The sequence below is a fragment of the Chlamydotis macqueenii genome, chromosome 15 (assembly GCF_036417535.1).
Source record: "Chlamydotis macqueenii isolate bChlMac1 chromosome 15, bChlMac1.mat, whole genome shotgun sequence".
Taxonomy (NCBI): domain Eukaryota; kingdom Metazoa; phylum Chordata; class Aves; order Otidiformes; family Otididae; genus Chlamydotis; species Chlamydotis macqueenii.
In genome coordinates this window covers 5,006,806-5,292,701 of record NC_141570.1, presented here as the reverse complement: position 1 = coordinate 5,292,701, position 285,896 = coordinate 5,006,806, and the positions used below count along the sequence as shown (strand labels likewise).

General features: G+C 46.4%; 7 protein-coding genes across 14 annotated transcripts; 3 read left to right on the top strand and 4 right to left on the bottom strand.

The window, feature by feature from the left end:
• Window positions 1-6,318: 6,318 nt before the first annotated feature.
• On the bottom strand, window positions 6,319-8,929 carry GRIFIN (galectin-related inter-fiber protein). Its single transcript, XM_086760298.1, has 4 exons — window positions 8,918-8,929; window positions 7,213-7,292; window positions 6,955-7,117; window positions 6,319-6,480 (listed from the first exon to the last, which is right to left on the bottom strand). The coding sequence occupies exons 1-4, from the start codon at window positions 8,927-8,929 to the stop codon at window positions 6,319-6,321; spliced, it is 417 nt and encodes a 138-aa protein (XP_086616424.1).
• Window positions 8,930-66,812: 57,883 nt separating this feature from the next.
• LFNG (LFNG O-fucosylpeptide 3-beta-N-acetylglucosaminyltransferase) lies at window positions 66,813-78,193 on the top strand. Its single transcript, XM_086760122.1, has 8 exons — window positions 66,813-67,242; window positions 74,120-74,168; window positions 75,062-75,161; window positions 75,314-75,467; window positions 75,560-75,645; window positions 75,940-76,105; window positions 76,366-76,451; window positions 76,540-78,193. Exons 1-8 carry the CDS (start codon window positions 66,850-66,852, stop codon window positions 76,604-76,606), a joined length of 1,101 nt encoding a protein of 366 aa, XP_086616248.1. The 5' UTR covers window positions 66,813-66,849; the 3' UTR covers window positions 76,607-78,193.
• A 6,689-nt stretch (window positions 78,194-84,882) lies between these two features.
• Window positions 84,883-164,871, bottom strand: TTYH3 (tweety family member 3). Of its 2 annotated transcripts, XM_086759786.1 has the most exons (14): window positions 164,659-164,871; window positions 123,824-123,993; window positions 116,477-116,588; window positions 115,643-115,863; window positions 114,738-114,833; window positions 112,128-112,200; window positions 111,718-111,793; window positions 103,919-103,974; window positions 102,582-102,674; window positions 102,371-102,463; window positions 101,463-101,599; window positions 99,294-99,470; window positions 98,293-98,368; window positions 84,883-90,610 (listed from the first exon to the last, which is right to left on the bottom strand). In XM_086759786.1, the coding sequence occupies exons 1-14, from the start codon at window positions 164,779-164,781 to the stop codon at window positions 90,539-90,541; spliced, it is 1,575 nt and encodes a 524-aa protein (XP_086615912.1). In that variant the 5' UTR covers window positions 164,782-164,871; the 3' UTR covers window positions 84,883-90,538. The 2 variants fall into 2 exon arrangements, with proteins under 2 accessions (XP_086615912.1, XP_086615913.1); XM_086759787.1 differs by lacking the exons at window positions 98,293-98,368; window positions 99,294-99,470.
• A 247-nt stretch (window positions 164,872-165,118) lies between these two features.
• On the bottom strand, window positions 165,119-198,462 carry IQCE (IQ motif containing E). Of its 6 annotated transcripts, XR_015260171.1 has the most exons (24): window positions 198,337-198,456; window positions 196,913-196,960; window positions 196,234-196,276; window positions 194,747-194,887; window positions 194,318-194,449; window positions 193,285-193,355; window positions 192,469-192,582; window positions 191,784-191,834; window positions 191,187-191,257; window positions 190,893-190,965; window positions 190,427-190,476; window positions 187,594-187,751; window positions 187,044-187,099; window positions 186,521-186,729; window positions 185,639-185,743; window positions 184,771-184,873; window positions 182,459-182,554; window positions 182,118-182,141; window positions 180,888-180,983; window positions 179,707-179,837; window positions 178,878-178,996; window positions 175,482-175,618; window positions 172,572-174,777; window positions 171,886-172,514 (listed from the first exon to the last, which is right to left on the bottom strand). XR_015260171.1 is itself a non-coding variant. In XM_086759347.1 (23 exons), exons 1-22 carry the CDS (start codon window positions 198,376-198,378, stop codon window positions 175,488-175,490), a joined length of 2,064 nt encoding a protein of 687 aa, XP_086615473.1. In that variant the 5' UTR covers window positions 198,379-198,456; the 3' UTR covers window positions 165,122-165,669; window positions 175,482-175,487. The 6 variants fall into 6 exon arrangements, 2 of the variants coding, with proteins under 2 accessions (XP_086615474.1, XP_086615473.1); XM_086759347.1 differs by lacking the exons at window positions 171,886-172,514; window positions 172,572-174,777 and adding an exon at window positions 165,122-165,669; XR_015260172.1 differs by having other exon boundaries at window positions 172,572-175,618; window positions 196,913-196,980; window positions 198,337-198,462.
• Window positions 198,463-198,765: 303 nt separating this feature from the next.
• Window positions 198,766-208,067, top strand: BRAT1 (BRCA1 associated ATM activator 1). 2 transcript variants are annotated; one of them, XM_086759345.1, is made up of 14 exons: window positions 198,766-198,874; window positions 198,955-199,120; window positions 199,426-199,580; window positions 200,351-200,498; window positions 201,397-201,769; window positions 201,863-201,982; window positions 203,131-203,222; window positions 203,485-203,603; window positions 204,114-204,300; window positions 204,682-204,755; window positions 205,300-205,402; window positions 205,685-205,783; window positions 206,781-206,959; window positions 207,173-208,067. In XM_086759345.1, exons 2-14 carry the CDS (start codon window positions 198,994-198,996, stop codon window positions 207,902-207,904), a joined length of 2,508 nt encoding a protein of 835 aa, XP_086615471.1. In that variant the 5' UTR covers window positions 198,766-198,874; window positions 198,955-198,993; the 3' UTR covers window positions 207,905-208,067. The 2 variants fall into 2 exon arrangements, with proteins under 2 accessions (XP_086615471.1, XP_086615472.1); XM_086759346.1 differs by lacking the exon at window positions 198,766-198,874 and having other exon boundaries at window positions 198,890-199,120; window positions 200,354-200,498.
• A 14,394-nt stretch (window positions 208,068-222,461) lies between these two features.
• On the top strand, window positions 222,462-236,676 carry AMZ1 (archaelysin family metallopeptidase 1). The gene is made up of 7 exons (XM_086759860.1): window positions 222,462-222,522; window positions 228,757-229,090; window positions 229,704-229,871; window positions 230,748-230,876; window positions 231,200-231,363; window positions 232,283-232,459; window positions 236,021-236,676. Exons 2-7 carry the CDS (start codon window positions 228,787-228,789, stop codon window positions 236,588-236,590), a joined length of 1,512 nt encoding a protein of 503 aa, XP_086615986.1. The 5' UTR covers window positions 222,462-222,522; window positions 228,757-228,786; the 3' UTR covers window positions 236,591-236,676.
• A 10,998-nt stretch (window positions 236,677-247,674) lies between these two features.
• GNA12 (G protein subunit alpha 12) lies at window positions 247,675-285,645 on the bottom strand. Its single transcript, XM_086759335.1, has 4 exons — window positions 284,916-285,645; window positions 272,483-272,698; window positions 250,690-250,740; window positions 247,675-249,674 (listed from the first exon to the last, which is right to left on the bottom strand). Exons 1-4 carry the CDS (start codon window positions 285,234-285,236, stop codon window positions 249,105-249,107), a joined length of 1,158 nt encoding a protein of 385 aa, XP_086615461.1. The 5' UTR covers window positions 285,237-285,645; the 3' UTR covers window positions 247,675-249,104.
• Between the last annotated feature and the right edge of the window lie 251 nt (window positions 285,646-285,896).

Sequence of the window (285,896 nt, the reverse complement as noted above, 5' to 3'; positions counted from 1 at the left end):
GCTGCTGGAGCAGGCAATCCTCCGCCCTTCTGCCTGCACCCTGCCAGGTTTGCACAACAATATTCCTTCCCTGGTGCTCTCTACCCAGGTGCAACAGGCTAATAAAGGGCTTTTTAGGTGACAAAGCTTTCTCGGCTCCATCAGCTGATTGCCATCTGGGGAAAGCCTCTGACAAAGGCTTTAAATTTGCCACAGTTTGCCTCTTCCCAGCTGCACAGGCTTGCAGAGGGGAGGCAGGAAGGAAAGGCTCTGAGAAAAATCCTCGGAGGGCCTGGATCTGCTAGCGTCAGGGAGGAGATAAAGATTGTAGAGAATACAATAGGAGGGATTTCATCCTCCTGAGCATGATGATGTACTCTCAGCCTAGGCGATGCTTTGCGGGTGGCTGTCACAAAGCAAATACACCTGGGATTAGGTTGCAATAAGAATTAGAACTCGAGCGTGTTTGCAATGAGGGCTTGATGAGCAAGTGTTACGTGTTTAAAAATAAGCTTTCCTACATTTTGTACTTCTAATCAGGAAATCCTTAGGATTTCTGCTCTGTGGATTCAGGAAGGGATCAGCCTGGAGGCACAGATGTGATCCTGGGTGTGGATGCTCTCCAGCAGCCTGCTGTAATGTTTTGACAAGGTAAGAAGGAAAAAAAAAAACACTCTGTGAATAGTTATTTATTCTGAGCAGTATTTTGGAAGGAATCTCCACAACTAGTCATAGAAAATCAGGCAGTTAGAACCTCTGAGAGGTTGTTAAACTCTATCAGGATCAGTTGCAAACTTTTTCTTTCTAGTAATAATGCCTCACCTCTCTGTGCAGTGACTCATCTGGAAAGACTCGGGCAACTTACTGAGGTATGATCCCTGCCCTCTTATCGCCACTGACCGTGTCTGGCTTTCTACTTCCAGTGCGTGCTCACAGCACAGAGCGACTTCAAGAAATGAAAGCTGACAAGAGCTGGAGTTTAGCGCAAAGGCGGAGGTTAGAAGGGGAAATAGCTGCATCTCGGTTTTACCCCTGATTTTTGAAACCAGCAAGCTTTTTGTGCCACACAGCGGTTGCTAAGCCTTTGGATGGGTGGTGTATCAAGCAAGGGGAAGAAAACTACGGGATGTTGGTGGGTCTTTGAGCTAGAGCATGAAACAAGCTAGAATGATGCTGATCGGCAGCTGAGACTGTGGCAGTGATGCCTGTGTACAGATGAGTGGAGAACTCGTTGGGCCAGTGAGTGGCTCAGCAGCCCTGGCCCCTCATTTGAGAGAAGGGGCTGGCTTGGCTGAGTGACCTGAGCTGTGCTGCAGACTGTAGAGGGCCCACTGAGGCTCAGGGCAACATCTGATGGATCATGAAAAGTCCCAGCCAAGCCTACCCCCAGGTTACGTGGCCAGGACAGGAGCTGCAGGGTGAGAGCACCAGGCTGGAGGTAAAAGCACCCAGTTTTCTCCTTCCCTTTATCCTCTGCTCCTTTCCCCTGTGTGCCTTAATTCCCTCACCAGCACAATGATGTGGTGATACTTCCTTCTCTTTATAGTTTACTCAGATCCCTATGGTTTTAAAGTACTTTATAAGACCCAGGCAACCTTACAGTGGTGTGATGGTGCAGAGAAAGCATCTCAATCTCTGGAGGCTGTTGCCTTGTGCTGTGGTAAAGTCAGGGATTTGGCTAGCTATGTTTATGTAGCTTGAAGGAGTAACATGATAGATTGCATCCAGCTTTGGCAAGAGGGTCTTGAACAGACAGCAGAACTGGAGGGCCAGCAAATTTGGGCGTCAGGCTAATTTCTGTCACCCTTTCCTTAGGTAGCAGTGATATACAATAACACAGCTGCCAAATAAAGTGATGCCATCAGCTTCCAATTCTTCAACTTCTAGAGCAGATCTTTTCTTTCAGAAAATAATCCATCTCCAGCCCGCATTTAATGTCTGCAGCTGGTACCTGCCGCCATGCATGCAAGATCAGGGCTGGGAGGTATACTTTCCTGTCTGAGCTGGTTCTGGATGGAGATGCTGTGAGTTAAAATGGCTTTATAAAACTCCCTTTAAATGCAATAAAAGAAACATCTCTCTGCTTTCCAGCAGGGACTCCTTTCTAGCTGCAATCTGTAGCTACCTGGTGCATCAGAAATGCCTCTTCTCAGCCAGGACTGAGAGTTACTCCTCCTTTCCTGTTGTGTTTTTGTCTCGTACTCAGAAAAAGGCTGAACACTTGCCTTCATGTTCCTCAGTCCTGCCAGCAAACACCTGTGGCTCCTGAGCACTTAAGGATTTTGACAGCCCTTGTTGTTGAATAAGCAGCCTCTTGGATAAGGGCTCAGATGTAAGGAAGAAAGACATTGCTGACGAGGTCTGCATGTCTAGCAGCTATTTCTGTGGCAACAAGTTGGGAAAACAGAGACCTTGGGGGATGTGGGAAATTAGAAATGTCATAGACATGGGTCCATGATCACTGAGCTGCACCACAACACTGCTTAGGATCAGTGGAAAGGGGAAGATCTCTGTTGCAGCCCAGCTGTTGTCCATCAGGAGATGCTCATGGGAGCATTGAAATGGGAGGAGAAAGGGAATTATTAGTTAAATGGGTAACAACTGCCTTCCTCCTGCCTTTCTTCACCAGAGCTGCCATCTAGCTATGAGTGAGTAGCTATAACCTCCAGCATCAAAGTTCGGTGGGTGGTTTTTTTTTTGTTTTTGTTTTTTTCACATAGGGATGGTCTTGTAAAAAAATTTTAAAAGGCACAAAGTCAGAGGCAAATGCTACCTATATTACTTATTTTTTTTCTGCTTTCCTAGAAGTCTTTCCCACTGCATTGGCAAAAAGTCCTTACCCTTTTTTGCACTGCCTTCCCTATCTCAAGGCAGGACCCTCTGTCTGATATTCAAGTGTCCCTTGCTAAGGCTGGCAGAGACAGCGTTGCCTGGTCTGATGTCTCCAGGCTGCTTCTCTGCTGATGAGAAGTGACTGACCTGACTGACGCTGACGTGGGAGCTGTTTGCTCACCAGCCTGTGAGGAAATTGCTGGAGCTTGCTGCTGGGGTACGCGATGATTGCCAGCGGTGTCAGTGACACCCAGGAGCGCTCTCTGATCGTGCATCGGCAGATGCTCCGTGGGAGATCTGCAGCGCTGTGGCACTGCCAGAGGGGAGCTGGGTCCCGGGAGTCCTGGCACAGCTCAAGCACAAAGGATTACAAGCCTGATTTTCCACTCACTGATCTGGGGACAAGGCAGAGCATTTCACTGAACTTTGTGGATCCAACCCAAACGAGGACAATCAGTTGGGAAAGGGAGAGCCCACCTGGGAGGCCACCACCTCTGTCAGCTTTGGTTCCTGAGGGATATATCCCTCTCAGGTGTCCCTCCCCAGTTCGTGTAAGCCTTAAGGGCAGCAGCTGCTGCCTTATAAGCAGGTTCTGCCTAGGACAGTGCCCATCCCATCCATCAGTAATTGCTCACTCTGGAAGCATTTCAGCCTGGATCTTGTGCTGCACTTGGCCACAGCAAAAATATTGATCTTGGCCTTCAGGGTAGCCAGTGAAATGCTGGTTCCTCCCAGAGATGCACCTCCAGCTACCTCTGCTCCTTTCCCTTCAAAAGTCTTCTAGCTCTCCAAAAAATACCCCTGTGCAGGGGCTCTTCTCCATCAGCCCCCACCCCAGTTTTAAACCCCAGGTTGTGAATAGGAAGGCTGGTTAAAATTTGGAAGAAGGATTGATTTGTTCCCTTTCATCACCTCAGTACCAGCATGCAATGACTCTGTGCAAGTTTGATGTGCCAACCCCCCTCCTGAGAGTTTAATTGACCGTCATAATTGTGGGGCTTCATTTTCCTCTGGAGTTTCTCCTTAAGGGGCACATGAGAGTGACAGACTTGGCAGGCATCTCTCATTCCCCATAAAACTGTGCTAAACAGCCAGCCCTGGAGTTTTCCTCCCAGAGATGCTCTGTAGCTCCCCAGACCTCTCTCGCTCTGAAGACCCCTTCACCCTTGGGAGTGTTTTGGCTGGAGGAGGCAGCAGATAAAGTCCTGAAGCCAGCAGCAGTGCTGTGGATGTGTCAGGAGAGATGGGGCTCCCTTGGTGCAGATGGTAACGGAGATCAGCCCCTGGCAGAAGCTGGGGGAACGTGTTCAGGGCATAATCTCTGCTGCTGCCTGATTTTTTTTGTGGTATCTCTTAATTTATTTGTACTTGAAATATTTTTTGCCCTCTTTGTCTGCAGTCCTTTGTGCTTGCTTCTGCAGAGCAATGTAATTGTGGTGTGTTTCTGCGGCAGTGGCTATTGACGGAGTTTGCGCCCATATAAGTACAAAGTATTACCCTTATAAATCATTTCATCACTTTTCCTCTGTGAAAAAATGGTTTGTCTCTATCAATTTACAAACAGGCACAAATAAAAAGAACAATTTCTTTCAAATGCAGTCTGGCATTATCGGATGTATGACACAGAGATCCCAGCGGGTCTCATTTTGTCTCTGTTTGTGCCTGATGTGCTGAAGGGACGGCCATAAGAGTAAAGTTTGTTGAACCCCTGAGTTACATCACGACAAGCAGAGTTTGAACCAACACTCTTGTCCCAGTGGTGATGGATTTACTCCAGGCCAGAGGAAATCTCACCATCTCCAGCCTTTCTGACTTGCAACCAAGACAGTGGCCACTTCCAAACCACGTTTTCTGTTCTTTCTGAAGGGAGGAGGTACCATTTGGGACTATTTTGTGTTCCTGTTGTGCTCTTTGCCACATGAGCAGGATGGTTTCCTGTTAGTATTCTTTATCGTCTGGAAAAACATTACAAACTTTTTAGCAGACTCATAAATGTCAGCTTTGTGGCATCCTGTGTTGTACTTGGCTGTGTGGTCACCTCTTCCTCATAAGTCCTTGAGACTATAAATAGAGGAAAGAGTTGGGAATGGCCAATTCAAGCATTGAGAAAAGGCTGGAGCAAAGCTGTGACTTCAGAGATCTCACCCAAAGGCAAGGACTGACTTCTTACCAAGTGATTTTTCCTTGGTGGAAGGGACTGGCAAGTGGGATCATCTTTGCCTTTTGCATCAGGAATGTGGTCTGTCTTATGTCTGAGGAACAAAGGGGTGATTTGGGGGCAGCTGTAATTGCATTTTTGGAGTGAGTTCCTGTTCAAATTTAACACTGTGACATTACGCTTCTTATGATGCGCGTAATTAAAACAAAGTAAAAATAACATCTTCTAGCCTGCTGTGGCCTGGTCAAGGAGTCGGAGGTATGTTGTGTTCCAAGGAAGAGGGTGGAAAAGAGAAGAGAGTGCAAGGGACAAATAGATTGTTTCCATTTTGAAAGAGAACTGAAATGGAGGAGAAAGGAAAACAAGAAAGCAGAGTAAAGAGAAAAGCCAGAGATTATCCACACTGTGTTCATTCTGAACTTATCATAATTTCCAGACTCTGATTTCTTGGATTCTTTTGTTTGGAGTCCAGCTGCATTTCTGGTGCATGATGAAGGCACCATGTGCTTTTATGTGTCTCTAAGCTTCTACCCTTTTCTGACCCGCTACATCACTCTTAGGGCCTGTCTAACAAGCCTGGAGTTGGTGAGACTCAGGCTGAGCAAACATCTCTCAACTGGTAAAAGGAATCTCTAGAAATATCTCGCAAGTTGAATCTTATCACCCAATTTACATACATAGGACCTTCATTTTATGTTAGCCCTCAAACCTAAAAGGCAGTATTTTACCAGTGCTGAACCAACCAACGCTCAGCCTCTGTCCTCCTGCCTTGCCCGTACCATGTGCCTGGAGACTTGCAGGGAATTAATATCTTGATTGATCTGTCCAGTGAGAGACATTTCAGCAGGGGTTTCCTTGTTTGATTTTATTGGCAAGTATGGTAGCATTTTTACCCAGCTCCTGGAAAGAAACATGCCTTTCCATCCCTAACATCCACACCCATGACATCCTTCACCACGTGGCCAGCTGAGGACTAGCGCTAATTCACACCTTGCTCTGGGGCAAATGCAATTTCTAGGGTAACATTCAGGTGTCCCAACTACTCGAGGCAGACCTGATCTGTCAGGCTGTCCAACAGCAAGGATGTTAAGACCTAAAAATCCCGTTGTGCACCCTAAGGCATAGGGGTGGAAGGTCTTCGATGATCTGGGCTACAGTTAGCAACATGGCTGGGTGCTGCCTTAGTGGCATGTGGTGGGAATGACCATCCCTTCCACAATGACACATGCGTTGCCATCTCCCTGTCTGATGATGGCATGTGTTGAGTGGAGAAATGGAGGAGATGGTCTCCAACTGGATCAAGAGCTTACGGGTGAATGGTCTGCAGATTGTCCCGACTCCGGTCTCTACTAAAGACCTCGTTTGGTGATTTCCACTGAAGAAATGGCAATATCATTGAGAATCTGCAGCTTAGTGATGGATGAAAGCTGCCTCTGCCGATGCTTGTACTGCAAGATTTTGTTTTCATCGATGAAAATGTGGAAATAGTCCTGGTCAGAGTAGATTTCAACCTGAAAGAGAGACTGTTAGGTTCACCATGTGGCCACATATCCTCACTGGGCCATGCTGCTGTCATGTCAGTGAGTGGCTAAGATCCGGGCAGATGCATCTACAGCCCACTTCAAATCCTGCCAGAGCCAACACATGCACTGCTCACCCCATTCTGGGCAAAAGGAAGGAATAATTGAGTTCTTCACTTCGTGACATCAGAAACTGGTGATAATGCAAAACCTAACGTGAAAACAAATGCGGCATCCAGGGATTATTGCTGGAGTTCTGCACGCCTGTGCCAGAGTTGGGTGTAAAGCAGGAGCAAATCAGGGTACAACAGAACAGAAATGCTAACAGGAGCCAGAGCCAGAGAGGGGATGTTACTGGGTACGGTGTGATAGAAAAGGCAGGGCTAGATCTATGAGGAGGACCCCAATATTGGCTGGGTCACTCCTGTCCCACTTGAGGATACCCGTGAGGTGACACAGGGTTACCTGGAATGGCTCCTTTGCTTCGAAGGGGAAGGTGTTATTGACCTCTTCCTTCCCCCAGTGGTTGGCGAGGAAGGAGTTGCAGACAATTCTGGAGCTGGAGAAGCGTGGGTTAAAGTGGAGAGCAATTTGGTCTCCAGGATCACAGAGCAGATTAATTTCAAACCTAAGATGGTGAGAGAAAAAAAGTGATGGAAAGCCATGGAGTGATGCTGCTGGCTCTCACGAGCCAGGAGATCTGCGGGCGGAGCGTGTCCTTACATGCTCGTATTGGAACTGGTCTCACCCTTGACCACGACGCTCCAGCCAGGACACATCCCCTCTGGGTACAGGGCCTCGAACTGCCAGGGAGGAGGTGACGGTGAAGCATGGCAAGGTGGGAAAGGTGCACAGCCCTGCTCATCCCTTACACGTCTCTGTCTTTCTCACCCTCTCATTGTCTTCTCATTTCTCCTCCCTTCCCATGCAGGCACACTCTCTGCTCCTGCCTTTTTCTCACTCCTAAATAATCTCAGGGGCTTAGATTATTCTGTCTTTCTCAGTATTTTATATATAAATTTTTTTTTTTTTGCTCCCTGATCCCACTCAGCTCTTTACAAAAGACCTCAGGGGCAGCAAATCCCACCTCATCAACTGGATGTTGTAGCAACTTCATTTTGTATCAATTTAGAGAAAAATGCCAAAGCTCTTATTAAAAAAACTGAATGCCTTCATTGTCAACAGGACACAAAGAGGCTCTGCTCCCCTCCCTGCCTGGGCAATACAAAATCCAAAGCAGAAAACTTTGTGATGCTTTGAAGCATGGTGTGAAAGACAAGGGCTGACCAAGGAATGGCCGTAAGGTGGCATCCAGCCCATCCTCACCCAGTGTTACATGGGTGACCCTTCCCACAGGCTGCTGGCTGATCCCCCGTTCTGTCCGCTCCCCCATCTCCAAGGTTAAATCTGCATAAAATGAGCTGGAAAATGTTCCTTTTTGAATAATTCATAGTTTTACTAAGTAACTTATTTTAATAAGAACTGCTTGACATTTCACCCCACTTTTCTTTAGCACTCTAATGATGTTGCATTTCTGAGCATCTTCCTCTCCCAAACTTATTGTTCGCACTGGGAAAATCTCTCTAGCCTTGGTATCTCCACTGGCAGCTGCATGCTCGCCTCTCCCACCCTACAGCTTATGACTTTCACTCCTCTGTTTCTTTCTCTGACATCATTTCCCATGGGCAGTGCATTTTTGGGATATGCATGCTTTGGCAGAGGAGATGAGACGTGACCATGGCCAACCTCATGCCTGGCTAATTTTGGAAGGTGGCTTTAGGATACTGCACATTCACAGGCTCTGACCACACCACTGTTCAATCCTGTGGAACACAGAGCTGATGGAGCTAATGATATGTTTTCAAAGAGCAAGTGGCGATGGCAGCACCCAGGTTTGCCTTGCCTTGGCCCTTAGCTTGTCATTATTACCTCAGCAGAAGACACACCAGATGCACAGGAAACGGCAGTTCCCTCTTTGCTGCTGGCTGTCCCAGCAGAGATGAATGGCAAAGCACAGGTCTCCTCTGCTAAAGCACCGGCTGCATTTTGGTCTCAGCTGAGACCTTCCAAGCCAGAAGTGCTGCCATCAGGGCAGCGTTACCCCAGACCAGCCCTGGTATAATCAAGATGAAAAACTTGTCCTATTGCCCTTTCTCAAAAGCCGTGAGGCTCATAGCTTTGCAACAGCCTGGACTGGACTGGAATAGAGAGGCAGCACTGCAAGTAGCATCCCCACGTCTTTCAGGATTTCTACCTTTCTTGCATTTATCATAGAATCATAGAAAGCTTTGGGTTGGAAGGGACTATGAAGATCGTTTAATTCCAACCCCCCCTGCCCTGGGCCACTTTCCTTTTTCCACTGCCTTAACTCCACACCATCACCCCTCAGACAGACCAGGCTGTGCCAGCTCCTGTCCCCAGCACTTACCCGCAACGCCATCCTGCTCGCCTGCCCCTGCGCCGCAGACCCGGCCGAGTGCCCAGGCAGAGGGGTTTATATTGGGGCCGCCGGCCAGCAGCCCACACGCACGGGGATTAGCAGCAACAGCGGGCTGAGGCCTCCTTTTCAGAGCGGGCTGTGGGACACGGCTGGGAAACGGGGAGCAGCAAATCCCGCTGCCCACCCGGCAGGTCAGCCCGCTCATGCGTGCCGTGCTAATCCAGCCCCGCTGCTGCCTGCGCAAAGGCAGTGGCAGCCGGGCAGTCCTGAGCTGTGATGTGATGGAGCAGTGACGGGACGGATGGACACTCAGGCTGTGAGCCAGGGGGGACAGATGTGTTTAGTGCATGAAGGAAGGATGGAGACTCCCAAAGCTGGTGGAGATACTGGGAGTCCCATCCACAGCAAGGCCCAGAGAGAAGGGAAGTGGCAAAGGAGAAATGGTGGCTTCTATGGGGGCCCATCTGCACCCTGACCAACAGAGATTTCTTTTTCTCCCTGTTTTCCTTTTTGATCACTCTTTGCGGGTCAGAGCCTGGCCTGAAATGAGCTGATGCCAGCTCTGTCACAGCCGCTTTTCCACCTCGCGGCGCCCCGAGGCCGGAGAGGCTCTGGATGCTGCTGTGCTGAGCTCAGCAAGTCCCAGCCCTGCGTTTCCCCTCCCTGCTGGGGACAATACAGGGATTTGGGAGCAGGGCAAGGGAGCCTTTGTCTGATATTTCCTGTCATGGAAAGTCACCAAGAAATGGGTAATGTGAAACGAATGTCAGTGATGGGGGTTTTCATACCGACAGTCAGCATGTGCTGACGTACGGCGGGGTAAAGTTGAGCCGGGGAAGGGAGGGATGGCTGTGTGTCCCCCACCTCTTCAGAGGATAAATGCATGAAGAACAGATACTGGCCCCATCCCGGCGTGCACTGGAGGCTGTGATGCTCCCTGGCTGGTCCTACAGGAATCCATGGCTCTCGCGGTTAAAACCTCCTCACTTTATGGGCCGTAGTGCTGATGTTATTTAATGTGTTTATTTTATTTCCAGCAGATAAGCAGAATAAGAGCTACTATCCCAGGCTCTAGTGCCCTTGGCAGATGATTAAAAATGCAATCCAGTGGACATAGAAGCCAACAGCCTCTCTCGAGGCTGAAGAAGCCAAGTCCCAGGCTGGGATTTGCCCATTTGGACTCCTACAAAACCAAGCCCCGTGAAGTTGAGCTCTGCCGTGGTCTCCTTGTTCAGCTCCTGGCCCGTCATGCACTGTGCTGGGGAGCATCGGAGCATCTGGACGAGCTGTGAGACAGTGATGGAGGTGCTGAGGTGGTGGTGGCAGGGCCACCCATCCCTCCTTAGGTTGCCATAGGATGCTGAACATTGGCCTCTCCAGTCGGCCCAGCCCCATGTCTCCCCTGCTTATGGCCTGAACCCAAAGTTGTGTTTCACCCCCCAATTCATCCCCCTCTGCTTGTTTCTCCTGCCAGCCAGGCGAGGGACTGCAGGGAGAAGGGGCTGCTTTTGAGATCCCCACCATGGTGGTGGGCAAAACCAGACAGAGTTGCAGCCCTGCACGTAGGAAAGGTGTGGTCTGCAAGCTAAATAATTGTGCCAAGTTTATCATAATTGTGTTGATCAAATCAGCAGACTGAGGAAGGCTTGGCCACCACAGGGCAGGTCGGGGTGCGGTGGGATTGGCCAGCAAGCCGTGGTGGGACAAATACCGGATCCTTTCATGCATCTCACCCACGCGGTGCAGAAACCAGCGTGAGTCACGACCTCTGGAGAGGCTGCTGTAGCCTTTTATTTTGTCTAGTAAAACCAAAAAACAAATCTGTGCACACAGCCTTTCCTGGCAGAGTGATGGCCCGGCCACACTCAGTCTCATTCCAGCTCCCACCGCAGCCTCTGCTGGTGCCACCACCAGCACCAGGAATGGAATTTGCTCCCCTGCTGCAAAAAGCTGCATCAGGCCAAATGGCACTGGGAGCCACAGGGCTGCTCTGTGGGAGAGCAAAAAAAGCCAGTGAAGGCAGGTTTGGAGAGATGGGAAAGCTCTCAAAGAAAGAAGGAATTTCGATTGCTCCAGTTTTGGGGACAGCACGTTCTGAGATGCTCAGTGCTTCCCAAAATTCAAGGCTTTGTTTCCTGTTGGTGTTTCACGGAGAGCAGGAAAGGTTGCTGTGGGAAGATGCAAACACATGTTTCACCAGTACATGGTACCCAAATACCCACTGGTTTTACAGGTGCACCTTTATTTGCCTTCTGCCTGTTGTGCTGCTGCTCAGAAGCCATCTATCCGGCTAGCAAGGAGGAAGGGACCGGAAATACATTTAAAATCTCAGATGTTGGAGGCAGCACTGGGTGGCCAGCTCTTAATGCCGTAACTCTTCCCTCTTTTTGGTGACAATTGGAAAAAGAAATTAAACACACAGATTATGTGCCACTGGGATACGGGAAAGACTGATACAGTTTAAAGTGGAGGGAGTCTAGCATAGGAAAGGAGATGATCAACCGATGGCTGGTTATCTGCAGGGGATGCGTTAGCAGACCTGTTTATGCATTTGCCAGCCATTTGGTCATACAACCGTCAGAGTTTGTTCCTTTCCTTAATGTGTTGCTATCCATGTCCTGCTCTTGGTCATTTGTCTCAAAGTCTTTTTCCTGCTGCCCACAAAGTGGCAGAAACACTCAGCGAGAAGCTCGGCGCCACACTTCCCACGGGAATGTTCACGCCAGGCTCCCTTGCACTACACCGAGCGCATTTCTGGACTTGTGATTATTTCCATGAGTCTCTAGATGTCTCCAGACACACAGCCTGGGCTTTCAGGACCTGAACACACTGCTTGCCCCTACGCACCGTACACCAACTTTTCTCGTGGTTGCACTGCCTGGTTCTGCAGTTCACCGTGGATGTTACTCCAGGTGCACTCTTCACACATTGGTATGTACATGTTGTCCTGTATCTGCCTTGTCCAGACCTGGCTGCGCCCATGCCCATGTTATATTGCTACGTATGTCCTCGTACATCACTGCACAGCCCCGTCTCCTGTTAAAATTCACCCATGTATGTACTCACTCACATATATATAGCAGCCACTGGACCTCAGCAATATATACATACTGGAACCCTGTGATCACAAATGAACCCACATTCTTTAAATACCTCAATGCAAACAAGCCAGGCCTATGCTCCAGGCCCACAGCTCCACGTGGCCGGTGGACTCGCGTGCGCAAAGCTGCTTTGGTACTCAACGGCTGGAGCAGGGTGGCTGCAGCCACAGGGATGCTGCCAGAGACGGGTTCCTCTTGGAGTCACGTTTGGCTAACTTGGGACTAGTCTAGTGGCCTCCGGACCTGCAGCCTTATGGAATAATTTAAGATTAAGCTAAGAAATTATGTATTTTTAGTGGTGGGCTCTAACCACCAGCCAGGCTGGGCACAGCAGTGAGGATGCAGATGTTGTCATTGCAAAGTCCCTTGCTTTTTCTTTGAACATCCCCATCCAGCCACCACCCTTGTGTGGGAAAAGCACCACGGCTCCCTCCTCCAGCCCAAGGACTCAGGCCCTTTCCTCCATTTCTGGAACCAGAGCAACTCACTGGCTTTCCTAAAACCCCGTGCTCTTTGTTTTAGGACAATAGCTTTGCAGAAAAAAAACATACCATGAAACAATAGCCCAGGTGCAAGCAGAGCCTCTTGGGCATTGCCCATCGGCTGTGTGCTCCAGGAAGGCTCAGGTCCTTCTCAGAGGGTGAGTCTGGGTTACCCCAAATCCAGATGGGTCTCCTGGCGCCATCCCCCACCAGACCACATCAGGAGCTGCGATTTCCCCGGCGCATGCATCTGTGCGAGCCTTCTCCAGACTTGCTTTCTCTGCTGCTTGGCAGTATTTATACCTCCTCCGCAGCCATTTCAGTTCCTCCAGGGAATTCCTAAAACTCCCTTGTGCAATCGGGAGTCGGCCCTCTGCTCCTTCCCTGCCGCCTTGGGAACACATGACCCCAGGAAGGGTTTTGGCACATTGCTTTGCCAGCTCACCCCAACTCCCTTTCCCCCAGACCTTCAGCTCTGCGTTAGCTCCCTGCTCCTGGCTCCTCCGCTTGGGATCTCTCTCCAATACATGCGGCATCCAGAGGCCGGCCATCTCGGTGCCACACCCGGGCTGGCCGGTGCGAATGCTTCTCCGGGCTTGGTGCCTGGTGGAGAAAAAAAGCTATTTATGCTTTATAAATGTAAACTACTTAAACTTTTTATTTAACTTAAAACAATCCCTTCGAGTTAGATCTCGGTGCACCAGTCAATGGTAACTTTTTATTTCTGCAGTCTCACCCTGCTGCACTTTATGGGACTGGCCAGAAGAGGGCTGGAGACTCCAGGCAAATCCCTGAGATAAATGCTAACCGTATAAAAATCACACGTGGATCTAGCTTTAGAAGAGCCTGATGCAACACCCGCTGCTGCTGTGGGATGGGGGTCAGCTCTGCGGCCTGCACATCTCGTTCTTGCTTTAGGAGACTCCAGCCTCTCTCAAGATGCTTTGCAGAAGGACCCTTGCAGCTGCCCAGCCCAAACATCCCAAGGCAGCTTGCTGGAGCAAGGAAAGAAAAACATCACACCCTGCAAGGCGGCAAGAGAGACACAAGAAGCTAACACCCCCCGGTACATGCTGCCTGGCTCCTCCCTGGCGTGGACCGAGGTTCACAGGCCTGGTTGGAATGTCAGCTCCACTAATGAGCTACTGGGAATGGCCCCAGCACTGGTGGCTTCTGGGGCCGTTGCCTTTGCCAGATTTTCCGTTCTTTGGACATGTGTTAGTGTGTCCAACCATCCTCCCAGTTAGGCACTGGTGCTGGGGAAGGGGAGGGCACATTCTCTGCCCCAGCAGCCACCGGTATGAAATTCTGCTTTTATGCTTGGCTGGTATATGAGAAAAGGAGCCTGGTTTGGTCCCAGGTGGTGCCGTGAATGTGAACAACTCCAAGCAAAATCTCTGCCTCTCGTCGCAGCTCTTTCCCCATGCTGGTGAAAGAGGAAGGTGATCCCAACCCCACCAGCACCGTGAGCCAGCACAAGGGCAACTGAGGCCAAGCCTGGAGCCGCCACTGTCCCCAGCACAGCTCCTGCTCGCTGCTCAAGACTTCCCTTCTGCGCGGCTTTGAGGAGTGGGGATGAAAGGCGATACAGTGGAAACACAAAGCACGCCTGGTTTATTTTATTTATGACCAGCCTCTGCTTAAAAGGAAACCAGCATTATCAGCTCCAGCTCCGCCGGGTCAGATGAGTAAATGAGAGAGGAGGGTTTCGTTTGTGATCTGGAGCTCCGGTTTGCTCTTATATGGGCATCCTCACCAGGCGCTGCTTGCTGCCACCTTGCTGGTGTTCATTTCACGGGGACAGCGAGGCTGTTAGCTGGAAACAGAGCCAGGGTCCTCCAGAGATGAAAGGAATGAAGCAGAGAGTGGCTAAGCTTTGGTTGTACCTACCCCTACTTCCTTGGCTCAGGGAAGCTACACATGCTGCAGCACAAATGTCAGACAGCCAGCACATCCCAGCCGGTCGGTACCCATACCTGCTGCCTCGTTATCCAGCCAGGCTTTGCGAACCATGACTTCATAGTTTCTTACTCTGTTCCCCAGGGGGAAGGTGGTAAAGCTATGCCAAAGCAGGTCCCATTGCCCTCACCAGTGGCTCCAGCAGGAAAGGAGTGGTGGGTTCAGGGCACAACTGGTGCTGGTCCTCACCCGTCACTGCTGCTCAGCGCTGTGAGGTGCAGGCAGAAGGTAAACACACGACCAGGCATGGGCTGTTGTTTATTGTCTGGAGTTCCTAGAGCCAATATTTGATCATCCGTAAACAATTGTCCCGTTGTATACACAGGGACCTGATTTGTCCTGCTCCTCAGTGATACTTTCCAAACTCCCCAGGGAGACATCTTTCTCCCTCTTCCCAGTGATTAATGGGGAAGGAGGAGAGCTGGCACTGGGCCGTGCTCCTCAGAGTCAGTGTGTGGGTGTACTGCGTGTCCTTCTATGGTGGTCTCTGGCTCCAAGCTAAAGCAATGACAGATCCTCGGGAGGAGAGGGGATACATTTTATGTCGAATTCCTGCTTCCTGGAGAACAGCATCAGCATTGTCGAAGTCCCCTCCATCCCCCATTGCCTCGCTGCTAACTCTTGCCAATTCAGAAGTGTTTCCCAGTGGCTTCCCAGGTGGAGCTCATCTCTGAGGGCCAGGTTTCTTCAACCTGAGCAGCTCTTATTCTGTGTTGAATGATTTACTGCCCCTAAACACAAGGGGAGGAGGAGGCACACCACTAGAGGGGCTGCAGCTTGGCGGTGTGCTCTGCTCCTGCGCTCAGCTATGCACGCAAGTCACAGCATGGCTGTCTCTTGCTGTGCTCTCCCCTGCAAGCTTCATGCCGGCTCCTTGGCCAGAGAGACCACATGGCAACAGGCCTGAGCATGGCACAGGCAGGCCATGCTCCCCATATCAAAGCCTGGATTCCTTCTCTTTGGACCAACACGTGGGTTGGAGCCGCAGTTGCGTGCCTGCAGGTGGGTTTGGAGAAGACATGGAGGAAACAGAAGCCTGGAGCTGGGGGTAAGGATGGAGGTGACCTGCGAGGTTTGGAGGATGCTCTGGGTGGAGGGAGGTTATCTTGTTCTCTGTCTCCTTATCCTGCTGTTTGTAGTAATAATTTATTACTGAACTACAACAGGGTCAGATGGTGACTGGCACCAAAGGAGGCAGGAAAAGCTCAACAGAGGAGAAAATGATGAGCCCATCAGTGTTACAAACCTCCCAACCTCTTCCAGACGGCTGCTCAGCCCAGCTTTGGGTGACCTTTCCCAGGCACACAAAACTGCGAATAATACTTACCCAGGAGGAAGACGCACCAAGCCCAGAGCGAGCACAGCCGCTTCCCAGCAGGCAGCCAGCCCGGGAAGCTCTGCCAGGAAAGCAACCATCCATCATCCATCAGGGGTGGCAAGACATGCCAGAGACAGCACTGCCTCTGACCAGAACGAGCAGTTTTGCCTCTGGGCGAATCAGCGGTGGGTAGTGCTGGGACACAATAGGATGGACATCACGCTGGGCTCCTGGAGCTGCTGATGGAAACATAAACTCCACCCCAAGGAGATCTCCAGGGAGCTTAGAGGGGTTTTAGAGGTATTTGTGGGGAAGGAACTCCGGTCTTAGTCAAGGAAGAGGGTTTAGGCTTGAGAGGCTTGCAGCTCTGGGGTCCAGAGCATGTCCTTCCTCCATCTCTGAGCATTTGACCCACTCCCTGCACCGCTTTCTTCTCTTGGTCCTGTTGCACTGAAGCCACCAGGCTGTTGTCTGCACTGCCACACCAGTGGCATAAAGGGGCTGTGATGTTTGCAGAGGGGATGTACGGTCCACTCTCCATCCCTTTCTGTGGGAGAAAGGTGGGTTGACATGTGGGATGTGAGTGGGAAGGGCATTTTCAGCCTGGCAGGGCCTGGCACACACCCGAAGGGTACCAGCACCAGGAAGACCCCACACTTATCTGCCTCAGGCCATGAAGTCAACAAAGCCCTGAGCTTGGAGACTTGGTCCTTTGCACATGGGCTCTGACCTTTGCTACGCAGGGCTGGTGGCTGAGGAGAAGCACCGGGTGTTGCAGCAACCTGCGAGAGGCAGCTGGGGAGGAGGATGCAGCTTTCTGCTATTTTGGAGAGCAAGAAGGAAGAGGAAGGGCTGCTGACAAAGACCGAAACTCGAAAAATGACGACGATCACAAAAAACCTCCTCCCATTTAGGGAACCAAATGCGTTTGTTTCCTGATGTGACCAGGATAGCTCAAACCGAGAGACGCAAGTTCAAGTTACTAAATAGCAGCTCCTCATGTCCTGGGGCAAGGGAGGGTCTGTTTCAGTCAGAGAGGACCAAATGCCCTACCAGACCCTTCACACCCTGACCTACCCATGAATGAAGAAGGGGAAGTGTAGCCTTCCCTACAGCCATGAGTGTCGCTGACTGTCCCGCCGCCTGTTCTTCTGGAGCTGGAGGAGCAACGAGCCCAGATCCCCCTTGGGAGCTCTGCTCCTCTCTGCCCTTAGTGCAGCGAGACTCCCCAGTCCCGCCCCAGCTCCTCATTTGCAGACAGTAAAATTGTTCTTCTTGAGACAAACAAAAAGCCAGTCACTGCCCCAGGGAGCCTCTGGTCAAGGCGAGGAGATGCCACGTTATTTTGTTTCTTCTTTATTTTCATTTTGGCTTTACAGTCGCAGATGGCTCCAGCCACAAAGTCTGGAGGCAGGTCCGGCTTCCAGTGACTCCTGACTTGGGTGGAGGCTGAATCCAGGCTGCTGATTCAGTCCCTCTCTATTTCTGGTGTTGGATTTATACATAATTCAATTCTGTACAGTTATGGATGGAATCGAGCAGAGCGTGAGAATTTCAGCAGGGAGGTGAAGGGATGCACTTGTTAGTGCAGGAATTCAGCAAGAGGAAGGGGTGTAAACTGGCAGCAAGAGCACGGTATGGGGGCATGCCACATGTTCTGCCAAGGGTTTAATCCACGAAAGGCTCAACCCAGACCCATCCACACTTGACTGCAATTTTCCTGCTCACAGAGCAGCTCTGGGAGGCGGGGTTGAAGCCCCATCTGCATCTCAGTAGCAGCTCAGGAGAAGCCAAGGCACGCATGGGACCTGAGGACAGAGCTGCAGCTCCAGGATGTGCTGTATCCATCTTCCCCACTCCAGCCATGGCCGATGGCAGGTTTTCAACCCCTCCAGGCTGGGGAGCAGGCACAGAGGGAGATGCCCTGTCTGCCACAGTCAGGGGCAAAGCTCCCACAGATGGGAAAGGAGAGGGCACGCAGGGTTTCAGCCTTCATCTCCAAGAGCAATCTGGGGTAGCTCTGACCTGCTTCAGCACTTCATCAATCCTCTTTTGTACTTAATGTGGATTGTAGCCTGGGGAGAGATTATCCAACCATAGCTCTGCTCTTCACATCCTCTGCTTCTCCTCCTCCTCCTCCTTTAGATCTGGCTGCTGGGATAAATTATCTTTTTTTTTTTTTTCTGGAGCTTTTACCAAACTGCAAGGGGGTTTCCAAAACATCTGGAACAGCTCATGGAGCTGGAGTGGAGTGTAATGCTGAGGGTGGAAGTAGGGTCATGGAAACAGAGGCACCCTGTTGGATTAATGCTCGAGAGCGGCACTTGGGAAGGACTGAATTCAAATTATCACCCCACTCACAAAGGAAAAGAGTGGGAAAAATCCCAATGAGATCCCTGTCCACACCACCACATGCCTCTGGGTCCTGTTCCCCAGGGACCATGCCTGGAGGAGGTCCCACCAGTGCTCACCAGTGCCCGTCACCTTAGCACAGGGATGTGGCACTGCGTTGTGAAGGGCAGCTTGGGCGTTTTCATCTCCCAGCCCCAAAACCTGCTCCTATGATCAGGCTGGGAGAAGGTCTAGAAAGAAGCCAGTATTTTGGAAAGGGCAACAAGGCCCCTCGGGTTAGTCAGAGCTGCCAGCTTGACATCCATCACAGCTGAAATACTGAGGCTTTTATACAAAGCAAGGTGTAGTTAATTAAAGGAGGAGTGTAATTGATGCCAATCCCAGAAAATGATGAAAATAGAGTTCTGCTAACTTCTTCATTTCTACAGGGCTAGGATTTGGGCTGATAAAGATGATCTTGTCAACACAACAGCCTTGGTTGTGTGGTTTGACTTGGCGTCTGGCCATGGTACAAATGGAGCTGGAGCAGAGTCTGCTGCTTAGATAGATTGATAAAACCACCACGGCTCACCTGACGGGAGGGCAAATCAGGGTGGCCATGGGCTACAAGAAGCAGCTACCCTGAGGAAGTGCGGTCATGCAGCTGCCTTTCCAGTGGGGTTTGCACAGAAATTGATTCTTGAGCCTCCACAGTTTTACCTGTTCAGCAAAAAAAAAAAAAAAAAACCAACAACAACAAAAAAAACCCCACAACAAAAACCCTTCTGATAACTTTTGTAGATGGCTGTTATGGAATAACGCAGATCACTCAGCTTGGTGCAAGCCAAAACTGCCTCTTTTAGTACAACCACATAAAGAGTCCTACGTCTAGGAACAAAAGGGAAAGGTTGTCATTATAAGACGGGGCAACCTCTCTTTCTTGGGAAGCAAAGCATGTGACAGCCATGGCAGAACTACGGGTTTCAGCCTTATTTTAGCAGGACAATCTCTAAAAACTTTTTGGTCTCTCCTCAGAGGTAACTCAGACTCCTAGAGCCTCCCAGATCTGTGGCTGCAAAGTAACTCTGATTGCATCCCTGGTGCAACACAGGAGCCGTGAGGGCAACCACCATCCTTGGGTGTGGTGGGGCGAGGATAGAGGTGTTATTTGCTGTGGCAGTGGGGTGAGAGGAGGGAGAGTGGTACCCGCAGCTCTGGTGTCCTCTTGCCAAAGAGGAGGGTGGCACGTTGGGAGCGTCCAGGAAAAGAGCCCCAGAAGTGATTCAGGGACTGGAAATGTGGCCTGAGCAGACAAGGTGGGTAAGCTCGGTTTATTTACTGAATGTTTGTTATTTTAGCACTATATATTGAAGAGTTTTGGCTGATGGATCATGGTATCCCTAAATGTCAGGATTGAGGTGGGAGAAGGTTTCCCGGGCCAACAGACAAAAGCAGGCTGAGATCAAATGGATGGATACCAAGGGGCACAAGTTCGAGCTGCAACAAACACTCAGTTAATCTGAAATACTAAAATGGTGACTGGGACACCCTGTCCCCCTGCACTGACTGCCATGAAATCTTTAACTTCTGCAGAGAGTACCTGGGACTCTTGCATGCCGTGGTGGGTACCTCCACCTGCCAGCTCCCAGCAGGCTGGTGTGATTTAAACCCTGCTGATGGCCTTAGGCTTTCCCATCCAGGCGAGAAAACAAGCTGTGAAAAAAGTAAACATGTCACCGAAGTATTTTCCTTTCAGATGGGTTGATCTTTCCGAGCTCAGAGAAAGGAGACAAGGAAGCTGCTGTCAGATGTGAGTACGCCAGCCCTATTTTAAAAACATTTACCAAGCTTTATGTGTTATTGTGCAATAAATTTTAAGAAATTAAAAAAAAAAAAAAAGGTTTCACTGGACTCTGCTGGAAGTGATTCCCTCAGGCAACCTCCCTGCCTCGCTCGGCCCCATGCTCAGCAGCCGCCACCACCACCGGCTGCGCTCACCCCAGCATCCCTGGACTGAATCTTTGCGGAATTGAAAGCTCAAAAGCGGTGCTGGACCCAAGTGTGTCCCCCACAGGACACCGTGCCTGGCACAACATTGAGAGAGACCCTGCCCCATGTGCAACACCACCATAGGGATGGGTGCCATCTGCCCCATCCCATGGTTAATGCACAGAAGGACCGTTGTTTACGTAGGACCTTCCTAAAATGCCTCTGCTGTTGAGCTCTCTTTGCTATTTCCTGTATTTGAAGCCCTTATCAGAGCCTTGCCCTGGCAACATGCGCTCGGGAAGGTGTGTTTTATGGATTGATAAGCTTTTATTGCAGCCGGCCTTATTGATGGGATGTCTAAAATCAAGAGGTGGGAACCCTGCATCTGGGCAGGGAGTGAGGAGGTCTAAGCAGCTCCACTTTCCACTAAACTTAGTAGGCTGGACACAGGTTTTAAGTAAAACCCAGGCAGTTTTGAGTCCAGCTCAGGCATGGCTGGGAAGGTCTGTGTTGAAGATCTCTGGAAGCAGCTGCAGTTCATACCAGGGAATTGAGTTTCACTGAAACATGTACTTCCATCCCCTTCAAGAGGAAGCAGCACATGAGGATGTGGTGTCCCCTGTGCCCAGTCCACACCTCAGCCCCATGACATGCCTTGGGACACCGCTTGGCACAGCGAGGGCTCCCCGCTGCACCTAGCCAGGCCATCCTGCTTGCGTATGGAGAGGTTTGCACCCTCTCCTGCCTCAGTTTCCCTCTCCACTCCACACAGCTCCATCACAGCCTTCCCTCCCACGTGGGCCGAGTTCTTCTTTTGGCTGTAGTTTGCATTTTACTTTTTTTTTCCCTCAGCATCAGATTAGAAAGAAATCAAAGTTGCCAATAATGAATTTGCCAGGTGCTGACTCCCTCCGTGCTTTAGCTCTGAGCATGCTTTTGTGTGCGTACAAGCGACGAACAATGATTAAAGAAGCTTTATTAGTCCCATGACTAAGCTCTAATAGGAAAGAGCTGTGTCCTTCCTGCCAGCGACCAGCGCGAGGGGAGCAGCTCACGACGGATGCTCTGCTCCAGCTCTGCTCTTGTGCAGGGGACAATGCTGTGGCCACATCAGAGGGTTTTCTCATCTCATTTACCCCAAGAAACACCTGGGGAACGTAATGTTGGACATGAAGACCGTTGTTAATGGTCCCACATGTCTGCTCCCAGTAGATGTGTCTGCTCCCTGGGTGTCAGGGGGGAGCAGGAGCTCTTGCCATGAAGCTCTCTTCCACGAACTGATGGTTTAACCTGCCCCTGCTCATGGAGACAGTGACATCCATCCCATCCCGGGACACAGGGCAGTGCTGAGGCTGCAGTCCTTGGGAACAGATTTCTCCACAGGGACCTGAATCCATCTTCCCTGAAATCAGTGCTGCAACCTGAGCTGCAGAGAGAAGCTGCACAAACACCGTAAAAGCGCTGCCGGGAGCCTGGTGTTCCTAATTTATCCATCCATCTAATTCAAGATATTAGTTATTTTTAAATTTCACCTTGCTTTTACCCAACCAAATGCACCAGTGTCCCTTTCCAGGGGCAAATCTTCTGCTTCTGAGGTAGCGGATACCAGGACATTTCCCTGGCTACTGCCAGCAGACAGGAAAACATCTTCAGGAGAGATGCTGTGGGATGCTGGCTGGCTGTGGCTGTGGCATCCCTGGTCCCTGGGGTGTGTGACTGTCCTGGACCCAGCATCATGGAAAGGAATTAGGAGCATCTGCGAGGGAGAATATGCTGTGAGATCAGCATGTCAGGAAAACAAAGCAGACCCAAGTTACTATTGCTTTCTCTGTAAGAAGGGGCTGATTATTCAAAGCATTTTGGGCTAACAGACACTATGCAGCCTACCTTACGGATACAAATTTGTCAAGAGTCCCCAGCAATGGGGAAAAGGCTGATTTTTACCTTTTGGTTGGTATCTCTTCCCAGCACATGGCTTTAAGTGGTCACTCATCCCAGCAGTACCACGTCTCAGCAGAGTGATGCTCAGCACTTCTGCCACACCGCAGCTGGCCAGAGGACAGGGGACAGGAAAACCGAGGGAGCCATGCAGGTATCTCAGTAAGGAGAGAAAGCAGAGCGAGATATTTTCTTTCCTCCCCATAACTCCATGCCCTGGGAAGCCCTTTAGCAGCTTCATTCCCATTGGAGGAGGCCAGATCTGAACACCGGGAGCCGTATGCCCTTTCCCCTGGGCCTGCCAACACTGAGCCATGCTGGGTTTGCAAAGCCTTCTGCAAATGCCTCCCTGGGCCAGGCGGCACATCCCCGCCCTCCTGCAGGAACCGGCACTACCATCCTCGCTCGCACACAAAGGAGGTTGCATCATAACTGCTTTTTAAACTCCGAGGCTTTTGAAGTCAAAGCCAAAGTTTGTTTTTACGCCTGCGTTGAGCCAAGTCCCTTGTTCTGGTGTTTACAAGAGTCTCTTCGGTTAGCAGGCGCTCACCTCACTTTTTATAACAGCGGGGTTATCTCAGCAGTGGCTGGCAGAGACTGGCAAGAATCTGGGCTCTTGAAGTACTAAAAATCAATGTCATGAGAGAAACCAAATGACAGCTCTACTGGAAGACTTCCAGCTCTCTCTTCAGTTGGAAGATAATTAGGATTGGGATTACTTAGAGCGGAAGAGACAGATTTTCAAAAGATGGATATCCTTTAGAAGCAACAAGGAGAACCTCAAAAACAGGACCTTGAAGTCCATGGGGTAGGGATGGACTCAGACATTTTTCACCCCACATCTGTGCTACAGGAAGAAGGTGCTCCAAACCGGGTGGGAGGGACAACTGGCACCCCCGGGAGCAGTGGGTTTGCACAGGGAGGGACTTTTTCTCAATTTCTGGCCTCATTTAGGGGTTGCAGAGCCATTGTGTGAGCTCCAGCCACAGCACTTTGCTCACTGGGAGGAGTGGGGCTTCCCCAGGGGCTCATCTCTTCTTGGGATGGCTCATCGCGTGTTCTCCCCAAATATCTGCAGAGCACCAGTTTCTAGACACCACTCTGGCTGCTCACAGTATCCCAGTTTTCAAAAAAATCAACCAGTCAGGCTGTCTGCTTGGTATAAACATCCTGACTGAGGGGCCAGGGCCGAGCTGGCAGCAGCGGGAGCCACCACCGCCAACAGGAGAGCAGGGAATGGGCTGAGCAACCCCAACCCAAATACTTCACCCCGGGCTCGGAGCAAAGAGGGCGTTTCGGGAAAATCTGGGCTGGCGGATGAAAGCCGAGCGGTTAATGCAGCGCCTTTTCTGCGCCGGCTTTCCAGTCGTGGCTTGCATGGGTTTCCTTGCGGACATCTGGCAGATGGGCCGAGGGAGGAATGTAATGAGTTGTGCAGATGGGAGGTGCAGTGCTCAGGTTGCAGCCGTGGGGCAGGGAGTCACTGTTTTGTTTATAAACACAGGCGGGATGATTAAGATAAGAAGGGGATGGTAATTAAATTAAATTAAGGCTCTGGAAGTCCTTCGATGAGCCTGAAAGCATCACCAGTCACTGTAATTCCTAGCTCTGTAAAACAGGGTCTCACTGTGATGGAGCATCAGAGGGTGACGGGGGCGGGGGACCAGGAAGCTCTTTCATCAGCTCTGTGGGGAAGAGATGCACCCAGTCATATCCAAACAGGGGAGATGGGAGGGAGCCAGGTAGAAAGAAAGGACCAGAGCATCAAGGGAGGGAGGGAAAGGTCCACAAAAGTTCTCCAGAGAGAACTTGGAGGCATTTCTTGGCCAAGGGGGTGGCAAAGCCATCTGGGTGGGGACAGAACAAGAAGTTTGGAGAAAAATGGCTTAGGACGCCTGATAGCTGATGTGCAGGTTTCAGATGTGTTTATGTCTTCAGCGCAGAGGCTGCAGCTGTACCTGTGCGAACTCAGAGCAAATAACAGCAACAGCACCTGGAGCCCAACAAACCCACCCTCCCGGAGCACCAAGGGATGCCGGCTCCTCTTCTCAGGGCTGCTGGTTTGCCAGGACATCCTGTGCCTGTTTATTTTCCTTTGCTTCTTGCAGTGGCCCTGATACACCTCCAAGCCTTAAATGTTTTCCCTGCTGCACAGATGGGATAAATTGGTCCTAGGAGCTTTCGTACCTCTTTGGGAAGAGGGAATGGGCTGAAAAAGTCCGGATGCTGCAGGGCAGGCGGGGTGGGGGGCTGGAGCAGTTAATGCTTGGGAGAAGGATGCTTCGTCGACTGCCCGTGACCCAGAGACTGAAATCTGCAGCCATCTCAGCTTGGGAACCCAGCCCCTGAGTACACAATGTAGAAACATGCGCTTTTTAGCTTAGGAGGTCTTCAGCCTGGTCTTCTGGTGCCAGCCCTTTGCAAAGGACTGTTGGGAAGCACGGAGGAAATATCAACAACCTTTGCAGCAGTAATCATGGCCTTGCTGGTGAACACAAATAAAAAGCCTTGGCTGGATCCTTGGAGAGGGGGAGAGACCCATTTCCCACCCAGTGTTTGTAGGGTAGTGGTTGATTAAGGCTGGGCTGAAGAAAAGGTCTCTCTCATGCAGGTGTTGATGGGAGAGTAGCTAATTGGTGGCTGCCTGTTTCTAATTAGGGGAGGAAGCAGCCATGAAAGCCATAAGGCAGAGTGCCCTGCTGATGGCCCTCAACCCAGAGCTGAGCATGCTCTCCCTGTCTGAGACCCTGGGAAACCACCGGCTTGCACCCGTTCCAGAGCTTGGCTGGGCATCAGGAACCTCAGGAAGGTGACAGCTTGGTGGAATGCTGATAGAGCAGGAGGGACCGCAGTGGTGAAAAGGCTGGCACAGCTAGAAGGGTGCGTAGCAGCTTTTTAGGGATGGGGCTGCTGCCATGCCCCTGTCAGTGTGGGTAGGTACACCCCACACGGCACTCAATGTGCTTCCAAAGTGGGTTCCTCAGTGCCTATTCAACACAGCAGCTTACTTGTTTGCACTGAAAAATCCTCTGCTCTTTGCTCACCAGTCCCCACAAAGCCTTTTTCCTTCCCTCAGGACTGTGGGGCCGGAGGGAGTGGGCTGGTGAAGGGGAAGGGAAGGGAGCCGCCAGCCCTGCAGCGTGCCGGGCTCGGGGCCAGCATTCCTGCCGCCGCTCCGCAAACAGCCGAACAGCCTGCGTTTGTTCAGCCCGCTCGCAGCGATGCGGCATGAGCGTGCCAGGGCTTAAGGCTGTGGGGCCAAGGTCTGAATTTGGCTCCTGGCACGGGCCGGCTGTGCAGCAGGAGCTCAGCATCCCTGGAGGAGCAGGGGAAACAGACCTGTGGGTGTGCACCCACCTACAACCGCTGGTCCCTGTTACCCCGTCCTGGCTGGTGGGACACCCCAAAGGAGGTTTCACCCACCCAGGTCTGTCCTGGGTCCAAGGGCAGGCTGAGCTCCTCATACAGCTGCCCTGATGTGATGGGTGACCCCAGGGGAGAAGATGATCCCCCGAACACTGGCTGGGGCTCTGGAGGGGGACTACGTGCCGGCTTTCCTCCTGCTGATCTCCCCAATTAGTGTCCCATCTCGTTTTTCTCCTCTTCAAAGCACTAAGCTTCATTAATCTGTGAGGGGTATTACTGCAGGGCTGAGCTGGGGAGGATGGTGTCTCCCCAGCCCTTGTGCGTGCACAGCCGTGCACACTAATAGTTTTTTGCTAGGCTGTCGTCACAGCTGTTAAGGCTACAAAAGCCCTGAGTAATGTGATCTCCTGGGGCCCTCGTCCACCGAGGCCTGGGCACCCCGGCACCCTTTTGAAAGCAGGAATGTGGCCGAGCATGACCAAGTTTGTCCCAGCGATGGACCGTCTGAGGGAGAGTTAACAACGCGTGAAGAATCAGATCAGCCTGTGGGATAGCCAGCCCCCCCATCCACCCTCCCAGCTCCCATCACCACAGAGGGTCTCAAGGTCAGGAATGGGTGGCCAGAGACCTGGGAGGGTGTGCTGAAGGCACTGGCAGGCACAAAAAGATTTAAGCTCAATTTAGGGCAATAAGTTTGGCATAAGTGTAATTACTCCAGCCCTTTGCCCATGATGGCTCTCCCTCAGGAGACAACGGGGTGAACACAGGCTGGAGGAGAGGCATTGCTTACCGGGACCCAAGGTCTTCTCCAGGTACTTGAGGGAGACAGGTAACTGCCAGGTATGGTGCAGGGGGGTGCTGGTTGGTCTGGGGGGCTGTGGGAGCCCTGCTCCAGACCAGGATACCCTTTTCCCTTACCCCAGCAGACTCCAAGCTCCCGGTCCCCTCGCTGGTACCCGGACTGGGGTGCTGTGTCCTGCAGGGAGGGAGCCCAGCTGTTGTTTTAAGCACTGCCTGCTGGAGACACTCCAATCTAGATTTCAAAGCAGCCGCCAGCTCTTTCCTTGGATCCGAGGTGGCTCGGTGGGATCAGGGCAGCTTTGTAATTTGAAACAGTGGGGTTAGTGAGGACTGTGCCGCCGGCGGGCCCGGCCGTACAAGGGAAGAGGATCCCACTGTGTGGACAGCCTTGCATTCCCCATCCTTCCCCAGCACCCACTGGCACCCAGAGGTGCCCCCCGAAGCACCCAGCGGCGGAGGCCACGTGACACTGACGGGGACCAGGCACAAGCTGGGTCCTGTCCCCCCCTGAGCTGCCACAGGTTGGGTTTGGGTTTCTCTCCCTCTTGTTTCCTACCCAGGGTTGAAACTCTATGCCGAGGCGGGAGATGCTCGGGGGAATTTGCGATGGCAGATGGTGGGGAAAAGAGAAAAGGACGGAGCGCGCTGCCGGCAGGCATGGGAACACAACACCCCGGGAGGGAGTATGGAGTGAACAGCCAAAGGTGGCCAGCCTGCAATGCTTTTAATGTCAAAAATGCAGAGTGCTGCCCTGCACACACACCTGCAGGCAAGGAACAATCCCACTCCGGATGCCTTTTTCCTCTCTTTCTTTCTTTTTTTTTTTTTTTCCCTTCTGCTCTCTTCCCCCTCTAAAACAAAGATGTTTCCCCAGATGCACTGGTCCCCATCCAACAGATCCCTTTGTCTTGTCTCTTTGAATTATTTTTTCTTTGTACGCATTTGCCGTCCTCCCAGGCTCAGCCCTGGATGTCCCATTATAAGGGAGATACCAACTGGTCAGCAGTGCCAAAATTCCTTGCAATGCTGGTGCAGAGGGATCCTAACTAGAGCAAAGATGTTAAAAGCTAAACCTCAGACAAGGGATGACCGTAGCGTGAAGTCAGAAAGCACAGATACCCAAAGGGGATTTGCAATTTTGGGGGTGATTTTAGGCTTCTAAAGAGTAAAAGAGGTGAAGAGAAATTGCAGGAGCTGCCCTGCGCTGGTGGACGTTCGGGCTCTTGTTGTTTCCTGACCCTTTACCCCAGACCTGAAAGAGCATTTGGGTGCTCCAGCCCAGACCCGTTTCTCCCAACTGGCTTGAGTTGGTCCAGGAAAATAAATCGGCTCTCCCCACAGGCCTGCCCTCACTTAACTTTGCAAGAGGAAATTTTCTTTCAAGCTCCAGGGATTGCAGGACATTTTTGATGTGAGAGAGATATGGAAAGCAAACCTGACCTTTTCAACCAGAAAATGGCTGTTTCCCCACAAGCCTCTGCCGCAAAAAAATGTTGGGTTTTATTTTCCTCCCAAGGCAGCACTGAAAACAAACATCTAAACCTCAAACTTTGCTACAAAGCACAATTGTCTCCCCAGACCAGCTCTTACACATTTCTATCCGGCTCTGCCTCCCCGCGCTGCTCCCCGCCTCTGTGCAGGCTCGGGGAGTGCGGTGGGATCAGCCTGGGAAGTTATTTTGTTCCCACCAAACACCTTGGCTAGCAGTGGAGTCCTTTTATTGCCGGGATGTCATTCACACTGTGCTTGTTTAACACACATACCAGCTGCCTCTTTTCATGCTACTGCTCTGAGAACGGAGATTCACGAGGGCTGAGCTCATCCGAAGTTCACAGGAAGATGGGCTCAGATAGGGACGTGGGATGTAAATCCCCTTGACCACTGCATATATTTGCATCTGCATCTGAATTTACATCCTCTTTCTCATCGCAATACTCTCCTGTCGCGGTGCCTTGGGGAAATGCAACACACCCCTCACAGATTGAGTGTAGGATTTTTTTTTGCTGTTGGTGACTGGTTTACTTTGCATTGTTTCTTTAGGGTCATACAATGGCCAAATGAGGATTTTTTTTTAATTTTTTTTTCCATCAGATAAAGCAACTGCTGCTCAACCACCACGTGATCCCCAAACCTGGAGCATCTGAAGTGTCGCCATCTCCTCGGGCAGCCGCAACATGGCACATGCATGGCGCAAGCTCTTCCTCTGTCGCTGTGACTGTTTTCCCACTTTAGGACATAACAGAAGATCCTTTCAACAACATTTCCTTTGAAAAATAATCCATCTAGCTCTGTTTTTGGAAAGTGCTCCATGCTCTACACAGGAAGAAGTTAATTACTGTCCAGGGGGTGAGGGCGTGTGTTCTCAAATGTTTTAAATGTTTAATTTTCTTGAAAGAAAAACCATCTCTGATCTCTGTTGGATCCTCTCCCTGTTTATACAGAGGGTTTCTATTAGCAGGGCCAACAGTACATCCCTGACTGCCACGTCCGTGTCCTTTTCTTCTTCCCTCAAAACAGGAACCCCTCCCAAGGGGTGTGTGTCCTACCTCTGGTGCGTTCTCTCCAGGGAGCAGGAGTAGCCTGAGCCCTCCCGTCAGCGCCTGCCTCCGAGGGCTGCTCCGTCCAGACCCTGAGCTGGAGTGAAGCTATCTCCGACTGTTGCAACTTTTCCTTTTCTGCCCATTTTCCAGGAAGATGAGGAAGGAGTGGTGGCTTACCCTCTTCACAGCCCCTTCCGGCTAGAGGCTTTGAGCAAAACGTCACTGAGACCTTTGCTGGTGGCTTCAAGCCAACTCCTGCTCACATCAGCTGGGGATGGGCCATGATGATGAGGCATCCGCAGCCATTTTGGATGAGGTTTCTAGGCAGAGGGTGTCACACAGACATCCCTGTCATGAAAAAGAGCACTCACTGTAAGGATGTGATTAGCTTTTCTTAGTCCCAGTCTCCTCTAATGGGAATTGGGGTCTCTTCTCCATCCCATTTGCACCATGCAAGGTCCCAGGCCCATCCAGAGAGTCCCAGCTTGTTGTGGTCCTTTACAGGGTGCTGAGCATCCCTGGTGTGGAGTTCGTGGGGAGAGGACTTCTTTAGAGGGATAGACTTGAATGTCAGGACTCCTGGAGCCCCACGGGCTGCTGTAAAGGGGTTGATTTCCTTTTGTCATCGCTGCTTATCTTGGCCCTGCTGATGCCGCTATCAGGGCATTGTCAAGGTTGCTAATTTAATGCTGATGAGAGGATAATGAGGACAGCCACGAGTGCCGTAATACCCATTTGGTTTTTAATTTATTATGGTAAGGAAGAGGTGACTAAGAGGAAGGGCTGGGGAGCAGCGGTCAGGGTGAGCTGAGCGTGCCGGCTGCATGCTGTGGCATTTCCAGATTGTGCTGGAGGCTGAGGTAGGCAAACCCTGCGGGGCCTCCTGATTTCAGAGTTTGTTTCACAAAGCACTTGGAGCTGGGGCTGTTGTCTTCCAGGGACTCTTTTATGATGCCATTGCATTGGGGTTGATGATGGTCTCCTGATCCCATGCACTTCCAGGACTTCTAGGACAGCCCACGGGAGAGTGTACAGACAAGGTTTGCACTTCATCCATGTGCATGGAGATGGAGAGGATTGACTGCGGGGCTGCTGAGGGGTGGCTTTGATGCTTGGTTGTGGGGCTGGTGATGTTGGACAGGTCAAGGTGACAATGGGGACTTCGAAGGTGCTGCAGGCTGGACCTCATGGCTCTATCTCCTGGGGTGTCTTCAAGCCTCTTCCAGATTTAATTTCCAACTAGCACATTTCTCCAGAGCCCTCTCCTAGAACAACTGATATCTCATGCGCATGGCTTGCATCCTTGAAAGTGTCCTCCTTCCCCCAGAGACTGAAGCCCACAGACCCCATTCTCCAGCAGGCTGGGTATAACTGCGTAGCACTGCGAGCTGAGGAGCAGGCTCAAAAGAGACCTCTGAGCTGCCCTTCTACAGTGCCAGCCATATTTTGGGCCCAAAACATCCATCCAGTGCTCAGGATGAGCTTAGCTCAGGTTGCAACAAGCAAACCAAGCTGGTGGACTCAGACCACATCTGCACCCCACTGAGCGTGCGTGGATGTACCCAGGGAGGAAGATGGCGATGCTGGGGTAGAAATGGGAGAGGATGGAAGGGAAAGGAGACAGGGAGGAGGGAAATGCGAGCATGCTGGGGAGGCTGCGGGGGCTGTGGGCTCATCCGGCTGAGCCCATGTGCTGCTTTTTGCACCAAAAACTGCTGCAGCTGGAGAAGGGGGCTGCCTGGGGAGCACTCAAATGTGTCTCTGCGGGGTCAGGGCTCCTCACAGCTTTATTTTGGCCATGGGGGCGACAGTGATGCTTTGCAGCAGGCTGTCGGGTGGCTGGCGGTGCTGGAGAAGCACCAGGATGACTTTATTTTGGAAATATGTCCCTGTGGAGCATTTCATGTCCCTCGGCCAACCCGGCCCAGAGTCGGCTGAGCTGCTGGGACCAGTTCTACTCACAATTGTGCTCACCCTGCCTCTTATCACTCTGCTGGGAAAAGAGCTGGCGAGAAAGCGAGCCAAACCCGCGCACCCTGTCACTCCCTTTGGCACGCTTGAGCCAAAGGCTGGTTTCTTTCTTCCTTTCTCTTTTCTTCCTTCTTTCTTTCCCAGGCGTATTTTATCGATAGCGTGGAGGAGAGGGTGATAATGTGGCAGGGCTTTGGCCAGCAGTGGGAAGGTGGGACGGTGTCCTGGTGCTCAGCGGCACCGTCTCTGCGGTTGGGCCAGCCGGGTGCCAGGCAGGAAAGGGCGTCCCCAGCCCCGCGTGGAGTGGGACGGGGAGGAAAGGAAAAGGACGGGGACAGGAAGGGCAGAGCGGCGCCCAGGGAGGGTCACACCAGGCGGGGAGAGTGGCTGGCTCCCCCGGGCAGGTTGTGCCCTTCAGCCTCCCCGCAGGCCAGGACTTGGGGTGGGGGACGACGAGGAGCTGTTGAATCTGGCCCAGAATAAACAGCCTTCTGTCGCTGGAGAAAACAGCCAGCCTGTTTTCCAGGCGGACAGGGAAACGGCGGAGCCTTTTTCCTCTGGCCCCATTCCAGTGGGGAGGTGCAGCAGCCTTAACCCGCTCAGCCCGGGTGGGAGCGGGGAGCTTGTCCTGGGGCTTCCCTGGGGATAAGGCTTCTCCCATTCGGCTTGAGCTTTGCAGAGCAGTGAGGTTTGGCATTGCCACTGGGGTTCCTGCTCTTACAGTGTCGATCATGGGTTTCCTTGGATGCTATGGATTCGGACTCACTGCCTCGAGTCCTGCTGCTCTCCCAGCACTGGTGGTGACCTGCCAGGAGAATGGAGGGAACTGGAGCTGGGTCAGGCTGGATGTTCTCACCCAGCTCTCTGCACACCAGGGACGAGGTGACATCGTACACCACGGGGGGGAAGGACAGCAAAGAGCATCCCACACCTTCCTGAAGAACTTTAAGGAAGACACCCAAAGAACCATCAAGTTCATCACCTACTAGCATTATTGGTGCCAAAACCAGAGCCTTGCCCTCCCGACGGGACATGGCAGCCCCCTGAAGTCCCTGCATGTTTGCACTCCGGCGCAGAGCTGAGCTGAGTGCAGGCACGTGAGCGAGTTTGCCGCAGACCCCCGGGAGCCGGCAATAGGATGCCTCCCCACGGGAGGAGCAGCTTAGCATAAATATTTAATAGCTCCAGTAAATATTTAACTTCTCCGACATGAGTGAGGATGGAAAAAATAGACCCTGGCGGGCAACCTCGCAAAGCCCCTGGGTGAGAAGCTTCTAAGCACTCTTCCCAACTCTCAGCCCGTCGTATGGGCTTCTAGGCAGGACCTGGCTTTCATTAGATCTATGTGCAGAGCCTAACATAAGGAGGCTGTGATCTGAAATCAACTCATTATAAAAATAGCATGCCCTTTGCATGAGTCAAAAAAAAAACACCCGCTCCCAATTAAACGGGAACATCATCCATCTGAAGTTTAGATCGGCACTTCAGCTGGCTCGTGTTCAGCATTAAAATAATCTCTTTGGGCATTTCTAGCTTGAGAGGGTGCTCCTGAGAGGATAAGTTGTGGTTTTGTTTTGGTTTTTTTTAGAGAATGGGCACAAACTGTGCAGCAGAGGACATTCTGCTGCTCTTTGCTATTTAGGCTGCTTAATGCTGACGTTAATGTTAACAGAGGGGGTTTTGCCCCCCTCAGCTACAGGCAGCACATGGCAGATTGCAGTCTCCTCTCTGCAAGGGCAGACCTGCACACCCATGCTGCAAATACATGCAAACCAACCCTCTTATCTGACACACTGAACCTCAAAATTTGATTGTCAGCATCATTTCCTCTCTTTTTAGATAAAATGCTGCTTGCTAAGGGGACGTCCCGCATGTGCAAGATGCTAGAAAAGCCCTTGTCCCACGTGTCCTGCTGCCTTGGTGCAGCCGTCCGGGATCTCAGGGAGCGGTGGGTGATCCTGGAATTCCGTCCCAGCCTGGTTTATTCCAAAGAGCCAATTTTGCGCAGCAAGACCTAGAAACATTGCCATCTGGTTGGATGTTCCTGTGCTAATAATAGTGCGGCTAAATATTTGCATGTGGGCCTCTTTTAGCACTGGGGCTCCCAGAGGAATATGGGCCACATCTCTGGAGTTTTTAATAGAAAGCAAGCAAGGCCATGAAGTCAGAGGAAGAAAAGGTGTCAGAAAACACCAGGTCAATGGAACGGGGCAGCGAGGGGACTCCAGCATGAGGAAGAGTCCTCCAAAGGCTCTGTGTGACCAGCTGCAAGAAATGGTATGGGACTGGTGTGATGCCACGTAGGTCCAGGCTTGGGTGAAGCTCTGCTCGTGCGAGGGAGGAAGCCTGACAGGTCAGCAAGCTAAAACCACTCAGACTCATCCTTCCCGAGACACAGCGCCCGATACCGGTTCTCTGAACTGTGGTTTCCTGATGCAGCTGTTTGATAAATATTTATCTCTGCTCTATTGCAAAGCAATTAGGACAGCCTCAGAAGTGGGTTTACTCAAGAGGCACCACAAAAATAAGACAATTTGGATAATGAGTGTATCTATTTATTTTCCACTTATAAGGGCTCTCCTGAAAACTCCTGCGGAAGCAGACATTTCCCAAAGCTTCGTGTAAGTGTCCGGTGCTGTGCAAAGGTTAAAACTCACATCTCTGTTCTCACTCACCTTGGACTGGTTTTACCCCAGTGTCAACCCACTGAAGCTGCCAGCTTGCACCAGTCTAAGGGAGAGCCGGTTGGACTTATTCAGGCCATTGGCTGCAATGTGGGAGGTTTACTTTAGTGCCTACATGTGCTCCCATCTTCAACCTGAGAAGGGAGGAGCTTCTCCTGGTGCAGGTGGTTGGTATCAGTTGTAGGTAAGCACCCAGTTACAGCAATTAGGTTACGAGGGCCTAATTTTCACTGCAGAATAAAGACGTGGTCTTGCCTCAAGGTAAGAGGGTCTCATACAAGGTGCTTGGTCATGGGGAAGACAGGGGAGTCTCCAACTGAATCTGTGAGCTCATGAGAGTTTGGTTTTAGCTTTCTACTTCAAGCTGGTTTTCAGCTTTCTACTTTTCACTTTGCCCAGGACAGAGAGGGTGCTGGGGCCGTTCCCAGGCTGCAAACCGATATGATATGGGGTGGGTGCAGGCAGGTTACACTAACCGGTGTGGGGTTAGCACAGGGGTCAAGCCCCAATTTCCTGCTCATGACTACGAGGAGCCTGATCTCATTCCAACCCCAGGTCACTGCAGCTGGGTTGCACTGCAACGTTCCTCATGTCTAGCAGTGGTCCTGGTGTCAAATGCAGCTGGATTGCATTGTTCCTGGAGCTCAATCCTGATGCTCCCTCTCTGGAGGAGGTGTGGAGGGGCCGAAGGATTTACACACCCTTCGTGGAGGGACCGAAGGGCTTGCACAGCCTTCATGGGAGACTTGAGGGTGCTGCTTGCAGAAAAAGGAGCTCTTTTTATGGACTTGTACCACAAACCAAGCAAATCCTCTGTGTGTTGTGGCCACAAGATTAACCGGGGCCCATCCCTGGGAGGACGACAAAGGGAAAGAAGGGGTTTCTTTGTCGGATTTGGGAAGAAGCAGCCCCTGCACTCTCCTTTATGGGTTTGCTGCCTCTTGCTTTGCTTTCTTCCTCCCTCCCTCAGCCGGTTGCTCGACACAAGCCTCCCTGGCATTCGAGGCCATCCCACCCCCTCCCCAGCGCCCATCACCATCTGCTCACCACAACCCCGCGCAGCCTGGCCCCGATCCCTCGTCCACCGCGGTTCCACAACCCATTGTGCCGTTTTATCCCCTCGGCTGTAACTCAGTCGCTTGCCCCTCGCTCCCTCCTCCTCACCCGGAAAGGCGAGAGGTGGGGAAGGGAAAGGTTTCCCCAGCTCTGTGCAGAAATGTTTGAGTGTGTCAAAAGACAAAGCCTGTCCCCTTTGCAACCCACCAGCTGCTGCTGCCACAAAAGCGGGGAGAGGAGGGGGGCCGGGAGCGTGGGGGGCACTTTGTGACCCGAAAGGAAAAACCTTGAGAAAAGAACAGAATAAATATCCCCTCCTTCCGCCCCTTCTTAACAAGAGGGGACAGAATTAAACACTTTTGTTAAGTGAGGGGCTGTCCCCCACACCAGTTAACACGGCTCCTGCGCCCTGTCCTGGTGTCGGACTTTAACTCACTCTATGTCGTGTCTTTCTCTCCACGGGCAGAAAATTCAATTAGTCTCGAGCAAATGCCTTCCTAAAGGACACAGAAAACGAAAATAAAGAGGAGAAATCTGCTTTCATCCTGTACAGAAAGAGGCTTTTGGGGGGAAATACAGATTAGGGAGATAAAGAGGCAGGTTTAAGGCTTTCAAAAGGAGTTCTCTCTCTTTCTCTCTCTTTTCTTTTCTTTTCTTTTCTTTTCTTTTCTTTTCTTTTCTTTTCTTTTCTTTTCTTTTCTTTTCTTTTCTTTTCTTTTCTTTTCTTTTCTTTTCTTTTCTTTTCTTTTCTTTTCTTCTTTCTTTTTTTTTTCCTGTTCTTTTCTTTCTTTTCTTTTCTTTTCTCTTTGTCTTTTTTTTTCCTGTCTTTTCTTCAGGTTTGCTTTCTTTCTCTTTCTTTTTTCTTCTCCCCCTCCTATCTTTCACTCTCCCTCTCTTGCTCTTTCTCTCCTCCAACCCTCTGATGACCAAAGCCTATTCCCACATACACCACTGCTGGATCCATCCAAACCCCTACGAAAGCGGAGCTGTGTTTGTCTTGCTGTACGACTCCAAACGATCCCCAGGTTTTTGCCTGTCTATACAGCTCCTCCACACAGGTACAGCAACAGCCCACTCCCAGGGAAAGAGAAGGGTTGGTGCTGGGAACACTTCCCTGCTGGGACATCCCTCCTGCACGCCAACAGGAATGGGGATTTCTGTAGGAGCCCTGGCAGTCAGTGGCCGCTGGAAAGCCAGGGGAAACGTTGCCGGTGGTTCAGCAGCGAGGCCCAGCTCCCTGCGTGCACAGGGTTTGGGCACGGCCTGCCGGGCGCCGTGCCCGGGGGGCACGGAAAGGCTGGGTGCCTCCTCCGCGGGGCACTCAGCGGCTTATCGTGAACGGTAAGAGAGGCGAGCATTTCCCGGAGATCACGCTTCCTGCCTCTTGATTACAGATGCTGGTGTCTAATCACCGCTTCCTCCCCTGCCTCTTGCCCTGCGCCGGGGCTCAGGGCTCGCTTGCAGCCCAGGGTAGGTTGGCATCCTCCAGGTTCACCTCCCACAACTGCTTTTCCCCATGTTGTTTACCTCCTCCTCTTCCAACAAGTTCGTTTTCGTGTGCTGGGCTGGTCCTCGGCTGCCAACGCTCTGGAGCAAGGGCTGGTGCATGATATTGCTGCCTGCCAGAGATAAGAGCTAATCTCTTTTTTATGGTCGCGAATAAAACTTGCAGATCAGAGTCTCTGGGCGGAAATCAGGACAGTACAAACACTTGAGGGAGGAGGGAGGAGGCTAGCGGCACATCCCTTTTATCGAAGCTGTTTGTTTTTTTCTTCTGGGCCTGCCCCTACAAAGTACCAGGCTTTATTAGTGTGGAGGTACAGCTCCAGCCAGCACTGGGTTAGAGGGACCAAATACACTTGGGGGGCAGAAAACTTTATTTTTCAACTCATCGAAGCTGGACATGGGAAGATTGCCCATGAGCTTCCCCTGAAGACAGCCCTCTTGAAGGTAGAAGGAGGAGAAGGGAAAAAGGGCATGGTACCAAATGATAACCTGATTTCATGCTGAAATAGCTTGCAACAGTCCTGTATCAAGATTTTAAGCCTTGGGATGGAAAGAGACTCCACAAACAAAATAAGAATTGCCTGGAAGGGAGAAAATCTCGTTGTCCTTCCTTCCTTCCACCTCTTTGGGTGCACCCAGTATCTGGCAGGGGTCTTATCTTTTATCTTATCTGGCAGAGTTTTTAGCTTGCATCCTTGTCCCCCAGCGTCTCTACCTCACGAGCTCCCTGCCACACAAGCGATGGATATGCTTGGCTTTTTCTGTTAGCACTGTCTCCATTGACCAGATCACAGGGGATGATGGACTGGACCATTTTCAGGTTGCTTTTGGAGATGAATGCGTAGCTGTGGCCTCCCAACCTCTGCCAGTTGGCGGGAGGATGAGCCAAGTCTCTGAAGTGCCAAAGGGCAAGACCACGTGGGATGGAGTGAGGAGATGATGCAGTCTCAAAGCAAAAGGGTGAAAGACCAGGAAAAAAGTAGGAAAAAAGACAAACTGCAGAATTAGAGGGAGAAAATGAGCTTGGAGACAGGGGTTTGTGTCTTGGCTTTTCCCTACGTGCAGATCCCCCCAGTCTCAGCTCACTCTGGCCAAAAGCTGGAGAGGGATCATTGGAGGAGCTGTGCAGAAACAGCACAGTGGCTCTCTGCAGCCCGGTGGCTGCAGAGCTGGTTAATCAGTTACTTGCTCATAGCCCCGAGCTCCTGCGAGCTGCTTTCATCTCCAAGCCAAAGGAAAGGATGGATCATTCTTCAGCAGCTTCCTCTGCAACATCTGGGCTCTGCGAGAGCCGGCTTTGCCTCGCAGGGAGCAGCACAACGACCGCAGATCCCCCGGGCATGGGATGGCTCCCGCCATCCAGCACCATGGATGCATCCAAGGGGGCTTCTTGGTCCTTGGTGACACCAACTGCTGTTGTTCTGGCCCTGATTCGAGCTGTAGATTTCTCCAACGTGGACAACAAGGTGCACTCCAGCCTCCTGCCCTCTCAGCCCGGGCAATACCTGAGGCTTAAATAGTCTAAAGAGAAGGGATGGCAGACACTACCTCATGCCAAGTCCTCCGTGGCCATCCATGTGGTCATCGGGACCTCCTTGACCACTGCCCTGGCCTCTGGTTCTCCTGAGGTCCTCCTGCCTTTAAATAGCACTTTTTTTTTGCTGCTTTTCTTCCCATAAACAGGGCGACCAGGCTTCATGCTCCCAGGAAAAATTCCCACTCCTGTTCCTCTCATGGTCTGATGAGACAAAGTAGAAAAAAACTGGTCAGAGGAAAGAAGAAAGGAGCTGGTTTTGAAATGAATAGAAGCTGCTGGTCAGGCTGCCACTGAGCAGACAAAGGCTTTCCAGCGTGTAACTGCTTGTCTATGCAGGGAAATTAATTGGAACAGCTTTTCCAAATTAGTTGCATCTGATGATGATAAAAATAATAAAAACAAATAGTGGATTAAGTTAAATTAGGAAAAAGCAGCTTTATTCTGGAATAGGCGTGTCCGCATTCCAGCATATTTTATTCCACAATAGCAGCTTTGCTCTGCTCCTCTGTGCCGACAAGCCCCAACACCGGCCCCGTGCGTGCTCCCGCTCCTCCTCGCAGGGCAATCCTGCCTGTTTGCTCTCCCCTCCTGATGCCAGAGGCTCCTCTGGATTTTTTCCTTCAGGCTGCCATTTTCCAGCACTTCTCCCTGCCTGGAAGTCCTCTGGGAACCTGGCCCAGGCTGTCTTGTGGACTTCTGGTGTTTCTCACTCCGGTGAAAGCTGCTGGAGCCCTTCCCAAGCCTGTGTGTGACCCTGCTCTCCTGCTGCCCCTGCTCCCTGCAACAGTCTCTTGGCCAAATCCGGGACCATTCCCGCTTTGGAAACTCATTTGGGTCCTTCACTTAGCATCCAGTCCTTTCTGTATCGCCTATTGCGCAGGCGGCGTGTCTGCCTTCAGCATAACTCCTAAATGACATTTTACACACATATGAAAACCCCAGATTTGTGTTGGATGGGGAAAGATAAGAATTTGGCACGCACAACCAAGCAGCGACCCCTCTGACCACGCTGCGTTCACAGAGCCTGGTTGCTGGATCCCATTTCGTTGCTGCCAATTCCATGGGCTCCGTCTCCAGCGGGGCAAGCAGGAGTGACTCCACTGACTGCACAGAGCTACAACAGCTTGCATCAGATGAGGATCTTGCCCTTTCTGTTAAAAGAAAGACATAATTCTAATTATCTTGACATGTTTATCACTGTGAGCCCGGGCCCGTTATCTCCACGGGTTCGTTCTCAAATGTGCAGAGCCGCAAGAACATGATTGTCTTTTATGAAAATCCCGCTTGAGGTATTTCTGCAGCTGCACTTTGTGTCAAAGGATAAAAAATGTGTGGAGTGACTTTCCTCGCATTGTTAACCGGGAGTAGCTGTTGTCTGCTGCGAGCCATTGCCTGCACAATGGGGCTTCAGCTATTACAGCTAATTTATGGGTCTGCATGTGTTTGCCCTGTCAAACCTTCTTGAAGGGAGGGTTTAAAGCCATTAAAAAAAAAGGTTTTTGCTAGTCTGCCTAGAAGTTGCTTTGCTGCACAGACTGAAATGTAAGAGCTACTGGTTTGCTGTGCATCATGTTGACTCTAGGTCCCTCTCTTCTGACCCCACAGATCCCAGAGGGCTGTCTGTGCCCCACGAGAAGGGCAGCTTCACTGTCACACCTCATCCACCCATGGGAGCACGTGTGGTTTAATGAGTTGCCCATCATCACTCAAACCCAGTTGCCCCATCTCCCTTTCCAGTGTCCCATAGCAAGACCCTACTGCCTCTGCTTCTTCCTTGATCCTCATTTCTTCTCCACAAAGGCGTGGGGTTTTTTCATTGACGTCGCCCATTGGAAAAGACTTTAAACATCTTTCTTGTCTGACAAGTTACCTGCCCGATCCTGCAGCCATCTCGCTCTTAGACTGACCAAAGTCTCTGCCCCAGCAACCTCATCCCCGTGGATTTCCTTCTCCCAGTTTGAGCAGCTGGATAGTTTGCATCCGACGTAGTAAATTCTTGGTGAATCTTTATTTGTATCTGTTTATTTGCCACACCAAAGGGCTCAGGCATCCCAGGCATGGGGTCCTTGACCAACGCGCAGAGATGATGCTCTCTCTCCCAGCAAGTTTTACAATCGAAGGACAAAACACAAGATAACAGGGGCTCGTCAAACAGCCCCAGACCACAGTGTCAGCCAGCCTCTAAATAGTCCCAGCATTAGCAGCAGGGCTAAAAATAAGTCTAGTGAGGTTTATTTTCATTTTTATTCTGCTAGAATATGACTTCTCCAGCTCACGGCCTCACGCCAGCCCTCCTCCCAAAGCTGCCAGGAGCAGCTTTCCCTCCTTCTCCTCCTCTTCCTCATCCCTGTCCCACCATCCCCATCCCCTTGGGGACTCCCATCCGCAGCCTTCCACTGGTCTCAGGGGACCCGCAGGTTGCAGTAGCAGATGGCAACGGGTGACCTGTTAAACCGCCACCGGTCACTGCCTGCAAGCCCCCGCCAGCCCGAGGCTCTGTGTTTATTTGTCTAATGCGGCCAAAAGGGCTTGTCCCCGCTGGCCCAGCTCGGCTGGCAGCCTTCATCCCGGCGATGCTCGTGCTTTCCCGCCTGGATCACGCTGTCAATCCCCAGGGCCAGGAGCGTGCTTTCCCTGGACAGCAGCTTTCTCTACATTTTTCTGCCGGGGTCTACATAGTGCAACGCAGGGCTGCCAAAGCAGAGCCCAGTCAAATCCAGCTCCAGCAAAATGGGAAGAAGTAAAGCAGCAATAAGACATACAGGGTAATAGCTCTGCTCCTCGGCAAGTCTGGGAGAGTATCGCAGGGAGGTGGCTTTGTCCCCTCCATACCTGCGTGCTCGGTTATTTATGGCAACATGGACATCCGTCACAGCCCCGTGTTGGTCCATGGGGACCCATCTTGGCCTCCCAGCCCAGCACTGGGGAGCTCAGGCAGGTGGGCAAAGTGCTACCGGCAAAAGGCAAAGTGGAAAGGGAGGGTGACAACGAGAAAGAGCCTGTGCCCACAGGGAATGTGCAGGGCCGTAAAAGCACGCTGTGAGGTGTAGTTATCAGGAGGAGGCTGGGGAATCAAATACAACAAGTGGGTTATGAGAAGGTAAAAAGGAATAATGTAGGCAACAATTTTTAATTATTCCTACAACAATAAGGGGAAACTAATCTCCAGGCTCAGGGTTCAAATTTTATTTTCCCCTTCACTCCCCATCCCACCATTCAGCCGAGCACAATGGCACAGACACAGCTGGGGATATTTCTCCTTCCCCTGAGGGCTGCCTGCCTGCGCTGGTGTGGCAGAGCCCATATCCTGGGATAAACGCCCTCATCCCAGGGCTAGGAGAGGAGATTCCCTTGGTGGGCTCCTGTCTCATGTGCCTTTCAATTCACTGCTATATGTTTCAGTGGGAGTATTGCAAGTCCCATGGACACACTGTGGCACAAGGCGCTGTACAGGGATGCTGTGCCAAATACCTGTTTAGCGTTTCTATACGGCAGGCAAAAGGCAGAGAGAAACTAAGGCATGAAGCAGGGACACAACGTGTCCAAATCCACTTGGCAAGGAGGGGGCAGAGGCTCGGTATCGGCTGTAGCTCACCGTGCTGCAGTGACAACCCGACGGCAGCGCTGAAGCCGAGCTCAGGCGTGCGCACATCATTAGGCATGATCATCAGAGGGAGTACGGGGGATGCCGCGGCGGGCACAGAGCAATGCTGCCAGCTCCAGGGCTCATCCCACGGCCAACACGATGACGCCGCGTGAGGGGAAGCCTTCAAGAAGCAGAACCTTTTTTCTCTTGGAGAATTGCTTTCATAGCTGCACCCTAGCAAATCCCAGCATCTCTGTCCTTTGCTTAATTAACTCCAGAGCTTGTATGGTTTTCTTTTTTTGGAGGGAAAAAAAAATAACAGAAAGAAAAGCAGAGAAGAATGCAAGTTTTTAAAACGCCCCCCACCTCCGCGGGGTAGCGTGGGCCTGCAGCTCCACGGCTGGCTTCCACCACCGGCCGCCCCCGCAGGACACCGGCGCTGGCCCAGCTCCCCCGCACACAGATGTGGGCTTCCCCCGGGCCCCCAGCGCTGCGCTGGGAAAGGCCAAACCCACCATGGTCCTTTCACAGCTCTGCCGAGAACATCATCCCCCCTGCCATGGGGGGGATGCCTGCCATGGGGGGGATGCCCTGGGGCATCCCCCACACCCAGCATCGTCCCCAGAGCAGCAGCCCCAAGGGGATAGGAAACGCTTCACCCCATGCTCGTCTTTCCTCAGTAGGGAGGATCTCGGGTAAATAAACAGCAGCTGCTGGTGAACTGGATCCGACGGCTTTTTCCCATTCTCCAGCCGGCTCTGTGATTGCGTCCAGGTGCAGGGAGCTGAGGCCAGAGGCTGAGTGCTGAGATGCTGGGACAGATTTGGCATCGTTCTGCTTGAAAAGCGTTGGCGGCAGCAGGATGACTCCAGGCTGATTCGCGATACATATATCGAAAGACAAGACCTCGTGGGGTGAGAGAGACCCTGCCTTGAGCCCACCTGCTGTGTGCAGTAGGGAGGCAGTTTTGGGGAGCTCACGAGGCTGGTCACCATCCCCAGTCCTCCCATTGACCCAGGTCTCACACCCCTCTCCACAGAGGAGGTCCCCATCACACCAGGCTGTGCCGAAGGCAGCGGTGGCCCTCAAGCTCAGTGGAAAGTTGGTTTGAGACACACGAAACCAAACTCAGTTTCACTTTGGGTTGTTAATTTTTTTTAAATGCTGCACTAGATCTACAGATTTGAGAGCAGCCCAAGTTCAAGGGCCTTTGTGGTCTGGTCTCCATTCCTGCCTGGGGACCCCTGAGGGAGTCTTGGTGTTGCCTCCTACCAGTCCCAGGCCCCTCAGAGCTGCAGGGCTGCTGAGTGAAATGAGGAGCGGAAAGGCTCATTGTAACTCACCCTTTGCGTGGTGGCTCTGTGCTGTCCCATGGGGACCCACAGCGCCCACGGGTGAAAGTGCAAATTTGCGTTTTTGCTCGCTGGGGCGGGAGCTCAGTGGCAGGCTGTTGAGGAGTTGAGGTGGCCCAGGAGGCACACATCCCATGGCTGTGCCCGATGCCACCTCGTCTCCTGACACCCACAAACTGCACACCTTGGTCATGCCGACTCCTCCGGCAGGGACTTTCCCACGCTGGGGTGCAAACCAAAGCAACTCCCTCTGCAACGCCAGCATTCTCACCCGACCCCAGCAAAAACCAACGCATCCCCATGCCCGCTGTCCTCCCGCCAGCCAGGACACCTCACCGCCTGCGCTCTGCGCCCACCCTGGCAATGGCACGGCGCCGCTCAGCAATGAATCACCGTCTGGCGCGGACAGCATCCCTCTCCATACCACACCTGCCACGCTTTGGTTCGCCCTTCCCCTGGACAAGTTTTTCCCCCTCCCTTTGAGAGTGGCTCTTTTCAGCTTCCCATGAAAGGAGCCTGTTCGCCCGGTGATGGATTGTACCTGATTTCAATATCAATGAGGGCATCGGCTCTGCCTGCACAGCTCCAAGCAGCTTGTTTAGCCCAAGTTTGTTAACAGAGCCAGCCTCCTCTTCTCTTCCTACCGCCTCCTTCTCTGCGCCGAGGAGCCGAGGAGGCAGCAGCTGATCCCATCCTTGGGAATGGATTGTCCCACCAGTCAGGCGGGCAGCGCTGGCCATGGGTCCATCAGCAACGGAGGCAGGGAAGGCCTTGCAGCAAGGTTTGCCGAGGGCTGTGTGATCAAAGAAGGGTGGTTAACACGGGGCCTCCACCCCGAGCATCCCGCCTGAGGAGCTTGACGTTGCCATGGTGCGTCCTCTCCCTCTGCTGATTTAAAAAAAAAAATGAAAGAGGAAAAAAAAGATGATCCTTTCTTTTCTCCCACCCTTTTATCTCCCCCTCTAAGGCTGTTGCTTTGAGTCCTACCTCGATAGCATCCATTGCTAACGGAGCCAGAGGGTGCCATAAATTCAGGCGGCCCCAAGCGATGCCTCTTGCCCCCCACCCCATCCAACGAGGTGCCTTTGTTGTTCCCACTGGCTGCAATTTATGGCCCTCTAGCCAGGTCTGTTCCCAAGAAGGCTGTCCCCCTTGTACCCGAGCTGGCGGAGGCAGCAGAGGGTGTGTCTTGGTGGTGCAAAACCTGCCCCAAAACCAGCAGCCTCATTACACACCGAACCCAGCCTGAATGGGTGTCCGCTGCTCCACATGTTGCACATCCTGCGGGGACCAGAGTGATGATGACAGCCTCCTGCTAACCCATTTTTTTAAAGCTATCCTGTGTTTTGGAGATCCTCGACTCAATTCCCACCACGTGGGCCAAATGGGTGTCAGCTTCCCAGCGAGGTGCAGCGTGGCAGGCAGCCCGGCGGGGCTGTGAACGGGCTTCCTAACCACCAAGCTGCAGTGCATTGAGAGCATCTTATGGGCTTCTTCAGCAGTAAAAATCCCCTGCTCTACTAATATCTTACCCGAGAGAGCAGAAAGGGCAGAAACTCTTGATATCAACCTCCTGCACTGAGAAAGCATAAGTGAAACCATCCCAGAAAAAAAACACATCCTTCCAAGCCATCCTGGCTACTGTGCGTGGTCAGATCACAGCCCAGATGAAAAGACTGGAAAGCCCCTTGGAAAAGGTGAGGAAGAGTGATGGGAATTACTCAGCCAGCTCCGTCTGGCCCAAAGGGCAATCCCCTGGCTCTCCCTCTGCCTGAACCTCACAAGGCACTTAAAACCATACCTATGTCTCTGGGGTTGTTACAGAAATGCTAAGCCAGACTTAGCATCTTGTTCCCCCCTCTCGACTCCCCACCCTGGAGTTTAGTTAAGCTTCGTGTCACGGAGAAGAGGAAAAGGAAAACAGAGGGCAAGGGGAAGCAACACAAACTGTAAAAACAGTGGAGGACTCCTCCAGCGCCCCGGGGATCTCAGGAATGAGAATGAGGATCTAAATTTTCCAATAGGAAAAAAAAAACACCTTCCTGATGAACCAGAGAAGTGAGTCCATCCGGACGAGATCGAGACAATCTGAAAGTTTGGAGCAGTCGGACGGCTTGTACTTCTCTGCAGTCCCCCAGCTTTGTCCCTTTGGGGCCTGGGCTTGCGTCTCCTATGTCTTTGGCTGAGTTTTGGGTTTCTGTGGTGGTTTCTGTGCTAATGCTGATCCCAGGCATGTGGGGCAGAGCCTGTGGCAATGCTCGTGTAGCCCGTGTGGATTCTATTGCTGGGATAAGGCAGACCTATCCTGCACCAGCTCTCACCAGGACTTGGCTGGTTAAATTTGACCCATAAACACCCTTTTATTTATTGACTGGCATCTTTTGTCACACCCAACATAATGCGGCAGCACAATTGATCGTGTTGCCTGCAAGCCTTGTAGTGACACCCCATGACAGCACCCTACGTGACAAGGGCACGGCTCCACCTCCCATCGTGGTCACCTTCACTGGGGTCCCCGTGACAGCAGACAAGGTGGCCGTCCAGGCTTGGCTCTCGCCCTGCTGACAACAGCTGAGATGACTTTTCCTGTTCTCCTGTTCTCCTTGACTCAGATGGTGACAGCTGCTGTGAGGGCACAGGGACAGGTCTTTCCTATTGCTCATCTCTCCTTCTCCCGATTGACCAACTTTTAGCCCTGGACTTCTCTCCCTGGAGTAGGACAAGACTTTTTCTGGCTTTTGTTGAGATTGACTTTCAAGACTGAGGTTGAGCAAACAGCTGGGGAGGTGCCAAAACTCTGATTTCGGAGACCCGGTCTCTGGGGGAGCCGCGGGGGCTGTTGGCAGGGAGGCGAGCAGCTGCGCCGCAAGACGTTGCATCACGGAGGTGGATATAGGCGCGGCCCCTATGGCGGGCTGTTCGTGCCTTGGGGCTACTCTTTACTGCGGTGTCTGACAGATGCTGGCAGGTAAGGGCTGGCCGGCAGGATCAGCGCTGTCTGAAACACAAACGCGCACCAGAAAAAGGGGCCGGGAGGCAGGGATGGGTAAGCACGCTGGAGTCTTCTTGACAGCTGGATTTCCTGTGCCTGTGCCAGCTCCCCGCCGCAGATCTCTCCCCAGTCCCCGTGCGGCTCCTGGGGGCCGCTGCTCCCCTGCAGATGAGGAGTTGGAGAAATCCAGGGTGCAGCGAGGGGTCTGCAAACCTCCCACTGCGCAGGTGGCTTTCCCGATGGATTCACCTCGCTGCTCCCCTCCAAGGAAGGGCTGCAGAGGGGTAGGGGCTTGGCGAAGAGCGGCTTCAGCCCTCAGCTAGGGACTCGGTATGATGGAAATGCTCCAGCAGGTCTCTGGTAGGAAGGTAAAAGCCCTTCCAAGCCCAGCTCCTAGGCACGTTGCCCCAGGGCCTGACCAGAGGAGATGTGTAGCTGCCTTCTGCACCACCTCCACTGCCTCTCAGCAAGCCGCAGTCCACAAGACAGAAGTAACCGGGATCGCACAAGCCACATCTCCATGGGTTTTCCAAGTGAAGTCCTGGGAAGACTCAATAGGGTTGATATCTCATCCTTTCTTCTCCGGAAATTCCCTGTGTGTATGGGATTTTCCATCCAGCCTGCACACCGTAGCGAGGAATCTAGTTTCAGTGGCTCCCGCGCTCCTGGTCCATCCCTTGTGGGAAGCGTGAATGTGGCTTGTACGACGATGATGCCAGGTTGCACCACGTGCCCATTGAGTACTTTTGGCAAGTTCTAGAAGTGAGTAAACCCAAGAAATGAACGCGGGACTGACACATAGAGAGACATCCGTAATATTTTCCCGGGTAGCTTTGTGGTGTGCAGGGCATCAGCGTTGTGGTTAATTAAACTGTGGTCTCCGTAGCAACCGGGCAGGAATAGGAGGAATCATATATTTACTTTCATTTATAGTGGCAGCCTTCATCCCAAGATTAAATGGGAACCAGCCCCTCTCCCCGCATACACGGCAGCTCCGGGGCAGCTTCTGCAGCGGGACGGGGAAGAAAAGGCTGCTTGTTTCTCGAGATGCCCTTTACTATTCAAGCTCCTTCCGCGTAGTTTTATTCAGCTGCATTTTACACCAGGCATCAAGCAAGCCCCAGACTGTTATGTGCTGAAAGCTTTCCCCATGGAGAAAGCTGCTTGGATCTGCCTTATGTTTTCCAGTCCATCTCCCCAGTGAGACATACGGACAAGTTAAAACAGGCAGATTTCGACAGGGCCCAGAAAGAGAATGGTGGAGGATCTGCCAGGCATGGAAGGGCTGCCTCCCCTCGCTCCCCGCCCTTCCCAGTGGAAATTGGGAAGGTCGCTGCTTTCCCAGCTCCCATCATGGGGGGTTTCTTCCCCATCAGCACCCACCAGCCCCGATGAGAAGGAGATGGTGCCTGGCATGGGGGTGGAAAATCTTCCCGCTGGTGGTGGGGTGTGGAGGTGATGGGGAGCTGCACCATGGGGCTCCAAGTGAGGGTGGGGACTTTGCAACTAATGTGAGCTGAAGGGTGATTAGGTGAGGGCTGCTCCCTCGCATCCGGCCCTGAGGCATCCTCAAGGCTTGGGAAGGGGGGGCAGAGTTTGGGCATCTCTTTCCCAGAGGGAGATTTCCCTTTAACTGGGGCTGGAGAGTTTCTCCTTTGGCCCAGAATGGTCCCCAAGATGAGATTACCCCATCCTGGCGTTGGGCTTTATGGTTTTCCAGGCTCTCCAAGAATTTGCATCCAAGCCTGGCAGCAGCATTTATTCACTAAATGAGAAAAAAAAAAAAAAAAAAGGGAGTTTGCGGAAGAAAGAGGTTTAGGTGAGAGGTTGGTTTAAGCACGGAGAAAAAAAGAGAAGAAAGAGTGCATAAAAAGGGGAAAGAGGAAACGGGAACTTTGTGGGGCGAAGAGGCACATTTTAAGAACCTTTGGAAAAGAGGATCTTCACCTTTATCCAGACCAACCACTTAGTCCATCGTTTTGAAAATTTCTGCTTACAGAAGCTTGGCCCCGGAGCTGAGCTGCTTTTTGGTGAACGGGATTGAGCTCAGCAAAAAATGTGCCCTTTTGTGGGGAACCAACAATGTGCAAATCCAGGTCAAATGCAAATGCAGGGCTTCAGCCAAAACAAGTGAGGGAGATAATTTGGAAGATGTTGAAACATTTTGTTTCAACATTTTTTCAAAACAAAACATTTTTTTGGCTTTTTTATTTCAAAACAGCTTTTCCTATTCGAACAGTGCTTGAGCCAAAAGGAGAAGAAGGGTTAAAAAGGTGCAAAAAAGACCCCAAAAAGGGAAGAAAACCTTGTGGGCTTGGTTGGAGGGATGTTTCAGGTTGAGCTGAACTGACTTTTTTTTCAACGTCTTGCCAACTTTTCTCCCTTTGGTATTTTTTTTGTCGTGGAAAGTGAGCGGAGAAACCCCATCCAGCTGAGCACCCCTGCGAACCAGGGATGGAGTTTGCCATGCACCCACCCAAAATAAACCCCTTAAGAAACCCTATTTCCCCCTTCTATTTGTCGAATTTTCAGAGCTGCCAAGGCAGCGTCACACAGTTCTGTCTGCCCAGTGAGGCCACACATCGGACGAAAAGCAAATCCTCCCCGGGGTCAAAAATCCCCCCGCGTCCCTGAGGGGAGCCAGCTGCTCCATCTCAACGGTCTCCCCTCTTCCCTCACCCCGGCACTGCTCTGTTTTTCCACTCGAGCATGTGAAGCTCGAACAGGGGGGACGAGGAAGAATACGGCCCTTTGTGTGAGCTGAATACGGGCCATGTGTTGCGCTAATGCTGCCGGTGAGCCCACCCCGAGCCGCACATTCAGCCCTAGATTAGCGGCAGCTATCAGGACACATTTAGATATGGACGATTTCCTCCGCCGTCGCAGGCGATGAGGGACAGAGTGTGGGAAAGCTCTTCTCCGGGCGCGGGGCCCTTCTCTTGCCCATCGTTGCCCAATCCCAAAGCCGGGGGCCGGTTGTTAATCGGATTCCCACCGCGCTGGGCGAGATACAGCGGCGGCGTGTGACCTTCCCGGAGGTGCGGGGCGGCTGAGGAGCCCTGTGGGAACCAGGGCGAGGAAGGCTCTGATAGAAAGGAGGAGATTTTTCAGGGTTCAATAGTCAAGGTCTTTTCCAGCAGGCCACCATGCCTTGCAAGCTCGAATCCCACCTGTGATGTCCCCAGTTCCTGTCCCCCCCCAGGCAACCCACCGAAGCATGGCAGCGTTAACCCTTGGTGGTCTGGGTGACTGGAAATGAATTTATAGGGGCAGAAAACACGAGGGGAGGCGGCGGGGGGGAGAGGCAGATGCGGTGCTATGGTAGAAGCTGTGTGACTCCGTGACTGTTAGTAGATGGAGAGCCTCTCTGCCCAGGTGGGAGAGTTGGATCCAGCCTAGATCAGCAGCTGCTCACCTGCTTTGTCGTGGGCTTCGTAGCACTGCGCAGTGTGCAGGTGGCACATCCCTGTGGTCCAGATGTCCAAAACTGGGTTCATCTTCCCCAAACTGGGGTGCTAGGTGGAAGCACCCTGCCAGGTGGGACTGATATCCCCTTTCTGTCACTGGCAATAGAGAGGCTTCTTCCCAGTTAGCAGCATGACGGGGATTACCAGGCAGGACTTCTGGGTCCCTGTTCCCCCTAAAACCATGCTGTTTGGTGCAAAGGTATGTAATTTGCTGTTGGAAACGTATGCTATTGCTAGTGACGACATGCAGGCAGGACATCAGCTCTGACGGGCAGGGCAGACCCTGGCCCAGACCGCGGCACCCAGCTCCCCATGCCGGGCTGCGTGTCCCCCCCTCCCAGCAGCCGGCTGGGGGCTGACCAGTGCAGAGATGGGCGGTGATGGGGACCGCAGCTGCACAGACCTGGCGGCAGCCACAGTCTCTCCTGTCCTCCCCGCCAGAGCCAACACACCTGGAGAAAAGACGGGGTGCTTTCGCCGCTGCCCTAAGGATGGGCACCATCAGGATGGTTTGTGGAAACCTTGAGACAGGCTTTGGGGGATGGGGCTCGGCCGGCTCGTGGGAATCGGTGATGGAGAGCAAACCCCTGCGGGGACACTTCCAAAGCAAGTGCCAATCCTGCCACCTCCTTCTCCCACCCCTGCGGCTCCTCCACACCCGCTCCCGTGCTGCCTGCAGCCTCCCTGCTGGGAAGGGGCTCTCATTCCCCATCTTCCCAAAGCGGGGAGGAAGGATGGCAAACTTCACACCACCGTGTCAGGCAAGCTCCCGGCACACCTCGCCAGCATCCTGCCCCTCCGCCCCCGTGCCTTCTCACCCACTTCCTTCTCCTCCCTCAGATGTTGCTGTAAAGACATCAGTGGCAGTAAAGGGGTTAATGCTTGTGGGGGGGGGGGCGGGGGAGAGCCAAGCGGTTCCCATGAACGGGGTCCAAGGCTTTTACAGCCTCCTTAGCGAAGCCGAGCATCTGGCCACGGGGTTCATTTGCCTTGGAGCAGATGGTCCTGTCCTCCATCTACGCGGCCAGGCAGGCGAGCGATGGGGCTTTGGCTGATGCAGAGACCAAAAGAGCCTTTTGTCACTTGGAGATTTCGCAGGAGATGGAGCTGAGCCGCACTGGGGGAGGGAGAGGGACAGGAAAGAGGTGCCTGGGAGAGCTCTGAAATGCTCAGTCTAAACAAGTTCCTGTAAGTGGTTTGGATTTTTCTTTTAAAGCCTCCAGAGCTTAGTGCTTCACCCACAGCCCCCATCCTTAGCTCACAGGCTGTCACCCAGCACTCCTCTCCCAGGACACCAAATTCCCAGCCACAGAGCAGCACTGGGACCTCCTGGCTCTTGTGCCGTTGAGTGCGTGAGCATCAGTGTGGGGCAGAGAGACCGCTCTGGCTTTGGTCAGCCTGCCTGGGCAGGTTGCCTTGCTGGAAGGGGGGTTGGCATGTTCAGAGCTGCGCATCCAGCGCTGTCTGCTTCCTCTTGCTGCCCAGGGAGGCTTGGCAGAGAAAGGCTGGGAGGTCCTGTTGGGAGAGGCCTTGGGGAGGCTGGAAAATTCACATCTTTTGTCACCTCCTCAGGGCCACAATGCTGGGGTCCCAAGGGCTGCTTTGGGGCTACCCTTCCCATAGCAGACAGATACACCCCCAAAACCAGCTGCCACATTCACCACACTGCTAAGCAAGGCATTTGGTGGAGAACACCGTTGCCAATGATGCCACAGAAAAGAGTTATGATGTGATGGTTTGGGGCTGTAACCAGAGACGAACTTGGCAGGCTCCTGGTTTCCTAAAAGGAGTCTCCTTCCAGTATGCAGGAGGTTTCCATGCCTGGGGCTGCTGGGAAAGGCTTCCAAACTTCTGCTCCGGGGTTGAGGGCCTGAGGGCCTTCTCTTGGATCCTTCCCCTTCCTTGGAGGACTTCATACCATGACACTGCTTCTTCTCTTTTCTCATCAGCCTCTTAAAACAGTAACCCATCCTCAGAGATGATGGATGTTATGCAGGGATTTTTTTTTAAAACATACCACATCTCTGAGGGTTCCTGAGACCCTCTCTGCTCAGGAGGAGGAGTATCAGCTGTGCTGGCTTCCCCAGGTTTTCTCCTCAGCCTGGTGTGGAGATCCACCTGTGCTGCTGCTCCTCTGGGTCTACGGAGGTGGGAGAAAAGGCTGAACTCCACAGGGACCCCAGATGGATCTCTGTCATCCCTGCCGTCCTGCAGAAACTGTGTCTTCCCTCGGTCCTTTGCCAAGAATAAAGAACACTGATGAAATCTGTGACTTTGCCAACACAGTCCTCAGCCCTCTGGGTCTCTGAGCTTCCAGGACAGCTGTAAGTTATTCTAGGAGAGCCTATATCCTCCCATCCCACTGGATTTTCCTACCTTGGCTCCACCACCTCTCAAAGGGAGGACAATGCTAGCACACATCTTCCTCTGCAAGCCTGTTTACCAGAGGATAGGAGCAATTTTCCAGATGTGCTGGAGGGAAGTGGCTTCATCCAGGGACCTGCCCATCATGTGCTAAGACATCTTTTCCTTGCACGGAGGATGCGTGTGTTCGGCAGCCAGCCCAACTCACATAATCCTGGACCTGCTCCCAGACACCTCGGTCAGGGCCACGGCCGACGGGCTGCACGTTCGCGCACGCCGTGGTGGCTCGGCAGCTGCGGGCAGCCGGCCCTGCGCGGCGTCGGGGGGAGCACAGCCTTGCACCGGCCTCGCTACCATGCTCCCCAGCTGCCACACAGATATTTCTACCCATCCAAGAACATCTCTCCCCATCCAGGGACATGGTGGCAGGTCACCTCCCCTCCTCAGCCAGCTGTCCTGGACCGCAGTCACCCTCGCAGCATCTTCCACCTGCCTGTCCCATCATCCCCAGAAATGCTTGTGATTTCCCACCAAACTCAACGTGCTCAATCACACCAAGCCAACAAGGGCTGCCTCACAGCCTGGCAGAAGATCGCTCTTCCCAGAAGACATAGCAAGGAGCCAGCTTGATTTAGAGAACTGAGAATAATAAAAGGAAACTCAACAAGCTGAAGTGCAATAGGAAGCGAGCGGCTGGGTGCTAAAGACGACAGGGGAAAGTCAATGGCAAACAGCTGTAGTGCAGATGCTGAGCAGAACTGAAAGCCTCAGCTCCGAGGGCAGACGGTGACTAACCAGCAGATGCGGCCTGGGATGAGTAAATTGGTTGATCGCTAAGGGAGGAGGTCATTTGTCACCTTAGGCAAAACCAATGTGTCACAAATGGGAAACTGCAAATTCTCTGTGACTTTGCACCGTAGCGGAGAGAAATCACAGGCGATGCTGAGGAGAGCAGCCAGGACACTGGAGGAGGAAGTGATGGGCAGGAAGAGAAAGGTCTTGATCCAAATGCAACGCATGTTTAGGTTTAAGCAAGTAAACAGTTCCATTCATGTTCAAGTGCTTTAATGTTTTATTGGGTCAGGATTTTAAAAGTGATGAAAAGTCTGTATGAATCCAGAGCAGAGGCTCGGCTGGGAGAAGAGGGAGGAACCGATCAGTCAGCACGAAAAGGCAGGAGATAAGGGATCAGTTAATGGCTGGTTTATATCAGCGAGGCTTCACCAGGGTTACGCAGCTCCTCAGCAGAGAGGAGCCAGCAGTGGCTTTACACGGACTAAACACAGTTAGTATCTGTACTAAATCAGGCGTTTTAATGGGATTGAGGAGGGATAGGTGCTGATTTCTTTGAGAAGAAGAGACACTGCTGTCTCCTTGGACTTGTTAGTGCTCTAGACGTCATCCCATCCCAGGACAGGCTGGGTCATGCAGCAGCCAGGCTGTGTTGGTGCTGGATGGGGTTGGAAATACTTGGATGGGACACTCGATGGATTTCTTAGGATAGATATCCCTTCCTATGTCTCTGGGAAGCATTCTGCATCCCAGTCCTGCAATAGCTGAAGACAGGCAAATATCTCCAACTTTTTGCAAGAGGCTGTGGGTGCTCTGTGCCTGGGGCCAGCTCTTCCTGGCCAGGCCAAAGGGTGCATGGGAGGAAACAGAGGTGACTCTGGCCTTTCCTCCTCATTTCCCTGCTCATTGCTGAGTTTTTGAGGTTGTTGCTTCTCCCCCAGGATCCTGTCAGAACCAGGGATGATGAGATTATTTCCTTGCGTTGCCTCCTTCTTGCACGTCCAAGGCACAAATTCAGGTTTGCGTGTGGTGTGCTTGTCACCGCCTGTTCCCCAGTTGTGTGTGTGTATGTACGTGTGTGTCATCCTCTCCATTTCCACTGCCACGCACAGGCTCAGGGACACTTGCCAAGGGCACAGGGCTTCCATCCCTACCTGCTTTTTTGTGGACATCTGAGTACAGAAGAGAAAGCGCCGGGAAGCAGATGTCGACACAATCTCCTCGTTAGAGATCGGTCCCTCTGGACCGCAGGAAGAGCCGCCCGTCAGATAGGTCAGGAGCGCTAGTGCCTTTCGTCATTGTCCTACCTCTCCAGTGCCAAGCCGTGCCGCAGGTTCCCACAGCTGCCCTACAAAGGAGGCACAACAGGCTCCTCTGGGGACAAAACCTAATCTGAGAGATACCGAGGCTGAGAAAGCTCTTCCTAAAAAAAGATGCAGTCAAAAGCTCTCAGATGCCCTGTGTCCACGGATACCCGATACGCCCGCCTGCGGTATGATTACCTCCAGGCAGGCTTTGTCCGCTCCGGCTCCCCTGAATGTCACACTTGTTCCAAAATACCAGCGGGGAACAATGTGAGGGCAACACAAGGAAAAGCCTCCTCTGTCCCTCCCAGCCTGAAAGTAAATATCAAATGCCAGTGCCAAAGGGGAGGGAGAGGAATGGCAAGAGAGGAGACAAAAAGGAAAAAGCCTGAGGTTGAGAAATGCCACTATGAAACTGGGTCATGACTATAGGGTGACAGGCAGAAAAGAGTGCCTGTTCTCGGGGAGGTGAGCAGACACTTCTGCCCAGTAGCTCCTCGCTGCTGGTGGCCTCGCCAGCAGGCAGGGCTGGAGGGTGCCTGAGGAGCAGGGGAGACGCACTGTCACTGCTCCATGTCTCCACAACTAGCCTATATGGTGTTTCGTATGGGATGAGGTGCTTTGATGCTCCCCATAAAAGCCTTTCTGGGCTCTGAGAACGGCAACCGCAGTGAGATGCAGCAGAGGTTGGAGGGCTGTGGGTGTTGGTGGGGTCTGCTGCTCTCAGACCCTTCTCATGACACTTCCACATGGCAAGAGGCATCCTGGAGACAAAGAGGCTTCACAGGGTCTCCTGGAGGTCCTCCCAGATTCCCCCAGCTTCCAGCTCCTCTACACCACACATGGATCCAATAGCCTCTTCCCCATGGACTGCCCGGACATGAGCTGGAAACAATCAGATTTTCCATCCTTATCTTTACTCCCCACTGCTGGTGAAGTCAAGTCCTCTTCAGCCCCCTCCTTCCTGTAGGCCACACATGGTTTATACCTCTCTCAACGAGTCCCTTTGTCCCTTGAAGGAGATGTGTGTCCAGCTGAATACGCTGCCAGACCAGTGGGCTGGTTGCTGACTCTCCCATGTCCTCTCCCAGACGGGGAGATGGTCCTCCCAGTGTTCCCATGGTCCCTGGGGTTTGGACAGCGCAGGCAGGAGCCGGGCTTTATCAAAGGCTGGCTGGAAACGCAAATAAACACTGTCACGAATGCACAAGCTATCAGCTGTGCGTCCTCTTCAAACAGCCGCAGAATGTCCCCATCCTCTTCCCTGCCTGAGGGTGGAAGGGAAAATTGTCTAAAACCACATGTTTGTGTCGGCACGGCCGCCCTCACTCCCAGCACCCCTGGGCCACTGGCCCCAGCAGCAGGCCTGGGCCAGTGCAGCCAGGACAATGGGGCAGAAAAATAGCTTTTTCTATGAGTTCAAGCTGAAGGTCTGACCCAAACATTGACTTTAGAGGAGCCTTTTGTCAGGCTTTGGTGCAATCTTTTAACAAACCACTGTGAACATAGGAGGAGGCAGAAAAGCAGGAACAGTGGGCTGATGAGCTAAAGAAACAAATCTGACCAAGCACAAGGGACTGCAATGCATGGCCTTCTCCTGAAAGGGGTTCCTCATTCTATAGGTAGCTGAACAAAACAGTCGTATTTCAAAGAAACTGGAGAAGTTACTCAATACTGCACAGGATCCTAATGGGAGATCCTCTAGTGAGATCTTGGAAGCAAGGCTGGAGGCATGCTGTACGGTGTCCTTGGAGCAGGATGGATTGGTAGGGTGGACCATAATGGGAAATCCTCTGCTTTGTGCAATGCCCCTCTGAACAAGCCACAGCAGGACCAACTGCTGAAACTGCATTTTGGAGATATCTAAAGGTTCATGCATTGCAAGAGTTGGTGGAAGACTTCCTGCAAAGAGAAGACAACCCAAGGAGCAGCCCCATCTGTTGCCAGACGGCCACACAGGCAGGGTGACCTTGTCTCACGAGATAATGAGATTTATTCTGCCCCTTCTGATAGGAGATCAAGTAAGACTTCCATGCTTTTGAGGGCACTGGTGGTTCAAAGGGATGAGGGGACAGCACGGAGCAATGAAAGACAAGACTTTCTTGGCTTCACTCAGGGATTTATGGATGCTGTTTTTCTTAGAGCAACATTGGTATGAACATCCAACTGCTTGTGACCAGACCAGAAAGGCAGAATCCATCAAAACTGCCAAACCGAGATGAATTCAAAATAAGCCTCAAGACCCCTGGCATATCAGGAACCCAAACAAACCATGCTTCCAGTGCTCGCGGGGCCGCAGGTCAGCTGGCAGCTCTCCCAGCAGTGTGCCTCGCGGTCCAGAAGAGCTGAGCTCACCACGCAGTGGGGCTGGGGATCAAACCCAAGCCGGGAGGGCAGCCTGTCCATCTCGTGCTTGCTCTGACAGCGAACTGGGGCCGGTTTTATTCTCATTCAAGAAAAATGACTGTTTTGAGTGGATGCAGCAGCTCGTTCCTCATGCTTTTTTGGTGACGGCCTCAGCTAGAGCAACTCCACGGGACTTTGCCAATGAAACTGCACCGATCTGGAAGTACTCCCCAGCAAACAAAGCTCAGCTGCAGGTGCCGTGAAGTGGGATTTGCAGCTCAAGAGCCTTCAATGGGTTGAACTCATTGCCACTGAGCAATTTTAACTCAGTGTGGGGCTAGTACCCCCTTGCCACCTGTGCCTCTAAGGCAGGAGGAGCAGCGGGGGCACGTGTGCGCTGCCGGCTCACTGCCTCCAGGAAGCCTTCCCGCGTTATTTTTGCCGTGCTGACCTCACTGCTCGTATCAGCCTGCCCTTTTCCAGCTTCCTCTCCCTGATATCTGGCTTTTGCCCCTGTGTTTCCTCGTGCGTTGAGCAATCACCTTAAGCCTCTCTCCACATTTCTAGGATTCTTGTTTATCTCCCCGCACGGCACGGGGCTCTGACCGGGCTCTGCCTTCCTGTCCCGCCTGCCCAGTTCCTCTGTTTACCTATAACACAAATTATACTTGTTTGGGTTTTTTTTAACGTAAAGCAACAATACAGTACTAGGAGAGATATTTTCTTCTTTCCTTTCTACTCATTTGTCCATGGTCCCAGCCATCTTCTCCAGTTCTTACCACCTGCAAAAAACTTTTCTCCTGCCCTCACCATGGGCAGTGTCTAAAATTTCTGCTGGAAACAGAAATTCCCAGCTTGGGGGAGCCTGGTGTTTCCCAAAGCCTCTAACTGGTCCTGTACTGGCCACTATTGTTTGCAGGGAGGCAAAAACTTTGATCCCAATGGGACACAGAGGGGAAATGAAAATCTCGTTGCCACCCCCACCTCCCTGCGCTCTCCCACTGACCCGTCTCCCCTCCGTGATCCCACACTCTTTCCTCACAAAGCAAATTCTTCCTGGATTATATTTTAATATCTGCAAAGCCTCGAGTTTGAAAGAAAAACAAATGTGAAACCAGCTCATGAATTTTCTTGACATGAAAAAAAAGAGAAACGGCCTCCGCCGCTCCCGAGAGCCGCTGTAGGAGCCAGATGAACGGATTAGGGTGGGCAGAGCTGACAGCCAGGCACTCTGTTACATCCCGGGATTGAGACGTCAGGAGCTTAAACCAAAAAGAGACGGGGCAGTCGCACAGCGCAAGGGGAGAGCACGACGGCAACCATCGCGGGAGCTTAGCCTCCCTGGCTAGTCTGTGCATTTATAATTTACGTTCCCAGTAAAAGCGTTTAGGCAGCACTGCCAGGTTTCGGGGCTGGGGATGCTGCACTACCGGGAGCACAGTCCTACTTCCCGGGGAAACCCTGTCTGCAACAGCATCCCACCCTGCAGAGGCTGGGTTCCAGTTGGGAAACAAGGTCTTGCTGTTCTCTGAGTTTTTTCTCTTTTGCGTTTGACCCAGTTTGGGCTCTGGGGAAATGACAGCTTGTCTGTGCGCGGCCCTGGGCAGGGGAAGCTCCAGCCCTGGCCGGCCCTGGCTCAGCGCGTGGGCTCTGGCAGCCCCCGCAAGGCCCCGGTGTGTTTTTCTGTTTTGCAAAGGGATGGGGTTGTTATGAAAGGGATGCAAGGTGAGAGATAATGATACAATATGGTTTCCTCTTCCCTCTCAGCTGCCAGTTTGAATCCAGCCCAGGTCGGTAGTGGAGGACGCCGCTGGCGCTGGGTGCCTGTCCAGCGGTGTGTGCAAACCACGCCGTCTGGCTGCCGTCCCGCTTCCTACGGGGCAGGTGGCTGCATCCCCTCTGTGGGCTTGGCACGCTCCCTGCGCCCTGTTCCAGATGAGCAGCCAGCGACCGGCTTATTACAGAATAAAAGTCATGTTATTCTGCATGTAAAAAACAGGATAACTATTCCTGAATAAGTCCTTTCTCCACCAGAGTGGACAACCCACACCCAGGATGCTATTCCTAAATGGGGATTGCAATTAATTCTCTAATTAGGAAATACCTGAAATAAACCCAAAAAAAGTGCCCTTGTCATCCTTGGACGTGATCCTTCAAGGTCAGGGAACAGGGGACAAAGAGGATCTTCACGGGGCAAAGGACAGAGGCTGTCCTGTGTCAATGAGAGGGGCGATCACTTTGTCGAGGATGCCTAGTCCCTTCCAAGAGCACAAAACTCATGGCCTCCACCCTTCCTGACACAAACCTTTCTGATCCATCGGGAATAGGAATAAGGAGTTTCCTCGTTTTTTGCTACCAGGTTTTGGCAATGGTCACTGGCCTACGTTTTTCCCAGGTGACAGGGGCCATGCAGAAACACTGCATGGTTCTCTACTACATCTTGGTTTCCCAGTCTAGGGTACACTTGCTCTGCCTCTTGGATCACCTGGTTACAGTAGGATAACAGGCTGTCCACAAGGTCCACAAGCCCCAGTGTGCCTCACAAACTGGGACAGCTGCGCCCAGAGCACTCGGTGCAGTGGCCAGGATGGGTTATTATCTCCCCTCCCAGATGGGAAAATTCACTCCCATTATTTTGACTCAGTTTCCTCTTTTGTGCAAATCAATCCAGGTCTGAAGAAAGGCTCTTGGCCACACTGGGTGTTTGGATGCTGGGCATCTTGGTGGGAGGTGCCAGCACATGGGGGAAGCTGTCAACATACATGGGCTGGAGGGTAAGTCCTCGCCTAAGTATCATCTGGGGGGCTGTTGGTGACCGACTGATCTGGGAAGAGATGTTCTAAACTCTCTTATTGCCACATGGATGTGTTCTGACTTGGCTGGTTTGGAGTTTTAAATACCCTCTTCGCAAAGGGATCATCGGTTAGCTACCATGAGGCCACCCCCTGGAGCTAGTGGATTTGAATGGCTAGAAGGACATGTCATAAAAGACTCCTAGCTCCCCAAAGGCTTTAAAAACCCACGTTTTAAATTAAGTTTAAGAAGTGGGTCTGAATGCTTCTGAGCAACCGATCCTGGGGCAGCTGGGCTGAAACTTATTCATGTTGGAGAACCATTTCTGCATGTGCCAGTGTTGCAAGAGCAAATATTGACTTACAAGTATTGCATTTGCATCTATGAAGAATTCTTTCTCTCTTTTTTAAGTATCAGCCCTTTTCACCTGGAGCCCTTCTTCTGAATAAATCACTGTTGTAAATTCCAGTGTTTGTTAACATCCTTGTCCTCAGGCTGTGGGCGTGCTCTTACAGGCATTCATGGAAACATAAAGAGAAGATCACCCTTGTTGTACTGAGACTGAGAATTGCAGAGTTACCGGGAAACATTTGAAGTTTGGGTTCCCCATTTTCAGTGGTTTCCATATCTGTGCACAGCTGAGCTCTGTGTGGCTAATTCCTCCTTCATCTGCAGTTCTGCAAAATATTTCCCATTTTCAAGAAACCTGAAATCCAAGAGCCTTGGCTTGGGAGGGATGCAGAGTCCAAGCACATCCCTCATCTCCAGGACAGCTGGAAGAAAACGCCTGCAGCCACAGATGTCAGGGTGTGATAGCCCATCAGCAGAGCTATTCTGCAGCAATAGTGGAGGCTGGAGCCAGGTTCATTCTGAGATTTGCACTTCGACCTGCGCTACTATCTTTTCACACCTGAAATGATTGTGCCGAGTGCCCAAACCCACCAGGAGGCCAGCTCTGTCAGGGTCCACCCCTGAAGATGCTGCACTTCAGTGCCAGATCCTGTACACAAAGTTGCTTCCTCTGCCTGTGAAGACAGGCAGCCTGGATGAAGGCTTCCCAGAGGATGCTGTAGAGCAAGCGGCGCTCTGTAAGATGAATGGGAAGAAAGGAAAGGAAGTGCTAATATTAAACCCTCTGCACCCACTCGTTTACAAGGCGGGGAGTGGCATCACCTGCAGCCCGTTGGTGGGGTGTGAGGGGGCAGAGATGCTGTGCTGCGTCTTGGAGGAGACAGTGGCATCCCTCAGCAAACCCTGCTGCCCCGCGGGGATGTGCGGGGCCCTGCGGCATTTCTGGGTCGCTGCAGTCTCAGAGGAGCTATTCAAGGGGAAAACCACATGCACATTCCTCAGCACAATGGAGCCCAGCGCCAGACGATGCTGTGGTCCAGGCGCATCCTCCAAGGACCAAGCCATACAGGAATACCTGAAAGAGGAAGACTATAGTTAAACTTCCAGTTCCCCTAGAAGGTGGAAGACAATAAGCAGCCATCAAAAGGCATTTCCTGCCCATCTATTGTTCCTTTCTCTGGGTCCTGATCAAGCTTTGCACATGGTCTGCAAACAGACAGACCTTCTAATTACAGATGCAAGTGAAGAGCTGTGCACACCCCTTTGGTCTGTGCGAGCTTGGAGCCGTCACCAAGCAGTGGGATGAAGATGTTTCTTGCAAGCGTTTGCCACTGGTGGCATTTCTCCATCTCACATTTGGTCTCACCAGGTTTATGAGCCATCTTAGCCTCCCGCTCCTCTCCTGGGTGCCAGCACAACTTCAGTCCCACTGCAGGCTGGAGAGGCGGAGACGCTGTTCCCTGCCCACTCGCCTACCAGAGCACACGTAGCACATCTCCCCATGTCCTCTCCAGGTTAGGGGACTCGACTTGTCCTCCACCTCTGCCTGCCTTTATCTCATCCCATTTCCCTGGCCCCTGCTTTTCTCTCATCATTAAACAGTAAAAACACGTGGGATCCAGGCCAGGCACGAACAGTTTCAGCGAAGCAATTAGCCTGACGTGAGCGAGGAACAATTAGCGCTGCTCTCTGGAATTCGGCCATTGTGCAGCTTATTGTATATTTTTGCCTTAAAAGGGGGCCAGCGTGTTGGAAGGAGAGTGAGGGCCCCCGTTCGCAGAGCCGGGCTGACATTTGCACTATGTTAGTCATGCTACATGTCAACATTTTTGTGAGCTTTCCAAAAACAGAAATTCTAATGGGATGTTTTAATCCCGTCTTCACCCCCGCACGTCCCCCCTTCCCTCCCCTTTTCCCCCTTTCAACTCCCACCTCCCTCCTCCTCTTCCCTGCCTTGTGCAGCGCTAATACCACCCTCTCTAGGCTTCGGCTCCCGGAAACCAAGCGAAGCCAGAGCAGCAAAATTCCTATTTAAACTAACATCACATGAAAAATGAACTGTTGCTTTTAATCCCCTTTGCAGGGGGAATGGGAAGGGATCGAACGATTTCCCAGGGGTGTGATGGGGAAGGGGCTTTTGGAGACCACCAAGGTGAGCTGAGGGGAGCGGTGGGTGAATGTTGCCCCACTGATCTGCCTTTGAAACACTTCATCGGGACACCCCAGGGGCAAGTACGAAGCCAAGAACCTGTGGGGGCCCAGAGCAAAGCCAAATTCCCTGGGGGCAGCCAGCGTTTGGAAATAGCTTTGGCAGGAGCATATTGGGACGGGAGTGACACACATATCTGATCGGGGTTGGACGCAGAGGGTGTGTGCAGGCGGCCGCGGGAGCTATCGCTGCTCTGGGCTGAGCTACAGGCACTGAGATGCTTGGGTCCGGGCAGGGAGTTAAAAATGCAGCCCTGATCCTCTCCCTGGCTCCCTCTGCCCTGGGAGGTTTTGGAGAGCTGGAGCTGTAGGAAGCCGTGGGCAGGAAAGGAGTGGCTGATATCCCATCATGGGGGGAAACCAGCCACTGCATCAAATGTGGACCTTAAAGCAAGAGATTTAGGGAGTTAGTAAGGCAGGTGCTGAGCTGGAGGGAAGCCCTGGGGACAAGCAGCCACCTGGGCTCATGGCAGCTCCCTGATGCAGCACCAGGGCTGTCCCCCGCAAGGAGGGTCCTGACTCTGCTCCTGCCCGTGGCTGCTGGCACAGCAGTCTCAAGTCTGAGACTTGACTTCTGTGTTCTCTTTGGTGTAATCTCTAAATGCTTCCCCTGACATCAGCTCCTGGCGCATCTTCAGAAAGACAGCGGGGAGAGCGACAGCTCGGGACAGGAATGTGAAAAAAAATTTGGGGCCAGAAAGGAGGCCAGAAATTAAAGGCCAGGAGCTGCAAGCTCCTCAGGCTGGCTGTCATTGCAGCAAACTGTGATCTCAGCTTGTTGTGCCCTGGCCCTGCCTGTACAGACAGGCATGTATGGGCTCCATGGACAGCCCATAAGGGCATCTCCCAAAAAGGCAGCTGCCCAGGGGACTGGGACCATGGCATCTCTGCTGGAGGCATGTTGCCTCTTGGGAAATTGAGGCAGGGCGAGCTGGGTGCAGTTGGTGGGACCCTGCTGCCCCATCACCTCTGTCTGTCTGTCTGTCCGTCCACCTGGGTTACCGCTGCTGCAGGCTTCGGCTCTGCAATAGCTCGTGTGGTGCAGGGCAGGAGGCAGTTCAGCTCTGTGTAATTATTTACTTTCTTTTACCACCCCAAACTCACACTGTCGGTTAAATCTAAGCGGTGTGTGACAGTGAGCCTCCAACCCAGGACAGCTCTAAAGCTCCTGGGTTTGCTCTCAGGGTCAGCACCAGATGAGACACCTGCAGCCGAAGACAGCCTGCATCCAGTCCCGCACCCCTGGCCAGCATCCAGCCCAGCATCCCTGCCTGGCAGCCGTTCACCCCTCCACAGCCTTGCGAAGAGTGGGGGGCTCCTGCTTGCCAGCCAGGGGATTTTGGAGTGGGAGAGACAGGTCTATAAGGCCAGATCTGCCCCAGGAGTTGCTGTTGGGAGGAGAGAGGTGCACAGGCTGCGGGAAAGTGAGGTCGGATCCAGCTGGCTCACTAGTGCGGGCTCCCTCTCCCTCCTATTTCTACCGTCACTCCATGGTTTTAACTTCAAAAAATGACTCCCCAAAGGAAGGAGTAAAACGCTCCACTCACACACCTTACGCTGCCGAAACCCCTCGGAGATCCACCTCGACTGCAAAACCCCAAGAGAGGCATTAAATCAGCATCGGCTGCCCCACTGCCCTCCCTCTCGCCACTTCTGCCTCCCCTCCCCTGGGCTGAATAGGGAGCATGAGAAACCAGGCCGGCTGGGGACGGCCCCGTGCCCCTTTGCTTTCTTTCAGGATCAGCACGTCTACGGGGCCGCTTGCGTTCCTCAAGCCCCTCTCCCCCCTCAGCACTGGGGGCTGTAATCTGGGGGCAGCGGGCTTGGAGATGGAGAAGAATGCAGGAGCAGGGAGAGGGGGACGGGGACCGTCCCCTCCCGCCACCACCGCCAAAGCCCCAAATTCTTAGACCTGGAGGAGTCACCACCAAATTCCATTCAACTGACAGAAAAGAAATCAAATCCTTTTAAAGAGAGCCCACTTTCCCCGCAAGAATGCTCCCTCGGCCTTTTGTTGCAGGGCTTTGCTTGCTCCCAGCAGCTCAGAGGAAGCTGCTCCAACACATTAACCAGTTTAACTTGCTCGTGACCCCCTCTGCCCAGCGCACAATGAAGCTCCTCGCCCGCTTTTTTCCCCAGCTCCTTTTCAGGAGCTAAATCCCCCGCTGTTCCTCACTCGCTGCCTCTCTCCCTCAACCTTTCTCAGGCCTCTGCTTCAGCCCCGGGAAAATAATAACGCTTTGCATTTGTATAGCCCTCTGGCCCCGTGGGATCTCGAAGCGCCCTGCACGGATAGCATCGTGTCCCCCGCCCCGGCCCCACCAAGGGGACCCGCAGTCCCCCGAGCTGGAAGGAAAAAGTGACTTTGGGTCTGAGGCTGCGGAGGGCGGATGGGGTTTGCAGCGGGTCCCGGCATAGAGCGGTGGCAGAGCTGGAGTGCATCAGGGGACGATGGGGACGAGGACGGTTCAGCATCAGGCGATGCATCGTGAGCATCTGCGCGAAGTTTGGGTGCTGGGCGAGGAGGCATCGTCACTCGCCGCTCACTGCAGCCACCCCAATAGCACCACCGGACCCTCTGCTACAGGAGCAAGAAGGTTTTATGTTCTCAGGGGGGTTAAAAAACCCAAAATGAAAAAAATGAGCCCTTGCACTGGCCCTGAATAGCGGAGCCCAACAGACAATGGGAAGTTAACCAAACCCGGGCTGGGAGGACAGAAGTCTGCCGCGGGGCGCTGCCGTTTTCCTACCAGTAATTGATGCAAAGTCTCTTTTGTGCTCTTAGAAAATCCCAGAAAGAAAAAGCGGGGGGTGAGGGGGGAACGACGGGCAGGATTCAGCTCCCCGGCTGCCCTCCTCCGACATCTCCCTTGCGCGCTTCAGCCGTGCGCTTGGTGTAGCAACCACCCAGCCGCACTTCGAGGCCGAACCCCACTAAATACCCGCGACAATGCGATCGCGGCGAACTCGGCGCCTGACAGAGCTTTTAACCCCTGTCCGACGAAGCGCGTAAATCGGTCCGGGCGGACAATGCAGCTTTGCAGCCCGAGCACGGCATTTCTCTCAGATGACCTGAACACTTTATGACTGGGGATTTATTAACTGTTTTTAGCAGCCCTGAGAACCTGGGAGCCTCTTAGGGACCACCTATGGAGCGCCGGGGTCAGGCTGCGAGTGAGGGCGATGCAGAGGGTTTAAACCAATTTAAACCGACCTAATACCGCGGTATGGCTGAAAGGGAGATGCCCCACGTGCAGCCTCAGCCCTGGGTCGGTATGGGGCTGAATCCAGCCAGCACCAGTGGAAAACAAGTATGGGGTTTTGTTGAGGGTTATTTGCAGTGGGAATGAGCTGGTGGGGTTCCTCTGCAGAGGGCGTCTCCCTGAGGTTTGGGGGACTTGGGCAGCGGGTTCTGGCTCAGACCCAGCAGTGCGGGGAGCACAGTGCCACCACACAGCCACAGCTGGGCTCACTCTGCGACATCTCAGCAGGACTGGTTATGGGCTGTATCCAAAATGGGATCCTTTGGGGAGAGAAAGAGACACTCCTCCTGATCCAGCCCTGGCATCCCTTCCTGCAGAGCAGATGTGACTGCCCCTTTTCCCTGGCTCTTGTATTTACGGGGCACCCAAATTTTTCTGGTACCCAGAAGAGCAGGTGAATGCCAATGAACTGGGCACAGGGCATTCCTCAGAGCATCCTCCCCACAGCAGCGTCCTGCTCCCTGCCCCTTGGGTACCACCCTGTGCCCACCGAGGGGTAAGCTGGGTGACTGCTTACCCCATCACCACTTCTGCAAGGGGAACGGTGCCTCGCTGGGGACATCCGTGCAGCGGGCGAGGGTCGAGCCATGAGGCTGGGCACCCGGCGAGGAAGCCTGCGGGGACACAGCTGGCAGCCAGTTGATCCCCGGGGAGTACCAGCCCTGGGAAGGGGATTACTGGCAGCGCTGGGACACCAGGAGAACCCTTGTGCCAGTGCTGGCGGCAGCACAGCGGCTCGGCAGACCCCGTTGCATCACTCAGGGACCGGCAGCACACAGAGCCTGTATTGTCGCTCGCCCTGCGACGCCGGCCGAGACCCCAACATCTGGCTGCGACGCGTGTCCCCAGCCAGTGCCGAGGCTGCAGGAGCGGGAGAGCAGCTGGTCGGGGAAAAAGTGCCTTTCCTCCCCTTTTGGCTCCTGGAGAAAGGGGCTCTTTCTTCATTCAGGGTTTTGCAGATCAGGCTTTTCAGCTGCCTCTCGAGCTGCGGTTGCTGTGCCATCAGGATGGAGACAAAGGGCACCCAAAAAAAAAAAGCAAATTGAGACTGGAAGGCTGGGGACTCTGCAGCAATAGCGGGAAGTGGGGAGTGTGGGATTCGGTTCCTGTGTTTGTACGGTCTAACTGTTTTGGTTTTCTTTTCTTTTATTATGGGAGGCTTCTTTGGCAGCACAGGTCTCTCCTCAGACACGGGCAGTGCCACGCAAAACCAAACCCCACAGCCTCCTCAGCATTTCTAGCCCAGGGCCGTGGTTCAAGGGCTGACCAGGGGAATGTATTGCCCAAAATCAGGAGAAGGCAAATGCTGGGGCTTGCCTGAGGAAGCAGCCTCCCTGCTCCGTCCTGCCTGGTATTATGGTATTGTTTATGCAGTGCCAGAGATGAATGGAGCACGTGACAGCAGGAAAAATGCAAGTTGGACAAGGTTCCTGCCCAAAAATGCAGCAGCCCCTGATTATGCCATTACATTGCAACCCAGGCCCAAACCCAAATCCGCCTCCCTGTAGCAGCACACGCTGGGAGAGAAAACCCCAAGAGCTCCCTGCCTGCAGAGAGGGAGGATATGGGGGAAAAGCAGCCCTGGGGTTTGGCGTCAGTAAAATAGCAGGTTGGTGGTGCATCCAGGACCAGATTTCAACCCAGTTTTCCCTGCCAGCCACCACTTCTCCCACTGCCTGGCCGGAAAAACAGTGTCTCATTTAATAAGGCATCGTTATCATGGTTAATAATCACTGGGGGGGCTTGCTTGGCGTCTATACAGTATTTATTTTCAGGCAACTCACCCGTGGGGCTGCCCATCAGTACCAGCTCCAAAGCACAGTGCTGCACCCGGGATGGGGCGAGCCAGGTCCAGGAGCATCTCCAGGTCTCCCCAAGCAGGGATGGGAACAGAGACCCCAGCACCCCGTTCCCGGCTTTACCCATCAGAGTGGAGCTTGGTGGAAGTGAGAGGAAGGCTGTGTTTTTTTGAGGTTTTGGTTGTTTTTGTTGGTTTGGGGGGGGGATTTTTTAATTACGCTTGGCCTCAGAAGAGGCTGATGGGAAATGGCCTGGGGTTTGGTCAGGCTGGTCGGCTTTCTGGTAACCTCATGGAGCCGGCTGGGAGAAAACCTCGGTGCAGGGCTCTGGGAAATGACACCTCAGGAGAAGCGGGAGAGGGACCGCGCCCGTCGCTGCCCATGAAGTGATGGCTGCCGGCATCCCGGAGGGTGCCGGCACCGGCCTACCCCCACCCTGCCCCCTGCCCACCCATCCCGCGGGCCGAGATGGGAGCGGGGCGGAGGAGCAGACCCCGCACCCCCGGCTCTGTGCCAGGCAGGGGCAAGGGATGCGCGGGGGCTGGGGCGGAGGGGCGGGCGGGACGCGTGTCGGGGGGCGGCTCCCTGCCCACGCCCCTCCCCGGGCGGGGCGGGGGCGCTTTTAAAGGCGGTGGAGGCGGCAGGGGCCGGCGTTGGGGCCGGTAGCGCGGGTGAGGAGCGGCGGTGGCGGCCGAGGAGGGAGCGGGGGGGCGGAAAAAGGAGGATGCTGAAGAGCTGTGGGAGGAAGCTGCTCCTGTCCCTCGTGGGCTCCATGTTCACCTGCTTGCTGGTGCTGATGGTGGAGCCGCCTGGGAGGCCGGGGCTGGCCCGGGGGGAGGCTGGCGGGGCCCAGCGGGCGCTGCAGAGCCTGGGGGCGGCGGCGGCGGCCCCCCCCGGGGGGCAGGGTCCCTCCGGTATCCGGAGCTTTGCTGACTACTTCGGGCGGCTGAGCCGAGCCCGGCGGGAGGTACCCGCCGCCCCCCCGAACCCCCCGCGGCCGCCGGCCGAGGACATCTCCCCCCGCGACGTCTTCATCGCCGTCAAGACCACCAAAAAGTTTCACAAAGCGCGGCTGGAGCTGCTGCTTGACACCTGGATCTCCCGCAACCGCGACATGGTAAGGGGATGGGACGGAGCCCACGGGTGTCAGCCGCGGTCCCGGCCCTTTGCCGTGCGGGGTCCGTGGGGTGCTGTGGGACAGTAAATGCCTCCTCCTCTTTTTGCTCCCCCGGTATTGCTGAGCAGGAGGGCTGCTTCGAGGCCATCAGGGTTGTTTTGGAGCCAGGCGTGGGTTGGGGAGTGGGGAGTGCAGCCCTGCGGGGTGAGTTTGGGATGGGTGAGTGATGGATGGAGCTCCTCGTGCTCGGCAGCCCCCCCCCAAAACGCTGCTCTCGGGTCCTTCCTGCTGAGCGGCTCCCATCGCAGAGCTTGCCTCGAGTTGCCTTCCAGTGGAGAAACGGAGGCACTGTGTAGGACTGCAACCCAGTCTGCTGGTGCCTGATGTGGGGCCAGGTCCCGTGGGTGCTCTCCTGAGCTGCGGGGCCCCACCAGGTGCCTGCAGTTGCGTTGCCTGAAGGACACCTGGTTTACTGGGAGAGCACTGGGACATAGTGATGCTCTTGGTCCCGTTGCTGGGAACTGGGCAGGACTGGAGCGGCTGGGCGCTCTTGCAGGTCTGCTCTGGCTCACCCGTGCCGGGGCAGTTGCAACCAGTCTGATTGCTGACATTAGCGATGTCCTGCCCCAAGCCCTGGCAGTCCCTTTCTGTCCTTCAAGTACTGGAGCAAAATTGAAAAGGGAAAAAAAAAGCAGTTTCCTTAGGAAATGTGCTTTGCCATCTGTTCTTAAGACACTTTTTCTATCCTTAGGCAGCTTCCCAAGTGAATTATGCCTGGTCTTAACCTTTCCATCCTACTGTCTTCACGTGTTTCCTCCTGGCCTAGAATTGTGTTTCTTGCTTGCAAACTTTTTTTTTTAAATCTGAAGTGGTTGGGGAGAGAAGGAGGGGAGGTGAGGGGGGATCGACCTGCCCCTGCCTCCTTCTCCCGGGTCTGCTGGACCCTGTGAGGGACTTGGCTCCTGCAGCTTACTCCAAGCATTATCTTACTGGTTTGGTTTTTTTTCCCTTGTGAATCTTGTCCCTTTTTTTTCCACTCAGGTCTCCTGGGCTTGGCAGTGGCTCTGCTGTCTCTGTGATACAGTTATTTAATGGAAACCCCTTTTATGCTCTGCTGTCACTGCAAGGGGATGGAGAGTGGTGGGGGGGTGAAACGCTTTTTGAGCACCTACAGATGATCCTGGGAATGGCTGCTCTTTTTTTTTTTTCCTTTTCTCTTCTCCCTCTTGTGAGCTCCGGCTTTCTTCTAGGTTTTTTTTTGTTGTTGTGTTTCGTTTGTCCGTTTGGATTCCCAGAGACCCAAGGCTCGGCTCTCACGCTGTCCCCCTGGGCAAGCTAACAAAGCCCCTTTTCTCCCAGCGCAGAGAAAAGGCTTCGCAGCCTCTTGTGTGGCACTTTCCATGGGAACCGGGGAGCTGGAGCCGGCCGTGTCCAGGTCAGGTTGCCTAGAGATGAGGGCCATGAAGCCAGGGGGGCCACAGCCCGGCGAGGTGCCCGCCTGACAAGCCAAGCCGCTGAGTGACGGCTCTTGTACAGCACTTGAGGACAAGGAGCTGGCGAGAGAGCTGGAGGCGGCGCGAACTCCTGCGGCGCGAAGCGAGGGCTGTGGGGTGGACACATGGAGGCAAAGAGGATGAATCGGCACTGCTGGTGGCGATCGGCTCCGGTCTTCCCACACTGACCTGGTCGCTGTCTCTGGGGAGCTTTGGACTCCCCCAGACTTGGTACTTTGTTGCGGTTTTTTGGGGTTGTTTTTTTTTTTTCCAGAGTGCAGGGTTGGTGCCATGGGGCTCCTGTCCCCGGGGGAGCTGGGCAGTTCCTGCGTCCCCTTCTTGCCTGGCCCCGTGGTTTCTGTCCCGGGAGGGTGGTGTGGTGACAGCAGGGCGCTGCCGCTGCTCCAACGTCTCTTTTGGTCTGAGTCAGGCCCGGCTCTGTTCATCCTGTCCCTCTCTTGCTCTTATTTCGTTAACGGCCCTCCAGCGTGTTTGTCACCTCGCTGACATGGGGAAGTTCCTGCTCGAGAGCTGAGAATCCCCCACGCTTGATCTCGCGTCTTTCCTTCTCTTGCATCAAACCCCAACCTCCCTCTCCGCTGTTCCTTGGCCAGTCAGGAGGGATGCGAGTGCTGGCAAGAAGGGGTTAAATCCAGCAGGTACCTCCAGGCTGGACCCTGGCAGATAGTGGGAATAGCTATTGTCTCCTTCCTTGGCTGCTCTTTGTTCTGCCCACAATAGTCCCAGTTTCCTGCCCTCTGTCCCCTCCAAGACACCACAAAGGGCACCCCCTTCTCCTTCCTGCTTCTCCCTGCACAGGGAGGACAGATCCTTATTCCCTTCCAAATCTGCTCCTCGGGTTGCACAATCCAGGCCAGACAAGCTGCTGTTGAAGGAGAATCATGAGTTTTTCCTTCCTTGCTTTGGGGAGAGTTTCCAGCTGTCTCAGTATCCTCAGGATGCTGGAGTGCAGTCCAGGGAAAATTTGAAAGAAAAAAGAGTGGGGAGGAAAATGGCCATTAGGCAGAAATCCTGGACAGGAGCGAGTCCAAAGCCACTGCTTTCCTGCTGAGTTGGGTGGTTTGCAGTGGCAGGGTTGCATAAGACATGTCCCCCATTCCCAGGGCACCCCGAAGGCAGCCGGGCGGCTCGGCACACGCCACGGTGCCCGCGAGGGGCCCAGGTTGGGCTGCCATCCCGCCAGCGTGGGAGCCGCTGGCTTCCTCCACCTCGGCGCGATAATTGCAGGCTTTGAAAAATTCCTGCTCTTGGGGCAGAGGGAATGGGTTTGCCTTCCAGAGAGCACGCTCCACCGCTGGCGGCTCCCAAACCTCTCTAGCACCTTGGCCAGGGTTGTCATCCTTGGGGTGGCCACCACAGAGCGTACCGGCACTGGCACACATATCCCACTTGGGCTCCCATGGGAGCAGCTGGAACCATGGGGGCTTCTCATCCCAAAACAGCTCCACGGTGCAGCTGGCTTCCCCCCACCAGCTGTAGGCTGTTTGCCAGGGCTTGCTGAGTGCTGCTGAACTCGGCTCACATGTGAGTCTCTCCTTGCTACCTGCCCTGGGCAGCCTGTGTGGTTTTGGGGGGTGGAAGCCCCTTAATTGCATGCTCCAAATGATGCTACTGTCCTTGTCCATAAAAGCCCTGGAGCTGGCGAACGGCGTGCGTGGAGCGCCAGGCGGGAGGGTGGGGGACCCTTGCCGCACAATGAGCTCATTGTTTGCGAGGAGGTTATTAAAAAATTATAGCATTTAAAATTACAGCGGAGGATTCTTCCCCCTGCCAAAAGGAGCAGGGGGAGGAAGGGCCTGCGGCCTTGCAAGCCCCTTCCCCGCCTCTGCAAGTCCCAGCCCTGGGACCCCTCTGCCTGCACAGATCCCCTCCCGAGTCCTGGGGAAAGCCACCACCATGCAGGAGTGGGGACACTGCCATCCCGCTGCTGCCAGCCCGTGGAAGTGGGGTGGGGATTTTCCCTTCTGACCCCCCCTGAGCTGGAGGGAAAACTTCTGTGGTGGGGGTGGGGGCACAAATGCAGGGCTGTGCATCAGCAGCACCCTCTCATCCCCCTGGAGCCCCTTGCCCAGGGGGAGGCTGAGCCCCCCAGCACCTCTTCTCTGCCTCCTTCCCCATGCACCCAAGCAGAGTGGCTGCCCCCCCTTTTCCTTAGGGTGAAATGGGGTGCAGTCCCCCCTCCTCCCATCCAGGTGCTGCGTAGGTGGGTGCCGGGGTGCTCCATCCTCTCCCAGCACCAGGAAGCGAGCCGTAGCACGGAGGCAGGATTTGTGCACTGCGGGTTCACTGGGGTGCCCGCCTGGCCTGGGTTCCCCATTTTGGCGGCTGTGCTGGTGGGGACGGCGGCAGACTCGGGGTCTGCTGAGGATGTGTCACCTCGGGAAGCCGGCCGGACCCCGGCACCACAGAGGGGTGCGGGATGACCCCGGGGTGGCTCTGGCCGGTGAGAGCCCTTGAGCACCCAGCCACGAGCGACCCACGAGCTCGGGTGGGCGGAGGGGGAAATGAGTCACCGCGACAGGACACATGAAGGGGAGGGCAAAGAAAAAAAAAATAAACGGGCTCTCCCCAGGGGCGAACAGGAGGCGGGGGAGGGGGCTGCCGGCGGCTGCCTGGCTCCTTGCGGGCCGTTGGGGTGAGGGGGCTGCCCCCATCCCGGCCGTGGGGACCCCGGTGCCTCTCGGTCCCCGTTACGCAGGGGCCGCGCATTGTGCGGGTCTGTACGGAGCGGTGGCAGCTATTGTTCGGGAGGGATTTGGCATCCTGTGTTTCTCGAAGCTGCAGTTTTGAGAACAATGAGGTTTCCTGCAAGGGCGTTGGGGGGGGGGGCAGCGGGCCCTTCCTCTCCTGCACCCCGCAGGAAAACTTACTCGGGGGGGGCAGAGGTCCTGGCACCCCTCGGTGCCACAGCTGGGACGGGGGCCAAGTGGGGAAGAGGTGGAGGGGAGCGGGTGTAAGGGGTCAGGGTGCCCTCTGCCTAGGAGAAGGGTGGGGGCGCTTGGTAGGTGACAGCTCGGGGACGTTGGCTGCGGCATCCTGTCCCACTTACCCCACTGCAAACTGGGTGCTGCCTGATGCCCAGCACCCTGGGTCCAGGATGCCGAAAGCTGATCCGTGTTTTTTTTCCTGACGCAGATGGGGTGTTTCCTTGTCCCCCTCCTTTCCTGGCGTGTCCCTCCCAGGCTCCTCTGGCACCTCTGCTCCTCTCTCCTGCACCCCTGGGCCAGGGGGCTGTGCAGGTCCCCTCCAAGAAATGCAGACAAATTAATTTTAAAAATAGTCTTTAATTTTTTTTTTTTTAGTGGTAACTGAATTTTGTGGTGAGGCTGCAAGGGAGATAGAGAGCCTGCAAGGCCCCGATAGCCCTTGCAAGGTGGCTTGTCCCTGTCCTGGTCCCCAAAGTGCCACTTGGTCCACACACATCAGGAAAATTACGGGGGTGTCTGTGGCCAGAGGCCAGACGGAAGATGCCTCGTTAGGATGAAGCCTTTTGGTGCGGGCCAGTAATAACCAATTGTCCCTGTGGGCTATTTATAGTGGCCGAGCCGGAGGATTATTTGCGGGGTTATTTTTGGAGCAGCTGAAGGCACAGTTGCTGGACGGCGTTTCTGAGCTAATCAAGCAAACATTTTCTGTCTCGCCTGTGCGAGGCTGCGTGTCCCCCCCCTCCCCATCCCCCTCCAGCGGGGATGGAGCTTGGGGGGAATGTACTGGGGCTCCATCTGTCTTGGTGTGGATGAGAAAGGGCATGTGATGGGTTGGTTTGGCCATCCTTGGCTGGTCTCCTCCTGCTCTGGGTCTGCTTGTACCCAAAGCAGCCAGCTGACCCCTCCCTGGGCACCGGGCAGAAATGGGGACCAGCAGCAAGGTGCTGGCTGGACCCAGTGCTGTGTCCCAGAGCCACAACGCCCACGGGCATCCTTAGCGCTGCAGCTGATGGGCTCATGCCCTGTCCCCCAGCCATCCCCTCCTTATCAGTGGTCCCCCGTCCCCTAACCCTTTGGTGATGCTCACAGCCTTCCTGACCCCTTGGCGGGGCTGACCTCTGTCCCTCTCCAAAAGCAAGGTTGCGCATTTGTGTGAACTTGCCTTCCCACCTCCTCCGTCCCTCTTTTTTTTCTTTTTATTTTCTCCTTTTCAAGCCCCAGAGGTCACTTGTAGCCCATCCCCAGGAATGCGCCCTCCTCCCAGGGCGGATCTGGGCTCTCCCCACCAGCCTCCCTGCTCGGGGCCTGAGCAAACATGGGCTGGCCGGGTTAACCAGCGCAGCTGTATGCTAATAACCACTGCTGCCCGCTTAACTCTACTCCACTGAGTAAAGTCAACCCCGCTATTGTACCCACCTCCTCAAACAAACCACAAAACCCCAGCGCGTTCCTGGGGCTGGCCGGCTGTGGGGTGGCACCCAGTTTCCAGCTCACTTGTAATTCGTCATCCCCAGCGCTCGAGCTCCCTCGTCCCCCTTCCACCACCTCCTGCCGCCCCCCTCCAGCCCTTTTGTCTTTCTTCCTTTGCCCTTTTGTGCACGTCTGGTTTTTAATAGCGCTTGGCAGCTGGTTGTGGTTTCTCTCCTCCAGCTTTGTTTGCTGCCCGCTGATTGATGGTGGTGCCTTTCCCACCCCCTGCTCCCTCTCCCCCTGCTTCTTGCCCTTCCCCAAATCCCAGGAGCCCCCCCAACCCTCCTTCCCGGGCGGCGTACGCCAGGAATTAGCTGTGTAAATAAAGGAGCGTGGCCGGGTGGGCAGCTGGGGTGATCAGGGAGGAGGTAGGATGCTGCCTGGGGCGGTGCCGGGGTGGGCAGTGAGGGACCATCCCCTCCTTGGGGCTGAGGAGAGGCACCCACCAGCACCCACTCAGCCCCCCTGGGTGGGGACAGGGAGCGGAGAGGAGCCACGGGGGTGTTGTGCAAGTGGCCAGGGATGGCCACGTGCTGTTGACACAGGTGGGGATGTGGTTGGCAGCCGGCGCGATGGCGGGCAAACACCTGCCAGGGTAGGGAAAGCCGCCGCGCGGCTGCTTTGGCATCCCTGGCCGCACGCGCCAGCTAAAGTCTGAAGTCCCCGCTCAGATCGAGCCGCGCTCTGCGCCTGCTCCTCATGCGGGGGACAGCCCTCACGTTGCCCAAAATCCTAAATCCTCCCACATCGTGTGCCGTGTCCAGCAGGATGGCTTGGCGCCTTTCTTGGTCTGAGGGCAACTGTGTCGCGTGGCCATCCGACTCTCTGGTGTCGCTTTGGGTGTTAGTGAGGAGGAAGAAGCCACTGCCAGTGTCCCAGGGGGACCGATCCCTGGTGCTGGATCACATCCAGGGCCACGTGGCCTCAGCCCCTCAGTCCTCAAAGGTTCCTCGTCTTCTCTTTCAGACCTTCATCTTCACGGACGGAGAGGATGAGGAGCTGAAGAAGCAAGCACGTGAGTCTGTGACCCTTGTACCTTTGTGTATGTGACCTGACCAGGTCCCTAAAAACTCCCCACCCTGGGAGCACTGCTGGCGTGGAGCCTGCCCTGGGGAACTCGGAAAAACAAAAAAATGGTCAAAATACCCCTAGTTAGACACGGATCTCAGGAGCCCTCGCCATAGGGACCTGGGCTGAGAACAAGATAACTCATTTCCCTGATGGTGCCTAAAGCACCCTCTTCCCTGGAGCCCCACCTGGGGATGGATTTCATTCCCAGTCACCCCAGCCCATCTCCTGCACGATGCTGCTGGGGAGCGATGCTAATGGGGTGCCTTTGCACCAATTTTTCCCTGGAGCAAGCTGGGATTGACAGGGTTTCATGGGAGCATTTCCCTGGCAGCCGCTCCCTGAGGCTAGGGTCAGCTCAGTCTATTCTCCCCATGCAAATGACTCCTTTTCAGGCCGGGAAGAGATTGCCTTTGAGCCGCACAAGCGAATAACAGGTGGCCGCTGTGGGAAAAGGCAGCAGGAACAGGGCAGGATTTTGGCTATGGTGTCCTGGGTGGAGAAGCCGGCTCGCGGACACCCCCTTGCTCCCAAGGTGGCTGGTACATGGCCCCGGGATGGGCGAGGTGATGTAGGGTGGCATCACGCGTGGCACATGGGATATAGCTCAGCTGCATCCCTTTCCTTGTCTTATGTGGATCCAAAAGCCATTCCCCCAAAAATCCATTCTTTGCCCAAAATAGTGTGGCATGGAGGCCACAGAGAGTTAGGGACATCTGTGGGGTTTCCATCCCCCTGGTGCCCCTGAAATGTGTGCGGTGAAGTGTCGCTGTTTGAGCAAGCAGGGAGGTGTGGGATGCCCCGACACCGGGCTTTGACCCATCCCGTCTCTTCCCGCAGGAAACGTCATCAACACCAACTGCTCAGCCGCCCACAGCCGCCAGGCCCTGTCCTGCAAGATGGCTGTGGAGTACGACAAGTTCATCGAGTCCGGCAGAAAGTAAGCAGCACCCTGGGGCTGCCGTGGGGGATGGAGGGGCTGCAAACTGGGGGGACAGTGCAGGCAGAGGCCGTTTGCTTTTTTTAGGGCCATATCCCAGCACGGGGTCTGGGGAGCTGCCCCGGCCCGGTGTGACACTGCTGCCGTTGCAGGTGGTTCTGCCACGTGGATGACGACAACTACGTGAACGTGCGGATGCTGGTGAAGCTGCTCTCCAGCTATCCCCACACGCAGGACATCTACATCGGGAAGCCCAGCCTGGACCGGCCCATCCAGGCTACGGAGAGGATCAGCGAGAACAAGATGGTGAGGGCGGCCGGGTGGCTTAATTTGGGCTGGGGTCTGCTCCCCAGTTGGCAGGAGGAGGTCTCACTGTCGTTGCTTCCCCTCTCTCGCAGCACCCTGTGCATTTCTGGTTTGCCACGGGTGGAGCGGGGTTTTGTATCAGCCGGGGGCTGGCGCTGAAGATGAGCCCATGGGCCAGGTAAGAGCGTTGGTGGGGTTCTCTCATGGGAACTCGTCATGGTCCCAGGGGGGTGCGGAGTGGTGACAACATCTTTGGGGTTAGACATTGGACCGTGGCCCACCACCTTAGTCTCTTTGCCTTGCTGGAGGTTTCTGCAGGGGGCTTGGAAATGAGCTTGGAAGGACTTTGGTTCCCCCTGAGTGATTAACTTATAAGTAGAGCTGGGCACCCAGTGGCCAAGCCCAGACCCCGTGGGGTGCCCATGTCCCCATGGGCTTTGCTCCTCTGCAGCTCCTCTCTGTTTCCCTACAGCGGGGGCCACTTCATGAGTACAGCGGAGAAGATCCGCCTGCCTGATGACTGCACCATCGGCTACATCATTGAGTCTGTGCTGGGGGTGAAGCTCATCCGGAGCAACCTCTTCCACTCACACCTGGAGAACCTCCACCAGGTGCCCAAGACGGAGATCCACAAACAGGTATCCCTGTCCTGATGCCCTGGGGTGGATGGAGGGGTTGGGATTTTTAGGTTGTCACCTAAAAATTGGGCGTTGCAGCTAAAATATTGATTGATGCGCTTCCAAAACATCAGCGGAGGGGGAAAGCCCCATCAGCCCATGTGGGGTGATGCAGAGCGTGACTGGTGGCTGTGGGAAAAGGGGTGAATTTTGCAGCCCCCCCATGCCCCTGCTTGATCCTCATGTCACCTGCTTGACCCCTCTGTGTTTCCTCCCCCCAGGTGACACTAAGCTACGGCATGTTCGAAAACAAGCGCAACTCCATCCACATGAAGGGAGCCTTCTCCGTCGAGGAGGACCCATCCAGGTAAGATGGGGGGACCCGTGGCCCCCCAAACCAGGATGCCGTGGGTCCACTGCTGCCCCATGCTCAGCATCGCTCCTCTCGTCCGCAGGTTTCGCTCCGTGCACTGCCTGCTGTACCCCGACACGCCGTGGTGCCCCGCCAACGTGGTTTACTAGGAGACACGTGTCCCCTCCAACCTCGTCCCAAATTTCCCCGGTATCCGACGGGCGTGCGGGACCTGTGTGCGGGTGTGTCGGTCTGGCCTCGCCGCGAGGCGGACGGACTGACAGACGTCGTTGCTGTGGTATTGCACAGTGTGTGTGTGTACTGAAGGCTGCTGTGCGGCCCCTTGTCCCCTGCCCCAGCTGCCCGTGCCCGCTGCCCGCTCCGTCCGGGATGGCGGGGAGGGACGGGTCCTGAGCACTTAAACCACTGGGCATCCCGCCGGCGCTGGCGGGCCCCACGCCATGCGTGGGAGCGACTGCAGGCGCTGCGTGGCTCTGCCTCCCCCAGGCTTGCTTCTCCTTTTTTTTTTTTTTTCTTTTTTTTTTTTTTTTTTTTTTTTTTCCCCTCCTTTCAAATGTTAAGTTTTTTGGTGTGTGCCTCTCCCCTACCTCACCTCTACCTTACCCCCCTCCCATAACCCCTCACCCGCCACATCCTCTCTCCCAGCTCCAAAATCTCAGCAGCGAAGCTCTGGCTCTCGATTCCGATAAAGAGTCACCGGCGAGTTTTGCTCCCCGGCTCAGCGGGCAGGGGAAATCTCCCGGCCATGGGAACGCTGCTCCAGGGTGCTGCTGCAAAGCTGCTGGGTGCTCGACGGCCGCACTGGAGGGAGACTGGGGTGGGGTGGGCTGCCATGCCGGCGTTAGCTCCACTTCCCGGAGCTCCCCTCGTCTGGCTGAGCCGTTGCCGGCAGCATTGATCTCTGCAGTATTTATAGAGACTCATGCAAGACTTTCTGTAAATATGGGGGGTGGGACAAGGGCTTTTCTGGAGCTGCTGGTGCGGTGCGGGTGCTGTGTTTGTGCAGAGTCTCCCTTCAGTGCCGCCCCCCCCCGCACCCCGTGGTTCCTGAGCATCCTCCAGCCTTGGCCCTGGGTGCTGCTGCGGCGGCCGGAGCACCGAGGGGTGCCTGGCCAGACGGGCACCCACTGCGGGCCGGCAGCACTTCCCAGTCTGGCCATTACTCTTCCCCTGCTGGAAGCTGGGGTGGGAATAAGCCGGAGAGGGAGAGGGACCCTGCGTCCCCCCCGGCTGCCCTACCTGTCCCCACAAGCCCCGCACCCCTGGGGTAAGCGGGCTGAGCCGGAGCTGAACGTTTCCTACCTGAAGCTGAGTGAAAATAGCCCATAATGGGTGCGTTGTAAATATGTTATTGTGCCAGTATTTTTTTACTGTGCCTTTTTTTTAAAAAAAAAAACAAAACACAACACAGTGAGAAATATGTAGATTTTAAAATGCTTTTTATATGTTTTCTGTGGATCAGAAAAAAAATCCCCAACCTTCTGAAAATCTGTTTAAGAAAGAAAAAAAAATTTGCAATGTCTTGTAACTATCACTTACCTTAATTTATATGTTCCAGTATCTGGAACGTCACTCTGTGCTTTTTTGTAACTAGGATGTGTGTAAAGCAATAGATGTGGGATGGGGAACCAGCATGGACAGTGTGTTCTCAGGGACTTGAACCCGATCGCTGCCACGGGGTTCCCGTGGGAGCCGGCACCAATAAAGCAGCTTTTTTGCTGACCACAGTCACCTGGTCCTGGGCTCTGGCGTCTCTTTATGGGTGAGCTGCGCTGAGCACCCCTTGTTCCCTCGCGGCTGTTATCACCTCTAACAAAGCTCTCGGGGATGCAGGGAGGATGCGTTGCGCCTGTGTCCCTCTCTTTTCCCACGGGTACAGGGATCTGCTGGCCATTTGCATCCCAGGGTGTGAGGGTCCTCTCCTCCCTCCCCTCCCCAAAAGGCTCCGGCAGGGCTCGGGGCTGGTTTTTCCCAGGCTTTGGGGTGGGAGTGGAGGTGTGGAGGCCAAGGTGTGAGGCGGTTGTTAGCAGGGTGCTGTTAACAGCCGGCGGGCAGGCGTGTGCGTGGGAAGGTGGAGGGCTGCAGGGGGCCGAGCCCCTGCCCTCCCTTCGCCCTCTCGTTGCTGTTTAGCCATCACCAAGCGCCCACCTGTCAGTAACAAGCCCAACTTTCATGGGCTGTGGCAACAGCCTAAGCTCTGCCCCCCCTTCCTAAAACCAGCCTTGTTTGTACCTCACCGGTACCAGCTTTTGCCTGCGCCATCCTCTCCTCCCCCTGCCTTCCTCCCTACCCAGCATCTTTTTTTTTTTTTCTTTTTCTCTTTGAGGCACACTTACTTCACAGTTTCACTTGAATCTCTCAGTTATCAGGGGTTGGCCTTGCTAAAAATACAGCCTAGCAGGAAGTCAGCATGTGCTAAAGCACCACCAGCCACCACCCGCACACCCTTCAGGCAGCCCTGAAAATTCCCCTGAACTTCGCAGGCCTTGGGGTGCTGTAGGCAGAGGGAGGTGGGGGCTCCAGGTCCTGCCCTGGGGAACTGAGCATCACCCTGACCCAGATCCCCTGAAAAAGTCACAGGCACCCCAAAAGTTCCCTGGAGAAAGGGAAGGGTGGACAGCGATGCTATGTCCCCCCAGCACATGTAGGTTTGGGCCAGGGATGTGGTGAGTGCAGGATTTGGTGCCCCTGGGCCCCCCCCGGCACACGGTGAGTGAAGGGGAACTGCGTCAGGCACAGGAAGCCGTGCCACCCGCCGCTCGCCCGCGTATTTTCCTATTGCTCACGGGGCTGTGGTTTCAGCAGCGCGGGCGCTTCCCAGCAGCGGTGCCGTCACCCTTTCTGCAGGCCACGGCCCCCAGCCCGGGTGGGATGGGGAGAGGCAGCCAGGATGGGGCAGCACCCACCCCATCCCAGGGAGGGCTGGGTGCTGGGGTGGGGGGGGGGGGTCTGTTTGCTGGAGAACAACCCAAATCTTGTGTTAGGCATCCACGGAGGCACTGGGCTGTGGCATGGGGCTGCAATGCTGCTGTGAGAAGCAGGAGCCCCTTGGCAGGGGGAAATGTCCGGAGGGTGCTGGGAGGGTGCAACACCTGGAGGGGGCTAAAAAAAAAAAAAAAAAAAAAAGATTACACCCCCACCAAGCCTTTGGGAGTGGGGGCAGGCAACATACCAGCCCTCCAGTTTGTCCCACACCAGGCTCCCAGCCTCTCCCTCCTCCCTCCCTAGTCGTGGGACGGAGAGTAAATAAATAGACGCATTAATAAACAAAGGGAAAACAAAAGCAAAGCCTGCTGCTCTCACATACTTGGCGGGCGCATCAGGCCAGGCTGCTTTCATCTGCGCCCCGGCGCTGTTGTGGGATGTCCTGTTTACTCTCGCCAACTCGTGGCAGCTGATAAGGCAGCTGTACCTTTTGGGGGGGGGGTGTAGTGTCAGGGTGGGGACAAGCCCAGCTTGATGAGGACACCGCTGGTGTGTAGGGACCACTGCTCTTGATACCATCGTGCCCAAGGGATGCTCCAGTGCCACATCCAGCCAATGGCTTTCCCAGTCCCTGGGTAGCTGCAGCTCTGAGGACAGAGTGTAACACGCTGTTTTGGTCCTTTTTTACTGCTCATCCATCTCCTTTCTTTTTTTTTTTTTTTTTTTTTTTTTTTTTTTTTTTTTTTTTTTTTTTTTTTTTTTTTTTTTTTTTTTTAATTTACATTTGGGTCACTTAGTATTCTGAACTTTGTGTGAATCACTGCGTTCCCAGCCCAGCTGCGGCACGAGAGCTTTGTGGTGTGGGGACTTCTCGCCAGGGAGCTGCGGCTGTGCGGTGATGGGATGAACACCCATCCTGGCACCGGCGACGGCAAGAAATATTTGAGACTTGGGGAGGGAGGCGGGGGGTGTCAGGAGACTACGAAACTTGTGTGAATCAGCTCCAAGCGCTGGCCCAGCAAACTGGGATATTTGTGGGAAAGGGACATAAAAGCAGCTGAATCGCAGGGCCTGAGCAACGCGCACCACGCTCCAGCTGTGGCTGTGGGAGTCGCCACTCCTGGTGCTGGGATAGGAGAGAGCTGGGTCCCCATGGGGGCATGAGCTGCACCCCAGCACCTCTGTGCAGCCGGAGGCCACTAAATCCACTGCTAGCATCGTCTGTCTTGAAATGAGGGGCTGCAGAGCACCCCTCTCAAACACAGCTTCCAGCCATCGCCCACATCCCCTTTATATTTTCACCTGCTGCCTACTTCCCACCCCTGCATCACCTGAAGGTGGTTAAAAGAAACACACCACCCCACACCCCCCCCACCATCTCCAAGCCCACCAAAGTTTATTTTTCTCTTCCTGACTTTTAAGACCACCCTTGAATCGATCAAAATCAATTTCTCTCCCCCCACACCATGGGGCTCCCAGCACCCACTGCTTCTGGTCCGCCTCAGCCCCCCAGCACGGCCCAGCTTTGCTCTTGTGGCCATTTGGCAAGCCAAGAGCGGAGGAGGAGATTAATTGAGCATCTTAAAACACAGCTGGAAACACTTCCCACGGCGCTGCCGGATGAGACCTACAAAGCCATGGCATCACCGAACAGCCCCGATCGAGATCCTTCCTTCCTCCTCCTCAGTGGATGTGCCCCACTCCATCCCACGGGACTGGGGGACGACACGGTGATGGGTTTGTACCTGTCCCTGCTGAGGGCAGAGGACTGCCAGCAGCAGTGACACCACACAGCAAAGAAGCGGCGCAGTGGTCAGCACCAAGCGATGCTGCAGCCATGTCCACAGCAGCCCAGCGAGCCCCCATCCCTTATTTAGGGGGCACAGAAGGGGCTGTTAAGTAAGAAGCCCCTCAGGAAGCCGTGCCGAGCAGCCCATCCCCTGGCCCCAGAGCAGCCGCATGTGGAGCTGATCATGAGTGACTGAGTGATTTATGGGGTGCAAGGGCTGGGTCTCACGGTGTTCGGCTGGTGGGAAGAGGAAGCGGGCGGGAGAAGGGCTCCAGCACCAGCATCTGCAACACCTCGCAGTGAGAAAGGAGCTGTGCTTCCTCCCACTCCACTGACCTGGGAGGGATTAAAAAAAAAAATCCCTGAGCAGGGATTTTCGCTGAGGTCATGATGAGAAACGCTGCCTGCTCCAGGCAAAGGCCTTCCTGCTTGCAGTCAGGGCAAACCGCCCTGCGATCCTGCCTGCAGCTATGCAGACATCAGCCACAGAAGGAACAGTCCTCCTGCTCCTGTCACCACCCAGCCCTTCTCCATCACACTGAACACAGTGGCATGAGGGCACAGTGGTGTGACTGGCTGCTCCATGGCGATGGTTGGCCCTGTGACCCGAGGTGGCCACAGCCAGGCCACCCACCTTCCCTGCCTGGCCACCCGAGCCCATGAAGGTTGATGATAAACCACCCGGGACGGTCGTGTCCCGCCATGCCATGGTGCTGTGACCCATGGAGCTGCTCCAGGGCTGGCCGCAAATGCGGGGTGCAGGTTAGCCCAGCAGCAGCATCCCTCCCCTCGGCCCTTCTGTGGCTGCCTCTGCTTGCAAACCCTTCCAGCTGCCAAGAGCAGGACTTCAGCATCCCCATGCGGTCAGACAGCTCTGAGTCCCCCTTGTTCAGATTTTTCTTTCAAGACAGGGGCCAGTGGGCACTAAGCCGTCTGTCCTGGCCGCCTCCAGTGCAAGGAGTGGCTGTGACCTCCTGAAAGCACACGTGCTCCAGCGGAGTGGGACGGGGAGATGGGATCATTCCCTGGGATGCTTCAGAGGGGTTAGAGGAGATGAGATGCAATTTCAGCTGCCTGCTGCCTTCTCTGGACACACAGGGAGGCAGAGTCCTGACGAGACCCTACCAAAGGAGAGCAGTGACTCCAGCTCTCAAGTGCATCCGCTGGAAGAAGCTGGGCAGATCCAGGCTTCAACCATCAGCAGTAGACGCTGCGTGCACGGTGCCACGGTCAGCAGAAAGCAGTACCTCCAGCACAGGCCATGTCCCACCCCAGGAGGTGACGGGAGATGGGGGCATGCAGTCAGTAACTGCGTCCCAGTAAGCATGCCACCGCCACCCGCTCTGCCTGCTGGTTTTCCAGCCGCCAACCCACCAACAGCTCCTGGAGGCACCGTTCCTGTTAGCACAGCTCAGCACACCGCAGCAACAAACGTATTTGAAAGCATCTCCCCAGGGCATCCCTCCCTGCCTTATCTTTGAGGCCAGAGATCTAACGGACCACTACTGAAGGCTGATCAGAAGGCGAGGTTTATTCAAACACATCCTTTACCCTCCCCTCTGTTTTCTCTGCATCGCTCGGGAGAGAGCCTTGCCCCGCTGGGACAGGGAGCAGTGCAGCATGGTGAGCGAAGACTGCGGCTGCTGGGGACGGCTGGCTGGAAAGCACTGGGAAAGGTCACTGGGCAGGTGGCCTCCGTGTGGTCCCATCCTCGGTGGGAGTCCATAAACCTGGTAAAATACTCAGGTGCTGACCCGGATGGGGGCTGTATGTTCCTTCCTGCCATCAGATTCCCTGGGCTGCTCCCCAAGCTCTTTGCACCAGAGAACAGGTTTAATTATCTCAAATCGGGGATGAAGACGTAAAATGTGAGTTCCTCCTTCAGGGGGGAAAAAAAATAAGGGGAGAGGCAAATCTGTCAAGTGTTAACGAAGGGAGGAAAACTGCTGTCTATTGAGAATCACAGCCATGAGGGTGAAAGGCAGCAAAAAGCCCTCTGTGGTTCTGCACTGTACCAATGGGCAGAGCTCGAGAGCAAGGATGTGGGTTTCAGCCATACAAACACAAGCAGTGCCTAAAAAAAATACAGCCTTAACAAAGACAGAGTCAAATCCTTGCTTAGACCAGCCCGGCCTGCCAAGGGAACACGACTTACCTGCACACGCACACTCCCATGGGGAGCAGAGCAAGGCCCGCGGCACTGAGGAGAAGAGTGCCCGGGAGCACAGCTCAGGTTGTAGGGCTGCAGGATGCGGTCTCCTCCCAGTGGCCTTCAAACTGGCTCTGTCACTTAGAGGTGACATCCAGGACAGTCAGCCTGGTCCTTACAGCATCACTGGGTAGTTTGGGAGTGTTAATCCGCAGTCAGATCAAGAGCAGTCAGCAGTGCTGGAGCTACTGGCTGTCACCAAACCCTGCCAAGGGGCTTTTCCATGCCCCTTCCAACCCCACAGTTGCTTTCTCTCCCCTGAAAAGACCTGTACTCCTGCGTGAGGGGCTGCGCTGCTCCCCCCATCCCTTGTCCCGGGGGCTGAGCTCAGACGCGGGGGCATCCGGCAGCAGCAGATGTCGCTTGGCTTTGCCGCAGTTTGGGAGCGGGTGTTTTCCCAGACACCTGCAGGCAGAAAGCGATGGGCAAGAAGAGCACAGGACTGAGGCAGGAGATCAACCCCTCGATTTGTTCGGCAGGATCAGGCAGAAAATAGATCAACAGAATTACAGGAAGGTAAAGGTTTTATTTCACTGCTTGCTAGAGATGCGGCAGAGTGGGCCTCTGATCAGAGAAGAGTACAAACGAAGAACTAAAGAGAAACCCGCGGTAGCCTGGGGCAGAGCTGAGAAAGACAAGCCCACGCTGAGCTGCACCAGCTCCTTCAACGTCCCGCATGACGCTACGGAAGGCACCTGTATACACGCCACTGTCTTCTGAAGCGGGACACCTTAGCAGCGGCTGAGCTGGTGGTGTACCCTCCCCATACCATTTTCCACGCTTCTTGTACTTCTCCTGGTGAAAATGGACTCGCTTGCGTTCGCTGCTGCCCCAGTGTAGGCGAAGCGGCAGAGGGGGCTCGGGTGGGTGTCCCACGCCATGGCGTGGTGCGCAGGGTGAACATCTCCATGGCCCATTGTCCACGTCCCATAGCTGCTCCAGCATCTTCTGCAGTGGTGCCTGTAGCCCCCAGAGGTCCCCACTGCAAGGATGTTGGGCAGCAGGCACCAGCCCAGCTCTGTGCCAAGCCTCGCCTGCCAGGCCCCCAGCAGCAGGGGCGCAAACCAGACCATTTCTACAGCAGGACCAGCACAGCTTCCCCCGGGGGAAATGTCAGTACCCACCATTTGTCTCCAGTGCTTCTTTAGAAGCTGTCCAATTCAATTTTAACAGTCCAGTCATCAAATTGGATTAGAAATCCCAAACTCTATGATTCCTAACAGCAACAGGATCAGGTTGAGACTTACACACAAAGGCAGAAAGCAGCCCTGCCAACACCTGCGCGCACCTCATCTCACAGAGCGCGGCTGACACCAACAATCTGATCTCTGCAGCACAGCGCACTCATCTTCCTGCTCCTTTCTCCCTCTACCAGCTACGAGGCTTCACAGCTCTGTCACCCATCCTCACTTCACGGACCCACCACAACGTATCAAAGGTAACAAAAATTCAGGCAGGTTTATGAGAAGGGGAAAAAAATAAAGAGAAAACAAGCAGGAACAGTGATTTTAAGTTGTTTATTTTTAAAACATGAAACCCAAGCTGAATAGAAACCACAGAAATTACATTTAGGTTTTTTGTTTAGTATTTGCAAACCAAAAAGTTACAGTAAAAAATAGCTACATTACAATCAAGAGAACTACAGAATTAAAAGTAAAGATACAAAAATGGGCTCAATCCTCTTTAACCCTCACAATTTAAAAACATTTTGGGTAAGTGCAGGAACACTTGAAAGAAACTAGCAGGTCCAAAGTTTTAAAAAAAATTATATATATTTATATATTATATATGTATATAAAGTGGTATGATATACAACCATTATGGTTAAGAAGAAAAAACAGAAAAGTTACAAAAAGGCCAGGTACATGGTCACCATTAGGTTTCTGTGCACAGTGTCCAAGAAAATAAACTTCCCTCTGAATGATGTGAATAAAACTCATGGGGCCTCCCGCTAACAAGGGACCTGAGGCACGCGATGTGACGGCTGGGCACCTGGACCCACTGCAGAGGACAACGAAAGAAATGAAGCTTTTCTGGGACTTCAGTGGCCGCCTGGGTGGAAGCCACTGGTGAAGTCTTAGTGGGAGATCAGAGGAAGGAAGGAGCTGGGAATTGCATAGTGAGGAGCAATGTGGTATCAAATATGCAGAGCACCTAAGAGCGTCATGCTACAGTTAACCTCTTTAGGAAAGGAATACTTCGAACTTTCTGGTTGTACGTCAATTTATGTTCCACTTTGTTCACGCATGCAGCCGCAGGGGCTGGGTAAGCACCCAGGAGCTCCAGGCCACCAGTAGCTCACCCCTTCTCTCTCCCAGCTGGGCAACACGCTCACCATCATGACCTGAGGGGGGAAAATCCCACTCCCCTCTGAAAGCACAGATCACTTGCTAGCCATCTAGGAACTGCTACCAAAACATCCCACACTTCTGCTGGGCCTCCAGGAATGACTAGGGAAGCATTCCATAGCATGCACACAAAAAATTTATAGAAAACGAGAGTAGGCTATGGTGAAAGAAGTCACCCGGTTAAAGGTACGGATTAAGTCTTATTGGGTCTCTTCTCTCAAGGCATTAGATCCAACTCCTTAGCATCTGCCTAGAGGGCTTTTCCCCTCCCAGCCAGAGATGTTTACTCATTGCTGAGTTGGGGAAGACCCCAGCTTCTCCTTGGTCCCCAGGCAGGAAGTACTTCAAAGACATCTCCTCCCTAGCTGAAGGAAAACTCACCCACCTCATCTACTCCTGAATCAGGTGGGATGGCTAGAATCAACAAGCCAAGACACTTCTCTCTTCTTCAAAGGGCTCAGCATGGTATTGCAGTTGCTGCTAGCTGGAAGAGAAGGTGGGACTGGAAGTGAAGCATGGGTTTATCCACACCGGTACCTGTACCTTGCTCTTACGGGCATCCACTCACTCCTGTCTGCTATCCCCCTGCAGCACCCAAAGCTCTCATGAGCCATGGCTAAGCAGCACCCTGAGAAATGGTTTATTCTCAGAAAGGCCTAACTTTGCGTGTATTTTCAGGGAACTGCTATGGAAATCCTAACTTAGGATCACTTAAAACCCCATGCACTGCCTCTCCCTCAAAGCACTCAAATGAACATCCTTGCATCTTGGCTGAGATGACTGTACACGGAAAATTAACACCTATCAAATGGAGAAAACTTAAAAAGGACAGGAGGGGAAAGGAGCACTCCATCCTTCACATTTGGATACATGGATGCACACTAAAAATCTTAGCTTGAACCCTTTTATCAGCACATAAAATGAACTCAGTTTAATAATACATACAGGATACAAACACTACAGTTATATTCCCAAGACAGCACAAGAAATTCACAGCCAAGTCTTGATTCGATTTCCTTTACAATTACAATGCAGTCTTGAACACTGGACACGAGAGTCCAACATGCTATTTACATTTCACATTGTGGAGATGTTTGTGTGCTTGGAAGAGTTCTCAGTTCCAAAAGAAAGTGTCACTCACACATGATGATGCAGTGGAAATAAACCAAGCCAACCAGACAAGCCAATGACCACATTTGTGCTTCTGAAAAAGTAACATGAAGTGTCTTCACTGATGCAGTCACTTTCAACCGGACGAGCTGCCTTCCATTTTGCAGTCAGCAAGGTGTCCAGAGGCCAATCTCATCTCCCCTGAATTCTGGACCCTTTTGTTAGCAACCAGTAACATGAGTAATGTTCTGATAAGGTCAGCTGGGACTCACCAAGTGATATGGCCTTGGCATTTTGTCACATTAAAAAGAGACACACAATGGAAGAGAGAGAAGTCTCTACAGCTTTAGCTCCTACAGCTTGAAGAGTTTGGACTCCCTCAACCATGAATGCCATCTAGAACAGATGAGTCTTCGCCAGATAGCACCTGCTGTTCACCCGAGAGGGAGGCACAGAGTCTGGGAGATCTTGGCTTTTCGAAGTCCACTCCTCAGACAAAATGTGACCATATGGATGAGAGGCTGATTACATCGCAGCCGTAAGAATAGGCAAAGGCCATCTGTTCTTCAGCAGATCCGATCAGACCAGCCTGCAGAAATGCCACACTGCTGCTCAAGGTTCCAGTAAAAAAAAAAAAAAAAAAAAAAAAAGAAAAGAAAAAAGTAATAACAAGAATAAACCAAAAGAAACCCATTTGTCTGTGTTTCCTATCCAGCGCTCTGCACAGCATGCAGCGGGGCAGCAGAGTTCCAGGATGCTTTACAAAAGTGCAATATCCATGTCAAGTAGAGGAAGTGCTGGCTGGACAAAGGTACACAGCTCACACTGCAGTCACGTTACACTGGCCTCCAGAGAGCAAAACGTTATCTCTGTAACATTCTTTCCAGTTATATTTTGAAGTCACAGAGCACATATCTCCACGTCTGTGCCACACTATGAGCCCCAAACGTTGTCAGAAGTTGTTCTGGGTGTTATGAGTGGCTATGCCAAACCTTGGAAGGAAGCAGGTCAAGGTGGCTGCTCCATTAGATGCTGCAAACAAAAAGGCATAGGCTCGCACCCCGTTATCCCTGCTGGCACAGACAATACCACTGAGACAATTTAGATCCACCTCAAAGCACAGTCACATGCATGTTCAGGATGCATTCTGTATACAGAAACATCTGTATACAGAAGCACTTGTTTTCACAGGGTTCCCCACGTCCTCCAGCCTTCAAAACACTTGCCTTCAGGGAGCAGGACTAGCACACAGATTTTAGGGCAGTTCCCCTAAAACTGACAGTGTAAGTAGCAATCCGAGCACATCCTTGCAAGAAGAGATGATGGCACAACAACTCAGTCTTAATAAGGATTATATGGCTCTTTCTTTTTTCTTCAAAGTGAGGGGAAGGTTCAGTTCCCCCAGACAGCAGTCACGTGCTTTGGGCCCTGCAAGCTATCTGTGCCTCATGCTTGCACACCCAGGTCTCCTGGTAGGTTTTAAAACAGGATGAAAATCTGGAGCTCATGAGCCACAGCGTCCCTCCATACCACCTGTGACTACATTTCCCTGCCCTTGTTAGTTGATAACACCGAGGTATGTTTCAATGTGAAGCCCATCAAACGTGTCTGAAAGGGCATACTCAGTCCTGAGCAAGAAAATCCTGCTTTCAGCGATTTATGGTGAAGTGTGAAGTTTTCTCCAAAACGTTCTCCTTCGGTCTGCACGGTGGTACCTCCTCTCCCTGTCTCACTCACTCCTTGGAATGGTAGTAGCTGGCCTACAGCTTTTGCAGTCTATTAGTGGTTTCTATCTTAAGAGGAGTCGCAAAGCTTGTTCCTCCACAGAGCTGGTACCATTTTACAGCAGATATCATCATCCTACTTAGCTACCTGTTAGGAGCAATTCCTACCTCACTGCAAGAAGGCAACAGACTTGAGTAAAGGCAGATTGGTAGATTCTGTGCCCCATACAGCAAACGTGGGGTAAACAGACAGAGTTTGAACATCACTGAGGTGAAAACTAACTGCCTCTGCCCATGGCTCAACTCCAGTTCAAGAGACATTTCCCAGTTTATTTACTCTGCCAGTTATTTAATAGAATGCTCAGCAGCTACACTACAATGCCCCTGCTCAGAGGTAAAAAGACAAAAAGGAACATCATAGTTACTCTGCTGTGAGGGCAGTACTTGACAGCACCTCCCAAGAAGCAGTCTCCTCTCCTCTTCTAGTAGGAAGCTGTCAGCGCCCTTTGGAGCACTGCTCTTCAGTGGAAAGTACAGCACCAATGGAAGATGTTGCCCTCTGCAGGCATCCAGCTGCCCCTTTGCAAGTCTTGTTCTGCCTCATGTCTAGAAAAATGCCTTCCATGTGCCTTAATAGGGTCAGATAGTGGTTAGCAATGTGTCTTGAAAAACAAAGTAAAATAGAATAAAATAAAAACTTGTTCTGACAGTCACAACGTTCTCCAGATGACATTTGGGTTTCTGATTCTGGAACACAAAAGAATGACAATCTTGTGAGTTTTTTAGGACTGAGGCTCCAAAAGCTTCCTCAATGCCGGTTCAGCAACCCTGTGCTGTGAATTATGACTTATTTTCTTTTTTTAAAAAACAAAAGTCCAGCAGAGTTCACAGGTCACTCCTGCAGGGAGAGCTTGCATTTGCTATAAATCCATTGGTGCTTCCAGTCTTTCTCGCTTTTGCAAGCTGACTGTCCCGCAAGATCTAGCATCAGAGAGCTGAAACTCTTCAGTGCAAAAATACCCCCTCGCCATGAAGTCTTACAAGTCTTTTCCTGGAAAAATTTGGCACGAAGTGGGTGGCTGGCTCCCGTTTGATCTGTGTGTTGGCCTCGTAAAGGCAGCACCCAGAATGGCATCTGCGAGTACCTGGGCTTCCCTGATGGAGCAGAGAGGTCAAGTTCAGAGCAATGGACAGGGGGTTGACAGATGCTGGGACTGCCCTGCTCCTCCTCAAGAATTCACATGCTAGAGATAGTGGGAAAGAAAAAGGCATTTTCTTAATGTTTGGGGTTTGTTTTTTTTTTAAGTTAACCAGGCCAGTGGAATGGTTTGCTTTAGTAGAGCCTCAAGCTCTCAAATTACAGTGGATATACAGTGACATCATGAGGCAGGGGTTTCCCTCCTCCCTCACACAGGGCACCGGACCAAAGGATTCCCAAAATGCTGCATCGTGCATTGACTCAGCTTTCCCTTGTCGTACACCAGTCACAGACACCAAGCCTCTGCTTCTTCAGCGTTCAACAGACTGCTGATCCCACTGCAGAAGTGAAGAAGATCTACCATCATCTTTCACCGAGGCCCTCTGGGGAACAGAAGCAGGGTGGGGGGGAAGGGCAGAAGATATTCACCCACTTTTTCTAATCAGCTACTCTGATAAAGTCGGCCCCAGGCAGGTGGACCCGATTTCTTGCCCGGGTGCTCTCAGTTGCTTGCCTGCACATGCTTGCTCTCTCTTGCACATCAGGTACAACAAGGTGAAGGCTTAAATTCAAAAGGGGCTTCCACTCCAGTGGGCAGGTACCAGGTTGGAGTGGCGGTCTGGACTGGAGAAACAGAAGGAGCTGCACTGGATTTTGGGCAGAACAGCAGGGTTGTTCTACGAGAACAGCACAGGGGCACAGCAGTTGGCACATTGTTCAGTCTGACTGCACGTGTGGGTTTTGTTGGTTTTTTTTTTTTTTTTTTTGCTTTTTCATTTTAATGCACACTGCCAGCATCTGGACGAGGTTGATTGGTGGCGAGGTATTTGGCTCTCATGCTAGAGGTGTACTGGAGGAAGACAAGACAAACAGAACAGAAAAGTCAGTCAGAATGACTAATGCAAACACAGAACCACAGATTACGATCACCTCCCAGCATAAAATGGTCTATATTTACAGCAAGTGTATCAAGGAGCTGCTGCTGGCTTGGTCTGACAAGGAAAGTTTCACAAGCCATTGCAGAGTCAAGTCTGAGTAAAATACTGTCAGCCTGCTGCAAGGATGCTGGAAGATGGGCTAATGATTTGTTCAAGCTCTCTATAGAGAAGGAAATTCAATAGTCATTGAGTCGAAATATGGCATGCTTCACTTGGGAAAGAGAGGGAAATAGAAATGATGCAGATGTAAAAACCCACCTCACATCTTCATCCTCTCTTAGTCATGTTGTTGCTTTCAACCATGCCAGAAAAGGAGGTTGAAGGAAAAAAAAAAAAAATGGAGGTACACTGCATTTTTACATTGCATTTTACAGCAATGAGGGCATCAGAAAATTACATGCATCACAGAGGGGCAGTATGAGAGAAAAGTGTGGAAGAATGAATCTCTGAACAATTTACACCCAAGAAAGAACAGACCCTGTCAGCCTGGAAACAGGCTACCATCAAACAAGATGATATTAGCTAACAGTTATCAGATGGGTAATAATCCACTCTCGCTTGGGATCCAACCTGCATACCATGCAGCAGTAGACAAGACTCCAGCTTGGGGGAAGGGGGGGAGGGGGTAAGAAGAGAAAATCAGAAAGACAAGAGGTTGTTTTGGTTTGAGGTGGTGGTTTTTTTCTTATTTTCTTTTTAATTTTAAGCAAGGTAATCCAAAACAGCTCTCAGAAGCTACTGAAGTTAATGTATGTCATTCATACGCCATTTGAATAATGAGCTGAAAAGCATGTAAATAATACCCAGCAGTAAGAATAAGAGACTTTGCCTCTTCATGCCAATGTGTTCAATGCCTTCATCCTGACCACATTACTGGTTCTGGGATTCTGCTACCACGAAACTAACAACCAAGCAATAAGAACAAGACTTTTTTTTTTTTTTTTTTTTAATACCAGCTGGAGCTTGAATAATTCTTTAATACCCACATCTTACTTCTCAAGAGTGCTCTTCAGCATACCGACTTTTTATCACCTTTAAAACTGAACCACATAAAATAGCCAGTTAAGCTGGCAAAGAGACAACTGAAAGGCATTTCCACGCCAGGAGGTACAATTTATCTTGCCTACTGCGAAAGAACATTATGAGGCATCTTCAGGCTCTCAAAAGCTCAGCTATCCGAAGAGGTTTTCAGAGTATTAACAGTATTTTATCAGTTTTCGCTGACAGACTAACCTGGGCTGAACCTCTGCACAACAGAAGACAGGAACTGCTCCTTTGGCAGAGTTGACCCCATCGGCACAAGATGAAGACACCTGTGGCTTATTTGCATACTCATTTTTAGTGTCTTCCAAAACTGGAAAAACTGTCTGCAGAACATGGATCTTAATATAAAACTCTGGCCCAGAAATGGCATCTATATTTAGAAGACAAAGGGTACATCTGTTCTCTCTCTTTTTAAGATGTATTTCTTGTCAGTCAGAAGGAAAAAGGTAGACAATACCAAGCTGAGCCAGTTTAAGGACTATATTCTATACCATTTATTAAATGTGATTACTGCTTCAGAAATAAAGTTTAGGCATTATTAAAACATACAAGACAAACCCAATGGGCTTGGAGAGGCTTAGAAGTCAAAGAACTTTCTCACAGAGTAAGTAGGTCACGTTTCAGGTAGTGCAATGCTGAAATAATCATCCAAGTAACATGGCAAGAAATGGGTCTTAAAAATAAAAATGCCTTTGCTCACTTTCCATTTGCATTCTCTGTCTGACATGTGATAGGAAATGAGTATGAACAGAGAACTTCCAGGTGCTAAGGTTTTGTAAGAAGCGTTTAGAAAAAAAAAAATCTCAGATCATGGAAGGTTATCATGCATCCTCCTGGACAAGTCATATAGGTTCAGCACAAAACATGCAACATCAACCTTCTTTCAAGTATTAAAATCAAGAAAGGTCACTTGATGAACTGCACTTCAAGGATGTACAAAAGTACATCCATCACAGAGGGAGAAGTCAAAGAGAATTCACTTTTTCCTCCACCAAGAAAACATCCCAAAGTTGTTGAAGTGTCACTAAAACAAAGTAATCAGGAACATGAGATTTAGACAGTTGAGCAGAGGGCATTTTACGTTCAAACCTACCTGCAATCCAACACAAGGGAAAAACCAAGACTCAACGTAGTCAGAGTTAGGGCTGATGTTCTCTCCTTAACTCAGGATTTTTGTGCCTTTGTACCTTTTCCCATTACATTTTGAACCAGTTACTCCTCCTGTTAAGGTGTATTTTTAATGACCATTACAAGTATGAGTGAAACCTGGAAGTGGAGAGCTAACATTTCACTGTACACCTCTCATAACCAGCACAGCTCTATCAGCGTGTACCGGATCTTCAGCCACTGCAATAGACTCTGTGTACAAATGCTCCACATGCTGTTGTTAGTAGTCCCTCATGCAAGTCCTGCAGTGCATCCTCTGCTAGAAAGCAGAGGAAAAATGCTGTGGAATACACAGATCCCAAAATTTGGACTGGTCAGCAGATGAACATGTATCAGCAGACATTTGCCAGTCACATAGATAATAACCAAACTATATTATCCATAGTTAAAATAACTAAGTCTTTAGCTCCTTTAAAAAGTGATTTGAAAGACTTAAAGCCTGAGCACACTTCAGAGCTAAGGAGGTCTTGGGCCGTACTCTGAAGTAACCTGGGTACAGTGCTATAAGGTGTACAGTTGCATTTAGTTTCCTTTAAAGAGGAGCTTTCATAGAAGGTTAAAGAACTTGTACAATGCAGCCATTCTTCCAGTACTCCTGCTGGAAGCACCCACGTGCCTATGCACCCTCATTTACCCTTTCAAAAACAGCACGGAGGACAAGTTTCAACCCATACCTTCACCACGCTGTCAGCTACCCTAAAAAAGTACCTAAGAGACTTCTTGTTACCATTTCTCCTGGTAGCTTGTGCTATTTAACACAGCACACTCCTCAGTCACTTACCAGTCAGCTAGGACAAACAAAGCAGATTGCACACACGTTTATTTTTGTATTTCTCCAAAGGGAGAAAAAAAAAAAAAAGTCTCTCCTTCACATTCAGCCTGTTGAGGATAGAAACTTTCATAGGTATGGTTTGCCAGCACATACTAGTTAGGTGCTTAACACGTATAGCCTGTGTACAAAGGAATCATTGGTCACAAAGAAAAAATAATAATGGGACTAATCAGTTAATTGCAGAGACCATAAAATCTACCAGCTCCTGTGAACTGTGCAGACTGTGAGTACTTCACAGCTAACTGAGCTATGCTGGAATACCACTTACCGTATGAAACCATAACTCTGAGTATGGAGTTTACTATTTGTGGTTAAAAAACCCACACGTATCTCTCTCCAGCTACCCTGACTTTGATTTCCCACCAGAGCTATTCAGGTAATCCAACAAAGACCAAAGCTTTTGCATTCAAGACCTTGAAGGTGGATCTCAAAGAGCTAGAGCACAGTAAGCACACAGGGTTTGGTGTCATTATGTATGGGAGGTACAAGATGCAGGGAAACAGCCAATTCCAGCCAATAGGTTCTGAATTCAAAGGGACTTAAGTTTTCCAACTCAAAAGAAAAGAGCTTCTGTTTGTTTTTAAAGTCTTAAGAAGAATGCAATGCCTTTTTCTTAGCCCTGCAGACCGCCACATTAAACTCTGGGTGTGACCTTCGGTAAACAGAGGACAGTGCAGACTGAGATTAGGTCCTGTTTCAGCCCAGAGGAAATTTCAAGTCCAGAATGAAGACACTAGAATTCCCCCCCACCAAAAACATATTTTATTTCATGGAATAGACTTCATCACTACAATACCACCTGCAGGAACCAAAAAGCAGAACAAGCACCAGCAGCTGATGCCCAAGAGTAAGCCTGAAGAAAGCTGGGATCCTTTCAAGGGTGCTAGCACCATGCTTCAAGACAAGTTTATTTGCATTCATGCACCCTGGCAGAGGGCATCAAGACACCCCATCTCAGACAGCACCCTTCCCAGCACGTCACAAGGCAGGCAGACAAAAACAGCAAGAGGCAGCAAGAACGCAGATCAAGCAGCAACATGACGGAAAGGAATCCAATGCAAGGCTGACAGAAGTCCCAACAAGAATGGCAGAATCAGAGGAACAGCAGCTTTATGGACATGTATTTCTCAGAACAGAATGTGAGGTACGGGTCATTGACTGCATGAGCCAAAAGCCACAGGCCCTCTGTTCCACCTGGAACCAACACCTCCCAGTTCCTGTGTGGCTGTAGCTCCCTTGAAGGAGCACACTGTCCTTCGCGAGTATGAGGAGCCTGGGAGCTCTAATTATACCCTGTACTCAACCAAGCTAAAAACTACAAGGCCCAATGCAGACCACCTACTCTTTCTGTAGGCACGTGGCTTTGTCGTGGACTGTGAGGGAAGAAATGCTGGCTATCTTGGAGAACATCAGCAACTATAGCCCATTAAGAATTCAGACAGTGAAATGGTACTACGAGGGCCCTGTTCGCAGAGCCTGTGGCACATGGATGGGACGATTTGGACACACACAGAACAAACAAAACAGTAAAAGGTTTGGAAACAGAATGAAATAGATCTAGTGCTTATGTCTGGGCCCTTATGGAAGTTGTTTTTTTTTTTTTTTAAACTTACTCCTTTCTGATTTTAAATACAAAGATAAAAGGAGAAGCTGCACAGGCAGTGAAGTAACTCTTCAGAACACACTACCATTACCAGTTACAATCTTTCAACAAATTAAAAATCCCACTGAGGAGCTTAAGGCATGTGGCAGATAGGGATGGCTGGTTGCTGGCACGTGCTGTTACGGCCAGTCAAGACAAACAGAACAGCAGCAGGGCTCAAGGGAAGCCAAAAGGTTGAATTCAGACAACCAGTTCCAAATGAAAAGCTGCCAGAACGGTTCTTGTTACTTCTAGAAAAGGGCTTCTTGTGATGGGAGAACTTCTCTTCTACATATGAAGTGCAAGGCTAGTTTTACATTCCAGCAGCACTCTGTACTAAGCATTCAAGTTGTTCTCAAGTGTGGACTCTGAGTTGAAGCTGCTGTGAGTTAACCTTTGTGAGGCATGGGTGCCTGTAACCCTCACAAGGTGCACCAGAAGCCTTTCCAAGGTTGATACTGCTCCTTGAGTCTGCACCAGAGAAAAACTCATTTTTATTTTAACCCTTGGCAGGGGGGAATGGGGTGGGAGGTGCAGAGGAAAGGAATGTGAAGAAATAAAAGGCATTGGCCTGGGATAAACAGTGCAGGGATGAAGGGAGTGGTTGGGAGCAGAGGAGGGGTTGAGCAAGAAGGACCTTTTTTCCAGTACCTGTTCCATTTGCGGGCGCTGTTACCAGTATGTCCGTGCACTGTCCGAGGGCTTAAGCTGCCAGCTCATATGGCTGCTACTGTCCATGGCAGCCAAATACAACTGTGATGACGCAAGAAAGAGAGAGAAAAAGAGAGTGCAGCCTCAACGTGCATGAAAAACACAGTGCAAGCAAGTGAAACCCTGTGGTGTGTGTCAGTGACAAGGTGGGCTCTACAATCCTATGGGAATAGCCCTGTGTCAAGAAGGAGAAAACAGAAGGAATGAGAGAAGGGAAAACAAACAAACAAACAAAAAGCCAGGAAAAGTAATGGACAAACAATGCAGCAGGATCATCACATCTTAGTTTTCACCATCTGTTCCCAGAAAGTTAAATGGAATATATCCGCTCCACGGACATAAACTATTAGGATGGTCATGCCCCTCTCGTCCCTCCCAAAAAGAGGTAGGGACACGTGCATTGGTATTTCCTTTTCATCTCTTTCTTCCCAGAGATTATTTGCTACGAAAAGTTACAATTTCTTCTGCCTCAGTATGGTCTCAGCCACCTGCTATGGAGAGCTGCAAAAATCCCAGAACAGACCCTCTTCTTGCTGCCTGCCAATACGACAGTAGGCAGGATTTTTCTTCTCTCCACCTCCCATCTACTACGTCCCTCCAGAAATCACATTTATCCTATAGCCTGTTCCTCGCCTTGTCTAGGGAGAAGCTCCCTTTGTCTATAGGTGCAGCGTCGCACTTTCTTCATCCCCCAGCTCCTGCACTTCCCTGTAGCCCACACTGATGGCTGTCAAGTCAAGCTACTCTGAAAAAAAAAAAAAAAAAAACAAAACAAAAAAAAACCAACTCATCTTTATCTACCCTCAGACACCAGCCTACAGCAGCAGGACTCTGATACACCCCCAAGGTATTAACGAAAACAGCTACTGAAGAACCAGGGAACTTCTTGCATAACTAAAGGCCCTGTGGAAAGGAGTGTGCTTTCCCTAAAGAGCTGTAGGGGAAGGGGAAGCAGGACCTTGGTCTACAGACACTGAATGAATAAATGCCTTGGCAGTACCAGAGGGACAGTGCCCTTGCTACAACAGGAAACGCCAGTGGTAAAGCATTTGCCACACTGTACTGTGCGCAACACATCAGTATTTCTTCTGAGGACAATCTTGTTGCTGAGAGCAGATAACGCTACCAGAGCTTGCGATCAGAGTACCACTAGGAATCAGGAACAACTCTTTGTGAAGGTTGAAAGAGGTCTGGTCAAGTACAGAGACAAGGATCAACTCTCCACTTCTCCACTCTCTACAGCAAGATGAACTGGTCCTTTTAAAAGGAAAACACGAATGTGATGTCCTCTCTTCCACCACAACTCCTACTCCTTCATCTTCTAACCTCGTCTTCCTCCCCTTCCCATGAATTTGAACCATGCACCACAGAGTGTATTTTCTTTACCTATACCAGAAGACTGGTTTATTATTAGGTGTACTACCACTAATCCTCTGCAATCACACCACCAAGTTAGTGAGCACTGCGATGGCATGTTCTCCAAGTTCTCGTGCAAGTAAGGCTTACAGGATCCAGTGAAGGAGGGCAAGATTCATCTGGTTCTTACACAGACATGAAGGTAAGCCCATGTTTTATCCAGCATACAGAAATGGCTATCAGGTCACTCCAAATACCAAAACCTTCCATGAAAGTTTGTTTTTTCCTCCATAGGAAATTAAATACAAAAATAGATTCTAAAGAAAGTAAACAGTTGTGAAACAAAGATTTTTTTTTTAAAAAAAAAAAAAAATCTCAACAAAAAAAAATAATACAGGTTTCATCCTACCATCTCTTCAGGACAGATTAAGGAGAGAGATTCAGCAATAACTCTGAATTTACTGTTTTAACAGTAAGTTTCTTTTTACAGTTGAGGAACCAATGCCACAAATAGCAAATACACTGCATGCAAGTGAATCATCCTGCTCAAGTCACCCACCAAGATACTCATGCACTTCAGTGGTGGCAGGACTGGGCCCATAGGATTACCAGTGTTAACAGAATGAGTTTCATTCTTTTGATGCGTAAGTGTCCAAAGTAGCATAGCAGGGTTTTATTCTCCAGGGCAGGTGAGATATGGCTTGTCTATTCGAATTGCTGCCATTTATGGGCCAGATTCTGTGTTTGGCTGTACAATCAGCTCCCTCCAGAGCATACAGGAGTGGTAAACGTGTAATCCCCAAAGTTGCTGAAGCAGAGAGGAGCAGTAAAGAGAGACTTACTGAGGGAGGTGGGGACTCCCGGCCAATGAGCGGGGTATTCTCGCAACGGGGGTTCTGGAAATTTGCATTCTGGCTCCTAGGAAAGGAAGACACACATGGTAACAGGGGGTACAGGCCATGCTTCTCTGGGAAAGGTCTTTGATGGTGACATGGGACAGAGCATACGCATCCCCAGAACTACTGTATTAGGTCAGTCTCCCTCAAAGCTTTTCTTACAGGCCAGGTGGATCCCCTTTTTCAGATAAGGGCACAAAACTAGCATTATTTTCCTCAGATTAAGCACTATCTTTACACTCTTACTCAGAAGGGCCCACACTGAATCATGTCAAGTGATTTAAAAATAGGTCTGTGTGAAAATCTGCCTCTCTGCAGCGCAAGAACTGCCAAGCTGCAGAAGCAGAGATAAAATGAGGACAAAGTCTAAAGGGAAGAGCAAAATGATGTGCCAGTCCAAAAAAAAAAAAGGTCCTGAAGGCAGTCCAAGTGTGATCAGGATTAGGCACTTCTGGAGAAAGCTCTGAAGATCCCACATGGACTAGGTGGATTTGGACTGCAACAGAGGTGACTGCAAATATTGTGGAAGGACAGAGTCTGCAGGTTTTGTCTTGGCTCTCAGTCTGCTTACAGTCTTCTGGCAAGACTGCTCTGTCTGAAGGATTAAGTCTTCTGGTGATCAGTATCACCATGTAATAAAGAGCCTAGACAATATTTTCCTACTTCTTTTCTCTAGACAAATTTCTAAGTCCTGCAGGACAAAGCTGTTCACATTTTTGGAGCATGTTGCCTAATACAACTCTTTCTACTGCAGCACTTCTAAGCTATTCCCTTCTCCCAGGAGATGACAATCAGAAAACATGCCTTTTGACACTCTGGACAAAAATCCTTCATCACCTTCTACTACTTGGTTGAAAGTGCCAGCCTTGCAACGCTTGGTGACATCAGAAAACCAGAGTGAAGCAACTGCACAAGCCGTAACACAGCCCTCTTGTCAGGGTACTCACATGTACTCTGTGACGGGAGCATTGCTGACTGTGTGTGCTGCTGCTGGAATGCTGGTCTCACTGCCATAACTACTCCCACAGCTATAGAGGCTGGGCATGTGGACTCTGTAAAGATTATCGTGTGTTTGTCTACTCCCTTGAGCAGCTGATTCTTCGTCCCCATCATCATCTGAGCTTCTGCAAGAAGGAGAAAAAGTTCCTCCTAGAACCTTACAATTCCCCCACAGGTGGAGTTTGCAGGAAACCATGGTAATCCTAGGAACCTCCCAACCATCTTCCACACCTCCACATTTATACCCATTTGGGATGCCTCAGAGTGGCAGTGTCAAACACAGCCTACACCACAGTGACTCAGACCTCCCACTGATACCATCTGGACTTTCACGCTGCGTGATCCCCTACAGTCTTCTCTCAGGGCTTGGCAGACAGCACAGTCCTGCAACTGTCCAGTCATAGAACCAAAGGATGGACACACACCCTGAAACACACAGCACTTAAAAAAAAAAAAAAAAAAGAGGCAGTGAGGACGTAGTGTCACGCACCTCACAGAAAGCATCCTTCAAAACTGCAATCTGTGTTCTTCCATTTCTTGTAGCCATGCCCAAGGAGCTTTTAAAGATATGTCTCTGTAGACTTCCCTCAACTCCCATTCTGATTACAAAGGGTCTGCTTCAGCTTCTAGCAAAACCTCAGAAGTCTTTACAGAGACTAAGTTGCAACATTTGTGTCTAAATGCTTTATTCTCTCAAAAATGCCAGGATTTTATATCAATTTTAGTACAGAGTAGAGCTGTTTGCCAGCTGGTTCCTTCCCCGCTTCCCATGGTATTCTCTTGTCTCTCGGATGCAATAGACACTACTATTTTATCTCCCTAACTAGGAGATGAAGCATCAAAGTTTGAAATACATTTTAGTGACACTTGAAGGTTCTACAGGAAGCACTTTGTTACAGCATGGACATTGCTAGAACATCCCAAACATCACCTGCAGCTCCTCTACCACAAGGTGGCACTGAAGATTTAGTCAGGGAATTGCAGCCTGCACAGTCTCTTACAGGCAATAAATTGTGACATCCCCCACCTCCCCGAGGGATGCAGAGGAAGAAATGGCGCTTCAGAAAATGCACGAGGGAATCCTTCAGCTCACTGGGGTGAGGCTCACTGAGCCTTGCTGGGGTTGGCAGGGCAGGCAGCAGCCCATGTGGAAAGCAGCACAAGAGATACCACTGTGTAAACCTTTCTCCTTCAAAGGAGCAGACTATCATTCTCTTCTTGATAATGGCTCTGCAAGCTGCATGGAGAAGAGGTAAGGAAGCCAGCTATTTTCTTAAGTGCTATTCTGATGCATTTCCCAAGGCTTTCTCCATGGGCACTGCAGGCCTGGCAGGCTCCGGCTTCCTGCTATTGTTTAGGATGTTCCATTTTACTTTGACCCTTGAGCCTGGGCTTAGACCACAAAAATCATATTTCAGGACCACAGAAGAGAATTTGCTGCACAGTCTACTGCTCTTCTGCAAGAACAGAAAACTCAAAGCTATTTTAATAGCTACATGTGGTAAAGCAGGCAGTCAGTGAAGCCCTGCAAAGGTTTGCTCAAGACTCACTGATCAGCCTGGGTACCATCATCAATACTGGTTCCAAACTATTGTGCTGTTAGATGATTGCCACCGGTTTGCAATTACCTCATCTGCCCATGCTTTTGCCAACGAGACAGCTCACAGTTTGTGTTAGCTCTGCCCCAAGCCAGTTGCCCCAGTGTGAGCAAAGCCAAGAAAGGCAAGTGTGAACTCCTTCTCCTTCCAGTTCTCTTCCCCGTACTATAACAAACGCCTCAAAGCAACGCAAGACAATAGGTACTTTACAGAGATGGCACATACTTCAAGCATTACCTCTCTCTACAGCTATAATCACTTCTGACTTGACTCATAGTCCTACAGTGTCCTGAATACTCTGCACACATAGTATTCCAGTGAAATAAGGTTCAGATGTAAAAATTAACCACAGTCTGAGCAAAAGCTAACAGGGTTTTTCTGTTGGACCTGTGCTTATAAAGCTTCATCCCTCGTACTCCTGGAATCACATGGGAAAGGGCTCCATGGGCACAGGTCCAACAGCCAGTTTTCACTAGGAAAGAGCTCTACAGCGCTACAGGATCTAAACCCTCTCTATACCTCTTTTGCTGCCAAGTGTGTGGGACGCTGCACACAATGGAACTGAACATGAGGGCTGTGACAAAGGAGAAGAGAACCAGGTAGATGAGGCCTTCCACTCCATCATAGCAAAAGCCCGTCAAAGCCTGGACGTAATCCTGGAGAGAGAAATGAGCAGAGTTTTTTTGATCACTAGGCAGTTAACAGTGAGCTCTAACTCAAAAGCCCTTCCCCTGAACTACGTTAGCTGAAAAAGAACTTAAGAGATGGTAGTCCCTTTTCCAGAGCATATTTCTATTTTAATTTCAAGGACCTCAAGTGTTTTTCATAACTGATCTAACCCTTATTTCCCCTCACAAAGCCCAGCTTGGATTTAGACATGGAAATATTTTCAACTCCACACAATAAGACTTTGGAAAAGAAAAAAAAAAAAAAAAAAAAAAAGGTCAACTTTGCCACCCAAACTTAATATACCACATTTTTCATTAAGCCTCTCAGCTCCCTCACTATGTCCCATTGCCCAAGAACACAAGCATGGGCTATCCGTTTCTCTGCCTTCAGAGATGTACATAGGGCAACAGTTCCGCAATGCTATATTCCACTCCACTGGAAAGGCAACAAGCTCTGTGCTACAGAGAAAGAAAAAAAAAAAAAAAAAAAAAAAAAAAAATCAAACCTGAAGGCCCTTGAAACCTTAGGGCTGCATCTTGTAGATGTATAAAGGCATATTATCTAGTTTCCTATGTTGATCTTTACATAGAAAGCTAACTTGATCCGAATACCCATTCTCCTTTCTGTTGCAATTGGTAAAAGCTGTTGTAAATGGTTTTGGCACACCAGAGATCTGAAACTCCAAAATAATCAGAATGCTACAGGTTCTACATCCCCTTTGTTCTCTCTTAGCTCAAGTCTAGTTACTGAGTACTCACCAAATGCAGACTCCGACAGTCTACTAAAGCTGTCAGTTGCTGCAAGTTGATCTCTGTTGAATTTAAAATCTCCTGGATCCGAGTAAGATAGTCCTGTAAGCAACAAGCTAATGATTACAGCAAGGAAATGGCTTAGCAGGAGCCGATCTTGGGCTTTGCACAAGGGTAAGGGAAGCCAGAAAGCACAGGGAGAGCAAACTTGAGGAGTTACCTTGGAGGTGGGGTGCTCTCTGCTTGCTGACCTCATTAGTTCCATAACATCATCCTGCATTTCCACCAGAGCCTTGTGACTTCCTGACAGCTTCTGCTCAACACAAAACACGCAATGTTTCAGCAATTCAGGCCACATGAACCAACAGAACTCCTGGAAAACAAGACTTAAATCCTGCTCCCAAATACTGAAGCATCATCTGTATGAATGGTACAAGTTAAGGACGTCTCAACTGACATGGGTGCAGTTGTGATAGGGTTAAGTTTGACTCTTGCCAAGCTGGAAGAAGTACAGACAGAAAGATGATGGGAGGGGAAGAACCAAAAGAGAAAAAACCCTGAAACACACACACACACAAAAAACATATGCACACCTGGGGCCAGCTCCAGGATAGAAGGGAAGGAGAAAGGAAAGACACAAAGCACTCTTGTTCTCACCACAGAGCACAGCTGGGTTTTTCAACTAAATTAGATGGCTGAGAAAGACTAATGTTAACACTAGAAGTTGTCTGTATTGAGGTGCAGCTTTCATATCCCATTAAAGCATCCATGGGAATTTCACATGCAATAGCATGTCACAGAGTACACCGAGTGACCAGAAACGCAACAGATGGCAATGGTGCATCATACCGCAGCTTGAAGTGTTCTTACCCCACCCTTTAAAAACAGAGGAAGACAAGACTTAAAAAAACCTAAATATAAATGGTGAAGCAGCTGGTGTCTGCCAAATGGTGGGTGGTGTGGGTTCATTCTGGCCTCTGATACATAAGACAAAGTTTGGGATGGGCCCAGGTGCTGTTCCTCAGCCCCCACAAAAGAATAATGACTCACATTTATACTTTAGGATACAAACCCTTCAACATCTGAAGGGATTTCAGAGGCGTATGTGAAAATCACTCCCTCACCCACAGAAGTGGCTGCATTTTGGGAGTGGAGTGTTGCCACTATTTAATCTAAAAGAATCTGCGAGAAGAGATTCAAAGTAGGAAGTATGTAGTTTCCCCACCCTGGCATTAACTGTGGGTGCTGCCCTTAGAAGAGCGCCATATAAACAGAGCTACCATGAACAAAGCCATGGTCCTCACCACATCACACATGTGCCCCTCTGAGAGGGCATCCTGCACCTGAAGCGATGCAAGTAGTGATGAATTTGGAAAAAAATGCTCAGTAAATCACAGTGCCACTTCTTGCACAGCTGCAAAGTAGTTACTAAAGCTTTACCAACAGGTGGAGCACTCTAAAGCAAACGCCTTGCAACATGTTGGCATCAAAAGCCCTTAACCAATGACCTGCAGGAGGCTGAGAAGGGGTGAAGGGAGCTAGGATGCTCACACTCACCTGCTGGAAAGGGTTGGGGTATGCAGGACCACAGGTCATGTAATAGCGAAGAGTATCTACAAAGACAAAAGAAGAGAAAGTCATGCTAGATGCATTGTTCCAGCTTTGCAGTGTTTTATGATAGCCACAAGGGAGGTGTTAAGTTCTGAAAGCAATACACAAAATGAGAATGCAAAAGAAGGGGAAATACTTCCCTATCTCTGTGTAGGATTGCAGCACATGGATGGCACTAGAGAAAGGAATGTAACTTGCCTCTGGGGAGAAAAGGAAGGTTTGATTGTTTTGGATGGGGGGTTGATTTGTTTGTTTGGGTTTTTTTGTCGTGGTGGTGTTTTTTTTTTTTCCCCAAACAGTGAAAGGCACAGGGTTGCCCCACTTACATAGTTAGGTGAACTGTCAAAAAAGTTTTATTCAGAAGTCAGCACTATCCACAGCATAACCATAAGACAAGACCTTAGCCTAGAAGTTGTCCAACTGGATGTTTAATTTCTGCAGCTTCCAAGTGTCAGAACACCGTTCTGCGTTCACTGGAAGCAACTAGAGGTACCAACTGCTGCCTAAGGCACATAGCAAAGAGACAACCCAACTTTCAGCCAATTCTTTTCATCAGCCACAAAACATTAGCACAGGAGCAGTAGTAGTGGTGATGTAACTGCAGGCTGCTATCAAAAATACCTGTGGAAGCATACGATTGGGCCAAAGAGTGCAAATAAACATTACTACGCTACTACACAAAGCTGAATGTACTGCTTCTTAAGCATACAAGTTCAAGTGCTAAAAAAAAAAAAACCCAAACAAACACACAAACAATCTCTTCACAACTGGGGATTCTTCTATCACATTCAAAGAGAGACTGGTTTTAGTCACTGTTCTGCAGAAGAACATAAGAAAGCCCTCTTCATTCAAGAAAATTGTAGCTTTCAGTAATATTTTCTAAAAATGGTATCACTTTGAAAGCAAGCAAGGAAATGGATGGAAAACAAGTTCTTGTCTTTCTGACATGTACTAGGGATGAACAAGTAAATAGTCTGTTTTCCGATGGATGTCACTTGCATACAATTATTTTTAATTAGATGTTTTAATTAGTCTTTAACTAAAAGAGTGTGTCATTTGTTTTGCATCCTTCTTTTGATTTATGCAAAACCCAGTATTTTTGGTGTTGAGTCAATACTGCAGACTTGATCAGGAAAGAAAGCTCTTACCACATATTAGGATACCAGCAACACATCATCTGTTCAAGGCACCTCAGATCACTTGCTGGTAATACCCCAAAAGTCAGTCCTACTTCTGAGTAGCTCTACCAGTAATCACAGGACAGTGAAGACATACTCAAACTTCCAGATAAGACTATTACAGTGCTCTGCTACCAGCAGCATCCATTACGAGGTTTGAAGATATAGTTTCGTTTCTCCTTATTCGGATGTGTATGAAACCAGCCTGGTGCCCTCCTGAGCCCTATGTAATACTGTACCAACTGCCAGCACAGACAAGTTACAAACATCAGGCCTTCCTCTGCCATTCTCAATAACGCTATCGAGGGAGGGAGCTCTGAACGGCTTCATCATCCAAGTACCTTTAGATTATTTCTCAAACATTTACAGTTCCTCTTCAGAATAATAGAAGTGCATCAGCTCAGCAAAACCAAGGGTGAAGTTGGCTTGGTAAAGACAACAAAAGCCCCAGAACACACACACACTCTGCATTTCCCCCCCTGCTAGCATCCTTTTCTCCATTCCTCTTAATCTTCTGTCTGTGACTTTCACTAATGCGTATTCCAGACTGCAAAGGTATTCTAATCAGTCCCAGCTCAGAAATGGGTAAAATGCACAACCACAAGCGAGCAGAGCTGTGAAGGAAGCAGACTTGAGTGTATCCTGACTCTGCTGCGCTTTCCATAAATATTGGATGCACCTTTCGGCAAGCCAACACGCTGGAGACCAAGTGGTACAACACAGACTGCTAGCTCCTGCACGCTGGCAATGCAACCTGACAGCTGTTATTTATAATTCATTAGCCTACTCTGGGGCAGCTTCTGCCAGCTGTTCCATCTCCCCCCACCACTGACTCTCTCTCTGGGATGACTTACACCTCCCCAGCCAAGCCTCCAAACAGCAGTTAGCAAAATCCAGGCAGATAGGAGGGCAGCAAGAACTGCTGTGTGCGCCTTGCTTTGGGCAGACCACAAAAATGACTGTCCACAACCACGGAGCTCAGGAAAGGGCTGTGCCTCCCAGGCTCATAAATCACACTCAATGGCCACAGAAAAACGGATGAAAATGCACCTGTGCTGAGAGAACAGCATAGCAACAGCAATCCACAGCATCATGCATGGTGACCTAAAGGAGCTGCGATCTTGTCACCTATTTATTTCAAACCAACAAACCACTAGAAGTTTCTCTCGGGCTCCCCAGAGAAAATATCAAGTTTGAAACGCCTTTGTAGATGCATTAAGTTGCACGCCATACCGCTAAATATCCGGCTCTAGAAATGTTTCTTCAGGGCCTTCTGGATCACCCCCGGTGGGCAGATTACAGATGAGCGTTCCTGATATCATCATAGTTCACAGCTTGTAAGCCCAGGATCAGAGATTGCTAGTTACAAGCGAAGCGAGCAGCAGTACAGCGCTTCCCTCACTTCACCCCGGAAGGCAGGATCAACACGGCTTCGCTGTGGTGGCGCTGGCTCTGCAGCTGACAAGTGAAACGCTCTGTACATAAACGTGCTCTCCAAAATGGCAAAGCCAGCAGGAGCAGCTTTCCCCCGCGCTGAACTTGGTGCGCTAATAGCTGTGGTGCTCTCAAGCTAAACCTACAACAGGCAGTGAGCTGCCTTCAAGTGATGCTCTGCTGCAAAGCCTGGAAATTAAGAGGAGTGTGACCCCTGCCTCCATCCCACTGGGTACGGAAGAGGAAAGAGCAGGAGGCACCTTCACCAGATTTAAACTTGGTGGAGGCTATCCTGTACAATACCAAATCTCAATTTTCTGTCCAGAAAACAGCTATATTAACCCATCATTTGCACTCTGCTAACAGCTCCCAGTAATTTCTTTCTATAATTATCTTTCCAATTAATTTTCCTCTCAAGGAAAATTCCTGAAGGCTGGATCTGATTTTTTTTCTTATGCCAGCCTTTAGGCGACCTAATTTATAGGAGAAGGGTTAGGCAGGGTCACATGTGCAGCTGCCTATGCCCGCTGTTGCTAGCAGCCATCCTCCTGACCCACTCTCTTGGTGCACAGGCAGTGTGGGAGCAGAAGGCAAGTCAGGGAATTACCGAAAATGCTTTATTTTTGCAAAGTCTGTTTTTCCTAGAAGGAAAGCAGAACTGCCTACTAAAGACAGCTTCAGCTGCTAGAACTACTTACTGCTTCTGCAACCATGGAGACTTACTATTCACTTCAAAGCACAGCTGAAATGCAAAAATGGCATTATGCACCCAGCAAAAGGCAGCGAGAAGGTCTGTAGGGTAAAGAGCTATCAAGGAAAAAAAAGATCCTAGTTAAAAAAAAAAAAAATCCCCACACCCAGAACAGCTTTTCCCAGCCCTTTATCTCTACTTGAGCATTCTCTAAGCAGCTTGCATTTTACATATACACCCAGATGAGACTGTCTCTGTGGGTTCAACCATCAGAGAAAGTTGAAGTGTATCGCCTGTGATGTCAAAGGAAGACAACTCTTCTGGCCAGATTTTCTTGCCCAGGTAAGATGTTCTCCACCAGGAGTTTTGTTTCCCTAAGGCAACAGTCTGACAGCAAAGGGAAGTATCTGCATAACATTTATATTTCTCTCATGTATGCCACGCTCATGCTGGTGAAATCAGTCATCATGAGCCTCCAGCAAGAAGCTCATAGCCATCCCACATGTCTTCCACACAAAGCCTTCTGGTAATCAGGAGTCCAACAAAACCATGCAGCACAACACAGTTTCTCAACACTGGCACCAGCTCAGCAGGATTCTCAAGAGTGCTTCTTTGGGCAAACTCTTCTCTGCAGTGGCCACTGAGTTTAAGTAACAACTGTGCAACCACCACAAGCCCCATGAGGTTTTGTCCTGACCTTACATCCAGAGAGGAAACAGAGGTGGTGGTGGTGTCAGTCCTTTGGTTAATTCAGCTCTGGGCTTCTAAGATGATTGCAAATCAGGGAGAGGCCAACTAGGAGGCTGGCACAACACAAACACTTGCTGCTTCTATCTGAGCAGCTAAGTCTCAGCATCCAGTCTGACCAACTTGGCTGGACTACAGGCAAAAGGCTGCATTATCCGTACCCTGAGTTTACAATTCCTTCAGATGAAGTGAGTGGCTGTTCACCATGCAGATCTCTAGTAAAAGAATGTGGAGAATGCTCTTCCTGTTGTTTGGACAGATTGTGCCTTTTTAATTAATTTTACGCAATAAGTCATCTGATAATAACATAATATCAATGAAAAAGAATGAGACCAGAAGATGGCCTCCTGCTTTGAAAATAAACATCTTGGCTGCACCAAGTCTTTTTACTAGCAGCAGGGGCCGATCACACAGCCACTGTTCAACTCCGTTGGCTTTATCTCAGTTAATGAATACTGGGCAAGTTCGGCACATCTATCAGCCTCTTCTGCAAAATTATTTAAGTCTCTCCTTCTCCAGGAAATCTGTCTTAAGGCTCTTTGCCCCTCATTCCCCCCTCCTTTTTTTAATGCAGCACATTTTATCTACAAAAGGACATCTCCTCTCCAGCTAAAACATGACAACAATAATAATGCACTTAATCAGATTATTCTCAGGTCCATTAATTCTATTTAGATTTGCAAACAGCAATTAATACACAAACAGGAATATTAACATACCAGTTGCCCAGTATCCAACACAGTTATTTTTTTCTGTGGAAAATACTATAACCACTACCAACAAAAAGCATTGCAAATACACAAATCTAAATGACTCAGTCCTAGTTTGAATGCCAGAGCATAGGGCTGGGAATATTACAACACATTGTATTTAAGTACAACCAAAAGCAGTGATGAAAGGGAAAAACTGACCCAGCACTACAAAGCTTCTTAAGATTACTTGTTGGTTCTTACATCCTTAAAAATAGATGGCAGCACCTAACCTGTTATGCCATACCCCAGCACTGGCCAAAAGCAGACACTGAAAACATAAAAGCGCCCTCTCAACCCAACTTCAGCTGAAGTGATTCCCAAATATATGGTTAACTCCCAAAGGATTCTTCTTCCGTGGACTACTCTCCATCCACTCAAACATCCCAAGTCATCTCTTTTCTGAACTGAAAAATTCATGGTCAGACACGCTGTGGTGAAGCTAGCTGGAGCAATCATAAAGTGTTTCTGCCTCATCTGTCTATACTGCTGTTAATGTTGGAAAGCATCACCCACAGAGCAGAGAAGGCAAACCACAGAGGATGACGAGTCCATGCACTAGAACTGGGACCCACCAAATACTGCAGCTTCCTCTGAGAGGATGGCATCAATGCTGGCTTCCAGCTGCCTGCCCTATCTCCTCCTATTACTGTTGTATAAATGCCTCAACTGATCACAAAGCAGCTGCTACAATTTACAGCCAAGGATATTAAGGGATACCAACACTTATTTCAGATTTTCAAAGATGTTTCTAAGGAGCCACTATTGGAATTAAAGTGTCATTGAGCAGTGCCACACTGCAGTCCTCGCGTTGTGATTTTCCTTCCTGCTCAGCTGCACAGGATGGTCCCAACATTGGAGACCAAGAACTATTCCTGTAGCTTCCTGATCATAAACTATGGCACAGCAGTGAAAATCCACATGGGAAGGCAGAACATTCGATCATCTCCCAACCAGCTGCCTACTGTGATGGTAGGCTCAGAAGTTAGACTCATTTCCTTCTGAGGGGGAAAGAAGAAAAAAAAAAAAAAGGCACTCACAAACACTCAACGGCTGCCTAACAGCAGGGAGCTGACACACCAGCAACCCACAGAAGGGGCCACCCTTCCAACTCCAGCCTGTGACAACACCTGCTCTTCCTCCTCTTCAGTGTTTCACTTAGACCCATTCACTGTTATTTATGGAGCCTTAACAACTGTTGTAACCGACGGTGCTGCCAGAACAGAGCCTGGTTTCACCCGGGGGAGCTGGCTGTCCCTGCCGGGGGAAGCAGGAGGCGGGACAGGAATGCCAGTCCTGCACTCACCCTTAGCGTCCAAATAAATGATACTGATTAACGAAAAACTGCAGGAGCCAAGCAGACAAGGACAACTGAAATGGAGAATTAGCACAAAGGAGTGTTTCTTCAGTCTCCCAGGAACAATCTAATTGTTACCAAACATGCTCCAGAGCTGATTTGGGTCACCAAATTGTTACAAGCTCAGCTGGCGCTAGCATCAGATATTTCCCTTTGGCCTCACTGACCTGTTTGCCGCCTCTCACAACTAAGAGACTAGCTCGGTACCCGAAGTCACACCTTTGTCACCTTCACAGCCAAAAGAAGATTTTCATCTTGCGCAGTGTTAAGCACACACTCTCTTCCCTTATTGCATTTCTTCGTTAAAAGACACTTCTATATTGAACTGCCTGGCTGTATCCTCTCCTTCTCAGGAATTCAATAAATAAGGCTTTCAAAAAATAAGCCGTAGGGTGGTAATATCAACCTGTACATATCCTTTTACACTACATTCTGCCTCCAGACATAAATATTTCACATTTCTTCCAATCCTTGCAGCCTCAGCCATAGCTACATAAGTAATTCCGTATCAGCTGCACAGTAAGAGGCAGCATTTGGCTAAGCTCACGGTCACACATTAGACCTTCTGTGCACAAGGCAAAGATTCTCTGATTCCGCTAAATAAGAACCAGGAAAAATAACAAGTGGCTCTTTCTGCAAATCAGTGTCACTGCTTATTTGTGTTTCATCATACACAGAACTATATAGAGGAACTATCAGGGGAAGAGAAGGTAGAAGAGAAGACAAGTTAACTTTGTTATCTAAGCAGCAAACTCACTCCTAAAAAAATACTCTTCCGTTTTCGCACTTACGGTATCTCTGCTGGCAGGCACCCAATCGCTTTTTTGTTAAGTCACAGTTCTGAACCACTTATACCCCCCGGAGGTCCAAATCGGAGGCACCCCTCCTCTTACCAACCACTCTAGCCTAAATTAGGATTAACAAACCCCAAATCCATCAGTGCTTCAAGGTGGATGCCACTGTGAGGCAGGCATATTGCTTTAAACGGAACACCATAAACAAAGCAGTCAAAATATTGCATTTATAATGAAAAGGAAAACCATATTTCTCTTTGTGGCTCTTTCCGTTCATTGACCCTTTAAATTAGCTTTAAAGAGACTCCTATTTATAGCCACCACTAAGAGAAAAAATTATATATCTTTGCTGGTAATAGATACAAAAATAAGTATCCAGGAACAGAAACCCAAGAACAAGTTTTAAAAATTACAACTCAAACTGCACACTGCTATTGCCACGGTTCTGTCACTTTAGAGAGAAGAACAAGATTCAAAATGCTACATTTACAGCAAAATAATCCAGGGACTTCCATTTTTCTGTCTTATCAGTTATTTACACCTAAGGGCCAAGACAGAAGAAAGGTTCTGAAGGCTCTTCTGACAAAAAGTAGCTTACGTGTGCAGTTCCAACCAGAGTATAAATGCTTCTTTGGGAAGAAAATCGGTTTTCCAGAGCTCCATACACATATACTTTTCCCACTGTACGCAAGCTCCTCTGTTCCAAGCACAGCCTTAAATTCTTAGCCACTGCCATGCTCCTATGTGACAGCTGGAGCCACTGTACCCCGTGCCAAAGCCAGTCCCAGCGCTTACCAGCACTAAGCACTGCATTCTCTTCAACCACTTTGGACACATAAGCATCAGGGTTAATACAGAAGTCACTGGAGCCCTAGATAGAAAGACAAAAAGCAAAAGGAATATCAAAGAACATCAGTATCAAAAAGCAGTTAAGCCAGGTTAACATCAGGGAGCCCTCTGCTATAGGGGTGTTTCAGATGCTGAAGTCTCTCATCGCCGCTGGCACTGCTTTACACAACCACAACAGTACCAGCTAGTGCACCGCACCACGAAGAAGGAGCAGCTCTACACCGTTCATAGACACAAGCTGTTAAGACAGCTACTTAGAACAAGATGTGCTATAGAACAGGCACAGCGTAACGTCAGTCTCCTGTCAAATAAAGCTGCAGCAAAGGGTGAATGGGACCTGGATCAGAGCCACTTACCACAGCGACAGCCAACTCCAGACCCAGGGATCCCCAGCTGACGATCAGGGCAAACACCCCAAGCAAGCACACCCTGTGGGAGACAGACAGATGGCAGATGTAGAAGCTCTGATTTCAAGCAGATCCTTTCACAAGATGTATTATTTGGAGTCCAAAGCAACTACCAAAACCAAGAAATTATCAACCACAGACAAACCATCCAATTTTGTATGTCATGGACAGCAGCAACCAGAGTTGTTCATGTCCAGTTGGTGCCTATGTTACCGAGCCCTGGGGCTGCACGGAAAGGAAGAATAGGGTGGAAACAAGGTCTTGCTCTGCCTCTGGCAGCGAAGCCAAATATACAAAGACACAGGGGTAGCGGTAGGGAAGGCAGACTGGCAGACAGATGACTACAGTCCCATCATTTCCACTATCCCCACACTGGACTTTACTTTCTAAGTCCAAAGATATTCAAAGGAAAATATCCCATATAAAAAAAACCCACACAATATACCGATACAAAACTGGACAAAACCATCCTGTTTCTAGAATAAATGAGCTGAAGTGTAAGCACTGCACAGCTACAGACAGCGGGAGAGAACACTCAGCCTGTGTTAGGACACCTGACTTGGGTTCCAATCGGTGTACATCTGAACAGTACCTAAGCATTCCACACAATCCCAGGAGACAGACAGTCACCTGCAGGCAAACAGCTCAGAGCAACACTTTAGATGCCTACCACTGCCACGCGAGTTCGTTTCTGCAGAGATTTAAAAGTTTTGTCCTGACAGCTGGACCTCATTACCCAGAGAAATAGCGGGAAGTGTCTGCCATCAAGCAGACAAGGCAGAGGGATGACAGAGCAACGGTCTCCATGACACTCAGCCAGCACGCACCACTGCTGGCTTTTGCTCTTCCCCAGCCAGCACGTTAGCTCTTCACCTTTGCTGTCAGCACGAGTGCTAGAGATATTTAAGCAAAAGTGCTCCTTAACTCCCTCAGGTATCGGGAAGCAGACTAATAAGCAGTGTCACTTTATGCATCCCTGTCTTCAAAGTAAGGGACACTGGCTTGCTCTCTCAGGGATGCTTTTTCCTTCAAGCTTTGAAACTTAAGTAGGTTCCCTCCCACCCACCCCCTGAAGAAAACAAAACAAGAACCTGTTCGTAACCAAGATAGTCTTTATTTAAACCTACTGTAAGCATCTCTGTGAGGAAGGGACATACCTTTTTTCTGCTACATTTGTCTCATTGAGTACTAGAGCTTTAAAAAAAAAAAAAATCTATGGGCCTACATTTAAAAAAAATTCTCTCTCAGTTTAACAGCTTATTTTAACTCTGAATAATCTCCATTCTGTGAATGGATCGGTGGCTCATCTTGCAGACGTAATGAAGCTTCACCAGACTGACCTCTGTGCAGCACTCTGGAATAGGATGGCCAAAGACTATTACGCTTTTTCCAAACGGATGCAAAAATTATCAACCATAGATCAGCACGGTTCTGTGGTTTTACGACATAAGGACAACACGGCTTGGTGCCTCCAGCTGAGCATGGTAATCAATTCAATAAGACACATTTGTTGTTTTACTTTAAATGAAGATGACTGGGTCAGTAACTGATTGCTTGGCTAAAAGATCTAAAACTGGCATTTCACCATCTTGCTTGGCTGTGATACAGTTGCTTCCTTATGCCATGCGTTCCCTTTGGGGAATGCCTTAATATGAACTTCTGGCTAACAGGGAATGAGATTTTAATTTAAACCCTGGGTTTACCATCTGTGCATACACTTGGACTTTTGTCTGTATAACCTGCCAGGTATGAAGTCATCTGGCAAATAATAAATCTGAATCTGCATTCCAATTATTAATGGCATCACCATGTACCAGGATAAACTCTTGGTCACGTCAGTTATCAAACTGTCACTGTGTTCATGATACCAGTATCTTTACCAAATATGCCAAGCTTAACCAAGCTAGAAGACAGGAAAAATAATATTTTTTTTCTTGTAATGGGGCCTGAGCATGGCAGCATTTGCAGTGCTTTTTAGAAATAGACATGCATTAATATTGCAGTACCATGGTAACAAGACTCCTCCTCCTAACTGTACAAACCATTGCTTGTTCTCAGTTTAACATCTCTTCAGGTGTGACAACCAAAGGCAAACAAGAGCAGATCGTAACACAAAAGGCATGCTATCAGGTTGTGCAGACACATGCAATGCTTATAACCCATTAACAAATGCCTTCGCAATTGTAGAGAAGTAAAGGGAGATTTTTAAAGCCTGTACATTTAAGGGAGGATGTTCACATTACTATCTTCCAGCAAACAGAGGCTAACAATGCTACCCAGAAAAAGGTAGACTGCCCGGGTGAGTTCTTTGTCTTTGATGCAAAAGCAATGGACACCACTACCACATTTTATAGCTTAAGAACTTTCCTGTGAACATCTCTCATGTCACCCTAATCCAGAGCTACACTCCATGAAGTCTCTCTACACTGAGAGGCAAATTTAAGCTGTTCTGTCTCAGACATCCTTGAAATCAACAGACAAGAGTCTAGAGGTTTAAACTAGCAGGCACTTGCATTCAGCAGACCTTCCCTTACGCACTGTGCCTGGGTCAGGACTTACCCCATAAGAATGGCCCTGGAGTTTCTAATGAGCCCAAAGAGCACCAGCAAACAAATCAGGACATGGAATAGAAGCAGGCCCAGGTATCCCAGCCACCTGCAGCAAAAAAAAAAAAAAACCCAACACATAGTCTGCAGAGGAAAACTGGTGTACAAAAGGCACAGATCAAAAAGTCAGTGAGACTCACAGGAAGAACACAGCCCTTCTTTTCTTCAAGTAAAAGCCATCACTAATTATTAATCTCCAGAAAGGTCTGGGTATTTACTGAGTCTGGAGGTAGGTAAAAGCATTTATACAACACGCCCAGCACACACAGTTGTTGAGAAATGAGACTGCTAATCTTGTTCTGGTGTAAAGTCATATGCAACTGGACATCATCAGGTGAAGAAGAGGCATTGCAGCTTCTTGAACTTCCTAGACATTTGTTAGAAAACTCTTCAGTTATTTATTCCATATGTTTGGCTAGAGGTTCTCTTTTGTGAAATACAGTTGATGCAATCTTTTATTAAATATGTTTAATAAAAAGGAATGTTAGGGTGTGGAGGAACTAGTGCAGTTTTCTGCTCTATTTAGCTAGTGTGTCACAGAACTACAATGCACTTAATAGAACACATCAGCAGCAATTTCTGTGGCTGTTTTTTTTCCCCAGTGTTAGAACACAAGCTATAGATTTTGTACACTGAGAACGTTTCCTTTCAGCTGGTAATAAACAGTTAGGAAAAAAAAAAAGTTGCTTTCATGCATTTTAATTTAAACTGAATGCAATTTTGCGTGCGAAATGAAGCGGCTGCCTGGCCAAGTGCACCTGCAGTAATACATACAGCCTTTGGCTCAGCCACCCAGAACACACACATCACTGTTGCAAAACAGATGCTACAACCACTACACGACAGCATGCTACACACCTGTACCAGTCATAAAGGTCAATCTGAATTGCCAGATCCTCCAGAGACAACTCTTCATTCTTCCAGAAGGGGATCTCAGTTGTTTGCCTGACCAGATCATCCAAGAGACCTTGCAGTTTCTGGATAACATGCAGGTAGTCTGTCTGCTTCGTGAACATCTCCTCCAGGACGAGCAAGTTTGGTTCCACTGTTTGGTTCAGGGCCACTGCAGTATCGAGTACCTATGCAGAAAGAAAAAAAAAATAAAAATAAAATAAAGCACAGGAAGTAGAAGAGGATTCATCCTTACTAGCAAGTTATGGACAGCTCCCACATTACCTCTCCTCTGTCTTAAGAGGCTCAGGCTGCTTACCCTTCAAAAGAAACTTAGAAGCATCTATAAAGCAGATTGTTTGCAAGTAGTCCAACAATGGCACCTCAGCTGAGCCTTTAACACATGTACACATTTTGCAGCCATCAGGGTTACAGAATGACACCATGAAATTAGAGGCTGCACAGCAACAACTGATTGTACTAAAATGACATGTTTTACTAAGAGACTTGTCTGGTTTGGCCAGCCTCCTCTTCCGGGTGTGGAAGAGAGCTGATCAGAAGTTGTTTTTAAACCCAGCAAAGAGAAGTCTTCATTTAACAAGCTGTGTTTGCTTTGATATTTTTAGAAGAGCTGAAGAAAGCACCACTCCATTAATGGAAATTCTAGCACATCTCTAAGCTCAGAGACTAACAAAGAAGAAGAAGAGACAGAGGCACAGCCAGATTCAAGAGAAGAGGTGCTGAGCAAGTCTCTTAATTCCCGCACTCCCCACTCGCTAGTGCGTCTCCCCTAGTGCTTACCCGCTCTTGGACACCGGCCACAGTGCGGTTTGCATGGCGTAGCGAGTACGTCAGCCGGTGAATGCCGTCACTAGTCTCTCCATTCCCGTAGAAGCCAACGGCAATCCCAGCACTGCAGAGAAAGAAAGCAAGAAAGGGTAGACATGCTCCTCAGTAATCATTTTAAAAAAACAAACAAACAAACAAAAAAACCAAACAAAAAACCCACAACAAAACACCAACCTCTAAACATTCACCTGTGTTTTCCACACAGCCACCAGTTCTCTGTATAGCATCCACATGACAAATAACAGAACACCACCACTTCTCATTTATTGGACAATAATGAAAATCTGTCAGATATCTCAGAGTTCAGACCTAGCCCTGGGCAAACAGAAATCCAGCCAGCCACACGACACTCCAGTGGCTCCTGCAAGAGGAACTGGTGCTACCACTGCTATGCCAGGAGTCACATGCCTTCTCTGGACAGGACATACAGATTGTTTCATGGCATTTTTAAAAGCAGGACACAAAGAGCTTACATTGACTACTTGCCCATTGTGGTAGATCCTCTAGATCCATTTTCCATGCCCTCTTCTCTACGCTGTGAAATATCTATGAACATCATCTATCTTGTTTTATCTTCCCATTAGAAGCATTTGTGTGACATTGATTTAGAGTACTGGGAAGGAAGGCTTAATAACTTACAGGGACAAAAAGCTTATTTATTTTTAAAGCAAATGAATTTCAAGCTTGCAGACACAATTCAACTCCAGCTGCTTAGCAAATTACCACCTATCAGCTGATTTACCATAACTGTTCACACATATCAGTCTGCCCCAATTATGAAGTAAACCATATTAGCTTAAGCCTCACTTAAAGGAGGAAGATCCTGTAAATGAGTTGCAACCAGGAGATTATCCCATGCAAGTCAGTGATACCTCTTCTATTAAGACATCACTGCAGGAACTCTCAGTTCCTCTTCCCAAGCCCATTTTTCCTAATAATACAGGAGGAAAGAACTTGTGAAAGGGTCAGACAACTAAACTCAGGGCAAATATTATCAAGATACAAATTTCCTATTTTTGTGTCATATTTAGCTTCAGAGCACCCAGAATCTTTTCTGGGAAGGTTCTCAAGACATCAAGGTTATGTTTGTGGTAGTGGAAAGGTGGTGGTCATTTTGGTGTAAACCCAAACTTATTCTGGATGAAACATTTAGTTGCTTCACGAGAACTTTGTGCTTGAGTTATAGCACTGCCCTACCAGAGCTGCTCTGAAGGAGGAATAAGAGAGGAAGGAAGCAAGCCAAACAACAGCTTTCAGAACAATTAAGTGTAGTTTTGTTTAACAGGAAGGGTCACTACAGGACATTACGCGCTCGTCACCACCATCACCACCGGGCTGGGAAATGAACCCAAGCAGGCAGGCCAGAACGGGCTTTGTCTAGATAGCAGACCCTTGCACAGCTTTGCTCTGGTACATTATCAGTCTGCAGCCCAAACGACCATTCCTGCTCTCGCTCCTCTCCTGCGGGAACACAGCATCCATCCCTCCTTCCCTGGGCTCATCCACTTCAGAAAGAGTGAGCAAAACAGTATAGTTCACCTGGTCACCACCACTTTTTCCTCTAACACACAGGAAATGGAAGCAGATCACAGACTGGAAGCAGAGCCACTATGAAAATCTGTGTCAGCTTCATGCTTTTTCCAACAATTGACTCTCCATAAATAATAAAGTGCTGAAGAGTCTTCCTGGGACAGTAGGCAGCCTGCATCATACACATACCTGGTGCCTCTTTCTGTAACTCTTTAATATTTAGTGTTACTACAAGAACTCAGTCTCTTTCTTCATGAACACCATTCCTCAAACATTTTCCTAATGCAAATGATGCTGACAATTAAAGAGAGAAAAGCCTTCTGCACTCCTCCCTGGTTGCTATTATCAGAGCTTGATAACGCATGCCTAGAATGCAGGGGGGTGGAAGAGATAAAGAGAGACACACATCCCCCTCCTCCTGAACTAGAGAGATTGCAGATCCAGAGCTATGCCCAGGATAAGGCAACTCAGCATCCCATCACAGCAAGCACAAACCTCTGGCTTGAACTGCCCCGTGTCTTATCAGAATAAACAAATTCAGCCAGACTCTTTCACTCTGAGCAGCAGAAAACCTTCACCGTTGTTTCTTCTAGAGACACCAAATAAATTCCAGAACATTCTTGATACTGAATGTGTAGATCTGACCCCTTTAATTAGCGAGCAGTTTTTATTCAGCCTGTTACAGCTACTACAAGCCTATTCTTTCAGCAAAGTCTTGGTAAGTGCACAAAACCTGCTGCTTGGCTCTCAGTATTCCCAGCACAGCAGCACTGTTTTGGTGAAAAAGGCTCAGAAACAGCATTCTGAAGCAGCAGCAGTCATCTTGTCCTTAAAGATGCAGCACAGCTAGATCCGTTAGGCAGGTTACTCAAAGGTACCATTTATAAAGTCCTGCTCACAGCAGAACTACCCCAGCAGCCATCCTTACAGGCTTCTTATCCATCCCTGTATGAACCACAGCTTCAACTGCCCTTAACCCTCTAGGCACAGTCACTATTCCTGAAAGAAAACACAAGAGCAACAGGAGTTGGGATAAAAGCCATTTAATTCAAGTAACAAATTCCCCTAGACATGCATATCACATGCACTGGAGACTACACATAAAGCATTAATTATTCCATTGCTGCCCAGCAAAAGCCAGCTCTGCATTCACACCCTGGGCTAGCAAGGGTCACTTACACAGCCATTCCTCTCCTAGGAGCAAGCCGTACAGTTAGTTTTGGGGCAGTTCCCCTTTCTATCACGCTAGAGAGGGAAGGAAACCACCCCTGAAGCCCAGAAGCCCAGGCTGGGAGCAGCTGCCCAGACCCATGCTGCGGCTGAGGAGGGGCAGAGCACCACTGTTTACTTTTCTTTTTGCATTTGGCTTCATCTAAAGCCAACCCTTGTTTCAAATCCCTGCCTACACACACTGGTATAAGTTGCTATTGTTTAAAGCAGATTTAAGGATTTTATAGTAGTTTTTAACTACCTTTTATTTGACTTTAATCAAGTAAAAGGAGATAGAGTGGCTCCTTCTATTTAAGCGCATTCTTTTAAGTAAAAATAGATCAACTCTTCTTAACCCAACAGTGTAAGTCCTTGAGGTCAGGACAAATCACGTGGCTTCTTGCACAAACCCCGGGAGGCTCTGTAGCCTAAGATATAGCAGATCCATCTCCCAGCACGGGATGACAAAACCGTCACCCAATGGGGAAGCCTGCATTTCTGTCACACAGCGTGGATACAAGAACAGCATTCCTGAATGACACAGCTTTTTTCCACCCTAGCACCCTCTGGAAGATACTCCAACGCATTTTCAATGCTTCTACGGGAAAGTCATCTCCACTTCTGTTGCACTCCCCTCCCTAGCGCACACACATCTCTCTCCTGAATCCAAACTGTCCCATCCTCAGTTCTCCCTTCCCAATCTACCTTTGTCAGTCTCCTGTCACTTCTACTACCCCTACCTTTCCCCTGCCTTCCTTTGCACACATATTAAAAAAAAAAAAACCAAACAAAACCACACTTCAAAATCAGTCTACCAGGCTCTTACAGGCCATTTAAAAAGATGTTCCTGCTGTTCAACGCTGCATTTAAAAAGCCTCTTGGTGACTCAGTCATTTTGGGAAGTTTTAGGAAACCCACTTATGTTAAGTCAAGAAAACACCACACTCCTGAGCTTAACACTGTCATCACCAGTGCACACCCACAGAAATACACCAGAGAGACAGTACACCACACCAGCTCTTCAAAGAGCGGTGTGACACAGCAGCATGCCATGATTTCTATGCATTCCTACAGACAGAACAGCATGATTTAAAAGCACTGCAGGTTGTGTATACAGACTCCAGTACAACTTTTCAGCAAAACTTGAGAAATTCAAGTCTGGAGAATAGCTTTCCTGTTGTTTGCACTCAAGAATGACATGGGCTTAGGACATCCTCTAATAAAGAACTAGAAAAGAAAAATCAAGTGTAATTCCAAATTAGATTGCAACACAACCTGCAAAAAACCAAACCAAAACAAAACCAAAAAACATTTACTGGATTATGCAAGGTATACATGAACACCAGAGTGTTAACCTGATACAGAGAGCATATACATGCCTTCTGGCAGAGAGATCCTCCTGTTGTAATCCCCACGCGCACACAGTGAAAACCCCGCCGGGTACCCAGTCACCAGTCTGAAAAGATGAACACTAGCCATTCACATCACATCCTTGGAAATGAATAATCTAACTACACCAAGTCATCTTTAATTACAGGAACTTCATAAGGAGAGCTCTTTTTAGACTTCATGTTCTCAGGAGGAATGTTAATTTGTCTGTCTAATTACCACCTTGCACTTTCGCAGCGAGGGAAAGCGCTATTACTGGCACTTGAGAAAGCACGTTTTCACCATCTATTTGTACCCATTTCCTTCAGATATCCTCTCCATGAAGCTCCCTACCCACTTTCAGAGTTGAGTTTCCTTCTGGGAGAGTTACGGTCACCTAACTGGTGGATAAGATGATTTATAAGGCAACTCCCCATACACAGAAACTAATTAAAATTGGTAAGGACTAGATATTAACTAAGTATTCAAGGAATAATCTACGCAAATCATTCCTGCAGTTCTTTGGCTAAGGGAACTAGGAAGACTCAATAGAGACCCTTTGTTGGAGAGCTCCTGTTAACCAGTTATGCCTTCCTGCTGACTCAGCATTCTCCCTTTTGCTCAGCAGGAAACATCAAGTCATTAGGAAACAGTGATCCACAGTACTTAGCAGGATTCACAGTACAGACAGCCCTCTGGGATTAAGTACTACCTAGATAAGCACCTACTAGGCACAGCTGGACTTAACCAGAGTTAACTAATTCTCAGCTACAAAGACAATAGTCCATTTCACAATACTCAGACGGGCCAGACCAGTTGCTGTTTGAAACCTCTCGCCGTTTCACCATCCAAGCTACTTCTCTCCCCTTGCACATAGCAGTGCAAACTGCCTCCCAGGTCAGCCTGCTGCCAGGCAGATGTTCAGAACAGCCTTATTCCCCATCACTCTGAAACACAACAGCTAGCCTGGCACTTCTGTTACGTGTAACGCACAGCTGGGACAGGATATATCCAGTGGACTCATCTTTAACTGTTGGTACCTAATTGCGACTTCCTGCTAGCACAGATTAGATTCATTGCTTGTCAAAATCATATCTGCATTCCAAGCCAGACGCTGAGCACAGAGTACCAAGAAGCACCAGTTTGAGGGCACTGTCACGTCCAGCTGCTCTAAGAGGGGCAAAAAACCGATGTCAGCTTTGCAGGAGAGTGGTGGCAGCACCTTCACTCACCACGCATGATACCAACCTGCTGTTGCTCAAGTGTGCCAACTTCAGAATGAAAACTTAAAACTTAATTTTAAAAAGTCAAGATAAATATTCATCCAATATCACTGTAGATTCAAGAAGAACCTTAGTTTTAAGGATAGTCCTGCATTTAATACTTGCAAAAACAAATGGTACATTACAGATGAGAACCAATGGTTCAGATTTTGAGGAAGCCTAAGCAGTTTTTCAGCTTGCAGACTTGATTGGGAGTCACATCAAGTTCACCAGAAATTATACGTTGACCTTTCAACTTTAAATTGTCTCACACACTTTCTGGGAGGTGTGCAGAATACCTCCCTCTCACCCTTTCTACAATTAAAACCAAACACAACTACCACACTCCGCGGCAGCTGTCTTGGACACATACGCTGCATAACAACAGCTAACAAGAGCCTGTACCAGCAGCACAACTATAAACAGCATCAGCTAGAGATTCTGTAAGAAGGTGTTAGGACCACAGCACTTTCAGTGGATTGGAATGGATGCAGCTGAAGCTCTTGAGATCACTAAAAACAAAGGTGAATGAGGCTGAGATTTCTTCTTTGCAAGTTGTCCTCTGGTCTGCCTTTCCATTCCAGGCAACTATTTGCAGTCAGCGAAGCATAGATGAGCTCCCCACAAAGACAGCAGTGTTTGCTAGTGCAGTAGCTCTCCTCCTCAACACTGAGCCCCTGCCTCTACAGGCAAATCCATCCCCAGCTGCTAAACTCAACATAATATCTGCTCTCCAGTGTTTGTTCCAGTACTTCAGGGGTTTTCTATTCTCTTAAGTATGTGCCTTGAAAAAGCAAATACACAAACGCCTTAATAGTGCAGTCTAGTCCTTGAACAGCTAAGCCTGGCCTTCAAGGAATATCCTCATCTCAAAAAGATCACATACCAGATTCACCATCGATCAGCAGGTTACTACAAAGTGTGAACCACAAGACACTGCAAAATACAATCTTCTCATTATCTCCTTTCTGAACAGGGGGCTGCTCCCAGACCTGCCAGCCCTGCGGAGGGGCAACTAAGACATCCTGGAGTCTTGGGGAAGAGTAAATGATGCTTGGAACTGGTAAGAAACACAGTGCTCAATCTCAGAGAACATGTCCATAGAGCTCAGAGCAATTATTCTGCCCAAGTCAAAACAAAGTCCAAGGCTCCTTCCAGAAGTTTGCAAACACGTCCCTGCTTTCAGATGCTCCATCATTAACTTTCCAGGAAATGGGATCCTCATCTGTGTTGACTCAAGAACAAATAACCAAAACCTAGAAAACAAACAAAACATAAATTCTCTCCTTTTAACTACTTCTGCTCATGTTCTCCACCTAATTACTTATTTTTTTCTTGTTTCTCAGCAACTCTTCTTTTCACCTCACCTCCAAAACCTTTCTATTGCTCAGATATAACAGGAAACGTTGCTGACACTAGCACCTTGGAGATGGCACATCAGTACAGATAATGAAATGCAGTGGTGTCTTACACAGGCTGCAAAATCTGAACGTCCAGTCCAGGCAAATACCAATAGTTCCAAATCCAAAAGAATAATTTGTTCCTCTTTCTTCCTAATCTACTCTACCACGTAGTCATTCTTTTTGGATACCAGATTCTAAGAAATATTCATCTAGACTTGATAAATATTTCAACCGTATCCATCCAATTTAAGTGATAGCTTCTGAGGATGCAGCGTCCTTGATTTACCACTTGTAAAGTATCAAAGGGCAGCGCATTAGCTATTCCTCTTCACATTGCTCAAACCATTAGGCAGTTCAGCAAGTGGTAGAAAGGAAGAAAATACATTACAGATATTTAAAACATACATATAGCAAGTGGAAAGACAAATTACTGCCAACATAGACTAACTACAGACACAGCATACCAAGCGTGAAAATGCTCGTCACTCCAAGTGACATGGAAAGTCCCTTTCAGGCATCAACCATACCTGCACACCAGCGTTGCAATGATGACACACCATGCCGTACAGCAGCAGTCAGCATTTAGATGTTCTTCGCTCTTCCGGTGGCGGCAACACAGCCAAAATGAGTAGAACAAGAGAAAGAGCAGGTCCAAAGCAAGGCAGGAGAGAGCGATGCCACCCAGCAGCAACAGTGCCTGCAGAAAACAGAAACAGAGGTCACATCTGACCATCTTTACCTAAGCAGTAAATACCTAAGTCATTCTGTCTGTCCCAGTGTGCAAACAGCCTAAGTGAATCACGGAGGGTTTCCCTTTCCTCCTCAGAGGTCAGTCAATTTAAAGAAAAAAAAAAGTTCATCCAGTTGCCTCTATCTGTACAGTTCTTTAATCTTCATGAATAAATATGAAGGCTTATTCATTAGAAATCCAAGTGCATGAGTGGGTTTGAAAGGGGGTGGAATTTATTATACAGGCGTGAGATTGATTTTTAAAAAAATTAATCCCCACGCAATGCTTCTGTTCAAGGTAGACCCAGAGTAAATGGTAAACCCCTCCACATACCATCCACACATATAGGTACAACAAACGTGGATGCTACAGACACACTGGCTTGAAGCCATCACAAGCTGAGTTACTGTGTTATACCTATTTCTAGTCAGATGTTCCCAGGAGGAAAGGGAAGCAATAAGTGTTTAACTCCATTCCAGTTTCTTTTTAATCAGAAAATCCTGGCCAAACTCCAAAAATGCAAAACAATTTTATTAAATAATTTTTAAAAAAATTAAAAATCCGTTCTAACACCAAATCCAGCCACACTTTCCCGCATGAACGAATGGAGTATCGTACCCATAAGCTGTTTTGGATAAGCCTTGGTAGAGGTGACAAATGCCAACTTATTAGAAATGACTTAAATATCTGGAAGGGGCCTAAGTCATCTACCGCTGCCCCAACATTGGGAAGGCAGACACAAATCTGTACCAGCAAACCTGAAACAAAGGGGGCTTGGTTTTTTGTTTGTTTGTTTTCAGTCAGTATCTCTTTTCCTTCCCATGCAGAAATTCCTTGAGGAACATTCATACATTTCCTCCTGATTGAAACAGTAACTTTCTTCTGGTCAAAGAAACAAAACAAAGAATTAATGTAAGATTCTTAACAAAACTAGTGACTGTTTCTAACAGGGTCTGGTAGTAACTTGCTCTTCCTAGGCTTTTCTTCCCCTTCTTTCTCCCCAGTTTGCTCCATAGGTACTCCCTGCTGAGTTATTATCCTGGCAAACTACACAAGCCACACACCATATTTTCCAGCCAAGCAAACGTCAGCGCGTGCAGACTGTAGGGCTCACCGCCATACATAACGGGATTCACGCTAGTTAAAACCAACGGCTGCATCACAGACACTCCACGTAGCCCCATGCTGTTTGCTCTCCCAGCTTTCAGAAACCCACCCGAAGCCCACCAAGTGCCCTGGGATGGGGGGAGCTTACAGGTACTGCTTTCCCCAGTTAAACAGTAGAAACCTGGCTCCGTTGTAGAACGCGAACTTTTGAGATTTTTAACGAAGAGCGGAGGTGGAGGGGAAAAAGCCCTGTCCCCTTCCCCATGGTTACACCAGCTGGTGTGCGTGCTGCTGGAGTTCCTGAGCAGAAAGGGGCCTTCGAGAGGGAAGCTGCATTCAGAGCCCCACGTTCTCCCACTTCTGAAAGCTAGCACTCAATACTAATTTCACTAACACGCTTGGCATACCAAAGCTCCTCGGGGATATTCTTTATTTTTTAAACACGTCAGGCTGCTGTAACGCAAAGTTTTCCTGCGCTGCTTTCTTCACACTCTCAACCCTCCTGCACACACTAAAAGGCATTACCGCTGGAAAGACGAGCTCTGCTGAAAACATCCTCCCAGCAACTCTATCAGCAAAAATTCACACTGCAGCTCTACATGTGGCGGAACAGGAAAAAAAAAAAAAAAAATCAAAAAAAAAAATTAAGAGACTGCCATGCAGCAAGTAACCTGAAGTTTTTGCTTTGAAAGGACACTTAATGTATGTTTTAATTTATGCATCTGGCCAAAAGTACTTGGCTGGCCGCTGCACCATAATCTGTGTTTCATTTTCCAGAGAATATTTGTTTTCCATTAATGGATATGTGCCATGACAACAAGTGAAATCATCCAGCAGAGCAGTTAATCTTTCTGACTGATGAGTCAGTTTAGGACCCAGAAACTGGCTAGCAGTGAAAGCCTGGTCACAACCAAAGATCTGCCTGTGTCTGCTTGTCAGGATTAAACAACAGTATTTAAAAAAGGGAGGTTGAAGTTGGATAAATCCTCAGACACTATCCTGCAACAGTAAATCCGAGATTTGGTTATCCAAGGCCATGTTATCCCGAGTAAATTTAAAATTATGCACTAGGCCTTTTGCCACAAAAGGGCATCAATTCATCTTCGAACATCTGCTGAGCTATCAGAACCTTTATAGCAAATGATGCATGAACTGCCCTTACAGGAAAATGGAGACAACTTGGAGGAGCAACATTTTACCACTGTGCTGACACTAATGGCAGAAGTGGAGACAGAGCAGTCCCTGAAAATGAGTGTAAATTCAAGCAGTATCAGCCAGGCTGGCAGGAGAAGAAGCTACAGTGTTAGGAAGCACTTTCAAAATAAAAGTTAATAGAAATACACAGGGAAGTAACCATGAGCAGCATCACTACCTTGGAAAGGCACCATGAAACCTGAATATCCTTGGTGTTGTACAGGGATGTCTGCTGCAGGGTTAACAGCCTTTCTCAGCTCCAGCACAGCTGCCAGGATTCATGGTATTTACTCTCTCAATGGGAGTAAGAAGCCAAGAAAGGGGCAGAAAACATCTAGGTTCCCTTGGTGGTACACATAGAGAAGCACCACCACCACAAGACAGACAGGGTAGGGCAAACACATTCTGCCCCCAAGCACCCCAGGGCTGGTTAGCTCTCTCACACGGTATCAGGGTACCCATAGATGTTGATATTATACCCAAGGACATACATGATCAGCCTTCAGTATAGCACAGTCCTTGGTCTCCAAGACCATGCCTTATATTACTGTGGATCAATTCAACCGACATACTTGTCTACTAGATGAAAAATTTCTATACAAGACAGCTGGTTTCAGCTCTCAGACCACAAGTTCCAAACTGTGACTCCCATCATTAGTTACCTGAACATATCTCTGATCACTGTGGTCCTAGAAGGCTAATTTTAGCTGCTGAAACTGCACTTAAGGAGATGTACACTCCATCCCATCCTACATATGCAGTCACAAAGAGAAGTGATCTACATAACGTGAGAAAAGGATATACAAGATACATTTGAGTTTGTTTCCTTAGAAGGGAAAATCTAAATAAAACCACAAAGCATTGTCACGCAGGAGGTAAGTCTTGGGTTGCATTCACCTAAGTGTCCAGATTTAGCACTGCCTTAAGCTCTGTTTGTTTGTCACTAGACTGTACAGAAGAGTATTGGCTTAGGGACTCTCCCTCACACCACCACCTCCCCTCTGCCATGAAGGTTATTTGGCACGAGAAGTCCTGGCAGCAGAACAGGTTTAGAAAGTTATTTCAGAATACAGACGGGCTCAAAATAATCCATGTGTTTATTAAATGCAAGTTTTACCAATCTCAACCTATCCACCTTCCAATTAGAACATTCATAGACCTTAACCGTACTAACGGCAGCACGGCTTAGTGAGCTGCTCTTCACATGAAACAGATGACAGCTATTTCTGGATAGCACTGCTATTTTACTACTAGTTAGAAAGTCCTCTGAAACCTCATTAGGAAACTTGAGAGCAAAGCTGAAGCCTTCCGGTGGTTCCTGAAAAGCATGTAGTTTCACTTTTAGTCTTCCATCAACAATTTTTAAATAATTTCATCTTAAAACTAATAATTTCAACCCACAGGACAAAATAGCTACAGCTTTTTGAGCATCTCAACAACACAGCTGTCCTAATCATTGCCAGATTGAGAACTGTTTATAGTTTTACCTTAAAGTTAGCTTTTGCCAAAAGAAAGCTTTCCACTGAATCTGTAACTAATGTTCCTTCTGGATTTCCATGCAGCAACTTGAGATTGTGATAATAAAACAGAGAGAGAAGGTTAAAGGAGTGTGGGAAGAGAAAAACGTTCACCCAGAAGAACAAATGAAGCAAACTGGGCTGCTGCCAAAGGAGTACTCATCTCTATTTATTCCATGGAGGACGGAAGTCTTCTTAGCAAGAAAAGAAACTGGTGTGGGATAGTGTCACGCCCACACTACTTCCTACACTGGTTTTATGCAGACTTCAGGACATCTCTAAGACGTTTATGTACTCACTGATGATAATTACTTATGTCCTAACCAACTGATTTTTTTTTTATAACACTGGCAACACAAGGAACACACTCTGACCCCCTCATCAACTTTTTCTGAACAGGCTGTGTGTTCAGACACTTGATTTTCATTTCTGAAAAATGCTGAACGTGGTGTTTGTTGCAATACTGAAGCGTCTCAGGATGTCGTTCACCCCACAGCCTCTACAGAAGGATGCAGGCTTTGGTAGGGAATGCAGCCAACCCTGTATTGGCAAATGCGATGTGGGGGGAGGACGTGGAAACCACTGCTGATCTCAGCACTAAACCATCCGTACCTCCTCTGCCCGGGGGACAGGCCCTCTCAGGCCAATTACTGAACTCAACACAGTAGAGGAGCAAGGCTTTTCCCACGGTACTGAGATGTATCCTCCTCTGTGAGGGATCCCTCAGCAGGATGGAAAAACACCATGGAAACAGAGGACAGGATCCACCGTCTCATCTCCTAATACAGACATCTCCCAGAGAAAGCATGCTGTGAGATTATACATATATATCCAGGGCAAGTCCACACTGGAGCAAGCAATATAGGCCAACACTTTGCCTTAAGCTTTTTTTTGGCAACTGGCTGTCATTTCTGGAAAAGAGAAAATGCCAAGGATTATGTCATGCCTTTTTTTTTTTTTTAAAAAGCACCTTAAGACAATACATCAGACATAGATCAAAACAGATCTACAGTTGAAATATCTCCTAGTATGACTAGATAGCTTCTCAGCATTGAGGAAGCCAGCCTGTTTATTTCACCAACTTGGTTAAATAGATTTGAGCTATCTACACCAGCAAGGGCATTCCAGAGTTAATTGGTATTAGAGTTGTGAACTAAAGCCACTTTAATTACAAATGAGTGTTCACACAGAGGTTTAATGTAGTTTAACCAGAATGGCCCTAATTCAGTGTAGTTTAATTCACTTTAGTGCATTTAAAGTGGTTTAACTAATCTGCTTTGAATTTATGCCTCCAGTTAATTCAGATTAATTTCTCAAGTGCCCTCGTGCAGGCAAGGACTGAGAACAAGGCTAGGTTGATTAAAGATTCATCATCATTTCCTCCATGCTAACATTCTGACCTCTTATTTCATAATTAAAGACTTTCAACAGTGCCTTTATATTTGGTCCAATTCACAGAAGCCACCACCGCAGAGGCTAAAAAGACACAAAACCTTGCCGATACTCGGCTTATTGCAGTAACAACGCACAACGCAATCATCGCCAGCGTTTGGAGAGCTGTGGTTAAACAATACTGAGCACAGGAATGTCTGCACACCTCAGCTTCCACAGGTCGCATGGGGGCAGGTGCTAGAATTCATCAGAGCATCTCATATCACAAACTAAAGAGAGATGGAAAGCACTGAGTAGAAAGGATTTGCTTAACAATTGGGTTGGATTTTTTTTTTCTGCCCACGAATGCAGATCTAAGCCATGCTAATCAGCAGCGAACACTGGAGCCCTATTGGGTTGAAGTCAAATAACAATTCATTTATTCCCTTAGCTGTTACCAACTCAGCAATCTCCATCTTACACAGCAAGAAAACGTTCCCAGAGGTAAGGGGGTCCTCTAAATTGGATGTTCTTATCCCTAGTTTCTCCATAATGCTGGCAGAAAGCCTCTATGCACTACAGCGATGAAAAGAATGAGACACTCTCACCAAATTCAGTTTCCATTGACAGGTCCCCACAGACTAAATCTTTATTAAATGAGGCTTAGCTCAGAACTGGCAGCTTGTCAAATGAGCATTCTCGCTGAAAAGGCGGATTTCCTTTCTGGGGATTCTGCAAATTCCCTTGCAGGGCTCTTAAAAAAAAAAAAAAAAAAACCCCAACAAAAAAAACCCACCACGGATGCATCAGTGTTCATGCAGGTCTTTGCCCCAAATCCCAGACCAGCAAGATGTGTAAGGAATCCCCTCAGGAACAGGTCTTCTGCTTTAGAAGTTTACTCCTTCCTAATACTCCCAGTTGGACAAAGTTAAAATGATTAGTTAACTTTGTTTAAAGGCAAGAATTAGACAAATATTTGGAATACTGAGGTGAAGGGCACTGAAAGGGTAGCTGGAAGAATTCAGTGGGTCTCCCGCATCGCTCACATCCACGCTTAGCTCGCTCAGCTCATGCATGGCAGATCTGCACAATTTCACCAGACATTCCTTTCCCACCACAGATTAGCTCACACATTCCCGACAGCAGCTCCTCTACTCGAGGTCTTTTAAAAGCAGCTTTATTTCCTTGGTTAGAAAGCTGTATCATCCATTTAGGACTTAAAACCCAATCTCCTCACAAGGTAATTTTCCAGCAAACTGGATAATGGAAAGAAACCCCGTGCTATAAAGGAAGTACGAATCTAATGCTCCTACAACTCAGGGATAAGCAAGCACTGCCTGCGTTACCTGGCTGAAGCCCAAGCGCTGTATAAATTCCCATGCCAAGACAATTCCCCATCCCCAGCTCTGCAGCAGGAGCTCAGCTACGCTCCTGCCAGCCTGGAACTGCCCAAAGGCAAGACGTGGCACTGCCAAGCTGCTTGTTGCACGCAGGCAGGGACCAGGCTACACTTGCATAGCCCAATACGTGAGTGAGGCAGCACTAGTGTATTAAAAAAAAAAAAACAAACCATGGAAGAAAACCAGGCAGGAAATGCTTAGGCCTGAAGCCCAGTGACTTAATCCAATTTCCATCCTTTTCCCCTTCCCCCTCCTACAACACAGGCTCTCAGAGACAATGCACTACATATAGAGGGGAAAAAACCCCTCTCCTGTGTGCCTATCCTTACACACTATCAAGCAAAGCACTGGGACACCATATTTTTATCTATCTATGCTGACCATGCATGCTCTGGAGTGGACGCCAACCTCAAGGCTATTCTTTCAAGATTCCAACTGTAAAGAGCGTGTGTTGTACTGTCAGCTAACTGCTCTTTATTTGTTGCTGTTTCTTATTACATATGGTTTGAAACACAAGTATTCACACTGCTCCCGTGAATTTCAAGAGTTCTCCACAAAGATAGGATCTTTCAGTAGAGATTATCATTTGCATCATCTACAAGTCTCCTGTACCTCCGTAGGACCTAAACCCTGTCCTTTCCAGGACTGCATGGGTAATGACACGGCACCAATTAACATTGAACACTGTTTATGTTCACAGCAGCATTCCTGATCTTCTTAGTCATCTCCTCTTAAACTATCCAACCACATCAGAAGAGATGAGCCACTACGGAGTTTGAAGACAGCAAGCATAACCCTCAGCTCCAATGCCCACATCAGAAGAGGCCTGGCAGGGAGGTTACCAGAAGCTGCACACACCATGCAGTACCCCCTTAGCAGGCAACCATCATTCTGCTTTGAGAGAGGCTTTCACACGCCATTTCTATTTGGACGAGGAAAAACAGGGCATTTGGGAGGGAGGGGAAGGAGAGTGGAAATGAGCAGAGCCACCCCTAAGCGAAACAGAAAACAAAAAACTTGTCCCAGTTGTGGAAACTTTCCCCAAAAGAACATCAACCCATCAACAGGGTCAGCCCATCCCATCATTAGGGTTTGCAGTGTTTCCACAAGCATGACTGTTGTAGATAATGCAGTTCTGCTCGCTTCTGCCATTATTCTGCATTATTTGGAACTTGCTGTTAGTCTTCAGTGATACAGCACCACATCACTTGTGTTAGTCAAGAAGTTTTGCTGGGCAAAGAAAATTTGTTCTAATTTCTTAGCAGCATATGCATTCAGTTGCACAGGATGCAAGCAGACATCTAGCACAAGCATTCTTCCTCTCGCCATACTTTTCTGGCATCTTCTCTACACAGCTCGTGACTTGCAGACATATCAAAAGCAGCTGAGAGGAAAACAGTTCGAGTATGGCCACTTCCCATCTACTCCAAGTGATAAAAAACCCACATTGAGTTTCCAAATCTGTCTCCAAAAATTTCCACATGAAAGAAGTTAATTTTAAGAGAAGATATTTTTAACCACCACACTTGGACTGAAGTGATTCTGGAAAGCCAGGGCAGGCTGCTTTTCACGGGTTTCCACTATGGGACTGTGCACAGCAACTCATTCCCTTTGCAACATCCCTGCAGCCTTCCTCTGCCTGGTAATTTTGGTGGGACTACAACCAGCATTTCATAACGCTTGCTGGTTGGGCCCAAACAGGTGGGGAAGCTCATCCACTCTGGGGAGAAGTTCAACAACAGAAGCAGTAATAGTACCTTGGTTCCCAAGCACTGTGTGCAAATAATGGAGTCCAATGTCTACTCACATGTACTAAGCTCTTTGTTAAGTAGACTATTCAGGGTAGAGCAATGATTTATGGCAAGACCCATAACTGATCTACGAAGAACATTAAACATCCTCCTCTCTTTTTTTTTTTTTTTTTTTAAATCAGCTGTTTCTGATAACAAGGAATTTGTACTCTTGCAATTAAAAGGATTATGAAAGTGCCTTGATTGTACCACTGGAACACAGAAAGTATGACAAAACCCAAGACAGATGAAAAAATTTTAGACAAATGCAGAAAAAATGATCATTGTTGGGCCAATGGGGTTGTGTCCTTGAATCATTTGCAGAACTATGTCTTGCCCAGAAAACTCCCAATGGCAACATCTCTGCAGGCACCATTTTAATCCCATTTATGTCTTAGCAGTTTGTGTCATGCATCTACTGATGCACACTATAAACTCAAGTATAACATTTGCTGCATTGAAGCACAAAAGTGATGCAGAATAATTTGAGAGGGAGTCCAGATTGGAATGGAAACTCCAACATCAAGCTGTTACCAATATTAGACTTGAAAGGCAACTTAAGGTGCCTGCTAATGTTTATACAACTTGTTTCATATCATTATCACCATGCAGAAGTCTTTTTCTAAACAGCAGCTATTAGGAAAACGTTTAAGCCATGATAAGAAGCTCTAGTATAAAACTTGGCATTCGGAGGCATCTAAGTTAAAAAAAAAATAATTAGGAGGAAAGAGATATGTTCTGGCTGAGATAACAAATCCCAAATCCACCACAAATGGCTTCATGAACTGCTTCCATTAGCAGTGAACGGACAGGGAGGTAAGTTGCTATAATTGGGCTTCTGCATTTACACATCAGTGATGGGAATGGGCTAGATTGGTGCTACTCAGGTGTATCTAACATGGAGATCCAAGTCCAGTTTGTGCTCAGTTTGCAACCTGAAGTCAATCTTCAGAATCAAAAGCGTGAAGTTTGGAACAACAAGGAAAAACCAACAAAAATAAAAACAGGGCAGTGCATTTCCATTGATATTTATCCCATTCAGCTTCACTGGCATTCGTCTACACAACTGGAATAGGGCAAATGGCTGTTTACACAGCAAAAACTTCGTGTAGTTCATAATGCACATTAAGTCTACTACAGGGCGAGAGAAATGGCACTCTCGATTACTTTAGCAAGTTACACTGGTCTAGCTGCCCTGATGGCTGACCTCTGGGAGGGAACGAAGAGCCAAATGAAAGGCTACCTGCCCTACATCTTTAAAAAGTCACAGCCCATTGTGCTACAGCTAGCAATCCACATGACATCTTCCTTAAAATAATTTGTATTTGAAGTCAGGTTTAATGCAGTATCTCAGTCATGCGGAGAGCACACAAAGAGCTGGAAAGGGGCAATATCCCATAGGGATATCTTCTGTAAGTTGGGAAAGGAGGAACACAGACCTTTGACCCCTCTATTGACTGTGGGCCTGAACTGACCTCCTGGCGCAAACAGTGCAAACGTGCCATTTAACTGTCAGAGACAAACAAGTGCCACGCTTCTCACCATAAATTCACTCCAAACTTCCTCTTGGAATACTACTAGAGTAAAGGTTTAAAAACAAACAAACAACAAAACAAAACAAAAAAAAAGAGGGAGGAAATCTCTGCCTTCAACTCACAAGCTGTACATTTCCCTCCCCTAGAAGAGGCTCATCCATGTGCAGGAAACATTTCCACATTCAAGTCTTCCTTGGTTTTATATTGGGTTTGGTCTTTTTTTTTTTTTTTTGAGTTGGGTTTTTTTCCCTTTTCTTTCTTTAAAGAAGAAAAAAAAAAAACAACTCTCAAAGCTCTCAGAGACAAAGACAACCAATATTCACTATTGAGAACCTTCAAACCCAGGAAAAAAAATACCATAGAGACTAACAGAGGAAGCAGATCAAAAAACCATCCAAGCTAGCCAAGACCCACCGCAGTCACAGCTGGAGCCTGTGTTTCTGCACCACTGACAAGACTGGGAGCGTCATTAACCACTTCTCCGCTCCGCACTGCAGCTTGAGCAAGGGAAGCTACGGAGCTAAGCAAGGCCTCACGCAGGCCCCTCGCCAAACGCCGAGAAGGGATTAGGGCCTCCGGCAGCTATACTGAAGGGAAACACGATTTGAATAGAGATGCTTTCTTTACAGCTTTCCCCATTAAGCAGTGCAGAGCTGCAGATGGCCCCCTCAGCAACCACGGTGAAGTCAGATGCTGTCCCCTCAAGAGCAGCATTCTGGCAAGTGGTCACAGCATTGCCCCTCCACTTCTGCTCCCCAGGTTGTCATGCTGATAAAAAAGGGGAGCACGTGCTTTTAAATTCACCTCCTGAATGGCATTCATGAGAACAGGGAAACAGCTAACAGCAGGTGCACATACAGATTAAAAAACCTTGCCGTTACAAGTCAAATAGGGTGCCACAACATGTATTTACAGAAGGCATCCTGCTTGGCAGCTTCAGGTCTGAGCAGCTCTTCTCACAGTTTCTCCTTTTCCCCATGTGGTCAGGGGAAGAAGGGAAACGTCTCCTTTCAACTAAGTAAAGCTATTCAACTCTGCCTGCCTGCAAAGCTGAAAGTTGTCTTGAATCACTGGACTAAAAAAAAAAAAAAAAAAAAAAAAATTAATTTTAAAGTACTAGGTTTATATCAGCTATTTACGGACAAGTACTCCTCACTTTTAGCTTCCTTTTCCACCAAGTTTTGGGAATACATAGGACACAGGGCTATTTTGCTGTAATAGCAGTTACATCAGTTAAAAGAAGCAGACGTTTGCCCCACTGTGTCCCAACAAGATTTTTCATTAGCTGCTCTGTTTTCCCAAGACAGACGCATAACTTCCACTAGAAATCAGTGCACTTCAGTGGTGCATTTACAATAGGCAAACTAACACACACCCAGCCCTCCTTCAGAGATGCTTCTGTCCTGCTCGAGAGATCAGTGCTGGTAGGATTCCTTCAGCTCCTGCACAGGTATTCATTCATTCATCAATTCTTCTGAACTGCATCTTGAGATTGATTTTTAGGGCAAGTTCCCAGAGCTCTCTTAGAGGTTCTGCTTACACGGACGTCATGGCTGTATTTAAAGAAGGAATCACACTAAAGTGGTTTATAGCATGCTCTGCAGACAGTGTAGACAGAGCTAAATCCTATTAAGCTACTTAAGTTGCTTTCCCCCTCTGAAGTCATCTGTCAAATGCTGTCCCTACACATAGCAGCCAACTATCAAACTAGCTTATCAAGAGTCACGCTTAAAATACCAAACAAAACAAAAAAAATTCCATCATCACACAGATGAGGAAAAGAAACTGGGGCAGTGTGCTGCTCCAGTAACCTCCTGGGATCCCAGAGGATGGAGAAGGCTGGTGATTAGCTTTTCATTACAGTTAGATTGTAACCCACTTGCACACCATTGGACTTGACTAAAGATAAAATAGGAATGACTGTTTCTTTACATGTTAGTCTGTCATTTTGAAAGGACTCTATGGAGAATATGTGAATGTAAGGCATACTTCTTAAAACAGAGATCACACTAATGGAGGGGGGGAGTAAACTGGGAAAACAAAGCACCGCTCAGCCTTAACTCAGCACCCCACAGAGAAGGGGGAAAGCAGCCTTCATCATCACCTCATCTCCTTTCCCAGTAACTTGAAAATAGGCTCTCACAGAACCCTGAAAGATTAATTGCTATAAATGTTAAATGTTCACATTTAAAGCTCCAGTTTTATAGCATTCACTCCACTAAGTCAATATGTTACTGCTACGAGATTTCAGAAACAAATATCAATTTCACAGATTCCATAAAATAATGAAAAACAATAAGCTGGAAAAGACCTCTGGAGGTCACTGTAGTGCAACCTGCTGCTAAAAGTAGGGCTAATTTAGTAGATTGAGTTGCTCAGAGCCTTGTCCAGGCAAGTTTTGAGTCTAAGGCTTCAGTTTCCAAAGCTTCCCTCAGCCCCTGCTCCAGCACTACAAAGAAAAGTGTTCATAAGCGATAACTCCCAAGTGCTATTTCCAGTTGTAACTTGTGGTTGTTGTTGCTTATCCTTTGCTGGGCACCTCTGAGAAGAGCCTGGTGCCATCTTCTCCAAGTATCTCCTTCAGGGATGCAAAGGCTGCTCATGGGTCTGTCTTTTCACCTTCTCCACTCCAGGCTGAAGGGTCCCAAGTCTCCAAGCCTCTCTCCACAGGTCAGGCTCTAACCATCTCAGTGGCCTTCCCCTAGGCATGCTCCAGCTAGTCAACATCGCTCCCATACTGGGGGCCTCAAATCATTACGCAGTTACACAGCATTTATGCTGGCACACACAACTGGAGGAGAGCCCATGCATGCAAAATGGCTGATGACCCCATTTTAGGGCTATTTTCAGCTTGCTTAGAGAGCTAGGCAAAGCGCAAGCCTTCAGAGTTTAGGTTTGCCTGCAGTTGCATGACCTATACTGCCTGATACGGTCACGAAGCACCAAAAGGGGAAAGATCTCCCCTCACACTGAACAGCACGGACAGTCGCTCTGTGGGTGTGAGAAACCGAGCGAGAGACTCGACAGCATGGATGTTATTCCTCAAAACAACAGAACAAGACAGCTGAGGGGGAAGGAGATGAGAGGTAAGGAAGAGAAAAACAACAGAAAAGCAGCAATAGAGAAGTTACACGCTTCAGACTGAAAACAAGGCACCTCGGGAGTCATTCGGCAAGCCCAACTGCACGGATGCTCACGCATCCCATTGGCTGCTGCCTGCCAGAGCTGCACAGCAACGAGCCCGGGAGGTGGGAGGCTGCCAGCACGCATGAGAGCTCCTTGCTCACCCCCTCCTCCGCATCCTCACAGCCCAGCCTGACAAGCACCGCTATTGCTGCAGCTCTCCAGCTCATCACAGCATTGATCACTCTTCCCCTACCAGAGGTCAATCGGGGAGAGACAGCCAAAGCAGGCAGGACCTCGGTTAAATGAATGACAGGGTCGATGCAGAGCAGCCATACAGGTTCTTTCAAAAAAAGCAGTACAGAATCATAGAATGGTTAGGGTTGGAAGGGACCTTCAAAGGTCATCCAGTCCAACCCCCCTGCAAGGAGCAGGGACATCCCCAACCAGATCAGGTTGCTCAGAGCCTCATCCAGCCTGGCCTTGAACATTTCCAGGGATGGGGCTTCCACCACCTTTCTAGGCAACCTGTTCCAGTGTTCTATAACTCATATTGTAAAAAATTTTTTCCTAATGTATGGTACCTCAGTCCACGACTCGAGTTTTCCTTGGTGAGCAGGAAGATAGCACTGCACAAATAAGGATGAGGCGGAGGGAAAGGGTAAGACGTGCAGTTGCGCTCATGTCTGACACAGGTCAGAGAAGTGCTGACACCCAAAAGGTATCAATGCTCCTCAAAGGCAACACTGCAGAGCATGAGTGCTGCTCTTGTAGGTGTTTCGCTCCATTGATTCAGGAAAGTGAGGGAGGAAACAGTCACAACAGAAAGCTACTCGGCCTCAGCTTCCCTGCGAAGGGGCTCCAGTCCCAGGCTCCTAGACCACATCAACATTTACAAAAGAAGATCAGAGCTTCTTGCAGAAGGACAAGCAGGGGAGAGTACAGGAACTGGCATGATGTGGAAAAGCAACTGATCCAGCTGTTGGGTTTAGCATCACCCCAGCTACAAAACAGATAATGAAGTGTGCTATGGATATGGAGGGGGAAAACTAGTACTAGTGCTAGAGCACAACAGCTCACAGCAGGAGAGCTCATTAGAGATTGCTTCTAGCACAACCACTTGAACCATTAGATGTGAGCAAAAAAAATAATTTAAGACACACACACACAAAAGGGGTTGCAATTGGCCAAAACTCAAAGACAATGGTTTGCAGGTTCTAGCACAAGAAACATCTGGAATTCTTTCTATCCAGATCCAAAATCATTATCTCCCAGAAGCACTTCGTTAGAGCCAAGTGAAGGATACCCTCAACTCTGCTCCACTATACCACCAGTACGTGCAGGAGAAGCTCATCTTCTGAGCAGTCATTACTTATCAGGGGCATCTTCACAGACAGTGCCTGGCCGCACAGTGCTCACTCTCAGCGTGCAAAAGCAGAACTAACAGAGGGAAGAAGGCTGAGAACTGAGCAGCAAAACAAACAGCCCAACTTCTATCATTTTGTAAAGAAAGCAAATCAAAATTTTCTCGTTACATTCCCAAGCTGGCCATTGAAAACAAAACCAAAGGGCATGGCAAGATCTTAGAACAGCACAGTAAACGAACAAAGAGTGTGATAAAATAATGCTGGCTACTACTGAGGCCCATACAAGATCCCAAGTAAGCTACAAGCATGAGGCAGCGGAAGGCAACAGAATTTTGGGACAAGAAGGTATTTTAGAACACAGGCGCATACAATTCCTCTAGCTTTTTTCAATGGTCCAGCTGCTACAAACCTCAGGAGACCCATCACATACTGTGATGACACATACGCTGTCTCCTTCACCTCTTCACTGGCAAAGAGAAGCGTGTTAGAGGGTGGAGAAGCATTAGTACCTCTCCCTTTTGCCATCACACAACTGTAATTACACAGCTGTTTATGCAGCCTATAACAGCTACCCGCTTCCCACTATTTATAAACCAAAAGTCAAACCACTGCAGAAACAACTGTGTTTTATGTCACTGCCTCCTCCAAATTGCCTGCCCCTCAGCTGATCAAACGGCACTGAAGCAGATGAGAAGCACGAGCATGAAGTCAAATAGATAAGCTAGGCTCCTGATGATCAAACTCCGCACTGAAATCGGAGGCCCTGAGGCAACCCGTGCTGCCAGCTCTGTTAGGGACAGAGCAAAGAGCAGATTTAACATCTTAAGGACAAAAGTCACAGATTCCCTGCACGCACACACACGCATGCCTGTTTCTGCTATGGTCATCTCAAATGGAGAAAATTCTCAAAAAAAATACAGCACCTTCCCCATAACTTTCTTATCAGAGGGAAGTGGTAGATCCTGCCAGCATACCCAGTACAAAAACACTGTAAAAGTTTTTGGGGACTAGGAGTACAAATTCATTTGAAAGATCTGTCACATCATTTCTTAGTTCCCTTGAGTTACGTACAGCAAAACTAGTTGTAAAAGACATTTGATAAGCAGACAGCTAAATATTAGATTTCTTCATTATTCGGCAGTAGTTGAAAAGGTTGGCAATCATTTATACAGGCAAAGTTCTCAATCTTATAAATTACTATTATTTTTGCATCAACTTGCTTTTACCTAAAAAAAAAAAAAAAAAAGGTAAAAAGCACAGTTTTAACAAGTGAGATCTCCCCAGTATTGACAAAGTACTACTTTCCCCATTAACAGCTGCTGCTATGTACGAAGGCGTCAGATTTTTTCCTTTCTTTTCTCCAGAATAACCCAGAACATTTAGCAACAGAAGAAAAACAAGCATAGCAATATGAAAAGGTTGTGACAATTCAGCACTGTGATGGGTAGGCTGGCTCTCACTGGGCTCAGGCAATCACTCAGCATGCCACTGGTGCTGTCTCTGAGCTGTAGACGATGCCACACTTACTAAAAACAGAGCCAGGAAAAGAAGGAAACAGTAGGCAGCATAGGTGCCTTCTAAAACTTGTCATCTACCCCATCCACAGGGAGAAGAGATCAAGGTTTTCCTCTATTTTCCTCTCATCTTACAAAAAGGCTATAAATCCCTGTATCCTCAAATGAGAGTCTGACTTGGATATCCACTGCACAAATACTAAGATGTGTTGTTTAAGTAAGCTATCCAGAGGTCATCATCCATTCAATCTGACCTGCTAGAGCAACCAAGCACAGCGGACGCAACTCCACCTTAGCGAGCAAGGCTATTTTTGCTGCTGCGCTTGAGGATCAAAGTTTTTGCCTAAAAAGCTGTGATCCCAGGGGCTAAGGCCACTTTGGTACTAGCTAAGATGGAAGAAAACCATTCACTTTGAAGATACTTAAGACTCAAGCAAACACCAAATTCAAGGTAACAAGTACCACACAAGCTATGCATTAAACAAGTATCATTGATGGCACAGCAGCAAGAATCCCCTATTAAAACCTGTAACTAAATCAATAAATTCTAATATTCATAGCTGAACTTAAAAGCCCTGCCCTCTGGGATACTAGAGAATCTCCTCTCAAAGACTGCTCACCTCATTGACAGTCATGTTGCTTTTCATAATCTTGTCCACAAATTCAATCAAGCTCCAGATAAAATCTAATCAAGTTGGACAAGCTGAATTGCACGGGCTGTCTGTTCAAGTCCTTCAACAGGAAGTCACCTCAGAATAAGCCTCTGATGTCCCAGGACTCAAGCAGGCTCATTTCATGTAGTTCATTGCTGTAGGCACCAGAGACCACCTTAGCTCCCCCAACTACTTTTAATACTCACTTCAGTGCAGCTTTTGATCTCTAGACAAGTTTGGCTTAGTCTTCTTTCCTTTTTGCTCACATCCTTAGTGATTTCTCCAGGCACAAAAATGTCTCTCCCAGGTATAGGAAAGACCTACTATTCACAGAACTCTATTAACATAGTAGTTCCTCAACTCTGGAAAACATGACTGTCCCCGAGAACTACTGCTAGGCTGAACATAGCAACCATTCTAAACCAAATATAAGAGCACACGTGAATTGCCAGGGCAAAGCACTTACATTTGGTAAGAGTTCATCATTCATACTTTAGACATGGTAACTTCAATATGTCCTTCATAGACGACCTTCTCTTTTTTCTAGTCCTCTCCCTCCCTCCACCCCCCAATTGAAAAGACAACCTTTAAGCCATAGCCAATATCTAGATTCTTTGGCTATTCCCTAGAAAGCAGGTATTAGGAAAAACTTACTCCCAAGATGATTAAATAAGAGAAAAAGCCCAGTTATATTTATGCATTTCAGTCTAAAGCATACCTTATGATCTTTAAGATAAAGCAACTCTTTTGACTATTGCCTGGTATGCTGATATTGTAAGAAAAAAAAAATAATATTCAAGAGGTGCTGGGTTCTAAAGGTAACTTAAAATTTCATCCCTGGAACCCAGGAATAACAGCATAACATTTAAACACCACACATGACCAATGTGACATTGCAAACCAACATGACTGGGATTAAACTGTGTCCAGCCATATCCCACGTTGTCATCTGACTGTCGTTCTCCTGTTCACCAAGCATGTAGAAATTTGTATTCAGAATAATAGTTTTGATGCAGATTCAAGGCAACTCTCTCTGAAAGTAGTGTTAGTGGGGGAAAAAAAAGTTTTTTTGGAAAAAAAGTTTTTTTAAAACTTGTTACTACAACTAAACTCTTACAAGAGTACCTCTTCTTCCCAGTATCATACTTCCACAGATAATGAGACAGCAAACGTTTCCACTCGTCAAATTCTTAACATTTCAAAAGTAATTACTTTAAAGCTACTGAACAGATAAACAGAACTAATCAGTTTCCAGTTAGCAAGCCACTCCCCATCTTCCTCTTGTTCAGCATGTGTAGCTCAAATCATTTCCGATTTCGACTCCAGCAGGAAGAGCTATTTCAACGAGAGCACAGCAATAAGATGCCCAGAAGCCCAGACTCACTGACTCTGCGCTGCATTAAAAAAGCACGTGGAAAAAAAAGCTACTAATTAAAGGAAGGGTGCTGTTATCTCCAACACACCAAACATGTGAAAGGATGTTCCCTCCCAGACACTTCAATGCATGAAGTTCAGTTCCCTTCCTTTTTATTTTTTTGTTAAATGAAGTCTTTGTAAAACAAAAGAAGCTGTTTGTTCATTTGACTGTTTATCCAGCCAGCTTCAAAATGAAAATATTCCTGCCCTGTCTCCACTCCAGGCTGGTCCCTGGTGAGTATCTCCAATATTTTACATATCAATATTTCTTCCTAGAAACTAAGCTCCAGGGAGAATGAAGAAGCTTGAGCATATTTATCACGCTTGACACTTTCTATCGGTATGCAGCGCTAGAAAACAATTTCCCTGATAAATGGATTGGCCTGAACTAGTCACACAGCCCTCTATCTTGCTTTCAACCTCATTATTCTTTTAAAGAGGTGCAACTCTGCAAACGGCTTCAAAATTGTCATAGTTCAGCCCCGATCGGGACCAGACTATGCACTCTCTCTCCCACTCCCCACCACCCACCCCCCCAATGGGACAGAAGGGAGAATTGGTAAACAAACAAAAAAACCCCACAAAACAGCAAAAACACATGGGTTGAGATGGAACAAAAAATAAATTTAACAGCAATAACAGAAGAAAACAAAACAGTGATGGAACACAAATACAGTACAATGGCTTACAACAAATCTCCACACCCAGTTTCTTCCAAGTAGCAGGAGGCTCCCCTCAGCACCCTCCTCACTGATACCCTGAGCACGATGTCAGATGGGATGGAACAGCCCTTTGGCTCATTTGGGTAAATTAACCCCAGATGTTAGCTAATTAGTTAACTATCCCAGCCATAGGGGCCACCAGCTCCAGTTCTCCACCCAGCTCAGGTGAATATTAACTCTATCCTGGCCAGAACCAGGACAAAAATGCAGACATATTTGCAACAGAGGAACTTGCAGGGAAGGTGGGTACGGTAGCGACGTTACAGACAGGCAGCTGAACTCCAAGGGTCTAGTGAAGGCAGTCGTTTATGTCACTGCTTGTCCCCCGTAAAGTGGGATTACACCACCACCTTAGACACTCAATGTCAACACAACATGGCCATCTGTGATTTCATAGGTCATGTCCAAAGCTTTAAAGCACTTCGGTGAGGACACACACCACCCACTGAGAGCATCAAATCACACATAATAGACTGCTGTAGAAGTGAAAAATTAATCAACTGCTCCTATGCCAACAAGAACAGCGCAAGACCGTTAAAGTGATGGAGACTGTGGTCTTCAGGCAGAGAAACAAAGAAAGAATAAGCCCTGAAAAGGATGAGTTGATGCTAGCACTTTAACAGGAATATTCCCTGCTCAGCTACAATTCTGCAGGTCACAAAGTAGCCAGAAATAAAATGCTATTACAGAGCCCTTTCACTAGTGGTACAGGTACTTGTTCTATCAGCTTTCAGCATTGTTTCCGACTCTAAAACAGAAAGAAGCCATAAAGGGCAGGAAACAGCTAATCTATAAGCCAAACCCAGAAGTGTGTTTTTTCCATGATGGTTTAAAAAAAGCTATGGTTTGGAAAAACTTATGGGGTCACATGAAGACAGAAGTCAGCCTGGAACCTTTTATTTGCCTCCTGAAGTCTGCTTATTGATTCAACACCCCAAAATATTCCAAAAGGGGGATTCAACACAAAGCCTTGTGCATCCCACACTTTTCCACCCAACTCTCTTAGCACTGAAGCACTATGAAGCACAGGTACTGTGTCCCTGCCCCAGGTTTATGCCAGGTCAAGGTTACAACAACTCATCCGACATGAAGAAACAGTGTGAGAACCTGATCTAGGGGTAAAAATCAGATTCACTGGGCAGCCATTCAAATACCCTGGCCTATAGTTAGCAGGACTTTCACTTCTTTTCGCACCGGAGCTAATTGCAGTTTAACTTCAATCAGATGTACCTCTGTGCTGGTGTTGAAACCTGTTTTCAGCCAGGTCAGTTCCTTGATTTAATCATTGAGCAGCTCCAGAGCACGAAGTGTTCCAGCCACCCTCCTGGGCCACAACCTCAGGAACCACAAACTTCCACTTCAGACAGGTATGATTAAAGGGTCTGAAGCTGCAATCTTTATTAGGAATGTAATAGTTGCATCCATTTTAGGATTCTCCATGTAAGTCCTCAGGTTTAGGTCCCACTGACACAAAGGCACAATGTTGAAACCACAGTTTTGTATTATTTCTTCGCCGAGGTCTTGCCTGAAGAGGCCTAGCACATACAAACATCCATTGACACAGCCTAAATCTAATTTTAAATCATGCTCAGTATATTAGAATATAGCACTACCAATTTTTTTTCTTATTGCACAGAAATACTGTCCAAGAAGGGACACATATGAGCGAGCCTTCTGCCTGTATTTATTCCAAATGGGAAGTTTGGAAGCAGTTTTGCCAACGCACACAGGTCTGAGCGCTGCAGCAGTGATACAGCAGTGCCATTCCATGGGAGTTCACGCCATTAAAAAAATAATACAGCTTTCCAAGGCTGCAGCTCAGTGCTGAATTTGTGCAAGACTTCTGCAGAGAAAAAAGAATAAGGAGACTTTGAGCACACGGATAAAGATAATGCCAGAAAGTGCTAGTTAGAACCTTGCTCCCCGTAAACCACACCTTCCTGTAAACACAGCTTAGCCTTGCAGCTTGGGACAGCATTCACCTCAGCCTTCTTTGGAGATCTGTATTAGCTTTTATCTACTTTTTGCTTTACTTACAATTTCACCGACAAGTAATTGCGTAGATACTACCTTAGACTCCCCGGCAGTTTAGGAATTGCCAGCCACAGCACTCTCCACCCTCGCTGTTTGCGTTCAAACACAGTCACAGAGCCACCATCCAGTTCAGCCACAAGCGGAGGTTACCCGTGCCCAGCGCATTACCACTTTCTCCTGCGCGCTACGCAAGCACGATCGCCAGTGTGCATTTCAAAATCAGTCACGGCCTGCCGAGCAGAAGTAATTTGCGGATGTTTAGAAAAGATCTGCCATGCCGCAGAGGAGTGGAATCATTCTTCAAATATTCAGATAGCAAGTACAAGCCACGCAGCAAAGTTTGGACTGCATATAACTAAGGCATTGCCCAGGTTTTCAGTGCACAAACAGGCAAACCTAAAGCCAATTTGTTTGCATGGACTTCTACAATATAAAGGCAGCTTTTGTGTTGATTTTTTAAAACTTCAAAGCTTTTGTCCACCTTGTAAGGAAAGTGGCAATAGTAAGTTTTCTCTTGGACCTTCGAGCATATCTAAGCACCTGACTTGCACGTAGCAGGTAAAACAAAAAAAAAACCCACAAAAAAACCTCACAGAAAACACAGGTTTTTTCTGGGTTATTAGAAAGAATAGTCTTTCTAAACACAGTACAGTAGAGGAAACATTTTGTAATGCTTCACAGTTCCCAGAACAAAGAGTGACCTCTTCTAGCACTAACCCCGGTCTGTGTGCTGCAGGCTTGGACACCATCAAATCCTTCTGCAATCTGCAGATGCAAAAGAGGAAGTGGTGACACTTTAGGCAGCCAAAGCTTTCCTATTAAGTCTGGGATTGAAAAATGTGCAAGACAGCAGAATCGTAAGTCATAATTTTAGCAGGAAACACTCTGCTCTTATCGGCATTGCTTCAAGCCACCCCTGTTAGGCTAATCCAGTAACTTACGAACACTGAAGCGTCCTTGATAGAGAGGATCATTGTCAAAAAATTCAACATTTGTTTTTATAGCAGCTACAGCTGGGGAAGAAATTACTGCAAAGCATCTACCTCTCAGCAGAGGACTACTTGGACCAGTTTTAGAGGCAGAAATGCAAACACCATATGCTCTGCTGAAGCTTTAGCTGCTCAGAGCTTCAGAGACCCATGCCCCGTCAATATGTACCACCCCACTTGGCCCTAACTGTGTGCTAACTGAACCATGTGTGTGTGTCACTTGGACACAGCCACCGAGCATGCCTCATTACTTGGGATTGCTGCTCCACAGCCAGGCCTGGAGTACCTGCGTTAGCTCTGAGATAACAGCAAACAGCTCCCCTGTTGTCATTGTCACACCTCAGCCACCTGCTGATAACCGCAGAGAGGCAAGCCATCATCCTGACATGCCTTCATCTGGCAACGCTGCTCCTTTAGGACCATTCAGTGCATGATTTACATACCGCTGCTGATGCAGAGGTGCACTAAAGCCAACTTTCGTCTAGGAAAAAAAAGTGATCCCCACAAGCCAAAAGCAAATTTTTTGCCTTTTATAAAGGCATTGACTGCAAATTGGTTTCCTCACTTGTGATCAACATACCCTTTGCAATCTTTCACCTTGTATTTCATTGGGAAATTTAAGTCACTTCAGACACTTGCTGTTGATATGGAGACTTTGCCCATTTCTCCACCCACTGAAAGGCTATTTATCTCACCACTGCAGTTCTGCATTTTGGAAGCCTTGCATCCTACTGCCAATGGACAGTCTCATTAGCCAGCAGCCCCGTGCCTTTGACCTTGAAAACCTTAAACACGCTGAAGCCTTCCTTCAGATAGCAGCAGCAACACTACTGAGTACAAAATTATGAAGAAGTAGAAGAAGGAAGTACATTTTGTTTCACATCCTAAATTGGCTGATAGTTCCTCCCTCACAGTGCAATCCTGAGCTATGCTTCCCACCGACCTCTCTCTTTTGTCTCTAGCTAGGTATACCGTAGTTACTGTGTATATTGTATATTTCTGTGTGTAATGCTACCTTTAGATTAATAACCAGTGCTTGAGAAGAACCCTTCCTATCCATTGGGACTTACAACAAGCCAGCAGCCCTACAACTGAAGAGCTTCACAGGTCAAGTCCAAGGTGTTGCACAGCCACCTGATAAACCTCAAGGGAAAGGCTTCTTCACTCAAAACAGCTACTGTGAACAACCCCCCGTCACAGCATCTGCATCTGGCACAGGAGTAACAGCCACTGGAGCAGGACTCAAATGGTCACACCTGCACCAGCTGAAGAAGCAGGCTGGAGTGCTCCCTGCTCACCAGGTCCTCACACGGCCATGTGATGGACTTTACTTTCTAACCACAAACCAGGCTCTTTTCCTCCAACATCTTCACAACTACTGACTGCTAGAAGAATGGCACACTTTGGATTTCAGTGTCTTTCAGAAACTAATACTGCAGCACTTTGAAGCAACACGGAGTCAGTACAGATTCCTGGCCTGAAAGAACTTGGAAAGGACTATTTAATCCAGCCTCCCCTACAGCATCCAGGCCACAGCCATTGACAGCCCAGCAGCAGGCCATTTCTGCTATGAGCCATCCTTGTGGTTCCTCTGACCTTTGGCAATGGCAAGCCACCCAACATGTACCTTGTGGTGCTTTACAATGTCTTCAGTACATTTGCAGCGTCACCAAGGTTGGGCACTTCCACTAAACAACAACAACAGAAATAGCATTTACCAGCCCTTCAGGGAGTGCTTACAGAAACTTTAAAAAAAAAAAAAAAAAAAATTGGGCTACTTAAACACAGCTGTTAGGGCTGCCACCAGGTCAGCATTCTCATAAGAGGTTCCCCAATGCTGAACACAGAAATACATCATCTCGCCTTTTCTGGCTGTTGTGGTTCCTGGAACACATTTTCAGATCTACACCAGGAACTGGCACTTAGTTACTTATTTTCTACTTGCCAACATCTCCTGCTCGTTTATTTTTAATTCAGTGTCTTTCAGCTCACTACTGTGGCTAGATGGACTTTCAGCCAGCTGTCTTCACTGCTGAATCACATTCCTTCGCTTTATAATAACCTTTGGCATTAATACCTACATTTATCTTCATAGTTAACTTGGCATTTGAAAATGGTTCTTCTGAAGCACCAAGTATCTTGTTAGCTGTGCAGATCAGCAATTTGGAACATTATCAAAGTGCGATTCACCAGTTCGTAAGCAGAAATCCCCAGGCTCTTCATGAACTCTCCTGTAAAAGATGCCACAGAAGGGAGCCAGGTGGATCTTTTTGCGTTTGAGTAGTTTTATAGATATTTTTAAGCCAAGTTGCACCAGACATTCAACTTGCACTTGAAATATCTCAAAATTAAGACCCACCCATCCCTACATGTAATTTTGCTTTCTGCTCTTTATAAACAGGGTTTTTTTTAAGCCTCATTTGTGAACTTATTTTCAGAGATCATCCTAATCAGGAACAAAGAGAAGCAAAAACTATAAGCTCGTGTAGGACTTGCCATATCTCTTACTGAAGCTTATTCTGTAATCAGGTGGGGCTGGCAGACCTCACTAACTACAGGACCAGCAGTAAAAATACATCCATTGCAGATTCTCTGAAGCAAAAAAAACAAGAGAGCCATGCCCTCCTTCGCTGTCCCCTCTTTTGTATCACCACCAGTGACCATGATCCCTTGCCCACAAACTCAGCTCACTAAAAACACCATCACCAAGAAAAGCAGTCTGGGCAACAATACAGAATTATTGTTCCGACCAACCACATTAGATTAGTGGGGAACATTATCTGACTCCCAACCTATACAGAAAACTGGATCTTTGACAAGAGACTTCACAGCACTTTAGGCTGGCAGTAGTTGCCTGGAATCCTTCACCCTTTTAGCAGGTGTTAAAGCTTCTGGGAAAGAGCCAAGCAGTACTTTTGACTGACTGAAGCAATCAAACCATTCATTACATCACCCAAACACTGCCAAAAAGTGAGAGCAATTCACTAGAAAGAAGTTTTGAGTGGCCCCAAGATAAGATACCCTGAAGCCAGAAAGCAAATATCTGCAATAACTTTTGTGTCTTCATGTTGCTTTTTATTGAATGAAAGCAAGCGGTGCATAAACTAGAGAACACAGTAGAGCAGAGCACCTGCTCAAACACTCTTAGAAAGCATTCCGTAACTGTTCTCACTTTATGCAGCATAAAGCCCACCATGATACCTCTGTCAGCAACTGTAAGCAAGCAAAGTAGTTCTTTCCTTTGTGGGTCTGCAAAAGAACATCACAAGACACCATTAGTCTTCACTGCAGAAGGAGCTAAAGACAGCAGCTTTTGATTTTGCTGGTTCTTCCCATCATCTTTAACAATAAAACAGCCTGCTCAAGTTTTATTGAAAAGAGAAAGCAAGCTTGAATGTGCATTGAGAAAGTATTTTAATTTAACTCCACGGATAGTCCTAGTGGGAAAAAATGCAGTACTTTGTAGCAGACAAACTTTACACTCTCCAAACTGGAGGGTAAGGGTGCTCCAGATGCGGGAGTGGAAAGAAGGAAGGTGGGAAGAGAGGTGGCTAGAATACGTCCCTGGTGCCTTCAGGGTTTCAATCACATTAGCTGAGATGAGGCGGCCTTACACACTTGCACCTTGAGATCTGTAACAGGCTCTCTGTAGGGTTTACCTTGGCTTGCTAACACCACAGATTCACCTTCTTAAGGCCTTGTTGCGTTAGTTTAAGGACACACCTCACGCCACAAGTGCATGTGTGGCTTTACTCCTCCCCTGTTCTTGCGGTGACACGGGCCCTACGTGTCACGCAGCACGCAAAGCGGGATGCTGCTCTCTGCACATACGTCACTGTATTTACCCTTCTTCACTCCACGTTAATGAGGGTACTTACATGAGGGGATACTTCCTTCCTAAATTCTTTGTGCCCTCCATCCTTACTGGGCACGATAATCCAGGTTACGACATGCTGGTTGCTATGGAAGTGATTATATTGTCACTAGATTATACCTTCAAGTAGTAATTGTGTAAGTGAAGGAACATGAGCAGGTTTTTGCATACATTTAAAGACATGATAGTGCAAACCCACATGTAATGACTAGGAGCTTTAACAGTAGCTTCCAGGTGCAGAATAAGACCACAAGGAATAGCAGGGGCATCAAGTTTTCATTTGGTTTTCCCCTAAAAGTAAGATTTTTCATTTTCCTGTCACTAGCTCCCACTATTTAATTTTAGACAGTGCCCTACTGCTGAACAGTACAGTCTCAAACACTTTCCCAGGACCCTGAAAATTTTTCTGCACTCAAAACACTATCTCCTTAGTCCAAAGATCAGAGTGAAAAAAGTGACAAGATCATATAACCAAGCTCCACAACTCTAACTGTCCTTTTGTTGATTACTGTCTTTTACAGAGCAAGGACTCAGAGAGCATAAGCAAGAGAGACAGAGCATCTCAGATCTGGCACGCTCAGTGAGACGCATGACTAACCCAGCTTGAGCGAGCAGAGCAGGGCGGCATACGCGCCTGGAATGCGTAACCCCACTGGGAAGCCTGTTTACCAGGGGCACAAGCACAGGGGGTTATCTGGGTGCTGCCTGGAAGTTAAATGCATGACAGCTAAGAGAGCAACATAAACAGCTAAAGACCCCACTCCTTGCAAGCAGCTGGGAATCAAACAAGACACTTTTCTACCTACTAAGACCCCACTCAGCAGCACTGGAGGAGCTTTAGATCTTTAAAGCCAGGATTGTACAAGGAGCCAGCATCCCAAGTAGAGCATTGATGCTCACACGCAGTGGCTAGCACCGTTCCCCCAGCTGATGGATGGCTGGCTCTGAACTCTTCCTGGCCTGTAGCACAGATTCAGCCATCAGGACACTTATCCAGATAAGGTGATACAGAAATACTGTAGTAGAACCCAAAGAGCCTTTGCACAATCCACAGCCGTACCAAGAACAAGATTCTTATCCCAGTATAGTTAATGTTTTGACTACAAGAATATATAGCTTGCAGATAACTTCAAACTTTGCACCAATTACTACTTCCTTACTGCAGCATTAGAACAATGCTGCAGTTCTGCTTCACAGATGTCTGGTTCTAGCAGAAAAAAAATATTCCTCACTGAAAATAAAGCCAAGGAATACATAGTAGTTTTCAGAAGCTCTCAGCCCTGTTTACAGTTGGCCTAGATTCATAGCACATGGGGGAGACCATGCACTGACCAAGGTAGCTCAGATCATATACTCAGGAACTCTGTTTTCCCAAAAGAAGCGACCACTGACTTGTGGGAAGGCAATAGCATGTCAAAAGCTTGTTGACTACATTCCCAAGGATGACAGTCTTGTAGGACTAGTTTTAGTATCAAAGCAGTGTGGTGTATATGTTGGTGAGTAGGAAGTAAAGAACTAAATTGCTGGTGGATCCCATCTGAAGCATAGGTGTTAGAAAGCAAGCTCAGCATTCACTGTATCAGACATCAAGCAGCAAATTTCACTTTGGAAGGTAGAAGAAATACAGACATGCTTGATTTGAACTCAAACCTCGATGAGCATTCAAGGACTATCCTTGAAATTGCTTCTTTCTTAGGAACCTTATACTTAATTTATTGAGTTAAGTAATCAAGATCATTCTTACTGAAGCCAGCACATGTAAATCAAACGAAATAATTATGTTAGTGCTGAAAGTCCTGCCCATAGGTTATACTTGCAGAACTACATTTCACTGTTGGATATGCCACCGCTGTGGTACAATAGCGCATCTCCTCCTAGGCCAAAGCACAGCTGACATCAGCAGATGATGATTCAGATCTACCCACCAAATTGTGATCTCCAGTCCTCTTCAGCACCGGGAACAGGTTAAGAGGTGGGTCAATCACAGGGAGAAGATGCAATAGCTATTAAATGTATTTAGGAGCAGTAACAAGACAAGCAGCAGTCTCTCAGAGCAACATTCTCTTGAGAACAAAATTAACAGAAATGAAATACTATAGCAGCCAACTGAATTTTAATAGCTGCAACAAAATCCACACAAACATCAAAGAGGTTGAAAGGGCACTGGAGTGAGACACCTATGTGACCCAGTTGCCTCATTAAGAATTTCAGACTTAAGACACAAGCACACAGACAAGAAGAATTAACACACCAAGGGGGGATTAGGGTAACAAGATCCCCGTACCTTGCTTCTCATCATCTTCTGCTGGGAGAAGAGGGAAGTTCACAGCTTGTCCCTTCCTCCTTCTCCCATAACCGCCACATTGCTCAAGGCAAAACCTAAGCTGCACTAATAAAAACAACAGAGCTAGCATAAACTGTCCAACCTTGTTATTTACACCTCAGCAGAACACTCCCAGCATCTACTATCACGCACACGGCTTCTCCAAAAGCCGCCTGGTAATTCACAGGCATTGGAAGCATGTCCCAGAGTACCACTTGTCCACATGGAGAATTTTGTCAACAAGACTAGACATATCTTATATTCATCACCTTTAGTTTATCCTTTAATAGTAAAGCATTTAAAATGTTTTTGAAGAGCCTATGTTTGGAGCCCTTGTAACTTGCAGCAGGTCAAGCTGAAAAAGCTCAAAAAAGCCATCCAGTGATCAAGAGGTTCACTGGCAAGCCTGCTAGAGCACTCAACCTGCCCCAGAACACAGTCTCTGAGACCAACCAAGAACTTTACCAGGATCTTTACTTGGTCGTACTTATGAGAATGGAAGGCTATTTTAACCTTGTAAAACTGTTGCTTCCACTAATGTGCCTGCTTGGGTTGATTCAACATCTGTTGCCTAACCTGCAAGAATTTTGTCTATACACACATACAAGGATCCAGTATATTTGACCTCAGAGACCAGGGACAAAACTCTGTCCTACCCGAGCTCCATGCACTACTCAGTCTTGTAAGCTAACAATAGCCCAGACTGTGTGGGGAGAGGACTAGAAGGACAAACAGAAGACATCGGTCACATTTTGAAATACTAAAAGACACACAGGAAGCATTGTACAGTGTTTTTAAAATAGCACTCATCTGAAAGTAAAGCCTTCTGTTTAGCTACAGGAGAAGTGTCAAGCAAATCATTCCATCCTCACTGGATGTGCTATCTGTGCTTTCCATTAAATCCAGACAGAAAAAGACCCAAAACACAGCTGATCCATTTTTTCCTGCCACCTACTACAACTGAAACGGTTTCCCTCTTAAGGGAGCAGGAACACTAATACTTGCTATTGACTAGAAGGACCTCTAATCTACTCTTGTGCAATAGCTCCCATCTACTCAAGTCCAAGACATTCAGTCTAACTTTAGTCAAGTTCAAATCCTAAGAAAAAAAAAAACACCCTATCTTTTAAATCATATCTGTATAAGCCCAGTGACAGCCAGCTTTTCCACCCCAACCTTTTCCTAGGTCTGTGCCTTTTGGTATTGCTTGCACTTCACAGTCTGTCAGTCTAAAGCGAAGTGAAGATCACGTTCTCAGGGTTTACCACTGCGTTCACCATGATCATAACTACAAGTAGAGTCCTTTCAGCGTTCCCTCTAGTTCTCCTTCTGTAAAAAGAAGAAGCACAAGTATTTCAAAGATACCAGAAGCAGCACAAACTTCTCTCAGAAGACCCTACTCATCTGTTGCCAGAGGTCACCCACACAGATTAGTTCTGAAATTACCTTCCTTTCTATTTCAGAAACAAGAAGAGATACAAAATAATAGAAGTTTACTACTGATTTTTTTTTCCCCCGAAAAGCCTATTAAAAAAGTACCTGGTACTTTTTGTTGTAAAACACTCAGCCCTTCCCTAACTTCCAAGTAGCAAAACAGGCACTGCTCACAAAGCCTGCAACTGCTCCTGTCACACACTTACTCCAAAAGCAAAATTCTCTCAGGTGCTAAAGCTTTAAGAAAATATGTTTGCGTAACTTTTCATTAGATTCTCCTTCCTCTTTTCTCTCCTTTAAAGCTACATTATTACACCTCCCAAGGAAAAAAAAAAAAATTAAAAAAAAATATATATAAACAAGACAACTCCACCCTTTCCTCTCAGTTCAACACCACCAGACAAGACTCAGCCAGAGGTCAGCTGCTACGCGCTCTCAGCTACTTCCTTCATTTCTGTGCCCTTCCACATTCCCCATCAAAAATCAGACTAAGAGCTCACCACATCTGCATTTGCCAAAAGTCCATTATTTCTGCAATTGATGCAGCACAGCTTATTACAGCTGCAAACATTCCTAGGCTCTGATAATTATAAGCTCATGGCTGGGTGTCTAATTAAAGGAGGAATGAATTAATGAGTTTTACCAAAGGCTTTTGAGTCACCATTATAATTCTCACCCTTAATCAGCAGCAGGACACTCAAAGGACAGCGTGAGCAGGATCAAGAGCAGAGGGGGGGATAAACCACCCCCAGCTGATGCTTCTCCCATCACGTTCCTCTCCAACATGTCACTGTCATTCAGACCCCAACAGCCAGATCAAACCCAGCAGGAAAACGCCTGGGCCTTTTGGACAGCTGAATACAAAAACGCTTCCTGAAGCTGCCACAAAGCACACACCAGCCTTTGAATGCCAAGAAGCGAGGAGATGTCAGGCGAGAGGCTCTGCAAAGCGCTGACTCCACTGCTTTCATTCATCCACGGCCCCAGCCCCCACCCAGCACCAACAATTACAGTTCAGTCTCAGGCTCCCAAGGAGGCAGAAATTGAAAACACGTTTTCATTGAAGCACAGCTTGAATTTCATGAATTCCATTACTCTCTACTTTCTCAGCATTTCCTGGAGTGAATACTGTAAAACAAGGGAGAAAGGGGCCGGGGGATCTGTATGCGAGGCGGCAGTCATATGCTACCCCTTTGACCGTGCCAGTCTGAGAAGAGACTACAGAGACTACACTTGTAACATAAAGGACTATTCCTAAGCTGAAGAAAACATGTATATCCTAAATGTACATTTAGGGAGGAAGGAAAGGAGCAAACTGCCAGAGGCCTCAGAACAGTAACATCATCCAACCGCATCCTGGGCTGCATCAAGAGGAGCGTGGCCAGCAGGTCGAGGGAGTTGATTCTCCCCCTCTACTCTGCCCTGGTGAGACCCCAGCTGGAGTACTGTGTCCAGTTCTGGAGCCCCCAACATAAAGAGGACATGGACCAGTTGGAGAAGGTCCAGAGGAGGGCCATGAAGATGATCAGAGGGCTGGAGCACCTCTGCTACGAGGACATGATGAGAGAGTTGGGAGCCTGGACAAGAGGAGGCTCCAGGGAGACCTTATAGCGGCCTTCCAGTACCTCAAGGGGGCCTACAGGAAAGATGGGGAGAGGCTGTTCAGTAGGGCCTGGTGTGATAGGACGAGGGGTAATGGTTTTAAAATAGAGGGAGGTAGGTTTAGATTAGGTATTAGGAAAAAATTTTTTACAATGCAAGTTGTAGAACACTGGCACAGGTTGCCCAGAGAGGTGGTGGAGGCCCCATCCCTGGAAACGTTCAAGGCCAGGTTGGATGAGGCTCTGAGCAACCTGATCTGGTTGGAGATGTCCCTGCTCCTTGCAGGGGGGTTGGACTGGATGGGCTTTGAAGGTCCCTTCCAACTATAACCACTCTATGATTCTGTGATCCATTACTAGAACTCAATTAGCAAGGCTACAGGCACAGCCCAGATGCAAAGCATCACAATTTCAGCAATGCAACAGACAGTCTCTCTTTAGCAGACTGCAGAAATCTCAGCTACTATATCAAGTATCAAAATTACCAGCTTGTCAGCTGTAGTTTACCAACTACAGGAACCTGAGCACAGTGTTAAACTGCAAGAAAGCTTACCCCAAGAAAGGAGCATGAAGTACGGTGAGGTCATACTCTGCCCACCGCATTATTCAGAAATCTGCTATTCAATGCTAAAGCAATTATAATCAGAGAAAAGAGGGAGCACCAAGCAACGGGTCATTTTTTCTGCACATACAGTTGTAACCCAATCAACTTTGGGATTATTCAGGTTTGCTAATTAACACCCCAAGGAGAGCTTTGATACCATCACCAATACTCTCAATGGTTCCTTCACCGACACCCTCTTCCCTCGCTCACCCCCAGCCCGGGCCTTATCTTCAGGAACATTACATCATCTGCCGCACTGAGTCCTCCTTGTAACAGACACCATTATGCAACTGAAGTGCCTCCATTTGGATTTTGGCGTTATTTTGAATTTCAGTGTTGAATAGAAGGCTTGTTTAAATTCCCCGCATGAACAGCGGCATTTTGCAGACTGAAAAGGGTGCCCATGCACAGACACCAACACCGGCATAACAACGCGCCTGAATGTGTTATACATTTGTGAAACATCCATTCCCCACATTCCCGTTTCCCCGTGTTCAGGAATAAGCCCGGCATTGTTAAGACTGGTTAGCAATGTATTTCATCCCTAACTTCACACTACAAAAGACTTTCACGCATATGCACATGTGGCACCATTCTGAGACGTACCAGCCAGAAAAAGCATTTAGCACTGACTGAGGAAATCACAACCCGAGGGTGCCGCTCCAGTTTAAGTGAGCGCGAAGGGGAGTGGCAGCTCTCTCCCCTGGCTGGTTTCAACGTTGCTCTTACTATTGACCAAAAAATGCTAATTTGTTAAAATAATAACTTAAAAGAAGTTTGGCACACATTTCATCTGCTGAAGCAGGCAACCCGATACCCACGTGAAAGCACGCGTTATTATAAACGTTACCCTCCCACCCAAGTGCTTAGGGAAGGGAATCGGTGCAAGTATCGCGACTGAGTTACACCAACTGCTGCGTCCACATATCACATGCTAACCCCCTTTTTTTTTTCTGGCAAGAGGACAGCCTTGCAGCCTTAAGCATGCAAATGACTGCTTTGCAAGAACGTGCACATTTGTGGCTTACTAAATCCTAAAGCTCTCAAAACTACAAGTGGCTTATTACCCAGAAATCTAAAAAAAAAAAAAAAGTTTTAAATGAAAACCTTTGCAGCATGAAAGTACACTGTGTTTGCTCTTTCCTAGTTCATCTAATATAAAAAAAAACCAAACAAACAAAAAAAAAAAGAAATAGCATCAGCATGGCACTGTTCCACTGTGACTATTCACTAGATACCCGCAGATCCTTTCACCATGGAGCAAAAGTTACTTGTGGTTTGGGGATAAACTTAACTAATTCCTAGTTTTTCACTACTGCAATACAACCAACAGTCTCATCCACTCCTTGAAATGGAGGAAAGGGAATGATTTCTAACAGCGATGGCTTTTTTTTTCTTTTTTAGACTGTCATCTGACTGCATCCCCAGGACTAATAGTCTTGCATGAACTTGATCCTACTTGATTTTAGCTCACCTGTCTTGTTAATCATCATCAGCTAAAACAAAGAACTGGTAGGATGACATATCCTGAAAGTACAGAGAGCCTCGCTGAGAGAGCAGCAGTTACTAGGTTCTGGTTTTACTATTTTTATTGTTAAAGACAAAACACTCAGGAATATATTGATCTATGCTGGAGAGTTGAGTCTTATCCTTGTCTTAAAAGTGAGAATTAAAGTTCAGTACAGAAGGTAATCCTGATATATTCCAAAGTTACTCAAGTCTTGTCTGAATCTGAGAGCAAATAAATTCCCAGACATCACGTCCCTTCCTCCAGCTATGGGAATTGAATTCACTTGAAAACAAGCCAAGTTCTCCTACCCACTCAAGAGGAATGGGAAATCTCAATGTAACTGGTAGAAAGTTTACTATTAAAAGATAAAACAGAAACAAGAGGAGAACTGACAGTCATCAAGAGGTTCGTTGCAAACAAGATCCTGACTCCTCTTCATCTCATTAGGAGTGAGCACCATCTTACTCAGGGCTTGCTTGCAGCCACCCAAGTGTATTCACTAGAGATCAAAGAACATAAAAGAATTAATTCAGGAGAAGCGTTCACCATCACTGTTTAGTCTCCAGCATACTGATCCTTACAGGTACGGAAGTGTCCCCAGAAAGGAGTCACACAGAGCTGACCGGGCAAGCTCTGCCGCAACAGTCTTAAACCACATCAACACAAAGAGCATGAACCATCGATTCTGGACTTCACTCTTTCCATCAGTAAGTGTGCTGGTGAGGGGAAGGGGTCAGGGAGAAGAAGTGTAAGATTAGCCTTGTCCTAGAAGAAAAAGGGGAAAAAGAAGAAAAAAAGAAGACCAGAACAAAAAAAAAAAAAAAAAAAACAGAGAGAGAGAGGGAGAAATGCCAAGGGATTGGAGGTTTCTTGTCCCTCCAACTGTCTGTCTGAAGACACATATGTCAAGAAATCTGATGTGACAAAGGCCCATAAATTTTTGTCTATTTCATTCTCAATAGACAGATTTTTGTTTATAGGTTCAAAAATAAATCTAATCCCAAAATACAAGTAAGAGATCAAGAAGACTTGTGGCACAGCTCCTTAATCCACATTCAAAGTCTTGGGATTAAGCCAGAGGAAAGCACCTGACTTCCCACCCTTAATCGCCAGAGTCATCCCTAATGGCATATATTCTTCTGGGTATGAAGTCCTCACTTTCCCTAATAATGAAAAATAAGGAACATCAAAAATCCACACCAACATTTGCTTGAAGCATTGCTTATTTTAGTGGATCAACATTTAAACAAAGGCCTTTTGTTAACCTGAAGAGTGGGGATTTTTCCCTGTTCAAAAAGGCATTAAGAATTCAGGGGAAGAAGAAAAGAGATAGTAAGATCGAATGGATTTTGATTAGTCCTTTCTCCAGAATGCTATCTTGCAGCTGGATACCAAGATAAGCTTCCTAATTAGCCCCATCATTTTGGTGGCAATCTGAAGGTTAGAGACCCTCATCTGCATTTTCAGTTCCTGTTTACTCATTGTTTTCAAAGCAAGTGCAAAACACAAGGTTCTTGAATGTCAGCTCTTCCAAACCAATAAATACTTGTGTCCATGCAGGTAAGTGCAACAAATAGGCAGCACTCGGAGGAGGTGGATGCGTTACTGAAGATTTACTTCACGAGTACTTAAATTCAGACCAGCGAACATAAGCTGTTACACTCATGTAGGAAAAAAAACAAAACAGTAGAGGATTTCCAAGAGGACAAATGTTGTCTTGGTGCAGAAGTGCCAAGGTGCCAGTGGCTGGCCACCACCTGACCAGACTAATGCTTTTCACCCTGGTTCTACTCTTCCAGCTAAGACCAGCATGATACCTTCAGAGCACCACATGCTGCATAGAGGTCTCCCAAGACCGGGAAGCTCACCAGGCCTGGCAAAAGCATCTCCTCTGTGCAGGATTAATACTTTTAGAATTCTACCCAGAGGAGGCAGGCATGGTTCACCTCTTTGCACACTTACTTGCACCTCCTTCCTTCCTCCCCTACATGTCTCACATTTCTCCAAGTCACCTTTTACCCCTCTGTGTGTACTTTGGTTTGCTAAAACCTCACATTCAGAACAGTTACTTTTTTTTGACTAGAGTAAGGTAATCCACAGTCAGGGTTTCAGTCAGTTCTCAGGAGACCATCTGAAAACGCAGCAGCACAGCATGGGTCAGCACAAAAGTACAGCTGCAGACAGAAAGCTGGCAAAGGTTGACTTTTTTCCTGTCTGTATACCATCTGCTCCTGCATGACTGGATGTATGGTCAACAGAAACTGTTGTACATCTACTTTTGGTAAAAATAAGCCATCAATAGTTGTCTTGATTCTACATTTTTGGTTATTCATTATGCTGCAGCTCCCTAGTAAAGGCTCTTCCAGACAAAATACAGACTAGAGGAGTCAGACTGCAGCATCAGTTTGCTGATAAGAGGTATTACTGCATGGTTACTCATGCAACCAATGCTGATGAGTAAAGGGAAGAGAGGATTTACCATCAGTTCTTAAAAACCTAAAAGCAATTTCAATTTAATTAGAAAACTTTGGATTCTACTAACCAGGGTCACCTAACCTTTCTGGAAACACAAGCACACTAGTGCTACAGCAGGATAGCTGATCAGCCCTTGGAAGTGGTCCATCTATTCTTGAAATAAAACTTAATTCTAACCCCTTTAAGAAAGGCACATTACCCTCTGACTTTGAGCCAACTAGACAAAAACACGTCATCCAACCTGACTAATACACATGTTTCCAATTTACAGAAAGACTCTTGGTTTCAGAATTGAAATAAGACACCAGTACAGTAAAGGAAGTTCTAAAACAATCTCTCTAATCCAAGTTTTTTGGCAGTTTAGGCTCCGTCGTGTTTCTCCAGCCAAGAAATACTTCCAAAGATGATATTAGCTGTTATGTGTAGGGAAACAGCCTCAGAGAGCCAGAAAGTACCTGACAGAATTAATTCCTTGCTGAACCTTTGCCTACAGGTTCAAACACACATGCCTTGGATTAGAGTCTCCAAGCCAGAAAAAGGGAAGCATTGTTGGGCTTACACAGCACCTTTCACTGCTGGATGCCCTTCAACATACATACAGTAGTAAAAAAAAAAAGAACATTACAAGACAAAAGCACTGACAGATGTATGATAGGAAACTCCTGGGTGACAATAAAGACACCACCTCAAAACCAAGGGCTAGATCAAACCTTATTGATGCTTCCTTTAGCACGGTTCTGCATCTTAATCGGTGTGAATCAATCACCCAATCTTTTTCCAAAGCGCATACAGTTGCCATTATTGTCCTACTATCCATGCATATGCAGTTCTGACTCTCACAGAAAAAGCACAAGAGCGGTGCAAGGAAAGAGTTTCAATGATGCTAGAAAGTTTTGCTTTGTTCTAGCCTGCTTCATGCATAACCCAGCTGTTTGCACAGATACAGGTCAAGAGCGCCATTTTCCAGCAATTAAGAAAAAGCAGAAATTCAAGTCAAGGTGCTCCATAGCTTAGCTTTTACAGCCCGTTTTCTTCTTCACTGCTTCTAGTACACTTCTCAGCCCGCAGTGAGTCTTGAGAGCTACAATAAAGTGCTATAGGCTCCTTTTCTGTCGGTACCAAAGACACCCTGTCTCAAGCAGATATCCCATTACCTGTTGTTGTGCTGTATTAAAAAGCTATTCAGCTTTTCTACTTCTTTCCAGCATGTTAACCTCCACACTACCTCAAGGCTCTTAACCAACACTACCCTGAGGAATGAAGTGAATTCAATGCCATGCAGCTAAGTAAGTCACAAGTAGAAGTACTTACATTACTAAATAGATTAGACTAGCGACAGCAGCAGCCTCAGGACCATCTTACTGGTCCAACTAACTGGATTGGAAAGTAAGTGGACAGTACTAGTAAGATCATCATCATTTGTTCAGCAGTAAAAGGTACAGAGACCAGAACTGGTATGAGCACGAAGCTGTCAGAATGAACACGAGCTTTGCTCCATTTTTAAATTCCCTTCACTCCAGAGTTTGTGACTCACTACACAATGAAAAGGCTTTGCAGAGCACTGCAGTATGACTCAGATGAGAATACAGCCAGAACAAAACTGTTCATATCAAGATATCTTCAAGCCCAATGATTCATGGGAGGATTAGGAAAAGAACTGGTCTGAGAAGATCCTCTACAGGGATGACACTATGGAGCAAGTCCTGCAAGCAGCACACAAAGGCAGCTCTGACAGGACTCACCAGCATGCCAAACCCCCTGGAGAAGGATCACAACCCCAGCTCATTTTATACTGAGGCCCACCTCCATTCCCCCAGAAAAAGGAAACAACTAGTTGTAATGCCGTCCACCACTTGTCATGACAGAAGCAAAGCATCTGAAGGACATACATGTATGCATACATTTTTAAACAATCGAGTCCAGAGGGGCAGGATCTGTTCCGCTCCTCCACACTCACGCACACTGCTCTAACCTAATGCAACAAGGAATGCCATAGGAAGAAGGTAAGAAGTAATACCAAGAGAGAGCATTTTATAGACCGACTCAGGTGAAGAAGGTACACAGCCAAAACCTGCAGCTGCATTGATCTCAACTCTTAGCAACGACATTGCCATAAGTATTTCTCATGCTTCCAGACAAAAGGAGGAAGCCCCTGTAGGTTGGTACACAATGGACGCAGCCGCCTTGAGACAGGCCAGTGCACAGCAGCGGTCCCTCCTGCCCTGACAAAAGGGACTGCATGGGACAGAACAGCATAACTAGCCATTAGATCTACCTTCTCCTAGATATTCCCTATCACCCAGGGTCCCAGAAGGCACAACAAAGACCTAGACTTCAAAGATCAGCAGTATATGTTTATTTACGAGCTACACGTGCTTCAGAGAGGTTTCAGGGGACAATAGCTTGTCTGCTGCTTCAGTGGAATAGTGGCTTGCGCGTTACAGTAATCCTTGCTAGGCAGAGGTAGAAAGCCTGTTATATCGGCAGCCTCCTCACCTGCAGGAGCACATGGCACCGCAACAAGTGACATGACAACATTCAAATCCTAGCCGCTGTGTTTCACTTTTGGTTGAAGTAGCATGTTCAGTTGATGCACAAGATCAAAGCCTATCATCAAAACATGAGTACAAAAAAAAAGATAGGTCTTTACTAAGAGGTTACTAAAGAAAACAGTTTATAAGGAAAGCAATGTTTTCCCTTCATCACAGGTTGTGAAATCAGAAATGATAAGTTGCTTCCCTCCTCATAACATATCAGAACGAGAATGGACACTGAGCTGTGCTGTATGCCTATTTATGACAGCAGTCTAGCTACCCGACGACTTGAAGTCATGGAAACTTAAAGGTATTTTCAGTTTAGTAAAGGTAATCCTTCCTTACTACACAGCCAGGGATGCACTGCCCTTTCCCATCCCCGTAAACTCCCAGCTAGCATCCCCCACTGACCTCTCTTCAGTCACTGGAGAACTCAAATGCCACGTGCAGTTTAACAGTTTGTACTTAAGAATTACAGTATCAACCACTAATGGAATAGAAACAAAAATACACACAGTTTCTTCCAATGAGACCTACAAAGAAAATAAAAATATGTAGAATTTAAATTTAAAAATGGACTTCCTTATTTCCAGGACATACACGATCTCACCTGCTAAATATGAAAGGTTTCTACAGAAAAGGGGAGACAATGCCAGCACAGGCTGCAAACAGAGCAAGGGATGCGAAATCATAACAAAGTTAATAGAAAAAGCTAGAATTCAAGCCAAAATGCCTTCAGAACAATTTAAAGCACGAAAGAGCATTTAGCATTACAGTTCCCACTCCTGAATTAAGCTTCCCTGTTTCACTGCATCAGAATTCATCTACGTGGCTACAAACTCTAGAGTCAACTTGCAGAGCCACAGCGGCTCCGTTACATAACCGGCGACACCAATAACACGGGCTGCGTTGCTGGAGCCTGCTCGCTGTCCCTCACCAACGCCAAAACCAGCAAAGCTGCTGCTACTCAAATCATTCTCCTGGTGACAGACGCTTCAGTAATCCAGACATTTGGGTTTGGATTTGATAAGACATTTTTTTGGGAGCTGATGTTAAGACTTAAAAGGCCATCTACTGCTGTGCAAGAAGCCTTTAATATCATCAAGGAAGGGGAGGCAGCTACACAGAAGGAGAACAGCAGAAGGCTTTAAGTCAGACTATGATTACTGTAGAAAAATTATCTGACAAATGAACACAACTCCAGATTGTTGCAAGGAATGCTTTCAGGCAATTTAAGTGAAAAATAGTACATCTGCTCTCTATTCAAAGGTCAACGAGTGCTTGTTTCGTGATAACACACTTTGAAGAACATCTTTCCATAAACTCTTAAACTTCTGATCTTCAGCATCTCGTATCCCTTGTCTTAAAGGCAGCTACCCTCTGAGGTCATGGAAATACAGTTAAGCTGCTGTGCAGCATTACATCGGTGTGTGGCCATCTTGAACTCTGCTAAGCCAAGGGAACTAAAAAAAAAAAAAAATTAACAAATTGAAGCCCCAAATACAAAAGTTCGGTCAAAACTCTGTTTCTTTTACTGGTTTAAAGATGTTTCTTTGTATCCACCTATTGCTCCTTACATACATCTCTCACATTTTGCCCTAGCTTCAGCCCACAGATCTGTTTAAAACAAAAAGCCAAATCACACTGCTTTCTGAAGTATTTCTAAAGCCTTTTACTTCTAGGATAAATGAGAACCTTTTAGATGCTCCAGCCTTTCTGCCTGCGTGCACGATAGCAGGCTGTGTATATAGGACACCGCAAGTATGTTCAGGAAAGCAAAATGGTGTTTTCAAAACCAGAGACCGTGGCAAAACGAGGCAGCAGAGCCACTGCAGCTCTGTTCCAAGATGACAGCAGAGAACACAGATGCTAGAGCACACAGATTCACTCCACAATCATTTTAATTACATGCCCAGCCAACCAAGCACAGGATACAGGCTAAGCAACATTAAAAAAAAATAAATAAATAAAGCGGCACACAAGTATTCAGCGAGCATCTTCCCGTGCACTTGATGCTACCGCCGCTCTCCTGCATGAAGTCATCTGTTTCCCAGCAGGCAGGCGGCCGGTTCTGGAGAGGCACCGCTGGCCTCTCGGCGGGGCCGGCGGAGCGCGGCGGGCACAGGGCAGCGCCCTCCGCGCCGGCGGTGAGGGGGGACCGTCCGGACAGGGCAGCGCAGCCCGCGGGGAGCCGGCGAGGGGCCGGCCAGGGCTGCCTCCTCCTCCCGGGGAGCATTCCATCTCCTTCCAAGAGGAATGTGGGCTTCCAGCAAGCTGGAAGCAGCTCGGGGCTCCCGCTCAACACCTCCGGGGGGTGACGGCCTCCTGCCCCCGCCCGAGGCCGCCGAGACCCCCGCATCCCGGCCAGCCCCACACCCCACAGGGAACAGAGGAGACACGGCACCCACAGACACACGAGCCCCCCTTCCCTCCTCTGTACCCCCAAGGTGGGCCGAGCCCCCCGCCCCGCACAGCCCGCGGGTGCACGAACACCCCACGCGGGACACTGCCCTCCCCCGCTCCCAGACCCCGCGCGGGGACCCACCTGCTGGTACTCAGCGTCGTGCGGTCGGAAGTCGGCGGCGGTGAGCTCCCAGCGCAGGCTGATGTGCGGCAGGCGGTGCAGCAGGCTCACCCACCAGGGCGGCGAGTAGCTGACACCCGCCATGCCCGCCTCGCCGCCTGGCCTCACCCCGACCTGCCGGCCATGGAGCGCCGCCCGCTCGCTTCCCTCCTCACCCGCGCCCCGACTGGCAGCCCCGCATGGCCGGCACCCCCCGCCTCCTCCCTCCCTCCCGCCGCGCCGCTCGCTCCCTCTTTGTTCGCCGAGAGGCTCCGCCGCCTCCGCGCCCAGCACCGCCCGCCCGCTCCCATTGGCGCCGCCGGGGCCCGCCCCGCCCCGCCGGCCCCTCAGGGCTGCCCCGGCTCGCCGGTTCCGGTGGCCTCGGGAGTGGGACCGGGATGTGGCCGGTTACCTTTCGCGCCACCCTCCCCCGCTGCCCCAGCGCACAGGGGGCGCCCGCCATTCGGCAGCCATGCCTCACCGCAGAGACTCGTGCCGTAACATGGCGCCTTAGCCGTGGGTTGCAGAGGGTGGCTGTCCCACAGCCACCATCAACTGACATCCCCTCTCATACCAGCACCTTTCCCCCCAAAATAACCTCCCAAAAGCATTCAACTGCCCGGCCCCATTGCTTCCCTGGGTGCCACTGAGGAAAGCATGGTTCCCAGGCCTCAGGCACCAAAGGGCTTGCTTGAGCTGACACGTCAAATGCGCTTTCTGCAAGGCACACGTTTCCCAGGCACTGGCTGCCTCTTCACTTCCCCAGGCTGTCTGGGCTTTTCCCAAATGCAGAGGGAAAATTCTAGAAGTACATACCTGTTCGAAGATGCAGATAGGCCCCTCGTAATTTTTCAAGTGTGCCCAATCTTCACGTGTTTCATGCAGACGTGCAGGTTTAGCTTCCACCCTTCTCTCTGCAGGCAAAGGTTTGGCCAAGTACGTTGTTGGTTCATTAACTTCAATAGACTCGGAAGGGTCAGCTTATTTTGATGACTACATAAATCAGAGCATAAATTAAATACTTCAGTATTTAATCAATAACAAGCAGATCTTGTGTCGTGCTCTCCACAGAGCCACTCAGACACAACTTTCCCAAGGATTATACTCTGACCTAATGGGAAAGGCTTTTAATTTCTTTTTGAACGGAACGTAACCAAACTATTTTTAGTCTTACTGGTAAGAAATATGAGCATACCCTCTTGGGGTGATGTGTCAGAAACCAATAAGTACATAAATACTCTGGATAATGTTAGGATAGTGTAGGAAAGCAGAAAAGACAACAGTAAGCAACAGCAATCCCCAATTCATTTGCTCCATTACAAAGATCACATTGCTTCTATTACAACTGAAATGTATACAAATATTTGCTGTTTGAAAAGGAATAGACCAAATAATTTCATTCTTGCTCCGCATAGTGTAGTTCAGCATTAATACGAGTTCCTAAGCTTTGCCAGTCTATTCAGACCTGGGCCTTCGCTCTCGCCGTACCATCACACCAACCGAGGTCCTGCCATCCCAGCCTGGCAGCAGCACGCTTCACCTACTGCTGATTTCACAAGCTGAAAGCTGTGTGGTTTAACCATCACTTCATGCAATGTGGAGCTGGTAGGGGGAAAAGGACCATCCAGCCTTCTAACAGAATTCAAGCAAATGTCTCACCGGTCTTACAGGTTTGAGAAACTCTAATTAGCGCTGTTTAGAATTACAAACTGTTATGGCCCATGGAAACTCAAAAAATGTAGGAGTGCTGTGTATCCTATTTGTAAAATCAGGGTAATACCAACTGCTTTTTTCACATAAGTGGTGGCAGGTCGGTACAGATTACAGATACATCTCTTTTGCAAGTATGATTTTATTACTTTCTCCAAATGCAGCTAGGACTTTATACTTTATGCTTTCCTCACCGATGCATTTTAAAAATAAGGAGAGTAAAAATGTTTAAATGGGCTATTTAACACATTAGGACCAAATAAACATATTTCTGCTGATGTTCCGAACTACAACATCAGCTTTAACAGCTTCTAACTAGGACAGGATTTTCATATGAGTATTATCAACATAGCTAAAAAGAAATCTTATCATTCACAAATAGCATTAAGACACACGTCAGAGTTCACAGCCACGCCATGTGTGAACTAGTACAAGATACACAAGGGTACAAGATATAAGACCTCACCTCCCTCCAGCCTTCTCCAAGAAAGGTTCGTATTTTTCTACAGGATAGCAGAACAACAGCCAAGTTATTTTTCTTCTCTCTCATTTTTTTTTTCCCCCCACTGTTCCAGCAAGGATGAGGAAGAAATTATATTAAACCCCAATGATCTAACATATTTCACCTCCAGTTCAAACAACCCAAAGGCGAGTTGAGAGACCTCGCTGCAGGCAAGAAATCCCTGCGTAAGCCACTTATGCCACAGAGCTTATGCAATTTGGCACTAAAACACTCCAGGCTGGAATCTGCCCTGCAGATGTTACTGCTGCCACAGGCCTCTGGATAGATAGAAAAACCCCGCCAGGCTGCAAGTCCAAGTACCTTTGTCAGCAAAATGATGGACATGGAGTAGTAGCAGATGCAGCAAGCACTCCATGCTGAGATCTGGTTTGACAGCATTGATGTAAATCAAACCAAATAAAACATTTTGGAAAAAATGACAGGAAAAGCTGGATACTATTAAATGGGGGTGTAAGCACCAGAGTATCAGCACAGCAGTTAGAGGCGCCATACAGGGGACAGGGAGTAAGTGGGAACGGGAGCAGGCTCGGCAGCGCTGGTGTGCGTGCCTCTCTCACAGCCATTTGCTGCGGAGACAACTGGATTACATTATAGTAGAATGAGGATTTGGGATTAGAGAGAAACAGAGGCATCAACAGTTTTAATTTCTTCCCCACAATTATTTATAATGATATAGGAAAATATGAAAATGAAGAGCAAAATTAATTCGGCAAAGTAGGAATAAAAGACAAACCGCAGGATCTAGCCCTAGCCGTACCTTCCATGACAGGGAACTTCAGCCCGTTGTACAACGTCAGGAAGCAGTGTTTGCATTTCTTAGATGTCTAGCATTTCTCATTTGACTCTATTCAGGTAATTCTTGATTACATGACAAAAAGAAAGTTATCAAGGCTTTCATGTTTAAATTATAACAATTTTTTTTTCTCTCACCACACAAATAGGTATTCTCTGTTTTGCCAATGCAAAACGAACAGACAAGCTACTGCTGTGACATTCCAGGAATAAAAACCAACAGTAGATCACCCTTGCATGGAAAGCAGTTCTACAGTCAACCAAAGCAAACTGCAAATGTCAGCTGGTTAGCTGGTAATCCTGCTAAAAAGTAACCCTAAGAGCCGTATTAGCAATTGCTAACTTGCTTTGACAGTGGCTTTGCTAAAGACTTACTGGACAAAATAAACAAATTAGAGATGTTTCAAATGAAAGACAATGAAGATTAAAAAAAAAGCCTAGTTTAAATTGCCAAAATATCGAGCCAGTGCTGTCCCCTATCCTCTTGAGACCATCAGGTCATCTACAAAATCACTCTTGGAAATGTACCATTTTTTATTCTTCACAAGCTTTCTCTGACTCCAGACATCTCTACTGCTGATGTGGTATTTACAGTGAGAGCACCTTTTAGAGCAGCAATCCCATACCCCTGCCTGGCTTTTTTTATTCTCTATGAAGTGAAATAATTCAGCTTTTAATATACTGTAAAGCGAGAAGTCTTCCCCTGGCTGTCAGACCTAATATGTGTTATGAAAGGTTTTAGCCAACAATACAGATTTTTTTTTTAAAAAAGGCAAGTGTGAACTCCAAGTGCCAGCAGATGGATGAGTTGCCCTCTTGAGACGAGGGACTAAATCAGGGGCAGTCAGAGGGAGGTCAGCAAGACAATCGTGTCTCAGCACTCAGCTGCCACTATTGGGCAACACCTCGCCCCGCTCACCTCACTCACCTCTGCCACTCCATAAACTCTGCCCTTACATCAAGCCGTGCCTCCTTCCCACGGAGCTAGGCTGTGCCTCTATTAAGACTATGCTTCCTCTCCTCAGAGGGGTTACTCTGTATTTTTCTGCTGAAAGTCAAAGGAAATAACAAAGCCAGGGCTGCTCTCTGGCCTCCCTCAGATTTTGCTGCCCACTCCGTGACAGCTCAGTCCCCAGCCTCTGCTCTTCCCAGCAAAGCCACATTGCTGGGCCTCTTCCCACTTGACTTCTCCTCCCAGCTTGAAGGATTTCCGCAGAGCAGAAGCGGCTGCAGGCAGGATCTTCATTGCTTTCCTCTGAAGTCCTCCTAGGGACTTTTGGGTTTAAACAAAGAATAGCCACAACCAGGGCCAGCATAAAAAGCTTTAAGCAAACTCAAAGAAATCATAAGAAAATCTTAATTCTGTCATTTCCAGTCCTAAGGCAATGCTTTCTCTCCCTTGTGTTCTACCGGTCTTTTTAGACTTGGCGAGTTCCAGGGAAATGGGTGGAAGACGTGGAAATCCTATTGCAAAAGCACCTGCCTGCTCCTTTCCTTTCCCCAGAGAGCAACACACGGAACATTCTATTATTTAGTTAATTGCAAAGAAACAATTACAAAGGAACTCGGCAAATTCTCTCTAATCACAGCGAGACTCAGTGCAGTTCAGTAAGTTCACCAAATTAGCAAATAAGTGAATACAAAAAGGAAAGAATAACAGAGCTTAAATTGCACTTTGTTCGTTTGTTTTGTCACTCAATTTCTGTTTAATTATTTAAGATATTTCTTTGTAACATTCTAGTACATTTTGTATAATAATGAAGGTTTACTAGCATAGAAATGCAATACGTGGCGATTAAATATCTGCTGAGAGGAGGAAGAAAACTGCCAATTCTGTGTGTAAATTATAGAGAGCCTGCTCAGGAAAAATGTCCAGGTTAGATAAATAGAAGGTTCTGCCACAATTTGTGTAAATCACAAGTAAGGATTATTGCTAGATAATGACAATGCTAAGTAACATTGCACAGAACGTTACAACTTGTACTACAGGCATTCATGGTCAATCTCCTGTTTACTAAAAGCTATTCTAATTTTTTATGCATATAACTAAAGGCCATTTAAACATAGCCTTTTTTTTTTTACAGCAGGACTGAAATCAAATGACAGATTTTACAGTATTTCAAGTCTAAATTCATGTTACAGGAAAGACTTTAAAGCTCCATTACACTACTGAAGCAGAGCCACATCTCTGCAGAGCTGATGGACTGAGGAGGGTCAGAGGAACGAGATCGAGGTGTGACATTATCTGGCTGATAGCAGGGGAGGCAAGACAGCCCTTTACAACAGCCATAGTGTCCCTCCTGGTTCTTCCCAGACCATTTTGATCATCAAGATTTTATGACACATCTGTTTGCACTACCAAGGGGCTTTAACCAATGCAAGGTGTCTTTGAGGCATGCTGGCAAAAACCCTGCCAAATAGAAGGGGAGCTGTTAACAGTCTGAACAAACTCTCGAGAGGGGAAGTTTTGTTTATACACAGCTCTGGTGAGGGGAACAACATGAATGCTTTCCTCGAGACCAGAAGAGATGTATGAATACATACTGTCTCAGATTTGAAAAAGGTAATTAGGCCAGCTGGACAGCAGAAGGGGCAAGAGGAGCAGCGTACAACTTAATCAGTAGACTACAATGGAGTATAGTTAATAACATAGCAGCACTCGCTGTTCAAGGCTATTCCTTTGAGCCCAGCAAGGACAGAATGAGTGCTAAAGGCTACGTATAAGCAAGAGCGAACGTGCTTTACACACATCTGAAAATAGGGCAAACATTCAGAAACTGATGCCAGTGCTGTCTCTACTAGGCAAAGAACCACATCAGCAAATGTTAGAAGGAAACGTCAGAGCACCAGACGCAGCACCAGACCACCAACAACACCTGAAAATCCTCCCTTAATAACCTAGACTCTAACGTGGATATTTTGCTGTTTACAAGTCTTCATGACTGCAACTTTTCTCCCCCTTAAAAGTTCATGTGGGGGAAAAAAAAATCAGTTAGCTGATAAACCTACCATAAACAGATGCTGCAAAGCTTGCAAGGGTCAAGGGCATTCTGACTTCAGATGAAGTCCAAGTATGGTTTAATACAACTAGTGTCAACATTTAATTGCTTTCAACTGAATTCAAGACTAGTCTGCTCCAAGAAATCATATCAAAACTTTTCCATTCATGCCACATGGCTTACCTCCAGCATTTAGGATTTAAAACTGAAGTTTCTGCTAAGAAATCCAGAGCATATGTCAGTGGAGTGAGAGGAAAGAACAAAAAAAGTGAAATTTGGATAATACATTAATCAAACACAGATTGTTTCAGTATCATCCTCTTATAGCTGTTTTAATCCTACAGCAAGGACTCTGCTTGACAGGAAGATGACTACAGGATTCCCATGACTTCACAGCGCTTAGCGGGGTCCTCTATCTTTATAAAGCAACATAAGGCTTGTTTTCCTGGGAGTCCCTGAAGGCTTTTTCAGTGGACCTGGAAAGAAATGCATGCAGCCCATTTCCTTCCACCAGAGCTTCACAAACAGCAGTAATGACTGAGGTAAGGGGATACAGCGTAAATACACTGGACAATCTTTGGAACCCTGTAGACTCCTATTTGCCCCTCAGCTGACAGTAGATCAGTTTCACCCCATCCTGTGCACATCTACAGCACTACCAAACACTAGCGCAGGGAGAGCTCTGAGCCCCTAGTGAGTCTGAACACCAGTTATCCATTCTGCATCCCTCCTACAACAGGTTTCTGGTAACTGGTCTGCACGACTGTTTCAAGCAAGAAGCACAACAATAGATGAGAAGACATAAATGAAACTTGCCGTACTCTGCACAAAACTCGGTATGTTTGAGGCAATGCCATGGCTTTCAGTTATAGAACTACTTGACAGGATTTATTTTCGGAGTAAAACACCAGAAGGCAAGACTGAAAGCAAAAGCCCATCACTTCTTGACCAAAGCCTAGTGGAACTGACAGAACACCGTTCATGCCTGATGGGACTATCTTGAATGTGTACTAAAGAAGAAATTTCACACCCTGCATGTTTAAGAGCTATCTTGTTACTATTGGCTCAGCAAAACAGTCAGAAGTAAGAGATCAGCCTAGGCGCAAAGTGAAACCAGTAGGAGCATGCAGCAGAGGCCAGAGTAGCAAAGCAAATACAGCAACTGCAGCATAAATGCGTGCACAATGAATTTACAAACTTCAATTTTATTTGAAAGTTCAACAATTAGGAGAAAATACATTGCAATTGTTTTAGCTTTTAAAAGATACCCAAATAAATTACATAAAACAGTTGCACAGTTCTAAATATTAAAAAGATCATAAAAATTAATGGCGCTCTCATATGCCAAGATTAATCCTTTTCCATTTCAACTACATTAAAAGTTGCCTGTGCAGGGATTATTTTTATAGCTATGCAAAATCCTTACAGTTTTCAGGTCTTGATGATGCCACAGTAAAGATTTACAGGCATAGGCACTTAAGGGCAAAAAAAGATCAAGAGAGAGAACATCCCATGAAAGTCAGATCTCTGTATTCACAGACGATCTCTAACTAAACACTACTGTAAACTGCAAAAGGTTTTAAGTAGGCAACATTATTCCCTATCAGTAGAACAGAAAGCATGCTGTTAGATTATGTAGGTTACACTGGAGTTTAATTTTCATTCAAGACCTTGACGCCCCCACAAGGTTATCAGTGCTTTCTACAGAAGATGTCTCTTTCAGAAACTGAATATATGTTTTGGGCCACACTGATTTTTACTGTACTCAGCACCGTGTTAAGGAAAAACACCATTTATTCCAAAATTAGCTTTTTCTTCCTTCATTGTTCCGCACTTCTTCCCAGATTTACAGGTGCTGTCATTCAGATAACCCCAGAATGAAACCTAGCATAAATTGCTACTCCTCTCAACACATTCCATTACAGTATATAACAAAACAATATTAAAGGCTCTTAATACTGTGGAGGTTTCTCTTTTTACTGTACCACACCCAACTTTTGATGTGCAGTGAATGTACATTTATCTTCCAAACTAAGATATGAGTTTGAAGCCTGGCTCAAGTTAACTAAAAATTTTTTCACACTGAGGGTGGTAGAACACTGGAACAGGTTGCTCAGAGAGGTGGTGGATGCCCCAATCCCTGGAAACATTCAAGGCCAGGCTGGATGAGGCTTTGAGCAACCTGATGTAGTCCGGGATGTCCCTGCTCCTTGCAGGGGGGTTGGACTAGATGACCTCTGAAGGTCCCTTCCAGCCCTAACCATTCTATGATTCTAAGTATCAGATTTTTGATAGCTAGGACATGGACTCAAATTTAGGAAGCTCTAGGCACATTTTCATTCATGTCCAAAAACGTTTGCTCCTTTTCACCCCTGGTTTCTGTCTGCGCCTTTGGGTCATACCAGGATACTATCTCCCTTTTACCCCAGAACTTTCTATTGACAGCACTACTGCTAGTCATATGCTCAGTTAAAACGCAAGTCTTTCTGCTCTGTATCTATTTCCTAATACTTTCCCAATGGCTATTACAGCACAGTAAAGTAAAAGAATGTCATCTTCATTGTATTTGCTGTCCAAGTATTTCCCTATAGGATAATAGCTAGGTAGGTATTTTGTATCAGCCTTGGTCCTGACACACTGCATACTCTCCCCTTAATGTGTCAAGAGTCCTCAGCTCTAGTTACTCTCTCTGGAGGTATCCATGACAGAGTCACAGTTACAGACCTGAAACATTATACATAACTCTGCTTCTATTTACCAAAGTGACTCTTTTTTTCATAACATGACTCACAGAAAAAGAGGGAAACATATCTCAGCTTCTGCCAATAGGATTCTATCCCTTTTATTCCTTTATTTTATATAAGTTTTTAATCCTTTCTGCAGATGACAGTCACGTGACCAAAGTACCAGCAGGAAAAATTTACCCATCGGGAGTGTAAATGACATTCTTCAGACTGCTTTGGGTATGGAGAGCTCCCAAAACTGCCTTTGGAAATAGCACAGGCAGCATTTCCACTGATGGGATTAAATGAAATCAGCTGCATTGTGCTGCAGCCATCCAGTTTCCTCTTTGGCTGCAAGTACTGGCATGAACTATGATAAGCCTCAGATAGTGCTTCATTGAAATCAAAGAACCAAGACAGCTCTGACTTATTAGTATTCTGCTAAACAGTGGTGACTGATTTTTAATTTAAAAAAGAAGAGGGAAAGGGTGATAAAAATCTTATATTTAAAAGTGTGCTTTCTGTTTACAGGAGGCTTTATTACTCCTTGATAACAAAGAAACCATTTGGATCTCCACAAAAACTTCACTGTGTGCTTGTAAAATTAATTTCTCCTTCCATTAAATATCATATAATTCATCTAGTTCACCTTAAAAAAACCCCACATATACATTGTAATGCCTATACACTAAAAGGTCCTCCTGCCAATCAAGTCCACATAAAAGATCTGGGAAGACCCCTCTGATCATATTCTCCACAGCCTATTGTGTCTTTGCTCCTTCCAGGGACAATGATATTGTCAAAATGTTATTTCCGGATGCAGTCTTAATTTCTATTATAACCCAACCGACCACTTCTGTTCCTAAACCAAACTGCATGGGTTAGGTTTTGCTATTATGCTAATCCTAATCCATACCCCTCAGAACAGAGTGGGTACTGCCCATGCTTTCCAGCAGTCGGCCTTGTAGCTTCACCTGATGACAGAAGATGGCTGTATATAATCTCTCTCCCAGCTCGTGACTGGACTGACTTACTGTGCACTCATGGTTTATATATAGACATATAATGTGTGCACATGCAAAGGTAGTACTGAGAAGAAAGATCAATAACAGCAAAGCAACATTAGACTTAAACCCCTTTGTGCTCAGTGTATAAGCAATCTAGTTAGGTGAATGTTTCAGACAGTGAAGTGACATAAGCTAAAACAAGACATAAAGCAACATATCTCCTACCTCAAATGTTTTCACATATTAGAGATGACCCTGCATACTCCACTCATCTTTGTGATACATAAGCAGAAAATGCAGTCACAAGGGCATCCTTAGCAGAACACTCCTGCTATTACACACCTTCTCTGACAAATACAAAAAAATTGATTATGTGATCAGAAATTTCAAATACAAAATGGTACTATACATATCATAGCAAGCACATTTGGAAAAAGCAATAAATAAGAAAACTCTGCTGATACACTAGGCCTAGAATAGCCCTATGACAAAGAAATGGCTTTCTAAAAGCCTTTACAAGGTCTGCACAGACTGTAAATGTTCAGTATAAAAATAATAAAAAAGATATTAAAATGTGACACAGATTTTTAAATAGAGAGGATTTGGAAACAAACACAAACTGTCTTCACGTACACAGACTGAAAACTGGAGCTATGTCATTAACCACTTTCTGATTAAATGAAGTAATTTAGTTAACCTGAAACAATTTTGTTTGACATGAAATAGCTTAAGGCTTTATTGCTTTCATTTAAATTTGGCAATTGAATTTATAAGCCTCATTGTGAGACAAAACATTAAAGTGTTTTGTTTCAGTTTTTAAATCCAAACTCTTTCTGTTTACCAAGAGGGTAAGGTTAACAGTCACTGTCTTTGAGCCATAAAGTCTGCAGAGATGACATATCAAACATTTATTTATTTATAGCTGAAATAGTGACAACTGTCATTAAAAAGGGGCTGATATTCCTCCTTGTTTCAGCTTTGGTATGCTTTATCTTGGTAGAAATAGTTTTGGTTTTGAATCGAATAAATCAAGATCACCAGAGCCTGTTACCAAAACTTAAAATTGAGTGTAGTTTTTCTTCATCTGCACCGACAGAGGGACAACGACAATATCATCTGAATCGTCTGAGTGAGCTTCATCCACAGACAGAGAGGGAGTAGGCTGCGACTGCTTCTCAGAGGACTTGGCTGAAATAATTACAAAGGAAACAAGGTCATCAATAAACAACATTGACAAAAAACAAGCCCTTGTGGGAAGTGTAATATTCTCTGAGCCATTAAGTTTCTAGAATTACCTACAGTTATTAACAACTCTCATCTTTTTCTGCATATAACTATTCCCGTTCCTTTTTAATGGAACGGCATGCATGGCAAGCGCTAAGTCGACATACTGACCATGCGTGATTTGTCTTGTTGTCTTTAAATCTTTGCAAGTGGTTACACATCACAAAGTAAAGCAATTTGATACTGAAGCCATCTCAGGTCATAAAAATAAATATTTATTAGATAGTCAGAAAAGGAAAAATTGACTCAAGCAAGCTTAAGGTAAGCAAAAAGATCATAATGAGAACTTCAGTCAGATAGAGAAAGTTGGAATTACTGGTTTTGATGTCTGAGATTTTCTTGTCTGCATCTTCAGTTTAATATATTTTGGACTGTAAACTGTATCTTTGTTCTTGTGAAGGGGTAAGCACTGATTAGAATTAAGGGTCCTATGTAATTCTTTATGGTTTTTTAAAAGCTTCAAAATAAGTTAGTAGGTTTATCCAGAGTGGCTAGTGATATACAGAAAGAAATACTGCCCTTATTCAAGATTGCTGTGCAGGCACAGAACATGTTCTTCCTTCCTGCCTCCTCCCTGACAGAAACAAACAAAATGCTAAGTTTCACAGAATGAATTGTTATTATCTGTTCCATTTCATGGGAAGCAGCAAAAATGGCTTTACAAATCTCAAAGTACTGTCCACATGTAGCACTGCTTTTTTTTTTTATTTTTAAGAAAACAGAGACATCTAACCTGATGCAAACAATTAAAAGTCTGCAATGCTAGACCAGAATGATATAAATTTATTCTATCATATATATGGCTCTTTAAAAGACATTTTCATCTTTCCTGTTCCTCTCAATATAGGGCTTAAGGGCTAGGTAAGTTAAATTACTTACTGCAATATATACTTTCATTGAAAGTTTAAGATCATTGCAAGACCCAGAGGTCACAAAATGCAAGTTTGGACTTGGGAAAAATGAAATGAGCTTGTTTAACAGTTGCATGATTTCAAGCTAAAGGAATTTGATTGCTTTAAATCACTCAGCTGTTAAACAAGCTCCATGTCTCATGTACTTTCCAAGCTGCAGGATAACCAGTGAAATACATTACATGAAAAAGCAATTTTGCTAGTGGATTTTTACATCAGCCATGAGTGAGGAATGACAGATGTTGGACTTTTAGTTAACTTCAACCTGTTTAAGCCACATGGAGTCAGATGGCAAAAATACTGCTACAACCAAATAGATTGCGGAGGAGTCACATTTCTTCATAGAGGTGGCATTTACACCAGAACGTTCTGCTGCCTTTAGTACGTTTTTCCCTGTTTGTCTTTTGGGAGAGTTTGGTTAAACCCTCCAATGCAGCAAGAGCTCATATTTCTGCTACTTAGTGCAAGACAGTCTTCTGGGCAGTTGTGCAGTTACAGAAGCACATCCAGTAGGTCTCTTCACAAGCTACCTAGATACATTCTATCCTCGTCCTAGATTTTGAAAATGTCTCCCGTATTTGTAAGATCAGCAGCATATATAACCTGCTCTGCTCCCAATCCCTGCTTTTCAATATTGATCAGAAAAGGACTGCAAAGAAGAAAGTGTGAATGCTTATAGTCTCCTCTCTATCCCTTCCAGCATAAGTTCTTCCAGAACTTCACTCATCACTTCATCATCATAATAAAAAGTTAGCTTTGAAGACTTCATAGCTAGGCAGTGACTGTGCTCTATTAGTATTCATACTATTGCATTTACCAGACTAGCTTCATCTTATACCCTTCTTTGGGTCTTAGAAGCACTTTTTCAGAAGCACAAAGCTGGATTTTTTGGTTTTGTTTTTTTTTGTTTGGTTGGTTGGTTTTGGTTGGGTTTTTTTTGTTTGTTTTTTTTTTGTTGTTTTTTTAGAAAAAGTGATTCCTTCTCTTTGGGTAGAATTTCACAACTTATTTACTCTAGGTTTAGACTGAGCATACCAATAATGACTACTGCAGTAGAGCCCAGGCAAAACATAATGCTGCAACATTTTCTGGTCTAGATACTGTCACTAGATATAACTAAAATCATTCAAAACTAACATCTTCAGAAGCAAGTACTGCCTACTCTTTCACAAAGTAGAATAAGCTCCTGAATATGGAATACTGTAAAGTTTCTTAAATGTATTTTCCTTTACTGAAGGGTAGCCTCTGTATTCACAGCCCCTGCAAATCTGGCTTATTCCCCATCTCATATCTTAGAGAAACAGCCTCAGCTGCTTACAGCATGTTCTGTTTCTGAGCAAGTCTGCAGGGACTTTCAGCTTTTCATTGAGAAAAAACAAGTCAACGTTTCTCAGGTCACCCTCAAATTTGCTCTTTTTTCTCCAGCTGCTCCATAAAAGCCTAAAATACCTCACTCTGGATAGAATCATCCTTTTTAAATTTGTTTTTAACTCCTTTGAAGCTGCATGTCTAAGGCTATCTTATCTGCATCATTGTTTTGCCTTTTCTACTCAGTACTTGTAACATCCTCTTAAAAGCCTCTTTGTCTTTAACTCTATCTTCTCACAAACAGCAATAACGAATTCAAGAAGGAAACCAAATGGCGTAAGAACCATAAAAAAAAAGACAGACATTTTCCCAGTTTATATTATAGTAGTGCTAGTTGGCAAGGTTATCCAGGACTTAATTTTTCCCCTTATTGCAGCAACTGAAGACGGCTGAAAAAAACGTGACTGAACACACATGGCTGACTAGAATGGTGCTTTTCACCAGATGTCTGTCCCCTTCAGAAACTAAATCAAGATGGTGAAAGTGTTCTCAGCTTGTCTATGGATTCAGGCCCAAAATGTAGTGGAAAGTACTACCACAGCTACAAAGCTGGGGGAATTGAAAAGGAAGTACAGAGGCAATACAGGGGAACACCATGTTCCTTGAATAATTACTACTCAGATCATAGAGAGACTTTCCAAACCACAGTTGTGACAAAAAGGGAAAACGCTGTGAGGAAGGTGGTACTGATACTGTCAGAGCTTTTATTTCTTTTATGAAAGGGACTGCACTTGTCAGTAAAAGCAACACATCATCAATTAAAAAAGATACAGTGTAAAAGTATGCATTTGCACGTGTGTGCTTGTGCAGATGTTCTCTATAAAAATGTGTGTGTACCCACTCAAAACACACATACTTTTGAACACAGAGGAAAATGAGATTACCAGGAAGAGATGACATGGAGATTGAAGGTGGTCTCTGGAGTGGTGCTGAGACCAGTTTCTTCTCTGTAATATGAACTGCAGAATCTGCTTTCTCACTTAGTGCACTGGACACAAAGGGCCTGCAAAAAGACATACTGAATAGCATGAGGCATGGAATGGTAATTGCAGTCTGTCTTCAGAGGGTATGCTGAAAAGTTTGTGTTGCTAGCCTCCAAGAGACAAAAGCTTATCACACCTGCAGAAGTGAACTCGGACACTAAAGTGAGGTGACAGCTATGTAACTCTCCTTGTAACCATGGCAGCCAATATGAAATACTTTCAGAGCAGTAAACCCTGGAGAGAACAGAGATATTTTTCAGGACAGCCATCATAATCCTAAGCAGTAAGCAAATTATTGCGTTCTTCCTGAGATAAGTCATTAAACTGCATGCAAGATGGCATTCTAGCTCTTCCCTGTTCTTCCTCCACATAACCCTTAACTTTTACCCGTCAGGACTTCAGATTCACTTTCATTAAGTGAGCGTACTAGCAATCAGTTTGATAGCGACTGTAAGTTGTTTGTTTTTTCCCCCAAGAGTAATTATTTTACTTTACTTTTCCTCCTTGCTATGGAAGAGAAAACATGCAACAGGATATGTGAAGACTACTTTTAGCTGCACAGCCTTTGCATTTTCTCATGACCAAGCTCTCCTTGCCTTTGTTGGAACAATGGTCTTGTTCTTCTCTGCCAAGGAACCTACACTAAAATTCTATTTAAAAAATAACACCTCTCCTGTTATAAAAACATATTTGATACTGTGTGTTGCAGAAATATCTATTCCTCACTCACCTCTCTTCAAGCAGTACTGTACGTGCTAAGTGAGCCCTGAAAACGGACTGGATGAATGTCACAATCTCATCTTCCTCCTTGCAATCAGAAGACAAGCTCAAGCAGTTTGACATGGAAGATGTGCAGGAACTCTACAAAGCAATCAGATTAAAGAAAATTGACCTTTTGCAGATTGTGTAGAAGCTCAACAGAAGCTTTCACAATGTTACTCCTGATTGTGAAAGTCATAGCAGAGCAAATATTCCCATCTTTTGGTCTGCAGTCTTTAAGGTTCTATAAGACTAAGTCAGCAAGAAATGCAAATCTGATCATCATACAAGCTTTGAAAGCATCTGTGTTCAATTAATGAAAGAGCAGACACCTGCAAGGAAAGTTCATTTGTTTTCCAGGAAGGAAACCTTTTAAAGTCAAAGGAGGTAAGGCAACCTTCATAATGGATATATCTTCTGCTTGTATCGAGCAAAAGTATTCAGCCCTACTACATTGGGCCAGTTTACGGAAATAAAAGTGCATGTAAAGTGCAACCAGATGGACAACCTAGATGGAGAATTACAAATTAACTTCAGCCTGCTAAAGGTCCAAAGAACGGTAATATAAGTTGGCAAATGATTTATAGAAACAAGAAGTTTAATTGGTAAGGAATTTTTTCATATTCAGAACTGAGCAATCTAGAGTGAGTTTGACATGACAGAGGACACTACAAGTCTTTGGTTGAGCATATCACATGCAAGACTCATTTACTTTTCAATCCAATCAAAGATCCTTCCTAGATTCTTATTTCTCAACTTCAGTGACAAAAGTTTATCTACTACTACAATGATTCAGTAGTGAACACTTGAAAGCAAGTACAGTTTTCAATAGCAGTCTGAATTAAATAGTTAAAGGGTACCTTATTAGCTGATGGGAGAATCAGAAAAGAAGAGACCTAGTTACAGTCCATAATGCAGAGAAGTTACAGCCTTACTTCTAAGAAAAACTGAACTAAAGAAGATGGAAAGGGAGGCTAGGCAATGAGCTCGTATCTTTCTGGAATTACAGTGGTGCTGCAATGTTTAATGCCAACCAGTGCATTAAAACCACATCACCAGGTGATTCAAAGAATTAAGTCTAGAAGTACAGTACTTTATACTGTAAACCAAACATAATGGGATGCTTGGATACCCGTTTGCCCCAACAATTACCTTGTTGTGAGATTTTGCATCATGCATCCTGTTATTCAGTAACAGTTTCCATCGAGCTAAATGTCCTCTGAAAGCTGCCTGAAGCGTAACAACTGCCTAGCATGGAAAGAAGTAGATGTTAGCTTCTTTGAAAGATGGCAATTATAAATGAAAACAAGAGTCCAGAGGGAAGACATGGGGAAAATGATTTTTCCCTGTGCAACTGAAACTCTCTGATGTCTTGACATTTTCTTATGTTTAAGGAATACACATGCATTCCCATTACTGCGCAGGTACTCTGCCACAATTCAGAGAATCCCCAGCCTGTGACAACCCATAGACATACACCTCCATGGTTTAAATTCAATCTTGAAGGTGTTCAGGATTGATCCTATCAAATACAGTTACATTCTAGCTGCCAACAGTAGCCTATATTTCACAAATAGAGCAACATTCTCCCATTCCCATATTAGATTCTGGCTACCCAGCAGGCTCTGCGACACTCTGATACAATCAGAAACCAAGCCACGTCTGGCAGACCATTGTGGTGATTATGTTGAACGTAAGTCTTCCGTCTCTACTCAGAGATTTTACTGGATTCTAACCAATGAAAAGCATCTAGATGTAAAACAGTATGTTTGTGTCACATGGTTAGAATTTGTTCTAATTTCTGAAAGTAGGGTTTTTAATGTTCAGGAAGAAACAACTGTAAGATGCTATGTTGTGCTATTTGGAAAAAAAAAAAACAGAAAACAAACCAAACAAACCAGCTTCATCAAAACCTTTGTGCAAAAGATTTATCAAGAAGTGACTATGTTTGACAAACTTGTCAATTTCTTCATAATACTCAGAGCCATTTCTGCTTAGCAAAGGCTTCAAATTCCTACTTCAAATCTTTCTGAAGACTCATCATAGTGAAAATGAAAGCATTATTAAAATGAAATTTAGATTAAAACTTCCCTGTCTGTTGGTATCAAATTTTGATCAAAATTTGCAGAAGTGTTCATCTTGCAGAAGGTACCAAGCACAGAAAATTTTAGACCAAAAGGGGTACACTTAGACAAGATATATCAAACAAAACCAGGATGTCACAAGGAAGATCACGAGCCAGCTCGAAGAACAAACATGATCTTGGTACAACAGTTCATATTACAAAAAAACTTTTTTATTTTTAAAGAAGTTTTTTTTTTTTTGTACTTTGATACAAATTAAATGTTTTACTGTTTTGTTGGGTGTCATAAACACACTCACCTCATCCAGAGCAGTTTCTGCTTTCTGAAATGAAAAATGCCTAAGTTAATGCCACAAATACATACATACAAGTTTTATCTAAAAAAAAAGACTTTCCAGATTTTCCCCAACAATTAAAACACATAGAAAATATAGGCAAAAGCACCAGCAGGGAAGACTTGAAAAAAAGCAGCGGAAGAGAAGATAGTGGTAAGGAAATGTACTGGGAAGCACTGCTGAAGTTCCTGGACGCCAGCAGCAGGTTACTGTAGATGCTAAAACGAGAGTAAGATTCAGAGGGGGATGTCCTCACTGTTCTGATAGGAGAATCTCTCTATCACTCTCTGATAGGAGAATCTCACCTTGTTTCGGTACATCTTCCAGTGTCTCTGGATTATTTTGGCTGCTTGTTCCTTCCTGTAAACTTCTTTGCCTTTAGCCATGCAGACTGGTGAAGGCTGCAAAGGAGAATCTAAGTTAGTACACTACAGATACAAGTTGGAACTCTATGAGGGAAACCAGTTACAAATGACTCAAAAAATCAGCACCAGAGTTGTTAAATGTTCATCCTGCCTGCAGGGTGGAAGGAAGTTAAAGAGGAAAACTCTTAGTTCTGAACACTGATCACGTTCAAACTCATCATTCTAGAGGATGGTTTCAGTGAAATACATTCCTATCCCCATTTCAGCTGTTAGCAGAGCATGGGAATGGAAAGGTTTTCCTTTATGTATACTCCTATTTTCCCATGCATTGCTAAAGCAATAAGAGCACCAACTGTGGAACCCACTACTTTGCTGATCAGAAATGGTTTGTGTATTATCGACAGACTGGGAACAAGTGTCAGCATACCTAATTTTGCAAATTTTCTCCAGGAAAGACTAGTATTAAGTGGGGAGCTCTCTAATGTCTCATCTTGGCAACTGTGGTCCCAAAATCATCTGTTTAAGCTTACTCATGAGTTGACCATCATGTGACACTCACAAGACAGAGAGCTTGTGTAAATTGCCATAACTCTACTCTTCTGTCTTGAAGAAATTAATTAGGTGAAAAAGATAAACTAAGAACAAAACAAGATTTTGTTCCAGTTATTTCTTTTGAGATGTGGTTGTATATTCCACCTCTCACCATCTGATCCTTTTGATCCCTAATTATCCCATACTAATTGTCATACCTCATTTGCCAAACAGAAGTTAACTGCAATTTTAAAAGACTAATTAAATTTGTTGGTGTAAAATTAAGTAGAGGAACAAGAGATTTTTATAGACTCTGAAAAAAACACCTCTTGATTCTGTGAAAAGGATTTATTTATAACCTAAAAACGCTGAGTTACAGGCTCAAGTTTATCAAACGGATCATGTTACATTAAATATGACAGCCTACTATTAAAATGAAAAATTGGTAGAACTTAGTGATAATTACAAATAATGGGAACATTTCAATAAATAGATGGTTACTGGCCAAGAATATATATAGTCTGCAGAGCAAAAAAGGAGCTGTTTATTGGCTGGTTTTAAAGACTGAAGTTATTTGGTATTCCAAACATCATCTAGCATCCATCAGCGCATAACACACAAAAAGAACCTAAAGAATTGCACAGTATATCAAAAACCAGCACCCTCTTAAGCCAGTGGACATTTTTATTCATATTTTTTACTGCCTGTATTTCAGGGTCTATTTATTTTTAAGTACAAAAGCCTCAGTAATAACTAATTTTCAACTAGCTTTTAGTGAAATGAGATTAACATGACCACACTGCATCTGGAAACATGTCTGTCAGTGCCCGTTCATCTCTACTGGCCACTTACAACAATATTTGGCAGAGGGACAGAAGGTTACAAAGATATCAAGTTCAGCCACATTTCACAAAAAAACCCAACTGATTACAGAGCCGCATTTAAGAACATTCAGGATTAACAGATGCACAAATATATTTATTAGATACTGGAAAAAACAGAAAGAAGATGTTATGAATACCTCAACTCTAGAAAAACTTCAAAGGGGATAAGGTTTATTTTATTGTATTGACATCTTCCTAATTCTTTATTCAAATACGGTGTCCCATCAGCAGAGAAATTAAAATATTTTCATGATGATTAGTGCTCTATATCCTGTAAACTTTACCACAAAGAAGTACCCTGTGTCCATCCAAACAGAAAGGCTAATGAATATCTTCTGACTGGAGAGCACATGTGCCCTAACTAATCACCTGACCAGCATAAAAAAAAAAAATTGAAAAGAGTTTTCTCTTTTGCCAGTAAGCACACTTACCTGTGTCTCTTTTTTATCTAACTGCCAACTCCTACAAGACCCCCTTCCCTCTACAAAATTGGACTGAAATTAGCTACTGAGTTCAGATGTTATAAGATATAAGCAAAATCACAAATACCTTTTAACTGTTTGGTTTTTTACCTTTATTTAAAAAAAAAAAAAAAGTGTAAGCTTCTTGCGACATTCCACTGAATAAGAAAAAAGTGATGGTGACTCAGACAATCCCCAGGAGAACAGCTCAAAAAAACCCCAAGTTACAGTGGTAATTATTGCAACAACTTAACAAATGCTGAGAATTAACGCCTCTCTGACAAGACACAACTAGCAGCTCTTTAGACTATCAGCTCAATTTGCAATATACTAGTCAGACAGAAGTGAAAAAAACCCCACAAACACATGTCTGTACCTTATTAAGCTTTTCCATTGTATCATCTGCCATTTGTCTCTCCTCTTCCTCCAATTTTGACTCCAATTTTCCTACTTTTGGTATCAGGTTCTGGATTTCCTCACTATGATTGAAAAAAGCAAAGATATTTATAACTAGAAATTTTCTGTTGTTCGCACTTTGAAAATACTCTATCTACTCCATAAGATTTGTTTGCTTTGGGTTTTTTTTTTTTTTAAGGCCAAAGTGGGAAACTGCTCAGGAAAACATGATATATATTCTCATAGTAACAGACATGTAACATCAATTCTCAAGTTGCCTTACGTTAAAATTAAAAAGTCCCAAGGTTACAACAGTACCCTTGATACTATTAATAATGTATCTAGATTTGCTATTTCATATTTGTCAAAGTCATTCCATACAAAGCAATAACAAAATAACTTCTTTTTTTGCCATCCTTGCACAGGATTATTGACAGCTATACACAATACATTAAAGTAAATGGAATGACATACTGGCAATGGTCTAGAAGCACAGGCTAAGGTAAAGTAAAGATACTACGTTTTTTTTCTTAGAAAGTAAAAAATGTCTCTGAGCCCAACATGGTAGCTTTCCTTTTCCACTTATTAATTTTTATTATAATTTAATTCTTATTTTTACTATACTTCTTAGTCTTCCAGTTCCTCTAAAATCACTCTATATAATTATTTCCCTAGAAATTTACTCCATTCCTCTCCTCCAAAACAGTTCTGCTTAAATGAATTCCCAGCTTCCTGCAGTTCAGATGAACTCCTATGGATTTTGATCTCTCTTCAAAAAAGAATTATACTTGAACAGATTTATTTTTTTTTTTTGGTTCTGAAAGGATCTACTAGTACAAAATGTGTACCTTAAAGTCTGCTCTTCTGCGGTCTTTTCTTCCATCTTATTCTGCCACTTCTGCAGCTCCAGCTCCACTTCAGCCTTAGCTTGCAGTAACTGCTTGATGTCTAATCTACAAAGGTTTAAGGCAATCTAAGCAATACTTAAGACATTCATACTTCAGCACAGTTGTTATTTTTTGTTTAAACTTCTAAATAAAACAGTTTTTCTCAAATTTGTGAACTAATTAATGTTCAGTTTTTCCTTTTAAACAAAATATAAGCGTATATTGTTCAGAAGCAAAAGGTGTCTTTGCATGCTCTCACTATGCATTTTTGTTCAAAGACTGACACAGGAGGCAGTGTTTTATCAACGATACAGTTGTGTGCACATTTCTGCCCACGATCAGATGAACCTGTCTGCCCTTACGCACTGACACACCAAATGTGTCCAAGCAGTACAAATTGCAAATAAAATGCTTATTGGGGAGGAAAAGTCACAGCGCATCATATGGTAGAAAACAGGCTTAAACAGAGAAAGTGGTAGATCAGAACAAAACATGTTGAAAAACAAGACAGCAAAGTACTCGCAAGAACTGCTGCATAAAGTGACATTTAACCCTTCAAAGGCTTTTCAGTGTGGTTAGCAAAATATATCCTTGAAAAATGCGTTAGAAACAAGTAGAAATTCTCATTTTCCATGCTTGCATTGACTTTTTTTCTGCACTGTAATTTTACAACACCCATAAGAGTAGAAGCAGCTTTTGAAATAAAAGCTGAAGGGACACTCAAAATTAATTTTCTTGCTGAAAACGTGAAGGGCTTATTTAATTATTTCCTGTCATGTTATGAAATAATGTAATAATTTACAACTATGAAATAACAACATCTTGGACAAGAGTCGCACTTACTCTTTATTGAGTAGGAGATTTTGAAGTGCCTTCCTGTCATTCTTCAGTTTCTTCACTAGCCCTTGGAGGCGACGACATTCCTCAACATGGTCTACCTGCTGAGAGTCTGGGTGATCCAGGTCTACAGAAGGCAAAGATGATGCAGCGAGTAACTGTGATGACTCACTATCTGCTGATGACATTCTGGTGTTCTCCATGGCACATACTTTCTAAAAGGATAAATTTACACAAAAAATACAAAAGAAAAAAGATTACAAAAATTAAATTTAGCATTAAATTATTTTATTTAGGCAATGAGAAAAGATCAAACAGAAGTTAGTTCTAAAATGTGCATCTATATGTAGCAAGTATGAGAAAACAAAAAAAGGAGGAAGGACACATGGTACAAACGTCATTTTACATGTATGAGCTGGAATGCACAAGGCTGATACGTTGAAGGACTACATGCCATGAGCACAAGCCACTGGTTCTGCATTTTCTGCTCAAAGACAGATAAGACGGACACATGATTATGATTACTTACTTTTTCTAGTTCTGAAATACGCCTCACCAGCCTCTGTCTGCTCCACTCACTATAATCTAAATACAATAACAAAGCTTTAAACATGAAACTGTATCAGTGAATCAACATCGTTTCTTGCTTTTTGAAACTACTGTCCATATAGACAGACTATCTAAAGACCTTTGAATCCCAACTTTAAATATCCAGCAATGAAAAATTAAGGCTGGTATTAAAATATCTGACTTCTACACCAATTAGCTCAGAAATCAATACAAATCATTCACATTCATCAGTTTTCAACAACAGAAAAACAGTTTTCCAGTGATTCCAGTTCAGAACTCTCAGGAATAATAATAAAGGAAACTCAGGTCTGACTGGAGCAATATATCCAGAAGTCAGAGAGACTCCTGTAAGAAACTTATCATTCCAACCTTTGCCCCTCCTGAATCTTCACCTTTGTAATAACTCCCTTGTTCCTACCATTGTAGAGTCCTGCTCTCAAACATATCTTTCAAATGTACCTAAATCCCTTGATTCCTTGCCCCACGTTCAGCAACGTTTTAGCACATACTTTTTGTTTTATTGGAAGGAGGAGAACTGCTCAGTACATGATCTAGATCTTCTTTCAGTCTCCGATTCTCATTCTGCAATTCCTTTATGTTCCTGGATAATCTCAGGACAGCAGCATTCAGTGCCTTTAGGCGTTTTTGGGTATCTCTGCCCTCTGTACTTGGAAATATGGTCAAAAGAGAAAGTTAACTTAAAAGCAGAGAACAAAGAAATAGCATTAAAAAGAGTGGAGCAATCTCGCTATTCAAGTCAGCTGGCTAAGTTAACTGTCTCTGTTCCCCCCAGTAGCATTTCTCAACATTTTTTTAATTGAGGAGTTACCTATGTTGTAGGAAAAAACATGCAAAGATCATCTTGCTCAACACTTTCACAATTGTTTTAATTTGCAAACAAAGAAGATACTTTGAAAGTTCATTTATCACTTTTACTTCCTCCCCTACTCTGTTTCATTAATGCCTAAATAAGGGTGCTTGTACAAATTTTACTTATTTTTGTTTTGTTAACCAACCTTATAATGCTTTACCAGCGCTCTATGGACCACTGATTTAAAAACACTTATATTCAGCCAATTGGGAGACTCCTCCAAAAAAAAAAAAAAACAAAAAAAAAAAACAACAACAAACCTGTTCAGCACAGAAAGCTAACCTGCATGCTCTGAATTGCTTTCTTTCACTTAAACAGATTGAGACTGTGAGAGAGAGAGGGCTATACATAGTTGGAATAACTCTCAAACAAATACAACACACAACTGTATTTTCAGATAACTGTGATGCTGCTGTAATGTAAAAGAAACGCTTCCCATGAAAGCAAACCCCAGAGAAATTTATTTCTTCATTTAAGATACATTTACATCAGTAAGATTTGAAACAGATTTGAAGAATACAGCTAATATCGATGTGATAGGAATAAAAGGCATCAGGAAAGAGAAAGCTGCTATGTGTTAAAACTGTTTTAAACAGTGATTTTGCCTTTTTACTTTTTCTAATAAAAGAGAAGAAATATCAGCTTCCTGATGTGCAAAGTTGTAAAGTTTGTTCACAAAACAGATTTCTAGTGAGATGAAATACTTGTTCTTTATTACTGTAAGAAAGTTCTTAAAAACATACTTCTGGAAACAAAGGTCTGAAGTAACTGAGGGACTTATTTTTGGACAAATACCACTGCCAGTGACAATCATAGCACAGTTTGTGAAGGAATCTTACATCCCCATCCACTAGAATAACTACAAGGTAAAGGGGGAGACAGTCTACAATTCGCTGATATGCTAATTGTGAGTGGAAAAGTTGAATCTACTCTCTCTTTTGGAAATTAAAAGGAAATGAAGCCATAAAAACAAACAAATAAGTCTGTCCAGATGTCATGGATGACTATTCATACAGCTGTCTCATGCAGGAGGAAAAAAGTAGTAAAAACTAAAACACAACACACCACCAAAAATGAGAAGTGACAGAAATTATACAAATCATAACTGTATCAGACTGCCATTATTTTAAGCTCATAAAAACCTGAATGAAAGAACTGTAGAATTGAATTGAAGGGTTGCTTAGTTTCTAGCTATAATTGGATACTACAGCTTCACATATAACCATATTTCAGTGTTAACACTGAAAAAGAGGAGCTAAATGCCATTCACTTCAGTCAGAAATGTAGACAAGCATCATGAAAGAAATTCTCTCCTCCAACTCTATGTGCCAGAGTCCTGACCTTCGACATAATTTATTATTTCAGTGCTCAGCCTCTCAAGTAGAGACTGACAGTCTTGTAATGGAGAGAGACTGCCCTGACCACTGCTTTTTGAAGCTATGAATAAATAAGGACAAGGAAAAGACTTGATGACTCATTCTCACCTGTAAATAAATTAAGTGTGATGGCTTACAGCCTCAACAGGCTAGTCACTCCATGCTTGAGCCAAAACAGATTTTTTTTTTTTTTTTTTTTAAAGAGTGACCAAAAACATTACAGTTTTCAATCCACAAGGGACTAAATTAGGGAAACACAAGTAGTACACATAGTGACCCAGAAAGAGTTCTCATGTTTCTATCAATCTAAATAATCACATCCAAAATTAAGATAGATGCCTATACTTAACACTAGGAGGGCAATCATATTTTGAAGCGGTGCAGTAACAAGTTTTCCTGTCCTTCAGGACTCTATTACCCTTTTCTCAGATCAAACAACACTCACTTGCATAGATGCTTTTACTTTGCTCTCTTACTGGGGCTTTGTCCTTTGCCTTTGTGCTTTGATTTTTATTTCCTCTATAGACCGTTTACCCTCACTAGTAAGTATACACCTGCAGACTAGTGACAAGCACTAGTACAAGCTTCTCTGACAGTGTGTTACTAGTGCCACTCATGAATATCTCACAAAAGCTATGCTGACTTTTTCTGTCTCTCTATACTACAGAAACATAATGTTCACTCCACAATATATTCTTTGCCGCGTACACCCTAGAGCAAGACAAAGAACTGAGTCAAGTGAAATGCCAAACATCTAGTCAAGTTTGTTTCCATCACCAGTGATGTCAGAATAAGTGTGATTATGGGGAAGATGGATTTAACACAGATAAATTTTCAGAGCTTTCATGTACTTTTTAAATAGCTCTACTATTTTTTCCACATCCAGAAATTATCTATCCACAAGAAAAAAAAATGACACTAAGACATATACCAAGGCTGTGAAGCCAACAAAAGCAGTACCAAAAAGCAAAGCCAGCAATCCAAATGACAAAATAAACTGTTCATGTGTAGTTGTTTTCCATCAGTTAAAGTAGTATAGGAATGATATATCAAACACAAATACAGAAACATTTGCCTCAAAAGAATGAAACATACTTTTTCCTCACAGTCTCGGATTTTGCCAAGAGGAGTTGGAGACGATGAACCTATGAAATATGAAATACAGATTCTATTCAGGAGCTAGCTGGGGAAGCTGACATTGCTAATGCAACACATCTGTCCATTAGGTAAAAATCAGAACAAGACCCTTTGGGTGGTAGCAGAGTCAAAGATGCTATCACGGAAAATCAGGCTACTGTTATATTAGTTTTCATCTAGACACTTATGGATGTTTATTAGTTTCTTTATTTCTACTTTTTGGTTAACACACTCCACTTATTGAAGAAAAAAGGTTTTTCAGTACATACATTTTAAGCTATGAGAATATCTGTGAAAACCTGATTCCAGTTACAAGTGCAGCTAAGCTGTAAGAAGCCTATCTAAAACATTCCATTTACACTTCAACTCAACAACTGAACAACCTCCTCTCCTGTATGCCCATTGAAGGGCCTGTCAGACATACCTCTTCATAGTAGGTTTCCATAGCTATCCTCATTTCTTCCAAATTAGTGGTCTTCATGTCTGCCTGGAATTTGCTGAAAACAGAATACAAAAAATAAATCTGTCAGACCAGCAAAGACACTGCAATAGCTGTTGATTTACAATTTCTGGGTGAGTGGTTAATAATTGCTAATATGTTCCCAGAGATCATTAAAACACCTTAAGGAACAGGAGAACACAGATGAAAAATAATATGGATTTCAAATTCCCTTTATTATCTCATCCCATACAAGCCTCTACTCCCCCCAAGTCATACTTAATAGTGTTGTCTTTCTCCTTGCACTGTTGTTCTAGCTTGAGAATCTTCTGCTTTAATCCACTAACCACCTACAGAAAAAACAAAGAGCTCATGAGTCCTAGAATAATCCATCTCTTCACAGAAGTTTCATTTCTCCAAAATCTTTCCCTGTCTTTTTAAGTTGTATGTAACCAAATGTACTTATTCCTACATACTTCAGGACTTCGTAAATCATACGCATGTCTGCTACCCTGTGACAAAGAGAACACTAACGAAATCAGATCCCTAACGTATCTGCGGTAACATAACCAGCTTAATAGTATTTATACACAATTATTAAATAAAAACAACTCTGCCCATTACTCTGCTAAATTCAAAGCAGTAAATAATAGGGAGAACGGTCCCTAAACTGATTGACAAAGAAGGGTCCCTGAAACAATGTTAATTCCAGGTCTTTGTCACTGGTTTCTTATCTGCCTATAGAAATAATGGTTACATGATTCCCCAATTGCTCATTCTTTCTTACTTAGTTCTATTCTTTTAATCAGTAGTGTTTCAGAAAGAACGAGGAAAAAAAAAAAAAATTGATACAAAATGTAATTAAGAAACTACTACCCATCCATTATCGGTCTTCTTTTCTGACAAAGCTCGTGCCAGCTCAGAGCCCTGCAAAATAAGACAGATAAAGCAAGTGACCAATCTCACTACTTTATTCTACTGCTAGCTATTTCCACAGAATTTTCTAACCTAGTCATCTCTACAGTCATTGCACAGTCCAACAGCTTAAGTTCTGAACTCTCTGTGCTCATTGTTTTATATTACTTCTGACGCTTCTCCCAAGATGTGGAACTGCACACAGAAAATGACAACCACAAGGAATTCAGTAAAATTCAGGTCTTCTAACTATGACCCTAAACGCTTCTCAGCCTTGTGGGTCTGACAATAAGACTTATCTTTTGCTTCCTGGTTCAGGTCTCGGGATAGCATGCACAAGTCACCATGTGAGAGCTTAACTGCCTTCTATTCTCAGGCAAAATATTCAGAAAGTGGGCCTCTAAAGAGGCTAAATAAACTTATCTGCACAGCATGGCATGATCTTCCTTTGAACTGAGCTGGACTGGTGAGCCAAGATACACAAAACAAATCCCTTCACACCAACCAACCACCTCTCATATTCAAGGCTCATCATTCCTAGGAGCCAACACACTACAGACTCATGAAATCTAGAGAGACAAGGAGAATAGGATCACACTGCTCAGCACTCTTTTGCCCCACTTTTATCCCCCCAAGAAATAGTCACCCTGGAAAGATCCAACAGTTGTTCAATCTGCTTATCCTTTCTATTGTTCTCTTCTTCTAGTCGACGGAGCTTAGTTTTCATTCGACCCCCCTCATTTTTCTGAGCTTGTATCGTCTAAAAGAGAGGAGAAAAATCATAAGCACATTTCAGAAATATAAACACACTGAGTTTTCACATGGAAACACATTTTGATGTCAATAACAATCCAATTACGATGGTGAGGATGAAGCAAAATAAAAAGAGAGAGACGATCACACTGGATCAGAACTGACAGATAAGAGGTAGACAGGGCAAAGATAAAAGGAAAAGGTTTAACAGAAAGGCAACCTTACACAAATGATCTACAACAGCCAAGATATTTGTCTATAGGTATTCCTAGTGTTCAACATGCTTAGTCCTCATCTTTCATACATTGCACTAAACTCAACTGACAAAATTGTTACAGTGTGACGGGTAACAGCCAGGAGGAAAGAGGGAAAAAAAAAAAAAAAAAAGAGAAGAGGGATGGAGGGACAAAGAAACCAAATGCAATAAACCTTTATAGTGTCCAGCTAGGCCCATGGCTGGGGTTCAGGACTGAGCATACTTCAAGGCTTCCACATTCAGTACTCAGAAGTATCTATCACACCATAAGAACAATGACACTGCCCTTAAACAGACACAAGTTTACTTTAGCCTTACATTACAAATGCAAAATAAAATTGGTGGATGTCTCAGTTATAGAAACCAAAGTATTCTAAACCAACAAGGCCTGGACATCTACAGGTGGAGAAAGCAACACTATGATTGTCTATGTAACCATCAGAGAGACTGTACCTTTTTCAGTTCTATAATTTCATCATACATATCTTCTTTTTCTTTGTAGTCAGGAGTTCCAGGAATGTAGCCTACAGAAAAAGGTATGTAAAATAACCAGATCTGAAAGGGGTATTTTTAACTCACCAGAAACCTTACAGTTAAAGGAAAATATCTAGAACAGCATCAATTTTTTTTTTCCAGAAGAAAAAATCAACAAGGAAATCAATTTTAGAAATAGAGGTGAAATTGAGATGTTACTGTACGAAACTTCTGCCACACTGTACAGGAGATTTCTCCTAATTACTTCTCTCTGGTGCTAGATTAAAATATCCATCTCAAGATAGAGACATACTTCACAGAAGACTGCAGTCTTCTCACCCCAACAAATGAATTATTTACAAAAGATTTCTAAAAGATGTCCAGAACACATTTTTATATTTGTGCCTAACATGTAAAAGTCTATCATATTTTAAAGTTGTCAGAAATTGTGTATTATCAGTAACAGTATACGTATCATTTTAAATGGAAGTAGGATTTTTAAAGTTTACAGTTCTCCTTTAAGAAAAGTAGAATAAAAGTTTTGAATTTTGCTCTTCTCATAAAACTCAACTGATTTTAATACCACAACCACATGATAAAACACTTACTAGAGAAGAAGTAAAGGGAGCCAATTACATAGAATTTCAGGGAAGCAGATGGTTTTTATCAATGGTTCCTAAACTATGTTTTGCAAAGTCACAATAAATTGTCTACAGCTGGCCCATTGAACTATGTTATATTTGCAATGTCTTCAGCTGCAAATGCACAGCAATTTGCAAAAAGTTCTGAAAGCTAATAGTCACTCACTGCTCAAAAAAATTTGGAAACCCCTATCTTACTCAATTTAGAAATCTCAAGAAGTATCTCATGGATCATATTTTGACACATAATTTTAACACAGGCCAAACTGAAATGCCTCTTGCTTTACTAAAGCTAAGATCTTAAGCAATGTGTGTTTTTACACAGAAAAAAGATCATTAACTTTTATCTACCACACCATTACATAGTTTACCATTACTAGAAGAACGAGAATGTTTTGGCTTCTTCATTCCTAGAGCTTCCTTCAAATATTCCGGAGTGCTACTAGAAATGCTAGTTCGCATATGCCCCACGTCAATATCTGATTTCAGAGGAGGGCTCATTCCTGTCAACAAAAATGGAACAAAAATGGAAAATCAGGGATCATTATGAATTAAATTTGTGGGTGTATTCTGAGCAAATGCATCACAGAAAGCTCCAGATGCTGTTAATTATTCCTCTATAAAATTCCAGTGCGCAAGATCAGATCAAACTCGGTTCCAACCATCCAAATAAATAATAGTGGAATTACTTCCTATGTAGCCTATAGTCAAATACAAATCTATTTTCAAGAGTTTACATGTTAAGCTGTCCACAACACTGAATTTTATCCACATATAGAGATAAAGTTTTAGACTAATACCTTGTTTCAGTGATCCCAGCCACATCTGCCTTGGGTTTTTTACAGCTGCTCTCTCGAGACATGCACTGCCTGTTCCCTGCAGAGATCGCCAAGTTGAAGGTTTTTTAGGATACAGTTGTGTGCTAGAGCTGTATGGAGACTCTAAAAGAAAAGAAAATACCTCAGCATTTCCTTAAAAAGCTCAAGATCACAAAAATTCTTTCTGTCTTGTGTTTTAAGGTTCCCAGACACAGTCCTATTACTTATAAAACGAGAATTTAACAGCATACTACATATTGGCTTATGCAGAGCAACGATACTTTCACCTAAAAAAAAGTCATGATAAAGAAAAAATCCCATTCCAAAAAACAAAGACAGGCATAGTGACAGCAATACGACTCAATGTATGCAGAAATATTTACATGTAGTTCGGATAGGCATCCTTAAGATACTTGCATGTCCAAGTTTATATAGTTGTCGTGGTTTTGTTAGTGAGGGGGGACCTTACAATGAATATGTACACAAATATCTATCAGTGAGTAAAATATGCATGCTACACAGACAAAAGTAACCCTATAGCTGTTAATCCACTAGCAATTTTCTTGTGGCAATCAAAGAACAGAATCAGTCTGAAGCTGCTGAGGGCCCCCTCCCATTACTGCTTCAGTTATGGCGGTCAGGTTCAAATACTGACACTAACTCCACTTAAAATTATTAGTAAAGATGTGCACTTTGTGGGCAACCTAGTTAGTCTTCAAATTACCAAGAGAAGTATAGCTAAAAGCAATGTAACAAACACCATAGCTATTTTAAATTCTAACATTTAGGCAAGTAAAGAGTATTCAAGAAAAGAAAGAAGATAGATGTACATCTACCAGAAGAACATGCCTCTTCCACAACTTAAAGCAAAATTTATACGTGCATTATTATTTATTAGAAACAAAAAAATCAGCAACGCTTTGAGGTCAAGTCTTCTTTGGAACATTCACTGGAAAGTACATAAACCCCAGAAAAACAGACAAAAATCTACATATTAGATCTGCAGATCTAATAATAATATTGTACTTCTAAGGTCACACAAATAAAAAAACAAACCACAAATGAAGCAGAAAACTGCTTAATCTACAAACATAGATATCCACTGCATGGTAGGTAGCTCCAGTAATTCTAGATTCTTTCTACCTAGCAAGTACCAGCAGTTCTCCAAAAAGATAAAAAGAAATTCAGAATGCTTGCCATTAAAAGGGACAACATGAAAATAAAATAGTTTATGCTGTAGAATCAAGAATTACAACAAACCCATACACTTTAATATTTAGCCCATAAAAGCCTAACTTCACTGGTTACAGAACAAAGCTCAGATAGATGTGCTCTGCACACACTAGTGAACAATTCTGAAGAGAACAATAAGATGTTTTTTAAAAGAAAACTTCCAATTCCTGTGTCCCACAGAAATCCATCTTGTTTTGCAATAACAGAAGCAGAAGAAAAAAATTTGGAACGCTTACTTGGTGACTTTGGAGGCTTGCGAAAAATTTTCTTCTTTAAATTCTGGAAGAGAATAAGAACTTTTCATGTATTTAAAATATTCCACTCTTCAAAGATTTCAGCATATAATCTCAAAATTGACCTCAATCTCCAATTTGTATGAAGAATGCTTGTTCTAAAAACACAAAATCTTCTGTGTAGAGAAGAAAAATAGTATATGCAGATTTTGCCACAGCAACGGTCACCAGAATTAAGGTGGTGCCTACTGAAGTTTTATGCTACAGAAAACAAATAGCCTATTCATGCTCAGAACACTCAGACCTTCCCCATCAGTATTAAATACGAGTAGCAGCAAATTCAAGATACTCATGGAGCAGAGGCTGAGCTGTAGAACCATTTAGCTAAAGGAAAGACTTATTCAATTTCATTAAAACTCTGTAAAAGGATTACTGAGGCCTGGAACTTGATAGAACAGTGAAATGAAGCCAAATATCATTTGTAACCCCCCGTGTCTAGAATTTAGAAGCCAGAATTACATCTGGAACTAGAGGAGGTTTTTGGATCAAACTACATTGCAATAACATGGCTAGCTCAAGGCTGTCTTATTGACCAGGAGGCATCACAGATGTTCTGAGTGCAAGAACATGCTGAGAGGCCTTTTAAGGCATCCATCCGCAGCGTACCATTAACAAAACTCACCATTTCCGTATCTGATTCGCAGGTTATCACAGACAGGCTGTCATCTCCCTGAGAAATAGACACATTAACTGTGACATTTGTTACTAAGTAACTGGTTATAATATATGTCCCAAAAACTTCATATCCTGTTACTATCACAATAAAGTTTGAGTGCAATATATTCAAACAGTAAACGTGTCACCACCCTTGCAAAAACCAGCATTGTTTGCTCTAACACAAACATTCTGTGCGACAAAGCGCAAGTCGCTTCGGACTACAGCCACAGAGGCTTATGCACTTACAACAGCTGCATTACAACAGCTGCACCTTCAGATTCCCCCTGTTCCGTGGTGCTGGTTCTGCATTCAGTTCTCCAACAGTAAGAGTTCAGCAGCAACTCATTTGTCTGCCCCCTTCCTCACTCACTTGTTCCTACCTTTGCTGTGCTATGGGAACTTGACTGGAGAAGTGATCAGGCCAAGAAAAAAACACCCAAACTACAAATCAGAAGTGGTTTATTTTTCCTCAGACTGAGTTCACAAGTTTCCCTCCTTCTCAAATGTAAGCATATCCACACCAGAAGGAAAATTTTGACTTTGCTTTCAAATTATCTAAATGTATGCTGCTCTCGTAGAAAGAACATTTTGACTTGCTGCTGACTCCATGGTGCTCACAGCTGCAGCACTGTTCTTTGGAGAGATGCCGATCTGTCTCTGTAAGAGGCAAGGTGGGGTGAAGTATTTTTTGAGAACCCTGGCTGTCAGAACAGGAGCTGGGATTGACAACAACAGAGGAGGTAAAAAAGCCTTTTCTGCTGGCTGAGAAAACAGGTGTACATCTCACACATCATGCTGTATAGGTTTTAATTTCCTGACGCAATGCTCCTCGCAGCACACTGATTATTTTTGTTATTTTAAGACCTTTTTATCACTCTGGGGGCTCTCTCTACCTAACTGCAGCTATCGCACTAGGAATCAAAGAACATGGAAGGCACCCAGCCTTGACAGAAGATGGTAAACAGCAAAACATTCACCAGGATATAAACGTGCAATAACAAAAACACCCCAGGCCTTGGAAACCTTCACAGCCCCTTTGCTCTTGCAAAACAGGCCCAACAAGAGCCACCTACGACACACAACAGGAAAACATGGTAGTTCCCAGCAAAGAGCCTCAAAACCTCCATCTGGCTGCGGAGGTGATGGAGATGAACTCAAACACCCCCCACTCCCCTCCGCTACCGGCCAGCCAAGATGATACAGGCAGAACCCAGAACCCCGTGGGCTGGAGATGAACCGCAGCCGTCCTCCTCCGCCGCCTAGCCGGCCTGGCGAGCCTGAGGGGCTGCAGGCTTTGCCCCAGCCCCGCGGGAGCGTTTTCCCGGGCAGGGCCCGGGATGAAGCAGGCCTGGGGCCGCCTCCTCCTCCTCCCCGCCGCCCGCTCCTTACCAGCTCCCCCTCCGCGGCCGCCTCACCGCTCCCCCGGGCCATGGCGGGGAGGCCTTAGGGGGCGACAGGGCGGCGGCGGCCGCTTCGGGCCACTGCGCCCGGCTCGGGGCAGGGGGCGGCCTGCACTCAGCGGTGGCCTCCCCCCTCAAGACACTTCCGGGTTGCGGAAACCATGGCAACCAGGCGCGCGGCGGCGGGGCGTGGCGAGCGGCGCTGCGCCCGGCGGGCGGGGCCCGCGACGCCTGCGCAGATTGGCCGGGGGAGCGTCGCGCCGGCAGCTGCCTCGGCCTTGCCGCGGAGCGCGAGTGCCGCCAAGCGGCCCCGGAAGGCAGGAAACCCCGGCGAAGGGAAAACTTGTAAAGGCCGCCTCCGCTCCGCCACCTCGCCAGTGGCTCCAGCCTCGGGACAGCCCCAGGCGCGAAAAGCCCCACCGCAGCACCGCCCTCCTGCTTTCTGAGCGCGCCCGGGCTGCGCCGCTTTACTTATCCTCTTTGGCCACGCCCACACCTTTGCGACACTCGCTTTGCGGCCGGGGCCGGTAAGGTGGGTCGGGGCCGGTTACGGGGTGGGCGCGGAGGGTCGTTCCCTCTTCCCCCCCCCGCGCCGTGATTCTTCCAGAAGTCACGGTGCATCGCCCCGGCCCGCTGCCGCTTCGCCATGACCCGCGAGTGCTCCCTCCTGCTGCCGCGCGTCTGTGCCGCCCTGGCCGATCCGCGGCAGCCCAGCTCCGACGACACCTGCCTGGAGAAGCTGCTCGACTGGTTCCGGGGCCTGACGAAATTCGGTGAGTTCCCGCCGCCTGCAAGGCCCCCCTGACCGCTGGTGATCGGCAGAAGCTTGTCCGAGGGGGAGGGAGGCCTGCAGGCCGGGACCCTGGGGGAAGCCTCCCTCAGTGACACCTGAAAACGCTATTTGGTACTTGAGGCCTGTACCCGGGCTTGGGCTTCAGGTGAACCCAAACACTTCTGTAGCAGTTTTGAGGGGTTATGTTCAGCTCAGACAAGCACCTTAGAGTCACGAGAGAGGACAGAAGTCTTGGCAGTGACCCTCTGTTTTCTGGCCTCGTTTTGGGTGACACCTGGTCGCTAGATCCTACCGTGAACCTGGTGCAGGACAACCCCTGTTTGACAGAGTTCATCACCTCCGTGCTGGCACTGCCAGAGCCCAGTCCGAGCATCCTCTCCTTTACTCTGCGGTTAGCTGGGATACTTGCCGCTTCTGAAAACTGCTTCCAGTGCTTGCAGGTGAGTCAGTTACCCAGGTACCTGCTGTCATGTGTCTGTTTCCTCCTTCTATGTGGAGGACGCCTGAAAAATGTACGGATTCTGCTTATAAAATTTCTGGTACATGTTGAACAACTCTGCAAACAGTCATGTGGTAATGAAGACCTGCAATCATACTGTTCCTTTTCAGTTCTCATGTAAAGCTGCTGTCTTCATACTTCTGTCTTGCCGCAGTAGTACTATGAGTGCTAATACATAGTGCTTCTCATTTTCAGTTCAAAACAGTATACGGGACAATGCTATCTCTCAGCAATCATTGCAAAATATTGTATCCTTGGACAGATCCTGCAGATTTAAACTGCAATAACAGATGTAGTTTTCCCTCCATAGTAAGTTGATAGGAAATCTCTGATTCCCTGCAAAAATGAGGGAGCTTTTTAAAGTCCTGCTTTCTATCACAGAATACATTCATAGTACAAAACTCAAAACCCAAAAGGTTTTGAGGGGAGAGATGTATACAACTACATAAACAGTCTAATGATGGAACTGATATATACGTAAGTTGTCCCTAGCATCTTAAAACCAAGCAGTTTTGGTTTTGAGTGCCTCTACTGCTTAATCCGTGAAAGACACAGGGAGTTTAAACATGGCAATCTGAAAATTTTCTATTTTAGTGGTACATCTAGCAAGAACAGGTTTCACTACAGTATTGATAGTCTTGACTTGGATGACAGAGCAGCCCCTCCAGCCCCCTTGCTTACCATTTACTCTGTATTCTCCTCTGGCCTCAGCAGGAGAAGCTATTGGTCAGGCTCTTTGGCAGGGATGGGCCTCTGAACAGTGCGCTGTGGGAAGATGCGTCCGTGCGAAGTGGCTGGGTGGAGGGTGTGCACAGCATGATGCATCACCAGCCTGCCCTCCACTTCCTCTGCAGTGGTGGTGAGTACTTCTAGGAATGGGAACTCCCCAAACCCTCTGTGTCTGTTGCTCAGATGTCAGAGTGACAGGAGCTTTTATTTATTTAAGATAAAAATACTCAATTTTTCAAAAACACTGAAGTAATTGAAAGGTGGTGGGGGTTTTGTTAAATTAGTTATGCATTTAATTTTTTTTTCCCAAACACTGAGGATGGTGCCCTTTTTAGAGAGGAAAGAGGCACATCTTATGGAACACACGATAAAAATAGCCTATTAGAAGCCTTCTGTATTCTTATTTGTAACTCTTACTAAAAGGTATGTTTCAGTATGATTTTAGTGCAGAAAAACTAACCAGGGGCTCATTTATTTCTTAATACTTGCGCACATTTGCGGTCCTGTTGCTGTTATGCAGGTATGTAAATTCTGCTGTTAACACCAGCTTTAGATTCCGTGTACAGAGGGGCTGGAAAGACTGGATTGGTATTAACGTGCAGCGTGCACTGCTGCCCGTGTGATGGAAAAGGAGTACTGTTGGTGCCATTCATGTTTTTCTTACCGGTTGTGTCTGGAGATGGTACAGGCTCCTTCCATAAATACACAGTGAGCGTGCTGTCTGCTCTCCCAATATTACTAATGCTTTATTGAAGTCCTTTTCTGATCCTGAGTTACTAAAACACCTGAGGATCTGAAAACAATTTTATTTTCTTCTTTTGTGTGCTTTTTGTTTGTTGTTAAGGACAGGGTGACTTTGAAATGCTGTAGAAACTACAAAATAAAGTATAAAAAACCCCACCAACACCATTTAAAGCTGTGTGGTACTTGAATTAGAATAATATATGGTTGGGGTGCAAGAAGGCTCCACCTCACAATAGGAAGGCTGCTGTTTTTTTCCTCCAGTGACTTGTTTTGTTTTCACACAGGAGGCATAGATGTGATCTTCACTCTGCAAGGGGATCCCAGCCTGTTTGTGGCTTCCGCTGCCAGTCAGCTTCTGGTGCACATGCTCACCCTCTCTGTAGAGTCTGAAACGACCAAACCTCCCAGTGCAAAGGACTGTGACTGGCCAGCGTGTGCCCAGACGATTATAAAGCATATAGAAGATTCCCTTCAGTCCAGCTCTGCCCCTCACATCGAGCAGTCATTAAAACTGTTAACTCATTTGTTTGGCAGTTGTCATGCTACGTGGACTGAAGTACTTTGGTCAGGCATAGCAAAGCAAGTAGAATCCTTTTTGATGGAAGAGACTGTTCAAGCACAGCCCATGCTGGCGAATCTTTTGCTTAACATGGCATGGTAAAGATCTTCTGGGACCTTGGATCCAGTGATGAGATATAGCTGTTCTCTGCCGTCTAATAGGACATATTACTTACATTTCTTTCTTTTCAGGTCCCCTGTGTTTTGTGACACTGAAGGCAGTTTTTGGGCATTAGTGACTTCTGCTCTGGAACACTTAACCCCAGTACAAGTGGGTCCTTTGGCAGCGGGAATTCTGAGGCTCTACAAATGGTAGGGCTTACTGCAGTAAAACTTTGCACTCTGCAAATGTTTCTGTATCAATATCTCTATCTATTTCCAAGAACTGTCTTTTTTTCCCCATTGCATTTTCCACTACATTCCTTAATATGTAAGGCTGATTGGCAAGAACCATGCCGGTAGCTAGCAAACTTCAGACACTGATAGAGTAATACAGTTTCAAAGAGAGACAAATGAAAGGAACCAATATCCTGTTATGTGTATACACTTGCATCTTACCTACAGCCAGACAATTTCAGGAAGAAATAGCAAACTCCTTTAACTTTATGCTGCCAAGGTCAATTAAGATGGACACAATTTGACTGCCTGTCAAATACAGTAGTCTCTGAGTTTTCTCTTTCACAAAAACACTGACTGGTGTAAGAGCTTTCACTACTGTCCAGCAGAAGTGTGCATCTGGAGACTCTTTAACAGTTGTAGAATAACTTTGGTTAGAAGGAACCTGTAGAGGTGATCTAATTCAACCTCCTGCTCAGTGCAGGGCTGACTTCAAAGATAGATCAGGTTGCTCAGGGTGTTCACCATTCAGGTTTCAAGTATCCCCAAGTGTGAGGATTCCACAGCTTCTCTGGGCAACCTGTTTCAGTGCTCAACCACTTTCACTATGAAAAGTATTTTCTGTATATCCAGTTGGAAAGTAGCCTGTTGCAATTTAAGATTTTTGTCTTGCTGTGCACCTCTGAGAAGTCTGGCTGCATCTTCTCTGTAACTCCCATTTGTGAAAAACCATTAAGAAATCATCAGATGTTAAATTAATATAGCGCAAGTGGATACTGATTTATAGGCTAAATAACACCTGTGTCTTAAGATATAAGGCATCATGTTTTGTTGACAAGAAATGCCTCTCTCTCTAAATCCCCTTCATACATAGAATGCCACTCTCTATTTGCACAGCTTGATAAGGCTGCTTATAAATTCCAGAGCCATTTCTCCTCTGCTTTCATTTAGCTAGGGAAGCTTGGAAGAAGGCTTGAATTGTGATAATACTTCCATTACTCTGTCATTGCTGGCTTGTTTAAAAGCCTGCATGAAAAACATTATGCTGCTCAGCATTTAGGGGCAGATATTTGGGAAGAAATGGAAGTGTTCTTGTTTTGGTAACTGCTGTTTCCTCCTTGAAGCCCACAAGATGTGAGGATTCAGGCACTGACTGTTCTGCTTCAGCCAATGGACTGTATTTTGAGAGCAGCCTCCCAGCCTCTGGAATACGCAGGTACAGTTGTGATAGAAAAGTTAGAGGCTGGTCTGATTGCCAGCATTTTAAGTGTCTGGCACAGACAAAACAAAACTGGAGGAGGAAGAGTAGAAATATTCAAGGACAGTAGCAGTGTTTGTGGTGCAATGCAGCATCCTACCGACAATTGCATTTGAAGGCATATTCATACTGCATCACCTGAAAATCTTGATTAACTTTAAAAATCACAGTCCTTTGTACTCACTAACAACCTGAGCTCTTCCCTTCTTTGGTCCTCTAGGTTTGCTGGATGAGTCTGTTAGTGATCCTGCCACTGTTGAAAGTCTTCTGTCCTCCAAGTCATCTTGTGCTAGTCTTCTGTGTCAGACCCTCGCTCATCTGGAGAAGCTGCTGTCTCTGGTAACATTCAGAGAAGGAAAAAAACCTGGGGATCAAACTGGTCCTTGAAAGACAGCATTAAGACTGGTTGCAAACTTTTGCAGTAGAGCTTAACAGAATGTGGAGAGGAGTTGACAGTGAGGGCTTCCATACATTAAAGAAATGTAGCACAGTAGACTCCAAATAGGAAAACAGAGGAGTACTGAGGCTTGTAAAGAGGGACTGCACTTAATTCTAAATCCATCTTCAAAGGCATTGTTACGATACCTTACTTCTACTGCAATTGATCCAGTGAACAAACATAAATTGAACTGCTTTCCTGAGCAGTGAGAAGAATCTCATTCCATCTGTGCAGTAGTTCTTGGGAGAGAGCAAGATGACTTATTTGTAGTTGTTAGCATTATGGTATCTTAAGAACACAGTAGAAATTGCAATTTTTGCTGCCTCCTGACCAAAAACTCCTGCTCTGTATGCACACTTGAGACTTCTGCTGGAAGTTATTTTATTTTTTTCTTTCTCCCCTCTCATTAGATTCATTTGCCAGGGGATTTACCCTATACATCTTTGCTACGCTCTCTCATGACAATATTACAATTCTGTAATGGCTGCCTGAGTCCAGCTTCTCCCCTGGGAAGCACGATAAGCCGAATCTTGATCAATTGCTTCAGAGTGCAGAGGTCAGCTCTTGATGTTCTAGCAGCACTCTCAGAGCGAAAATGTGAGTTAATCTTTGCACTTTTAAGTTTTGGAAATGCTTGACCATTCTGTAGTTGCAGAACTTTTCATTCCCCTTCACTGATCTTTCTGAATGAAGACTACCACTTCCATTTCTGAAACCTGTTTCTCTTTTCCAGTTCTTCCGACTGTCTTGGCTAACCTTAATTTCTGCTTATGAGCTAGGGCAGGTAATGCTGTAATTAAAAAGCTTTTAGTGGTTGTGAGAAATTGGATGTTTCTCCTTCACTCCAAGGACTGTACTTGCTTTCTTCTCCAAAACAGTTTTATAATCCTGTGTCTTTGTGTATTTCAGCAGTTGAATTGTGATTAAACAGCTCTTTCTCTTGGTATTGGTCCTTTAGTTTTGTTTTCTATGTTTCAGGCTGTGACACACTCATAGGAAGTCTATTTGATGTCCTTCTGGCATACCTGGAGAGTCCAAACACCAGCCCCACTGTGAGTATAGAACTAAGGACAGATCCAAATCTATTCGCTTGGCCCAGTGGGATGTAGTTCTGAGAAACTGCCTCATAATAGTTGTTTCTTAGCACAGTTTGTTTGTGGGAGATTTATCTTGGTTCTGAGGGAGCTTGCAGTAATTGACCAATACATTGAATTTTCTTGAGAAGACAGAAGCCATCACATCTAAGAGTACCACAAACATACTCAACTTGGCACGGCCCTTAAGTATTGAATTCTTGGCATTAAGGGGTTGTTCTTGCTTTGTTTTGTTCAAATGACCATGATGAGAACTGTAAATCAAAAACTGAAGGTACTAGAACTTTGTCATAGTAAGCTAAGAACAGGCATTTTCTAGGTGTTTGTTAGAAATGTTACATAAGCCCCATTTATTTGTGGCATACTTCTTAGTAAGAAAGGATCTGTACTTGTTTACTCTGAGAATTTCTCTGTAAGTTTGAAGCTAAAACAAATTTTATCTAGCATAAAGTCAACAATGCCTCCTCCTGTAGTAAAGTAAATCTGCTTTGTATTGCTTCAGGTTCTAAAGAAAACATTTCAAGCTACATCCAAGTGGTTGGTGCACTTGCAGGAATTGTCCTGCTCCAACAATCAGTTGCAACAAACTGAGAAGATTTTGAAAGGTAACAAAGCTATTCAAGTTGAGACAAACAGCAGGTAGTGGCATATGTGAAGTCTGCTCTTGCCTGCCTTTCCTGCTCAAAGCACTTAGAATTCATTTGTTTGCAGTTATGTTGAATTTAGGTTTAGCTGCCTAAATAGTCCTTTGAAGAACTCTGGGAGAAGCACACAGCAGCAGCAAAAAGCATTGCATCAGATGAAGTGATACAGAGTTGGTACACGGTTGCTTCCGTAAAGCTTGCTGACTTTCGTGTCCATTCAGGCTTGTCACTTGGCTTTTACAGATGTATTTCTGGTGCTGCAGAAGCGTTTGTGCAGTCCTTGCTGGGAAGTAAGAGATTCTTCTCTGGAGTTCCTCACTGTCCTGATTAAAAGCTTGAGAGGTAGGTGCAGAGATTTAACAGTGCAAGTTGGAGGAATATTTCTTTTAATGTTACGGAAGTCAGTCAGGCTTGTGACCCCCTATAACGGAAGGGGTAAGAAAAGAAGAAGGGCCAAGGTTTTTACTTTTAGGTCATGATGAAAATCTGACAAAAAGATTAATAAAACTTATCCTACTTTTCTGTTGAACTTGGATTGCCCTCCTTATTGGTGAGTATGAACTGAGGGATGTTGAGACAGTCCTATATATTGAGACATGTATGTCAAGGCAGGTGACAATGCTTAATGGCAGATAATATTTTCCCTTTTCTCAGTTTGCTCTGCAGTGGAGTCTGTTTGGTTTCACTCAGTAGGCTGGGATTTAGGAGACTAAGCCTAGATCTGCTTTGGATGAGTTACTGATTTTCCACTTTACTGGTAGCCCAGGCTTTGCAGAAGATAGCGCTAAGTCATTGTTAATTCTCCTACCGTAGCTCTGCAATGTTGGAAGAGAAGGGGATGTTGTCGACTACTGTTATCCCCAGGTCACAAAGGAAGTATCCAGCACACTCAGCTGCATTAGCATTTTACCCCACAGCCCCTCTCAGTGCTGCAGTTGCATTCTTTTTCTTTTCCGTATGCCTTGACAACAAGAAAGGAAGACTTTTTTCCTCCTTTAAGCAGAGGCCTAAGTTTGATGAGGCTGAAACCATGTCCCCACTTGCCCGGGGAAAGTTTTTTCTTGCTGCTAGAAAAACTGTAAATAGATTTTTCCAAGTTCCAGTGTCTAGCAGGGCTTGACTGAAAGTTACCAAGCTGCTGGAAAATGGGGAGCCTGACACAGAGCATCTGTGCTCTTATGAGCCACTGCCTGGTCTCTGCAGTGGCTCAGCTCACTGGCAGCTGTCCCTGCCGTCAGTGGGCATCCTTGTATGACGCAAAGAACTGTTTGCATTGGAAACAGCTTCACGCTCTGAGAGAATAAAGCTTCACTTCTTTGGATTGCTGTCTTGTTTACAGACCAGGAGGAGTTCAGGCAGTCTCTCCTGTCTTCGGAGGTTCCGAGGCTTGCAGAAAATCTTCTTGAGGATCCAGAAAGCTACGTGCGAGCAAGTGCTGTGACTGCTGTGGGACACTTGGCCTTCATTACTTACTTTGCTCCAGAGTCACCTGTCCTAGGGAATCAATATAATAAAGAGGTATGATGACTTTCTGTAGCCCACTGCAGAATGAAGCAGAACTACACATCAGTTTACTGCTTATAACTTTCTTCACAAGTTATCTGCAGTCTCACGCGGGTGGATTTCACAACCAGTAAATGAAGAGACAAGATTTTTTTTACTTCTGCTGTTCTTGTTTTGTTGCATATTCCTCCCCCTCATTGTGCTTTCTCTTTGTCTTTTTACATTTAGAACACTGTAGCAAAGCTTCAAGAAATCTTGTCGACAGACCCAGAGGGCTTTCCTAGGAGAGCTGTGATCAGCGTTTTCAACAAGTGGCTGAGACAAGGCTGCACAGGTCAGCTGGAAGATACAGAGCAGTTTGTCTCTAGAGTGATCCAAACTGTGGAGCATGACTTAGACTGGGAAGTCAGACTTGGTGGTCTGAAACTGGTTGAAGTTTTCTGTAGTCAGACAATTTGCCAACTTGGCCTTTCTCAGTGCCCGTATGCTCCTGTCACATCTGCAGTCACTAGTTCCGTTCATCAGAATGAGTCGCTGCAGATACTTTGTCGAGCAAAAGTGTTCAGCTTTTTGTTTCGGTCTTTGTGCGACTGTGACAAACCAGTAGGTCAGAGAGCCTGTGATATATTGCTTGGCTTAAGAAGTAGTTTCTATCCAATTAATACCCCACAGGATTCACAGGGGACTGCAGATTCAGCTGCAGGACATGGCATGGCTTGGTTACAAAGGACACTAAGGCAGGGTTCTCTGGCCCAGAACTTCCCCACAGATGGTGGTAATGGGGTGGATTTTCAAGATCCAGAGAGCATGATGCTAGCTTTGGGTACGATAAACTTAGAAGAACTACATGATGAGCTAAATAAAAGTAGTGACCATGTGGAGAAAAGCCCTCAGTCCCTCTTACAGGACATCCTTGCTACTGTAGGGACTGTAGAAGAGAATGAAGCTGACTGTTACTGAAGACATCTTTGCTCTGAGTGAGCAGTGCTTAAGCAGTTTTCTTCTGGAGAACTTTTTGCTACCAGTCATGAAGTCTTTCTTGAGAGAGGATGAAAATAATTGTTATGCTGAACAGAGAGAAGGATGGTTTTGTTTGCTGTCAAAGTAAAGATTTTCTAACCCATTTAATGAATTTTTTGTTTAAAAATGTAGTCTCCAATAAACTATAATTTGTTTTTCAAAGTAAACACATTAAAAATGCATTTGCTATTTTTTTTAAGTAACACCAATGTCTTTTAAGAAAGCACTAGACCATGCCTACATAAGGAAACCTTTTTTAAAAAAAATGAAAGTGTGACTGAAAACAAGTTGTTACATGCTCCTTTCAGAGCCAGAGTAGCTAAAACTGATGAAGATGTGTTTTAAGGGACACTGGTCTGTATCTCCATTCTAAAAAGAGAGTTTGAGTTCCCTGTTGTGTTTTGAGGTCTAGGGCAGAAGGTGGCATTTAAGAGGTCAAAAGCTGATCATCCTTAACATTACAAGCTTTCATCCATAGATAGCATACTTATTTGATCTCAGCAGTGACACTAAAAAGCTGACTTTGAAGCCAGAAGCAAGAATGTTTTGCTAAATTTTTCAAGTGCTCCTATTCTCCATTCCTAAAGAACTAGGTTGGCTTCTGACTAGCAAGAGAAACTGTACTGGCAGCTCTTTCATGATAAAATAGATCTATGCTTAGCTTTAGTAAACAATTAGAAAACAGCCGCTATAGTGCAAATGTTTTCTGAGAAAAAATTGCTAGTTTTTTAAAAACTCAGGGAAGATTGTAGCTTGCAACTTACTCCAATGTCTTGCCATGTGCTAAGAAGCTTTCTGAAACCTAGGAAAAACAAACCAAAAACCAACAGAGTACCTTTACCAGTGGGTCTAACCAAGCTGTATTCCTTTTTGGCACCAAGGTGTTCCTTGGCATCCTTTATCCTCCCACAGCCCATGTAATGGCAGGAACATAACACTCATTTTAGGCTAATGGAGGCTATAGCATCTAATGCAGTGCAAGAACTTCTATAATCTCCTCCCTCAATATTGTCTCTGCAGCAGTACAATGGGGTAAGATGCAGTTTGAATTTCTTGCTGCCGAGGTTGAAGTTTTACTCTGTGCCTTTTAATGAAGTCAGCACACTTATCTATCGCTCTGTGCACAGCTTTATGTATGACAGAGCCCTTGGGTGTTGTGCCAGCAGCTGTTACTTGGACAAAGCAGCTCTGCTTCTCACACAGTTCTACCTGAGCAGGGTCTACACCTGGCAAAAGACAGAAGATATTAAAAATAAAGCCTTTTCCTGCCACTGTGTTTTTCTCAGAAATTGAAAGGGTTAGTGAGAGAGAGGGGATTTACTCTTGAAGAAGTGTGGATTTTTTGTAGAGTTTTAGCAATCCTGTCTGGTGAAGGGATTATCATTCCAAAACCAGCCTTACCTGTTGGCAATATGTCAGATGTACTCCAGGAAAGCAGACAGCAGGTTGCTGGGTAAATGTGTTCCTTCTGTTCAGCACTAGAATTCTTGTGATTTCAGCGTTGTGCAGTTTAGGAGACTCCAAGGAATTACTCCAATATCTGCAAATTGAAAAAGTAACTTGTTACAGAAGGGAAACTCCACTGCTTATTAACGAGATCTCTAGACTCCCAGACCTATTAATTTTTAAAGGCACTTTTTTTTTCTTTTTATATTAGCTGCGGTGATGATGACATTGTTAAGTCTATACCATTTGCCTAATTGCAGTCCAAAGTCTTGTTTATACACAAGATTCTTGTATGCTAAAAACCTAATGTACAGCAAACTGGGAGGGCTCCTTATCTTTAGAAGGGGAATTAAGGACTCCTTTAATCTTTCATTAAAAACAGGTCTCCACCTCCAGCAATTAGGTGACTCAGTGCTGATTTTGTACTTCTCTCTTCTGAGCTCATTACGCTGCCTTACTTTTTTTTTTCTGCCGCGCTAGTTACAGTAGAGAGTCTTGTTAACACTGAGATTCTTGGACTGACATCCTGCACTGATAATTGGGAGAAACGTGAAGAGTCATGAACATCTGAGCAGCGCAAGGAACAAATGCTATGGAATAGAGATATTATGAGAGATGAAAGCAAAGAAAAATCCCATGTTTCTTTCCACAGAAAATTGTGGCAGTGGGTCTTGTGAGATTAAAATTTAGCTGCTGAATTAGTAAACACACACCAACAACTACTGAAGTGAATCATCCATCATGTCATACATTCTATAGGATGCCCAACTTTGCACACTAAGAACTCATGTGCAAGCCCTACCCCGCTTACTTACACTGCTAACTCATTTTCAACCCACTTCTTAGCTACCAAAGCTTCCCCCTCCTCCCCCCACCTTCACAAGATCCTTCTCCCAACCAGCTTTCTGTTGGGTTAAGAGTTTACACCATGTGGTGTGTTTTTCCAAGGAGCAGTGGTCATGGTGTCCCCAGGGGGAGGGTTTAACTCTCCAGGAGATGGTCCCGAGAAGCAGACTTGTTACCCCCATGTGCATACTGAGCATTCACCTCAACAAGTGCTATTGCTGCTTACCACTTCACGGTGTGACAAGAGTGGTCCCTCCATAAAATCTGTGCACCCAGCTCACTCCTGTCACACACTGAGGACTCCCAGTGATGTAGAGAAGGAGATGAGCTGCCTGGCCTTCCGTTATGGACACAGGAGAAAGTTCAAAACTACCTTTTTGGGATGGAAACTGCTACTGTCAAGCTGTCAGTGCTGTAGCTGTGTACGGTTCCTGCAAGAGGCAGGCACCACTGAGTTTTTCCAACACACACACACACACACACTTCACAGCTGATTGCAGCAAAGGCTGTGGCCTCGTTTAATCAAGAAGCACCGGGGCACAGGACTGTCATTTGTTTTAATATGGGCTGTGAATAGCAGGCAGTAGCAATACAAATGGTACCAATGCAGAACACCAGAGATTAGAAAAAAAAGCATTAATCTCTAATGGCTGGTACGGTGAAAGAAGAAGATTACAAAGTTCATTTCAAGCTTTTTGTCTGCACAGGGGCAATGTAAGTTCTGTTGCCTGATCTGTACACAGGTATGAAATTAGGTCCTAGAGTTGCTTTCAACACAGCTCTGAAGAGAGGATTTATCCTTTAACTGCTCAGACTTAAACAGATGCAGGAGAGAAGCAGCATCTTTGGCTCAGCCCTACGCTAGTAATGGCTTTATGAAAGCTGCCAAAAGAATGGCTGTTAATTTTCTAGTCTAATACACTGGACATTTTAAATCCAAAGAATATTCTTTGCCTAATTATACTAATTGCACAACTTAGTCGAAAATGGGCCATAAATGTCTAAGGCTGTTGCTTTAGCTTAGATATATGTGGTCTGTGATTACAGATCAACTCATACATATCTGCAATTTCTTTTGTCCGTCTCTAATTAAATTTGCTCTACCTTTCAATATGTATTCATCAAGGCTTCTAAAACCCATGTGTGTTAGAGAGGAAACTCATTAACCAGCTTCACTGCAGAAGTTCTCAGCAGTTTACAATGGAAAAATATATCAGTAGTAACATCTCTGTAGTCTGTGTCGTTTCCCTTTAGAGCAGAGGTTTTTGTCATCTGCTAGGAAATAAAGCACCACTTAGCACGGCCAGACCTCAGCCTGCGTCAGACGCGCTCCTCCGCAGACAGGACAGATCTTGCCTATAACCTTGCAAGCCAGCATACAGAGAAATGAAAGGGCTTTCTTTCAAAGAAGCAGTGTGTCTGTCTGAACCAGGTGGAACAAAGATGTCATGAAGCATTTGGGGTTCTGCAAACACACATCATGGATATGTTTATAACATCCCCTGATGGAAGGGGAAATGCAGTCTGCATCAAGAGTCCCCGTAATACTACAAATGCAGTTACACAACTGTTTCAGTTAAAGCAAAATGAAACTAAAGAGAAGAGTATTTCTATCTGTAATACCAGTATAAAGCCTCTGCTGAGAGCGCAGCAGCTTAGCGTGTTTTTACCACAAACACAGAATAGGGCTGCGAAGATGCCTTTCACATGGCTGCCTCCAAAACAAACCCATCCAAACCAAGCTACTCCCCAGCTCGCTCTGCAGTTGCCCAGTTGTTAAATTTGGTGCAAGGGCACGAACACGCTGTCTGGGCAGAGGGTGCGCCCACTCCTTTGAGGGACATTGCCTGATTAGACTAGGTTAGGTGTAAAGTAGAAACTCCAGCTTAAACAGCTCCTGGAGAGCATCAGGGCTTGAACTGCAGGGCAGGGCTGCCCCTTGTCAGTGCAAGATAGGTGGGAGGTACCCTTAAGAGACAGATACACTTTCAGATCTTCACTTCTCCCATTTCATTATCTCTTGGTCCCCATATTTCCAGTCTCTATTGACCCCGTATTCCCTGATCTTTCAGGCTGGGTGTTGTGGTTTAGCCTGTCACCACACAGTTTCTCACTCACCTTCCTCCTCCCCAGTGGGATGTGGAAGAGAATTGGGAAGAAAGGAAAACTCCATCCCTTCCAAAACCGGGACACTGCATCAGTAGGAGGGAGCAGGGAGCTTGTGCTGCTGTGCATCACAAGGCTCAGACATCAAGGCTTGCTTCGGCTGGTCCCTCGCCACCACCGCTCTGCTCAGGGAGGTGATGCCTCAGCCACGCTCAGAGCTTTGGCCTCAAACCAGCTTCTGAGATGGGCTGTGACCAGCACAAAGGAGCTGCACAGCTCGGTCTGGCAGATGGTGAATCCAGGCTGTATGTCTTGAAACATGACTTGGCCCAGCCAATTCCGCTCCAAAATTAAGCTGCATTATCCATCACCTGTGTGATTCTTCTCATTTAGCCCTTATATAGGCTGGGCAGGGGCACAGGTGAAACCTGGAAGCCTACTGCTCTCAGAAGCAAACACCCTCGGTGGGACTGATCTCGTGATTACAACTCCCATTACGTGCCAACAACAAAAAGCTGCCGTTGAAACAGAAATGGCAATGGTTGCTAAGTGACAGCATCCGTGCAGGCTTGTCACAGCCACGAGACAAACAGCTGTGGCTGCACAGCAATCCCATCTTCTTCGTGTAATTGAGGATAAAAATGCTGTTTTCATTACCGTCTAGTACCCTAACTTTGACCTGTCAGAATGCTTTGTGCTGTAGGTTCTGACAAAGCACCCCGTGAAAACAAGGCTAAAGCCTCCACTGAAACCAGTGGAAGTGAGTTTGATCCAAAATATCTTTAGCATTGCATGCTCTTTCAACATATTTTCTTCCCAGTGAAGTAGTGTACAAGACAACAACACAGCTTTCTTGCCTAAATGGTCCATTTCTGGAAAAAAAAAAAAAGGAGCTATGTGACAGTATTTTCAGGGAGGGTCACCTGAAAAAAAACAACAAAATCAACAAAATCCCCACCTGTCAGCTTCTGAAGTGAACCTATGGGCTATGTTCAACACTGACGGTTTCTGAAATATTTGGAAAAGATTGTTAACTTTTTCAGAGCTGCAAACAACCTATGTCCTTATAAATAAAGGATTTAAGCTGGAACTTTAGAGTTGTTAAGGAGCCTGGGATTTGGCAGGGCACAATGGGGTCACTTGCTCCAGTGGAAGCGGTGCTGGGAAGGGATGGGAGGAAGCCGTAATAGGTACTTAAGCGCCATTTTGCCTGGGTGGGGTATTGCAAACACCTAAAGTAGAGAGACTAATTAGCACAACTAGTAGCTCAATGCATCCAAGGAAAATAAATTTGAAAAAAAAGAAGGAAAAAAAAAAAAAAAAGTATTGCAACAGGCTGTATGCAACAGCTTGCTCAGCCCGTGTACTCTTACACGCTGCAGAAAAACCTGTTTGAGGCCATGCGGGTCGCAGAGACAAAGGGACAGCTCTGTCAACGTCCCGTGAACAGATCGGAAGTGACCAGGAAAAGCCACCACCCGGCTGCCCAACGGAGCGAGAAATGCACAAACAGGCGTGCACGGCTCGGCGCCCACACATGCCAGCCACAACACAAACCTGTGAGCTGTACGGGCATATCCAGGCTCTCCGACATGAGGGATGCAGTACATCTTGGCGTGAAACATCCTCCCAGAGTGCGGGGGACCACATTTACTCCACGCAGCAGTTCTCAGCAAATACTCAAGCTAACGATGCCCTTCCCTAATAAATTCCCTTTCAACTCCGTCCACAGACACCTCAGTTTCCAGTGCCAGGAGTAACAGCCCTGACCCTGCCGACAGCTCTAACAACACGGGAGTCGCCAGCGCAGTCAAAGCTCATCCACGTGGACAAAGCCAACTTGACTGTTGCCTTTGGTCACTATCTCCACGTCAGCGTGATAAACACTTCTATTTTGCGCATTGTGCCAGAGTAAAATGTGGGGTTTTTCCTCTGTATTTTATACACGAGCAGCACCTTCCCTAGCTGTTCTCCTTATTGCTCAGATTGCTTCACCACAGTCAAGAAAACAAGCGTGCGTTATACTGGTATTAAAACCCCGTGTCGCTGCTCTCTAAATCCCACAGCACAGGGCGAACATTGCTGTGCAGACAACGGTCTGACTTTTCAGCAGCATTAAATTAGCCGGCTCGAAGGTGTAGCACGCCGTCTGGCTGGCTGGATGAAAGGCACGTCCTCTGCGTACGCCGCGGCGCTCGCGGGCAGACAGCTCAACCTCGCCGCTACTACAGACATGGCATCATGGAGGGGGAAGAAAAAAAAAAAATAAAATAAAAGACAGAGAGAGGGAAAAAAAAAAAAAAGAAAAAGAGAGACCTCCTGTCTCCCTAATTCCTGTTGAGAACTTCTGCCCTGTAGGGATCAGCCTTGTTTTCCTCCCTAGTTTGGGAGCATCTTCTCCACCCTTTATTTATTACCACGAGATCAAAGATCCATCTCCATGGAAACGTCTGAGCTCAAAGAGTTTCTGCACTACGGCTTTACACCCTGCACGTAGGTTTTGCCACTTTTTTGAAACAGCAGCTTTGAGATAATCAGCATTCAGGTCTCTACAGAAATGGTTCGATTAGTAACAATCGATAACCTGAGCAGCACATGTATGTGTACAAGTAACACCCACGCGGACCTGCCGTCACATCACAGCATCTGCGATCCATGGAGAGCGCAGCCATTCAGCTGTATATGGAGACATCCCTTGCCCTGACTCCTACGGCTTCCAGGCTGCTTCCCTCCTGCCCAGCGTAGACAAGGGACACCACCACGTATCTTCTTCAACAGCTGGCACACAGCCCTCCAGCACTTTCTGCCCACACCTGAGGTCTGGTAGGACTTTCAGCAGACCCAGAGACCAGAGCCGTGTGGGCAGAGCTGCTGGAACCCAGTACTGCTGCATCTCAAGCCTCGGAAAAGGCAGCTGTGGAGCTGCTTGGATTTACCCAACAAGACATCAAGTGGCCCAACACCCAGGCCAGCAAAGACTTCGAGTCCTGCATTCAAACTTCCGGACCAGCAGTGCCCGGGGCACTGATGCCGGGTCATTCCCTTTCAGTAGCACTGAGCTCCAGTCACAACGGTGACTCCTACAACTAATACCCAGGAGATGCAAAGTAAAAATAAATAAGCAAAACAGACGTGGTTTATGATTTTTTTTTTTTCCCGTTCAGCTCACCACATGGTCACACAAACTGTTAGACCATTGCACTGGGGGCAGGAGCGACCAGCCGGGAGGAAAACTATTCCAACAGCCATTGCAGCTGCCGCCGACAGAAAGCGGACGTGGAGCTGCAGGAAACCCTGGGTTCAGCTTAAACCTCATGTGGGGAAAGTGAGGACAAAAAGGGGTGAAACAGAACCCACTTGTGGGACTCACATTTTCACAGGCGTGTCCCAAGAAGGGTGAGCAGGGAGTGGAGAGCACGCGGGGCTGCATGAGCACCGAAGCAGAGCTAATGTCACCGATCTGGAGAGCATCGGCCAGCGCCCGGGGCAGGAGGAAGCCCCATCCCACAGCGCTGCCGGGAGCAGATCCTGCTCCTGAGGAATTCAGACCACATCTCACTACCGCTCGTGCCAGTGGCAAGCCCCAAGTTGCCCATATGCACATAGAATGTGATTTTTTCTAATCATATTAAAAAATTTCAGAATAGCAACTGTGCAGAGAGCAATCCAGCTGCCAGCATTTAGCCTTATCCTAGGGCACAGGCAGAATACGCCAGGCGTGAATTAATACCACGTAAGCTGCACCATGCTGAGTTTCATGGCTTAATTATAAAAGAGACAGCAATAATCAAGGGATCTGTAAGGCTAATAAATGTTCCGAGAACACTGAATGTGACACAAGAGCCGCAGCCAGTGCGACAGGACATGAATGCATTTAAAAAGCACATTAATCACACACCGTGTATTAATTCGCAACTGGTTTCCAGTGACAGCACTTGGCCTTCAGCCACCTTCGTAGCATCGCTGGGCACAAGCGGCTCGTCACCTAGCTCTGAGCAAAGCGGGCTGTAGTCTACCCACAAGCGAAAAATATCACAGCCACGCATCAGGCCAACAAGACACGGACATTAGCTCTGGCTTAAAGCCCTGCAGCCCTATGATGCTGAACCCAGCTTACGCTTAAGCTCGGTTTAGCGCTCACACCTGTGTCAGCATTTGGAGGTTTCTGGGCCGGCCATGGTGTCCATCAGGCCACACAGCATGATTCACCTGGTGAAGGACAGCGCAAGGAGAAAATCAGGCCCCTGGCAAATTCTCCAATCATCTCTGCAGTAAAATACTTGAAAGTGCTTCTTTTTCTCAGTGCCTCCAAATATCTCTCCTCTCCATCTCGTATTTCATCTCACTGCAGCTTTTAATTAAGCAGACAGCTCGTTGCGGGGCTTTGCCTCCCGTTCACAGACTTCCATTCTTCTATACGGAGTACAGGTTTCTACAGGGGGTACTGCCTCCGATGAGATTGTCACCCCTGTGAAACCGATATCTCCATGTCCCTGTCTTAGGGAACACTGGTAAAACTGAAAATGGAAATGCCTTCAAAAAGAACTCCCCTCGCGGGCTATCACACAGCGATGCCCAAATTCCTCTGGGCCAAGGACGTGCCCCAGCCCTTTACCCGCTGCTGACACCAGTCCTTGGGCTGAAACACCGCAGGACTGGGTGCCTGTCAGGGCTGCACATACAGACACTTGAAACACTCTCAAACGCCCACTTCTGCCCGATAATTTATTGCCTCAGAGACAGCTTCCTTACTGCAAACACCTCATTCTCTAGTCCTCTACAAAGGTCAGCTCTTTGCAGTTCTCTGTCCAAAGATCTGTTATCAAATCAAAGTATTTCAAAACAAATACCTACTCTTCTTCTCTGACTAATAATCCCAAATTTAACTATGTCCTACTTAATACCTCCTCTGAAACCAGGAGGCGAGATGCTATTTCTGCTGGCCTCAATAAGTGGACTCTGCTGAACCCCAGGGAATACACAAACCAGGTACCAGGCTGAGTTTAAAGCCTGGGCTGGATCGCTCAGACAGCGGCCTCCTTAGTAAACCCTATTCAGGAGCCAAGAGGAAGCGAACACGAAAATAAAAAATAAAATAAAATAAATTGATAATCACTCTGTACAATCTCCAGATTTTCTATGCCAGGCCAAATTTGTACACTGGAGTTACATTCTCCTTGATGTAAAAATATATATATCTGCCCCCTCCTCTGTGACCATATGGGGACCTGAAATCAGGCTTCCTCACGGGAATGAATCATGGAGTATCCACGCTGGCTTCCCACAGAGAGACTTCAAACACAAAATCAGAGGTAAAAGGGGAAGAAGACCCTGCATATGGGCACAGCTTGGGATTGAATGAATTTTCCGTAGATTGGCAGATTTGAAGCAGCTATCGCCCAGATCCATGGGTTGACCAGCCCTTTTCAAGGGTCTCTAATGCCAGTAAAAAGTCTTAAATCTTAATAAACCCGCAGTATTAGAAGCTGCCCCAGATGCACACGGAAGCATGATCTAGCAACATATTTGCAAATAAATGGCTCCCCTTCATTCCCCCACAGATCTTCTGCCCAGTGTTTTTATCTTCCCCCCGTAGCTGTTCTCTTTTTCTCTCTCTCTCTGATCTTTTCCTCCAGCATCAGCACTCACTAATCAAAGAAGGGCTGGGCTCCTTTTGCTTCTTTCTTAAAGTCTGTGGCACCACAGTACCACCAGCCAAACACTTGTTTTCATTAATGTTCCTCCCGAGCCTGCCAATCTCCTCGACCACCTTCTGCTGGGGGAACGGAGCTGTCCTTCACTGCTGCTGATGCTTCGCTCGGACTTCTCCAGAGAATGACAGGAAAACCCAGGTGCCATCCTGGCATGGCTATTCACCCGCGTCCCCACAGGGCTCTGTAGGGAAGGGCGGTGGGCAGGGCACACGGCAGCATCCCGGGGCACATCCTGGCACACCACAGGGACGGCTTGGGTAGTGCCCAGGGCAGCAGCTGGGGAAAGGAGGAGCCTTTCCACAGCCCCAGCATGATACACTGCTTTTAGGGTATCAAATGGAAGAGACAAGGAATGTTTCATCTCCCTTTGATGCCCTCTGATGTACACAGGGAACCAAACCAATGGATTTCAGCGAGGAAGCACAAAGCTCTTGTGGCCTTCTCGGACGTGGTCCCTCAGACTCTTCTCTTCAAGGTGAAACTCTGCTTTAGTATAGAATCATACAATGGTTAGGGTTGGAAGGGACCTCCAAAGCCCATCCAGTCCAGCCCCCCTGCAAGGAGCAGGGACATCCCCAACTAGATCAGGTTGCTCAGAGCCTCATCCAGCCTGGCCTTGAAAATTCCTCTTCTCCTGCTTCAAACCCTGTCTGCCATCAGACACACCACCACATCTTCAGCCTGCAAAAGGAGCAAACCTGTCCCCAGATGGGCAGTCCATGCTACATCCTCCCAGTAACTACCAGGACGGTAGCTCTCAACCTCCACCACAAACCAGCCGGTCCTGTTCCTCCTCTTCCTTTTCACCACTATTAATATGTAGCAGATCTCATCCTTTGGCTTTTGTACCTGTCCCTCCCAGCACATTTTGCAGACACCTCATTTTCGTAGAAGTACCAACATAAGACTAAATTATTTTTTTCTTTTTTTTTTTTATGCTTTCCTTAATTCTCTTCCTTGCGCACACCACAGTCCAAAGGTGAGACAGCTCCTTGTACGGCTGTGGCTGCAATTCGTTAGCACCAACAGCAAAGTAGCTGCTAGTAACTCTGCGGTGCTGCCCAAGTGTAGGTCAGCGCTTTCTGGTCAACCAGCGGAGAGAGAACAAGAGCTGAACCCCCGTTGCTCTCTCTAGACTCATACTAACAGCCAAACTTGAAGAAAGTTTGCTCATATGCATTTAAGGAGCACAAACTGAAATTAAGAGGCTTCCTGCCCCCTTCAAACCTGCCTCAGGATTACAAGGATGCAGAAATAACACTGACTTTTGAAGAGCCAGAGCTCCAATAACAGGAGAATATTTCACACCAGCAGTGAGCAAGTTGCCTTCTGAAAAATAACGGCAGATATTGAGTGTAATCAGAGTGTAAGCTGAAAAAGAAACCAAGAGCCAGAAGGGAAGTGATTTGCCCCAGTCACACTGCGGGTCAGTGGCAGAATGAAAAAGCCCCGAGCCCCACCGCAGAGCTCGCTCTCTGTCAGCTCAGGACAGCCAACTGATGCTGCTGGGGGGTCACCTACCTCCAGCCACGTCCAGCAGCCTCGTGTCTACCCGTGGGGATAAAGGCAGAGAGACCTGACAGAGGTTTGCACCTCCAAACCAACGCCCCAGCTGGGCTGGCAGGACAGGGCACAAAACCCATCACACAGGCTGGGTCTGAGCAATCCTCCAGCCACCCTTGCCCAGCTGCCCTGCAGAAGCGGACAACCCAGCGCAGCACCTCTGCAGCTACCCAGGAGGGATGCAGAAATACACACCAAGAGCAGAGTCTTCAGTTAACTTTCTAAAGGCCAGGTGGTGACCACAGTCACCTCTTCACGTAGAGCAGAGGCGACCACTTCTCACCCCCTCCTTGCTCTGCTGAACCCAGGAACATGTGCTGTGCTGAAGCCCATCTTGTAGAAAGGCATCTGATCTTGACTGGAAAACAGGACCATATGGAAAAACTTTCACTTTCCCCAGTAATTTGTTCCAGCAGCTAATCATCCTCATTCTTAAAAAATTAACGCCTATTTTCTCATTTAAATTGTCTGGCTTCAGCTTGCAGCTGTGGGTTTGGGCCATGTCTCTTCTCTCTGGCTTAAGCAGCTCTGGGGTACCTGCCTTTGCTCGTTGTGAAGCTATTTAAGTATCACCAACCATTTTCTTCAGCTAAATAACTACAGTTGCTTAAGTTCCAGTTGTAGGTATTGGTTTGGGGATTTTTTTTTCATTCCACTTTCCCCTGAGGACATGCTGCTCCGTGACGGTTCCTGCGCTCACCTACCCAAGGCACGTGCTGCCTTCTACGCGGAGCCAACGGACCGCGGCCTCTCTAGGAAAGGCAACGGCATAAACAATTGAGTTTAGAAGCAGAATAATGGTTGCTGCTCACTGCAGATAAAGGCCACTTGTGGTGAGCATCACGTCTCTGCTGCGACCAGCTTTAATCACAGCTGAGCTGATGCTGAGCGCAACTGTCCAGGTGCTCTTCCACTCCCTCCCCGGCTTTAAATCTCCGTCCTTCCAACTCACTGCACATCTGCCCTCGCTAACTCCTGCCTGTCTTCTCGTCTGGTTTTTGACCATCTCTTCCTCCCTCTTCCCCTTCCTGTTGTACTGATCTTCTCTTAACAAAGCCACTCCCCTCCTAAAAAGTCGCAGAGTGAATGTGTGGCTGGTTCCTCATCACTCGCTCCATCCCTGCTCCCCATCTCCCTCGCTGTAAGCTCTCCGGGGCAAGGACTGCCCAGCTCCTCCCGTGTCTGCCTGGGTTAAATGCATCGTTATGGACATTCAATAACACCACCAGTCCTACTCACCTGTACTGATCAGTCAGTGCTCTGGCAGCTAAGCCAAGTATTAATTATTAAATTTAAATGTAATAGGTTTCTTAGCCGAAAAAAAAGCATTTTTGGAGCACGGCATTGGCAGAGTATTTTTGTCTGGTTTTAGCTCACAGCTTCCTTGGAGCAGAAGCTGACTCTTCAAGGCCTGTATTGCTCTGAACATGTTGATGGTGTACTACGAGCAACTGGCAAATAGATAATTTAAGTTAATTAATACAAATAAACTCTAATTACAAGCAGCAAGCAATTAAAACAGCACAGAGGGCATCTCTTGTGCTTGGGGTAGCAGCTGAAGTGGAATATGATGCTATTGTAAGGCCTTCGGACTCCCTCTCACCCCCCCGCTTGCTGAATCTCAGGAAGGTTTCCCACAAAGAACCTTCGCAGGCAGCTGCCGCTGCCAGGAGAAGCTGCTGCTTCGCCTCTCGGCCTGATTATGATAGCAGCAAATTAGGGCAATTTTTCACCAGTGATGCTGTCAGTGCCTTCAGAGCAATGCAGGTCCCGGGGACGGCAGGTGACTGTTTTGTTCCACGCTTGCTAACCCTGCAGCATGGCACATAGTCATCTGTCCACTTCTGTGGCCACCTCGGCTCTGGTGGGACATTTCTGCTGGCCCTTGCAAGGCCCTCATTTGTGCTGGGTGTGTGGGCAGCATTTGGGCTGCCAGGACCACCACGGCCGTAAAATATATTTTTTTTTCTAATTTCAGCTTATGTCACTCAAGGACACACTTGGGTCCCAGCCAGGGTATTCCATTTTCCTTCCACCTAGGGATGGCAGAAATGAGGGATCAAAGCGCTGAAGGGATGAAAACATGAAAGCCGGAATAAATGAAGCTAGGAAGAAATGGGAATGGAGATCCACTCCCCTAACATAATTAACTTTTCCAAGAACAGATAATATTCCCAAATTAAAGGACGTCCTGGGATGCAGAAACGCATCCAGGTCATGCATAGTGAGCGAGGCATCAAGGCCAAGGCACACACCGCTCCCACGGAGGAGCTCGCATCAGTCGCTGGCGTAACCGCAGCGGTGCTCCGGTCTCCAGACACCGGCTCCTGCGATCGGGTCTCGTTAGGAGCAGAGATCAAAGCGCTCTCAGCCCTTGCAGCACCGCGCAGCCCCGGGCTCTTCCCCAAATGCCCGAGGTCTGACGCTGCTCCCGCTCCTCTCGCCCAGGCTCCAGCGAGGCGGGAGGTTCCCGGCCTGCGGACACGCGTGGGCACCTTCATCCCGCGCGCAGCCACAACCCCAGCACCCCCGTACCCTCTCCCCGCCTCCTCGGTTTGCAGTCGGGCTCCGGCCAAGTGTGGGTGGGGGGGCACCCCCTGCTGCAAACCCGCACCCCCCCGCACCTGCCCCCCCCGGCAGCCCCGCCCCGAGGGCGCCCCCTGGCGGTTGCCCCGCGCACCGGCGGGAGGCGGCTCTCGGCGGCGGCTCGGCAAATCGCGCGGGCTCCCGGCGGAGGGGCCGAGCCCCCCGCCCTCCCCTCTTTGCTCCCCCTTTTTTCTTCCTCCTCCTCCTGCTCCTCCTGCCGCCGCCGCTGCCGGGCTCCGCTCCGCCTCGCCAGCCCCGAACCGGGCGCCCTGGCCCTGCCGCAGCTCTCCGGCCTCGGTGAGTCCTGACCCCCCACTCCGGCTAGCTTTGGGGGGGTGGGGGGAGTGCCCTCATCGGGGCGGGGAGGGCACAGCCTGGCGCCGCGGGAGGTGGGGAGGTCCGGGCTGCGGCGGGGTGAGCGCAGACTCGGAGCATCCCCCCCCCCCCCCGCCCCGCGATGGGGGTCCTGCTTAGGGCACCCTCTCCGCCGGGGTGCAGGAGGGGTAGCGCTGGGTCCCCCCACCGCGGTGATGGGGGTCCTGCCCGGGGCATCCCTCACCCCACGGGTGGGAGGCCGCGCGCGGAGCATCATCCGCACGGGGAGCTGGGGGTCCTGCCTCCGTGGAGCGCCGGCGTCCTTGGTGCACCCTCCCGGGGGCTTGGGGTGCCGAGGGCATGGTCCCAGGCTGCTGGGGGAAGGGGTCCTTCCCCACTCCCCCACCCGTGCCAGCCCCACCCCGGCGATCAGCATCAACCGCCCCTTTTCCAAACCAGCAGGGCCGAGGGTGGGGGCTGAGGTGTCCCAGGAGCAGGACCTGCTTCTGCAGCCTTTCCAGAACATGCCTCCCGCCCAGCAATCCCCCGGGCTGGCAGGGCTGTCTGGGGGTCAGGGCACAGCTAGCCACCAAGAAATCTGGGGTCTGTTACTGTCCCCCCTCCCTGAGCCGTCCTGGCTTTGGGGCTCCTGGGCTGTAAAATGCCCAGAAACATCCCCTGCCTGGCAGCATCGCTTAAAAAGCACTTGATTCCTTGGGAGGAGGCACGGCATGGCATTACAGCGCGTTTATACTGCATGATGAACCACTTTTATAATGCCTGTGCTCGAGGGAGAGTCTAACCATAGCCATACCTGTTTGGGCGTTCATCTGCATGGAAAACGCAGCTTCTTTTCCTGGCGAACGCTGGGGTTGTCTTGCAGAAACCATTTAGTCTGTCTAGACAAGTATGATGAAGAACAAAGTGCCTGGAGCTGTGAATGTTTAGCGCTCGGGTATCTCTGCAGTGGCAGGGTTCTTGTACAGCGCTGATTGATAGGCGTTTGCGCTGCTTCTGGGGGCTTTTGGGTCTCTGGGGAGCAAACGGGCAGGAGCCAGCCTAGGTGGTAGAGGTTTGTTTCATGTAAGAGCAAGGGAAGAAGGATGCAGCCAGCCCTTCATCACACGTGTGCATGGGAGAAGCATCACAGAGAGTTTAACCCGACTAAAAAAGCACTGAGAAGGATGAATAAATGGGTGAAAAAAGGCACGTATTTATTACTGGGGGAAAGGCACATACTGGCAGGTTATTTTCTGGAAGATGGCACAGAGAAGTTCATGGATGTTTGTGTGACACTTGGAGAGCCTCCGACAGAAGGCACGGAAAAAAAGTAGCATTATGTATGAGGACACAATACATAAAATCCTTTCAGAAGACTGAAACTGGAGATAAAGTATGTCCTTAATAAATGTTCACATGAAGAAAACTATATTGAAGAGAGCAGGCTTTAGCATAAAACAAAACGAAGCAGAAAGTGGTGTTCTTAAATACTTACGAACACTTAAATAAAGACAGACACAAGCACCTGTCCCCATCTTAGGTATTTTATGACCTTTACAAATCTAGTCGTCAGTCCTGCATACCTTTCCAAATATGAGTTGTCCATCTGACTCGTGCAACAGTCCCAGTAAATTAATGAGGAAGATTCATGTGAGGACAAACTTCCAGGACTCAGCCTTGCAGCAGTAACATATCAATGACAATTCTTACATGACAGGTAGATTCTCCTCCCAGTAAATGTATGTGTGAATCCCTGAAGGTTTCCGCAGCTCCAGGAATGACTCATTTTGAGAGAGACCACACAAAGCATCTGTTTCTGGGTCGCAAACATATTCTAGAGACATTACACATAAACATTATTGAGATCCGGCAGTACACGAGGCCAGAAGGTTTTATCTGACTTTATGGTCTGGAACACACACAGCTGTGACTCAGTGTTTTGTGGCCATTTAGTGCAAAGTGAACGGAAGATGCTACAGTTCCTTGTGGGTACGTGTATGGGGATGATCAGGTTCAGAGTATATTTTATCCACGAGCAGAAGAGATCAATTCTGAGAAGTCCTGAGCATCTTGAAATTCCCCTGCAGCCCCTGGGAGTTGCCCATTTTCAAGTCTGAACCTGGGCAGAAGGATTTGGTCTGAACCCAGCAGGCAAAGCCTGGCTTTGTGCAGGGGGCTGTGTTCAGGTTCTGGAGGAAGGGGCTGGACTAGAGACAATTTTCTTTGGACCAGAGTTAAATGCTCTCACACACCTCAGTGTCCTCTCTCTGTCCCATCACACTGGACTTTTTTATCCAGTGAGAATTTAGCTTGTCAGTCAAGAAAAATAACTTTCCATACATGTCAACAAATAAATTCAGAAAGTTGCTTTCAGGCTGTCATCTGTGTGACACGGGAAGGAGCGACTGATCCTAGAGTAGCCGGAGCAGACACCAACTACAAACCTCAGGAAAAAAGCTATTAAGCAACTAGGGCATGTGTTGATAATTGGTTAATGCTTGTTATATTTGCTCTGAGCTTTTCACTTCTGTTGACTGGCTATGAATTTTCTGCACTATCACTGCTTGTTTACAGTACAGCACCTAACAAGCAATTAATCAGTTTTAAGAGACTCTGTTAATGCCCCTCTGACATCCAAAGAGCCCGGGTGAGTGAGTCTCCCTAAATACTTATCAAGAGCTCAGAGGGGAAGGGAACAGAATGAACCTCCTTCTGTGCATCCGCAGCCTGCAGTGTGTATGAGAGAGATGAGAGAGTCAGAGTTAGAAATGACTTATAAGTTGAGTTATAAAATAAACAACTTCAGAATGACCAGCTTAAAAAAATATAAATAAAAATATCTATAAAAAATACAATCTGTTCAATGCTAGGGTGAAAATCCACAAATTACCAAATAAATCCACTATGTATTGAGTGCCCTTCTCTGAACCTGTACGCACTGATTTTCTGCACACAAGACCATTTCTATCTTGTCAGAATATCCCGAGTGAACTCGCACTGTGTGATATTGCCTTGGCTTTTTACACTGTTCCTGTCAGCCGCAGGCATATCTATCCAAGAAAGCAATGCCAATATAATCGAGAATAAATGACATATCTGTGAATTACAAAAAGAATAATTCATAGGTAATTTTCAGTTACAGAGAATAATTTATAGGTGTCTGATTTGCAAAGAGAATAATTTATGAGTAACCTGAATTGCATGTAAAGCACGTTTACAGGTTATTGTAAGAAAGGGAGTATACCAACTGCTTAGCTGTCATGTGCTGAGACTGGGTTTTGGGGGAATTTCTTGTGAAAACACCTACCATGAAAAGAAAAAAATTCCATCAAATTCTGTAGTAAAAAGATTCACGTGGTATGCCCAATCTGATCTGAAACCTCTCTGTGTTACCAAAAGCCGGTTGTACAGCCCCTGTTGTCCTTGGAGCTCCTGCCTCACATCATGCACCATGAACAGAAAGGCCACAGCTGGGTTCCTACGCCAGAATCATTGGAAAAGGCTGTCCCAATAGCGGGCAGGGAGCCCAGAGCCATCACCTTTGGGTTATGTCCCCGCTGCACTGGTTACCGGCCTTTTAAGTAGAGAGAGTTACTTTCTCCTCCTCAGGACTTGCTTCTCATTAAAGAAGGGGCCAAATTAGCTGCTTTTTGCTTTTAAGACATGGTATCTCCTTCCTATACACCTGAGGGGCAGAAGGATGCATTGGTGCTTCCACTTCTTCGTCACCGCCTTGGCATCTTAAAAACGGAGGGGAAAAAACCTGAGCTGAAGTGCCATTCCCTCCTGAAGCGCTGCACACAGGGCATCCTCGATACAAGGGCTAAAAATTGCAAAGCCCTTTTGTGCTCCTTCAGTGAATGAAACACTATATCCATATATTAGATCAATCCCAAATAACATCTACTATAGTTCATGTTGTAAAACGTGGGTTTTTTTTTTTTAAACTACGAAAGTTGTCCATAAAAATTTTCTGAAGCCTCAGTTTTCTCCAGTGAAGTATTTTAGAAAAGCTCGTTAAAGAGCAGTAATGGCGTTGGATTTGCAGAGCATAATGGGTTGCTGCTGTTCTGTCGGAAGCAAAACCAGAGTCTCCAGGAGATGGAGGCACGCGTCGCTCCAGACCGTGCGTTGGAAACAAATTCCAGTGCTTGAGCTTTCAAACCACTAAAGCGCAACCATGGACATCCTTGGGCGTGGTGGAATCACAAAACACCCATGGTCACAGCGGGAAATGTCTGGAGCTGGGTGAATGTCCCCTTTTAGGAAGCCTTGGGAAACAATGTATAATCCCATAGCTTTTGTACACACTATACTCCATGAGAGAGCCCGGGGGAACGCACGCTAAAAGACTGTGCCCTCATTGTATCTGCTGTTGCATACATCCACTCTTTGCTACTTCCCATTAAGAAGAGAAGAATCCATTCAATTTCTAACCAGCTGCTCCTCCCCTAGACCCCCACTCCATTTATTGCGCTGATGGACGCGGCTCGTGCTTCTCAGAAACCGTCTTTGGCCAGATCGCTCTCGACTTGTACCCAGTGCAAAGCCTCTCCTTGGTTTCCTTGGGAGCGAGAGGCAGCCAGTAGCTCACAGGATCCCATCCTCCATCATTTTAATCTTAGAAGTAAAGAAATTCCATGTTAATTTTATCAGGCTGCCACCTTCCTCCTGCTGTGCAAACTACTCGAGCGCTCTCTGCGTAACTGAGGAAGGAGTTTGGCTCGTGTTGGTACTATTTTTTAAATATAAATATATAAATATATACAGGACAGCTGTATTGCTGTCCTCACGGGCCGCTGACCATCAGTTACCCAACAGAGCTAGGCTGCAGACCTCACTTGATAGTTCCTCCTAAAAATATTTCATCTCTTTTTCACTGTGACTGAATGATGCCGTTAAAATGGTGACGGTCAGCAGCTGATTCATTTGCTTATCGACCCAGAAAGCTTGTCTGGTTTCTTTGAGGTCAGCATTAGCTTGCCTAACAGAAGATGATACTTATTCCTAGAAACCCTTTGCTTCTGTGCGTATATCCCTCTGTATTTTTCATTCTGCTGGATACAGGCAGAGCACTTACCTGTGGTTGGCAGCTTTGCCCTAAGTATTGCTCCAAAATACTCCAGTTCTACTTGGCATGATCTTCTAATGAAAAATGAAAGTCTTTAGAAAAATGCAGACATAGGTTAGCCATAGGGATTGTACTTTGTGTTCTGCTTTTCTCCCCTTTCCCCCAGACATCTACTGAAATCTCCATATGTGCATAAATTGCAATGGGAAATAAGTGCTTGACTTCTGCAGCTTTGGAAAACACTGCCCTTAGAAAGGACCCCGGAGAGGATATTTCTGGGATGCTCTCAATTAATTTCTTTCTGCTGCAGGCTTTCATTTGCTCTTTATTTACCACTTTACATCATCACCAGCATTCTTAATGCTAACACAGAGTGACATGAAGTTATTCATGAAGTGACATGATGGCAATGGGCCCATAAGTATCAGCGCCAACAAACACGGCTCGCACACCGAGTCCCACCTGTGGACCAGGCTGGGCAAACCTTCCCACGTCTTGCAGCCTGACAACAGCACTGTGAGCCAGCAGATGCCCTGGGACAATACCTAAGGGTGAGGATTAAAAACTGTTAGGAGAGATTGTCAGCAGCGAACAGCTGCTTCTATTAGCGTCAGCTAAGTCTGAAGTTTAGGCTTCTGATAGATAAATAAAGACCAAGATCTACTTCTACTTTCCTGCCATGCACCTATGCCTTTGGGAGCCCCGAGGAGTGTGTTTTAGCCCAAGCAAAAAGGAGCACCACCTTTTCACATCATACGAGGGCTGGTGCAGCCAGTTGCACAACACACAGAGGCATTGCCTGTATTACTGGGATAGAGCACAAAAAAAAAAAAAAAAAAAAAAAAATCAAACTCATTGATTTAATCCAGACATCTAGTAGCAATAATGGGGCTGTGCATTCTTGAGCACCATCTACTGGCACATTGTCCATAAACCAGTGACATACACATATGTAGAGCATCCTGTAGCAGCCACTCCAACCTAAATGCGTAGGGCTCCTGGCCAGCACCGTGTACAGCATTTATAAGCTCCCAGTCAGGCCTTACAGCTGGGATCTTGGGGCAGACTGCTTCAAGAGCAAAGTGTGAGAAGGTTCCCAGGTCCCTTGCGAGGTCACGTGCTGATGGTTGTGTCCCCTCCCGCAGGCAGTGCCACAGCCGGTGGGTCTCACCGCGATGCTGCAGTGCAAACACGCTCAGGAGTTCAGCTTCGGGCCCCGGGCTCTGAAGGACGCGCTGATCTCCACCAACCCAGCCCTGCAGGAGCTCTACGCCAAAGCTTTCTCCAGGGCGGAGAAGCTGTTCCTCTCTGAAGCCTACAACCCGCAGAGAACGCTATTCTGCACGCTGCTCATCCGGACGGCTTTTGACTGGCTCCTCAGCCACCCCGATGCCCCCGAGGACTTTGAGACGTTCTATCACGCCATGCTGAGGAGGAAGCAGAACTTCTATCGAAAGCACATTTACCTCCAACCTATAGGTAATGAGGGCATCTTCACTGAGCCACCTGGAAAGATACAGGAGGGAGGTGGGTGGTGCTGAATGCTCCTAACATCCCCTTCTGAGGACTAACCTGCAAAATGCAACTGCCATAGCAAAGACACGTCTGTAATACCGAAGGCTCTGACATGCCCCCAGTCCAGAGTCACAAGCCGTGATGACAACCATCAGCAGATCTTCCCTGTAAATGACTCGTGGGCCCCTGTGACTGGCTATGAATATATGCATGCCTACCTACCCGTACATCTATATGTAAAATAATGCTACCTAAAACAGCATTTCTGGAACTCCATTCCTGATGGCTCATTAAAAACAGCCACCCATTCCCACATTAATCTTTCTGCACCACTGAAATAGGAGACGACCTAATGTACTAACGCCTCCAGCCATCTCTCAGAAAGAGCTCCCTCTTCTCCTCCCTATCTCTGTAACCATCTGGAGATGTCTGCCACATCCCAGAGTAAGCAATTAACTTCAGAATGAACCAGCCTGCCCCTTCCCCAATCGCTGTGGCCAGCCCCACAAAACCCCTTCAGACCTTATGGTTCCCCCTGGCTCTAAGGAACTGATAACAGAACTTCTTCTCTTCTTAGACTTAATCGAAGGGCCTGCCGGGCTCTCGCTGCTGGATTCCCTGCAGAGCTGTGTTGAGTCTTTCTTCCTGGGTCTCCGGGTGAAGTGCCTTCCCTCCATCCCCATCTCTTCCATTCACTGCTGCTACCGCCACAGCCGGGACACGGACCGGGTGCAGCTTCACGCAGGTGAGGACCTGGGAGCCCATGGAGACATCAGCTTGGCAAGGGGCACAAATCCTCCCTTAGGAAACACCTGAAATAGCCTTTCATGGCCTGAGCAGGGAGGGGATGAGGAAGGGAGTGAAAAGGGAGAAATCCTGTTCCCATGGAAAATCCAGAACTTTGAGGCTGGAAAAAGAAATTAAAAAAAAAGAGTAAACAAAACACAGTGACTTTCATCATATTTTCCTCTGCTGTATTTTTCACTGCTGTTACATTTACATACAGCTCTACAAAGTGATGGGATCAGCTCCGCGAGAAGGCACCGTAGATTTGGTGTAGTCCGAGTTCTCCCATCTCTTGTCCAGAGCCAAAGTAAATCAGTGGCCTGGGTGGGGAAGTCCCTGGCCTTTCATGTTAGGAAACTGGGGTTCAAGTGTCACACAGCTCCCCAGGGAAACGGGTTTGTCAGCTGCCAAACTCGCGCTGCACAAACATCCAGCTGGAACGAGCTGATCGCGGGTACCGTGGGCAGCACGCGCTCAGCGCAGACCCAGCGCTGCCGCTGCTCCTGCTCAGGTCTGAGATGCCTGCAGAGAAATTCTTCTACTTACTGGGGCTTATTTCTGTGGGTTTGTACTGAATTCACCTACATCTCTGCCCTTAGCTCTGCTTCGTTTTAACTCTGTGCTCAGCACCAGTTCAGAAGTCGGGTCTGCTCATACTCTGACTTGGGGGGACAGGTTACAGCCATGGTTCTCCAACGGAGGTGCTGAATCCGGCAGCTCTGCCTCTCTGTGCCTTGGATTACATTGTCCTCCCCACGAGCAGCAGAAATTCTGGCTCTTGCATTCCTCCCAGGGATGCTTCATTCTAATGAACATCTCTCTTGTATTTGTCCAGATGGGATCCTGAATTTCCTGAAGAACAACAAGCCCATGGATGCCCTGTGTGTCCTTGGACTCACTCTGCTGGACCTTTACCCATGTGAGACCTGGAGCTTCACGTTCAGCAAATTCCTGCCAGGACAAGGTGGGATTGGTGTCCCATGATCTCCTAGCATAGCATTCGAATAAGGCAGCCCTGTACCAAAAAGCCTTCCCTGGGAAAGTGGAATAGCCAAATCTTACCCTTGATCAGAGGAACTAGGTTTCCCCACTTTAAAATGAAGGGAGTCAGGGCTCCTGCTCCAGACAAAGGTAAATTAGGTGCTACAGCCCTTTTGGGAAGCATGTCTCATCACACCCCGTGTGCTCAACTGGACTGTGCCACAACAGCTTTCTTCTTGTGCTGCCTAAGCTGAGAGACAGTCATCAGAGAGCTGATGCCCAACTTGTATGCACTTCTCTTTACAGAAGTGGGAGTCTGCAGCTTCGCCAGATTTTCTGGGGATTTCCCCCAGACTGGCTGCAGCAGCTTGAATCCACTCACCCAGAAGGAAGGGTCGTGTGAAGCCAGCAGAGAAAGCAGAGACCGGATGTTGCTGTTCAGTGCCCAGGAGATGGTCCAGTGCTGTAAGGTAGGACCAGCAATCATCTTCTCTACCCCATATTTCTTGCCACGTAGGGTTAAATATTTCAGGGCTGGACATAATCCATCTCTCAGCCCAGTTAAGCAGGCATGGGACTGCTCCCAGAAAACACAGGCAGCTCGGTCCACACACTTGCACAGTCCTAAAGAGCTTATACCCTTAGACCCCATTCACCTCCAACACATCCGACTCACAGGTGCTGTCCTCCCTCATCTCAGCGTCTAACTCCTGCCCTCTTGCCAGCTCTACCTCTGGCATTACCCCCAACGCTGGCCCACACGGAGCCGTTTCTGTCTGCCACCCCTGCTACTTGCTCAGGATTTTCTAGTTTGACGTCTCTTCCTGTAGTAATTTCAAATGATGTTAGGTGGCAATGGGAGAAGGAAGGGAAATCTTCCACGCCCAGCCTTTCCGCGATTGCCAGTTCCCAGGCAGTCATGCTTGGCCAGCTGACTCCAGCTCAGTTTTTGCTTTGGCACAAGTGTTTAGAGCGTCTGCTTTGGAAGGACCCAGATCTGTTATTGCCAATAGCTTCTTACAGATGTCTCACATGGTCTCTGCTGCTCTTTTCAGACCCCTGTGGGACTGGTTTTCCTCTTAAAAATCCCACAACACTGGGGAAGAGAGTGACTGCCCTGGAGCTCTGAACTTGCTATCTACAGGGTCTTCCCACAGCTGCTTCTAAAAAACACACCCACCCTTCCTCCTCCTCCACACAAACATGGATGTTGGGGTACCTGGGAAGAAGGGAGCCACGTTCCCTTCTCACGTTGGAAAAGCCAGGGCTGAGCAATGAGCTGGTCGGGGTGTCAGGGAGCGGGGAAAGCAGAATAGCAGAGGAGGAAGAGGAGGGAGCTGTGGAAGCAGGAGTGACCGCCTGCTCCTGTGGTTTTTACTTTCCTGAAAGGTGACCTGTCACGAGATCTGCCACCTGATGGGGCTGGGGACATGCCGCTGGCTGCAGTGCATCATGCAGGGCGCGCTGAGCCTGGACGAAGCCCTGCTGCGGCCCCTGGAGCCCTGCCCCATCTGCCTGCGGAAGCTGCAGCACGTCGTGGGCTTCAAACTCGTCGAGCGCTACAGGGTGAGAGACAGACCTGCCAGCCCTTCCTGGAGCAAAGGGGACGGAGCAGGGCGGCTCACCCCAAACCACAGCACTCAACGTGCTGAGGCAGCGCGGTAAATGCAGATGCTCAGGGTGCAAGGTGCTAAAGGAAGAAGTTTCCACCTAAATACGGGGGGGCGTACACATGGTTTGTGACTATTGTAGCACTTTACAGAAGCTCTAGGGCTTCTGGCTGTTCACAAGGGACAGTTCAACCACATTTGGCTACTCCCAAACATGAGGTGAGGAGGACAGGGCTGGCAGATTTCAAGCCCGAGCAGCAGTGAGGGTGCAGCGATTCCCACGTCTGTGCCCTTTTTTCTGCCTCTCTGGGGCTGCAAGTAACAGGGAGAAAACGTTAAGTGCATACTTTGCTGCAGTTCCTCTGTTTAAAGATATGACAAAGGATCCCAAATTATTACTGCCTAATAAGTGGAGGGTCCCAGACTCATCTTTTGCCTTTTCTCTCACACCCATAGAACTCATCCACTGAGACAACATCAGGGATTGTGCTAGGGCACCCTTGGCTCTAGAAAGTTTTCTACCTCTGTTGTCTAGAAAGCAGGATTCAGTAGCTAAAAGGCTGGTGGAATATGAATAATTTCACCATTCTCTCTCAGTACCCTATCTTCTCCCTGATTTTAACTCCTGTCTGACACACATCATGTTCAGAGACATGATTTTCCACGGCTGCCTATTTTAAAGTTGGTGGATTATATTTGTTACAAGATACATGGAGAATGAGGGTGGGGATGCCTCTACTTCCATTCAGCTTGGAATCAGACAGAAGCATGGCAAAGCACATTGGGGGGGGGGAGGGGGGGGGCGGCGGGGAACAACAAACCAGTTGCATGGTTTTGCTGCATGTCTGCAACGGTGTTAGACCCGTCTCTGACTCCCTGCTTCACTCTGAGAGGTGCCAAAAGTGCCCAAAACACCAGAGGAATAAACTCTGGTTTATTTAAACACCTTACCTGTCAGCATCCAGCTATTGCCTTCTAGAAGACAGCTGCCATCTACATTAAGCTTTTCTAGGAACATTTTTTCCTTTACCCCCGTAAATATGGTAGTTGGTTCGGCATCCGCTGGCGACAGCAAACACAAACCTGAAGAAAGGATACGCTTGCCAAACGTCACATCTGCTTCCTTGACAAGGAAAAGCTAGATATAGTGCAAGCTCGTATGAGAGAGTGTGATAATCTCTGTAAGAGGCTTTGCCATAGCATTGAGAGAGGAGATAGAAATGCCGGAGATGAATTAAAAAGTTAAGGAGCCTGACAGAAGAGAGCACAAAGCCTTTGGAGACAATATCAGATAACAAAAGTTACTTGCTAAGCATGTTTGGAGAGGTTGTGGCTGGCCAAGTGCAAGTCTGAAGTCACATTTCCCTTTGGAAAACTAGCACGGCTCCCCTCCTGCCACATGACAGCCCCAGTCGCTTATCATAGAGGAAATGCCAGACACCGAGCCCTTCCTCGCAGGGGCAGGTAATGCTGCTGAAGCCTGCGACTGGGACACAGTCACGGGCAGCAGAGCACGTGGGACAGGAAGCCAGTCCTCATGCAGGAGGAAGAGCCCTTCAATGTATTTATCTGAGCTGCGCTCAGAACCATACTCCATTTTTCCATCACAGCTGCTTACTCCAGGGTGAGTCATCTTGAAAACCGAAAGCAAATCAGTTCTCATGGTGTTTCCCCACCGCAGCCAATGTCTCCACCTGCTGCTTCCGCAGCATCCCAGGCTGTTCTGCACGTAGCGCTTCGGGTAGGTTGTAGTGGCTGCCCCGCAGAGGAAACCAGTGCTGGAGCTGGCCATGGAGGCTGGGTTGGCTACATCCTCGCCGTGCCATTAATCGCAGCATCTGCTCTCGGGCACAGCACGGCTGCACTGCTGCTGGGGATGGCAGCCCTGCCATGGCAGAGGGGTTTGAAAAAACTTCCAGTGCCAAACCTGGAGCATCCTGAAGCGTCAGATGACAGGCTCCATCCTTAGGGACCAGCTTAGGGTGGGCATCCACTGCAAATGCTCGTGCCTGCAGGTGAGCTAACGGCATGCAGAGGTTATCCTCTTCCAGTTAAATAGGAGAACAGAAAAAGAGCCTGCAGCCCAACAAACCCTTCCAAAGTTCGAACCACTAAACCACCCAAAGGTGAGAGACAGGAAAGATTTTGGGGTTTTAGTAGTGATCTTGAGTAAATCATCCCCTCCCTTCTTCCTTAAATAATCCGAAAGTACTGTTTGAACATCCTCATCTCTGCAGCTTTTTCCCTTCTTGGGAACTGGGCTACACAGCAGTTGTGATTCCTTCCCAGATTCTCTACTTTTGGGAATTTTAAGAGACATTTAAAACCATGGGCTGGTTGCAGCTTTCAAGTCCCCTTCCCTAGCCTGGCTCCTATTGCAGCTTCTGGTGCCTTTGTTTTTTAAGCCCAGAGGGAGGGAAGGGCTATTGGAGGTGGGATGAGGCAGGAGAAAAGTTGTCCCTTTACATTTTTTCTTGCCCCAGAGGGAGGGGGCAGGGTGGATTAACTTAGCTGAAAGAGTCCATTTTATTCTTGTATGAAATTCTTCCCCGAGGCTTCATGCGCAGACTGAAATGAGAAACAGGACCGATTTCTCCCACCCACTCAATTTCAGCTCTTTATCCTTTCTGTCACTCGCCTGAAGAGAGAGCAATAGAGGAGGGAAGCGGGGGGAGCAGTGGGGTGCTGCGGGAAAAGGGAGCTCTGTAGGGCTGGAAACCTCCTGCCCGCTTCTCAAACACCACAGCTCACCCGGAGCTGAGCACGTACAGACTCAGCACAGTGACCAGCATCTCAGGTTAATCCTCTGTAACTGCCACCCCTGCGTTTCCCAAAGTGATCACAGGGCTCTGCAGAGGTGTCAGCTGGGAGCTGCAGAAAGTAAAGATGAGGAAAGAGGCCATACAGGTGTGAAAAAGCTGAGAAACACACAGAACACCCACACGTGCCAGCAAAGCAAACAGGGAGATCACCTTTTATCCAGCGATGACTGGAGAATTGCGATTCATTCCCCAAAGCATAAGGAATAAATGCGCCAGAAGCAACCTGTTATATGCCCCACTGTAGCATTTAATATTTAAAAAGGAAATTGTCTCAGACATTTTCCTTTCATTAATTCTTTCCTGGAGCCTGGCCTTCCCACTTGTGCATTTCAGCTCGGCAGGGGAAGAGCTATTCTTAGGAATAAAATGCACATTACCGCCGGAGTTAACAACACGATGAAACAAGACTCTTCACCGCTATCTCAGAAGCTTTTATAATGACACAGCTTCCTCCAGAGGCACTGGTTTGGCTCTGGCAGAGATCATATCCACACAGTGAGGAGGGAATTTGTGCCATTTTTCTCCTACCACCTTCAATAATAAGGCAGATATGGGCCATGTCTGACTGGGGGCCAAACTGCCACAGATGCTGACTCCAAAAAAATGAGGCAAGAGAGCCTCTGCTTTGTAGGGTAACCAGGCATCCCTGTTTTCTCTCCTTCTCTAAAATGAAACCTTTTCCCCTCTCACCACAGAAGCTCTACGCTTGGACACAGACTGTGTTGTCCACGTGGCCAAGGCAAGAGTCAGCAGACCTGTCCGCCTCAGAGGACATCCTTCCATTCAGCTCGGACTCCGGGATGTGCTGTGAGAACGACTCCGAAGCTGTGACCTCCTTGTCCGAGCCGCTGACGCCGGACACTTGCAGCCAGGCCCTCTCCATCGGCCAGGAGCTGGAACAGGACGAGCATTCGTGTTCGCTGGGGGAGGCACACAGCCAGCCCCGGCTCCCCAGGCCCACCAAGCCCACAGATATCATTAAAGATTACGAACTGTGGCTGGAGACATGCATCGCTGCCCTGGAGAGGAACGTCTCCGAGGAGGAACTGGCTCAAGTAGACAAGGCCGTGGATGCCCTGGCTAAGTGGGAAATGTTTACAGGACAGCTGCCCGCTATGAAGAAGGACCTGCCCTTTGCTAGGGACAGCACTGGGCTGCGGAAAGTTCTCGGAGACAAATTTTCCTCCTTGCGGAGGAAACTGAGTTCCAGAAAACTGTCCAAAGGGGAATCGTCCCCTCATCGCTGGCGGTGGGAGGAAAACTAGGCTGGGGCTGCCTGGGGTTGGGCCAGCTTCGCTCCCATCACTGCCCTGCTTCTGACCTCTCTCGCCACAAGTTGTTGCTGTCGGAGAGAAACAGCAACTCCCTACAGGAATAAAAGGTGTTTTTTATTCTGAGATTGCTAACATATTTTTGATGTGGTCAGTTCTTCTCTAAGGGGTTTTCCTCGTGCTGGTGTAAGCAACAGCACAACTCCAAATGCACGTCAAGTCCTACGCAGGCGCTTGTATTTTTGCGCTGTTTTTCATTTGGTCTGAAGTCAGCCAGGAAGAGGTCCATGCTAAACACGTTCACACAGAAGCTTGGGCCATCTGAACAAAGAGATGCCAATTAAACCAGGACACAGGTATTAATCCTCGCTCTCCAGTTCCCCCCATACCAAACGTTCATCTCTTTTCCAGTCGCTGCCCCATCAGCTGGCGGCTGCGCTGAGCACAGGGCCACAGCCGAGGCTGACGGACTCACGCCGCGAGCACGGGGGAGCGATGGAGGACAGCACAGAGTCCGCGAGTAAAGCAGAAAGATCCCTGGCAGCTCGTCTGCTGTAACGAACAGCGTTAGTGTGACGACTGTCTTCTGGCGGACGCTCAGGGGGATCTCCAGAGCCGCTTCAGTTCAAAGCCAGGCTTGGAGCTGTGAGCTATAACTCCTCACATCCGCTGTAGGTTGGCACAGGAGAGAAAGCCTTTGGAAACATTCACACACTCACTGATTATTAACTTAAAAGGGGGAACTACACATGCATTCCTCTCTCTCTGCCTTGGCAGGTTAACATCCTGGCCCTTTCCCTCGTCTCCGCTCCGTAAGTCGCCCACTGAAGAGGAACGGGTGCTGTACTGGCACCAGGAGCGGCAGAGCCTGCCCTCCCAGCGCCGCAGCACGCCGTTCTTCTCCGGCTATTTATAGACGGAGCTCAAGAGGCTGGCGGGTTGTTGAGCTCTGTAACAGCAGCAGGCCGGGGGAAGGCCGAGCCTCTCCATCCCCAGTTCACTCAGACCTCAGCACCGATAACGCTCGCTACAGCTCGCAGCTACATGGCCGTGCTTCAGATTTCTCCCGTCTAAAAATACCAGCAGGTAGGACTGGGTCTAGTTCAACCAGGAGGAAAGAAAGGATGTTTGCCCCAGAGGAGCTAATAGCTTTGGCTTTCCTGAGTGCTTGCCCCATGTGCTTTGAGGGCCCCAAACTGCGCAGTTAACCCTGTGATGCATTTTTGGAGCGGGAAGGGAGAGGATCAGAGGAAGATATTTGAGAAAAGCTTGCGATTTACTTGTGCAGATGAGTAAAAAAGATGTCATAATAAATTCAGCTGGATTCCGGAAACAAGGAACTTCACATCCGCATGATTCATACAGAGAGAAAAAGGGAGTTCTGGCTTTGGGACCGATGACGGCAATTCCTGGAAACTTTTTTTTCCAGGCTGCGCGCCTGGACTCGGCGCAGGCGTGGTGCCGGGGAGCCACGGCTGCCGCCCTCTCCTGGCAGCCCCAAAGGCTATGGGGTTCTCATCCAAGACATTCTTCCCAGCAGCAGAAATTTTCCAAACAAATCCTGCTTGAATTACAAATCCATGTGCTGCCCCGTACTTGCTCGGTTGTTGCCTTAGCAGATTCACTATTTTAAGCAAGAGACTACTTTTTGTTCTCTTACTCGATTCTGTACTGAATCATTAGGTTGAACTTTACAAACTTTCCAGAAAGAAACCATAAACTCAGGATGACAGTATTGCCTGAGGGAAAGAGGCAGCTTTCTGTCATAACAAAGTCCAAGACAACAGAGAAGAGGGGTGGCACAGAAACAGTTTGAACTGCTGGCAGAAGTCACAGAGGCAAAGCTCCCTGCGTGACACTGGGCTTACAGACTCACGTTAGCTCTGTTTGACAGCATCAATTTCCGCTGACAAGCTGTTCTTTACCAATGACAGATATTTTTGACACCACCACTGACAGAACCACCACTTACCAGCTCTGCTTGTCCAGAGGTGCTCCAGGTGAGGAATAAATGAGCACGGCAACCCAGAGCTTCTCCTGCTCAGCGGGCAGCTCGGCAGGGTCCGTAGGCAGCATGCAACTTTGCTGTGACAGGCAGAAAGTGACTTTTAAGGCTTTTAAATCCTTTGGCAGCTGGAGGAGAGAAAGCCCATGCAATATTACACTGCAGCTTTTTGCCCATGCAAGGACACTTCCATGGAGGTGGCTCCTCACCACATACGCAAATATTTCCAGTGCTGCTGCTGTACATTGCAGCACAACATTGCGTTCCCAGGGTCTGTAAGTCGTACTTCGCACTTACACCACATGCTCTACACCAGCGTGAACAGGGACTGGAGGCGACCTAGGTTAGAGAGGAATAAAATCACTGGCCAAGGCTACAAAAAAAAAAAAAAAAAAAAAAAAAAAAAATCAAGGTTATAACCAGGACTAAAGCACAAAGGCACAATTCCTATTCTTTTCTGCGTGTACCAGAGTACAGAGGGGCAGAAAACAGCTGACAGGGGAATCAGAAGTAAAACAAATTGAAGGTAAGCCCCTAAATGATATTTCCTGCATTTTAAGCAGCAGTCATACGACCAAAGCAGGTTTCTGGGGAGATACTTGTACTTGGAAGGGTGCGGGAACAGCAGCATGACTTGCAGCTAATAAGCTGCTGAGTAAGCAGTGGAACAGAAATACAGATGAGATAATCAGGAGTCATTTTTAGAAGGTCAAGTTGCAGATCAGCCATCAGCAAGAAGTAGTAGGGTACTCTATATATAAATGCACACCCAGAGGTTACTTGCAACTCAGCAGCCGAGATCAGAGTTGGTTACAAACGGTCCAGGGACAGTTTCACTGTGTGGCAGGCAGCGGGCAGGAGCATCTCGGTATGCCGCTCTTCTGCAGGAAGAGAGGTAGCAAAAAGAGCTGGGCACCCAGAGGGGAAAGGAGGCAAATCCTAAAAGGCCACAGTGCCAGCAGCCCACTGCTGAGCTCCCCCCGGGCTCAGCTCACAGGCTCTGGCTGGCAGCTGCCCTCCGCAGCCCTGTCCTTTCTCTGCCTCGTGACCTGTGGGTGCCTTGTTGTGACAAGCAGGAGATCTAGAAATGAACTCCATGTGTGACCTGGCTGCTGCCTTCAGGAGATCCTCCAGCAGAACCAGATAACTCCTTCCTGAAGCTGCTGTCATCTTTCATGTAACCATCTTGAAGGCAATGGTACAACACAGACTCACATTAGACTCACCTGGCTCAGAACAGCTCCCCAGCCACACCAGCCCGGGCTGCCTAGAGCACCCTCCACAATCAAAGTCACTCCAGTCATACCCTTTCTGCCCCAAGTTCAAGGGTACTTGTTTTGAAGCAACTTCTGAAGTCTATAATCCTGAACAGAGCAGAAAACAGTCTTTTAATAGCTTTACGAGCTCATAAAGACAAATATCTTCTCCCAAGAATAAACAGGCAGAACATTCCACTCCTACTCTTAAAACAAGAAGTTGCTGTAATTGAAGGAAGTGGGGGTGCAATGCAACTGCCCAGGGAAAACAAGAAAAAAAACCCAACCCAGACTCTTTGCTGGTTAGGGGTGAAATTGCCTACAACAGCTTGCAAAGGTGGGAGAGGAGAAACCAGCACCTTCCACTGATTTAACAGGGGAAGCGACTCCTCCCTCATCTAAAAACCATACTTTTAACTGACGTCCATTTCTGCTGGGTAAAACTGAGGCTTTAAAGGAAAGTAATGTTTTGTAAAAAAATCCCTGAACACTCTTCCTAATAAACTCCTCCTCCCTTCACACCACGCACCTTCCCGAGATGCTGGTCAGCCTTGGAGAGGGGCAAGAAACGGGGTAGTTTTTGTTAATAATGAATGAACTTCCTCCCAGGTCTGCATAGGATAATGAGAGACCAGGCTGAAGCTGGAAACCACAGGGATTTAATTTCTCTTCATGAATACTTCAGCATTACTATACCCACCCCAAACCTTAGGCCTTGTACACTTTAGCAAAAACACAAAGCTGTATGGCCCTGCCTGCTTTGCATTTTAGAGAAGCCTGTCCCTGGGGAAATTGCCATGCTTGCCTTTTATCTTTGGAGCGCTGGGTCATGGAAATTGCAGCAGGATACTCCAGTAACAGAGAGCCATGCTGATCCAGGGAAGAGAATTCGAGGTTTACATATGGGGTCGAGGCTGTTCTTGGTGTCCCAGCATTGATCAGCGCTGAACAAACTCACCTGCAGAACCGACTGCTCCAGCCTCTCTTCTTGTAGGGAAGGAAGCATCTGTGCAGCTGAATTACGGAAGGGACGTCTTTGCTGTATGAAGTGGGGTAGTTTGAGATGCAAAAATATTGGCAGGTACAGAACAATGGTGTCACTAAGATACCCAGATTCAGGCCTCCCACGACGTGTTCCAAATAAAAGTTTAAATCCCACTGAAATCGGGACAGTTCAAGCACCTGCTCACAACTGCTGCCTAGGGAAGGCCCGACCTCGGGTAGGCACAGCAATGACAAAGCATTTCTTATTTCAATTAAAGCTTTGGAGATTCAGCAATTCAGACACCAGAGGAACTTCATCCAAACAAGCCAACCAAACCCCAAGTGGCTTCAGAAGAGGCAAAAGTGACACCTTCAAACACCCCCCTTCCCTGGCTCCTGGTCAAGTGGCTCAGAAGCCTGGCAGGACCACGCCAAAGCGTTCCAGCAGGTATTGCCAGAAAGAGCCCTTTCTTGCTCTAGTGAGAAACCTGTTAAACTGTTTCTATATACTCTCTTGTAGGGCTGTAATTCACAGGAATATTTTGGCCCAGAAAAGTGGTTATTTACTTTCACAGAGCTGACCAAAGAGATCACCGGGAGGTGCTGCTCGTGCTGAGGGCTTTTCAGGTTAGAAAGTATGTGATCACACCTGGAAGCCTCCTACTAGCACATACTGAATTTGCAGTTCATCTGCTCTCATTTTCAGAGATGCTGAACACTGAAAATACACATTGAAAGTGCTCAGCACCTCCAGGGGGAAAAAAGAAAGAAAGAAAGAAGACCAAAAAAAAAAAAAGTGTTTCGAACTGTGTACCTGCCAGTGTAATTGATTAGGCATTAACAGTTCACACAAGAAACAATTAAGACTTGCCACAAAAATCTGCCAGATGTGGCCTTCTGAAGTACAAGTGAGGAAAGGTTAACGACATTCCTAAGAACTGGAGCTAAAGTTCTGGCAGAATTGATGCCAGGATGGCAAGGCTGTAAGACAGGGATGCCGATGACTCCCCAAAGGTCAGTGGTTCTGCACTGCCCTGCAAGATACCATGGCATATGAGTGAGTCCAACGTGGAAGCTGGCACGGGAAAAGCAGCAAGTATCATTCCCATGGCTATTATCAGATGCTGCACCGCAGAACAGGAATCTGACAGGTGCTGCCAACTCTAGCTGTGTCTCCCCTTCCACTTCCCATCAATTCCAGTCCCCAGGTCAGCTACTGAAATGCTACAGATGAATGAGTTAGAAGTTTTATATAGGCGAATGTCTCATCAGCCTTAAATTCCTGGACACGCTCAGGAAGAATGATTCAGACCAGAACTGGAGAGGTGGGAGATGTACAAAGGTTACAGAACAGGATTTTATTGCATGACAGCTGTAGGTTCATGCAGTTCATGCTGTAATGTATTCAAAAAGTGGCTCTCTTGCAGAAAAATTTTAAGTGAAGCAAAAAAAAAAAAAAAAGTCACTCGACTTTGTTGAAAGATAAAACCAATAAAGAACAGTATAACAAGTCAAGTTTTAATAGATTTATAAAATTCATATATACAAAACAGTAAACTAAGTCACCAAAGCTATAAAATACACTTTTTACACATCACAATATAATTTTATCTAGTACACAGTTTTCATAAATTGAAACTATTACAGCAAGTAGCTGCTTCTATCATGGATGCTGTTTTGGTGCTAGAAAGACACTTATGTGAGCAGTCTGGAACTGTGCTTTTTCTTTATGCATTTTTCACCTTCTTTTAGTTTGACACTGTTTTTAAAGTACTTTCCTGTGAAATGTTAGAAAATTAAGGCTAAACTCAGGCCTTTCTTGCCCAATGCAGTGAATTGGTTTAAAAAAAGAATGATATTGCATAGTATGTGTGTTACAATGCATAGGCACCAGAGAGCAAGTAAATTGCAGAATAAAAGATAACATTAACTGGCTTCCTAGCTACATGATTGTGTCACGAGATAACTTTGTGTTGTCAGTTTGCTTTCATACGTATTGATTCCATAAACAAGACAACTCATCACAAGAGTAATCAATACTAGCCATTTTGTTCAGTGGAGTCTCCAGAAATACTGTTTAACGTGTATCATCAATCCAAGCTCATTACATTCCAGATAACGAAGCCTGTTCACTGGAAAACCGCTCATTATCCTACAGACAGTTAACGGCTTCAATGCAAACGGGAGTTTGAACACGTTTTCAAACCTAAGCCCACCAAGCACGCTTTCCAAGTCCTGTGAACTACCCAAAGATCATCTCTCTTCCACATCCCCCTTCTCCCTGCTATCTTCTCTCAGCTTTTGTGCCCTACCATCTGCACACAAGCTCAGCACAAGAGATTGACGGGAAGTACTAGCAGAGAAGCAGCGCTCCTCAAAATGTGTTACTTCCCTCATGAGATGCTCTTTCTCAGGTCCTACTTCGCCAAGCATTTTGCTCTCCATCAGTATTAGTTTCTATTCAAATAACGGAAGCAGTCTGTTATCTAGCCATTCCCCTGGAATACTCACACTCAGACAACTTGAAGAAAGTTTAATTGGCTTTTAGCAAGGAGTAAGATGCACTGTCTGGCCAGAGATCTGCATACCACATTCCAGTAGGAACTGAGTTTCAGCACTCAGTTATGAACAGATGAAGAGAGATTTACAATGGAAGAGCGCGTAGCTGCAGCAGGGCCAGCCCTGCCAGCGGGCTGCTGTTAATTCACAGCCAGCGGCTCTCCCGAGTCACTCAAAGCTTTTGGGGTCAATGCAGATGGCATTTCACTTCAATACAGTCAGTCTTCAAGCACCATCAGCTTTTGGGATCTGTTTAGAAAATAGCTCCCCCCTCTCTTGCTCCCTTCCAACATACTTCAGCTTTTTATACCATCCTGCCCACCTTGGAAGTCAGTGCTGCTCTTTTTTTCCCCTCTCTGACTGAATATTTTCACATTGGGCAAAAGATGCGACCTTCGGACACATGTCAAGAGCTAGGTTGTGATACAGTTCATCAAGCCAGGCACAAAACCATTAGCACTGACAATCTAGTACCTCCATACCCCCCACCCAATAAGGAAACAAGCATATTGACACACAGACAAACTTCAACACTCCTTTCCAAATGCCATTAGAAAGATAAAAACGTAAGAATCAAGCTAAACTGTTCAACCACCAAGATGAGCAAAGAGATGGCACCACCTGGTTAGCAGAGCAGCAGTTTCAGCTCCAAATATCCTGGCTTTACTCATTCCCATCTACGTAAAAAAAGATTAGTGTTAAAACAAAGTGCTCACTTCACAGCACAAAGCAGAGATCACCCCAGCTAATTACAAAACAGGTAATATTAAAAAGCGCTAGGTCTTGTATTGTCTTGCCAATGACTGCCTCACTACACTAGACAGTCCTCATCTCAAAGTGTGTGGAGTCAATATTAATCCAGCCCAAGTCTGGCCCAGACCACGCCAGTCTTCCTGTCCCATAATGGATGTTCCCTAGAAACCTGTTAAAAACTCATTTTCAAAAGTAGGCATAGACATTTTACAGTTGCTACTGAAACACCTTCCCACCACTTCCTGCGTTACAGAATTATCGAAGAGTATAGTGAGGTAAGGAGTTGGCAGTGCTATATTAAAACTCCTGACTACACCACGTGATTTTATACTAGAAAAGTGATATAGAAAAAGAGGCTACTATAAACTTACAAGAATCAATATAGTTCTCACCATGAGAGATCAGCGTTTGGCTTACATGACAAGCCGTGCTGTATGGAGGTATTACTGTGTATCGCGTTTGTGTCTCAGGCTGGCACGCATCAAATTGTCCACCAACCCAGTAAGTACTCCTGAAAATCTGATGACACAAGCAAAGCTAAGTCAGGTGTCACAACTCACTACCTGAAAATAAAAGGGGTCTTTTACAGAAATCCTGTAGTTCTGTGCAGCAGATTTTTTATTTATTTTTTTTTCCCCAGGAGAACTGAAGAGGTACATTCATAGAAAAGACTCCAAAACATGAATATCCATGAAGACAGATGTCTAAAGGCAAACGGCTTGTTTTCTAAAATGATATTCTGTGGAAGCTGTCTGTCTGTCACTAAAGAAAGCCGCTAGTTTCTTCAGTGGTTCCATGTCTATTCTTTTAATTTCTTTAATTCTACAATTCTCTGCAGATTACAGTAACCAGGACTGGTGAGTACACAGGGGAGACGGGGACATGGGGATGACACACAGACAGGATGGGACACACTTTTCAAATGCACTGTTTGCCATACCAAAAACTACTTTAACTATCCTAGTGCAATTACCTTTCTGTCTGCAGTGCCACATCCAGATGAGCTCTTCCTACTCCATTTCACTACAGTTCTTCTGCTGTTAAGTTTCTCCACTCTGCCTGCTTGGCTGAGGTTCAGGCTTTAGTTGGCTCAGAAAGTCTGTAACAGTCATCTTAGCAGCTTCTTCATGCTTGTAACATGCCTAGTTCTAGGTTTTACACAGCAGTATTTTAAAAAATATAATATATTATCAAGTTAGTAAGTCAAATAAGCTATGCTGCCATATTAAATAAAATAAGATCAATTCTTTGTATCAAACTGGAAGCATCTTTGAGTTGTAAAGTTGACTAGCCAGTAATTTCCATTCCATAATCGATATTAATTCATTTTTAACATTAAGAACTACTTAATTCCTTCAAAGTGACAACTGCCTATTAAATATGTCACTTCAGAAAACTGTTCTTCCTTTTTAATTCCAATTAACCATGTCATCTTGTAATGGCATCTAAGAAACGTTCGGAGAATGACAGCACTACAGTCTGAAGGAATGGCACTGACTGACACACTGTATTAGCTTAAAGCCCGTTTTGAGGACAACAAAGTAGTGTTTGATAAACGACTCCCATTTAGTTAGTTTTTCTACTTAAACTGCAAGATTATATACATCTCTCCTGCAAACACATGCTGCAAGCACTTCCTCTCTTTGTCCTTGTGAGACACAACCCGTTCGCAACACCCTGTCACTGGTCACTGACCACTGACCTGTGGGTGTCAGGGGAGAGACAGCAAGAGGCCGCTTTTTTTTTTTTTTGCCTTAAGTAGTTGTTCAAGGTCTCCATCTGATTATCATCCTGCCTGTGACCCATTTCCTGACTAGCCAGATGAACAATAAGCCTATAAAGTTAACAAAAAAAGATGTTATCTCCAGCTGTGTTTACCTGCAAGGTTCTTCAGGATGTCACTTAAAATAAAGTTTTTTATTTGTTTCTTGTGAAAGGACTAAGCAACCGACCAAGCCTGTCCTGAGATGTTTGTACAACCTAAGCTACCCAAGTTCTGCTTTAGTAATTAACTGATTTACCATAACATGAATTTCTGGACTCATTACACTAGAGCTTAGCTTGAAAAAAACCCAAAAACCAAAAAACCCCAAACCATAAAACCTCAGTTGTGGTAAGAAGTGGAGTATATTTTGTAGGCAAACAAATATACTCATCACTTAAAAAAGATCCTTTCCCTTATGGGTCAAATCCTTCGCAAACTTCAGAAGTGCTTGACTTTTGCAAGAAGAGTTTCCTATCTTGGGTTCCTGGTGTGAACCATCACTATCAAAGTCTGAGAGAACACAGAGCCTGCAGAGCTAAACTACAGATTTTCATCTGCAGTCTACAGCATCATGCTTGGATCCATTTTATCAACAGAAAGAAGAAAGGCAACAACAGGCCTGAGGTGATCGAACTGTTAGCCTAAAGCTCTGGTTTAGTGTGCAAAAACTGCCGTATGATACAAAAAATTTACTAGCAAGCTTGAGAGCTCAATATCTTATATTGTTTCTTTTCCAAGTGGAAATTAAGTTACTTAAAATATATGTTGCATTACTAGCTCTATGCAGAGTTTTAAATCCATAAGGTGACTAAGGATACAAAACCATGGATGAGCATGAAGAGAAAAACAGAACAGGAAATTCCACGCTATGCCTCCTAGGTAAAACTACAGTAGATTCAGACATAAAACTGAGGTAATCCTTGAGAAAAAAATACAGTTGAAAGGGAATGTTTAACTCATTTGAGAAAACAAGCGTAATATTAACCCATCTAGAAAATTTAGTGAAAGAATAAAGCTCACAGCAAACTAGGAAATAAAGTCAAGTCAACTTAGAAGTCAGGTCAACCCACAACTGCCTCCTCTTTCCCAGTGTCCTGTGTGAAGTGGAACCACTACCAAGAACTCCAAGAACATCTGAAAGCTGTGAAAACAGTCTTAGTCTTCAGTCAAACAAAATCAGCTAGCTTAGAGAAACGAACCTTATGTGATGAGTAAACTTGTTTGCATCACTCTGTGTTGAACATTTACCTTTTCAAATGTAATAATCTTAAGTTTCCCCCATGTGAATATTAGTCACATAACATTTTTCCCCTCCAAGGTTAAAAATGAATAAATATTTAAAAGACAGAGTTGGTCCTGGCAAAAATAAGACTTGTTACAAGGAAGCTAATTCCTGTTTAAGTTTGCTGAAATTTAAGTTAGATTTTCCCATCTGCAACTTTTCACTTGCTTCTTAACCTCAAAACCGTGCGCGTTACATAGTGCTGAAATAGCCACATCGTTTCCACTCTGAAGCCTGCAGAAAGAAAGCCAAAAGACTGCTACATTAGGAAACTACACAAAAATACTGATATGAACATCTGCAAGCTTCAGAGGGGAAGAAAGACTCCAGATTTTATCCAAATTAACATGAAAGCACAACAGAACAGGACTTTTTTCTTACCACATTTCCCATGGGATTACCAGCTGAAGTAAAACGTTGCTTGTTTTGACATGCCGTTCCAGGCTCAAAGGGAATAAGAACTCCAGGGAATCTGCTGACTTTTTACGGGGAGAAAGAGCCCTTCAGGTTTTATTCTTGGATAAAAACTATGACAAAAATTGCACAGTAAACTATGTTTGAAAATGACCTAAAGGATAGCGCTACAATGTTGATATAAAAGGCAGATCTTCAGTTTGTTCATGTAGCCCACTGTAGTAGAAAAGATCAGATATGTCTGTACACAAAGAAGGCACCTGATAGTTACACAGATTGAGAGAGCTAGGAAATGAACAGTTCATATCGACATTATTCATAGCTTCTTGTAGTTTTACACACAAACCATTGCCCAAAATGGGCAACTCCGAACTTGACTGTACTCAGAATGACATGTGCATTACTGTACGCTAAAGATCCCGTTAAGACACAGATAAAAGGCTAATTTTACAGCAAGGTCTTGCTGTCCAAACGCATCAGTGCAGCTGTAAAAGTGGGATCTCTAGGGTGTTCAGTCTTCCTCTAAGGTCAGCTTTCGGGAACGAATCAAGCAGCTGCCGTACTACCAAAACCTTCGCTTAAGAGCTGAATCAGCTTTCCAGCTTTGGAATATAGATAAAGCCCTGTCACACGAGGTACTGAGCCTTCACAACTACTGCCAGCTGTGGGTGTGAGAACAGTGCTGAATTGTCCATGAAGCACATCTCACTCGAGCACCCACTGTGCAGATACACGGCCAGGTGCTCTAGCACAGGCTGCCTCACCAAGGAAATCGGTTTCCCCATGATGTAATATCCTTTACACTTAGTGCAAAATAACCCCTTCTCCGTATCAGCGAGACCTTAGCTTCCCATCCAATTTACTCCAACATGAGTTTCCTTACACGGTTTCAGACTTTTGCCTCAAGACCCTCATGCAAAACCTTCAGGTAAGAGCTGTGCATCCACATGGATAAGTGGATTCCAGACCCTTGGCAAAGCTGAACATGCACACAAGATCTGGTTATATTCTTAAGGGTTAAGAACGGAACTTCCATTAATGTTCTCCACTACAGCTACCAATTGCATTACGTTTAGATTAGCTTGATCAATTCAGCACCTCCAACCTACAAAAAAAGGCAGTTTGTATGACTAGTGTCTCTGAAGAATGAGCATATTCATTTAAAACAATGTGTTTTCCATACATGGTTTGTCAGAGATTTTTTTTTTTTTTCTAAGGCAGCAGAACGTGGTTGTGTTATTCAGCATTCCAAACTAGGTACAGAACCTACAATGGCCATGTTTCAGTAGTGTTTCTAGTCCAAATGATTCAGTAGCTAACATCAACGTTTGACTCCTTCGGCTATAGCTCCTCTGTTTGGACTGGCTAGTTTACAGCATTCCTGAGCCAAGTAATTAGCATGGGTCCTACACCGCATGCAAGGGCCATAAAGGATAAAAACTTTGATCTAACCCTCTGGGAAATTTTAGCAGCACATGGGCTGCTCTCCTTCACTGCAACATAATATCCTTCAGATTCTCTTGAAGGATTGTGTCCTTCACGGCGTGAAACACAAAGCGGATGTTTTCAGTGTCTATGGCAGTGGTGAAGTGATGGAAGAGCGGCTTACTACGGTTTCTCCTCTTTCTGTCAAAGCACTGCACCAGATACCGCTGAACATCTTCTAGCCTGTGAGGGTCGCCTTTGAAGTCCGAGAAATACTTCTTAATGCTGACAGTCTTTACCTTTTCTACAAGAAGATCCATCTTGTTGAGGAATAGGATAATAGAAACATTAAAGAAAAGCTTGTTATTGACTATTGTCTCAAAGATATTCATGGACTCCACAAGTCTATTTGTGCGCCTGTCTTCCATGAGAACCTGATCGTATTCACTGGAGGAGACCATGAACAAAATTGAAGTTATTCCATCAAAGCACTGGAACCACTTTTGACGCTGAGATCTCTGTCCACCTACATCCACCATCTTGAAAGGTATTTTTTTAATGATGAAATCATGCTCTACTATCCCCTTGGTGGCTTTTCTAGCCAGCAAAATATCTTGTTTGCTGGGGAAATAATTCTGTAAAAGAAAGGAGAAAAGCGTCAGGAAAGTCCTTCAAAAATGCTAACTAATGACAGAATATTGAAGCAATGGGCAAAAAGAAAATCAACAAAAGCCATGGGTTTTTTTCATTGTTGAGTGAAGAAATGAATATGGACTGTTGACCATTTATCTCAACACGTTGGTACACACCTACCAGAAGATCCCAAGACAGATGAAAATAAAAATATAAGATCAATTCACTTGCTCACATTTTTATCCTTCAAGCCTTCCATTTTCAGGCTGAAGTCTATTTTATCATTACGAGATTCTTAGCCACAGCATTATTGTCATTTAGGTAGTGTTCAGCAAAGCAGATCTCCAAATCATCCCTGAAAGGATTTTTAAAATGAAATCTAGTTTTTCACAGTTCATTACTCTTACAAAGGACATCTTGCAAACTTTAGTGGAGATACTTCTTCCAGGTTCGCAGTGCATGACCAGTGAGCACAGCAACATGTTCTACCGCAGGCTCTGGCCCAGCCCACTACTGTAGAAAGATTTGCTCTTCAGAAGCTTATCACTGTTACTACTTAGGAAAAAATCGTCTCCCTTCTTTCTCCTCCAAGTCTCCTGACAGATGTTTTCATTACTGATTTTGAATCCTACAAGTGCTAGTATTTTTTTTTTTTTTTTATTTGGTAAGGTTTCATTCTGCTACCTTAAGTAGCACCAGTCATCCATGATGAAAAGTGAACGAGATCTAGAGACTATGTAGAAGGACTCACAAAAGAAAATACATGCGTAAATACAACTTCCATAAGCAATATTTGTTGTCGGTCAAAAAAGATTCAGCAAATACTAAGTTTCAGTTTCACAAGGCTGGAGTTCACTATTCATAGAGTAAAGAACACTGAAGTTATTTAATGCCTTATTATTTAAAAAAAAAAAACAAACAAAAACCCAAACAATAAGAAAACATTAATCATAGCCCACCCAGGCTTCCATTATCTCTCTGAGCTCTTTTAGTTCAGAAAGAGAAGGTACATCTTACCAGCTGACCGATCCGATCCAGGTTATCCAGGAAGTATTTCACCGATTCACCCTGTGGAAAAGGAAAGAGGTGGGAACTAAGCTTGTTTCTAGGACTGCACATCCAGCTGAACTATATAGCCTTTCCAACACGCACTGAGGTCTAACAGAGAAATATCACAAGTGGAAGCTTGGACAACATCTGGATGTGCTGCAGGAGCTGGAACAATAGAAGTACTACACAGATGAATTTACATCAAATGCGGACAGTGACGTGGAGCTGCCATAATACAGTACTGACACGCAGGTAAGGCAGGATTTCTTCTCAGAGCAATTCTCTGCCAAGTTCTAGAAAAATCAAAGTTGAGTAGAGAACTGAATAAATGCTCAGATCTATCTAGTAAATCTTCACAATGGAGTGTTATTAAAGCCAGCCCTTTGCTTTGGCTTAAAGAATTACGTTTTTTTTCTCCTTGTATGATGATTACAGTCAATTGACACTGAGTGGGAGTAAAAATGAAACGCATTTATTAGAAACCAATGTATTTTGTTTAAAATTCATAGCAGTGAACAAAAGCATATCCTAGACTGGTTGGCATATCTTTAGAAAAGTGAAAGATTTAAGTCACCCACAACTTGCGATAATTTCGGCTAGACTTGCTTGTAAAAGGGGGGTGGGGGGGGAAGGAGCATTCTGAAAGACTCTGCTACAAAGTTTCCCTTTTAGGCTCAAGGGTTTTAATAATGGATTTGCTGATCTTGTACAAAATCCTTTAGCAGTTATATTGAGAAGAAAATAGGCAATGTTTACAAAGAAAATTTATTATTGTGTGAAAATGCATAAGAGGTTGTTGGGTTTTGGTTTTTTAATAATTTTTTTTAAACAAGCTTGCCCGTGTATCACACACATATCAAGTGCCACTTCACAGTAGTAGACAGAAGAAGCCCTGCACATACTTATTAGAAGCAGTAAGATTGTTTCCATATAGATGGAGATTTTACTTCTGGAGTGAAACTACCTTTGGCAGAAGCCCATTCTCCTTCAAACACTTCCCTTTCAGTTCTTCAGATGAAGATGATCTGTTTAGTAAGAAAACATTCTTCATTGTTTAGGACACATGTCTTGCAGTTGTAGCCATGTCATAAAAATGCTGAAATGGAAAACCCTGCTGCCTTTTAATATTTTTAGGCAGCAAGACATGTATCTATATCACAAATCAGGGCTGTGTCCATAATAACCAAACTGACGGTAGGTGCCCTCACCAATTCAAAATGAGAAAAGTCTAAAAATATCATCTCAGATTCAACAGCAATGTAAGTTCTTGAGCCATACATTCTCCTCTACATCATAGGCTTGAGACAACAAAATAGAATTATTCCTCTCTGGTGCAAGTGCAAACAGATGCTGACACCAGAGTTCATTCTGAAGAATCAGACTGGAGACCAGAGGACTCAGTGTACTGCACAGGTACACACCTTCAGCTTAAGGCACAGACAAAAAGGAGCTGTAGCTTATTATTTCCCAACATTTAAAACTGGAAGTGTTTTCTCATAAAGGAGAGAGAACATGTATTTGCAAAAAGCTACTATGTATCACAAAAGATTTACAGTGGATCACTAGCACAAAAAAAAAAAAAAAAAAAGACTTTTGGGGGGAAGTTTCCAAAGAACAATTGCTTTAAGAGCTTCCTTACAATCATGAATTTTCATAAGGTGAAAGTAATTTCCTGTGTTTTTTGGCACTCCGTTGGATCAGAAGAGGTATCACAGACTGCATGAATAAGAGAAAAAGGTTTTCCTGTACAGCATTAGTCATATTCAGGAGATGGGAGAGCCCAAAAAGAAAAAGGTCACTGAAACTACAAAAGAGCCCTTCTCTATCTATCGAGCTTTGTCCTACACAATGCCTTTAGATGTGCAGCAAGGCTGCAAACAGGCTGTCTCTGATACAGCTTGTTCCTATTTCCTACCCAGTTGCTGTAAGAGTCCTCGCCGCGTCTGTACACCCTCCCACGCCGGAGCAGGAAACAGCTGTATGCGTGTAAACTGCTGGGACACACAAGCAAGTTCACCTGATTTACAACTCCTGCCTCCCCTGTTTCCTGCCCCACGCATCAATCTGTTCAGCATTTTGCACAATAAAATGAGGTAAGAAAATAAACTGATGAATAAAAAAAAAAAAAAACCACCAAAAAACCCAAACACGTTCAATTCTGCAGTGATTTAGGGAAACCAGCGAGGTCTAGTTTCTCATACAGCTCTTCGTAACATTGCAATTAAGCCAAATAATTAATTCTGGGAAATTTTAAGGAGTAATTGCAAAACACTTGGATAGCTGGGTAGCCAAGTCAGGTTGCTGAAACAGGTTTGAATACCATATGCATGGTCTGACAGATCCAAAGATATCTGAATATTTTCTTGTAGCACAGAATTCAAAGACATCAGGTACTTAAGTCAAAATATCTGTTTCCAGTCAAAACAACAAATCCCTCACAAGCTCCAGAGGGTCTGAAGTTAAGAAAAGCTCAAAAAAAGCTGCCCTTGTCATGCTGAACTATTTTTTTTTCCTCTCTTGAAGACACTGACCATAAACAAGCTAGTTGGGGTTTCTCAGCACAAATTCTTCGTGTTTCTCCAGTCACCTAGCTATTCCGCTACATTCAAAACTGGCTTAGCACTTCAAATGCTCTCCTTCTCCAGATTTTAGCCAGTTATTTCTGGTTCACTAGCATGACTTCCTACAGAAGCAGCAGCAAATATCTGCAATTGATTCATCAGATACTAAAAATAACTTTGCACAGATTGACAATTTCAATAGTACTACTTTAACAGTTCTAGTGAAAAAAAGTTCAGTAGCTTTTTGAACACAGCAATCTGTTTTGACTATGCTTGCAAGCAGCAACATAGAAATGGAAGCCAAAGCTATTTATACTATTTATACCATATTTAAATATCTAAAGATAATCACATCATGGTGTGTTCACTTAAAAAAAACCAAACAAAACAAACCAAACAAAAAAGGTCCAGGTCCGATGTGTCAACCTTTTACAGGCTGGTGTGTCAAGAAAAACTGTGGCAGCTCAGGAAACTTCCCCAGATCAACTACATTCATGGAAGATAGCTGAGCTCCTGTATTTTCAGACTTAAAGAGACCCAAATCTTCTTGTATTTCCCTGTGAGTACACTATTTCCTTTTAAAAAAATATTCATAGGTAAGATTGTGAAATGAAATAACATCTTTCAGATTTTAAGTCAGCACGGTACTGGCACACCATTCTGTCAGAGCCGCAGTAAGGTATGTCAGTGAAGCATGTCTGTACTGACTTTTTAATTTTCATTTTTAACAGATAATCTATTAGTATATTTCACATTTTGAAAGTTCTATCAAAGCCTGAGATGACCATCATCTAACTTCACTGTTGATACAAACCAGCTAGCTATTTCTTCCCCCCTCCCTCCTCTCCTTGATAATAAACCAAGATGTCAAAGTGCTGTCTCTCATCCCTGCCCTGTGTTTTCTGGGCCGGCGGTGGGGGAGGGAAGAATGACCTTCAAGTTATGAATTTTACACAATTCAGATATTCCTTTTTAGTACACAAGAGCACAGCATAGACCGTGAGTCTTCCTTAACTTCTTGCTCACCACAGAAGAGTTACCACAAGCTCTTGGATGATTCATTCTCTCACTGCTAATCTCTTCTCCCTCTGCAATACGTATCCTCTGAATAACAGTTTTGCCAACTGGGACCAAGTGAAGGAATAAGAGATGCTGTTCCCATTGTTCAGCAGGATGAGTCACTGCACATCTGGGAACCGGGGGAATCAAGAAACACAAACAGAAGGCCTAAAACGAGCCCACAAGTTCCACAATGCAGCATCACTATTGGTTTGTTGTTTTTTGGGGTTTTTTTTTTTTTAAATATTATTTATTTATTTTTAAACTGCCCTATCTGCAGTATCAAGTTTGGTGAAGCCAGAGAAAACAGTACAACTGGCTTGAAAACTGACTGGTGGAGGAGAAAGGGAGGAAAGGTACAATGTAAACATATACTCTTGCTTCCTGAAATAGCCCTCTGAAGTTCTTCTTTTCTACCCTAGATTATTTCCAACACAGCATTCTCAAGGGGCAAAAGACAGAAAATTAACAAGAAATATTTATTCCAATTTATTCTATATATTTTGTATTATATGAATGTCATCTTATGATTAGCACCAAATAAATTGCCATGAAAATAACGAATTGAATTCAACATCTCTGTCTCTTGAGGCTATGTTCATAGCACATAAGAAATATCCCTAAAGGAATATGATAACTAACCTGGCATCAATTCTTCTGCCATTGGTAGCCTCATCGCAAAAAGCAAGCAGAAGACATTTGGGCAGAGTTCTCCAGCAGAATTCAATTCATAAAAATAAATGCACAACAGATTGTATGTAGATTGCCTTAAGATAGCCACAGAAACTCAGTAATAAGAAGAAATGTTCTGCAAGGCTAGAATTTATCAATGTGTCACTTCAGCCCTCAGCCAGTTATTCAAAGTGACAGTTGGTTAGATCAAAAATTAGAAAGAAACGTCCTATTGTCCAGTTCCCTAAAATACAGGCTCACTTCAAACTTTTCCTTCTGAAAAGCAGTTCCTCTACATTCTGCTCTGAACTAAAAGACTTGAAAGGGGACTTTTTGTTCCAAATTGGCTTTTTTTCCTTTCCTTGTCCCAAGGCCTTTCTGACATAATATTAATTTAGCCCTTCCTGATCATTCTGTCTCTAGCTGCTAAATTTAGAGCGCACAATTTAAGGTAGACCTGCCAGTCTTAGCTTGTTTCAGATGATGAATTAAACCACACAGGAAGGAAACATTATACTTCGAGGAAGCATATAATACAGATCTACCAAGATTCCCACAAATACAGCCAAACACACAGAGAAATGGATACTGTAAGTAACTACCACAGCCAGCCACGGAATCTGCAAGGTGAAAGCAATGGTGATCTGAATAAAAGAACAGTGGTGTTTGTGTCCCACCCTCCACTCATTCCACAGCAGGGCTGAGAAATACAGAGGAAATCCAGGAGAGTCCAGAAACAAGTTTGGGAATCTCTCTGCCTTTAACCTCAGAGATCTCAAATACATGAATATGATGGACTGAAAGCACTGACACATAATTTCATCCAAAGTTGGCCTTTATATAAGGTACTGTTCCTTTAGGACTGACAGAATGCAATGCTAGTATTAATTTGCAATGCTAAATTTTAAGTAAAATCTTTGTTTTTCTGACAAATACCGAGATCTCATTTTTTCCAAGTTTCCTGGGATGTCCATCACCTGTGGATTGTAAGTGGTTTGATTGTTACAATTTCAAATGTTTATAAAAACGAGATATCCAACATTGGAGACTGCGTTAGATCTGCTGTGTTTTTGGGTACCGAGATTAAAACCCAAAACCTCTGCAGCAAAGAGACACAGGAAACAGTTTTCTTGGTGAGACTTGCTGGACATAACAAGCGGGGCAACATCCTGCTGCCGTAATTCACATAACCTTTGGTAGTGAACACGCAGACACGGCTCCAGGTTCTGCATCCTAGTTTCGTCCAAGGGAAGTAGTAGTCCTTCAAAACCCTGAAGGCCCAGGGTTAAAATTCTCATGAGGCACAACTGTTAGCAAACAACCCTCCCTCCACGAGCCTGCAGGCTCTTCCAACAGAGAACTTCTAAATCTGCACTTCTATTCAGCCTCACTGGTAACAGGGCATGGATTTACTACAGCTGAAAGTGTGTTCTCTTCTCTGTGACAGCTGATAAATTAAGTATTATTTTCCAAGGAGATAAGCAAGTCTGTGCTCGTTAAGCATTCACTCAGAAGGATGCTGAAGTATCCTAAATTGCCCTGAAATGCTGATACCCGTTCTACGCCATAATTCTGTTCTACAGATATTCTACATCCTGTCTGGGCACTGAAATTTATTGACACAAGACAAACATTAATTTTTCATTCAATCACCAGTTCCAAGGCAGAGACTAACCACTTCTCTGTATTTAAGCCATACAGAATTCTAACTATCAAATCTCTCTAGTGTTGTTTAACTTCCTCCTTAACAACACACTGAGCTACTGGCTCCCCTCCAGCAACTCCAGTGCTTATCCAAGTTGCTGCTATCTGGACCCTACAAACATACCAACTGGAAAAAAAAAAAAAAAAAAAAGGTACCATTTGGTTCCAAGCTTCGTCTAAAAGCTACCTCTTCTTTCTCCTGCCTAGTTGTACAGTGTAGGTATCAAATGTTAAAGTTCAAAAATATTTTAAAAAATTCATTATTTGTCAGCTCAGTAAAAACAGACAATGCAAAGATCTGTTTGTCCAAGTCAGGGTGGCTTTCTATATACTCACCCCACATGGCACACTGGCCAAACTGCATGCTTGACAGCACATGCATAAAAAAAGGTGATAAATATTTATTTAATTTCCCCCCAAAAGTCTAGGTTAATCTAACTCCCACATCAGTTATAAGATTTGTGGATTCCTACGACCAAGTGAAATTTTAGTCTTACAGCTAAGAAACACTCTTAACAGGAGCAGATTTCTCAGGGTGCAGGGCAACTCCTACACGCATTAGCTTTTCCCAGCAATTAAATACAGCAACTCTTTCGGAAAGTGCTGCAAGGAAAAAAAAAGGTTACATTTTTTCCTTAAATTCTAGGTGTTTCAACATCAACAGGATGTAGAAGAGATAAATTACTCTTGGTACTATGTTAACAATTCTGTCCATTTGTCTCAAATATGCACACCAGCAACAGTGCCTCAAGGAGGAAGGGAATTTTCTGTTAATAAATGAAAGCAGGCTCATCCTGCAGTATAAGCTTCAAGAAACATTAACAGGAATGTCCATCATTTTGATTTTACTCCTACTTACTGTGTCCTCACCACTGCTATTCCTGCTTCACAGATTTGAATGAATGTAAGAAAAGCAGGTGCAAACAGCAGAGAATACAGTTCTGGCTATAAACAAAACACAAGCGCACACAAACAAATGCACAGCACAATAGAAAAGGGTTAAATTATTGTTGTTGTGTTTGTTTTTGTTTTTTTTTTTTTTTTTTTTAAGTCCTAGGAAAATCCTTAATCAGACTTGCACATCAGCTACAGCGATTTAGCATTTCCTAGTCTTCACTGACAAGCAGCTAGCAAGATTCAAGGAGTAGAGGCAAGGGAATATATACCCAATTTATGTGGAAGAATCAGAGTTACGTTTAAACAACAAAAAAAGTCTGATCACTGTATCCAACATCAGCAGCGTGCCCAGCTCACACACACTCCTCCTGGCACGAGTGGACGACAGACCTAGTCATAAGCATCCCATGAAAGGATTCCTTCCTGTTTCCCTGCCAACTGTCTAAGTGAATACATTGTCTGAAATTGCTGCCAGAACCCTTTCATCTCAAACACCGGAGGTTCTCGGTGAAGCTCAACTAGCGCATGCCAGCTCAACTTCTTATTCCAAGCACAGCCGGCTGAAACGCACAAGAGAAGGCAACTGAAAGCAGTAATCTTGCCACACTTAAAAGAAAGTCCCGAGCTGTAAATGGAAGGATGGATCCAAGATTCCAGCCAATCACTAGCAAATTATCCCATTTATTCTCAGTGGGCAGCTGCCATGCACAAAAAAGGGCATTTCCAACTAAAGCAGTAGTATTTAGAAGCAACTGGATGTTTTTATAAGTCACCAGGAATGATGCACAATCACCTTATTATGTGACCCTAGTCCAAGGCTTTGTTTTCAGCAGCTCAGTATGCAAACCTAAAACTTGCTTTGTTTACAGAAGACATCTGCAGAACTAGATTAGACACTGACAAAAGAAAAAAAAATTACCTTATGAATTAATCCAGTCAGCATGCTGACTATCTGATCAAGACTAAATCACAAGTTTACCAGTGAGCTTCCCTTTCAAATCTTATCAGATCAAGGGATGGGAAATAATTATCTTAGATCTCGTGGGCTGAAAAACAGCTAACACCAGCCATGAGAGAACACTGAGCTTGGACTTTTCCATGGCAAGTGGCCAGCTGGAAAGCTAAGCAACTTGAATGCATTTACAACAGGCATAACCTTGAGTATCGCACAGAACGATGCTTCCTACTCCCCTTCTGCACCAAAGCATTTGTTGCAGAGTGCCCTAATGCTCCACTTTCTGTGTAAACATCACGCAAGTTTTACTGAAATTTGTCTACGTCTGTTGTAAAGACGACTGTAAGGATTGGAAAGAGTAATTATCCCTCACAATTTATTTTTTAAAAAAGATTTTCTCATTTTGTCTGTATCTATACAACTAAGACATTTTTAGGTGCAATGCAGACTAAGATGATGGTCTTGCAAGATTCAGAAAGCTGCTCGGTATGTGAAAGTTAGGTTTCAGGTGGAAATTAGACTGAGGTAAAATGCAAGGTAAGTCTTAATTGCACTCAGGTGTGTTATTTAACAGTTTGATTCCTACAAAACCAAGTGTGGAGGCAATAGAGTGCAGAAAAAAGTATCTTCCACCTTGCTTAAGTTAATCTGAAGTTTTTCACCATACCCATTACCTCTGCTCTCAGCAGACTCAACTACAGAGAACACAAGGCTTGCAAGTTTGAGGGACTCCTCAAGCCAGTTTCCATGTCTGATTTTCAGAAATCATTTGTCCTAGAAAAAAAAATTTCTCATTTTTCAGTAATAGCTTGGTATTTGTTAATTCTAAGACTGACCAAGTTTGAACTATGAAGTGCACTGTTTCTGCCAGCGTTACTATGCTTGCTTTCCCACTGACTTGTCAAATCAGTGGAATTCCAGGACAAACAGTAGCATGCTCTCTGTTTGCGAAGCTACTCAACATCTCATGTTCACCCACTTACACTGAGACTGGTATTGCACTGGTATGACTTTGCACGCACCCGTAAATGGCCTAGATCACTAGTGATCAAGTTCTTATGTCATACGTCAAGAACACTTATTTCATTAGCTCACAGCTGTACTTTGAGTCTGTGAGAGAGGGTTTCACACAAGAAGTGACTGCCCTCTCTATAACCTTGTCTCTCCTGCTCCAGTGCCAGTGACAATAACACGTGTTCTGTCCAGCGGATGAGCAACACCAAACCTCAAACAACCTTTGGTGATCTGAAATACACTTCAGTTTCCATTCACAATGAAGACAAGTTTTCTTTGTGATCTGATTTATAGTCGTTATCTCAAAACATTTATTGACATCCAGTCATGACGTATCAATTATTCCAAATATTAATATGAAGACTTCAAGTAGTCTAAGCTTTTTAATTTCAGAATTTCTTCTCTTTCAAAACATCCAGGATTGCTTTTCCTGCATTTTTCACTCCAATCCATCCTACCATGCAACTCACATCATTACTTTCACTTATGAAACCGAAATTGGAATGGACTTACCTGAGCTGAAAATTAAAGCTGCTCAGGTACCGATTCACTAAAGGATCAAACATCCCTGAGTGAAGGCTCACGAGGTGAGATGACACAAACGACAGCTGTATTAATGTGCAGCTCCTTCCTATTTTCATGTGCATCTACACTCAAATTCTTTGACATAGTTCTCATTCATTTTAAAGCTACTACTGTGAACTTCAGGCTTATTAGAAACAACTTACTGTGGAGGAAAAAAGTCCACAAGTAATGATGACGCCTTGTACCAAAATGGAATGCTTTGTTTTTATTCACTCTCACATTCATTTGCTTTATACCAATAAAGTACCGTAAGCATCTGACAAATCTAAAGATGAAATAAGCAATTTGAAGTAAGTGACTTGGCTTCTACCCTTAAGGCCTCATCTATACATGTAAATTAATCAAGTCACAGTGGAAACTGAGGTGGGTTTAACAAACTTTACAAGCTGTTGAGCAGACTGGTCTATAAAAAAAAAAAAATCCTAATTAAAACCCCAGTCACATCCTACTGAACTGCAGAGGGGGAAACAGTCCAGCCACGTGGATGGCCATCTGAACTCCTTGCAATCTACAATGCATGACAAAAAATGAGGATATAGTAGGCGGTTCTTTTGCCTGCTGCCCAATAAATCCACATCTAACATCAGCACTGATTCAGTGCTGTGCTCTGACCAGAATAAGACTAGACGGATCAAAGTCTAAAATACGCAGAATTCAGAGATGCAGTTAAATGGGAAAGAGTTCCACCAGTAAACCACCATTTTTTCAGTTGAGATTTTACTGAGTTTTCCAAAGTAGAGTTAAGTGAATATCAAGGAAAGCAAGTCAAATTAAGAGGCTTTGGGGGGTGGGGTGGAGAGCAGACCTTCTAAGGACAAACACCAACAGTTTGTTCAGGAGTAAAGCCAAGTGAAGCACAAGTCTGCCACAGTCTGAACTGCAGGAATCTGTGTTGTATACAGAGGAGACATTTGAAAGGTGTCAATAAATTACTTCTCAGAGCAACATGTTTTCCACTTTCTCAAACAGAAAATCTTGCATGATGTTTCCAAGAAGTTTTCCTCCCCTCCTCCAAATACTAAGCCAATAATAGAGCAAAATAGGTTTACTCCACAGAGCTGCTTTAAGTATAGCTGCAAACTAATGAGAAGGTGGAGACTGTGCTGCCTTCTGCCTTTGTAACAGGAAAGCCTTCTCAGCTAGCACAAGTTCAGAAACAGGAGAAGGAGAGCTAACACTGAGCTAACCTTACTCTTCTCCTTTGAGCAGACAACGTAAGAGATCTGCTCCTTCCATTAGTGTTCAATTACCAGCTGGTCGGTTTGTGGCAGCATGGAACCTCCAGAGATTTTCTGGAACAGTATCGTGTTCAGATGTGTCCCTAAGTCATCTGACCTATGAAAACCTCCACTGTTGCACAGCTATCATTTCACATAAACTGAGAAGTCAAATACTGCGTTTCTTCTCTCCCTCTGCTCACCATCTCCTCCTCTACACTCAATACCTGTGAAAAAGAGCCTTGACTTTGAACAGTATGCAAATACTTCCAATACTCCAATAACTTGGAACGCAAACATTTTTAAAACTAAGCAACATCCTCGAGGTACAGCCATCTTAATTAAGCACCAAAGACTTATAAAGGAAAGGAATCATTGCCTGGATGCAGGATCAGTGAGATAAAGACATTGCCATCATTCCTTGGCGAGCACCAGGTTATGGTGACTTGAGATCACTTGCGATGCCAGCTGCTTGTTCCTTCACCAACGCCACAGCATATCACTACCTCAGCTGCCCTTACAGTCAGTCACAGGGTTGCACTCTGCCTCAGATGAGTTCCCAATTTACAGCAGAGCTTCCAAAAAGCAGTTGTGCCAACATAAGCAAGAGCACAGTGCAAAGCAGAACTCCCTAAACCACCATTTCCTATCGCCCACTGTGATTATCGCAGAACTGCCACACAAGTTAAGCTCTATCCTTGCACAACACGTTGAGTACAACACTCGATGTTTTAAGCCAAAGTAGGTCTGTCAGGGAGACAGCAGGAGCAAGAGAAGATAACAGAAGAAAAGTAGGTTAAAGAAAATTAGAATCTTTTCAAGAAGCCACTGCAAAAGGATCAAGATTTGGATAGCTAGCAAGAGTACAACATAGACAACAGAGCAAGATATCACTACCTAGCCTACCTGCATTTTCCTTTTCCAGGTCTGTCTTTTCAGGAACATAGGCTCATTAAACATAATTCACTGTCAGTGTGTCAAGTTAAGAACAACTTCAAATATATCTTTTAAGTATAAAAATCTAGGAGATATACCAGTAAGACTTCCTCATAAGAACATACCTAGTTTTTAATGTTTTGCTTACTTGTTGATCTGTGCTTATTACTTTTTCTTGCTCTTACACAGCTTACTGTAAACTAGGATATTCAGGAACGCTTGAAAGCATTCATTACCCATTTTCCTATTAAATTCAGTGGCCCCTTTTGAAGAAGCCAAGCCTTAACCTTTAACTATTTTTCCTCAAGGGAACATTTTAGATAATTTTGAAAGACACAGAGATCACCCTTGCTTGCCGTCCTGATTCTAGGCAGAGAGGATGAGGTCCAGAATCAACATGAAAAAAGCTGAATTACTACAGAGAACATACAAACGAAGTGCAAAAGGCTGACTTGTAAAACTAGAACTTTCTGAAGTGCATCATCAGCACAGCTCTTCTGAGCACAGCGTGAGCCACGTCAGGGAGATGGGCTTAACAAAACCATTCACCTTCTTTTGCAGTGCCTTTTTTTCCTGCCTGATTTCCTGAAACCAGCCATAGGGTCAGAAAACCGCTAATATAGCACACAGGAAGAAGCAGCAGCCCTCCCTTCTTTTACACGGCTACGCCAGTCCTCGTTGCCTCTTGAAGAGGCGCGTGTAGCTTTAAGACATCAAAAACTTCTAAAACCTGTATCATGGGAATACAAAAATAACAGTCTCCATTTCAGCTGTATCTTTGAGATTGAAGGGTTGAAATTAGTCTGACAAGTGGAGCCTTCCACTAGAAATAGTTTCCTTTGATTGTTTCTAGACTTCAGTGTAACACAAATATTAACGTATATGTCTCTGCATAATGTAGGTATTTTGCTGCAACCAGAATAAAAGTTGTCCTCGTGCTACCACACCTGTAACCTATGCATATGCTCATTGCTTCATAGATGAGTGCTCTCCTGTTTCCATCGAATTTCAGTAGGAACTCTTTATTAGACTCCCTTAGTCATATAAAGAGAGCACCTTTAAAAGTACTTAACTTGCTCAGATTTCTGGAATACATTCTCATTACTGGGAATCTCTACGGAAATACTGGTTGCCAATTTTGAAGTCTCTTGAATTACTGAGATCCATTAGAAATCTTCTGAATATGGAAATTAAACACCATAATCAAAAGCTAAAGGCTGCTCACTGGGTTGGATTTGTTTCTGCCCAGAACCTTCCTGCACACTAGGAAAGGATAAAGAGATTACTCCAGTGGTTTTTAGCTGCAGTTGGGTACTGGCTCAGACAGCCTGAACTGAAAGTTTCCTTCCTTGTTTCTCACAGCATGTGCCAGCATTTCTTGATGGGAATGCAAAGATTAATTACAGCTGTACTCGCTCTGAACAAATCCTTATATTCAATACAGTCCTGCAAGATTTAGAGTAGCACTAATTAGGGCTTAGAACAACAATTCTGCAAAAGACAGACATAGTGGGTATTTATTCTAATTATTTTATGCATAATAAAATTAAAGCTTCTTTCCAGAAGCAGGGTGGCATTTATTCTCAAGAGTTGGGAGCCAAAAGGACTTTTCCAGTCTAAGAACAGTAGATTTTGTGTTTCAGTGCTATTGCTGAAGGTAAGACATCAGATTATAGCTGCTACCACACACATATAGAGGGAGGCGAGGATGAGTGCAGTGTCTATGCTGTAAATCTTTTGGGATACCCAGATAGTTCTCTACTGGGCTCAAGCACTAAGAGGTAACGACACTTAGTAAAATACAAATGAGTAAAAATAAATCTTCTAACTACAAAAATGGCAATCATTAAGATGCAAATTCTCATAAAGCATTTTCAACATGGGAGCTGTATCTGTGAAGTTGTTTCTCTTGTTCACCTAACCACACCAGAAATACAGTCAAGATTTATCGGCATCCAAGGGCTAAAAGCAAGAACTCTTACAGGCAGCCTGCACAGTACCATAAAAATACATGGCTTTTTAATCTACCTCCAAGAACCTAAAAGTTAAAGTAGGACCACACAAAGTCTGAATTTCAACCTTTTGATATCCATAGACAGCAAGGCATTAATGAAGCGGTTTATTGCACTGCACATTTTACAGACTTTAGAGGCGATTTTGCCCAAACTTTTTCATCTTTAAATGGGGAGTAAAAAAAAAAAAAAAGGAAAAATTGAAAAATTGTAGAGTGCTGGGGATTCACTACACAGAGTACCAAAACAGCCAGTAGCACAGCTCTTCTTATTCAGCGTCTGTCTCAGTTCCCATATGGTACGCATATCAATTTCTTGTTATCCACTTATTTATTATGTATGATCTGCTCATTACTTTCCAACTTATCCTCCCAATTCCATGCAGGCTACATTTCATCCAGCTGTTGAATTTTGTCATAACCTAAGGCCAGAAGCAATTCATGGCAGGAATTCTTTTATTTTCCCACAGAGCATTCAGTACAGAGGGCTTTAATCCTTGGTCGCGACTTCAGGTAGGTATGTAACAAATTGTTATTCTCCAACACTTTTTCGTTTGCACTATTTTGAAAAGGTCATAATTCATGACCTTTTTAGTGCTTGTTCTTTCCCTCCAACAGCAGAAAGTATGTAAGAACAGCTAATAACCCTTCTTACCCATCACACAGCTTTCTATGGATGGTTCTGCTTGAGAGAATGGCTTCCGTCATTGAGAAAAGATATTGCACAAGCAGATTTTGCTAGAATTCAAAGTCATTTGCAGTGTAAAAATGATTTATGACCTTTGATTCTCTAAATGGTTTTGAATCCAGCCTACTTTAAATGCAAGTTCTCCTCACCTCTTGCTCAGGGGCCCTTAAAGCAAAACTGTGATGATCAAGTTGTGAAGGCATCCTCAACTCGGCCTCCTCCTCCAGCTCCAAATTCAGTCCTGAATTTGGATCTCGGTGACTGTCAAGACACACTAGTGCCAGTACAGCCAAACACCATGCTGCTCGAGGAGGAGTTCTGGTGGCAGCAGGCCTATTAACATATCTCACTTAAGCGTTTATTTTTAGAATACTGCAAATATAATAGGAAACTGAGTATTTAGCTCTTGTAGATGCAAACTGACAAACTATACAGTATTAGCCAATATCCACTCAATTTTGTGGAAAGGTTTCCAACTGCATTTTGCTTTATGTTACCTCTCAATTTTTAATAAAACTCAAACTATAATTCACTAACGCTCACCTCCTTTAACAAAATGCCACTTTTGTTTGAGAGTTCTTACTTGAGACTTTGATCTGAAAAATATTTTCCTATTTGGTCTCAGAGACAGGATTAGAAGCCAGGACTCCAACTGCTAATCCTTCCTACTACAGACCAGCCACAATGCTTTGCAGTATTACACTTAAACAAGCAATTAACTCCTTTTGCTGTACAAAGATGAGTCAAACTCCATAACTTGACCATAAACTTTTGAGGTGTTGGAATTAGAGGACAGAACTAAGAATTTAAATCTGGACCTCTGGCACTTAATTGCCATGATGCCGGCATAAAACCTTGCTTAGATGTTTAACTGAAGAGAAACATTTCCCTAACTCACCCTGCTACATGAGTCCAGAGCAGGGTATTATTCAAGCTGCATAAAGTCTGCAAGTTAACAATCTTAAGTTAATGTGACACCTTGTGTCAGATTAAGCCACTGTTTCAAAATTCTAACATAACAAAATTAAAATTATAACAGACTACCACTGTTATTTTTATAACTACAAGCAAGTGGCAAATTTAAGGGAAGGCTTAGGTCATACAGCACTATCATTCCTTAAGCGTAACAGCTAAATTCAAATATTTACCTATTTAGGTAAATAGGCCTATCTACCATCCACAGCTTCACAGTTAGCTTTAAAAAAAAATTCATTCATATAACACTGTTAGATACAAGATGTACTTGACTTTCAGCACTAACACTGTGTAATTACAGCATATCAAGGCTCAGCAACAGCAAACATGAGTTTCTAGTTTGTAGCCCTACTGTCAATTCATTGTTTTTTAAAAAAAAATTCTGAGTCAGAGTGGTATGTCCCATCCAGATCTAGAAAAGAAAAAAAAAACCACATAGCTTCCCCAGCAATAATTTCTGCAAACTAGGAATACTCAAGCAATGCTCAAAAGTAACTTGGCAAAGAGTTGCCACCTAGTCCCCATCATGGGCATTAAATGGTAACAAGAGTTCCCATGCTGGCACTTTGAACAGTGTGGCTATTTCCTTTGTACATCTCACCAGCACTGGTCAAGCCCCCATGGATTTCAGTGATGAAATATGGAAGTTTCACAGCTCTGGAAAAAAAAAAAAAAATTAAAATATCACCCTTACAGAATAAGCAACATTCAGAGTCTCTTGTGTAAGCTCAAACAGTAGTTTGCAAAAAGAGGAGCTCATGTTGAGTTACGGCCAACGGTATAAGCTGGATTGGATTTGACATACGGTATTTCCTCAAGAGGAAGCGCATCAGCAAGTGCATCATGTCAATACCAGGCGCAAGTACTTCAGTGTGGTGGCATACATGGTGAAAGAAGAGTAAAATACTCAGAGCAGAGTTAACCTTCAAAGCATGTTTCTGCCCTTGCATCTTAAAGACAAATGATCAGTTGGAAACTTTTTACTACAGGATTCAAGAAATCTCTATTGAAGTGCACTGGACAATGCTGACAAAATAGAGCCCACTCCTGTAGATTTTATTTAACATGCCACTGCAAAAGTCACTTCCTCCTCATGTCAAGCCAGTACTCTGCTGCCCAGTTACTCAACTCACTTGGCTTGTGACCTCCACGTGCTCCAGCAGCCGATACATAGCCTAACTCCTGAACATCTTACATTACTGCCATACCTAGTATTTCTGTAACAAAATAAAGGTATTTAAGCAACAGTTTGTCCACTCTGAGTCAAGAATTAGTGCAAATGACTAGTGCCTCACCTCCATACTGCCAAAACCGCACAGCTGGCGCCCTACGAGGCTTTGAAGACATCAGCTCCTTGCACAAGGAGGATGCAGCAACAAAGCTATACTAGTGCACTGAGCAGGCTGTTCACTATGAAACATTTTGAGCACCCTATCTGTTCTGGCAGGCATAATTTAACCACTTTGATTTATTTCAAGTGTCTGCTTAGAGAAAAAAAAACACCCACATAGTTAACTCATAGGGGAGTGACTCGCGTCCTATTACAAATATCCCTAAAACTCTAAACCTCAAAACACCCAGAGAATGGTGAATCGATACAAAAGAAGGGGTCTTGAAAATATTTTCCAGAGTGTTCCCACATCCAATGCTTCAGAGGCTCTTAGTATTTGAAGTATTACTGGAAGTGTTCCATACAATTCCCTGTGCACAGATCTAAAAATAGCTATGGACACAGTAGTAAGTTTTTGTCTACATTTGCAAGCCCCTTACTTCCCTCTCAGGAACCACTACGTCCCATTAATGCTGACTGAGCCATTAAAACATTAGAAATTCTTTCAACAGTGAAGTGAACATCAATAATAATAATAATAATACATCAATAATAACAATTATATTTAAATTGATACTCTAGTGATGCATAATGAATATATTCTGTATATCAAGAACAACTGCATTAAAACAGGTGCCTTTTGCAGCCTCCTTGGATGGCCATGCTCTTTTCTGTATGAAGAAGGGTGGATATCTGCAAGCACAAGTCAGAAGCTAGTCTGGCTGCATGTGTGAATAACTCAGTACAGTTGCCCTAACTGCAAACAGGCTTTGGAGTTCAGAGTAAATAGCCCCATCAGCCCTGAAGAGACGAGAACATGACTTGTACCACAGCAGCAGTTCAGGAGCTCTGGAAATACGTAGTTTCAGGCTAGAAAGACCTGGTATTTTGAAGAGGAGCAGTAAGAATAATTCAAGTAAAGATACCGCTATGACTAAGAGTAGTTAGGATGGAGATTTAAAAACATTGTGTACATTAAAAAAAAAAAAGTGATAAAACAATGCTAATTTTGCTTTAAGAATTAAGCCAGATGATGGCCCTTGCAGATCTGCTTGTTGTTAGCGTGAGCTCTGTAACAGTGCTAGTGCACAATATATCTGTTCTGACCGTGACAGAAGTATCGTTTTCTTGCCTGACAAGCCCTATTTGTCCCATCTGTACCCACAATGACATGAAGCATGCCCAGTTGCAAAAAGTCAAAAAAGTAGCTAACCTCACTTCAGATTTTGTTTGTTGTGGACACATTAAACCAAAAGCGAATGGCTTCTCGCATTCTCCCAGTAGAGACCTAGGAGGAAGGGGAAAAAACCCAAAAACCCACAACACCAAAACAGAAACCATCTGACCAAAGCAATTCCTACCTTGGCATCAGCGCCCACAGTTTATGACATAAAAGGAAAAGGAAACATCATTTATGAGTGCAAATGGTTGCAGACATATGCACCTGAACTCCCAAATATACCCCAATACTTGTTATTAGGCTTGAACTGAAGAAGCTTCCACCCTTTCAGCTAAATCATAATTTAACCCCAAGGCCCTTTCCCCAGGAAGCCATTCAAAATAGAATTTGTCTCCACCTGCTGACAAGGAAGAATTAACAGCCAGTTGCCCAAAACAACCACAGGCAACCTCAAAAGAACAAATGTTACAGGACATTGAGACACACGATAAATGTATTCCTTTCTAGCACACAGACAGAAAATGAGGTAGGATAATGAGGACAAGGGAGAAGAGAGAAGAAACACATACTGATTACAAAGGAATTCCTATTCTAGCAGTTAAAAAACGAGGACAGAGACATGACAATGTAACCAAACATACAATGATGCTTTTGTCCCCAAAGTACTTGGCTTGCGTACAAGGAACAGAGGATCTTGGGTCCGCGGGGACAGGCTGGGGCGGGGGAAGAGCGAGAGGCCGATGTTTGTGAAAAGAAAGTTAAATTGGTTAGTCAGCTTTAAGAAAGACGGTGAAGCAAAAAAAAAAAAAAAAAAAAAAAAAAAAAAAAAAAAAAGCAAAAAAGCAGCCTGCTATTGTAGAATCCACCCACTCACTTCTGAAATGCTCCGAGACCAGACAGGGATTTACAGCCAGCGCTTCTAGGCGCTGAATATGAAGCAGAAAACACTCAAATGCCCAGAGGCAGCTCCTTTGGTCCCAGAGAAGCAGCTTTCAGATTGTATGAGGCTATGATCAGAGCCATTTTCTTTCAACAAGTTTTCCACTGCTGAGTCAGTCAGTCCGCCCCGCATTACAGACCATAGGAAGACACTTGTACACTGCAGTTTCAGCTCCAGTTAACCAACCAACATGTTTTTATTTTTAAACAAAGTCCTACAACTTCCTGGATAAATATAGAGAATTCAAAAGCAGACCAGTATAATCCTATGCCTTAGAAGCCAAAACAAGACCGACAATAAAAAAGAACTGGTGTTCAGTTGGCAGTAAGACCAGGGTGAAGAAAATGGAAGTGCTAAACAAGGTCATCATTTCAAACACTGTCCAGAAACATTCAGAAAGATCATACTAATGTAAAGCTTCAAGTTTTGGTGATGATTTAAAACTATTATAAAGATAATAAATTCAGTTAAAACTAAGCATATGCTATTTAATAGCTCACTTATACTAAACAAGAAAGGGAGTGCTGAAGCAGAGGTTTTCTTTAGCTTTAGTTAAAATCAGTCCAGAACAGATTTATTTTCTCAGAGTCCACTATATCTGGCTTTATTTATTTACATGAGCCTATATCCAGCAAGGGTTTAAATTAAATGAAAGTACAGGTTTATATACATCATATGCAAGTATAAATAAGGCACCTCCTTAAACCACCTGCTTTCTTTAAGAAGGTATGCAGTTTTAATTTAATTTATTTATTTATTTAAAAGAAATTGTACTACTGCTAGTTCCCATGTACTCATGGAATCAGACTTCTGCTGAACCTAAAAGTGAGACACTGGAATTGTTCAGGTTATTAAGGTCTTAATTTGTTTAGTGATGAATCCAGAAGTAGCATTTGTATCCTTGAGAACAGTCGCATTTTAAAAAAATGCAGTACGTACTTTTTATTTACAATTTAGGTACTTCACAATCTCCTAGTGATGCAGCCCGCACAGTTAATTAATAGCACCCAGGATTTCAAGCTGTTAGTGTCACAGATGCAAGCACTGGGACTGAGTTACACAGTATTTCTGTAGCATGTCCTACCGTTGCACTACTGACAAGTGAACAGTTCTGGTGCCTGCAGAAGTTCCAGGTGCCCCAGTAACATCAAAGAGGTTATATGGACACCATCCAGAAAGATGCATCATAGAACTATACCATGACGTTGAAGATGACAGTACATTAAATGATCATTTGCATTCCCGTATGTTTAGTTTTTGTGGGGCTTTTTTATTTTTTTGGCATTTCCTGTTTAATCCTGCTCTCAAAGCCAGAGAATGCAGAGGTAGGCCTACTAGTCTTGGAATGCTATTTATTCAACAAACTGGACTTCTTTTTTCCAGTTTGATGCAATTTTATTGCTAACCAGCACAGGAATGAACCTCCCTCATGATCCCTATCTGAATCTCCCCCTAAAAATAAAATCCATGCTTGATCATAGCATTTCCCAGAAAACAAAAACAAACTCTTAACAGGCTGCTGATGTAATTATTGCTTGTTATACCAAATTCTCTTAGTAGTTGTCTCGTGTTGAATTCAAGTTCCCTATGGCATGAACTATCTTTCTATTCCACGTTTGAACAGTGCTTAGAACAGCAAAGTCTCAGCCTGTGCCTACAGACGCTACAAACTACGGAACAATTAATCTATCTTCTCCCTCCTCTGCACATTCTCCCCCTCATCCCCAGCGCTGTAACACAGAAATTGTTACATTTATAGCCTAAGGAAATGAGGTTTATACAATCACCCTGTGAAAGTTTTACCTAGTCATTTTATTTATCCTTTAGCCATTTATCAGTCCAAATACTTCAGAGACAGATTTTAAAAATACGCAGTAAGGCTCAAACAGGCATCTTATTAGTGAAGACAGATGAGTACTTACGGGATGCAACATGAATTTAGCTACAGACTTAGACACTACAGAACCCATGCAGAGGAGCAGCATGAGGAAACAAACCACGAGAATTTAACTGCTGAATTTCACTAGTTTTTCTATAGCTATATTGAGTTCCTTCGTAAGAATCTAAGGCAGACTTTACAAAGCCAGGTTTTTAACCTCTATTTAAACATTGACAGCACATCCAAGCATGAAGAATTTCACCTTTATCTATCTTTTTTTTTTTTTTTAAAGATAAGCCAAATGAAATTTGGGGACAGGACATCCAAACGAAAGAATTCTGCCTGCAGATTAAAGCATAATTAATATGCTAAAAACATGAAGATACATTAGAACAATTAGGATATCATCCCATATGTTCTTTCAAGAACTAGTAACAGTGGTACTGAATTGCATGGATCAGTACCTTGTTTCACTGAATAGAGAAGAAAAAGAGAGAAAAAAGCATCATCATCTTGCACATGGGAAGAAAAAGGACCGGATTATGAACAGCTGTCAGAAATATATTCCATACCAGAAATGCAGCTCTTTTGGCACAAGCGCATGAAAATCTAATAAGAAGAAAGCAAGGAAGATAGCACATTTTTTAAGCTGTCATCTTTCAGTTGCTTGTCCAAATTTCACTTGCAGATGTCAGGATGAAAAGAAACAGTCAAAGAGCAGCAGCCGGAATGGGTGTTGCATTCACTTCAAAAGATCTGCATGCAGGAATAGTTTGCCAGTATCAATATAGTGCAAGCTGGCAGGACTGGAAAGTTACAAATTAAGTGTGCCTTCATCAGTGACCTACTATGAACAGACCTACTGAGCTGCTAACATATTTTTAGTTCAACCAATTCCTGCCTTTTTTGGTTCCTCTAGGTCTTCCAGTTTATCCAGTCATATGCACTTTTCCACTCCCTCTTACTGCCATGTAGTTTTTCAAGTTTGGCTCCAATTACCACTTGTTTCTGCTGCTTAAGTGCTCAGATTTACAACATTACTACAAACAGCTCATATGACGGCTAAATCTTGCACGTAGCAAGCAATCTTTCAACTGAAGAGAGATGTATACAGCAGGGAACCTTTTTCCTCCCACCACGAAGATGGACATACTCACCAGCTGATACTCGCTCCGACGGCTGAAGGCTTCCTTGATTCCCGAATCCCTCCACAGCGCGCCCAGTGCAGGTACGTACAGCTGGAAGGTGGCAGGCTCTACGGGCATTCCAGCTTTGTTTTCAAAAGCCATCAAAAACATTCCATGCTTCTCGTTCTCGGTGTACTGCCAAGGGATCCCCAGTTTGTCCCGTGCATCAACCAGAACCCTGCAGCCCTAAAGAATGATTCAGATAATAAAGTCAGTGATAAAAACATTAAAAGTATAAAAGAAAGAAGACTCAGAGGTACTTTAAGTATTTTTTTTTTATACTATTCTGGTGAGGCTGAACTCAGGAGAGAATCATCAACATTGTTTATTGCAACATCTCTAACAGAAATAAGATCGAAAGAGCTTGCTTTTCCAGCTTCCTCCAGGTGGAAAAAAATACTAGCAGCAACAGCTAGTGGCAACAAGCAATACTACCAACAGATAATACAAGTAAACATGAAATGCATATGAAAAGTGTATGGAAACTAATGTAAAATCCTCGTAGCTGTTGTTTTAAAAGTAACACCATGCCTGAAACTGTATTCTTCCATCTTTTTCTTTGCATTTGGGTTTTAGACACCAAAAAGGACATACTAGCTTTCTCAAGCATTAGGACACCAGAAGAACATTAAAAAAATACTGTTGAAAGAACATACTGTATATTCTGTGAAGCAAACAATATTGAGCATCCAAAATTGAGGAAATAGTCACTTCCAGTGCTGCATGCATCCACCAACTAAACATTTAGGCTGAAAAGATAGCAATACCAAACTAGCAAGATCCAAAAAAGCATGTTGCTGTAAAGCATGATTTTGACACTATCTACTGGGATGCTACATAACACAGCTATCCCACTTTACAGACTTCTTGAAGATTTGCTGTAAATGAGCATCTTCTGTTGAGACACTTTCACCCAAATGGTGACATCCAGTAGGAAAGCGCAGCAACAAGAGAACTGGAGACACTGCATTGATTTCAAGCTATTTGGCTCAGTAAAGCAGGTAAAGTTTTCTGTCAGCATCAGCTTACTTTTTGAGTTTGCCACACATTTGCTAAGAAGTCATGACAGGTAAGCGTGGGCAGTCTAATTCTGGGAAAAAATCTGGGAATAAAGTGATCTAGTTCTCAAATTTAACTTGGGATTACTGAAACTGTTTAATTCACATTTTGGATTTTTAATAGAAACTTAATTTCATATGGCAACAAGTCAAACACATGAGATTAAGTAACTTTGAAACTTCTTGAATCTAACTACACCTATACTAAATAGCTCCAGATGGCCAACACTTATTTCTCAACAGCAAGCATCATTTTAATAACGCATAGATCTGTTAGTGGTGGCTTAGCATCTCAAGTACCATCTAAATCACAAGCAAAACCTGTGGGTTATATTGAACTACTTTTCTCAATGCATTGATCTTTCGGTTTTACAGTTTATGAAAATAAATAAAATTAAAAAACACAATTGAAGGTCTGTTTCCAGAAATACTCACATGAACCCCACATTATTGGGCTGATCTTTTTTTTTGCACACTTTAAGCTCTCAAGACTGCACATACGCTTTCCTAACACTTGAACCTTTCACCTTTCCTATCCTTTAACAGCACCACACAAAAACAGTGCCTTTCCCAATGGAAATTAAGATTGGAGATGGAAGTGAGAAGCAACTTGCAATGAGTGTCACAGAACAGGAACTCAAAGCCAAGCCTCGTGGTTGTCACTACACAACAGTGTTCCTGAAGCACAGTTTCCCCCAAATGTAAATATGTATGATTCTCCAGTGATTGTTACTTTCTTTTTATAAAGTAGAGAATTTATTTCCACAATACGATTGTGTAAAATTGAATAGATTTACAAACTGCTGCTTTAAATTCCAGGCGTAACTATTTAGTAACTCTGTCATACAGACCAAAGCCACCTCTCATTCCTAGCTACAGAGTTTATCCCTCTATGAACAGAAGCCTCTAAATCTGCTTTATTTGAATGGTGTCAACAAGTGTAAGCATGAAGAAAAAAAACAAAACAAACACTTAGAAAGTTCTCTCTCTAAATTGCAGACACCTGCACTACGTCTCTCGACCTCAGACACTTTGCAAACCCCTCACTTGCACAGAATGCCATCCGGGGTGCAATCCAAAGCCAGTGTCAACCCCCTGCTACCCACAGTTGAGAACTTTGAGATTTTTCCAAAGCATCACTGTAACCAAGAGTGGCGGGGCATGGCTATTTCTAGGTATTTAATGCTAGTTATTTATTGTTTCTGTTTTATTTCTAGGTATTTAATGTTTCTGTTTCTGTTCAGTGAGAAGCGGTGCTTATGGCCAGAAACAGTTAATCAGCACTGTGTCAGCTGGCCATCACCCTCTCCCCAGCTCTCAGACCTCCCAGCCCACACAGCCAGCTCTGACCTTTCACCTGCTTCGGCTCCAGCTCTCCGCAGCCATCTCGCCCAGCTCAGCTCCAGCTTTTCTATCTTACAGCTTTCCGACTGATTTAACCCTTACCCATCTCACAGCTACCGCATCGGCAAGACCGCGCAATTCCTGTTCCATAAAGCAGCAGTGGGACCTCGCTCTGGGCGCGTTTCTCCACACCCTCGCTCTGCCTTTTCCCGCTCCCACTGGAGGATCTCCAGAGGCTGTTAAGGAAAGTTTCATCATTTGTTTGGAGAAAACCATGGAAGAGAGTTTCAATTTAGAGCGCAGAGACTGCTGAGTCCCAGAATAGTCACTTATCTGCTGGCTGCTGCTCCTTGGAAATTCTCCCCTCGGAAATGCAGGTTTAAACCTCCCCAGGGCAAGAGAGGGAACTCAACTCGGCCCTCACAGCGCCTGTGCGAGTGCGTGAACCACCACAAGGTCACCCACCCATGGGGAGCGCAGAGCACCACCACCTTCCTCTGACTGACTGAGAGAGCAAATGGCCACACCAAATCACACACTGAGCCTGACCTGGGACAGAGTGGCAGATTCGGATGCAGAGACATCAGCACTGACAAAACATATACAGACACAGATAGCAGGCCGATTTTAAACACTGCGTGAAGAACAAAAATAGGAAATGCGTTAGCAGAATGCTGTCCTATGCATATCCACAGGAACAGCACCACTAAAAATTAGAATTTGTAGAGCACACCAGCTTTGAGATATACACCTAAACCAAGCAAAATAGCCAATGTTTCTTCCCTCAAACTCTTAGCGGTTAAAAGTATTTGTGACTCAGCAAGATCCCCAGTAAAGTGAGTCTAAACTTAACATTTCTCCATCTCCACAAAACAGTTCTATAAATGCTACAAGCAGATGCCAAAGATGAAGAGAAACAGAGAAATTCCCAAATTTAGATCCCATGTATTGTTATTCTTGTATTTCAGGGTTACTGGTAACACTGGTTTTTTGCAGCTGCGACAAGTATTTGATAATCCTTGTCCATTAATCTGCAGTTACAAGTTCCCTCCTTCTGGAAACACATTCAAAACACTTTCCATACCTCTTTCCTCCAAAAAGACCATCATGGGAGATAGCCAGAGAGTCACTTTCATCTATAGGTAAAACTGCTTAAAAGTTTATACACACTGTTGATGCCCAGAGGTAAAGATTTCATTTAGAACACTAAATTTAATCAAAATTCCTAGAATTTCCATTTATTATAGAATGAACAGAATAGTTGAATATATTTAATAATAAAGTATACTTATTAAAACTGAATTTTCAGACACCATTGGTACAAATAAGAAGAAAAAACACAAAAAAAAGTGTTATAGCATGTAAACACTCCCTCTCCAGTTTTAACAACGGAGGTAACAGCAGACTATTTTCATTGCAGTGCTCACTTCACAGTAAACCTTACCAACACTGCTACGACCATTTTTCTGGTTTTCTACTACTACAGAAAAATATCAATTCAGTCTTTCATTCAGAAGATGGAATACTGTCAATTACCACTTTGTTTTCAAATTTGGAATACACAAATAAAAAGTGGCAACAACTTTTGATATGAAACAAACTTCCGAATAGTTCAACTGATCTAAAGCTTTTGTGTGGCAATCAAAGCAGGACACAGAATAAGCACAAGTGGAAAGAATTAAAATTCACAGATAAGGATAGCGTCAGGCATCAGAAAATGGCAAAACAGCAGCATCCTGGAAGCACCAGTTAGAGAGGAAAAGTAGGAAGTTCTCTGTTCCATTCCTTCCCTAATAATTTTTAACATGTTCACGTCACTATATAAATCCCTGGCATAGACAAAATCTGAATGGAGATAAGGCAGAATAAGAAAAGGATAGAATAAGAAAACAAGAGCTTAACACACGATCTAACTCATGAAGTACAGTATCTTACACAGAAGCAAACATGAAAGATATCTAGAAAGCTACAGCTTCAAAAAAGATAACTAAGGTATGACATATCAGAAACCTACAGAAATTACAAACCACTTGCAGAAAGGGAGAAGAAGATTATTCTTTCCCCACCCCTTGTTACATGAGTGGTGCAGCAACACAGCTATCAAACAGAAGGGTTTTTCCTTTACACCCCCCATTGAGACAAGCTCATTTACATAGGATGTTGGCCAAAAGTATAAACAGACTCAGAAAACAATCACAACAAATTGGTGGAAGAAAGGTCCAAAGAGGACTATTCGATTACATTCCAGATGCAACTCCTGGCTCAAGAAGTTTCCAAAACCGAAGTCTTGTCAGCAACTGTAAGAGTATACCAAAGTGTAGCATTGCTTTGTTCTTCTACCTGGTTTTGGGTTGGTTTTTAGGGTTTTTTTTGGGTTTTTTTTTTGTTTTTTTTTTTTTATGTCAGGCAAAGTACAAGATCCTTGGCCTGACAGAGCACAGCTGTTTGGCACTAAGCAGAATGTTTGCTACTCACCAGCAGTAGGAAGGTTTTACGAGCATTTGCACAAACGCTCATTACTAGGACTGACTCAAATATATTTTTTTCTCCTTTACTTTTGAAAGCATTCTAGCCTTAAAATACAAGACAACCTGGAATATTTTTTCAAAATAATAACTAATTAAATGATTTTGTGGGAAATACTAGAAAGGTTATCACCAGCTAATGTCACTTGAAGCCTGTGATGCCTGCCAATACATGAAAAGAAGTGTTGCAGGGTTTAAAGAGCAGCTTGACTTAAGAATGTCTTGCATCAGTAGTTACATTAGTATATAAAACACAACATTCATGTTTTAAATTAGTCACATACTCCAGTACTTGAAGGATTAGTTATCCTTAAAATCTTACACTTTTTGCTAGACAGACGAACGCAGGGGCTGAGCAAACGCACCACAGTTATGCGCGGAACAGAATGGAAACAATAGGTTGGGGGGGGCACTTGCTCATAAGCAAGGGCAGGTTCTCCCATGCACAGACCAACAGCCAAGTCATCAAAAGATTTAATTATTCTACTCAAGTGTCTACAGAGAACTTGCAAAACTACTTAGAGTTTGTATACAAATAGAAAAGTCTCCTATTTTCTCAAAATAATTTTAAGGAACTACTACAGGCTAGAAGATCACAGACAACAGAGTAACTGTTACGCATGAAATACCGCGGCAGCTACTTTTCAAGGTTTTACCATTAATAAACTGCTCAACCTCACACCAAAGCCTGAGATCTCCAACGTCCATAGCACCTATGGAAACTGTTGGTGTGAGTAAAGCGCTGATCACTGCTGAATACTTGATCAGGGGACTCCAAGTGACAGCTAAAAGGCAATACTGTCTTCTCCTGTGGCTGTAAACCAACATGGACATTGCAGGCAACAGGGAGATTCAAACGTGTTTCCTCCTGTGAGAAGGAACTGGCAGAGTCTGGGGACCACAATTCACAGAGACCAATATAAATCAGAACTAACGCCAAAAGGAGTGCTCCCACCTCAGCAAGATATTTCTCATACATCCTTTGTGCCAGTGGAGCAGTACGAAGCGATGCAGCTGTACAACAGAGGCCCAGCTGGACCAGCGAGTCCAACTGTACTGAAAAACTGCAACAGCTTCACGATCACTGGTGCCACGACAAGAGACAAAAAGCTGAATCACACAGCCATAGATGGGACTGGACTTAGCGGCAACGCTCACTGGCACGTAAAGAGAGATGATAAAATGTAACCTATGTGTATTTTTAGAAAGCACCTTTTAACCTTCCAATAAAGATATTTTCAAATACCATTTTTAAAAATAAAGTTGTCAGTGTTTGCAAATATAGCCGTGTGTGCCTTTTTTTAAACTGCTGTCTGGAACACTACGAAGATGATGATCTACTACTAACGAAGTAATAGTAAGACAATCAGATTTTTACAGCATGCTATCATAAAAGCATTAACAGTGTTTTTATTTGATCTATGCCCTTGGAATGTTATAACCAAACAGTAGCCAAGAACCAACATCACTAGGGATAAGGGTTCATATTACAGAGCAGTCAGGCTAGCAACCAGGGACCATCAAAAAGGGCATCATCCCTGGTAGGGTAGTTCCACCCGCTCCTGCCTGATAGATTTGCCATTCATCTGAACCCACAAGCCAATCCAGTGAGCAAACATCACCAAAACTTAGTTATTTTATATAAGAAGTGGCCTCCATTGCCTATGAGAGTTTGCTGTTAGGCGAGACAGACACAAGGGCAGGGTGGGAGCAGCACCAGTTAGGCCAGTTAGACAATGAAAAGGCTCAACAGCTATGCCTGTATTTCCACCATTCACATATTCCTGTACTACCCAGGTGAGCGCAGGGTAAACAGTAAAGATGACCTACCTTCCAGCCCAACACACAAATAAAAATGAGAACAAAGGGAAAGTGTCATTTACTTAGTCCACAAGAACACAAACACTAAGAAACATTTGGATTAGCCACTGAATCTCTGAATTGGGAGCAGCAGTGATGTCTGCTTGTCTGGAAACTCTGAAAAGAGTCCTTGTCTTTGACTGAATCCAGCAAAAATGACGACAAACGCAGCAGAAGAAAAACACTCTCACTGCAATCTTTACTTGCAAGCAGATACAAAGTAGAGAGATGACTGACCTCAGAGGTGACCACTGGTGCAGGAGCTTAAAAAAAGTTCCAAGTTAATGTTTGCAGAATTACACTACCACGTTTCTCCTTCTCCCGAGACCACCACACTAAGATCTAGTTCATAATTAGCCCACACTTTCAATAGAGCGGAAGCAGCATCTGCAGTTCCAAAAGTATTCCCATCAGATTTTCAAGACCCTGTCATGTTGCCCTCAAATATCCTGCCACAGTACCCATGAGATGTGCTCAGACAGAGGGGAAGGGTAGAGAGGGAGGAGCCTTCAACACTAGGATAAGACCAGTTGCTCACCCCTACGAAGGTAAAAAAAAAACAAAACCAAAGACAAAAAACAACCCCACGCAAGTGAAGGAAACTCATTTGGAAACTCTACAGCCTCTGACTCCTTCTAGCTTTTTCTCTTGTATTTGTATTGAACTTACTTTTTCAAACAATGTACTAGTTTTCCTTTGCTCTAGAGTTTTCTTGTAAACATTGTTAGTAGCACAATTTGCTGATTATTTTGCCGACACTGTTCCCATGTTAATTATAAAAATACATAATTTTTTAAATTCAACCAACTGAATACAATGTAAGCTCCCAAATTTAGCCACTCAAGTGACTAAACTTTTGTCTGGAAAACATCAAAGCGTGTGTCTGCAGTCTCCAGGGACTAACTCATTCTGCAATACTAATGACTCCATCACAAGAGCATTGTAAGCTCTGTTTTGGAACAATAATGAATATTTATCATTTATTATTGACCACTACTCCTCTTCCACTGTCCACCATGACGAAGACAGACTGCTCTCTCCTAGCCCGACCAAGAGATATCCCAAGTGCAAAGAGACCACCAGAGCTAATGGAATTTACACTTAAGACACAGAAAATACATCAACTGGAATTTAGTAAGAGTTTCATTGATTAAATGAACCTAGAACGGGAAGACCAACAAGACTCATAAGGATTTTTTTTTCTTTTCCACATAATTTTGTAAATATTTTTTCATGTTAAAATAAACACTAAACAGTAAAAGCACAAGATACAACTACCTTATAGCCAGAGACCATAAACACAACATCAGCCCATTCAAGACATACAGAGTACCTGCAACAACGAAGCAGCAGCAGTCTAGGTTTAGTATTGGCTGCAGAACTCAAAAATTCTTCTTAAAATGGACTTCAGCACAGGCTACTCATTTTGCCTGCTTTACTGTCACTCATACTCAAGCTGTCGAGGAGAAACGCTCTCGGGTATGCCCACATGTACTGCAACTGCGCTCAAAAGTCAAAGACACAACCTCAGGGAGTTTTCATGTCCAAAATCTTTGGTTGTTTTTTCCCACCCAGAGCCCACAAATGAAGTTACACATCATTTCCTGAGTAGTCCTTTCCTCCGCAATTCCAGGCTTTTCAATTCCTTAGTCAATCATCACAACTCAGGCCACAGACAACAAGAAAACGCCCACAGATGTACTGAAACCTTGAGCTGGCCTTCCCATTTTCAACATGGAAGCTAACATTACCAAAATCTCAACAGATTATATTTCAGACTTTTAAAAGCTGAATTCTTTCCTCTCTTCAGATTGAGATCTCCCAAACAAGCTGGTGCAAGTACCACTCTGGTGTTTGTAGATTACTTTAACTATTTTTTTGTGCAGCTCAACCAGGTTTTTTCAAGCAGCACAATGTTCTCATACTTGAAACAAACAAACAAACAAACAAAAATTTAGACATGGAACATGAGAGCTGTGATTCATGAACTGTTATCAAAGGAACCAACAAGAGTAGCAAGGCCAACCCATGTTTTGGAAGGTGTCAAAAGATTACTCCTTCAGCTGCCATTGGAAGGCATCAAAACGCTCATGCAACACCACCAGCCATTTCTTAGATTTGAAACTAAAGGTCCACAAAAGTTTTCCAAGTGCCTCTATATATCCAAGAGCTGCCTTATAATTCATGCCGCAGCAGCGAGCCCTGTCCTATCCACTTTCCTTTTCCAGGTGGGCGTGCTAAAGCCATGAAGCCTGTGTACTCATACCAGAACATTAACACTGCTGCTTTTCACTTCAATCATCAAAAAGTTCCAAAAAGTTACTTTGAAACTTAGCCTCGATTAACAAGCAAAACCCTAGTTAACCGATGACTATTTACCTTAAACCAAAGCAAAACCAATGTATTTGAAGACCGTCCCACAAATGCCAGAAAAAGCGAGCAAGGCCCTGAACCATCACCTGTACTAAATGGAAAAGTAAATTCTGTGTCACCGATTTATTTCGTTTCAGTATTCTAACTAGGGTTTCCCAAAGTGGGAGATGAGAAACAGAAAGAACAGGGCAAGGAAAGAACTCAGCATTAAGATATCAGAAAAGCAAGAAGCTGAAAACTCAAAATAAAGTGGAAGCTGACACTAATGTCAATTCATACTTCGCACCATGACTTTCGAAGAGGTTTTAGGTTCTGTTCTCTGAATCAGTTCCTTCATTCTCCGTAAGCTGTACAGACTGCCCAAATACTACTGCAATAAGCACTTTAGAATTACCAAGCACTACTGAGAGAGTAGTAATCCTCCTCCTTCAGAGAGAAGTTTAGTCATGGTTGGAAAATGAAAATTGACCATTTAATCCCAGAGATTTACACTGCATTTCTAACTCAGATCTCAGTGTTGTAGAAGCTTAACAGAACCATTGTTTGGCCATGCTGAGCACTGTGTGGAAAAAGGGGCCAAGGTTGCTGCAGCTGTACTTCACAGCGTCAAACAGATTTACATGCTATTCAACAGGATCATTTTCATTTCACATTGTCCACGTATCGTATTATAAAAATTCATCTTGTATCCTTTCTTGTAAGTTAGATACACGGTGATCTCCACTCCATTTACTCTTAATGAACGATCATTCTAGTCTGAACTTCCTGAAAAAACTGAAGAGAACCTGTAGTCTAAACACTTTGTTATACAAACAATGGCAATCAGGTTCACTTGACAATTTACATCAAAGAAGCAAAATAAGTTTACTTGAAACACTTTATGGTTTTCTACAGAACAGCATTTAATTCAAGAAAGTATTACACAATTACCCTAAAATAAATGCACTGACAACATCACTCTTTTTTGAAAGCCCTGTAATTCTATCTTGGTATTTGATTTCTCCTTGATGATTACTGCAGAATATCAAGTCACCATCAGGTTTCTTTCAGATGAGCAAAAAGCAAACAGAACATCTACTGCCTTCTCCCCACACTCCACTCAGACCTCCTTCCCACCAGAAAACTCATGTAGTTCCCTTTGTTTGCTCTTCCTCCTTCTGCGTACTCTTTCTATAGCGACCATTCCCAAGCCAATCCCCCAAACCTATGGGTGAAGAGGACACTGTATTCTTCTTACATGGAAGAGTCATCTCTGTCATCCAGAGAAATAAGAGAAGGAAGAGTGTGACAGATGCTGTCCGTGTACCTAGAAGGGTAGCCTAACTTTACACTCCCAAATCACGAACTGCAAGGCCAAAAGGCTGTCTGTTGAACCACACTAACTCACTTCCAAATTTTAATTTGATGATTAGGAGGCTTAAAAAGGTGTTCAGCTGACAACAGTCCAAGAAGTGTCGTTAACTGCCAGTCTTGAAATCAGAACACCTGACTGCTACCTTGAGGACCTGGATTCTACTCTAACTTCTGCAAATTTGCCCAAAGCCACCCAGCAGACAAGTGCTTCAAGTGCATAACTCAGCTTCCCCTGCTACAAGATGGAGACACTTTCCTTTCCAAAGCACACTAAGTTCTACTGCTGAAAGCTCTGCATATATAAAATATTACAAGATTTTACCATAATTAGTATTGCTTAGACAACTTTTCCGTTTTCACAAATTGCTTCCTTAAAAGCCTTTGCTACTACTTTAAACAAGTAGAGTAATAAATAAATCAGTGGCAGTACCAAAATAAGCATTAAGACCTCTACAATAAAGCTCCTTATTTCTAGGTGTATAGATAAAAACTCATAATACTCTTTTTGCTGCATAACTTCAATGAAAGAAAAGCTTCTGGGCTTCAGCTTTCCTGCAGTTAACGGGCTCCTGCAATACACATACATACTCCTGAAAACGGACTAAAAAAAAAAGGAAAAGAAAGTTAGTCAACAATTTTCCTGTTCACTAACAGAAGCAAAAGCCCTTCACAGAGTAGTGGCATTCTTAAAAACAAGAGTAATTGTGTGTGTGCACTTAAGTGCATAATAAGCTTCTATTCCAAACAAATCTGAAAATTCAGAAGTAACTCTTGTTATTGCTAATTTGCACAGTTCCCTTTCCTTGAATTTTCTGCAAAATCTCACAGAGCCTCAAAAATCAATGCCACATAAGAATGGAGACAGTCCTACAGAAAAACACAGGCAGGGAAGTAGCAGTTCTTTTAGAGAGAGATTACAGGGATGAAAAGATACACATTCTTAAGTGAGCTTTTTATGCATCTTCAGGGATTTTCTGAAATATAATCACTTCTATCTGTGCAGGGCATCCAAGGTCATTTCCCAGAAAGAGACAGCATTTGTCATGGCTGGTTTTCCTTAATTGTCTGTAGATCAAAGACGCTACCTGCAGACTATCAGTAGCCTTTATATTCTCCAGTCACTACAGAAACAAATTACCAGCACTATAAAGCCTGCACATGCATTGAAGAAAACCTTTTTTTTTTTTGTGAAGGTACCAAACCAAAGTTATTTCCATTTCAGAGCTATGCTCGATAACATCCCACACTAGCCAGCTCTAAGGGCCTACACTCCCTTGTTTCGGAAGATGTACCAAGTAACAACCACTTGCAGCCACAACACTTATACAGGGACCCATTCCCATTTCTCTTCCTATCTCGAGGTACTGAGACTCAGGGCACTTTACAGAGGTGCAGAAATTCCTCCTCATTTCTTCAAATCTTAAAGCTTCTCCAATTCTGACTTAGAGGATGCTCTCATAATGTTTTTTCCAGAGCACAGGCCACACCTATATCCTCTTTCCTCTGCGTTTCCACAAAGCTTTTTCTCAATCTCCTTTGCAGGGAAGTTTCCTTTAAGCATTTTTTTTTTTTTTATCTGGGCCTTCTGACGGACGACGCTGGCAGCCCATCCAGCCCCTCCCGCAGCCGCACAATGGGTACACGCCTTCCGAAACACCTGCACCGCAGACCACCCCCTCCTTCCCCGAGCTGCTGCGGCGGGGCAGCCCGGGGGGAGCAGCAGCAGCCACCGCCCCGGCCGAGCTCGCTCCCCTCCGACAGCACGGCCCAAAACTCCCCAAACTCCCCGAACTGCGGCACGGTGCCCGCGCCGGCCTCCATCCCCAACCGCTCCGGGCGAAGGCGGCCGGATCCGCCGCTGCCCGCCCCGGGCCCCCTCCCGCCCCTCACCTTGAGGATGTTCTCGTAGATGGTGGCCCGGAACTCCAGTAGCGCCTTCTGGTCGAATTCCCGGCCGTGGATGATCCGCATCTGCTTGAGGAAGGTGGACTTGCCGCTCTCGCCGGCGCCCAGCAGCAGGATCTTCACCAGCCGGCGCACGGCCCGCCTCTCCCGGGCCAGCATCGCGTCGATCTCCCGGCTCCGCCGCCGCGCCTCCCGCTCCGCATCCCGGCTCCGCTCCTTGCCCTCCCGCCGAGCCTGTTCCCCAGCTCGGCCCGTGGCCTCGGCCGGCAGCAGGCAGCGGCTCAGGGTGCGCACCACGCCGGACATGGCGGCTGCGGGACGGCAGGAGCTCTCACAACGCCGCCGAGACCCCAGCCAGCTCCGCCAGCATCGGGCGGAGGCCAGCGAGACGCTGGGACCCGGGAGGAGGAGCAGCCGCCGCCGCAGCCGGGGGCTAAAGGCCGGAACCGCCCATTCCCCTTCGCCCGGCTCGGCTGGGCGACGTCGCGGAGGGAGGGGAGGCGGGGTGCGGCCCGCGGAGGGAGGCCGGCCGGCCGGCCGGGGGGAGGGGAGGCAGCGGGGTGCGGCCCGCAGGCCCTGCCCGAAGAGGGGGCACCGCCGCCCCGCTCCCCTCCGAGCGGCGGGAAGATGCCCCCGAGCCCCTCGGCCTGGGTTCAGCCAGCGGCCGCCCCCAGTCCCGCTGAAGCGCGGGGGGGGATGGCGGAGCCCCCAGCCCCTGCAGTCAGGGAGCGCCGCCGCCTGCGGAGGGAGGTGCCCGCTCGGCCCTCCCGCCCCGCTGAGGCTGCGTCTCATTGGGCTGTGGGAGCGTCAGTCAACGCGTCCCGCTTCCAATTGGAGAAGCCGACCTGTGGGGCGGGCGACAGGGCTCAAGGCAAAGCAGGGCGTGCAGCGCCGGGAGGGACGGCGCGCGGGCGGGGACGGAGGCGGGGCTGCCCCCGCGGGTAGGCGGGGCAAGCACCAATCAGA

What these genes read in the sequence shown, in the direction of transcription:
- BRAT1 (XM_086759345.1), top strand. Translation starts at nt 198,994, where the DNA reads ATGACCCGCGAGTGCTCCCTCCTGCTGCCGCGCGTCTGTGCCGCCCTG. An exon ending in CCGGGGCCTGACGAAATTCG is followed by an intron (nt 199,121 to 199,425) that starts GTGAGTTCCCGC and finishes CCTGGTCGCTAG; the next exon opens with ATCCTACCGTGAACCTGGTG. An exon ending in ACTGCTTCCAGTGCTTGCAG is followed by an intron (nt 199,581 to 200,350) that starts GTGAGTCAGTTA and finishes CTCTGGCCTCAG; the next exon opens with CAGGAGAAGCTATTGGTCAG.
- AMZ1 (XM_086759860.1), top strand. Translation starts at nt 228,787, where the DNA reads ATGCTGCAGTGCAAACACGCTCAGGAGTTCAGCTTCGGGCCCCGGGCT. An exon ending in CATTTACCTCCAACCTATAG is followed by an intron (nt 229,091 to 229,703) that starts GTAATGAGGGCA and finishes TTCTCTTCTTAG; the next exon opens with ACTTAATCGAAGGGCCTGCC. An exon ending in CCGGGTGCAGCTTCACGCAG is followed by an intron (nt 229,872 to 230,747) that starts GTGAGGACCTGG and finishes GTATTTGTCCAG; the next exon opens with ATGGGATCCTGAATTTCCTG.
- LFNG (XM_086760122.1), top strand. Translation starts at nt 66,850, where the DNA reads ATGCTGAAGAGCTGTGGGAGGAAGCTGCTCCTGTCCCTCGTGGGCTCC. An exon ending in GGAGCTGAAGAAGCAAGCAC is followed by an intron (nt 74,169 to 75,061) that starts GTGAGTCTGTGA and finishes CTCTTCCCGCAG; the next exon opens with GAAACGTCATCAACACCAAC. An exon ending in TTCATCGAGTCCGGCAGAAA is followed by an intron (nt 75,162 to 75,313) that starts GTAAGCAGCACC and finishes CTGCCGTTGCAG; the next exon opens with GTGGTTCTGCCACGTGGATG.
- GRIFIN (XM_086760298.1), bottom strand. An exon ending in ACCAGTTCCAATACGAGCAT is followed by an intron (nt 7,118 to 7,212) that starts GTAAGGACACGC and finishes TCACCATCTTAG; the next exon opens with GTTTGAAATTAATCTGCTCT. An exon ending in AAGCAAAGGAGCCATTCCAG is followed by an intron (nt 6,481 to 6,954) that starts GTAACCCTGTGT and finishes TCTCTCTTTCAG; the next exon opens with GTTGAAATCTACTCTGACCA.
- IQCE (XM_086759347.1), bottom strand. Translation starts at nt 198,378, where the DNA reads ATGGCCCGGGGGAGCGGTGAGGCGGCCGCGGAGGGGGAGCTG. An exon ending in GCAGAAGAGCAGACTTTAAG is followed by an intron (nt 184,874 to 185,638) that starts GTACACATTTTG and finishes TTTCAATCATAG; the next exon opens with TGAGGAAATCCAGAACCTGA. An exon ending in CAGAAACTGCTCTGGATGAG is followed by an intron (nt 180,984 to 182,117) that starts GTGAGTGTGTTT and finishes TTTCCATGCTAG; the next exon opens with GCAGTTGTTACGCTTCAGGC.
- TTYH3 (XM_086759786.1), bottom strand. Translation starts at nt 164,781, where the DNA reads ATGGCGGGTGTCAGCTACTCGCCGCCCTGGTGGGTGAGCCTGCTGCAC. An exon ending in GACCTTTATGACTGGTACAG is followed by an intron (nt 114,834 to 115,642) that starts GTGTGTAGCATG and finishes TTTTTGCTGCAG; the next exon opens with GTGGCTGGGATACCTGGGCC. An exon ending in GAATGCAGTGCTTAGTGCTG is followed by an intron (nt 103,975 to 111,717) that starts GTAAGCGCTGGG and finishes TTGTCTTTGTAG; the next exon opens with ATACTCTTCGCTATTACATG.
- GNA12 (XM_086759335.1), bottom strand. Translation starts at nt 285,236, where the DNA reads ATGTCCGGCGTGGTGCGCACCCTGAGCCGCTGCCTGCTGCCGGCCGAG. An exon ending in TCTACGAGAACATCCTCAAG is followed by an intron (nt 272,699 to 284,915) that starts GTGAGGGGCGGG and finishes ATCATTCTTTAG; the next exon opens with GGCTGCAGGGTTCTGGTTGA. An exon ending in GTCGGAGCGAGTATCAGCTG is followed by an intron (nt 250,741 to 272,482) that starts GTGAGTATGTCC and finishes CCTTTTCCACAG; the next exon opens with GGTGAATCGGTGAAATACTT.